Genomic DNA, 288358 nt, shown 5'->3' with positions numbered 1-288358 from the left:
AGCCTTAATGGTTTGTATTTATTGAAATTATTTTCTACTTTGTAGATTGAGACTGAATTCATAAAAATATGAAAAACAAATGGAATTATGTTATAAACAAAAATGTTAAATTATGATGTTTTTTCCTTTAGATTCTTCAAAGTACCCCCCTTTTGCTTTGATGACAGCTTTGCACACTCTTGGCATTCTCTCAATCAGCTTCATGAGGTAGTCACCTGAAATGGTTTTCCAACAGTCTTGAAGGAGTTCCCAGAGATGCTGAGCACTTGTTGGCTGCTTTTCCTTCACTCTGCAGTCCATGTCATCCCAAACATCTGGTTTGAATTTACATCAAGTGATTGTGGAGGCCAGGTCATCTGACTCCATCACTTTCCTTCTTGGTCAAACAGCCCTTACACAGCCTTGAGGTGTGTTTGGAGTCATTGTTCTGTTGAAAAATAACTGATGGTCCAATGAGACACAAACCAGATGAGATGATATGTAGCTGCAGGATGCTGTGGTAGCCATGCTGGTTCAGTGCACCTTCAATTTTGAACAAATGACCAACAGTGTCACCAGCAAAAACACTTCCACACCATCACACCTCCTTCTCCATGCTTCACGGTGGGAACCATGCATGTAGAGACCATCCATTCACCTTTTCTGGTCTCATGAAGCCATGATGGTTGGAAGGGAAAATCACAAATATGGACTCATCTGACCAAAACACAGATTTCCACTTGTCTAATGTCCATTCCTTGTGATACTTGGTTCAAGCAATTCTCTTCTTCTTCTTGTTCATCCTCAGTAGTGGCTTCTTTGCCGCAATTCCACAATGAAGGCCTGATTCACACAATCTCCTCTGAACAGTTGTGTAGAAATATGTCCGCTACTAGAATTCTGTGAAGAATTTATGTAGGCTCTAATCTGAGGTGCCACTTTCTAAAGCTGGTAATTCTAATGAACTTATCCTCAGCAGCAGAGGTGACTCTTGGTCTTCCTTCCTTGGGGCGGTCATCGTAGTTCGTAGTAGTAGCATCATAGTTTTTGCAACTGCATTTGAGGATATATTTCAAAGTTCTCAAAATTTCTCGGATTGACTGACCTTCATGTCTTAAAGTATTGATGGACTGTCGTTTCTCTTTACTGAGTTGAATGGTTCTTGCCATACTATGGATTACAACAGTAGTCAAATAGGGCTATCCATTGTGTAGATTCAAGATTCAAGATTCCCTTTAGTGTCACTGTGCAGAATATACAACAAAATTGCTTATAGTCTTGTAAGGTGCTTAAAATAGAGACACATTCATTGCGCTCAGTCATAGCTTCACACAAACACAGTTGCACACACATACCCACACATTAATGATTAAAGTATGAGGAATTAAACATATGAAACAGATTATACATTCAAAAAAAAATTGACTTTATAGTCCATTTAGGGTGCATATTGCTGTGGGGAAGAAACTGTGTGTAAGTCTGTTTGTCCAGGTTTTGAGTGATCTATATTGCCTTCCAGAGGGCAAAAGGTTGAACAGATGGTGGCCTTTATGGGTACAGTCTGTGATAATGACTGAGGCTCTGCTGAGGTAGCATGTGGTGACGATCTGTTCAAGAGATGGTACGTAGCAGCCAATGATTCTTTGTGCAGTGTTTATTACCCTCTGCAGAGCATTCTTGTCTGCTGCAGAGCAGGCGACATAGCACACAGTTGTGCTACACCAAGACACTTTCTATGGAAGAGTGATAGAAGGTCGCCAGTACCTGTTTGTTTAGTTCATTTCTTTTGAGCAGTCTCAGGAAGTGAAGGAATTGTTGGGCTTTTTTAATAGGAGGTGAGGATGTCTGAAATGTGGGTGCCAAGGAAATTGAAGTTTTGAGATTGACTGTTTTGAGATTTGACCATTTGAACGCCTCCTCTATCTCCCGTCTGCATGCAGACTCATCTCTCCTTGATATCAGCCTGACTACTGTAGTGTTGTCTGCAAATTGTATGATTGAATTTGTTGCATGGACAAATCTGCTCTTTCATTATCTTTTCTTAAAAAACTAGAAAACTATCAATCAACTCTTCTCGTGTTGAACGCTCTGATTGGCTGTTCAAATTTCTACTTTACATCCTGTACCCTTTACATATAAATAAAAGTCTGACAATAAAAATGGAATCAAATGTTTTTAAAAGTGTGATTTTGCAGTCGAGCCTTTGGCCATTTGAAATGATTGGGGTTCTTCATCGAGTCCTTTGGCTTCAATCAGGAAGAGAAGGAAGGCGTCGCAGCTGCAGGAGACTTACAGTCGTAAGTGTACCGTTAGTATAGTGTTGAGCTCAGCACACAGCCTTGGGGGAGCCAGTGCTGAGTGTAATGGTGGGGGAGAGATGGGAACAAAGTTTGACAGTCTGTGTGTGATCAGTTAGAAAGTGTTTTTCCAGTGGCACATGTTAGTGGAGAACCCAAGGCCAGACAGTTTGCTCATCAGTGTGTGTGGGATGATTGCGTTAAAAGCAGAACTCAAGTTAATGATAAGCATTCTCAATAGTTCCCACAGCGCTCCAGGTGATCCAGTGCTAAGTGGAGAGCTACGATGATGGCATCATCTGTAGATCTGCCCCGTCTGTAAGCAAACTGATACTGATCAAAGTCTGGGGGAAGACTGGTTTGGAGATGTTTTAGTACCAGCCTTGACCAGACTGTCAAGGGTGGATACTGCAGGGATGCTGACAGAGGATTTAAGGCAGGTCGGGACTGTCGCTTGTGCTCGTGATTTGTTAAAGATGTTGGTGAACAGAGCACACAACTGGTCAGCACATGTTTTAAGCAGTTTACCAGGTGCTCCATCAGGGCCAGCAGCTTTCCTGGGGTTCACTGGACCAAATGTCCATCTCTCTTCCTGTTCTTGGAAAGAGAGGACACAGGAGCCAGGCCAGACTCGGTGGTAGGAATGATTCTGAGTAGGGAATTTTTGCCTCAAACCGAGGAAAGAAACTATTCAGTTCCTCTGCTCATGAGGGACTCCTGGAGGTGTGTGTGGAGGTGGTGCTGTTGGCCTTGTGTTTAGTGATTTGCTGGATGCCCTGCCATGCCAGTCGCAGGTTATTGTTTGTGAAGTGGTCCTCAGTTTTGTTCTTGTAGTCCCGCTTGGCACTTCTGATGCCTCTCTTCAGTTCAGCCCTGGCAGCCTGTACTGGTCCATGTCTCCTGGACTGAAGGCAGCATCATAGGCCCTCAGGAGCGATTTGACTTCCATATTCATTCAGGGTTTCTGGAAAAACCTAGTACATTTTTCTTCAGTCACAGTTTCAATGAAGTGTGTTACATAACATAGCACAGTCTGTGTGTGCAAGGTCCTTGTGTTCAAGTAAATCCCAGTTTATGAATGCTCAAAACAGTCCTGCAGATCTGAAAGGGCTCCCTCAGGCCATATTTTAATAGTTGTAGTGCAGCTTTGGCTGACCTTCTGAGATAAGTGTATACTGGAATCAGAAGCGTTGAGAGATGAAGCAGATGTGGCAGGGCACTGCTATGTTGGCATGCTTTATGTTAGAGTACACTCAATCCCTGGTGGCACATTTCATATATGGTGTGTAATTGGGTAATACAGTTTTTTCAGCATACCTGATAAAAAATCACCAGCAATGATGTGGACTCCCTCTGGGTGAGCTTGCTGTTGTTTGTTGACAGTACTGTGCAGAGTGACTAAGGCTGTGGTAATATTAGCATCAGGAAAAAAGGTATACAGCCATTACAGTGGTTGTAAATAATCTGGCTGTTGTTACACCAATCTGAGAGTCTTTATGCTGGCGCGGTCATCTCATGAAGCTGATAATAATCCATGGGGGGCCCGGTAGTCTGGTGATATCCTCAGGTATGTTATGGGTCCCGAAACAGTCAGAAGGGATGTCGACTTTGTGTCATAATCTAATGTGTACCAGGTCTTGACGACTGCATACATACTTGCTGTGGCAGTGGCAGGATGGAAAAGAAAATGAGAACCACACAATTAAGCACCATACTAGAGAGCAAAGAGCCGCTACACATATGTGTGCTGCCATGCCTCAAAAAAAGACCGAAAGGTTTCAGAATCCTACCAACACATTAAGAAGGCAAGTAATTCCACAAACTGAGTCTTGACAAGGCACACCTGTTAATTCAAAACTATTCCAGGAGACTACCTCGTGAAGCTGATTGAGAGAATGCCAAGAGTGTGCAAAGCTGTCATCAATGCAAAAGGGGGCTACTTTGAAGAATCTAAAACATAAAACACATTCTGATTGGTTTAACACTACATAATACCATATTTGTTCTTTCATGGTTTTGATGTTGTCAGTATTACTCTACAATGTAGATTAAATCTTGCTTATCTTGTTCTTCCTTACCTGAAAGTAGTTCTTGAGGAATACAGGGTTGTTCAAAGCCTTATCCCCAAGTCTTGATCGGATTTTGGTCACAAAATTCCCAGCAGAGGAGAAGCTTCGCTATGATTTAACTGAGGTTGGTGCTGCAGTTAGCAGTGTCTGGTATAGGAATTCTAAATTGGAAGTGCATTTCTTGATGGCATCAAAACGTTTGAACTCAGCATTGATATTGGATGTCACTGTCAAAGCTTCTGCATCTGTCTTTCTTTGTGCACTTTAGTCTATATAGCTCTTCCAGTGTCATTTCCATGCTTGGGTCTGAGTCTTGTTCCTAACTGGATTCTTACGTTCATCCATCATCGTTTCTACTGGTTGCTCTTGACGATTTTGCAGTTGAAGGAGTTCAGTTTTCTCAAGTCGAAGCATTGTGGGTGAGAAGTTGAATAATTCATCATCAGAATCATTCTGTTCGTCTGGGCCATGCAAGTACAGCAAAAGGGAAATCAGGGTCTTTTCTAAGCGCTGCTTTTTCCGTTCCCTAACTCAATCATAGGCTTGTCGGCTGAAGTGGTTCTTTTGTTTTGTAAGCTGTGCAAACAGGAACTTCAGGATTCATTTTGTGGAAACGAGCATTGCATCCCATCGACTGAGAGCTTCGTTTGCTAATTTCACTGGTTTCAGGGCAGTGTAATTGTTTTCACCTGCTGGATTTCAATTTCAAATCGATAAATGTTTTCTCAGTACAAAGTTGCAGTTCAATATGGCTGGAAAACATTTCCTCAATACTGTTCCAACATTCTTGAATTCCAGTTTCACATATTCTTGCAGGTTTTCATCTGCCAGACCTCTCCTGAACTTCTTGCAGCCATTGGCATTTCGACAAAGTTCCCAATCTTCTGTCAGCATGTCAAAGCCATGATCCTCATCACCGTCATCTGAATCACCAACACTTTTGTAGTTTTCTGCATTTTCCATCATTTGATCCGTTTCATCAGTTTCAATTTCGAGTCATGTGACTTGAGCTGTCATTTTCTTGTACAAAATGTTACTCACTACAAGATGAATGCCGTGACTGTAGTAGGGCTGGACCCGAATATTCGTTCGCTATGGCGGTGTCCGGATATTAATTTTGGTATCCGAATATTCGCTCGCCCCCGGTCAGACGTGACAGGGCGGAACGAATATCCGGCGTTCCTGTCTTCCCTCCGCCTTCGGCCAACAGACGAAAATAGGAATATTCAGAGATCCTCTCTTCCCTTCGCCTTCGGCCCACTTCGGCTCATCCCATCGTGTGATCACATAAACATATACACATGTCTATGTGATCACCCCCTCCTTCCTCCAGATGAAAATAGGAAAATTCGGAGCTCCTCTCTTCCCTTTGCCTTCGGCCCACTTCGGCTCATGCCGCCGTGTTTGGCTCATCTCGGCTCATCCATTCGTGTTTGTTACCACCACCCAAATGGCCGGGTGGCTGCCGACTCTGACGTCACGTTTCACTTCATTGCATAAACACAAGACAAGATGCGGAAGACCTCTGCTGTTTGGGAATTCTTCAGTTTAACTGAAGACAAAACGAAGGCAGTGTGCCAAATTTGCTTCCGGGAGACAAGACAAATGGATCCAAATACTCAGGCGGGTCCCCTCCAGTCCGGGAGACCAGACGAATGGATCCAAATATTCGGGCCGTCTCTTCCACATGCCCCAAACCTCAGTTTGTACCGCACATTTTTGAGATTAAAGTATCATTGTCAAGAACATTTCTACCCAAGTGGTACTTCCTGATGGAAAGCTGGAAAAGGCTGTTGGTGAAGGCTGAGTCTTGAGAGATGTGATGTCTAAATTTTGGCAGGAGTTTTATGAGTAGTGCACATTGGGGAATGATTTCAAGGTGCCTTATCTTCGCTACAATTTTGGTCAGCAACAATGAGCAAGCATTGATTGAATCGTTGCATTTGGTTGGCAACAAGAGAAATATCGACCTATAAAAATTGCTCTCGTGATAATGGATCAAGCAGCCCTTGGATGTATTAAAAGCATTTTTGTTGACAGCTTCCTCAGGTATATTACAGAATTGGATTGAATGGTCTTTCAAACCTGCCATTCAAATTTTGAAGGTATGAACCAGGAAAAGTTGCTTGAAGTCATGGATCTTTAGAACTGCTAAAGAGTGCCATCTCATCCCACGGCAATGCATTCTCATCACAAGAGTAGTCCTTAAAACAGTCCTCTCGACATATTTCTAACTTCATTTGATTAGCTGGCTGCAAGAACTTCTGTTCCCCAGCCCCATAACGGTTAGGGACCGCATACGTTATGGAAGGGCGACCATTAGGAGCCCAAGGCTTGTTGGTTGCTCTCATGCGATGATCATTCCAGGCAGTTACAACTTCATTAAGTTCCTCCTGAAAAATGGACACAGAATCAGCAAAAAGATTTGTTAGTACAGCATTGATGTTATTATCTCAGGCATCAATCATTATCAATTATCACTCAGTTATATCTGTGTCGATAAACAATGTTTTTTAAATAATATGGGTTATCTGTATTGTATTTTGAAAGCAACACTGGATCAGTGCTTTGTCAGTGAAGCTGTCAAAATACCCATCTGCTTTCAGCTGTTCAAAATGGTCCATCCAAAACTAGGTACATTGGCTTTGCAAGGTGCACCACCATCACTCATGTCAAGGCACAGAGTTTGAACCCAAGCAGAGAGTACTCAGACACGGCAGGACCTAGTAAAGTATAACAAGGATTTTATTAACAGTGTGATAGAACCAAATCACTGGATGAAACAAGGAGGGAATCCTAACTAAAAACTAACTATTCAAAATAAACAGAAATTCAGGGTTTAAACTAAGGCGAGATAAGAAGAGAAAACTAACTCAAACTCACTACCAGGCTGGGCAGGGAGTGGGCAAGCTCCTGAGGACTAGTGGTCCATGGGTGCTCACCACTGGGGTAGGTGAGTGGCAGTGAGCAGCAATGGCAGTTGGGGAAATGGCCAGGGGGGAGCTGATCCTTTGGAGCAAGAAGCAGGGGGGAACTGAGGCTGGGCAGTGAAGACAGGGTCAAGGCAGGCAGGACGAGATTTACCTTTTCCAGAGGTGAGTGCCGGAGTCTTGCAAGTGGGGCAGAAGATGAGGCAGAAGGCAGGGCAGGGCAGGGCAGGGCAGGGCAGGGCAGGGCAGGGCAGGGCAGGGCAGGGCAGGGCAGGGCAGCAGCAGAATAGCAGGAGTAGTAATCTGGCAGGGAATGGAGTGAGGATCTGGTTTTTAATGGAGGAGGAGATGAGACAGGTGTGCTGTGCCACAGCTGCCCGGAGTTCTGATGATGAGCTGAAGGCTGATTAGTTGCAGAGTGGAGAGAGAGAGAGAGAGAGAACAGCAGAGTGGAGAGAGGGAAGGACAGGGAAAGGCAGAAATAAAGAGGAAGAGAAGAAGGTAAGAGGAGGTCACGGGAGTTCAGGTGGGGGCAGATGCAGGGACCAGAGAGGGGGCCGTGACAATTCAATCCTTTGCTTGCCAGTACTTGGACCTAAAGTGACAGACTCTATATGATTGTCATCCTCACTGCTGTGCAGAAATCTTTGAATTTCTGAAACGTAGGTATTCTCAGCACTGTGGTCTAACCAGACTTTTTGTGGACATCCACTGTTTTCCATCAGGGCATCTATGAAATATCCTGTGATTATACGAGGGTCACTGTAAGCTTCTAGCCATATCATTTTCCTTGAGAAGTCATCGATGCAACCATTAATACATATGCCATTTGGCTTTAGTTTGTCAAACCCATCTATATGACACACATAGTTTGGATCCCAACAGATTTATACAATTGCGGGCATGCAAATACACATCGTGCCCTTCCATAAGTTGCATCAATTCATGTACAGTTTCTTTGTCGGTAATTGTATCAGCCATCCAACATTTCTGGTGCATCCATCTGTATCTGTGCTGTTGTCAGACATTTGTAGCTGTTGGTGAAGGAATGATGTCACTTTACCTTCATCTGTTTTATTAAGGCTTCTTCAAAGCTGGTTCTTTTGTAGCTTTCTCTCTAGGGTCTGGAGACTAAGTTTGGCATTATGTAATTCTCCAAAACCACTAAAATTTCATGATTTGTAAATCTAGTAGTAGAAGTAGTCTTCAATGACAATTTCCATAATGGTCTGCTAAGCGTGGTCTCACCCACTGGCTTCTGTTGCTTTGACACATATGAGGAAACAAGTTGCTGTTGGATTTTTTTGGTTGCTGAGAAAGTTTGTATCTCATAATTATGAGATAGTAAGTCAGAATTATAAGATAGAAAGGTCATAATTAAGAGAGTGTAAGTTATAATTATAAGATAGTAAGCTATAATTATGAGTTTGTAAGTCATGATTATGAGATAGCAACTCATAAATATAAAATAGTAAGTCATAATGAAGAGATACAAGTCACAAATATAAGATAGTAAGTCATAATTAAGAGATAGCAAGCCATAATTATGAGATGGCAAATCATACGTATGAGATAGTGATAATGATGAGTTTGTAAGTCATAATTATGAGAGAAGTCAAAATTAGGAAATAGCGCATCATAATTATGAGATAACAAGTCATAGCGATGACGTAGTTAGTCATAATTATGAATGGGCAAGTCATAACAAGGAGACGTTTTCTCATTATTATGGAATATTATGTAACTGATTTTTTTACCCAAGTGGCGGAAATGGGCTTCTGTATTTGAGCTTTTATTTAACCAGAGAATATGTTTGCTGAGCAGGCATTTTCTTTAACATATTTTTTTAAATTTTCTTTAACGTAGCTTTCTTTCACAAGCTGATTTCCATACAACAAATTTCCACCTGGACACTGTCCAGAGCAAACACAGTGCCCCACTGTCAGCTGCTGAGCTTCCCTTCAAAGTGAAATCTGTGTCAAATTAGTTGCTCAAAAACACCTTGGTATAATACAGCCCTATTTTTTCTCTTTAGTTGTTCTGAGAGAGCAAGAATCATTTGTCTAGATAAGACAAGATGAAAAGTAAGCTTCAACTTTCTTCTAGATTGAGAATGCAGTGTCACTATTGTGAGTCTCTACAACTAGCTTATGCCCAAAAAAGGCTGAAATTGTGTTGGTGCCAGTATGTAAAGACTCCTTTTGCAGTGTCTTGTTGGCTACCAAACTGGCTCTGAGTTCATAATGCAGTGCAGAAATACCAGTCTATCCACCCCAAAGAAGACTCTGCTCTGTCTGCTTTTGCTGCAGTTTCAGAGGCGGCCTGCCACACAAGGGTGTCATGATCGATATTCCTGAGAGTGCCTGCCAATGCTCCTCTGAGATGAGGTAAAGACAGATCTTATCTATACTGTTTGTGTGTGTGTGTGTGTGTGTGTGTGTGTGTGTGTGTGTGTGTGTGTGTGTGTGTGTGTGTGTGTGTGTGTGTGTGTGTGTGTGTGTGTGTTTTTGAAGGAAGGAGTGGAGTTGTGAGACACGAGTGAGCAAGAGAAAGACTGATGGAACAAGAGTTAGATGGAGCGAGTTGCACACAGACTGAACAACCTGGCTCCATCTGAGATAAATGTAGGGGGATGCACATTGAATAATTTATACACACCAAAAATAAAATCAAAAACCTTGTTCTTGCTTCTTACAGATAGATGAGTTCCCTGGGATCCCGGGAGACCTGCAACAAAGTAGCGACAGTGGGAGACTGTGCTGGGACACAGCAGCATGCAAGTCTTATCTTTTATCCATCTACCAATAGAGCAACATGATATATAACTGGTTAATTAGGATATGTTTTTATTAATTTGACTAAACTGATGTGAATGCATGACTTCTTTGTGTGCACATAATGCCTAGAAACAGTAAATCACCTATATAAAGAGAACATACAAAATTATACTAAGATACTTTTACATCTGTTTGCTCTTAAACACGAATACACTGTAACCCAAAGGAAGGCATCTTATAATTAAGAACAAAAGTTTACTTACATTTGTAGAGACCATATCTATCATGGCAGTCTTGAGTATCAAGTGACTCCTATAACTCAGTGGTGGAATCACTGTAACCCATGTGCATTTTGGTTCTGGCTGATTTTTTATTGACCTTCTGGAAATATGTCAAAATCTGCTCAGTGAAAAATATACATACATCTACCCTAATATTTAGCCCCTTGGCCATTTTCACCTCAATTAGGCACTTCTCTTTAAGTTCTGCTTATATCTTTGACCACTGTTCTCGACAGAATAATAACTAAATTTGATGGCTTTCTGGCAAAAACCTGTTTCCTCATCACAGTCCACAAATCTTTGATGGGTTTTAAATCTTGCACAGCAGCCTCTCAGCTCATGGTGATGTAAGACACACCTGACTGTGGACATTGACACCTGTGTTCCAGCAGCTTATAATCCATTCAGATCTGCTTTTTGGTGACTCTTGACCATCCTGACCAACTGTCTTTCAGGAGAAGGTCAAAATAGATAAATAGATGAATAAATAAACACACTCAAGACTCAAGGAAGCATTTGGGTAGCTGCAGGTCATCCAGCACATATTGGCATAATCCAAGTGGGATGTCTCGACCAACACCGAGATTGATAGTTTCATAAATGTCTAACCATGGGTCCTGATCTTTTAGTCATGCATACAGTGTCATGCAAAAGTATACCTAGAGATATCTTCTGTTTTTCAGATCTGCAGACCTATTTTGATGTAAGACAAAGATAACCTAAGAAAACAAAAATGCACTTTTTAAATGATTTCATTTATTGAAGGAAAAATGCTGCCCAGTCCCACCTTGCCCTGTTTGAAAAAGAAATTGTCCTCTTAGTTACCAGTCTATTAAATGACCAAATTCATTTGGCTGTTGAGTTCAGTTTCACCAGCCACACCCATGTATGATTACTGCCAGGTTTGTTGAATCTAAACTTAAACAGAACTTGTCTGGTATTGTGAAGTAGCTGAAGTGTCTCAAAAAGCAGCACATGATGCCACGTTCTACAGGGATTCAAGAACAGATGAGAAGCAAAGTCATTGTCACTTATTAGTCTGGAAAGAGTTACAAAGCCACTGCTAAAGCTCTGGGACTCCAGTTAACCACAGTGAGAGACATTAACCACAAATGGAGAAAACATTGAACAGTGGTGAACCTTCCCAGGGGTGATCGGTCAACCATCATTTCTCCAAGAACATGTCAACATCTCACCCAGGAGGTCCCTAAAGAACATCAAAAGATCTGCAGGCCTCGCTGGCCTCAGTGAAGGTCCATCTACATAATTCGACAGTACGGAAGATACTGAACAAACTCAGAATACATGGGAGAGTTGCAAGGTGCAAACCACTCATTCCCAAAAAGAACATAAAGGCTTGTTTGGCATTTACAAAAAATATATATCTGGATACAATTTACTGCTCATCTCAGATTGTATGACACTGCCTTGTATTCTTGCATACAGCTGGAGATGAGGCCTGAGTTGCAAGCAGTGGTGTGAGCGTTTAGAGTGGTGTGGACAGATTTCTTGACCATCAGTTTCTGGTACAAAAAAATACGGACCGTCACCATGGGAAAACATGTGACGTGTTCATAAAAATTTGACTCACTTTCCTAAAGTTCACCTTATTAAAATCCCCAGCCATGATTAGGCAGTGTCCGAGTTTTTGTGTTGGTGTCGACACAGCACGTTCTGTAACTCCAATAGGGCAGTTTCTTGTGGTGTGATGTACACCGCTGTAACAATGACTGAGGTGAATTCCTGAGGTCAATGGAATGGATGACAGAGAATGGTTAGGTGTTCCAAAATTGGCGAGCAAGAGCGGGAGAGAGTTCTGGTGTTTTGAGGGCTACAGTCACCTTTAAATTTGCCAGACTCCTCTGTCCTGTCCTTATGAAGCACAAAAAAAAAAAGCTCTGATGGCCGAATGGCTTGGTACAGCGCCAGAGGACTAAGCCATGTCTCAGTCAGAAAGATGATGTTGCAATGCCTCATATCCCGCTGATATTTGATCTGACCCCTGAGATCATCCAACTTGTTTGACAGGGACTGGATGTGAGCAAGAAGAATATCAGGCAGAGGTGTGTGATGGACGTGAGTTCTCAGCCTGTTCCGAACACCACCTCGTCATCCTTGGCGCTGTCCTCAGTGTCTGTGTCCCATCGCCGTTGTTGTTGTTGTCAGTGCTGTGCGGGATCTTAGCTGGCCACTTCTGATCTCCTTTTTTTTTTTTTTTTTTTTAAAAAGCCAGAAAACTTGTTTGTAACAAGTCTTCTTATTCCTGGAAGTGTGTGTAGTATGATATTTTTGAATTTGGTGTGCTAAAAGTAAAGATGATATAACCATAGCAAATGCTATAGGTGGCTTGCAAATGACGCCACATCCGCCTCATTACCTATGCATATCATGAAGTGGTGGTCACCGGAGCTGATTGTTGACTGCAGCGAGCGTGGCTAACGTTCACTCATCGGTCAAAAATGCCTTTTGTTGTTTTAGGTTGTTCTAATCGATCAAATCGCGAAAATGATAAAGGATGCTTCAGGGTTCCTTGTGAAGAGATTAAAAAAGGGCCTCGCACTAAGGATTTTACGAAAAGACGCAGAGAAAATCCGTGAGATAACCCGTGAGAGCGTATTTACGTTAGCGCCCCTACGGGGAAAAGGAACGCATTACGAGATTTAATTCACGAAACGGCTTTTCCGTCGCAAAACGACTTTTTTCCACACTTTCCCAACACGGGTTTAGGGTTATGGTTAAGGTTAGGGTTAGGGATAGGGACAGGGATAGTGTTAGATAAAAGTTTGTTCATGGTGACGTTTCACCTGCGACTCCAGAGTGTCGATATTTACTCAACCGCTAGAGGTTGCATACATCAAAACGTAACACTGGGTCGTAATACGGGCGTGTACAGATGACCTATGTGGTCGTTTTTTGTTTGAGGACAGGCTGGTTAGTGAATTATTATGATATACAAGCTTAGAGCCTTTCTGTGTTGGTTTTAAGACCCATTCTTTAAAGATTGGTAACACTAACTACCCACTTAACAAGCTAACGTTCACTGTTTTTAGCTTGTTTACTGTCACATTGAAGGATTATTTACCCTGCCATACAGTCGCAGTGCGCGGTTATTATTTCTCCATCTTCTTTTATCAACAAACAGGTATGAGTTGGTGTTTTTGATAAACATTGCGAATGTTTTACCTGAAAAGAACCGCAGAAACACGTTTTAGCATCCACCGAGCTAACACACCTAGCTAGTACAAGTTTACATAAATCATTACTTACACGGCTTTTTATGATGCAGGATTTGTCTTTCAGGATCTTAACTCCGACTTCTTTAACCCATCCACAGACAAAGAAGTTGTATGCTTTTCCAAGCCTTCATTTGTTTAGCAGTGCAAAAGCTTGTTTGTAGCACCAGATAGTTTGAGATATCAGGGAACTGAACTGGCGGATATTTTTCCAAGGTCAAATCCTTTGTGGATAACGCATACGGATCTATGCCATCACAAAATTTGAGTTTTTCGATGTATCGAGTTTGAGAATTAGAATCTAAAGCACGAAAATACTCCGAAAAAGAGTCGCGTTTTCCTTGCTCTGCGGCAGTCATTTTGGTTGGCCTGACCACCACTTCATTAACCGGAAGTGAATGCCACCACTAAAGTCACGTGTTTGCAAGCCACCTATTAAACTGATGAGTAGAGTTAAAATGTGTGATGAAGCACCAAGTACCAGCAAAACCCTTTTTAAAACATAGAAGTTAAGGTTTCTCATTGTGCTTTTAAGCCACTCTGTCCAAATTCTAAATTCACAAAAGCCCAACACAGAACAGCTGTGAAGTGACCATGACCAGCACTAGATTCAGCTTGTTGTGTGACTGTCATTTCTTACACATAATCTAAAATGAATGGGAAGACTCATTGTGTCTTTTCACATTATCAAGTAACAAAATATAATTTTTCAGGAGAAGGGAAAATGTAACACGAACATTTAATAATTATTTTCAATAATGTGGAATTCAAAACACATACCAGACATAAATGTGAAGCATTATAAAGACAATCTGTAATGATCTGCAAAGATGCATTTTTAAAAATCAAAACATACGCAGATCATTGCAGTCTTTCTTCAACTAAATGGAATTGTTTCCATATGGCAGCATTCCACTTTCATTTCCTGTGAAATGCACAGTCAGTCTTAGTGATCTGTGATGCCAATTTGGAGCTTTGGAGAAAAGAGAGCCTTGCCATTATGTGGTTTGTAATTTAAATATTTCTAAACATTATTCATTTCAGTTTTAAATAAAATATATAAGGATAAGGTTTCACTGATTAGGCAGTATATTAGAGAGAACTGTTACATACGTACACTGCAGCTCTGCTCAGTAATGTATCCAATACAACATTTATACGCAAAAAAGAAAATCAAGTAAAACAGATCTGGGTGTATTGTCAATATTAATGCAACATTGCCACGAGGCAAAAGTTGTGTTACAAAAAAAAGAATGCCTTCTAATCCCCACCACCATGTTTTAATGTTTTTCAATGTATATTAATGAATGACAATTTAAACATTATGCTACTCCATATCAGTACCCCTAACCATCACACTCCTGTCACACACTGAGCAGACACATGCAGATGCATGTTAAATGTAAGCAGGCTTTGAAATGCAGCAATCAAAGCAGAAGTAGTGAAAAAAGACAATCTCTTGTTGCTGGACTAATGAGTCTTTCACATCTCTGTGGCGATATCTTAGTCCACTCTTTTTTGCAGAATTATTTTAATTCAGCAACACTGGAGGGTTTTCGAGCATAAATGGCCTTTTTGAGGTCATGCCACAGAATTTCAATTGGATCCAAGTCCAGACTTTGACTAGGCCACTATAAAACCTTAATTTAGTTTTTTTTTAAGCCATTCAGAAGTCGACATGACGGTGTGTTATGGATTGTTGTACTGCTGCAAAACCCAAGTATGCTTCAGCTTGAGGTCACTAACTGATGGTCAAACATTCTCCATCAGGATTTTCTGGTAGAGAGCAGAATTCATAATTCCATCAATCACCGCAAGTCGTCCAGGTCTTGAAGCAGCTAAACAGCCCCAGACCATCACACTACCACCACCATGTGTGACTGTTGGTATGATGTTTGTTTGCTAAAATGCTGTGTTACTTTTACACCAGATGTAATGAGACACACACCTTCCAGAAAGTTCAGCTTTCGTCTCCTCAGTCCATAGAATAATCTCCCAAAAGTCTTGGGGATCATTCAGATATTTGTTTGCAAAAGTGAGACGAGCTTTTATGTTCTTTTTGGTCCGCAGTGGTTTTCGCCTTGGAACTCTGCCACGATGCCAATCTTGCCCAGACTCTTCCTTATTTTTGAGTCATGAACACTGGCCTTAACTGAGGCAATGGAGGCCTGAAGTTCTTTAGATATTGTCCTGAAAAAGCATTAGTAAGAGAATTGTGCACATACTCAATCCAGGGAAGGAGCTTGCTCCAGGGATAAGGATTCTGCGAGGCCATGCAGCGCAGAAAAACCTCCAGGGCCTGGTTGGCACTGTCTATTTGACCGTTCAAATGAGGATGAAGCACAGAGGTTAAACTGTTCATTACTTCAAGGCTCTCCACACCTCGGAGGTGAACTAGGGATCACGACCAGGACTGCTGTGTAGTTGGAAAACCTACTGGATCATGACCTCTGCTGTCTCTTTGGTGGAAGGTAACTTAGGCTGAGTGATGCAGTGGGCAGGCTTTGAAAAACAATAATGATGAAATCCATTGCAATATTTGACCAGAGCTGCCTATGGATGGGCAGTTACTGCAGAAGACTAGAACTGGGTTGGTTGGAAGTCTTGTTTTGAGCACAGGTGTGACAGTCAGCAACAAATTCCTGAGTATCAGGAAACAAGTCCGGGTGGCGCCAGGGTGGCAGGTAATACGGTATGAGTGACCCCACTGAAGAACCTGAGAGTGGACAGTGGATTTGAGTTCACAGGAGGATTTGGTGACAGAGAACTTTAGAGAAATGTCATCAGGCTTGACATTACAGGAACCTGGTTGGTAAGTCAGGGCGAACTTGAATCGACCGAAACACAGAGTCAGGGAGCCTGACAGGAGTTTAGTCTCTTAACAGACTTGACATACTCCATATTTTTGTGATCAGTCCATACGATGAATGGTTGTTCAGCTCCTTCCAACCAGTGCCTCCATTCCTCCAAGATCAGTTTGATAGCCAGCAGTCCGTGGTTTCCCACATCATAATTTGGCTCTACTGGCAAGAGAAAACAAGAGAAGAATGCAAAGAGGTGTAACTTTTGATTGACCGGAGAGCACTGAGATAAAAAGGCCCCAAATCCTGTGTCTGAGGCATCCACTTCAAAAATAAACTGAAGATTGGAGTCCGGTTGAGTTAGGATGGGGGTGAAGATGAATTGGTACTTGAGGTTTTTAAATGTTTGATTCACTTCAGGGAACAGATGAAGGGCTTGGAGGTGAGAGTTGTGAGTGAGGCTGCTGTCCTGCTAGGATCCCTGATGAGCAGTCTTTAAAAGTTGGCAAACCCAATAAATCTATGTAATTGCTTTCATTTGTCCGGTTGTGGCCACTCTGTCACAGTGGTGAACTTTTCTGTGTTAATCTTGATTTCCCCCGGGTAAATGATGTAGCCAAGGAGGGAGATGGCACAAGCGTGAAACTTGCATTTCTCTGCTTTTACAAAATGCTTGTTCTTCAGAAGCTGCCCCAAGACTTGATGGATGTGGAGATCATGTTCCTCACGGTTCCTTGAGTAGATTACGATGTCATCTAGATAAACAAAGGTGAAGTGGTTGATCATAACTTGAAGGACGTCATTGATGAAGTTCTGAAATACAGCAGGGGCATTGGTAGGTCCAAAAGGCATAACCAGACTCTGGATTAGGTGATATACATTGAGGAGATCCAGTTTGATGAGAATAGTTGCTTCGTGCAGGGGTGTAAAAGCAGAGCTGATTAACGGCAAGGGGTATGTGTTAATGGTGATGATGGTGAGTCCTCGGAAGCCGATACATGGGTTGAGAGTTTTATCCTTCTTATCCACAAAGAAGAATTGTGCCCCCACCTGACAGGAGGATGGAAGAATAATTCCAGTCACTAAAGAGTCCTGGATGTAGCTCTCCATGGACACCTGCTTGGACTTGGAAAGGTTATACAGGCTACTGGTAGAAAGCGTAGCTCTAGGAAGAAGGTGAATGGTACAGTCGTAATGTAAGTGAGCGGGCAAAGACAGGTCTCTTTCTTTACTGAATACAGGGATGAGGTCATGGTATTGCAAGGGACTAAAGTCCAGTTTCACAGGTTGGTGGAGCTGTTGCTGTGGGCATCAAAGCTGATCGAAGGCAGAGCTGGTGGCATTGAAGAATTCACATTTTCAGCTCTCTTTTTTGCCAGTCCATATAGGGACTGTGTCTGTGAAGCCATAGGTATCCAAGAACAAGGAGGGGATTGAAGTGATCAATGACACAGAATGAGACTTCTTCCTGACTTCTCCTTCAGAGATACAGATGCCGTCTTTCGAGAAAGTCGGGCCAGGTGTAGTCTGTTCAGGGCTTGAGCTTCGAGAGGGAGATCAAGAGGCACTGTGGGGATTCCCAACTGCTTGGCTAGCTGCCTATTGAGAAGGGTTTCTTATGCTTCAGATTCAATCAAGGCTTGGACATGGAGAGACTGGGATTGCCAACACAGTTAAAAGAAGCCAATGTGGTGAGGTTGTCGTAGTTCAGCTCACCAGTAATTCCCCAGTCAAGACTGAGTTGATTCTTTTGCTGGCCACTGGGGACAACTGGCTATGAAATAACCAGGTTTACCACAATAAAGGCAAGCGTTGGTCTCACGGCAGTGTTGCCTCTCCTGGGTGGTCAGTTGGGGTAGTCCAAGCTGCAATCAGTTCTGGTTCCAGGGCCAAAGGACTGGTCGGGGACTTCCTCGGAGTGGAGGCCTTGGGTGTCCAGAGGGGGTGTGAAGATTCCGTTCACGTCTGCATTTGCGTAGGTGGTTATCAGTCTTATAGACAGGGCAATTAGTTGGTCCAGTGTCACAGTCTTATCTCTAACTACTGGTTAATCCTTCAGAGGCTTTTTGAGACCCTTATAAAAAAAAAAAAACTCCCTGGATGGCCTCATCATTCCATCCACTCTCACCTGCCACAGTGTGGAATTCCACCATGTATTCAGCCACACAGTATGAACTCTAGTTCATTGTCAAGAGTTGGTGAGTCCCATCTGTGAGATGAATGCCATATAAGAGTTGCAGATAGTTTCCTGACGTTTCCAGACAGCAGTTCGCCACTCTCTCGCAGAGCCAGACAGTTAACTGATTAAGTCAGCTATTCTAGCCCTGTTGGTAAACCCAAGCTTTGGTTGGGCTTGCATTTGAGATTTCTTCTAGTTATTTGGGATAAAGGGTAATCAATAAATATAATGATTGGATAATATCTAATATCTGATTATTCTATTTATCGTATTTATTAATTGATATTCTTTTTATTATCATTATTATTTTTATCATTATGTACAATTCACTCTTTTTGAAAAAAATATGTCCACATATGTGTGTGCCAGGTCTTCGAAGGCTACAGATGTACACAATATTCTGTAAATATAAAAAAAATCTTACTACTTGAGTGTAAAATAAAGCTTATAAAATGTGTGTGAGATCAATTTAGAACTTCAGATTGGAGAAATTGTTATAGAAAACAAACTTATTTGTTTATTACTATCAGCAGAAGAGATTTGAATTTTGTGTGAAAATGCATTTGCCTTCTCACATGAACAGTACTGCAATATGTGGACGTGCGTTCCTGTGTAAAAGTCAGTATTTGTTTAGGCATGAGAAAAAGCACCATATTGGGGGACTGGTACAGCTCATTAAATCTAAGCCACTAAAGTCAATACTGAAGAGAGAAAGGGGAAAAAATCCTACTTTTTAAAGCAGTTCTCCAGTATCTCAATAGGTGAGATAATATGCTGTGATGTTGTATGAATTATACATCTTCCTTTGCTACACAGTAGAGTTTATGGCATTACCACCTACTACGTAAATGGCTTCCTACATATGAGGGTGGGTATTATTTTTAAGCTGAAGTAAAATGCTTGTGGTTATGAAAGATTAAATGAAAAATTATTTTCCAGAACATGTATTATTAATAATTAGTCTGCAAAGGCCGATATGAAAGACATTATTTCCCCATTTGCCAGGCTCATTTAATCTAGCTTTCTTTCCAGTTCTTGTTTAAACTTAAATCATCAGCATTTTCCTACTCAAGCTTTTCAATTCTTTTTTTTCCTGACTTCTCTTCTGTTCCTTTTGTGTAGTGTAAGTATTTGACTTTGTCTGACCATATCTCATAGAGATAAGTCGAGTACATGCCAGAGAGCAACCTTAAATCCTCAGATAGGACCTTCCTGGCAGCTATGAAAATCGAAGATGATTAAGTCCTTTAATTCAGTCTCTTTAAACTTCAAAACTACTTCAGAAAAAACTTCTGAAAAATGGACAAACGAAAAAGAGAACAACAAAATTCTTGCTGCAGGGATTGTTAGTCAGTTAGTAAAAAAAAATCAATTTAACACCCCCAAAAAAACACCATTTAACCCTTTGATGCACAACATGGGCCAAAAGTGACCCATATTCAGTGGAAAATGGGTATCTCTTGACCCATGTTGTGCATCATAGGATTAAAGGGAGAGCAGAGAGTATCTATGGCCTTTTGCAGCTCTTTATCTGACATCCATCTGGACATTGTTTTGTTGGAATATTCTTGGTTTTTGTATTTTTAGAAACAAAAGAACGTGACATTGTACATTGTGCCGTTGTATCACACTGCAGATTTAAAACAGAAGAAGAAAAAAATGAATAAGAAAATGAATTAAGGGTACATTAAGAGTCAGTGCTAATATATTTAAATACATTGGCAATTGCAAGAAAGTGAAAATGAATGATTAAATGAATTAAAAGAAGTACTGCCACCATACCCCATGTCATACGTTCAAGACAAGGTGAAGTCTAGCTGCCTGAGCAGGCCTGGGTCACTCCTGATACTGACCCAGAAAACACCACTCAATTCTAGAAATGGCACCCCAGAATTTTTTTTGACCAGTTTGCCATGCTAGAAATAGTGATAATAGTTTCCAACCTCTCTTCCACATTTATTATATAGAGGAGAGGTCTGGCAATCCATCTGACTCAGTATATAAGGAGTTATATGTAAGCAGTGTAGTATTTTATATTGTGTCTCTCTGAATCTATTTTATTTGAAGGTCGATATAATCACATTAATGGCTTCCTGCCAGTCATCCTCAATATAAACGGTGTCAAGGAATTTCTCTATCTCATTGTACAAGACCAAACCAGATGCAAAAAAAAATCTAGAGCCAACAAAATAGTGGCTCTGGAGAGAACCATGAAGTGTTCTTTGGGGATGCCTAATTTTGATTGTTGTTGTTGGAATGTCATGAGTACATTTTCTGTGTACAAGCCTCCAACTACTCTCACTCCCTTGATATAATGAGATGACCTGTATGTTTTTTTTAAGCCGGCAGAATTAGTGAAACATGAAGCTCTTCCTTTGCCAGTATTTCTATGTCCATGCAAACTGTGCTTCATCAGTATATACATCGTGTAGTGCTCCTTATACTGTCACTCACCTCTAACTCACATGAAGAGAAGCAAGCCTGCACCAGGAAATAATCTCCCCAAAGCAAGTTACCTCACAAACTTGCCACATCCATATTTTTAGATTCAGGGCATCTTTGTAGGTGAGACAGCAGTTAACATCAAGATAAGTTGACAGCAAACAAATGTGCATTTTGAGAGACTGTCATCCCTCTGCCTCTTCTGCTTAGTGGCAGTCTTTCCCTCTCCCTCCTTTCCTTTTCCCTCCTGTGTGTGTGTGCGTGTGCGTGTGCGTGTGCATGCGCGTGCGCATGCGTGTGTGTGTGTGGAATGTGTACAGGTTCAGCTCATTAGACAATCACTTGATTAAGGGAACCTGTAGCGGGGTGTGGCTCTCCTGCAGCTCACCACTCTCTGACAATAAAGGCTGAGTTCGGACCTTCACTTGATGCTGGACAGTTGAACTACTCCGGTCAATCAACCTAGGCCAGTTATTTTGTTCTTGTGAAAGTTTGATCAGCGTCAAACCTGCTTTCTCTTTTGCTGCAGCCTCTGTCATTCCCTGCCTGCCCTCCTGCCTCCGTGGAAACCCCAATTCACTGAATCAGATTCACCTGTACCCCTCCATCCACGGGTTCTCGCCTGCCTCCCACACACATTCCTTCTATGCCACTGCTGGCTGCATTACCTCGGCCACTCTGCCAAATTCAGGCTCACTTAATCTAAAGCAAAGGCTTAAAACTGGGTCTTCTTATGATGGCTTAACTTAATTTTATACTGGGGCTTTGTTTTTCTATATTTTACTTAAATTTTGACTTCTTAAGTTAACTTTAATATTATAACAGCGCAAATATTTTTTTAATAACTATGAGCTTTGACTCATAGTGTTTTCACATCAGCACATTTTTGCAGTGCAAACATGTCAAAGTGCCTTCTTGTATCTGCGTTCCTGAACCAATTCATCCATCAGATCATCACAGCTACACATCCGACAGTGGCTTCCTGTCACTACTGCAAAGACTTCACAAGTATCTGTATTTGTTCATCATTTGTTCATAGCATTAGTTAATAACTGTTTGTGTATAATTATCATCGGTTCTACCGTGTATTTTTTTATTTTGAGAACTGGAGGAGTTTCATGATGAGACTGATCAATATAAGTAAATTTGATTAATTAATGATTATTCAACCTGAAATATTCTTGATAAAGGTCTCTTAATTGGGTTTGATAACATAATGAAGTGATGTCCCTGATAAACAAGTGTAATTTTAATGATAGATAGATAATCTTGACGGAAATTCAAGTGTTGAGCAACTTACATACAACAACATAAATAACAAATAGACAGACAGGCATAAAAAAAAAAGGCTGAAATAATAGTAAAAACATTTTTTAAAAATCTCTGACACAGACAGAGCAACTGAATAGGCCGCCACTCGCGTAGGCACCGGGAGTATAAGTATGGGTCTAATTTCTCTACATTTTGCTACAGGAGCCCATCTGTTATTGCATAAAGCTTGTTTAAAAGCCTGGCTGTTAGGTTTCCAGTGCTGTTAAGCTTAGCTCCTTCTGCAAAATTGCTCATCAGTCTACATGGTAAATGTAGAATAAGCTTTTCTAATACCACACACTTTTGTCAAATTCAGTAAATATCTTCTCATTGTCTGTTTGCTGTTCATTCTTTGTTTGTGCACAGGCAGGGACTTTGTGCACAGGCCAACTTTATGAATCTCTTCACATTTTGCAAGGATTATGAGGATCTTTAAAACACTGCACTCTTTAAATGTTTGCAGTGGATGATTTTTGTAAGCAGCAGACACTTGAGCTAGTAAGTGTGAGAGACAGCAGCAGCCAGTTCTCTTCTACCTGTTTCCAAAGAGAAATATGGACCAAGAAGGCAGTTTAGCACCACTAGGCTCTGCGTTTTTGCTCACACACTACAGACATGATGTGGTAATTGGGAAGATCAGGAATTTTCCCAGTGGGTCTTTTTCTTGGCATACCTTGCATTATACAGCCTATATACACATATTAGATAGGTTATCTTAGCAGCAGCTAATATAATAATGATATATTTTAAATGTATCGTGCTTTTTGGGTTGGTTTGAACCCAATTCACAATGCCGTCCAAACCTGACACCAAAACCCGAATGTGAAGCTGGAGCTCTGCGTCCCCATCAGCGAGGCCCACCTGACTGGGAAAAGGGAGCAGTTAAATGCAGCACTGATGGCAGGGGTGCTCCATCAGGTGGCAACCCTCAGCTCCTGATCAGGCACACCTGGTGTGAGGATAGAGGGTCGTCACACACCCTCCCCCTTAAGACGAGGCTCCCAGTGGAAAAAATTTCAAACAGCCGCAACACATTACACAACAACTCATTGTTTGAGCTGAATCGACCACCAATCCCACATCCCAGAAACCGCACAACGAACACCCCGACAATTACATACCACTGTACCACATGTTCAAGCCATCATACTCACCAGTCCTCCTAAGTCTGACCCCTCCAGGCAACCCCTCATCTCCACACTGCACCCAGCAAACCCTGGGGACAGGAGAAGCATATTTAAGAGGGCAGGAGGAGAAACAGACAGGGATCAGGAGGACCACGTATGAATCCAGTGAGCACAGTTTTAAAAACCAGGGCTCTGGACAAACATCCACCACATCTTCAGAGCTAATGTGGTGTGCATCCAACAGTGTAATGGAAAAAAAATCAACTCTGACCAACATTCAGTTACCAGTTCCTGCACCCCTTCACAGAACTGATGCTGCAGGTCATGAGAGGGGGAAACTGGCTTTTCCTCACCCTAATATATAGAGACACATCCCTTTTCATGTGAGGCCAAAAAAAAAACGCTTCCTGATGTACCTGTACATCTTTCGTACTCCGAGTTGTCCACGCTGACTGTACAAAGTCCTCAGTATCTCCCCTCGGAGTGCTGAAGGCTCAACAATCTGGAAAATGGGATCACCAATGGAACCTTTCCCATTTGGCACCCATTTCCTTAACAACAATTTACTGCTTACCATAAAAACTGGAGCAGAGTTCTCCCCAGCTAAGAGCGCAGAATCAAATATCGCACTGAGGGAGGGATCAGCTCGTTGTTCTGCTGCCAGGTCACTTTGAGAAACTGAACGAAGAAAATCAGTTAACCCCACAGTGAAAGACCCACTACCCTGTGTGCCACTCAGCTCACTGTCTGATTCTGCTTCTCTGGCCCACACGGTCTACGTAGCTACACCCCCACCAGGAAAACACTCTCCAACACTGTGAGGAGATGTTACCTCAGGTTGAGGTCGACCATCAGCCCACACACGGCTACCAGCCAGGTCATTCCCCAGAATAACCTGCACCCCCTGGACTGGTAGAGCTGGTCACACCCCCATGGTAACCTCACCCTGAACCAAGCCACAGTCGAGCCACAGTTTATGTGCTGACACAGGCAGCACCCCAAATCCCATTCCCTGCATGAAAACGTTGCCACCAGTAGCAGTGGACTGAGAGAACGGTAGCACAGAACTCATAATATTTGAACACCTTGCTCCAGTATCTCTCAGAATTTTAACCGGTACCCTAACAGTACTACCTACCAGTGACACATAGCCATCAGACAAAAAAAGCTGAGAAAACAGACTGCAACCTACCATAGTCCCCTGCAAATTCCCCCATAAATCTGCAAGAGCTGACACCAGGAGAGGGAACACCAGTTAGCCTCCTGCCAGGAGCAGTAAGCGCAACAGGCTCCACCTGCCCACTCTCAGAATAACCTTTTAGCGGACATTCAGCCTTCCAGTCTCCCCTACCACTACAGTAGTGACAAATGTTTTTCTGATCCCCCTGTGTCTGATTCCACGCAGACCCATTCTTTCTACTCTTACCGGCATCCGGAGTTCGACCGTCATAATCGTCCCAATGAGTTAGAACATAATCATTGGCGAGGGCCGCTGTTTCCTCTGCTGTCTTCACCTTATGCTCACTAATATAGACTGCAATATGTGGGGGAACGGAGTCCTTGAACTGCTCCAAGATTAATAATTCACAGAGCGTCAAATGTGCGAACATTTAGTGAAGAACACCACCGATGGAAATGAGTACTTAGCTCCATGTGAGTCTGGCGACCAGACTTCTCCCATGATCTAAATCTTTGTCTATAAGCCTCGGGCACCAACTCATAGGCTTTTAGAACAGCGGCTTTAACTGAAGTATTTTGATTTGATTTATTTGGATCCCCATTAGCTATGGCAATGCCATAGCTTGTTACAAGTGTTCATCAGCGTTTTACATCTGTAGATAGATACACTGCTTTAAAAAAACATAATGAAAAAAATGACAAACCAACAAAACAAAACAGGCCAGCCATTACTGGAATGTACACTGCATCTTATCCTTGTGTCGAGTACAAAGCAAACCTGTGTCAACACAAAAAGACAGAAAAATAAAAAGGAAAATGACATCCACAAGCTTGAAACAATTTCATCAAGTGAAACTTTGCCAAATCCTTTGGCTCGAGTGACAGGACCGGATTACAAAAAAGGAAGTTCTTTTTTAACAACTGATGCAGCTTGGTTAGTCTCACCCATACTGTAGTGGATGTGTCTAGCAGGCAAGCTTCATGCAGGAAATTGTGGTGGTGGTGCTTCAGATAGAGTCTGACCATTAATTGTAATCTTAATTGCTTCTCAAATGATTTGGGGACAAGACTGATGCACTTAAACTGCTGAATAAACCATAAATATGGGGTAGCAATACAGATGCCTCAAACCATTGAGTGTGACCAAACTTTGTCTATACAGGAAATGAACATGACTTTTCCCAGGAACCGTTGGTGCCTGAAACAACTTCATCCACTTTGTTACTCTTGGATATATTTCTTAGTAGGACATTTTTTTTTTGCCATTTTGTCATTTGATGTATGTGTACTGTAAGTCTGTTAGAAGAATGTGACATTCAATTAATTTTTTTTCTATTGTGACATGTGGTAAAGGCCAGTTCACTCCCAACTCATCAGATGCTCCCACTTTGTCAGGACCATGCAACATCACATGTAAATGTACTGGTTACCTTTTATTGTCATTTTTCCACCCAGAGGGCCATGTGATCTATCAGAAGTACATGCCAAGCGTCTGTAGCCAAATGTTCTCTGCTGCTATTGTTACTGTCAGTCTTTTTTCAGATAAGCAGGACTTTGTTTTGTGACGTAAAGTTGATGTTGTGAAACAGAGTATGTTTCCCAAACCATGATATTTTTCCAAAACCTATCCAAGTTTTGGTGCCTAAATTCAATCAAATAGTGTGTGAAAAGAAAACCAAACAGAAGAACAAAAGAAGATTTCTGTCACAAAATCAAACAAAATTTTTAAAAAATTAAAAAATTGTCTGACAATGGACACAAAACTGGGTTGTCCTGTGACTTATGAAGCCTTCACCCTTTCAACTTTTAATTAGGTTCTTACAAACTGAAGAAACTCCTTTTTTTCAAATATTGATACCAACACTTGTGCTAATCCACATCGTATCTATTGACAAAGCTGCAGTATTTTATGTTGTGATGAGGAAGTGGCAGGTATTTATGGGCATCCATGCATGCTTGTTCTTGTCAGTCAAGAGAAGTAGCCCAACACTTCAGAAGAACTCACTGTCATGATAATCTTTCATGGTATGAGAATAAATCCAGGATGAAGTTGACTTTAACTGTAACTTTAAATGTTTACTAAAAGTAGGCTACAGTAAAAGATAAACTATTTGGGCAGGCTTCGAACCTTCCATATGATGTTTTTAACCATTTCCTAAGACATAATGAAGACAGAGAACAGAGCTACAGATCAGATTTTTATTCCAGACATCCTAGATACTGACATGAAGAACATTGTTTGCCATTAAACCTTGCTTAGTTATGGCTACAAGGAGCAAATAAAAGCTGTCATTAATTCCAAAATGAACAAAATGGACACCATCAGAGATGACCAATACTTGTATGAATGCAGGTTTCCTGTGCTTTGATGCATTTCATCCAGAGTAATGAAAATTGTCCCTCAACACAGAAATGATCCCAAAGATGAGGCAAACCTTTATCTTCCCCTTTCATCTAATGAGGATTATTGATTCATGAATGTAAATGATTGTTCGGGGTTTGATGTGTCCTTCAAGGTGTTTCCTTTCACACTCTATCCTTTGAATCTTTTATCAAGTCCATGTTGGCTACAGCTGGCTGAAAGTATGCAAGATGCTGGAGGTTTGAGGACTGTATTCTGTTAAACCTGCAATATTCATAACCAGCTGTAATATTTTATCTCTTTTATTCCACCTCAATGAAAATTGTGCATTCGCTTTAAAAGGCACTGAGAGCTGGTGCTTCTACTGCAGCTCTGCATTGTTGATGGACATTAATGAATCCGATTTATTTTTGTGTAACTGTAGACTAATCTCCTAGTAATGAGGTCCATCTGCAGCAGTGACAATATGTGCAGCACCTTTACTTTAATACTCAGTCTTGGTTAACACAGACTGCATCATATAGCCAGACTAATCCACTGTCCAATGTCACGGCTTCCTAAATCTAATTTACCATTCCATTTGGGGCCCAGATATTGCTGTTGCCAATACACCTGTTGATTGCTAGCACTGCTCTCCTCATGCACTCACTTGATAGAACACACACACACACACACACACACACACACACACACACACACACACACACACACACACACACACACACACACACACACACACACACACACACACACACACACACGCACCCCTGCTGCCTCCTCTCCCTAAAATGGTTTCTCCCACATAGTTTCCATAGCAACAGTCCAGTTTTAGTGATCTGTTGTTTTTCCACAGACAGAGAATGGCTAATTTTTCAGATTGAGGGTCTTTGATGATAAAGAAGCTAGGTTGTGAGATTTGCATAATGAATGGATGCCAAAGTAGATCCGTCACCACCTAGCACTGATGATTGCTTTTTGATTAACTTCTTTCCTCCATGTCCTTAGGTATCTCAGCTGCAGAAGCCCATTGCTTCCAAAAAGAGCAACACACACATTCATCTATGTAGGTCACTGTCTGTCTGTTTGTCTCAACATAGCCTTCAAATTGTAGTGAAATTGCACATACCCTGAGGGCAAATGTCAATGTTCACTTGAAGCCCTACACCAGGACTATGGGAAAACGGCCCCATAACTTTCCCTTTTAATGCGCTTTTGGCATCACATTTACAGACTTTTATACCCTGGGATAAACTTTCAGACATCATGCTAACCTCTTTCACATTTCTTTTTTCATCTGCACCCTGCTAAGCACAAAGGATGCATATGATGTCAGGGGAATGGGAGAATTTCATTACGCTCTGAGAGACGTGTGGTATTGATTGGTGACTGTTTTGCAAGCATTGCTGTAGGCCCTTTGGGAGGGCCATAAACCCACCTATCAAAGTAACTTCCGATTGGGGTTTGCACCACACTAACACACTGTGTATATGCGTGTTTTTTTGGCAGGAGAGTACAGAGGTGAACCCAAGGTATTCATTATTAAACCACTCCAGGATTCACACGGGAAATAGGTGATTCCTCCCCCACAGAAAGCAAACCTTATAAATACAGTCGGAAGAGGTTCACTTTTCAGAGCGCAAAATTTTGCAGTGGCAGTTGGGGTGCTCTAAAAGAACACCAAATGGTCAGGAAATGGGTTTCCTCACAGGCAAACATCCTCAGTATTTTCTCCTGGTAAGTGCTCACTTTTCAAATTTGTTACTTTTCTTCTTTTTCTCCAGTCAGAGGGCTGAGATTGTGTGACCTCTGCCGACAGTGTGATCTGAACTCTCTGCCTTTATCTTTTCCAACTTGCCACCCCTTCATACACACGGAGACACATGCACACTCATTTGTATCCCTCTAGTAGTGCTCACCTCAGCCACTAGGAGGGCCAAATGGTTCTGAGAAAGGACTGTGTTTACTACTATGGCTGATATCCTCATTAACACTAATCTGTGGGTAGGTGAAAGATGGTGCAAAGGATAATGGCTGTTCGAATGAGACAAAGAGGAGGAAGGTATGGACTGAGAGGGAGGACCAGACAGACCAAATGACCACTGGACTCGTCTGAACACTTCATAGCTCTCCATGACCGTGAGTGGTTCATGAACCCTTCGTCCACAAGCTGGGTGCACTGCATGCTCCTGCAATATATTTAACACACTCATATACACGTACTACCCCATAAAATCCCTCATATATGCAAACAAATATGCTCATTAACTAGCCAATGAAGTGGGCAAGCATCCAAATATAATCTCTTTCTTCATTAGATACACACAGCAAATGGATCATTACCCTAAGTTTTTTCTGTCAAGCCTGAACCTTGAGCAACAGAAGTTCCTGAGTGGTATAGTGTTTTGCAAAGTTCAGATTTCAGTGCTGCATGTCTCACAATATAAAACTGTGACTTTCATTTTATGACCAGAAGTAAATGTAAATTGTACAGTAGTCTGTGCTATAAAAAGAAAAGCTCTAAGACGTTTAAACAGTATTGCTTTTAAATGCCTCTATTAGTCCGATGGTTTAGTTTTACTGGATGAGTTGTATTCAGAGATAAATGTACAACTTTCAGGAGTACAACTGTTCATTTTGACAAATTACTGGAGGCTGAAAATCACTACATTATGGTGTAAGTGATGTGTAGCAGCTGTGTTATTTAGTTTTCTTTTTTTTTCACTCCAAGAGATGTCTTATTCCACCCCAGCTGTTCTTAACCTGCAGTAAAACAACAACTTATTTCTCATTGCTCAGTGATAAATGGCTTAAACCAAAATGCATGCCATAGTCAGACTTGTGCCTGAAGTCATTCCGTGCATCAGCATGGAGATAAAATTCAGTGAAGATGAGAAGACTTTGACTGTCATCTTGACTGGCCCTCTGTTGTCAGGTATTTCTCTAACACAGCAAACACTTTGTTTTTGTTCTCTTCTTTCCTGATAGCATTTTTCTGTCAAACCACAAAGCAATTTTTCTTTCAGCCATGAATCATGCCTGCAGATCCTTGTCGCAATTTCAAATAATAAACCAAAGTGTTGGACAGAAAATGTTCCCATGCAGCTCTGTACAATCATAACCTCAACACAACTGCACCCATCAAGAGTAGAATCCACTTTAAAACTCCCAAGCAGTGTCTACATACTTCCAACTGCTCAAAATTCACATGTGACTTTATGATTACTGGTAAAGTAACAGAGTGCCAACATTAATCACAAATCACCACCAGAGTCTTGTTGTTTGATTTGGCATGCTGTTATTGTTGTTATTATTTCTCAGTGACAGAGGTGTAATGACCAGAAGGCTGTTAACACAGAACTCTGGTTGTGCTTTATGGTCACATTACTGTCAGATTTTTATCATTCTGCACTGCAGGTTGTAGGGTATGTGATAAATCCCAAGGACAAGAGATGTGCTTGTCAGGTTGTAAAACATCCAACATTGTGTTTTTTCTCATATGTGTCCATTTATCAGGTTGTTAATGTCTGGTAGAGAGCAATGGGTGCAGAGTCACACAGTGCTTAAGAATTACATGGATGCTGTGATGTTTAGAATTTTAATTCTTTTTTCAGGGCAAATCCGTCCATCCATCCATCCATCCATCCATCCATCCATCATCTAAACACTGCTTAATCCTCATTAGGGTCGTGGTGTGTTGGAGTCTATCTCAGCTGACTTGGGGCAAAGACGGGGGAGCAGGGGACACCCTGAACAGGTCGCCACTCTATCACAGGACTACATATATATATGGAGTAGTGAGAGTGCCACATAACAAAAATAAATCTAGAAAAGAATAAGAAAATGAAAGTGGAAATATAAGGATGAATAAAGAAAATTAAAAATAAATAATGTTGCCATTTAAAGAAATATGAATCAAAAATGAATTCATTAAAGAAAAGTTAGAAATATAGAGACAAATAAATAAAATAATAAAAAAATATAAGAAGAAATGTGCATTTCCTTTGCTTTTAAAGTGACATTATAATGTTATATTGTCGTTTTAAAAGCAATAGAAATATGCGCAGAAAAATGTGTGCAGTAGGAATGTCGTTGTGCGCAGGTGCAGAAGGAATCTCAGTTGAGGATGAAGGATAAACATGTCGGGCGTTGCACGCGTAAAAGTCTCTGCAGATGGCAAAGTGTGGCCCAGAGACCGCTGAAATATCGACGATCACTCAGTCTAAGGTACGTGAAGGTAATGAAATATTCTACCATACGTTGAAATCCCATAGGGCTGACAAGAGCTGCAGGCTAATTTTAAGCTCCTTTCCACAAAACTTCGGGTACTACCTAAAAACTTGGTTTTTGAGTACAGGTTGGGCACGTTTCAATGGTAAAAATTAGATGTTAGAATCAGGGTTAGGGGGATAAGGACATGTCTTACAACAGTCTGGCAGCCCCATAAATTACAAATTTATCCCCTGGTTAATATATAACACAGAGTGACGCCAACACAGGCCTTAAGGGGACGAAATACAAACTTCTTAAGGAGTCCCACTTAACTTCGAGACATCAGGACACATAATTGCTATGGTTGAGTAGTTTGTGGTGACATTTTGGTGTGACATGTCACTTTCTTTCAACTATCATGTCCAAGCTGCAAGTTGGATTTGATTGGAATATTTCTATGCAAATTAAATTATTTTCATATATACATAGGTGAACTTTTTACAGAATATTAAACCTCATATGCTTAAGATTATTATATGGTGGTTATGTTCTAAGATTTCTTGATTTGGTCCTCCAAATACAGTAGAACACCAAGGGGACTGTCCCTGCAGTATTTCACTTAAAGTCAGAAGAGTGGTGTTGTACCTGATAAATGAAAGACCAGATACCATCCTGTTTCTGTTTCCAAGGACTTCAGAGTTGCTGTTGTCACCAGAGGTATGTGAACTCTATGCCCATATTCACTTTCAAAAACAAAGACATTACTAAACAACCCCTAAATTGAAACTGTAATATATTCATAGTAATGTTGTTTTTGGTTTAATATGATTTCTAATTTGAATTTGATATTTCTGTAATTATTCAGCTGATTCTTGACCTCATCATATGGCCATTGGAGGAAAACAGCGATGATGATGATGATGATGATGATGATGATGATGATGATGATGATGACGACGATGACGTTGAGATAAGCCTTAAAGACAAATGCCGTGTCTCAGGACTCCTGAGGACATACATTGAAAGTTGTAAAGTGTGCAAAGTGATTTGACTTTTCCTTGGTAAAGCAATCTTGGTATTGGTAAATTTAAAAAACAAAGCAGTGGATTATTTAGTTTGATGCAATTACTAAGGAAATAGAAATAAGTCACTATGGTTCATTGTTTATTTCCTATTAGTTGCATCGATCAAAAAAAATGTGTGTGACTCATGCACACTTATATTAATAACTACTTGGATTCTTTATTTTTTTTTAATGTATGTGTAGCCTCTCCAGGGTGTCTGCAGCACCTTCTGAAGTTCTGGCATTGATGGGAGGTTCCACCCCAACAGCTTATCAAAAAGTGTATGAAAGGCTGCATGCCTGTTTCCAGAACATGCATTGAAACATTGAAGTTACCATCACACATTCAGGTATACAGCATGTTCTGTGACACACTGGACACAAGCATTAGCTCAGCTGACAGTGGGTTTGGACTAGTGTAAAATCTGAGGCCAATTTCTGTCGGTCATTCATGAGGTTTGGCCTCTGTTGAAGTTTGAATTTAGTAATTAAATGGAACTGTTGGAAATGGAAGTTGGTTTTGTCAACTACTTTTTTGATAGTAGAAATAAAACCAGTGACTTTATTTGAAATTTGTTGCAACAAAAGTAGAAACACAGTTGAGAAGTGAAATCATTTATACTAATGCAAAACTGTATAATACATTTCCGAAGTGGAGTTTCCTTGCAGTTGAATTCAGACTCAGTTCAGTGACATGAAAATCTCATTTTCCCTCTCATTAAAACAAGCATCTCTGTTGAACAAATGAAAATAATACATGTTGAGGATAAACAATTAATTGGTACACCTAGCGCAATTAAACTTTGTTGTGGGTGAAAGAAAACTCAGCTCTTACAAGCACAGCCACAATTTATGTTTTAAGCAGCAGTGTTTAAGTGTCTCATGTGGGATGAGTAAACAGCAATATACTTAAGTTTGCTGAAGAATGTCTTTTATAATATGAACAGTCTACAAGTACGCTTCGAATGCAGAAGAAAAACGGAATTGCCGGAGAAGGTAATGATGCTACCTCTGCCTGTGTAAGATTGTGAGATAGTTGTGTGGCAGGAACAATTACATCATTTGAAAACATGTAAGATCCTTCAAAGTCTATTCCACAATCATCATCCACCTAAAATGAGAAATTTGGAAAATAACATCTCATTACAGATATGCACTTTTTTATATTCCAGTTCCATTCTTTAGTTCCCCACTGTAAGGGATATACAAATAATAATATGTTAAAGATACTAGATGTGATTTATACCTGAACCAGATCAGCGTCATTTCCCTCCCTTGGCTGAATGTGCCAGAGTTGCAGGGGGGATTTGGTGTCTCTCAGTTCTCAAACCATGGTGATTCCAGGCCTCTTTGAAGGTCTGAAGAAGCTCCTGAAGCTGTAGGACATAGATACACTGGAGAGAGAGAGATCAGTTTTGCCATCAGGATTCAGCATCCTTTCTGATTCCAATTGGAGAAAGAGTGTATGGAATAAATTTGTGACATTCCCATTGACGTCTCTCCACTGTCTTCCAATCCTGTTGATTCATCAAAGAATCCAAATATCAGCAGGTGAACAGGATAACAAGATAGTGGTGTAGTAATAATCAGGAGCAAAATGACTATGAGGTTATGGATATGTACCCAATATGAACTTCAAAATAACAAAAAAATCACCACAGTCTAAGTAAATTATGACTCAAACACTGAAAATGTACAACTGACAAGCTAATCGATTTATTTAAAACAAATTTTAGGGTTTTAAGATGTGCTGGGTTTTCAATATTTGCATCATTAGCTATTGTAGTGAGCTGGAAGACTAAAAAGTGCAAGCTTTGCCTCCTGAAGAGCCATATCTTAGCCAAAGCTTCAACTGTCCAGAAGTCCAGCTGTCAATCCGACTGTCGCCAGTGTGCAATGAATCCTGGAATATGTTAATGTAGCCCAGGAAAAGAAGGATGCATTTGTCAGCCACATTTCAAAGGATTCTTCATGTCTTAACAAAATGGGCCGGCCTTTGCCATGCTGTTGTCACATGCAGCTTTCGAAGGAGGCAGCCTCTGAACTGGGACACACCTAATATTCAGTTCAATTTTACTGAGTTTCTAGTCAGTTGGAAAAGGAGCAGGTCATTTCTATATTCTTGTGGGTCATGTTGAAGAATTACAAACCTTTACTCATGAGCTTACCCGTTTAGAAAATTCACTAGCAGCGAATCTCAACACACCAGTGTTTCTTTTTGTTATCAGCACTTCACATTAGCCAGTTAGTCCATAAATCTGTGCTAATGGATGCAAATGTCAGCGTGCCATGGAATCCATTTACTCTTCATTTGTTTTATATTCACTTGTTACTTTTATCTGTTGTTGAATATTATTCAATTGCATGTCACTCACTGATTTTTATTTCATTAATATCATTGATTTGCTCTCATCAGTTCTTCATAAATCACCATGAAAATTGCTATCTAAGTGTGTGTTTATCCTGGTTGCTCTACTGGAAGGTAGATCCAGCCTGAGCACCTTTTGGTGGACTAATAAAGAATATTAAAATAAACGTTGCAGCATGTCTTAATTTCTGACTCAGTATGTTTTTGCTGGCCCCAGTACTGCCTTTGGGTTTAATACATGAGTATATTTAGCCATGTGTACATTCATATATACATGCATACATGTAAGCTAGAGAGTATGTCTTATTTTAAAGCTTGTGTGGCTGCATGTGTACAGTGTAGATAAAAAGCTGGCAAACCACAATTTTCCACTTTTCCATTTTTACGCAATGTTTCTCATGCAGCTCTTCTGGTGTGAGAGGCAGTAGCAGAATGTATATTAAGCTTCATCTCTTATACTCTGCATACTCCAGGATGAGCTGAGCATCAGCGCCAGGGCTTTAAGTCAATATTAATCTGCCAGTATGAAAGACTGGATTATCACTCGGGTCGGTAGCCCAATCCTCAGGTAAGAGAAGCACAATGGGAGGAAGAGTTAGAAAGTGGAAGAGCAAAATGGACAGGGCTGGAGGTAGGCAGAGAGAGCGATAGGAAACTTCCAGTGCTTTGCATGGTAAAGCTTGTCACATGCCTTGCAAGTGAAGTGCCCTAAAATGAAATGAATCATGAGAAAGAATTTACAGCAGAGGGCAGAATTACAGGAACAGGAAGAGTGAGGGACACCGAGTCAAGGACACCGAAGAGGTGGCTGTCACAGCATGAGTCCATCTGCTGGGTGTTTGTGCAAATACATTATACACATTTGAAGAAAATCTCGTCTATTTCTGTATGCTAGCTCTCCGATATGTTCCCTTATGATTGCAGTGGAAGCCTGCCTTTCTAACTGAAATTATTTTTATTACTTCTAGACAAGACACCTAATCAAATTGAAAAAAAAAAAAGTACTGTATGTTTCTGACTTACTTAGAGTAATGAATGCACATAAAGTGCTTAGCTTTATGCTAAGTTTAATAGTTTCTAGCTGTTCCCAGAGACCTGCTTTGGATGAAACTTTTGTTGCATCTATTTTTGAATTCAATAAAACCCAAATCTATTCAGTAGGATTCAAGCCCAACTTTGAGTAGCCCATTGGAACAGGACAAAGGGCAACTCAAACAATAATGCAATAATACCTCTCTTGTGTTACCTATCTTTATCATGCTTTGTGTATGTGTGTGTATGCGCATTATTTGTTTGTCTTTTGTGCCATTGCACAGTGATGAGCAGTTAAGCATTCAAAAGTACACTCTAGTATCCCTTCTCCCAGGCCTTCAAATCTTCTCATCTTCTTCCCCACTGAGTTCAGTTCTGACATTTTGTTCTCCTTAACCCAGTGCTGAACTATCTCTCTATTGTCCTCGTCCCACTAGCGTCCCCTCACATGCCCACACTCGACCCCACAGGCTGTTGTTCCCATGTCACAAGCCCGCTCCTCCTCCCCTCTTCACACTTCTGCTGGGCCAGAGATCCAGCTCCACCTCCTTGATGGCCCTCTCTGCACTGCGACACTGCACAATTCCTGTCCTTTGCCTGCTGCCCGCCTGCTAATCGGGATTGAGGGGGTGAAGGGAGGGGGACAAATGGCTGTGAGACATGATCTTCCTCTGGAGCCTACAGAACTAGGCCAAGGTCAGTTCACTCTTATACCACTACTGCCCACAGCAAACAGGGAGAGAGAGAGAAAGTGAAGGATGCAGCAGTTACAGGAGAGAGAAATAAGCCAGCTGCAGTCTAATGAGGTCTCTTGAACTGAAGGGAAAACAAGTCAATGGCAACGCTGGAGTTCATTTTACTTTTAAAATTAATGATTAGATTCATTAGAAGAAAAGCATTGAAATATTATCTTCAAATGAAATGCCTACTAACTGGGATAGGCTCCAGCCCCTTGCGACCCTACTGAGGATTAAGCGGTCTAAAGATAATGGATGGATGGATGGAAATGCTTACTTACCCCTTTTGATGAAATATTCAGGCATGTCACTGTGTTTGAATGTAAGCCTATAGGTAACCTATTTCCTGCTCTTTCCTTGATCAACATTCATCAATAATTTACTCATGGCCCATTAATTTTGTGCGAAATGCCTGAAAGCAACTCACCAGGAATTAATTTCTTATTTACTGCATGCAGAAACATATGGCACAAGAACTGTTCTCACTGAGAAGCTTTAGAAAAGCCTCACTGGGGAAAATAGTGACGGCACACTTAAAGCAAATGGCTTGCAGTTTACCTTGATATTCTATTTACATCATTTCCTATCCAGTGCCACATCACATTGTTGGGTATGAGTAATAGAGCCCCCTTCCCTGCCCACCTGCCCTTTCTACATATTTACAGGACATATCTCTACAGATCTCCATCAGGAATTGTTACGCTCTTGTATCATTCAGTAGCTCATTTCCCCTTCAAGCTGACAGCATGTTTTATGAAAAGTTAAGAAATGGATACTGAAGTGAGGGCTCCTGTCACCAAAGCAAACAGTATTGTCACCAACAAGGCTGTTCTCTTTCCAGTCAATTGCCTTTCCCGTAATTTGCAATCTAGCACTGTCCCCTCCCTCTGCCGTCATTATTTCAGCCAGTTTCCCAGTCAGTGTTCACATATTTATCATTACATGTCAGCACAGCCTGGGCATTTTACTGCATCACTTCAAAACTGGCTTGTAGAGAAAGACAGTTCTGATATTCTAAGGTTTCGTCCGTGCATGCAAAGTCTAGTTATTTTACGTGTTCCATCTGGCAGTGTGTCATGCCTGCTTTTAATCCACATTTGCTTTGAAGCCCTCTCAAGGTCTGAGCATCTCCTTATTCTCCTCAAGTAAAGCTAAAATCTGAACACGTTTCTGGCTGTCTGTCCACAATTCTGTTTGAAAGCCCAACTTCTAAGTCCTATGATTTCAGTCTTGCTGTTCACACTCGAGAGTCATAATGATTTCTGAAAATATTTCCATCCATCCATTGTCTATACACCGCTTAATCTTCATTAGGGTCGTAGGGGCCTGGAGTCCCTGCTGACTTAGGATGAAGGCAGAGGAACCTCTGGGCAGGTCTGGTGACCTGTCACAGGGCTACATATAGAGACAACCAATCACACTCGCACTCACACCTACAGACAATTTAAAATTACCAATTAACCTGAGCATGTTTTTGGACTGTGGGAGGAAGAATCTTTATTGTCATTGTGTTTCCCCACAGCAGAATTACGATTGGTGACTCCCAGCTATAAATACAAATAGAAAATTCACATTATATACAAATAAAATACCATTTTTTTAAAGCCTCAAAAATATAAACATGTAAACAGAGTTAGTGCACATGAGCAGTAGGATGAATGTAAAGTGCAGTTCAGTGTAAGACTCCGTTCTTTATTGCACATAGTGTTTTTGTTGTGTGTGTAGGGTAGAAATTGACTGGAGAGCTCTGGGATAAAAACTGTTTTTCAGTCTGGAAGTCAGAGTTTTTATGCTCCTGTACCATTTGCCCAAGGGAAGCAGAACAAGCAGTCCGTTTCCCAGGTGGGTGGGGTCGGCAGTGATACGTCAGGTCTTCCTCCGGACCCGGCCTGCATATATTGAGTCCAGGTCTGGAAGAGGACTTCCCACAATCCCCTGTGCTGTTTTCACCACCCGGGATAAGTTCTGCCTTGAGCTGTGCAGCTCCCGTACCACACTGTTGCACCAGCTGGAAAAAACTCAAGCATGCACAGGGAGAACATGCAAACTCCATCTAGAAAGATGCCGGGATGCAAACCAGGGATCTTCAGCTGCAAGGCGAAAGCCCTAACCACTAAGTCACTATGCAGCCCACTGAAAATATATAATGCATTAAATTGTGTGAGTTGATTTAATGCTTAGTATGTTAAACCAAACTATTAACTACACATGCCAAAACAAAAATGATGCCAGTGAGGAACAACAATTGAAAATCAGCAATAGCTGTAAAGTCTTTGTGCTGCATGTCAGTTTCATGCTCTTATTGGAACCGTTTATTCATTGACAGATAAAAAATAAATTCAATGTTTAGTGCAATTAGTACAGAGTGCAAGATTTACTTCTGAAAGGTGGGGGTATTAATGCATATATACACCGAAGTGTTCCATGCTTGCATCCTTCTATAAATATGCTCTCATCCTTCAGTGGCAGCCAAACTCCACTATCCCTGTATTTAATATTGATACACAGGAGATTCTACTTAAAAAGACTTATTTATCATCAGCTGGTCTTGTTCCACACTATCATAGTATTAAATGTCTCAATTTATGTGTTGTCATATTATCTGTAGCTGCTAAGAGGAGACACTAATCTTTTGTCAAGGACACATTTTCTATATGTTCAATCACTGATTCATGTCAGTGTTTATGATAGCATGTGCATTCCCACTCAAAAGTTTGGGGTTACTTAGAAGTGTCCTTATTTTTGATAGAAAAGCATTTTTTCAGTGAAGATGACATTAAATTAATCAGAAATACAGTCTAGACATTGTTAATGTGTTAAATGACTATTCTAGCTGGAAACAGCTGATGTGGCCTTTCTTGTTTTGTTTGGCATTCCCTTTCGAGAGATCATCCAACTCAGTATAGAGAAATCTTGTGGACATCAGTGGGACATGACATCGTAGAGCACTTTGAGGTGGCTCATAATCCATCACTCAGCTCAAGTAGTTTGACATTTACCTGAGTGATGCCATCTGGAGGAAAGTCTGTCCAGAGGAGGCTGCAGATTTAAAAAAAAAAAGAAAAAAAAAGGGTTTGGCATGCAGTAAAACAAGAACAAACAACAAAAAGCAAACATAAAACTTTATGAAAATCCATAATTTATGCAAAGCGGTTTATACGGAGAAGTTAATTACCATATCTTTCTTGCAAATTTCATCCTTGAGATACAGTATGACTCACTTAGGATAAATTGCAGTGCTACATTGAAGTGTAACTTTAATATGTCTTATGCTTCTTCTTCTTCCTTTGTTTCAATGTTGTTGTAGAAGGAAGTAACAGCCAAGTAGAAAATCTAAACTTTTCATACAGCCATGGCCATAAGTTTGGACACAAGTACCATGACGCTTGTGAATCTTAGAAAATACCACAAAATTGTCACTTACAATACAGTACACAACTCCTGAGAACTATATTAAGTTTCATATTTTTAAAAAAAACATCAAAAGAGTTTGGTGTCATTTTGTTATTCTTACCAAATTCGGTTGTAAAAGTACTGCATTTTTTTGTTATTTTCTTCTAATATGTTTTTGGAACAAAGTTGTTCCAATTGTTGGAATTTACTGATAATATTATATCCCTTGTTGATTTGTTGATTAATTAAACTGGTGCTGTCAAAAAATATTAGCTATGTTCTGTAATAGACATCAAAACAGACATAGTAAGTCATGCTGTGTCCAAACTTATGGCCATGGCTGTAGTTCAGGCATATAAATGGTTCTTCATTCAAGCCAAGTAACTCGGCTGCATGTTAAAAACCTTAAGCTTATTTAATGTTGCGCAAAAATGTGCAGAGGATGAAGCTTGTATTGTCCATTTCACATGGACCATTGGCGTGGAGGAGTTAAAGAAGCAAATGTACTCACAGAGTGCTGTTTAAAAAGATGCACACAACAACAAACTAGCTAATTATTTGTGCTGACAAGAGCCAAATGACAAGCATTGCATTCCAATTCCCATATTACCCAGACTACCAGAAAAAGATTTAGTATGCATCAATACATAGTATAGCCAGGGTGTCATGCGCCATCAGGTCACAATTCTCAGTATACAACCCAGCATGCTTTTCTGGCAGCTCTGACCCACAATCACGGTCTGCACAGCAAAAGAGGGGTCAAAACTATCACAGGATCTCAAACAAATACAAACAAGCTTGAGCCACCGAGAGAGCAAAGGCAGCTGACGACTTATTTGACAGATGATAAAAGCAATAATAACAGATGAAAGCACATTCAAGTGTTGCTCTGCATTCCAAATTGTGCCATTTTTTTGTTTTTTGTTTTACTTAAAGCTGTACACTACAGACTACAATGGACATATGAGTAAAACAGTACAATGTATTGACAGAACAGTACGTCCCAATTGTTGGCATACAACAACACTTCCTTAGTACAGCTGGTTTCAGTATATATTGATAGTAAAAAGAAAAGGAAAGGGATCTGGAGCACAGGGAAGGAATGAGGATACAATGTGATGGAAATGAATTTTCTGTATTTATACTTCATTATCAGTTGTATGCAAAAGCTTTACTGTCAGTATTAATACTACAGTTCAGTGGTTATTACACCTAATTTTGTAGCTTAAAGTTGTTTTTGTCATGCCCCTCACCTCCACCTAGCTGGCAGCTCCCCCTCCTTTTCCCTTTCCCTAATCAGTGGTGTGAGTATAAAGTGCATGTGGCTGGATATGTGTGTTATTCTGATTGGATAATTAATCTGCCCATTGTCTTCTCCTGCCGTAATAGAAGGGCTTATTTCTACATTTGATGCCACACTACCTAACTCAGTTAATTAACTCTAGCCAGTCTCAGACCTGATTTTCTGTTGCTACATTGCCTTGATCCAACCTATTGTTCCAGTGCCAACTTCTCTGTTGCCACTTCCCGCTTGGATTTCTGCCTGGCGCTGATCATCACTACAACCTCCACCTGGATTCTGACTCAGCTCTGCCATTCACCGTGCCACACGTAACCCAAATACTCACACTCTGATCACCCGCCCCACACCATTCATCCCCTCTGCTCCCATTCCTCCCTACTGCTCTCCCTGCTGTCAGCTAAGCAGTGGTTTCATAGTATGCCTTTGCAGTCTAGTTTGTTGTGCTTGGTGCTACTAGTGGTTTGCTCTGCTGGTCCGTGTTTCCAGTTTCTTGTCCCTCCTGGGCGTACGTAGTTTTCCTTGTCTCAGTATACTAGTGAATGTAGTTCCTAGACTTCCCTGTGGTCATCGCTTTAGTTTCATTCCTGTAAACCTATGCGATACCTGTCCGTTGTGTTATCAGTTTTTTTTTTTTTTTAATAAATTGTTTATATTTCTATGTGCAGTGTCTTCAGTGTCTTCATTTGGGCTTTGGTATTTCCTGTGACAGTTCTTTAATTTAGTAGTCATACTATGCATATGCACCATTATCACGAACATAAAATATTTTCTCACCACCACAATTTAAAAATGTAATGGAAAGAAGGATCAAACACGTGGTTTATGCATTTCCTAACCCTAACATTGCAACATTTTCCCACAATACATATGTTTGGGGTTTTTTTCCTGTTAAAGTAAGACTTCTTTCCACTCACTTGGTCAAAATGACTTTGTTGGGTTTCTCTTCATACTAAAAATTTACAAGGTCTTCACATTTCTATGTAATGTGCCCTGAAAGGACATGTTATGTATTGGTGCTACATAAATGAAACTAAACTGAATAGAATAAATTCATTATATTTAACTGACTTTACTTCTGAGAATGTGTTGAGATTAATAGTTTTACTTCAGTAAAAATTCTTGTGTTCCTGGGTGCCTGTAATTCATATATTAGACAATACGAATATTGGACAGTCAGAAATGCCTCTTTAGAGCAGTGATTTTTGATCTAAGGGCTGGGACACCAGTGCCGGCCAAAAATCTAAGTGTGAAGTTGAGGAAAGCAAGGTTGCTCAGAGCAGGAAAATAATAATATAAATAAAATAAACACATACACCCACATATTCAGTCACCGACCTTTTTACGGGGTCCTCAACTTACGGCAAAATTCCGTTCCTACAGCACAATGTAACTTGATTTTCGCTGTAAGCTGGAACTCACATATACAGTCTATGTGTGAGGCCCGCTGCTGTGGGTTCCAGATAGTGGTCTCCCCTCAACCCACCCTTTCTGTTTTTCTTCCAAGGTGTGCTTGGCACAGAGGCTGCAGTGGCAGGTGATTGTGATCAGTAATCAGCAACAGCTGAGGCAGGAGCAGGTGGAGTTCATCCAATAAAGAACCATCCATCCTGCAATAAAGTGAGACGCCACTCATCGCCGGACCGTGAACGATCAGTAGTCAGTTCTCTGCACCCTTCTCTCCAGCCTCTGAGTTTTCTGGAACTTCTGGCAACTGTATTTTTGCTTCTTTCTAGTCTGGAGTCCATCTGTTCCTGTCCACCCAGTTTATCTGATTATCTGGCCAAACAGCTCATCTGCACACTCTGTGTTGGCTTCTCGACCTGGATTCCACTCACCTGGACCATTCAATCACCACCTCTGGCGTTTCAATCCATAGCCCTGTCACTGCAGCCACCGGACTCTGGAGCCCTGGCCACCAGCCACACATCACATCTGCTCCCAACCTCAGTACCTCGACAAGAAGATCCCCTGGTTCTCCATCCCTGTCCCTGCCAGTTAGTTAAGTCTCAGACCGAGCATCCCAGCTTCTCATAGGCTTCGAGTTTTCTTAGTGTCTATTGACTATCTGTATAGTGTCTTCTGAGTGCTAGGTATTGGCTTCCATGGGTTAGTTACGTCGGGTTTTTTTGTGCGTTTTCATTCCAGCAGCCCACTCGGAGTTTTCCTGAGTCGTCTGTAAGCTTTGGTGAGTGTGTGTCATTTCCAGTTGTAGTTTTCCAGTTTAGTCTTGTAGTTCTATTTTGTGAACCTCTGTAAATATAACTCCTTGTTTTACATATTCCTGTCCTACATCTCACTTCCTGAGCCTCAAAGGAAACCGTAACACTGAGTGTACAACCAGTGAATTTAAACCAAGCCGTCTTCCTCCTGTAACGCTGCATGACGATGGATTTGTCCGCTCACCAACTATTTCCTGCGCCAATTTTGTTTTAATGTCACAAACAGCATACATCAGAATGATGGAACAAGATTTTCTTGATAAATTTATGGGAGATGGTGATGTAAGCACGAAATGCCATGTCGAGGATGTCATAAACCGAGGACCTGGTGTATTAGGCACACCTGTTCAATTGCTTGGTACCACAAATAGCAAATCAGCCAATCACATGGCCACAACTCGATGCATTTAGGCATGCAGATGTGGTCAAGACAACTTGCTGAAGTTCAAACTAAACTTTAGAATGGAGGAGACCCACACTCCCATCACTGAGACTGATGCAGCCATGAAGGCAGTGAACCGGTTAAAGAGTTCCTACATGATAGGATTTCACAGCATCCTCACTTCTTGCTATTTTTCAAACAATACATTTGTCAAATGGACTGGATAAAGACTAAGTAGATCACACAGAGGGCAGCAATCTATTCTACTTTGCAATCAGATGCAGGTTTGATCCTTTACTGCGACTGCAAGAAATACCAGAGTAATATGATGACAAATTAAAGTGATAGTTTGTAGAATTATTTGTGTTTTGAAGAGAAAGTAGTATTTTGATTCTGAGCTTCTGGATGTGAAACATAAAGGTGCACATATTAAAACTATTGCTGCTGGAAAGTCTAATTAAGTTACTGCTCAAAACCTGAAATAAATTGCTTTTCTGACTGCATCTTGCGATGGAGAAACCCAAACATGAGTGAACATGAACACATTTTATCAACAAATTTGTGCATGACTATTTAGTTTTGCATCCCTTTTTGATATGAATGTTTGAACAGCAGAATTATGAGGAGGAGGAAGGGTACTCACAAGATGGGGGAAACTGAACACAGAGGGGGGAAAACAGGCCGAGAGAATCCAGAGGCAGATGGAGATGAGAGAGGACAACAGGCTGGAGACTGAAGTAAGGCTGGGGAGAATCCAAGAGAATATCAGAGTCCATATGGGGTAATTCAGAGAGGGAAAAACAAAGTCCAAAAAGGTGGGGAAACAGCATCTCAATGAAGACATGAGGGCTTTATGATCCACCAAGGTGTAACTGAATGAGCTGCTTAAATAGTGAAGGAGTAATTGCCAACAGGTGAGGTCAATGGGCCGATCAGTGCAGGTGTTACGGCCCTGAGCCTTTGCGCTTCTCTTCCACTGCTGTGATTTCCATTGTAAGCAGCTGATGTCCTATGTCGCTGTGGTTTTTGCACCGCCTATGGCCAAAGAGCTGGTGACTGATTGGACTGGGAAAACAACCTCCGCCAATCCAGATGCCAGGTGGACTTCAAATGGCCTGGTCATCCAGCTTTCAATGGCAGTGTCGTTGTTTCTCTCTCTGGTGTCCATGATGTGCAGGTGAAGGAGAAAATGTCCGTGACACTGACTTTCTTTAAAAGTATTTTATTAAACGAAAGAGCAGCATCAGTACAGACAGAACCTGCCTGGAAGGAGCCGGCCAATTGAATCCTCCTTGCTGGACAATGACCAACAATCAGGTTTTATAGGTTTTCAACATATAGGAGGGGTTAAAACAAATGGTTCTTTATTGCCTACCATATGGGGAAAGCAGAGAGCATCTCCAAACAACTCCCCCTTGTCTACAACAGCTGAAGAATCCCTAAATCAGTGTTTTGGACAGAAGAACCCTCATAAAAACACCTCCAACAGGGCTCTGTAAACAGGAGAACACTTTCCCATGGCATGGGTTGAATATAATGCTGGTTCCATCTGTGGTCAGAGACACCAGAGCAAACACTGCATATAACAAGCAACTCATATCAAATACTAGAACAAACAAAACAGATTCTATACTACTAACTTAATAAGTAATACATGTAACAGATCAGATACCACAGCAGTTCAAGAGTTGAGCTGCCCAGCTAGGGACTGAGGAACTTTGATTGTGGTGTTTATTTGTGTGTGGAGAGATTAAGTGCTAGAAATTTGGTGTTTTCACAAAGATTGAAGAAATCCATTGTTAGATTAGTTTAGGGGTGCTACTGCCTTGTCATTTTGGTTAGAGTGATCCCTTGTATTATCTTTTATCTTCTTTCAGTGGGATAACAACAGCTTCTAAGTAAAGTTTGCTTTAGGTTTTATTTTGTTCTTTAATTTCTTTTCCAGTAACACCCATCCGCATTTATTTCTCTCACCTTTTTGTATTTTATTGTAAACCTTCTTTAACCAAAATAAATCACAGCCATCCACTCTAAATCACTGTTGGTTTTGCTTAATTTAGTTGCCATCTGACTACCCTAGACAGTCGGATGGTAACAGCAGGTGATTCACATATAACTAATCAGGAGTGCAGGCAGGTGAGAGAGATAGGCAGAAAGACAGAGATCAACAGGTGCAGACAGAGGGAGCCAGAGGTACCAGACAAGGTCAAAGAGGAAACATGGGAGAGAGACAAACAGAAGGAGCCCAAGAGAGACAGATCAAAACAGATAAAGAGAACAAGAGGAAGAAGGAGACCAAGAGGGAGAATGAAGGAGGGAAAATACAAAAGAGACGGATGACAAATACAGGATAAAGAAGGGAGAAGGAAGAAAACAGGAGGAAGGAGAAAGAAGGGCAGTGGCTAGAGCAGGATCATAACAGTGACACGTTGATTGTGGCATTAATTGCAGTTGCAATAAATGTTTTCATATCCTTTAGAAATCAAAAACTAATTCTGTTAATTAAATTCTGTCTAACAGATTGTGTTTACAGCACTAGACATTCACCTCTGCAGACCTCAGACTGAGGCTGTTCACTGAAGGTCGTAATCAATTCTTCGTCAGAGGTCACTGACAGAAATCCATTTTGTATAATATATATATAGTATACAGGGCTGGAAATTTCGATTAATTATCAACAGAAAAAATAATGCAAGAAAACCCTCAACATTTAATCACACCTTTCTCAGTTTTCTGATTTCTGGCGCACCGGTAACGCTAATGCACACTCCAACTCAGTAGGTGGTGGTAATGCACCAAAAGTCTGTTTACCAGCTGCAAAGAAGATGCAGAGGATGCACTGAGTGACATCAGCGCACAAGACAGTTTGGTGAACAGTGATGGAAGATGGGATTTTTCTTTTAAAAATCTTCCCGATGACAACTTTTTTTTGCCTGGAAATAAGTTGCATTTGAATATCGCCCACTCAGTGGACGTATCACTAGCAGACCACTAGGTGGTCACATGGCAGTCCTTTAGACCTTCAGTCCGATAGGAATGTCTGACCAACATGGCAGCTTGGTCGTAAACTTGCTCTTTTATTATAAAACACTTCGGCAAACAGTATTTCTGAAAGCATCTGGAGCGAGACGTAAGCTGCTGAATCTGCCCTCATTTTAGTTCAATGACAGCTAGTTCAGACGTTTAACAAAGATTTGCGATGTGTCGGACCTCTGCTCCCCACGCCACATTTGCATAAAGCAGAAGTTAAGTCTACTTTATGCAAATGAGATTAGACAGCTCCGGGGAGACATGCCACAAATGCTACCAGCATGCAATGTGGAGCATTTCAAATATCCAATCCTGATACCGGCCAATGGAGTAGCCAGCCCAAAATAGACCATTTTTCAAGACTTTCAAAGTGTATGAGTTTATAAAAAGTCTCAAAATGTTGAATAAAATAGCTATAATTGCACTTTGAATTTGCAATAATCTGTGAATGTGATAGAAAGATGAAAACCACACAGATAGATATAAATGAAACCTAAACATTTTTGTTATTTACGTTCATGTAAATGTCTATTCATTGATTCAGTCATCAAAGTTTATTTGAATTAAAAAAATGCTTATTGTGTCAAATATTGCTATTTGTCAAAAATGTGATTCATTGCGATTCATTAATTACGAAGCCTGTAATTAATTGTATAAATATTTTTAATTGTATTCCACTTCTTATAATATATAATTATTTCTCTTTCTTTAGTCTTAGTTTAATTTTGTACTAGACAAATAAACAATAAAAGTGGAGTGGTATTAGTCACTTCACACCCGCCCATACACAGATGAGCGTGCGTCTACTCAATACATATTAACACGCCCCACCCCTCGGCGTGATCAGTGGCCACCAGCATCATTATTCTTCCTGACTTCCATGCAGAGGGGAATTAAAATACTGCCATTTACATCATTACTGCCATTTAAATATATCAACAAGTCATGTTGAATTAGTGTTAATGCGCCTGCTGACAGGCTATGTGCTCTCTTCCGCCCAGCTGAAATGCCAGCGTGCTGTTTTCTGCTCATCCTGGCAGGAGGTCTGATCTGGCTGCCCACTCACGACCCTCAAACACAAGCTGCTGTCATGAAAAGGGTTCTGCTTCTCTGGTGCACTAATTCCTTTTTTTAAATATTGGATTAATTGGAGTAATAGACGGTTATCTTACCCTCCCTGTCATGCATTTTATCTCTCACTAATCTCTCTCACCTTCCCAGCCTCCCTGTCTCCCCGTCTCGAAACAATATTTGTCCTTGGTGTCTCATCTCTTTCTTCCACCCCTTCTATCAACCTTTCAAGCAGATGATCTTTAAGCTTTTTGTTTCTCCTCTTATCTGCTTGTTCTTGTCCATCTAGTCGTTTGCTTCTGAATGACTGTTCATTTTGTGGTGGAATATTTTTTCCCAAACAGATATTCACGAGAGGTGCTTGCCTTGCTTTTTCTGCTGAGTGCTGCTCTCAGTCTGCTCTTCCAGCTCTGTAAACAGTAATCTTTCATACCACATACTGTGCACCAGTTTAAATTCACCAGCTGAGAACCTGCTGTTGCTCATGTTCTGCCTATTTATTTGATTAAAAGTTATGCAGCTAAGCATTTAAGATCCAGTATTGTGTATTTTTGTTGAAATTAAAAAAGCAACGGTCAAAATATAATTCTTTACCTGTTCACATTCACACAGTACTTGTAATAAACGTGTATAATTTTTCAAGACAATGGAAGGTGCATTTAGTAGGTAAAACCAATGATGAAAATACTTTATGCAGTAATACAGTATTTACAACACACAGAAGTTGCAGTATATACACACGTTTATACTGTTTATAGTTTGTTTTTTTAAATAATTATGTTAATCAACAATTCAAAAGTAATGGCTGTTTTTGATTATTTAATTTTCAATAAATTTTTATTTATTGTTACTTTTGTGAGTTTCAAGTGATTTCAGTGAGAATTGTGGGTTTTTCCTTCTTTAACTGAGGGGTACCAACAATTTTGTCCACGTGTGTATCATTTATGACCCCAGCCATATAATTATATTTGCCGTTTTTAAATCTTTTATCCGAAAAAATGTTTCCTACCTTGAATTTGTCAATCTACTTGTCCTACAGCCGCTCATAGTTTTTTGTAGGGATCAGCCAACTGGTGTGACAAGGATAATATAATGGATAATGGATAATGGATAATGGGGTCACTTATGACCCCAGACAGATGTATAGGTTTTTCACTATTGTAGGCTTTGATTTTATTTATTTATTTATACCTCTAATCGCTATATTTCAGTGTTTTGCAGTGCACTATAGCTGGCAGACCTGCGTTTTTAGCCACAGCTGCCCTGGAGCAGACTGACTGGCTGCCAATCCACGCCTACAACCCCTCCGACCACCACTAACATTACACATTACACAGCATACACATTCATACACCAGTGTAAGTGGCAGCAGTGGAGGCAAGGTAAAGTGTCTTGCCCAAGGACACAACAGCATATGACTAGGACTTCGATCATTGGACCACCTGAGCCACAGTCGCCCCTAATCTAAATACCTCTCTGCATGTTACATTGCACACATACAGACAAGATGTTTATGTAGATTTTGTTTTTTTGTACTTTTAATTTACTATGGAGGAAACAAAAGGAAAAATGTTTTTAAAAGAAGTGGCAGACAAAGCGTGTCTAAATAAATGTTATTGCGTTCTTACAATGCGTCATATTGTTCATATGGTTTTACTTTAGCTCTGAGTCAAAAATGATTAAAATCTATGAGTAATTACACAAAGTTATTTTAGAATATCCATCTTAAAATGCAGTGGAGTGGAATAGGTAAAAAAGCACTAAAGTAGACGTATTCCTGTGTAAAATATAGTCGGTCATTTTAGTCGTTAAAATAGCTTGGTCACTTGAGGGTTAAAGCAGTTAAATGAATCATTTTGATTCTGGGAACTTGCACAGCATTTTACCACCATTTTCTGAAAATTTGTAGATCAAATAATCACTCAGTTAATTAAGAAAATAAGCCACACATTTATCAGTGATGAAAATAACTGTCAGTTGAAGCCTGTAGCAACCAATAACAGCCAATAATGCAAAAACAGTTTTGAGCCAATAAAGTAATAACATTTTTCCAATAATGTAAAAAGTTTTTTACGTTATTGGTTGGTTATTACATTGATGGCCTAGCATAAAAAAGCTTGAAAATGTAATAACTGCATCCGATATAAATAGGACTGCATTTCTTCTCTTATATAAGAGAAGCACTTGCAGAGAGAATACAACTAGACAGAAGACGACTGTTCCATATGAAGCTCGACAAGGTTGCTGGACCAACAGTTGTCTAAGTTTACACATAAAACATTTATTTAGCAAAGACAGCTGATGGATGAAAGTCGGGATTCTTCTCAGTAAATGTAGTTTTTGGGAAGTACAAAGTTAAGAACGTTTACTGGAAGAAGTAACATCCAAACCTACACAGCAGTCTCTTGGTCAGTCATCCACCAACATAAAGCTCATTGCCAGAAACCTCGGCGTTTTAGTTGACCAAGACCTCAGTTTCGTGCCCTAAGTTTAAAAAGTTATCCAGTGTTGCTTCTTTCAAATAAGAACAATCTCCAAGATTAAGTCGATGCTCTCATACCCAGACCTGGTAAAATTTGTCCATACACTCACCTTCTCCCGTCTTGATTATTGTAACGCCTCAAGGTACATTTGCGATCTGTTGACCACTTATGAGCCAGCCTCAGATCCTTAGATGGATCCCTTCTGGTCATTAGAAAGTTGAGACTTAAATCTAAGGGTGACTGAGCTTCCTCCATCAGGACCCCTCCACTTTGGAACGATCTGCCTGAGGAGATAAGTCTTGCAGAGTCAGTAGCTTCTTTTAAATCACTTCTGAAAACCCACTTACTTTTACTTACTTTTAGCTTTACATAGTTTTAGTGTTCTATTTTGTTTTATGCCCTGTTTATTTTAAATGTTCTCTGTTGTTTCATTTTACTAGTAGCTGCATAGTTCTTTGGTGTGATGTTGCCTCTTTAATTCTTTAATTCTCAAATATTTTTTGATTTTTAATTTTAACCGTCAGTCTTATTCTTTGATTTTTAAACTGTGTGGTTTCCTTGTTTGATTTGTGTGCTAATCTGGACTCCTATATCTTGCTTGATTGTCTGTGTTGCATGTCTTGACTGTCAAAGCACTTTGTCAATACTGTTCTTAAGGGCGCTATGTAAATAAAGTTATTATAATTATTATTATGTCAAGTACAACCATAATTAGAGTGAGAGCTACATGGGACGTATCCATGAATGAATGTGATGACTATACCATCCAGTAGACCTATTTTTGATGATGAAACTGCACAGAAACAGCAAAAGAATCTTTTATTTCAAAGAAATGCTGTCCTATTTATGTATTATAACATCATCAGTTATTACATTTTGAAAGGACTTTTTAATGCTAGGCCACTAACATAATCACCAAACAATAACGAAATAACTTATTGCACTATTGGCAAGTTCTTGGCTGTATTACATTTAAAATGGCCGAATTCATTACATTAATGGCAGGTATTACGATATTTACCGTTAGTACTGGTCGCTACAGAGCCCAACTACCTAAACTGCTGCTTTTCATTTTGCACAGTAAAAAAAAGAAACATCACAGCTGGTGATAGCCAGTTATCTCTTCAGGTTAGTGTATTTTAACCTGGATGTGACCTTTACAAGAATCCAAATCTATCATTAATCAGATCAGTCGGCTAATAATATCCAGGAGGAACCTTGCTCTTAATGTAGCCGCTGCCAACACAGGACAAGGTCAACTCAGGAGCAGTCAAATATTTGCGTATGCAGTATAACCTGCAGGAATGCAGAATGATCATTTCATCAAAACTCAGTTCTGATGTCGTCACCACTCTGCCTTTACTGTTTGACTGTGTGTGCATTCAATCTTTCTTTTAATGCCACTAAAGACGGGGGTGAATGGGGGTGAGTTTATGACTTTGTCCCCCCAGCTCACATCAACATGTGCTAATATTCTTATCTGACACATTGTGTCTGACAAATTTATGTCCTGAGAGTCCAACGCTTTTTCATGGTTAAGATGAAGTTATACTCAATGGCTTCTTGCAAGCCAGAGGCTCAGTAAATTTTGCTAGAGTCAAACTTCCCAGTTGGTCCCGCATTTGCTTATTATTAGCAATTTATGCATCCAGTATTTGAGCAGTGCAGTTTTGGCAGCCTAGTTTACTGCAGGCCGCTCCTCTCCAACTAGGTTCAATCGCCTCTCAGGCAGCTGCAGCTGGTTTTGAGGGTTACACTGACACCTGCTGGCCACTGATGATACCTCCAACTGAAAGATCCTTCATCCCCAGTCACACATGCAATCGTCCTCAGGCTGGAGTGATGATAAAAATGTAACACAGCTAAAGCATCACATCACAATGGCTGTATTCACATGGTGATCTGACCATATGATCCGCCTGTGACTTTGGACAAATGGCAGCCCATTATTAAAGTGTGATGGGGAGAGCTAAGCCTTTAAAAGCTCCCTTAAGACAATAAATCACAACATTTTTGGAAAAACTGTTGGAGCCTTTAATGAATAACAAAATGAAGGTAGTCCACTGAGGTCCTACTTTGGCTCTTGTTAACCATCACCCCTCTTTTTTTAATTGATATTTACTCATTCTAAATATGAAGATTTTTTTCAGGATTGAGCAGTTCTCACAGTATCAATGAGTGCAATCATTTCCCCTTGTTTCCACTTCTCTAGCCAACACCAACACCAGTAAGTATATTAAAAGTGATAGCTGAGAAACTGCAACATTACCGCCTGTCTTATCTTTATCATATTGCCTCAATGTGTGTGTAAGCGTGTGCGCGTGTGTGTGTGATTCCTTAACTGGTGATTTAAGTACCCAACTAGTTGACAGTTATTTCCCTCTTCGTTACTAAAATGTCTTTTTCACTCCCCATCATCTTTCCAATCACTTATGCTCTCTCCCACACCCTACCACAACGCATTTCTCTCTCTCTCTCTCTCTCTCTTTCTCTCCTTCAACTTCTAAACACACACACAGACACACACACACATTGAGACAACGTAGTAACATCTAATCTACAAGTCATCACAGTTGTTTTTAATCATATCCACAGGATTATATTGACAGCGGATTAAATTGTTTTACATGGAAGATTATATATCCTCAGAGGGGATGTGGCATTGCACATAGCAATTAACATTTCATGCAACCCCATCCCCCGTTTAATGCAAGTCTCCTCCTCGGCACACATTAACATACTGTAATGGCTGGTGGAGAATTCCACTGTCTCTATTTCGACGGAATACACCTTCTTCATGTGCCACACTGATCCTTCCATTGGGCTATAATGAGCAACACTTGTGGTTGTTGTAATATGAGCACAGGCTCAGGTCTTAATGCACTGATGCAGATTGCATGTATTACAGTTTGTTTTTTGTTAGTGTATACTGTATTTGAAAACCTGCTACAAATAATCTATTGATATATTTAGAACTGAATTTGTACTTGTTCTTGACTTCATATTGGTCGCTACACAGCAGCACAGTGAATGATAAATGATTCAAGTAATATTGAGTAGGAACTTATTTCTGAAATGATCTATCCCCGTAGGCCTTGCTGCAAAAAAAATTTAAAAAGATGATTGAACACTGAGAATAAATGACTTTCCAAGAAATTTGCTACTTTTGTTGAGATGCAGCTTTTGAGATTTGAGGTTCACAGAGACATAATAACATTCTGACAGATAGTTCGATTTCTCTTTGTTGTTACAATAAGTTGTCTAGTCAGTTGTCCTCAGCCATCTGTACGGGGAAAGTTATGTGTGGTCAGAGAGAAGTCAAGGCTGAGTTTGTTGCTTTTATGAAATATTAACACATGGTGGTGCTCTAGTTCACTGGAAAAGAGATTGTCAGTCTGAAGCTACTACTGTATGTACACCAACAAGAGTGTCTGAAGTTGAGGATCGCTTTGAGGCTTTTTGATATTTTTAAATTTTCAGCTATTTATCTAAATAGTCATCTTTGAAAGATACTGTATAAGATAAAACATCTCCAAGAAGATGTAATTCTGTATCCTTCCATGAATTAATTAATAAATACAAAATGTTCATCCGGTCCATCTTCATAATTTAACAACATCCATCCAATATCTATACACCGCTTAATCCTCATTAGGATGGCAGGAGACTGGAGTCTATCGCAGCTGACTTAGGGTGAAGGCAGAAAGCACCTGGAGGTCACCAGTCTGTTGTAGAGACAAGCAATCACATTCACATTTATGGCTAATTTAGAGTTACCCGCTAACCAAAACATGTTTTTGGACTGTGGAAGGAAGCTGGAGTACCCGGAGAAAACCCACGCATGCACAGAGAGAACATGTAAATTCCATGCAGAAAGATCCCAGGAAGTCCAGAACTTGAACCAGGCGAAGGTGCTAACCGCCAAGCAGCCCTGTGCAGCCCTGCAACAACATTAATCATATAATATTATTAATAATAATATTAAGAAGAAGAGGAAGAAAAATAAGAAAGAAAGAAAGAAAGAAAGAAAGAAAGAAAGAAAGACAGACAGACAGACAGACAGACAGACAGACAGACAGAATTTAGCTTAACCACCTGGTTCAATTCCTGCAGTCGTTCTTTATTGGAAGAATTAAAAGCCTAGCACAACTCTGCCAATGCTGCTCAGTTGAATGATTTCCGACGGATGAAATCTTATTAACATTCATAGTCCGCAGTGGTCGATTTGTAGTAGGATCACAATCACGTGATGGTCAGTAGGCAGCTGATGTCGTGTTCACTTGTTGTCATAGTTACAGTGACGCCATGCTACTATCTCACACTGACACAGAAATCTTCAACAAATCCATAGATCCAGACTATAAGCTGCATCACTGCCAAAATCTAATCACTTGGTCTTTGTGTCATTTCTGACCACCCCTGAAAATGTCTTTCAAATCTGTTAATTTGTTTTTGAGTAATGTTGCACACAGACAGACAAACCAATGCCGATTGTCACATAACTCTGGCCTGTTCCTTGGCGGAGTAATAAAGCAAATGTTACTATATTACTGCCAGAGCACAAGTGTCTTTTGTATTGGGAATGTCACAGAAGAACTTCAACATTGACAAATTATCACATGACAAAGAATACCAACTGTGATATCTGAGTTGTATTATTGTCTTGAGAGCATGTCACTTCCAGCTAAAAACACAAACACAAAAATCTGCGAAGTGTGTGCAGATGATGCATCCCATCGCAGGAAGAGTAAGAAAAAAATTTGTTTAAGGTCATTAGTAAATAAGTCTAGTTACTTTGACTTTGTAGACAAGAATTACAGTGTTGTGTGACGTATAATGAAATAGCTTTAAAGCAAATAAATGAACTGTTCTGTTTTTGATAAATGCATTCTGGACTTTTTTCCTATGAGAAAACTGACTTCAAATTAAATGACTATGGCATATGAAAAAAACATTTTCAATGCCCCAAGAAGAGAAGACAAAGACTAAATGCTGTAGTATTATTACATTACAGCCTTCCTTAAATCACTTAGAAAGTTGAGCAGGGCCATTTTAATGGGGTTAAGACACAAGCTAAGCAAACTATCCACCTCCTCCTCATAGTTTCTCTGTCTCTGGATGATGCAAATGTCAGGCATTTGTAGCTGAAGAACAGAGGGAGGAAAGATGTGGATGGCATGCAGAGCTCCCTTGCATCCCCATGGGTGCAGTACCAAATCTGCAGAGAAAAGTAATGTGAGGTGTATATGGTTCAGCTTGGGTGTACTCACTGTAGAGAATGTAAGGAGGAGACGCGCGAATCAGCCACCAGATTAAAGCCACCTCCCTAATATTATACTGGTCCTCTCGTGCTGTCAACAGCTCTAAGCTGTTGGGGTAAGGACATGGGACCTCTCGTGTTCAATAAATCCACCGAGTCCTGTTGGTTGTGTAGTGGGTGTTTCATGGATGGGGAGGGGTCAGATCAGATTGACATTTGGGGAGTTAGGAGTCAAGGTCAAAGCATTGAGCTCTTTGTCATGTTTCTCAAGCTGTTCCTTGGCAGGTTTCGTATTATGGCAGGGCATATTGTCGCGCTGTGGGTCATCAAGTGCCATTGCTATTAGGGGTGTGCTTGGTCTGCCACAATGTTTAGATGGACTGTGCATGTCAACGTAAACGCCACATGAATGTCAGCAGATAAGATTCCCCAGCAGAACGTTGCATTTTACCAAGATGATCATTGTTGGTCACTTCATCTGTCAATAGTGTGTGTGTGTGTGTGTGTGTGTGTGTGTGTGTGTGTGTGTGTGTGTGTGTGTGTGTGTGTGTACTATCTGGTGTGGGGACGAGGTGGCTGACAAAGCTGGAGCATCACTTTGCTGTGAGCAAAGCAAAGACACACCCCTGCCCTTCTCCTCTTGCCCCTCTCTTCCTTTTTGTGGCCCATTGTGGTCTCCTGGCCATCCCCGAGTCGTTTCAATCTAAATGCAAATTTCATCAACCTCCCCCTAAAAAGACCAATATTAGTATCAAAGCCCGTGCATTATGCCTGTGTTGTGTGGACGTGTCACTCTCCATAGCATCTCCACGGCAAAAACCTAACAATCTCCCTCCACTAGTTAGAATGGATCTTTGCTTTTCTTTCTCCCTTTTTTTCCTTGTTTATGTCTCTTTTTCTCTCCCCCTCCCACTTCTTCTGGTCTCTGTCACACTCTCGCTTAACAGCACTCTCTCTGGCTAACATCTTTCTTTTCTGTCCACTTTTGATCACTCCATTTTCCCCTAACCCCGCCCTACCCCATTCCCGCATATTTGGCCTTGTCTAACCTTTCTTCGAGAAGCCCTTCAAATAGAAACCTCATTAGTCCTCCATATGTTGTGTTTCACCTCCCCAAGCCCCTGTGCCCTGCTCTGCACTAAGCCTCTCACTGGGACTCTGTACATGCTTGCAGACCATCTCCTCTGCAGTCACCCACATCTTTCTCTGGCTGCTGCCCTCCTCTTTCTCTTAAAATATCCATCCTTCATTATCCTATTCTTTCTCTTTCTCTTGTCTCTGTTTGCAGTCAGGTGAGGTGAGGTGTAGATGTAGGATGCAGGGATAGGTGGGCAGAGGGTCTTTGGAGTGAGGAAGTGGAGTGAGGAAGAGCATAGGTACACAAAGAGCAGTGAGGTGGGGAGACTGAGAGAGGAGGCAGAGCGCCCCAGGGAGGCTGTGCTCCAGGGGTTGTTAACATGCAGGGTGCATATTTCTGAATTGCAGAACAGCCTTCTCTTGCCATCCTGTTTCACTGAAGCACTCCCTTTCTCACTTTCTGCATTGTTTGTATATGTGAGGGGCTCTTGCATGCATGTCTGCATTTTGGAGTGTGTGAGTGCATGTGTCTGCTTATGTGCAATTGTGTATGCAACCGTGCTGGCAACACCAGCAAGTGTGAAGCTCTGATGTGAAGGGATTCTCTGCCTCTCTCTTTCTCGCACTGCAGCAAGAAACTCATCAAACTGCAACACGCATCTCACAGAAGCCTTCTGATACAGCTGCAGCAACAGCAGCAGCAGTAGAGCCTGGGCTTCCTCTTAACACACAGACATGACACAGCGACAGCCAACAGCTTAACACTGTACTCCCCAGCTGACTCTGTTCTCAGGTGGGCCACTAAGGTCTGCCAGATAAAAGCTTGCTCTGCAGGGTATTAGGCATTCTGGATGGGGCGGGGTGGGGGGACTCTCTGTGTTGCTGTCAGCCCTGCTTTAATATCTGGTATCGGTGCCTGCTTCCTCGCTGGGTGTAACTCAGGGATTCTGGCGTATGTGTCCTTCAGAGGTCAAGCTCTGCTTTTGGGTTTGTTGCATCTTGGGTCAAACATCTTCAACATTAGCTGAGTTCTAAATAAGCCTTCCTTCTTTCCATCTTTGTCACAACCTCTTCCATTTGCCCCAGTTTATCAGCAACTCTACTGTTACACACATCTCTGTTTTCATTATCCAATAATGCAGTGTCATGCAGAGGTCAGTGTTAAGACTGCAGCTTGAGTACAAAAAGAGGATCACATAATTGTAATGATGGAGATGGTGTGACTTCTACTGAATGTAAAAAAGTAAACTAAGATGATTTTGAGTGCAAAAAAGAGACACTAGGTAGAGGGAAAAGTTTGCACACAATCAAGATTTTTATATTTTTGTTTTATACACCAATTTAAACAAGAAAGTAGAGAAATTTCATTATAGGTTGCAAATCTCCAAGACATTTTTTATGTATAAAGACCAAAAGTAGTAAAGCTGTCCTAAATTTCACCCACTTCATGAAAAATAAAAATCCACCTATCCATTATCTATACACTGTTCATTAGGGTCTTGGGGGGGGGGAGCTGGAATCTGTCTCAGCTGACCTGGGGTGAAGGCAGGAGACACCTGGACAGGTCACCAGTCTATCACAAGACTACACATAGAGACAAACAATCACACTCGCATTCACACCTACGGACAATTTAGAATCATCAATTAACCTCAGCATCTTTTTAGACTGTGGAAGGAAGCCGGAGTACCCGGACAAAAGTCACACATGCACAGAGAGAACATGTAAACTCCATGCAGAAAGATCACGGGAAGGCCGGGACATGAACCGGGTGAAAATACTAGCTAGCCACTGTGTAACCCAAGAACAAAGAATGAATCATAAAAACAATACTTTGTACAGTTCTGTCTCCTGCCTGTCTCTCCTTACCCCACTAATCAGCATTCTACTGCTACAACATTGTCAGACTTTGGGGAGCTTTCTCAGCAGGTGTAAAAGAATTTATACAACACATTTCACATATGGGGCAACACAGACATTTGGAGATTAGCACTGTCATATCACAGTAAAGATCCTGGGTTCTTCTGGGGTCTTTCTGTGTGGAGTTTGCATATTCTCCCTTTGCCTGCCAAAGACCAACAATATGCTGAGGTTAACTAGTGAATCTAAATTGTCACAGTTGTGAATGTGACTGTTTTTAATTGTCTGTCCTTCTATGTGGCCCTGTGATAAACTGGCGACCTATTTTTTTTTTTTGAGAGGGGTGGATGATGAGATGAACGTGACTGAAGAGCGTCTTGACCTCCAGAGCTTTATGGACAGAACAAGAGGAACGGATTAATTTGTTTCTGTTAGTTCTGATGTGGATCATATGAAACTGCCCTGGAAAAAGGTCACTGGGATTATCACTGATAGCGCACCTGCCATGGCTGGTGAACGAAGTGGACTGTCTACCCTAATCTGAAACAAAGTGAGCAAAGGAGGCAAAGCCATTAAGCTTCATTGTATCATTCATCAACAAATTCTCTGTGCTAAACATCTCAAATGTGACCATGTCATGATGCCGGTGATGAAGACTATTAATTTTATTCGCTCAAAAGCCCTGTCCCACCAGCTGTTTAAACAGTTTCTGCTTGACATCCAGGCCGAGTATGTTGATGTTTTATATCACACCAATATAAGGTGGCTCAGTCTGTTCCTCTCCAACTATTAATGTGGCTGGAGAGAAAAGGAGGATGAGGAGATGATGGTGGTTGAGGATTATGAGATGACTGAGCAGGCTGTTGTGGTGAGGCTGTGTTGGAGACGGGAGAGGAGCAGGAAAAAACATCCTGGCCTCTTTCAGGAGGTTAGGCTGAGAAGAAGAGATCTTTGGACTGGATGAAAGCCACTGATTTGGCTTTCCTGTGGAGTGGGAAGTCGCCCCCGACCTGTTATTCGCCAGTGACGAAGAAGTGGCAGCTGCCTGGGCCGTTGTCAGAAGGCGATCCTGGTAATGAACAGCAAGAGTTGCAGTGGCAGGAACGTCAGCTGGATGAGCCAGAGGGTCGGGTGAGTCATATGTGGAGAGGCTCAATCTAACAGGTGAAGTAGCCCCGTTTGAACGCCCTTTGCAACAGCGGACCACATCCTCCGACCAAGACAGCTGATAGCTAGGGGTCAAGCAGGAGGAAAGCCGTGGACAAATGGCAGGATCCCACACATCTCTGTCCTGAATAGTAGCGTTGAATGAGGCAATATGTTTGGAATGCCCCATGACTACTTCTATGAAACTGGATAAAAGTGAGTCCTTTTTTTCAGTTCATCAGAGAGCCGTCATATGTCCTCCTTGAGGTCAGTGATCTTTTTATTTGCGTTTAGGAATAAAATATAGTACTGAGTGTTTACAAAAGGCATTGTTTGGTGGGATTGTTTTTCAAATAATTTAAGATCCAGACGTCCTGTGTCATGGAAAGCCGTACTCACTGTGGCTCCTTCAGGCAACTTGTTAACTGGAATTTTAGAGTTGTCTGCTCTTCGTTGTTGCATTTGCTGCATTATGGCCCACTCTGACAGTCAACTTAAAAGGGTTAATGCTTAAAATCCAGACATCCAGTTACTAAAATCTTATGTATTGTAAAACATATATGGTGAAAAGAAACAGGACCTTAAAACTGGTTATAAACTTAATTTTGTAGAGAACCTCCAGCAGACACACGCAATGCTGTCAGTACACTGATGTGTGTGCAAGATTAATCCTGATGGTAGGTTTGGTGTTCGCAGGATTAAAAAAGATGGTCAAACGCTTCTTCGTGTCCGTTGTGAAGGCTTCATTGAAGTGGCACACCTCCAATCAACTCTCCCAGACTGCAACTTCCAATTCCCTAGCTGCGCCTTTCAATAAACTGAGCAAGTATGCGATATGGGCGCGATCAGTGGAATAGGAAAAGGGCTTCAGATCAAAAACTAAATTTACCTGTGTCAGAAAAGCTTGACATGAACTGAAATCCCCTACGTATTTTTCGGGAACTGGGACAAAGGGTTCTCTAACTACCTGAGCGGGAGTAGAATCAGAGCTAGCAGTGGGCTGACCAGAGAGGGAAGGAGAAGCTGATTGATGCAGGAGTTGCAGTGACAGAAAGCCGCACTATTTAAGAGGTTAAGCTAGCCACTTTACCAGTCAACTGGCAGACCTGATTTAGTAATGCGTGGTTGCTTTTTTTAATGAGCATAGTAATTGTTCATGCTCACTGAGAAGAACTCCCTGACTAGTGAGGGCATGCTGTACAGAGGGTGACTGACCGACAGAATTCACTGTCAGCTGGGCTCATTCTGCCTGAACTGTACTGTTATGGGAAACAAGTCCAAAGCGCAGACAGAGAAGACACGGCAGGCAGAGTTTAAGTTCATAAATTTATTGTAAAATGAGAATCTGTAGTGCTAAAGGACCAGGGCTTCAACAAGGTATAGTGGTGATGATTATGGGACTGATGAGGAATTACAGTACGATAATTCTGTTATGAACCAGAGAGAGAGAACCCATGAAGCAGGCTGCAGACTGGCAGGTGAATTAATAATGATTTAATAAGAATAAATATATACATCAAATAAGGGTACTCAATCGGGGAGGCAGAGAAAATAACGGAATGAGGAAAAACTAAACAGAACTAAACTAAAGGCGGACAAAATGGCAGAGGCAAACGCTATAAATAAAACTAAACTAATCGGGAAAGTGACTCACAACTGACCGGGAAAATCTGAAGACTGGGAGGGGGGCTGAGTTAAGGGAGCCGGTGGTGGAGATGTGACGAGGACTGAAAAAGCAGGCAGATAATCCAAATGAAGGACAGAGTCCAGGGAGCAGGGAGGCAAGCAAGGTAATCCAAAAAGAGAAGCAGAGTCCAGATAGCAGCGTGTGTATAGCGCTGAGCAGTGTGCATCAAATGGGAAGCAAGGAACAGGGTGCGGCATGTGGCATGAGGCAATAATCCAGCGGCGAGCAATGGAGAGAGCCAGGCTCTTATGCAGCGCTGATTGTTCATCCACACCAGCTGCACAGCTGCTTGTAATTAGATTGATGAGCCCGCACACAGGAGCGGGAGGGGGCGTGACAAATTCACAGACTAGGAAAGCTATAGAAACCCACGAGGGACACTAGACTAGAACGCAAAGTCAAATACAATATATATTTAATCCCAAGAATCAAAGTAGAGCAGAAAAACGAACCAGAACCGAGTAAAACATGGCTGGGTAAGTGACAGAAACAGGAGACCAAAGCTAAGCGTACACAGTACAATACACAAACAGAATCACAAGGGACAAGCACTGTAACGCAACTATCACTCAGGCAGGGAGTGAGTGGCATGGAGAACTGGACACAGAAGAAACAAATTATTGCAAGCAATAAACAACAGAGCACAGGCAGAGCAAGGCTGGCCTGAGTTGACTGACTGTAACTAGTACAACAGCCCAGCATCGAGTGATGGTACAAGCCCGTATTTTATGGCAGGTGATGGTAATGGACAGGTGAGACCACTCCCTGCTGCAGGTGTCCTCGATCAGCTGATTATCCAATGAAAAAGCACACACATACACACACATACACATACACACCTCATTCATGTCCCAATAAGGGAAGTGGAAAAGGAGGGAGAACTGTCATATAGGCTGAGGTGGAGGTGGAGGGTATGACAGTTTTGTCAAGTCTTTGATGCTCAATATCTCAGCATTTCACTCAGATTAAAAAAGATTGTCATTGCAAGCTGATGAAAGATTGGTCACAAAAGTTCTGTTTTTGTTCGCTGTAAATTTCAAAAACATGTTACCAAAAAGGCATAAAAGCACAATCTGTAATTCAAATCCAAAGGTGACACCCATCAACACAGTGCTGTAACCATGCTTTAACTCCCACTCTAATGGCCTGGTCAAATATACACACGTGGACAAAATTGTTGGTACCCCTCAGTTAAAGAAGGAAAAACCCACAATTCTCACTGAAATCACTTGAAACTCACAAAAGTAACAATAAATAAAAATTTATTGAAAATTAAATAATCAAAAACAGCCATTACTTTTGAATTGTTGATTAACATAATTATTAAAAAAAACAAACTAATGAAACAGGCCTGGACAAAAATGATGGTACCTCTATAAAAGATTGAAAACTATTTGACCAGAGTGACATGATTAACTCAGGTGTGTCATTTAATTGACATCACAGGTGTTTCCAAACTCATAATCAGTCAGTCTGCCTATTTAAAGGGAGACAAGTAGTCACCCTGCTGTTTGGTGAAAAGGTGTGTACCACACTGAACATGGACAACAGAAAGCGAAGGAGAGAATTGTCCCAGGACATCCGAAAAAAAATTATAGACAAACATCTTAAAGGTAAAGGCTATAAGACCATCTCTAAACAGCTTGAAGTTCCTGTGACTACAGTGGCTCATATTATTCAGAAGTTCAAGACCCACGGGACAGTAGCCAACCTCCCTGGACGTGGCCGCAAGAGGAAAATTGATGACAAATTGAAGAGACGGATCGTTGGAATTGTATCCAAAGAGCCCAGAGCAACCTCCAAAGAAATTAAAGGTGAACTCCAAGGCCAAGGTACATCAGTGTCAGATCGCACCATTCGTCGTTGTTTGAGCCAAAGTGGACTTCATGGGAGACGACCAAGGAGGACCCCACTGCTGAAAAAAACTCATAAAAAAGCCAGACTGGAATTTGCAAAAATGCATGTTGACAAGCCACAAAGCTTCTGGGAGAATGTCCTTTGGACAGATGAGACCAAACTGGAGCTTCTTGGTAAGGCACATCAACTCTATGTTCATAGACTCAAAAACCAAGCATACGAAGAAAAGAACACTGTCCCTACGATGAAACATGGAGGAGGCTCAGTAATGTTTTGGGGCTGCTTTGCTGCATCTGGCACAGGGTGTCTTGAAAGTGTGCAAGGTACGATGAAATCTGAAGACTATCAAGGCATTCTGGAGAGAAATGTGCTGCCTAGTGTCAGAAAGCTTGGTCTCAGTCGCAGGTCATGGGTCTTCCAACAGGACAACGATCCAAAACACACAGCCAAAAACACCCAAGAATGGCTGAGAGAAAAGCGTTGGACTATTCTAAAGTGGCCTTCTATGAGCCCAGATCTGAATCCCATTGAACATATGTGGAAGGAGCTGAAACATGCCATTTGGAGAAGACACCCATCAAACCTGAGACAACTGGAGCTGTTTGCTCATGAGGAGTGGGCCAAAATACCTGTTGACAGCTGCAGAACGCTCATTGACAAATACAGAAATCGTTTAATTGCAGCGATTGCCTCAAAAGGTTGTGCAACAAAATATTAAGTTATGGGTACCATCATTTTTGTCCAGCCCTATTTCATTAGTTTGTTTTTTTAAATAATTATGTTAATCAACAATTCAAAAGTGATGGCTGATTTTGATTATTTAATTTTCAATAAATTTTTATTTATTGTTACTTTTGTGAGTTTCAAGTGATTTCAGTGAGAATTGTGGGTTTTTCCTTCTTTAACTGAGGGGTACCAACAATTTTGTCCACGTGTGTACAGGGTCTCCCAAAAAAATGTATACACACTTTAAATAACTGTAAACTAGGTGTTTATTATAATTTGCTTAATTTTCAACATGTGAAAGAATTTACAAACATTATTCTATTGTTTTGCCACTGCCTGTTCTCAAACTGGGCTGCACAGTGGGGTAGTGGTTAGCACTTTCGCCTTGCAGCAAGAAGATCCCCGGTCCAAATCCCAGGGTGGGCCTGGGATCTTTCTGCATAGAATTTGCATGTTCTACCTGTGCATGCGTGGGTTTTCTCTGGGTACTCCGGCTTCCTCCCACAGTCCAAAAATATGCTGAGGTTAACTGACTACTCTAAATTGCCCGTAGGTGTGAATGCGAGTGTGATTGTTTGTCTGTATATGTAGCCCTTCGACAGACTGGCGACCTGTCCAGGGTGTCCCCTGCCTTCGCCCGAGTCAGCTGGGATAGGCTCCAGCACCCCCCGCGACCCTAGTGAGGATAAAGCGCTGTATAGAGAATGGATGGATGGATGTTCTCAAACTGATGTCCGTTTTGGAATAGCACACATCATGAAACAGTTCCCTTGGTATTTACATGTATTCATGTTCAGTGGTTGCTCTCAATTCAGTGACTGTTGCAGGTCTCATTGCATAGACTTTGTCTTTTAGGTATCCCCATAAAAAGAAGTCTAGTGGTGTGAGGTTAGTAAGTTATCAGCTGCTAAAAGATGTATACATTTTTTGGGACACCATGTATATTAGAATTCGATTAATAATAGGTTTCTCTAAATTAGTCATTTTGACCATGGGAATACATAACTTTAATATCACCTTAAACTGACATTTTCAAAAAAAACTGTGAGATTGCCCTTTTCAACTCTAAATATGTGGGCTTGTAAATAACAAATGCATTAAGTTTCCTGCCACATAGACCCTAAATATTTCCTGCCATTATCGTCACCTCTCTCATTGCCTCATTTTTTTTTAATTCCCAGTTTTTTGTTGTTTTATTTATTTATTTATTTATTTATTTGGGGGGGGGGGGGTATTTGTTGCTGTTGTTTTTTTTTTTTATTGGTTGTATGTTTTTTTCTCCCTTATCTTTTCTGCATGACTGGTTCATTTTTCGGACTGGCCTGGGTGTGAGTCAGCGCTCCTGCGGTGAAATGGGAGATCGTGCAGGCATCACTGGTGGTAATGGCCAAGAGTCTACATGCAATCCAGACAGGAGGAGAGGAGTTGGCTGATAAGAGGACCTTGAATTTGATTTGGAGAAGAGGATGAAAGGGGAGGGCCAGAGAGAGGGCTAACAATGGGGTTGCTTAGGTAACTGACAGAGTTGGTTTTTGACTGGTTGATTGACAAACTAACTGGCAAAAAAAAAGGAGAATGTGCTCCACAATACGGCCAACAGGCATCAGAGAGGCTCTGAGGTCCACCAACAGCCCCGATGAGTAATAAGTCATGTAGCACTGGCTACCATGATGTCTTCCACTCCCTGCAGCACCTTCACTTGGGAGAGAAGGACAGCGAATATGGTGATGAGAGAAGAAGAGAAATAATAAGAGGTTTGGGAGAGGAAAAAGGCTAAGGAACATCTGCATTTTTGCATTATTTTTTAATCCAGGAACTTATTTGTCAATGCTTCTGCACATGTACATGTAAATGTGTACATGTGTTCATAGGGCAGTGTACATGCTTCCGTTTGTGATGTTATAGCTTTAGGGGAGAGCTCTCTGCAGGAAGATGTCCATTCCAGTCAAGCTATGCTACTGATCCCAGGCCACTGACTCTGCTCCCAGGCCCTGTCAGGTCCAGGTTCTCTCTCTCTCTCTCTCCCTTCTCTCACTTTCTTAGCACCTTCAATCACCCACCCACCTCTAACTCTGTCTCAGAGTTGACAGCTTGGCCCCAACAGCTCGCTAACCACATTACCTGAACTCACCACAGTCATTATCCTGCACTGGACCCAGTGGAGCTTGAAAGTCATTCCAACCTCTCTGCTGGTAGAGGTTAATAGGTGTGTGTATGTGAGATAACATCCCAAAGGCTGTGTGGCATCGAGCAAACCTTAGAATACAGCTCTTTACCAGGACAGGTGCCCGAATGTGTTTTTATCCTCTTTTCTTCAATATTCAATTGACACTTGGGCAGTTCTGTGTCAGTTTTAGTGATAAGAGAAAGCCGCAAGTGTCCAGAACATGACTGTGCATGCAAAGGCATAAATGCATAAACAATGCACCTCCTCCTCTATAGGAGACTGATATTTAGGAAGTAAAACTTTCTCATTTCCACATAAAATGCTGCTATTTACAGTAAAACAGTCTGCAATTGCCCTTATGAAGCAAGTCAGGAGCAAAGGTCCAACATATACAAATATACCCTTATTCTATGAATTATTTACAGCTAAAAAAAAACAACAAAAAAAAACATTTAAGTGGTCAAGGACAGCTATTTTGTGCATATCAGCAACTCTTAATCATGGACTACTTTCATGCCCAACAATTACAATTTACAGTGTTTCTTGTCAGTGCGGTCTAAAAACAGATACAGTACCAAGCAAAAGTATTTCACCAGAAATGTTCCATTTTTGCATATTTGTCACACTTAAATGTTTCAGATTATTAACCAGATTTTAATGTAAGACAAAGATAACCCAACAATATGCAAAATTCATTTTAAATGATGTTTTAATTTATCAAACAAAAAATGCTGCCCAGCCCCATCTTGCCCTATGTGAAAAAGTAATTGCCCCCTTAGTTGCCTATCTATCAAATGACCCGATTCATTCTTTAATTGGGTTCACTTTCGCCAGCCACATCCATTTATGATTACTGCCCGGCTTGTTGAATCTAAACATCATTAAATAGAACCTGTCTGGCATCGTGAAATAGCTAAAGTGCCTTAAAAAGTAGCACTTGATGCCATGTTGTAAAGAGATTCAAGAACAGAGGAAAAAGAAAGTCACTGACATGTATCAGTGTGGAAAGGCTTACAAAGCCATTGCTAAGGCTCTGGAACTCCTGAAATCCACAGTGAGAGACATTATCCACCAAAGGAGAAACATGGAACAGTGGTGAACCTTCACATGAGTGGCCGGCCCACCAACATTTTTCCAAGAGTGCATCAACATCTCATCCAGGAGGTCCTAAAAGAACTCAGATGAACATGAAAACATCTGCAGACCTTATTGGCCTCAGTTTAGATCTGTCTACATGATTCCACAACAAGGAAGACACTGGACAAAAATGGCGTCATGGGAGAGTTGCAAGGTGCAAACCTCTCATGACCAAGAAGACCATAAAGGTTTGTCCAGCAATTGCACAAAAAAAAAAGTCTCAATGAGCTCCAAGCCTGTTGCTTAACATCCTGTGGACTAATGAGTCAAAAGTGGAACTTTTTGGAAGACATGGGTCCGCTACATCTGGCGTAAAGCTAATACTGCATTCCACAGAAGAACATCATACCAGCAGTGAAACATGGTGGTGACAGTGTGATGGTTTAGGGCTGCTTTGCTTCCACAGAACCTGGACAACTTATCATTATTGATGGACCCATGAATTCTGCTCTCTATCAGAAAATCCTCCCGGAGAATATCCACCATCAGTTCTTGACCTAAAGCTCAACACAAATGGTTCATGCAGCACAACAATGGCCAAAAGCACACAAGCAAGTCCACATCTGAGTGGCTCAAAAACAAAAAAACTAAATTAAGGCCTTGCCACAATCTAAACTGGATTCAAGTCTAGTCAAAGTCCAGACTTGAATCCAATTTAGATTGTGGCAAGACCTTAAAAGTGCAGTCGATACTGGAAACCATCTAATGTGCCTGAATTATAACTTTTCTGAAGATAAGAGTATGCCAAAACTCTTCCAAAGTGATTTTTAAAAAAATATCAAAGCAATAAACATTTAACTGCAGTTGTTGCTATCAAGAGTGGGCCAACCAGTTATTAAGTTTGGGAGGGGGGGCAATTATTTATTCACAAAGCTGATAAAGGTTTTTAATAATTCTTAAACAAACCATAATTAAAAAACAACATTTTGTGTGTTATTGCTGTCTAACATTCAATAAATATCAATATTAATTTGAAGATACGGAACGTTTAAGTTTGACAAATATGCAAAAATATAAGAATTCTATACTTTTGCATGGTACTGTCTATAAAACAAATGCACATTTTACATACGTTAGCAGCTCTTTAGTCCACGTATGCATACAAAAATAAAATATTATCTAAGTTGTTATGTAATTTTGGCTATGATGGAATCCATACACAGTCAGAGAAGAACTAAATGGGTATATATCCAATAATAATAATCAGAATCATAAATCAGTACAGGTTTGATAAATTGGCAAAGTAATATGTTGATTGAACTCCATTAGCAAGCACATTAATTACAGTTGAACTCCAGCTATTTACATTCTGATATATAAGATCAAATCAGTCACTTTATCTAATGTTTCTCCTAATTATGGTGAAATTTTAGTTAAAGTAAAATGAGAGATAGAAAATGCTATAACTCTAACCGTGCCTTGTGATATTTGGTAAAGAATAGTTGCTTAATAAAGAGACTCTGTTTTCTTTTAGGGCCAAAAATGATTGTGCTACAACACAAACTAAATGAAACTCTCCTGTTGTGTATCATCTGTGTTGCTGTCATACTTAAAGTTTTACCCTATATTCTGCCAACTTGCTTTAGGCTGCATGTAGCTGTCAAACAAGATGTGCTCAGGACATAGCACGAACACGATGTACGAAGCCAGCTATGTCACCACAGAGAGTATGGTTGCTTACACAAACATTACATCAGACATGTCACTAGGAAGAGGTAGAAAGGCTGAGATGGATGGATGTGTTACCTTCATTCTGCTACAACACAGCCCAGACAAAGTGAAGGACAGGCTAGCCATAGACATTGCACCAAATTGCATACCTACTTTTAATGGATTTAAAGATATATCTATTTTTGAGCTCCAACACGTGGTCGATGTACCTTCCTAAACATCCAAACAGCCAAGCTGACAGATAATTATCGGCAGGAATCTGGGAGAACTAAACTCATTAACAAGAGGAGATTTTAGTTTTCCTTTAAGGGCAGGAAATCTCTACATTTAAATCCTCTGCATTAGTAGCCAATTACATAGCTGAAAAAAAATGACCCGGGGTAGTTTGGTGTCCAAGGTTGTTTGTGCTGACATTCTGCTTTTCAAATGCCAGTCTGTTAATTATGCAAATGTTCTACAGGGCCACTGTATCAATATATACATAGGTCCATTTATGTGTGCACACACCCATATATCCTCTGAGTTATTAGGGAGACTCAGCCCTTGTTTCAATACAATAAAAATAACTGAAATATGAAATAACCTCTCCAACTGCGGAAAGCCTCCTTCTCCAGCATTCCTTTCAGACTCTCAGGCCTTCACTCTCCTCCCCTGTCCTTTTTTGTGGTGCAGCTCTTTGCATGGCAATGCTATGCAACACTGGCCAGCTTTAGAGAAGGCAAGTCCACATTGCATTAATTCTGAGCAGAGAGAAATCCGGTATCAGACGTAATGGGTTTGATTCCAAAGCCCTGGGGCGATGTTCTGCGCTGCTGTAATGGTGGTGGGAGTCGGCAAAGATCCTGCACTCATCACAACGCTGCATAACACACGTACAAACACACTCTCTTCCTTACCATGTCTGCCCTCTCCTTCCTCCCTTTTTGTTTACTCTACCTTCATCTCCATCCCTCGATTTTTCTCCTGCCTTGGATGACCAGAGGTGTACTCCACCCTGCCTCTGACTCTTCCCAACCTCCATGCCATGTTGTCCCCTAATTACTGTCACTAAACAAGGGGCTTTGTCCCCAGCAGTTCTCAATTAAGAGTCTGCTGCTCATTTGCAGATGGATGATTGTTTTCTTTTTCTTCCTCTATGACTTTGCCTCTTCAGCTGAGGCCAGATTTATTCAGATAGTTTGGAGAAGGTATCAAGGGATAATGTTGAGTAAGACCCAAGGTAAGTTTCTCTTTCTTGTTTTTATTTTCTTATTTTAATTAAAGGGCAGCCTGACGTAATGAGTGGGACATGTTTCCACGACAACATATGATTGATTAAGAGAGTGATAGTCCAAGTGTCTGCTCCATCACACTTTAAATGAAAGAAATCCATCCAACCTCACGAAACAAACATACTGTTAGGTATTTTAAACACAAGTGTGATTTGATATTCAATGAAATAAACTATATTGCCAAAGTACTGGGATGTCTACTTTTACACACGCATGAACTTTAATGACCATTTTTAATCCATAGAGTTTAATATCTGGTTGGCCCACTCTTTGCATCCATAACAGCCTCAGCTCTTCTGGGAAGATGGTCCACAAGGTTTAGGAGTGTATTTATGGGAATTTTTGAAAATTCTTCCAGAAACACATTTGTGAGGTCAGTCCCTGATGTTGGATGGGAAGGCCTGGCTCTCAGTCTCTGTTCCAGTTCATCCCAAAGGTGTTCTATCATGTTGAGGTCAGGACAAGTCAAGTTTCTCCACACCAGACCCACTCATGTCTTTATTGACCTTGTTTTGTGCCCTGGTACAAAGTCATGGTGGAACATGAATGGGGACACCCTGGACAGGTCGCCAGTCTGTTGCAGGGCCATCCCCAAACTGTTCACACAAAGTCGAGAGCATGAAATTGTCCAATATGTCTTGGTATGCTGAAACATTAAGAGCTGCTTTCACTGGAACTAAGGGGCAAAGCCCAACCACTGAAAGACAACCCCACACCATCATCCCCCCTCCTCCAAACTTTACACTTGGCACAATGTAGTCAGGTAAGTACCATTCTCCTGGTAACCGCCAAACCCAGACTTGTCCATCAGATTGCCAGACAGAGAAGCGTGATTGGTCACTCCAGAGAACACATCTTCACTGCTCCAGAGTCCAGCGGTGGCAAGCTTTACACCACTGCATCTGACGCTTTGCAATGCACTTGATGTAAGGTTTGGATACAGCTGCTCGGCCATGGAAACCCTTTTCATGAAGCTCTCTACACACTATTCTTGAGGTAATCTAAAGGCCACGTTAAGTTTGGAGGTCTGTAACGGTTGACTCCTCAGAAAGTTGGGGATTTCTGCACAACGTGCACCTCAGCATCCACAGTCTCCACTCTGGGATTTTAGGTGGCGTACCACTTCCTGGTTGAGTTGCTGTTGTTTCCAATTGCTTCCACTTTGTTATAATACCATTAACAACTGACCGAGGAACATTTAGTATTAAGGAAATTTCATGAATGGGCTTACTGCACGGTACCATGCTTAAATTCACTGAGCGTGACCCATTCTTCCAGAACTGTTTGTAGAAGCAGTCTGCATGCCTAGGTGCTTGATTTTATACACCTGTGAAAATGGAAGTGATTGGAACACCCAAGTTCAACTATTTGGAGGAGTGTCCCAATACTTTTGTCAATATAGTATATCTGACATATATAAAATGATGTGCTACACTCTGAATTAGTGTTTAACTTAGTGGAACTCTGTTACGCTTGTACAGTATCTCCTTGCTTTATCATGCATTTAACAACTTTAGCCTGGTGTTTTTCTTCGAGGAATGGAAGCAGGCATAGGATTTCTGGGGTGGAAGTAAAGCTTTAAGGATCTTTGAAGACAACATCCTGCATGCCTTATGGTATAGGATGGATCTTCTGCATTATCCAGCCATTTCATAAATGCAGAGACTTTGGGAAAAAAAATCATGAAACATAAGTAATAAAACAGCACCCAGAAACATCTTGAGTCTTTATTTATATCCTGAATTGTGTGCTGGGTCTGTTTTCCATACAGTTTTGGGGGAGATTACACCTTCTGTCACATGTCCTGGCAGCCTAAAAATGAAGCTTAAGTGCCTCTAATGTTGCATAACCAAAACACTGTCCCCTGGCTGCCCCCCTCCCCAGCATCTGCAGAAAGAGAAGGGTTTCCCTGCGCTCACCATGAAGAGGGGGAAGCATAAGTTTACAGCTCTCTCTGTCTACTGACGCTAACCTTATTATTGTGATGTATGATGAGGGAAAACAGAAGAGCAATGGTGCCTGCCTCCTCATCACCTCGCCTACCCGTGAACAGCAAACAGCTTAACTGCCTGTGAGGTACTGTCTGTTGTGCACTTGTGCACAAGCATACTTATTATTACACTACAAAAACACGGTCCTCTACACACCAGATGGGTTCCCCAGTGTCTTCAGCCTGGTGGCTCCCTTCCTCCATACATCACCTTTATGCTATCTTCTCTACCTAACATTACCTCTCCATGCTAACCGGGGGATTCCAGCCTTAAAGAAAAACCTGCCAGCTCTGGACCATCTGTGAGAAAGAGAGAGCATCTGTTAGCAATGCATGAGGTTTGACATTTTAAGAGAGCACCTTATTCATTTAATGACAGTGCCAAAAGTTAGATAAATGTTCACAGAGCCTTAATGCTGAATGCTTAGTTATATTGTTCACTTCTGTACTGGTCGGGTTGCACAGTGGCTTGGTGGTTAGCACTTTCGCCTTGCAGCTACAAGATCCCAACCTGTGCCCCGACCTTCCTGAGATCTTTCCGCATGGAGTTTGCATGCTCTCCCTGTGCATGCTGGGTTTTTTCCAGGTTCTCTGGCTTCCTCCCACAGTCCAATAACATGCTGAGGTTAATTGGTGATTCTAGATTGTCTGTAGGTGTGAATGTGAGAGTGATTGTCTCTATGTGTCTCAGGGTGTCGCCTGCCTTCAACTTAAGTCATCTGGGATAGACTCCAGCCCCCTGTGACCCTAATGAGGATTAAGTGGTGTATAGATCATGGATGGATGGATTTCTGTACTGATGTCTGTGTTATGTGACATGTGTCGAAACTACTGAAAAAAATAATCTGTGCTATTTTCAAATCAGAAGCATGGATGAATTAGGTGGTATACATGCAAGAATTTAAAGTTGGATTGTAGAACTTTCCAATATCAATGAACATTTATTATATTTGAGCCCTTCCCCTTCCCTAGTACAATAGTGATTAAGGATATGAGCACTAGGTACATGTTCTCATTTTCCAGGATTGGGAGTTTTAAATCAAATGCATGTGGTAACAAGACCAATGATGATTTGCCAGAACTGGTGAGGGGAAAACTGTACTGGAGAGGACTCACGGCAACTTATTATTTTCTTTTTAGAATACAACTCACTGGTTTGAACTAAACTAATGGTTTTGAACCTTTTATTCCTTCCAAAAAGCTGTACATAGTCCTGTCATATTTTAGGTTTCTATGAGTTGTTATCAGCTCCCTGAAATAGAAATTTCATCCTGTAAACCCCTTACATGATTTCATTTCAATAAATGTATCAATGATCCAATACCTCAGCAGAAATTAATGACTAGAGAAAATCTGCAACAACAAAAAAAAGATTTGTGTATCAAAACTTTATTTGCCTTCTTTTCTCTTCCATTAACAATGTGACAAAATCTCAGATTTTTCTGCTGTCCTTGTAAATAAAACTGGATGTAAAGTAGTTCAATCTATTTCCCACAGGAGCTACAGCACTAGCATGCTGCTGACAAACTGATCCTTCACTACTATTAATCTGATGGTGTCATATATAACAATGTATCAGTCAGACTGAACAAACAAGTTCTTTTACTTGAAAACTTGGACTATATTTTTGCTGCTATTTATACATTTTTACTTAAGTAGGATCTTTCATGCAGGAATATTGCATTGGTGCATTTACTTAATTTAAAGATCTAAATACCTCTTCCATCATTTGTGACAAAGTGTATGAACATATTTCTCTAAAGCTTTATTTAAAACTTTTTTTAAGGAAAAACTGATTTTTCAATGAAGATAACAATCATAAATACAGTCTAGACATTGTTAATGTGGTAACTGACTGTTCTAGCTGGAAATAGCTGATTTTTATGGAATATCCACATAGGGGTACAGAGGAACATTTCCAGCAATCATCACTCCTGTGTTCTAATGCTACATTATGTTAGCTAATGGTGTTGAAAGGCTAATTGATGATTATAAAACCCTTGTTGCAATTATGTTAGCACATGAATAAAAGTGTGACTTTTCATGGAAAACATGAAATTGCCTGGGTGACCCCAAACTTTTGCAAGCCTTTATGGGTGGCCATGCAAGCAGGCTAGTGTATTATTATTACTGATTACATTAGTGTGAATGGACAGCTGTTTGATAAATGGTTGGAAAATGTGGTTGTAAATATTGTGCACACATGGTTTTATTTTTATTTCCAAAATGTATGAAAATATTCTATAAATTTGCATATTAAGCTCAGAGACATTTTATAGCCTTAATTAAGTAGTCCTGGTGAAGATTTGAGATGTAAATTAGCACTGTGCTATAATCTGGCATATTTACGCCCATTTCTGAACAAATGGGCGTTCATTAATATACACTGTCCCTACCAAATAAAGAAATACTGATACTGGTGTAAAGACTTCAACAAGATCAGATAGGTTAATTATTGACTGTTTATACATTCTTGAGGTGCATCCATCTGAAATTTGTGAGTCAAGAATTTGGAAATATATGGATGACTATCCAACTCCTGATTTCTCCCTGCACAGTAGGTTATACTAAAACCTTACAGGTCAGATTAAGATCCCAGCTATGGTTGAGACATCAGGTTAGCCAATGAAGGTCTGTTTCATGTCCTTGGCAAGCACAAGTCTTGTTGCTATCTGTAACACAATGGAAGAGGGAATTGTCTACTATATAATGTGGAAATTCTGTCATTTCTCTGGATTTGGTCATTAGATCAAACTCTCTTTAATAACATGGCAATGTTATTAAAGAGAGCCAGCCAAATTAGAAGAGTTGCCCCTGTTTCATTACAGTCAGTGTTCATGTACGTGTGCTGATGAATTATTTATATTAATAGATACCACACAGAAGCTTTAGGATAGGCATCTTTTCCATGAGAATAAACAAGAGAAATCACACACCATCAGTCTATAAATAGCAGCTGTGATTTTTTTTCTTCATATTGTATTATTTATTTATTGCTTGGGGATATAGTTGCATTTTTACAGGTCAGACTGTGATCTTCTTTTAAGACTTTGCATGGAGGCATCTCAGGGGTGTTGTCCTTGCTCTTTGAAAGAAAGACCTCTTTAATCTCAAAAAGCAAGAGAGCATCTTCTGAAGGAATTGTTGGTTGGATGAGAGGGCTTTATGGGTCATTCCAGAACTAGAGGATATTTTACATCCCACTAATCAAATTTCAAATAATCCATGTACAAAATACTAAAACATGCAGTTGTTGTGAAAATGTACTTGTCCTGAGACCAAATCTAAAAAAAGGAGAAAAGAATGTTTGAATCTTAAATAAAACAGTTTAAATGAAATTTCAATCTCCTTTTAGTGTATTTTTTTTCATTGATGTCTCTCATAATTGCCAGAACATCTTTTAAGCAACATAATATTTTAAATAATAGTTATTATGCATGAAACATGTGTCTCACAACATGCACACAACTCTATTAGCATAACCTTTAAGAAGAAAAAGAAAACAGTGAATCACATGAAATGCAGGAATTAACATCATCAGTTTTCCAAAAGAATGGATAGAGCAAAGCTACGTCCTCTCTTCTATTTTTTTTATTTTTAGAACATTGTCAGCCTTGACTGAATGTCTCACTCTAATGCAGCCCTGTTATGCATATTATCGATTCTATATTATATTAAGACAAATTCTTTTCACTTTTTTCTTGACTTTTTTACATCAGTAAATTTGTGTTGTTGGTCAGCAGTAACAGCTAGCTACACACGTGGACAAAATTGTTGGTACCCCTCAGTTAAAGAAGGAAAAACCCACAATTCTCACTGAAATCACTTGAAACTCACAAAAGTAACAATAAATAAAAATTTATTGAAAATTAAATAATCAAAAACAGCCATTACTTTTGAATTGTTGATTAACATAATTATTTAAAAAAACAAACTAATGAAACAGGCCTGGACAAAAATGATGGTACCTCTATAAAAGACTGAAAACTATTTGACCAGAGTGACATGATTAACTCAGGTGTGTCATTTAATTGACATCACAGGTGTTTCCAAACTCATAATCAGTCAGTCTGCCTATTTCAAGGGAGACAAGTAGTCACCCTGCTGTTTGGTGAAAAGGTGTGTACCACACTGAACATGGACAACAGAAAGCGAAGGAGAGAATTGTCCCAGGACATCCGAAAAAAAATTATAGACAAACATCTTAAAGGTAAAGGCTATAAGACCATCTCTAAACAGCTTGAAGTTCCTGTGACAACAGTGGCTCATATTATTCAGAAGTTCAAGACCCACGGGACAGTAGCCAACCTCCCTGGACGTGGCCGCAAGAGGAAAATTGATGACAAATTGAAGAGACGGATCGTTGGAATTGTATCCAAAGAGCCCAGAGCAACCTCCAAAGAAATTAAAGGTGAACTCCAAGGCCAAGGTACATCAGTGTCAGATCGCACCATTCGTCGTTGTTTGAGCCAAAGTGGACTTCATGGGAGACGACCAAGGAGGACACCACTGCTGAAAAAAACTCATAAAAAAGCCAGACTGGAATTTGCAAAAATGCATGTTGACAAGCCACAAAGCTTCTGGGAGAATGTCCTTTGGACAGATGAGACCAAACTGGAGCTTTTTGGTAAGGCACATCAACTCTATGTTCATAGACTCAAAAACCAAGCATACGAAGAAAAGAACACTGTCCCTACGGTGAAACATGGAGGAGGCTCAGTAATGTTTTGGGGCTGCTTTGCTGCATCTGGCACAGGGTGTCTTGAAAGTGTGCAAGGTACGATGAAATCTGAAGACTATCAAGGCATTCTGGAGAGAAATGTGCTGCCTCGTGTCAGAAAGCTTGGTCTCAGTCGCAGGTCATGGGTCTTCCAACAGGACAATGATCCAAAACACACAGCCAAAAACACCCAAGAATGGCTGAGAGAAAAGCGTTGGACTATTCTAAAGTGGCCTTCTATGAGCCCAGATCTGCACTTGGGAATCCCATTGAACATATGTGGAAGGAGCTGAAACATGCCATTTGGAGAAGACACCCATCAAACCTGAGACAACTGGAGCTGTTTGCTCATGAGGAGTGGGCCAAAATACCTGTTGACAGCTGCAGAACGCTCATTGACAAATACAGAAATCGTTTAATTGCAGTGATTGCCTCAAAAGGTTGTGCAACAAAATATTAAGTTATGGGTACCATCATTTTTGTCCAGCCCTATTTCATTAGTTTGTTTTTTTAAATAATTATGTTAATCAACAATTCAAAAGTGATGGCTGATTTTGATTATTTAATTTTCAATAAATTTTTATTTATTGTTACTTTTGTGAGTTTCAAGTGATTTCAGTGAGAATTGTGGGTTTTTCCTTCTTTAACTGAGGGGTACCAACAATTTTGTCCACGTGTGTAAATATCTAGCTTCTACTCCTGAGAAAAAGCTAACATTAGCATGGATTAGAAACCCTGTTACTGTGATTAGAGTAACAAATAAAACATGGAATAAAAATGGTACCACTGATGCCTAAGCTGAGCCAATCAACCCTTTTATAGTTTATTATTTATTACTGATAAATATGTAGCAGACAATTATAAGAGTAGGTTTGCTTTTCAAAAATTCTGGAATAACCCATATTTTCACACTGAGGTTGCTGCCACTGTCAGGCTGTGTGTTCCTTTAGGGGTCAGCTGAAATGTCCACGTCCAGAAATGGTATTAGGTGCATGACATGAAAATAAATTAGAAGGCCTCTGCAGATGTCTGCTGTTACTGAACGTCTGTTTGTTCTGTCCCTGAACGCATTCTCAGGAAATAATGGTCTCCATAAGAATTAATCTAGGATCCACACTACTACAATGGCTGGCGGCCAGCTGAGTGATGTGTGCGGTTTAAACGGCCCCCGCATCCTGCCCGCTTATCTGGAGGTGTCCCGATAACCACTCGGCTCTCTACTCATCTTGTCTGGCTGTCTTTTTTTTTTTTTTTTTTTTTTTTTTGCAGTATTCAAGCCCTCCTCCACCTCTTCCTCCTCCTGCTCTTCTCTTCCTCCTCCTCCCCTCCCTCTCCCAGTAAGTTCGATGTGATCGGCTCTGGGCCCTGCCGTGAGTTCTCGGTGCGGGCGACAGCGCTGCTGAACATGGCGTCAGACGGGATGATTTTAACGAACCACGACCACCAAATCCGGGTCGGAGTCTTGACAGGTAAAAAGCCGAAATGCCCATTGGCTCTTTCATATTTCCTTGAATTCTTTTCCTCTGGCTGTGCGCACGGACCTTCATACATGTCGGCTGGATTTTGCGTGGCGGCGGCGGCTCCGGGTCTCTCGATGGTTTCTGCAGCCTCTTGAAGGCGACGGTGATTTAAAGGCTTGCATTCTTCTCACTCCCTCTCTCTCTCTCTCTCCCTCTCTCTCTCCCTCTCTCTCTAGCGGTATGCAATCGTGTTCATGCTACATGATATCCCAGTGCTTATGCGGTTGAAGCAGTAAATGTGGGCTCTGCATTGGTCTGTGTCCGCTCCTGCAGTTTTCATGTCGAGCCGCTCTCTCTGCTGAAGAAGAAAAAAGCGCTCAGTTTATGTGTGTTGAATAATTCATGTCCCGATCTGTTTGTCAGAGCTGAAAATTACAGCTGACTGTGTGTTGTGTGGCTGCTAAGGATGCCCAGGCTATAGATTGTATTATTGACACCCAGCTGACCACAGCGATTTTGAAGTGTTGCTCACGACAGCTGCTGAAGGTGGATGTGCTGCTGCTGCTGCTGCTGCTGCTGCTGCTGGTGATGAGCGCATCCTTGGCCTAACAAGTGCAGCGGATTATGTGAGAAAATGTGTGGAAATGCGTGTAGACGTCGGATGTGCCTTGTTTTTTGAATGGCAGTGCCGAACGACAGCTTTTACATGACATATGATTCGGGCTCTGGCTGCTGGATGGGGCTAAACATACGGGTGAATCCTCTTGACGCGATGACGGCGCGTCTTTCACTTACCAATATCGGAAAGCTTTTCCGCTTGGATGCGACGTGCGGCTATGAGGATGGTGTTAGCTGTGCCCGCTGCCGGCCTTCATTTCCCCTGTGTGTCAGCTAGTTTGTAAAAAAAAAGAAAGAAAGAAAGAAAAAAGCCTGCTGCTTTGTCGTGTTTTCGATTGTCAAAAGGGGCAAAAAAAAAATCACGGTTGCGGGGAGACTGGATTGTGATGGTGGGGTGGATGCATGATAAAGGCTGTCCAAAGGAATATCCCCTCCTTCTCCTCCTCCTCCTCCTCTCCACAACCCCCTCCCGCACCCTCTTTCTCCCCCTCTCCCTCTCTCTCTGTCTCTTCCTCTCTCTGTCCATCCTGTGTGAGGCTGGGTCGATCACTATTTCATGAAAGCCGTGATCTCACACCCATACGGTATTCCTCTGTATGGAAATCCGGTATGGAGGAGGTGGTAGGCGGTGTGTAGCGATGGAGGAATGACTGTGTCGGCCTGTGCTAAAATGTTCCAGGGAAACCCCCACCACCGACAACACCAACACCACAGCCACTCGTCTCCTGCTCCATCCCTCCTCCTCCTCCTCCTTTCTTGGAGCTGGAGAGGCAGAGCGCTGTCCGCGGTGCTGAAATCCAGCGTCACTCACAAATCAGTGCGGTACTGACCCCAGCACGGTAAATACTGCATGAGACAGATACACCCGGGGATGTAGAGGAGAGTGAACCCGTCTCAAGTCACTTTTTTCAAACTCTACATATCGCCTCGTATAGCTGTATTACAAGGAATTTGGTGTAATCGAAAAGAAAATGCTGATGACTCTAAAGAGGAAATAAACAAGCTTTTCTGTTGGTTTCTGTTTATGTAGGTCGTTGTTTGCCTTATGTTCATCACCACCTGTAGGTCAAAGTACACGCATCCCTTTTTTGAACACTACATTAATGGTCGCACAAATTTCTCTATGTGTCATCAGTCACTTGAATCAGCAATTGTATCCCCAGCGTAACAACAGATTGCCACTTTGATTTGACTGTGCAGTGTTGACAGTTGCGGCATACATATGCCGATGTTAAAACGTGCAGGGACAGAACCGACAGGCTTACTTGTCTTTGTGACGTATTTGTGTGTGTATATGGAGTAGGAGGGCTCGCACTGTCAGGGAAACAAGGCATCTGCGTGAGGAAAAGGCAGCAAGAAAATGGTGCACACTGGCATTAGGATTCCATGTTTTACCTGACCTTTGCTTTGTAGGAATTTAATCATGACAGGATTACTCATGGTTACAAATGTCATCATGTGATTCTCTCATTTTTGAGAATTTTTGTGAGTTGATGCATTTTGACTGCAAATACTCCCCTGCTGCACCACCATGAAGAGGCGAAGCTCAAAATATTCAGGCTAACTGAGTCTTTCTTACAACCCAGAACCTTGTTGCGACACCTCACACTAATATTTCCACAGTGTTCAAACCGTTATGCTGCTGAGGTATGGGGTCTGTGTGAGCAGAATGCTAATGGAGTCTGGAGGATGCTCCATTTCCCTTCCTGCCATGGCCAAAGGTCAGCCGTCCACTCCTCCATTCAGTCATCAGAGAGCAGATGAGACCTTGGCTCACCCTTCTCCATCACTTAGTCCTACGTCCCTGTAGACAGGTGACAAAGCCCAGGGAACATCTCTGTTTAGATCCTGGACACAGTGCAGAGGCTGACACTTCCAAGTATGTGTGTGTAATGTTATGTGTGTGTCTATCATATTTACTATCATTATCTTTGGGGTCATGTGGCCTCATTTGGTGTTTAACAACTCTAAATAAATGATTAACATCACTGTATTTCTTCATAATTACTTTTCCTAATTCAATGAGGACAACTGGGTCAACATAAAATTAATGTGATGATGTTTTCAATGTCCTCCACACATACACTACTGTTCAAAAGTTTGGGGTCACCCAGGCAATTTCATGTTTTCCATGAGAGCTCACCCTTTTATTCATGCGCTAACATAATTGCAACAAGGGTTTTCTAATCATTAATTAGCCTTTCAACACCATTAGCTAACACAATGTAACATTAGAACACAGGAGTGATGGTTGCTGGAAATGTTCCTCTGTAACCCTATGTAGATATCCCATTAAAAATCAACTGTTTTCAACTAGAATAGTCATTCATTGGGGGCGGCATGGCTCAGTGGCTAGAGTGGCTGTCTTGCAACCGGAGGGCTGCCGGTTTGATCCTCGGCCCGTCGTGCTCATGTCGAGGTGTCCCTGAGCAAGACATCGAACCCCTAATTGTTCCTGATGGGTCATGGTTAGTGCCTTGCATGGCAGCTTTCGCCATCAGTGTCTGAATGTGTGAATGTGACGTATCATGTGAAGCGCTTTGGGTAATTTTCAGGTATAGTAAAAGCTCTATATAAATACAGACCATTTACCGCACTAACAATGTCTCGACTGTATTTCTGATTCCTTTAATGTTATTTTCATTGAAAAAAAAACAGTTTTTCTTGTTCTTTCAAAAATAAAAACATTTCAAAGTGACCCCTAACTTTTGAAAAGGTAGTGTATTGTACAGATCAGTGTTCTTTGGGGTCGATTTGACCACAGGTTTTTAGCTGTATAAAGCATATAAGAAATATCACCATTTTACACAATTTTTGTTTTGCTTGTATTGAGTGATGTTGAAGTCACTATAATAATGCAATGTTATAATCTTCAAAAAGCTTTAGTCCCCTAAACCTGTTGACATTGTGTTGGTTTTTCCTGGTGTCAAATTGACCCCAAACATAATACATGTTACTATTCTTGATAACAGAAATAATTTTTTATTCAAAATTCACAAAATATGTACTTTGAAATAATATAAAGCCATGAAAACAAACAAAGATATCTCTTTCCAATTTAAGGTCAGTCGGTGAGATTTTATTGTGATCTGCAAATTAAAAATAATTGCATAGCAGGTATTCTGGATGTATAAGGGGAGTGGGTGAGGAGTTGTTTTATTGAAAGGGCTGTTTAAGTAGTCAACAAACAGACATAAAGCACCTGACACATAAACTTAGGGAACAACTTTAATTATAATCATTTTTGGAGGCTTAAATTGCTGGAGTCAAATAGACCCCAAAGATAGAAAATGTTCGTAAATCTGAAGGTAATGGAAGGGTTAAAGAAGAGGTGGGGGTGTATCTGTGATGAGCGGGGGGTAAAACACGTGAAACAGAATAATTGGGTTGAACATGTTGTCACTTGTCAAAGACTTCACACTGAAAATGTGAGCTTTGTTAGGAGTGGATGAAAGCTTCTCATGCTCTGCTCAACCTATTATGATGTGTGTTTATATTTTTTGTCGTTTTCTGTCGACTTGTGTGTAAGCGCTTGTGTGTAATTTTTTTTTATATTGTTGTTATTTTGATGCATGAGTGCTCAGTAGCCACTTTCTAGCTGTCAGTTTTCTAGCTCTTTCAGTTTAGCATGAGTTTTAATTGTCCTATGCCTCTCTCCCTTGGCCTGCCTCAGGGTATAAGCACTCAGATACACACTTACTTTGTGTAAATATGCCTTCGTTTGTAGCTGCATATGTATTTGAGTGTTTATGCAACAGAACAATTGTAAACAAAGGGGTGAATTGTGGCTTTAAGTTTGTCACAGGCAAAGGACCATAAAAACACTTAAGTCATATTATATTTGACTTTCTTGTAGAGATGCTTGTTTAGTGGTATGACTTAGTATGATATATTGCCTTGAAAAGTGTTTTCTATATAAAAATTTGAACCTTTCCAGTGGTGTTTTTCTATGAAACCCTCTACCTACAAGAAGACCTTGCCTGGTCCTCTCGTAGGTAGAGGTGGATACACTACCGTTCAAAAGTTTGAGGTCACCCAGAAAATTTCATGTTTCCATGAAAACTCACACTTTTATTCAGGTGTTATCATAACTGCACAAGGGTTTTATAATCACCAATTAGCCTTTCAACACCATTAGCTAACACAATGTAGCATTAGAACACAGGAGTGATGGTTGCTGGAAATGTTCCTCTGTAGCCCTATGGAGAATTCCACTAAAAATCACCTGTTTCCAACTAGAATCATCATTTCCCACATTAACAATGTCTAGACTGCATTTCTGATTCATTTAATGTTATCTTCACTGAAAAAAAATGCTTTTCTTTCAAAAATAAGAGCATTTCAAAGTGACCCCAAACTTTTGAAAGGTAGTGTATACTTAAGTCTAATGAACACACGCTGAAAGAGAGAAATGGAGAGAGAGAGGCTGGAAACTGAGAGACAGAGAGCAACGCAAAAAATAACCATTCAGTGACTCTGTACACAGTCAGCATGTGCAGGGCCATACAGTGTTATTACACAGTAGTGCTCCATGCATAGGCCACAGATGCTTTTGGGTGTGTAGCTTGATTCACAGCTCATAGAAAGCTCCAGTGAAGCTAGAGAATGTGTGGGTTAATTCTAGCCTTCCTCAAAGAGATGTGGACACAGACTCAGTGCTGAGCGCCAGTGCAGGAAAGCTCCAATCTGCATCAGACAGCACACATTTTTCCATCTTCTTTCTCTTTCCCTGTGTCCATCATCCCTCTCTCTCTCTCTGTCTCAGTTCTATTTTTTTTTTTTTTTTTTTTTTGCTCTTATTGTATCTTCCTTGGTTGTAAAAACTGAGAGAGGCTCTTGTGAGAGGGTTGTGTAGGTGGTTTTCCAAACTTACATGTCTGTCACACAGACATAACTTGACGTCATACAGGCTTCACAAAACAACTACATTTAGCTCACTCTCTCAATCCTTCTGTTACGTTGGATCATGAGAGGTTGCCCTAGAAAGCAATTTTAAAAAGAGTATTTTTTTCCATAAAACAGCACGTTTCAGAACCTACAAATACAAACTGTGCTTTTCACCAAACCACAGTTTGACAATGGCTCATATTGAATATTTTCATATTGAAACAAAGTATGTGTGCATAACAAATCATATCCTACAATGTAGATGACTTTTGCTTGTCTGCGAGTGTGCATGCTCACGGAGTTGCGAACATGTATGTATACTTGCTTGTACAGTGGTGGAAAAAAAGTTTTCAGACACCCTTAAAATCTTGACAAAGTCTCAAATATTATCATGAAATTTTTTTGTAAAAACATTGTTTTTGTGTTTCGAAAGGTGTGGCTGCATTAGACAGGCACAAACAAATACAAATGAGTGTTTTGTTTATTATTAACAAGAAAAACGAACTAAATTAAATTCTTGACAGTTTCAATATGCCAGTTCTCAACATTGTCAGCATCAAAATTAACAATAGAACAGAGAATGTGTTCAAAATTGAACAAAAATAAACTAATTGGCACATCATCAAATTAATATTTAGTAGTCCTGCCATTAGTACGCAGCAGCAGCATGCTCTGATGCTGGCTGGCATGTTCCCCAAGAGCCTTTCACACTGTTTAATCTTGTTCCATTCTTCTTGAATTACTGCTTTAAATTCTTCTAAATTCTTTGGTATACACTTTGAAACAGACCTTTTGATAATCGACCACAGATTTTCAACGGGGCTCATGTCCTGGGTTTGAGCTGGTCACTCTAAGACCTGGATACTGAGCTCCTGCAGCCAAGTTCGACGGACCCTGGATGTGTTCAAGGGGCATTATGTTGCTGAAACATCCAGTTTTGACCTTGACGAAACAGAGCAGAAGGGAGCATGTGAGTTTGGAGAATGGCACAATACTTGGCAGAGTTCAATGTGCCATCACACACAGTGAGATGACCAACACCAGCAGCACTGATGCGTCCCGAAACCATGATACTGCCTCCACCATGCCTGACAGTAGGTACTGTACATGCTGGAGATAATGCTTTTTTTTTCCACCACTGTATGTGTACTTGTTTGGTTGCAGATCGAATAACAACAATTTATTATGTTTTTCAACATAATTTAATCTCTTAAGTTTGTCCCAAGATCACCTCAAATACTTAGGCACTGACAGGCTCATGAGAGCAACCAAAGTCAAGTCAGCGACACGTGTGACAGAGTAAAGTGACCATCAGCACACGGCATGGGTGATTATGCAATGCACCAAGTAAAATGGCCTTTTTTGGTAATGGAAAGCAGTTGAAGGATTATGTCCTGGCTGTATAGGCAACTGCAAATATACTACGACTTACCGCTTGGGAATTATTCAATTTTAGTGTATATTGTTTATTATTTTTATCCTTTATAATGCACATCAAGTGGATTTGGTTCACTGCACTGAACATTAAACAGTTTTTTTAATATGTAATTTTGCATGTTTTCCATATCATGATCTACTAGACTGGTGCAGTTGGGCAGTGGCAAGCAGTACTGCCTTACAGGAAAAAGGTTCTGGGTTCCTATAGAGGAAGCATAGGCTGCGCTGGCTTCCTTTCACAGTCCAAAGAGTTACAGGTTAGGTTAAATGGTGGCACTATCCATAGGTGAATGTGAATGGTTCTCTGTCTCCATGCATCAGCCCTGTGAGACCCTAAATGTACCCCGCCTCTTATCCAGTGTCAGCTAGGATCAACCAGCCCCCTGCAACCCTCTACAATGACTAGGAATGGGAGTCGGTGGATGATATACACTACATTGATATAGGAAAATAAATTGAGCTATATTGTGACATTAATTAAACACGTTTTCCAGTTCTTTTGTGGATCCTCAATTAATCTCCTCACTCTCTAGTGATAAGAAATAGTGATATTACATATACTGTAACAAGCAAACAATTGTCTACATCATTCATAAGCAAAAACATCGCTGAGTACTAGAGTATATGACAATCTGTCATTCTGAATTTAAAAAAATCAACCTGGATAATGTTCTCAGATTCAATTGAAGCATTTGTAATGTTCCATTGTCTACATTTTCAGGTTGCTCAAAGGGAATGACAAAAATACACATCAAAACTATAAAGCAGACTCAAAGAAGCAATTATCAACTCCCTAATGGCCGCTCCTCTCTTCCACTAGCATCACAATATTATCATTCCTCCCCATTTTCCTCTCAGTTGACACTGATATCCTGACAAAGCTGACATTGTGACAGGATAACAAAAACATAAACATTTGGTTCATTGGTGATATAAATAGACATGGTTTAGATGGGAATCAGTGAGCATGTGTCTAGCCACTAGCATTATTTTATTTCTCTTTTTTTCCTCATTTTAGCCAACTGTCTGTGTCCGCATGTAATTGAATCATCTCAGTGATTTCTTTGTGTTTTGCTTTCACGGTTATTGCCTGCATCATCACTGAAGTGATGGCTTTTAACAGGCTGTTGAATTGGAAGTAATATTGTAATCTGAAGGCCCATAAAAACAAAATGGTAACATTATTAGATCATAAGCAACCACCAAGATGGTTTGTTTGCTGTTATTTAGACTCTACAAATACTTTTATTTGCATGTGTTCAGACAGGTATTTTTGTTTTTATTGTAGTATGGATAGGGCTCATGCTTTTTCAGCAGTGGGAAAGTTGTTGAAGACCTCATGCAGGGTAGGATGATGGCTATGGACAGGAACCGGTTGAAGATTTTCGTGAAGACCGTAGAAAGCTGACCTGAACGTCCTTTTAGGGGCATCAGCTTTCCTCAGATTCACTGTTCTCAGCACACATCTCACCTCGTACTGCTACATAGTGAGGCTGTGGCAGGTGGGGTGCGTGCTGTTTTCACCTCAAAGTGGGCAAAGAAACAGCGAAGTTCCTCTGGTAATGGGGAGCCGCCGTTAGGAGTCATGAGGTTGCTGGTCTTGTCGTTGGTGATGTGCTGGATGCCCTGAAATACCAGCCAGGGGTCGTTGTCCTCGAAGTTGTCCTCGATCTTCCTCCTGTAGGCCACCTTTGAATTCCTGCTGCCTCTCTTCAGGTTGGCTCTAGCAGCATTGTATAGAGCTCTGTTATCAGATTGAAAGTGATATTACAGTCGTTGAGAAGAGATTTAAGCTCCTTTGTCACCCAGAGCTTTCTGATTTGGGCACAATCGGCAGTGTTTGTTGACAGTGACTGTCTCAATGCATGAGCATGAGGAGCATGAGGTCTTGTTGGAATACCCTAGCGTTTCTAAGACCAAAACTTCTGGCTGATGATTTTTTGATGAGATTTCCTGAAGGATATGGAGGCAATCCTCCTTCTTCATTATTCAGTTTACTTAGTATAAAGCGCCACTTCCACTGAAATAGCCCCAGAGCATAATACTGCCACCACCATGTCTGACTGTTTGATGGTAGGTTTGGTGTTCTTCAGGTTAAAGGCCTCAGCTTATTTCCTCCTAGAATATTTCTGATCATATATAGCTCAGGGTTTTGTTTCATCTAACCACAGACATTTCCTCCAGACTGGTTTTTCTTTATCCATGTGATCTGGAGGGAACTTCAGTCAAACCTTAAGGTGCCGTTTCTGGAGGAAAGTCTTCTTTCTTTCACAGCAGCCTCTTAGCTCATGGTGATGTTAGACACACTTAACTATGGACACTGACACCTGTGTTCCAGCAGCTTCTAATTCATTGCAGACCTGCTTTCAGGTGGTTTTTGTTGTCTCTTGATCATCTTGATCATTACTCTCTCTGCAGAAGGTGATTGTTTGCGTTTTCTTCCTGATCCTTCAGGTCATATGGGTTCTGTAAAGTATCTTGAGACAATCTAAATTGTAATTGGCAGTATACAAATAAAACTGAATTGAACTGATGGTCACAGTGACACAAGTCTGTCATGCATTTTACATTACAAACAATTGCTTGCACATATGATTTTGGGATCTGTAGCTGCTTTGAAAAGCTTCAAGTGACTTTCCTGATTTGTTCAATGATTTTCCTTTTCAAATCTGTGCGGAACTCGTGGCTGAGTCTAATCAGTGTATCAAATGGGCCCTATTTAAATTGGCTCAGAGGAGTCAGCAGCTGGAGTCAATTGTTATCACTCACAAGAAGTTAAGAGGCCATGCTTGTAAGAAAATTAGACGAACGCAACTTTCAACATCATCAAAACTTATATTTAAAGTTGCTTTATGTATGTTTTTGACCAAGTAGTTTTTCTTATAATTACAGAAGATCTATAGTAAATCTATGAAAGAATCAAAAGTCAGGATTGTTTTATTTTCTTTGAAACAAAGACGTGTGTTTTAAAGATTTCATCTTTGAAAACTTAGACTTATAGGAGTCACTGGAAACCCAAGACTGCCATAATATACACGATCTTTACAACTGTATGTAAACTTCTGTTTACAATTCCATATATTCACACATTATGCTCAATCATTTATGGAAGTTAAACAAAGTTGTTAAGTAATTCAAGTTTTAAACTGCACCGTATATTCAAAACAAGCCTGTTTTGTCTGCTTGTAGATTGATAGGCAAAAAGGGAAAATAAATTCTATTACAAATAAAATCTACAAGACAATAAAGACTGCCAGAAATGAAGGAGAGTGAATATTTTAAGTGTACATTGATACAAATATGTTCATAGCCTAGGCACTGATTTTTATTTTTTAGTGTTTTCTGCCACAGTGCCTTTTAAAATACTACACTGAAAATAACAAACACAGTTTTCTTTAAGCTGTATCTATTGTTTGGGGGTTTTATGGACTCCGTTAAAACAGCGAGTATTGTGATACCTCCACTTTGGTTGCCTAAGATTATTGTACTGTACTGTACTGTATTGAGTGTGTAGCACTCTGTAACAGAATGGAGGTTGTCACACAGCAACTTGCTGTTATGCTAATACTTTGCAGTAAGAAAAACAAAATCAGGAACCTAATGAATCTGGATAATAAAATAGTTGAGAAGATGCAGTCAGTACCATTTATCTGTCTCTCACTGAGAGCTCGAGAGGAGACTTTAACTCCCAGTTTTATCAGTTTTAAATCTGTTGCTAATGTTAGCCTCAATGGCTAGAATGTTTGTCAACTGCTCCAGGTACTTCTCTGATAATCATATCCATCCTGCTTTTACTATTTATTATTTTATTACGTCTCTGATAATCATATCCATCCTGCTTTTATTCTTTATTATTCTTTATTATTTTATTTATTATTATTTACATTAAAATATCTATCATTTTGATCAAAGCAGTTCCATTAAACTCTAAGGACTGAATTTTCCTTGGGATCTATCTATCTATCTGTCTATCTGTCTATCTGTCTGTCTGTCTATCTATGAGTGTGAAAGAGTTGAGACGAGTTCTGTAAACTCCTTTCACAGATTCATCACAGATTCATCTGAGCAGGCTATGAGTCCGACCTAATAGTCTCCCACAGTATCTCACCTGGACAAATAAGTGCAATCTGGCCTTTAGAGAGCGATGAGAGTTGGGTTTATGTAATATATTGAGTTGTAAGACATTTATGCTACCGTTCAAAAGTTTGGGGTCACCCAGACAATTTCATGTTTTCCATGAAAACTCACATTTTTATTCATGTGCTAACATAATTGCACAAGGGTTTTCTAATCATCAATTAGCCTTTCAACACCATTAGCTAACACAATGTAGCATTAGAACACAGGAGTGATGGTTGCTGGAAATGTTCCTCTGTACCTCTATGGAGATATCCCATTACAAATCACCCGTTTCCAGCTAGAATAGTCATTTATGACATTTACAATGTCTAGACTGTATTTCTGATTCACATGAATGTTAACTTCATTGAAGAACGGCATTTCTTTCAAAGATAATGATATTTCTAAGTGACCCCAAACTTTTGAACAATAGTGTATTTTTCCTCAAAATATTGTCAGGATAATTTATTGAAGAACAGCAGTAAAATACTACTAATACATTGTTCAACTGACTGAGGTGTAACAAAGACGTTTTCACTTTAAAAAGACACATTTTTACAATCTTCTGGAGAGGCAGCAGCTGGGTTCCCCTCTTTTTCTTAGGTGAGACCCATGCGATCACTTGTTTGAGACAATTTGCTGAGTGATGGTGATAGATAACAAGATAAAAGATACAAGTGGTGGTTTTAACCAATGAGTTGCTCTTCTGGTCTGTTTTGAGGTGTTGCTTAGGGCTGAAGGCCCAGAGCAAGCGAATAATACAGCAGGACAGAAAAGCAGGTGAAAAACAGAGAAAAGGAAAAAACATTACTGATCTATCAGTGGCTTCATGTGCTGCCATGCTCCCTCTAATCTCTTTCAGTCCTTATCTAATAGGTGTCTGAAACATATACTCTCTCGTGTTTCATTCAGGGGACAAGGTAACCTCGCTGCTATCTACCATCTGTCACAGGCTGAATGGGTGCTGATGTTCCAGGGAGCTCCTCATTGAGAGCAGGGGCTATGCTAACAGTGCTAACAGTCACAGTAGCAGTGTAGTGTTACATTGTTACAATATTAAACCCATTTGAGAGTGAACCTTTCTGTGAGCCAAGACATTATACAAACCAAGAAACTCCTTAACCTGTTTGGTTGTAATTGTGCTGTAATTTCAAGGTAACGTCATGTTTTCTGACATGCATGCTTCCCTTTTCGGAAAGTTTCCCCTACTGCTAAAATGGAGCGAACATTTTTTAGTTGTCATAATTTTGCTTTCTCCACTTTCCCACTTGACATTAAACATACTGTAGATGGAACCTGAATATGATTTAGATGGGTTACATAGATTTACAATATGTCTGACACAATCATGATGAAATCAGATTTGTCTCTCCAAATGCACCATGCTAGACACATCAACTACACTGACATCCTGACAGTCATTTTCTTGCTTACAGCTGGTATTGGCTACTGTCTGAGCTGCCAAGTACTCATCAGATATCCATGTTTCCTGATCTCATTGACACACCAATTATTCTGACTGTTCAATACTTATATTCACTTTGTTGTTACAGTACACACAATACTGGACTGATCATCAGATTTGCAGTGGCAAAACCGTCAATGAGACGGATCATTTTGTAGTGTCTTTTTGTAAACAGGTAATTTGAACAAAACACCATTTCTATTCAAAGATAAGTCACAAATGACAAATAAAATGAAGTCAATTTCAAGGTAAGAGTCACCGAATCACATTATTCAAATCACTATAATAGACGACTATTCAGTCTGAGAAAACAATTGTGTAATGTCTTTATCTCACTTTGGATGAGTTTAGTAAAGTCGGGGAAAATTGACATTCTTCGAGTAGTTTTGATTTGAACTTGTAGGTTGCCGATTGTGAGGGTAAAGTCAGTGCTGGAAATGGAGCTTGAAAGATATTAGCTCTTACCAGGCAGAATGAGTGTAATGAAAGCTAATACTTAATTGCATATGGGAAATATAATTAGCTATTTTTTTGTAAACCATACTACTAAACTAGTCAGGAAACTTTGGTCTGTGTTATAATAATCATTGGAGTACTTAGATTTTTTCTCTGACATTACTGGCATTATGCAAATGAGTATTCGTTCTATGGTTGGCAAAAGATTCTTCTTCTTCTTCTTCTTATTATTATTATTATCCATCCATTATCGAAACACCGCTTAATCCTCAGTAGGGCCGCGGAGGGGCTGGAGTCTATCCCAGCCCACTTAGGGTGAAGGCAGGGGACACCCTGGACAGGTCACCAGTCCATTGCAGGGCCACACATAGAGACAATCACACTCGCATTCATAACTACGGACAATTTAGAATCATCAGTTAACCTCAGCATGTTTTTGGACTGTGGGTGGAAGCCAGAGTGTCTGGAGAAACGCATGCACAGGGTGAACATGCAAACTCCATGAGGAAAGATCCTGGTAAGGTGGGGATGCAAAGTGGTGACGTTCTAGCTGCAAGGTGAAAGTGCTAACCACCAAGCCACTGTGCAGCCATTATTATTATCATTGCACTGTCCTTGGTCAGAGGAGTGTACAATAATAACTCAGTCAGATAAACGCCTTCCAAACATCAAGACCCTGAAGACATTTGACTCCTTATCCACAGGTTTATTTGCATTAAAGGAAGGGTGAAACTGAAACAGACAAAAGTCATAATAAATGTCATGCTTGCTTTTAACATGCACCAATATACACTCTAAGCATCTCAATTCATTATCTAAAATAAATTAAATCCATTCCCAGTTGTTAGCTTTTAATATTACAATTTGTATGTATTAATTCTGTTTTTCGTGACCTAAAAACAAAATATACAATAACATATTTTAATGTAAATCACTTGTCTTTGGATCTATTTCTTTGTAATTACTCTCATATGATCTTACTGTAAAATATCAGTTAGCAACCATTAACGCTAGTAGCCGGAGAAAGTTTACAACAACAAACATCCCAACTGAAACAATGGCCCAAAAATGAAGTTTGCAATCGTACAAAAAGGCAATATAAATCACTACTTACTCACGATGCTGCAAACGGTATAAGACGTATGTAGATATTGCTACATTAGTTCAGATGAAATCAGAACAGCTGTTTTTCATTACATTCTGACCTACTTCCTGATACCGACAACTTCCTGTCACTCTTAAAGTGTCCTCAAAGAAATACAAAAACATGCAATTAGATAAACATAGAACTTTGTAATATGTTAGCTGTAACAAAACAAGTATTATTATTGTTGTTGTTGTTGATATTGCCTTTTTATTACTATTATTGTTGCTATTGTTTTATTAACAAACCCCTCCTGGACCATTATTAGTGTCAGGAATCAGAAGCTGAGAGGGGGGCTGTGGACAGAACAACTTCCTGGATCTTTCAAGTCGTGCCACTGCTGTTAAATCTGCTTCCCTGCAAGAACAGACAGGGAACTTCTTTCATGTCAATATCTCTGAGGTTTCCAGTATCTCAACCTTTTGTTTTTGTTTGCCAAACAGCAAAAGAAAGTGAGATGTAGAGGATTTAGGTGTGAAATGCAAGAGATGGATGAAACAAAGCAAGTTAAAGTGAAGTTATGGTGAGTAAGTAAACCATTGAATAAGAGTAGCATTTTTCTACCAAAAGGTGTGCATGACTGAATGAGAAAGGACCTTTATTTTCATCTATACATGCAAAATACACCTGAAAGAAAAAAACTGAGTTCTGGAAATCAGCTTTTCATAAGAGCAAAGACCAGTGTCTGAAGCAAGAAGGTGGAAAAGCACTGCTGGGAAGCGATGTAGCGCTGTGACTTCTGGCTATCACCCTTGGCAACAGCTCTTCTACTCCTTCTTGACGCACTGCTAGGGTGTCCATTGGTTTGTCACTTGTTCAGACCTCCTTCCTCTCTCCATTTCTCCATCCCTCCCAAGGCCACAAGACCAGCCATGTCGAGGTGTAACACATTGATTGATGTGTGTGTGACACATGCTTCTGGGAATCTCCGTCATCTAAATTGCTTCTATTTTTGAAGCAACAAATGCAAAGGTGACACAGTGAGGAAAGAGGGTTTTAGGAAAAACTATCCATACAAACTGTCAGTGTTGTATTTAGTGGTCCTCAGTTAGAAAGACTTGTCCCTACGGTTGCTATGGAGTAAATGCTGCCGTTGCATTCATTGTAAACAGTAATTGTATCACTCATTGGCTTACTCACCCATATTTACATCACGTTAACAAATCACTTCAATATCAGTGGTAATTGTAACTAACTTTGATGAGTGATGTTAGACTTGGTGCTGCACAGTGGATTGGTGGTTAGCACTTTCGCCTTGCACCTAGAAGATCCAATGTTCGTGTCCCAGTCTTCCTGGGATCTTTCTGCATGTTCTCCCTGTGCATGCGTGGGTTTTCTCCAGGTACTCTGGCTTCCTCCCACAGTCCAAAAACATGCTGAGGTTAACTGATAATTCTAAATTGTCTGTAGGTGTGACTGTGAGTGTGATTGTTTGTCTGTATATGTAGCCCTGTGATAGACTGGTGACTTGTCCAGAGTGTCCCCTGCCTTCACCCTAAGTCAGCTGGGATAGACTCCAGCCCCTGTGACTCTAATGAGGATTAAATGGTGTGTAGATAATGAATGGATATTAGACTTGCGACTTCAGAGATGAAAGCAACACATTCACACTCCCTTTCTTACTCCTTTATCACATTTTAGCTCAGGCTGTCTCACTTTAACTCTCTCACTATTTCTCTCCGTGTCTCCTTACTTTTCACTCTTGATTCACCTTTCTTGTTTTTGGGGGGGATTTTTTTAACTTTTGCTGTCTATCTACATTCAGATTCACTCCATCTCCCTGCTGGGGAGATGGAGTGAGCAGTATGAGGGCAGCATGTGTGTGTGAATAATGGAGGAGGCCAGCTTCTTCCTAACAAGGTGTGTTTGATGGCCAACCCTGGCCCAGTGTGTCAAGGTGTTCTCCCATTCTCGTCCTTCATTATTCAGTGTCATGCCTTTTCCGTTTCTACCACAAAACCCTTTCAGATCATGGCACCTAGGAATCAAATGTTAATAGACACAAACCCACACACTATCACACATCACAGCCACAAATGCTCAACACTTACACAAATAACCCAGTTTGATTGACATGTCTTGGCAGCTTTAGTGACATTTGTATCATTTATAGGCTTACAACTATCATGACTGGTGGTTTTTCAATCTCAGAGCATGACTCTCTACGTTTGAACGGAGTTACTTACTCTGTTTTCTCTGTTCTGTTTCATTACCATTGTTTTGTTGACCAACTTAAAATTTCAGCACGAATGCACTGACAACCCAGATGTCTTAAGTTATCCACGAAACACATTAAATGCAATATGCAGTTGTTGATCTGAGCATCTCAAAACTAGACCTGAAATAATTAGGCGATCACCAGAAAATTAATATGAAACTACTTATTCAAACAATCATCTACATTGTATATAATTAAAAACAATTTGAAAATAAATAAAAAATAATGTGGGAATTGCATGTCTGAATTATAGTGAAAACTGAAACGCTGATAAAAAGGTTTTAAAAAGATGGGAATAACATGAAACAAAGGTCTTCTTTGGGACATCCACAAAATATATTGTTCATTCAGCATACCGATGACAGTTGACCTGTAATAACCAATAAAATAATCAACAGATTAGGCAACAATAAGAGGGAATAGGATGAATAGTGGCAGGGATAGAGGGTGAAAAGATACTTTGTGATTACCTTAATTTATTTATATATTGTCACATCAGTTTGTAAATCTTTGTCAGTAGTAATGTCACTTGTCTTCAAGGAAATTTGCCAAATGATTAGAAATCAAAGGTTTTCATTCAAACATATAATCCCATTCAAACTCCCTGAATGCTCCGCTCCTCCAGGATCTCCCCTCTTGGTTGCCTCCACACTGACATGTACATGCATGTGTGTCTCACTGGGATAAGTGGGGAGTGTGGGAATGTGTGAAATGTGGCAAGTAGAGCACTCTATTAAGCAGCTTCCCCCCTCGCCTCCAGGCTTCCCTTCTGTTCCACCATACATAGCGACTGGGAGAAACGTCACGGAGGTGTGCTGATGTGATGGCAAATGTAAGTTTGATGTTTTTTTAACAGCCAAGCCCGAGCCAAACACCCACCTTAAAGCATAAGAGGAACAGAAACGCCTAGCCAGCATTAGCCTGGAGGAGAAGGACAAATATCCAACTGACTAACTGTGTGTGTGCATGTGTGTGTGTGTGTGTGTGTGTGCATGTACGTGTGTGTGTGTGTGTGTGTGTGTGTGTGTGTGTGTGTGTGTGTGTGTGTGTGTGTACATGTTTGAGCCCTGACTGTGGGAAGCTGCAATGTAATTGCTGACACTGTCAAGAGGATTGAATGTAATGAAGGTAGCTGCTTACAGGCTTCTTCATTAGTACAGCCGGGCCTGGGGCACTCCCTGTGTGTGTGTGTGTGTGTGTGTGGGGGGGGGGGGGGGGGGTGCCCAGGTTCTGACTATACTTGTGGGGACCAAATGTCCCCAGAACTATAGGAAAACAAAAAAACATGTCATTTGTGGGGACCTCATTTGGGTCCCCACAAGTTTAAACAGTGTTTTCTTGGCCATGTTGTTGTTACTGAAAAAAGTAAAAGTGCAAAAACGTTTCTTTAGGGTTAGGCATTGTTTTGGCCTGGGTTAAGGTTAGGGTTAGGGTAAGGGTTAGGGGTTAGATATGAATGGGAGTCAATGGTATGTCCCCACAATGATAGGAAAACACAGTGTGTGTGTGTGTGTGTGTGTGTGTGTGTGTGTGTGTGTGTGTGTGTGTGTGTGTGGGCATGTGAAACTCTTGGGAAATAAGAGGATTCAAATGGTTTGCACACGTTCACATGCACACACATACACTCATGTACTACCACCTACTCCCGCATTAACAAACATCAACAGGCGCAGGCAGCATGTGAAATGTGTTGATTGTAACTGTAACTTTAATCCACAAGAATTTATTTCTGCTTAGACTGAGCTGAGTTTGCTACTTGGGGTGCTTTTTTTTAAAAAATAAATAAAAAGACAACACTTCTGCATGTATTATGGACATAAGGTAGCAATATTTCCTGCAAAAGGTGTTTTGTGCTCTTGTAGCATCACTTTTTTTGAAGTGGCCTTGCTGAATGTAACGTGATGTAAAAGACTGAGGGTTATAGGGCTGCAAGTAATGATCATTTTCATCACCCAGTTGATCTTTTATGAGTTTAAATAACTAATTATTTGGTCTTTTAAGTGCCATACAAGAGCAAAAATCGGATCACAATTTTCCGAGCCCAGCATTACTTCTTCAAATTGCTTGCTTTATTCGACAGTCCATTGGCAGAGATGTTCACTTTACATTGTATATATAACAAAAAAGAGCAGTCACTTTCCGTCAGCTTTCCTACGGAGTTTCTCAGGACTATGTATTTGTGGAAAGTATAATTCGAGTGTTAATATGATGGAACTCAGCCATAGTTCAGGAAAAGCATTGAAGTCCTACTTGTATTAACTGATTGAACTCTGTGCTTCTCAGTCACTGGCTCTTGATCAATGTAAGAGACTTAGCTGCAAAATTGAGTTGCATTTGGATTCTGAAGTAGGAATTTATCTTGAAATCCTGAAATGACAAAAAGTTACAAAGCACTAAGATTCTGGGTCCATATAAGAGGTCAAATGAACACAGTTAAACTAACGTCAAGACAACAAAATAGTTTAGCAAACCAAGTGTGCTGATGTACCAAAACTCAGAGCTGCTCTACTGGAGCCTATCCCAACTGACTTAGGGTGAAGGCAGGGGACACCTCACACAGGTTGCCAGTCTATAAATAAACCAATTCAATTCAATAAAATTTTATGTCTATAGTGTCAATTACAGTTCACATTGTCTCAAGACGCTTTACAGAACCCTGAACCCCCAGAGCAAGCCCGAAGGCGACAGTGGCAAGAAAAAAAATCCTTTTAAGGGGAAGAAACCTTGAGCAGAACCCAGCTCATATGGGGTTACCCATCTGCTGCTGGCCGGCGGGTTGAGAGGGACAGAACAGGTAGAGAGGAAGGGGGAGAGGGGAGAAGGGGAGTGGGACCATGGAAACATATGACACCCATTGAGATGCATGTATGATCAGAGTAACATAAATGATACGTACAAAATACAAGTCAACATTGAAACTGATAAGTTTACTGTTATGATGTAGGACTCTGGTGTTAAATATACAACATATATAGCTGATAGTAAGATGCAAACCGTGTGTAGATGAGCTCAAGATGAGATCAAGTATAGTCAGGGCGATGTAGAGTAGATTGGTGGAAATGGGCTGCTGGAAGCAGTGGGCTGGAGAAAAGTCAGCAGCAGTGGACATGATGGAGACTAAGGCAGTTGGTGGGACAGTAACCACAGATCTGAAGCATCCAGCTCTGGAACCAGGGACAGCCAGAGAAAGGACACAGGGGGAACAAAGTGAATGCAATGCTATAATGGTATAGATAGTACATACATAGGTAATGAGAGAAGGACTCGGTGCATCAGCAGAGGTTCCCCAGCAGCAAAGGCCTATAGCAGTGTAACTAGGGGCAGAACTATGGGACGTCAAAGAAGAAATCAGTTGTGCTCATTATATGTAGACTCCATCTTACCTCCTTGGGGTCACCCAAATCAGCCCTAACTATAAGCTTTGTCATAAAGGAAGGCTTTAAGCCTGGTCTTAAAAATACAGAGGGTGTGCGCCTCCCGAACCCAAATTGGAAGCAAGTTCCACAGGAGAGGCGTCTGATAACTGAAGACTCTGCCTCCCATTCTACTTTTAGAAATTCTGGGAACAACAAGTAAGCCTGCAGTCCAAGAGTGAAGACTTCTGCTAGGATGATGTGGTACTCTATGGTCTTTAAGATACAATGGAGATTGATCGTCAAGAGCTTGATATGTCAGGAGAAGAATGTAAATTCTGTTCTGGATTTCATAAAGCCAATGAGGGGAAGCCAGTACAGGAGGAATATGATCTCTCTGGCTAACTCCCATCAGTACGCTTGCTGCAGCATTTTGGATCAAAGTGGGTTTTTCAGAGAGCTATTGGGACATCCTGATAGTAATGAATTGTAAAAGCCAAGCCTGGAAGTAACAACCATGACTCTATTGTTGAAATTAAGGATTATTTGTTGTCATTGACGTGTTTGTGTGTGTTTAATATGTATCAAACATCAGAAAACTAAAGCATTCCAGTGCATGGGGCTGCACTTCTTCTATGGACATGTGGCTGCAAGTGCAGCCATCACAATCAGCTACTTGACTACCTCCTGAATAGCAATGTCCAACCATATTCATGCAGGTGTCTTGGTGTCTCTCTATCTTACAGACCTGTCTTTGTTTACCTTTAGCAGGACGTTCACTCTCCCCTGAGTAGCAACAATTGGACCCTTACTGTGGTGTGTAGTGCACATTGTGTGACACTGCATACTCTTGGGTGCTGCAGAGTTCCACATTGCTCTGTTCCTCTGGTTTCATGAGGATTGTTGGCATGATGGGCTAAAGCAGCAGCTGTGATGATTAGGCTTTTGTTTAGCCGTTTTGAGAAGCGTGGCTGGCATTAAATGGGATTTGTGGGCAGAGAGTGTAGGCTGGTCATGGGGAGGGCAGCTGGTAGATCAGACGACGATGAGGCTGCCATCTTCACCACATGGGCACCCTGTGGAGATGCAGTTTAGATTAAATTTCCACTTACTGAACAATGTGTCACTTGCAATATGGTTGTATCTCCTGCTCCATAAATCGGGTTGACAGCTGCAACTCTTGAGACGTGTTTGCCCTAGTCAGGGTTGAGGTTGGGGATGTGCCTTTGCCCTGCCCATCAAATCATTCCTCTGCCCAGCATGAGAGTGACCTGCTATTTTGATCAGGAATCAGCCATTTATTCTAAATGCCCATCTGTCAGCCCAACCTCGACTTAAAACTGACTGTAGTCGTACTATAACTCTTGACCTGTATCTGTCACTCCCTCTGATTGTTCTTTATCTCTATTCATTCCTTTGAGAAGTAGAAAGAACATTAAAAATCGTCTAGAAAGAGCAATCAATACCTGATCTGATTAGGTCTCTGCTCATATGTGTCACTACAAACCCAACAGAGCCCCATTGGTAATGTTTGCCAGTAGTTATCCATTTTTAAACCAAACCACTCTCAGTCGTTCCATCTTTAGTCTTTTTGAGGGTTCCATGAATGACGTGTTGTTCTTGCAGATTTACTCAGCTTGTCCCAAACTGAATCTGTCACAAAGCTGTGGTAGTTGTGGTGCAGCCCTGGGTTTTCCTGGATCAGCAGCTTGGAGGGATGGAAAAGATGGATGGAAGAGGCAAATGGAGAGACACAAAGGGTTATAGATTCAGAAGGGGGAGAGGAGGGCAGCTTCTGACAGGAGACATCAAAAATGTGTAGCTGTATTGATGCCAATGTAAACATTTCCTGTTGTTCTCAAATTAATTTTGGATTTTGCAGGTATGATTTTGTTTGTTTGTATTTCCATAAATCTGAAATAGCCCTTCAACATTGAAGGGTTATTTGTGGCACATAAAAATTAAGTGAAAACAGTGTTGTTTTGTTTTTTGTGTGCAGATTTTGGTATATGAATGTGGGATTTCTGCTTGCACACATAAACATCTGATATGTGATTTATTTTGTTCTCAGTATTTGACCTTTCAATTTTTATTTTTAGTTTTTTATGTATTTTTTGTATAGGGAAATGTGCATGGCTTCAGCTGTAATTAATGTTAATTTTATTTATTTATTTTCACAATTGACATGAAACTTTCAAAAAAAATGATAAAGATCTTTGAATTATTTTGGGCTGACTGAAGTTATGTAAAACAAATCTTATTTGCAAATATGATCAATTTTCTGAGTGGAAAATTTGAAATGATTTACATATGGATCTACTATAATACTACTGAACCTAAACCCATTTTTTTATGGAATGAGAAACTGGCAAACAAAACTACACTGACCTCTGCTGTACTGTATTAAGTTGTAGGCAGATATCTCAGTAACACATGTCAAAAACTCTAATCATATGAGTGACTAGATATTGTGGTGATAAAAGACGAATATATTATACTGATGTAGGTGAACAGCTCCTTAAGCTTGGGGTCACTGAGGCAATTTTATGTTTTCCATGAAAACTCACACTTTAATTCATGTGCTAACATAATTGCAACAAGGGTTTCCTAATCATCAATTAGCCTTTTAACATGATTAGCTAACACAATGTAGCATTAGAACACAGGAGTGACGGTTGCTGGAAATGTTCCTCTGTACTCCTGTGTAGATATTCCATTAAAAATCAACTGTTTCCAGCTAGAATAGTCATTTACCACATTAACAATGTCTAGACTGTACTTCTGATTGATTTAATTTTATCTTCACTGAAAAAAAACAGCTTTTCTTTCAAAAATAAGGACATTTCTATGTGACCCAAACTTTTGAACAGTAATGTATGTGAAAAAACAGAAAAAAAACTGTAATCATAGGAGTGACTAGATATTTTTGGTGATGACAGACAAATATGTTTTTGTTATGTAGGTGAACAATTGGTTTAATCATTTTGTAATTCCGAGCAAGCTATATCTTGCATCTATCCTGTATGAACCCTTGTGACTGATGTGCATACACTCTGAAAACTACTGTATGGTCATTATAACCTGTGTGATCTGCTGTTCTTCTCTGATTTTGCAATTAGTCAAATGCTGCCTCTATGTTTTCATCTAATTTGCCTTGACAGATGCTTCAAATGCATCTGCTATGTCTTATAGTAAACTACACCAGATGAATGTGTTCAGAAAACACACAGTGCACATTTAGCTTGAGTGTACATGTGTATAAACAGCTGTTGGAAATGCCAGAGAGAGCTGGCTTGCCGTGGGCCCTCTGCCCATCAAAATGTCAGCGTACATGGGGAAAAACTGCAGTACCTCATCCCCCAACAGCCACACACCCACCCAGCCTTCATATTACATATACACACATGCACATACTCCTGCCTAGCTGTATGATAATGTGATGCTGAGCCACAGACACATTCATCACACGCCTGTTTTCATTAGAAACAAGCCTCGTTATACTCAGAGTCTGTTATTTATGATTAATATTCAGCAGGGCAGTGGTGGATCGTCACACCACTCCAATCTATTGATTTCATTGAACTAGAAAAACAGTTAGGGAAGAAGATGGACGCTATCCAGGGTAATATGTGTGTGTATGAGTTGGAGCGGTGTTGAAGCTGCAGGGGCATTCCAGCCATGGCGTGGGAAATGAGATGAAGGACTAAGAAAGTACAAAGAAGGGTGTCAAGGTCCCTGTATTCCCTGGTGCTTTAAATTGTCTCTGAAACTTTTCTACATGGCTTCATTAGTAAGTGTCTTTTCAATATTAATGTCTATGTTAATAAAACATCAGCACATGAGGCCTTTGTGGAGAGCTACAGGCTGTAAGTTGCGGCAGTCGTGAGGTTTTCAGTGATATTTAGATGATAAGGAGAAATTCAGGTGCTATGCAGAACTTGACGTGTGATTGTGATGAAACTGATTGGGGTAAATCATTTAAAACATGGCAGATAGTTTTTGGACACACTGCATCACATAAAAGAAGGTCTGTTCGTTTTCGCGAGAGTAAGTGAAATCAAAATTGACTATTGGTAACAGCAGTGTTTATTGTGAGTGGGTTACTAATATTGTTTCTCTGTCAAAGTGTTTAACTAACCTTTTACTGGGGCTCAACCTCAAATGTTTTGTTTATTCTTGAGGAAAATTACTTAATAGGAGCAAGTCTCAAGAGCTGGCATTAACACTCAGGTTCTGACCAGTCTAGCCTCTGCCCTTTTATTCATCATTGAATTTGTGATATATTTGTCTATCGCTTAATCCCTTGTCTCAAAAACAATACCCAGAGCACTTCAGCCAAACTTAAACACTTTAAACTGCTGTAGTGGAGTTGGTTCTGTCCAAAGGGCTAGATTGTGATTCTTCTCACTTTTCAGGTGTAAATATACACTCCCATTCAAAAGTTTGGGGTCACCAGGCAATTTCATGTTTTCCATGAAAGCTCACTCTTTTTTCATGTGCTAACCAGGCGTGAACTAACCGTGACGTCACCCGTTGGTTTGAACGCCGAGAAAATGAAGCCCGGATTTTGCTACTTCCTGGTCGCCATTTTGGATTTTTTGGAGCCAGTGACTTAAAAAGCGTCATCAAACAGGCTGGACCGGAGAGCAACTCAGGGCAGGACCAGTCAATGGGACTGTCAATCAAGTATAGCCACTCCCCCTAGCTCCGCCAACTTTAATGATTTATTTAAAATTCAGTATTGATTTATTTTAAGATCGGCCACCTGATCTCTCATTTTGACCATGAAAACTAACGGGAAAAAAATCCCGAGCTGTAGAAAATCAGTCTATCAAATTTTATTTATTCCAAAAATGAATTGGGTCTATTGAGCAAAAGCTTTTTTGGAGCCAACCCTAGCAGACGGCGTGATATTGCAAGTTTTTGACACTTCCGGGTGGGCTTCAATTTTGGAGCCAGATGCTACGTCCATCTTTATATACAGTCTATGGTGCTAACTTAATTTCATAAATGTTTTCTAATCATCAATTAGTCTTTCCACACCATTAGCTAACACAATGTAGCATTAGAACACAGGAATGATGGTTGCTGGAAATGTTCCTCTGTACTCCTATCTAGATATTCCATTAGAATAGTCATTTACCACATTAACAACGTCTCGACTGTATTTCTGATTAATTTACTGTTATCTTCATGGAAAAAAACAGATTTTCTTTCAAAAATAAGAATATTTCTCCAAACTTCTAACCACTGCATCACAGTGCCATCTATAGTGATTAAGCTGTTGTCAAAATTACTGTTAATGAACTTTCTTTTAAAGAATAATGTGACTAATTGTTTCAGCATCAGTCACAAACACTGCTGTTTGTTCTGTGTGTGCTCACATGAAAACTGGGTGTCATACCCTGGCTCTGTAAATGGGAGACCAACAAAGTGCCTTGGAGCAATCCACACAACGCTATTCCAGAGTGTTGTTCTGTGCATGTTTACACTCACGCACAGTTGTGCTTATCTACAGAACAAAAGGAAAGGCAGGGAATGGGAGATGGGTAGGTAAATCTGGTGCTAACTTAATATGCAAGCTATCTAAATAGCAACAATCTTTCTGCCAAATAGACTTCACCTGTAAAATGCAGTCTGTATTTGAATATCTCACCAAAAAAGTGTCATTACATTAAAAAAAGACACATCAGTGATAATGTAATCAGATCGACTGAACCACATCTGCAGAATAGCGTTACTTTTAAACCGATAATTCAGTAAGAAAGGATGTTTTACCTTGCTAACATGTTTTGGCAAGGTAAAACATAGTAACACTATCCTATAATAATAAATGACAAAATGAATATAATCCAACTATGAACCACATCTGGTTGTAAAGACAATATGTACAGTGTGGCCACATTTTTAAAGAAAAGATTCAAGTCACCAAGTTCACAGATGGGGCTGCACAGTGTCTTGGTGGTTAGCACTTTTGCCTTGCAGCTACAAGATCCCCCAGGTCATGTCCCGGCCTTCCCGTGATCTTTCTGCATGGAGTTTACATTTTCTCCCTGTGCATGCTTGGGTTTTCTCCAGGTTCTCTGGCTTCCTCCCACAGTCCAAAAACATGCTGAGGTTAACTGGTAACTCTAAATTGTCCGTAGGTGTGAATGTGAGTGTGATTGTTTGTCTCTATTTGTAGACTGGTGACCTGTCCGGAGTGTCCCTTGCTTTCACCATAAGTCAGCTGGGATAGACTGCAGTCCCCCATGACCCTAATGAGGATTAAGCGGTGTAGACAATGAATCCTCGCACCCCTAGCTGATCATCAAAAAGCTACTGATAATCCCTTCCTAAGCACACAAAAAGTGCAGCCAATACAGCAGTTTCTCTTTACTTGATCAAGGAGACGATCATTTTTTGACATCTCTTCCTACCAATTATGCATGTTGAGATCTAAATAAAGACACAGATTTGAGATAATGAAACAAAGGTGTTAATATAAAGCCCTGTTTTTATGTCATTATCAAAACAACTTTCCCTACTCTTGGTTTTAAAATTATGAATTTCACTCACAGCTTTTGCTTATAGGCCACTATTTATATAAAAATACATCGGTTGTGATGCCAAAGAGAGACAGAAGCTATGCCAAGATGGTCAAAATGTGTCTGTCTGGGAGCTGTGAGAGAGGCCTGGTTGCTCTCCTTACTCATCCTCTGTTTCTCTTCTCCCTTCTTCTCTGATCTGCCTCTCGAATCTGCATGTGTTTTGTTTATTCTCCTAGATCCCTCTTCTCGTACATTCCCCATATCAGTAATTTCCCCATCTTCCCATTTTACCGTACTTTCCCTTTCCTATCCTGCTTATTTTCTGCCCTCCATCTTTTCTTTCAGATTATTCCCACTGCTGCTCGCTTCTTTTCTGTGTTTCCCCTCTTTTCATCCAGTGTGAATTGCTCTCTTAATCCTGTCAGGGTTAGGCTCCAGCTCACCCTCTCTCAATTCCACATGTCCATCCTACCACCTCTCCTCCTCCTCCTCCTTTTACTCAGGCTGGGATGGAGCTGCCTTTCATCTCCAGGGAGGAAGGGAGGGGAAGAGTTGCACGAGCCTCGGCCAGGAACAGGTCCTGCCTGCCTAGGACACAGCTGTGAAGAACAAAGCTGTCTTTCCCTCTCTTTCTATCTTTCTCTGCACATCTGGTGCGTGGGGGTACTGGGCCATGCAGTACTGTGTTGTTTTGTCCCTGGCTAAGCGTGGTTGCCAGATTTCGGCCTGGCTACATTGGTGTCTGTTTGGATTTGAGATGCGGATCAGCCCACCACTGTGCTGATGCGGATGAGCCGGACTCCTCTGGTGTAGTATGCGATGGTTATTAAGCCAATAGATTAATTACTAGCTGTAGTATTAGCGTGGGCCAAGCGCATTTTTGGGCTATTTCACTGTGTAGTGTTCTTCACTGCCTGGCTTAGCAGTAGCAGGTGGAGTGTCACACTCCTTGCATTATGTAACTCCACCCCAATTTAGATCTGACTTCAAATAAATGAAAATCAAGCTAGTGGTTGGCTCCTTTCCCTGCAGATATAAATAGCATTTTCAAATCTTATCTAGAAACAGTGTTGTAGAGGGGAGAGGCTTTGAAATGCAGCCCGACGATTAGGATCCCATTGTTCCGCTCAACACCCCCTCTCTTCTCCCGGCTGCTGACAGTAAGCCTCAGGATTTGAGTGTATGTGCCTAGTGTGCAGTCCTGCAAATGTGTACGCAATTATCTACATCACACTGTGATTGAGATAGTAGCTAATGGTAAGATAGAATGTGCATGTGCGTGGTGGCACGGATTCGAGAGTTTGCGAGTAATTGGTGTGTGTATGTGTGTGTGTGTTGCTGCTGGGTGTGTCTTTGATGATGGATGCTGTGCTTCCGCTGCTTACCCCACTGCTCCTCACTGAATTAACAAGGTTGCTAAGATACAGTGAGCTTATATTAGATTAGGTTATCTGCTGTTATTGCTGTTACTATATTTTACCCAGCACTGTGAAGCTTTTATTAATTTGGAAAATTATCCTGCTGTGGAATGAAGATGCTGGTATTTGTGCACCATTGCTCCTCTCCTCTCCTCTCCCCTTCTCTCCTCTCCTCTCCTCTCCTGGCTAGGAGGACGATTGTATTACTGAAAGCCCCATAGTCAGATGTCTACTCCACCCCATTGCAATCTGGAGGCGGATCCAAACCTCTATTCATCATTAAGCCCGTTTAATCCAAGGCCCGGGGCCCAGTGTTTCTATTTGATACATAACAAGTCATTAAAAAAGAAAAAACACAGGTGGTGGCAATATCACTTTGGTTGAGGCTTATTGGTGTGCAGAGGTGTTGTCCCTCCTACTAGTAGATGTAAGTCCAATCCAGTGTTCAACCTCATAGCAGCTTCTCCAGGGCTGGAGGCCCATTGGCTCTGCTGTTAGCAGATAAAAAACTGAAACCAATTGACATGCCAAGTGGGCTGCACTGAGAATGAAGGCGATGCCCCCTTTCCTTCCCCTTGTGGATTTGCAAATTCCCTGCATATGTACAGATGTATAGCTCAATTGGTTAAGCATGTTGACACATATTTAATGCATAGATGAGAATTTTAACGATATGGACTCAAGTAGAACTTCACATAATATCTCATCTAAAATTCTCAAGAGCTAGATTTTTGTATTTTTCTTTCAAAGTTGCAGTGTCGTAATGACAGAGGAGCAGTGTAATAATTTGACTGGAAGTGCACATTGACAACTGCAGGCAATTTGTTTTGTACTGTGATTTGTAGTGCAAACTGAATCAGATTGCTGATATACGGCAAGGCTGTGTGTGTGACTGTAAAGGTGTGTGCATACACCACTTTCTGGGTTTATTGTGTGACGGTTCTTTTTATATGGTTATAGACACACCGTGCTTGTAAGCTGGTTGTTCGACGTGTGTTTAAGTGTGTGTGGGGACTTGCTATAAGGGAAAACCCCATTAGTGTGGGATCCCAGGGAGATAATGAGCGCTGACTGCTTTATGTCCTGGAAATGATTGAGTGGAGCATAGTAGCAGTTTGTGAATCCTCTCTTGAAGAGACTGATAGACTGACAGCACATAGCTAGACTAGCTAGCCAAGCTGGCTGACCCAAACTATCCTTTGCAGCCAAAAAACAAAAAGAAAAAGTGTGCATGCTAATGTTGCCTTTTTCACTCATAAACCAAACAAAGTCTGCTTGCTGGCTTGCTAGCTATTTGACTTATGTACTAAACTTGTACTGTTACCAAAGCTGCTGTCTGCACTAAAGATAACACCTATCCTCTTGGCCTGTGAATGGTAGCTGTGTCCCAGATTCCAAAGCATATACAGTAAATCTAAGCATTTTGAAGTTTATTACACTAGAAAGTGATAGAAGTAGATAGACTCAAAAAGTCACAAAGCATGTAAAAAACACTTGACTTTCAATGTGTTGTTAATACACCCTAATGTAATGCATAAAACACTTAACATTAATATGAGTTAATGTCAGCAAATGACATCGTTTTATATCTGTTGACACTAGGAATGTTACGGATCAATTGTTAATTGAATTGCCAAAAATAATTTAATTAATTACAAATATAGAAATATACAAACCAAACACAGGCATTTTAGGATCTAAAAAGCCTGTGTCAGCAGAGACCAGCTGTATCTACTAGCCTTCTAATATTCAGGAGCTGCAGGATTCTGATCAGATGCTTCAAATAACACTCCAACTAAAGTGGTGAAGTGTCAAGGTGGCTGCCAATACTGACAGATTTACCAAACTGACAATGTTGCTCAAACAGTGTTTGTGGACATCTCAGCTGAACAGCTGTTTCCAGCAGCTGCACTAACATTACCTACAGTGAGCAAGTCACTCCATCTGTCACGAATCTGAGCTGGTTGGACCCAAGCAGAGAGCCACGCTTCCAAGACCAGAGGAGATGAAGAGTGATTTATTGTTGGGGATGAATAATGGCCAGGATGGGGGAACCAGAGTGCATGAGCGGGGGGGGGGTTCCAGGCAGAAGTGGGGGACCAGGCAGGAGTGGGGTTCCCGGACAGCTGGCTGCGTGGAGGCAGGAGAAAAACAAGGTTAGAATAAAGCAGGAACTCAAACAGAAAATGTCAAAGGCTAGAGAGCAAACCGAACTGCATGGTTTCAGGTTCAATACTCTGGCAGGGAGTGGAAGGCTGAGCCGGTACTTATTGTAGAGGTGAGTCGTTAGTGAGATGATAGTCAGCTGTCCGGGAGCCGTGGAGGTAGTTGATTGCCTGAGTGGAGTCAGCTGAGAAGCTAGACTCCACTCAGGCACCGAGCTGTGGGAGGAGAGTCAGGGTAGAGAAGCGGATGGGAGACAACTAGACAGACAGACAGGGCAGAGGAACGGAACTGTGACACCATCATGTACATCAGCTATGAGGATTATGTTGATATGGCACTGCTGTGACAAGATTAATGTTACCGATTAGTTGCTCATTTGCTATGTTAAATACCACAGATTTTGTCAGGCACATCTTTGAAAAGCAATTTTAAATCGGGCAAATCTCACCTACATCTGGCACCTTGCCACTCTTAACTACCTTGGTGGTCTCTACCGCAGATATGGACAAAGATACTCCCGAGTCTTCAATTTCTGCCTCCTTCGCATGAGGATGTGTTGACCGGCTTCAGGAATTCTTTGAAGTGCTATTTCCATCACCTAACAGTGGCTACGTTTATATGCAGTCAAAAACCCTGTCTTAACCAGAATATTAGCAATAACCCGGTTGCGTACGGCCATGTTAACACCCGCAAAAACCCGAATATGCTCATATTCCGGTTTTTAAAAACCCGAATAAGACCCCTGGGTTACCCCTTTTCTAACCCGAATATCTCGTCATATAAGCGCGCATCGGAATATCCCCATAGAAAGAAACATTAGTTTGCATTCTGCGCATGTTTCATCCGAAAGGAATCTTGGTCTTTTGAGTACGGCAACTACTTGTATGCCGCGTCTGGCGCGCGACCCACTGGAAATACACAAGGAGAGGTAAACAGACATGGCGAAACCCACACGCGGCACCACAGAGTCACTCAACAGAAGAAAATCTGTCTGTTTAGACATGTAAACGGGTTATTCCAAATATTTCAGAAACCGGAATATTGACCTTAACCCAAATATTGATGGCATATAAACGTAGTCAATGTCCCCAGTCTGAGTCAGCAGTTCTCCCCTCCGACTGTACACATCCTGGGCGAAGCCCTGCTTCATCTTCCTGAGGTGTTGAACAGTTTGCCAGAGCTTCCTCGAGGCCAACCGAAAGTCCTTCTCCACAGCCTCTCCGAACTCTTTCCACGCCCAAGTTTTAGCTTCTGCAACTGCTGCAGCTGCATGCCTTTTGGCTAAACAGTACCTGTCTGCTGCTTCAGTAGACCCCTGTGCCAATCAGGTCTAAAAAGCCTCTTCTTCAGCCTGACGGCTTCCTTCACTGCTGGTGTCCACAGCGGGTTTTTCAGTTGCCGTTGCGACAGGCACCAGTGACCATCTGGCCACAGCCCCCAACTGCGACTTCTGCAATGGAGGCTTTGAACATGGCCCATTCAGATTCTATGTCCCCAACCTCCCCAGGGATGTAAGAAAAACTCTTCCGAAAGTGAGAGTCGAAAAGCTCCTGGACCGGGGTCTCCGCCAGGCGCTCCCAGTTCACCCTCACTACATACAGGTCTGTCTGGTTGCCTTCCCCGCCATCGAACCCAACTCACAACCTGATAGTAATCAGTTGACAGCGCTGCTCCTCTCTTCATCCGAGTGTCTGACACATGCAACTGCAGGTCTGATGATATGACTACAAAGGTGATCATTGAACTTTGACCTAAAGGTACTCTGGTACCAAGTACTGATCACTATGAAAGCTTGCCAGGGCCTCGCCCCTGGCTATATTTTAGACATCTTAACCCCGTATGTCCCCTCGCACAGCCTTAGATCCTTGGGTAGGTCCCTCCTAGTTGTTCCAAAGTCGACACTTGAATCCAAGGGTGACCGAGCCTTCTCCATCAGGGCCCCTTGGAATGACCTGTCTGAGGAGGTAACGCTCACCGAATCAGTAAATTCTTTTAAATCACTTCTTAAAACACACTTTTATAGACTCGTCTTCCAGTGAAATTGTCTTTGATTTCTCTGTATCACTATTTTCTACCTGTCAAAGCTCTTTGTGAATGTTTTTCTGAAAGGTGCTACACAAATAAAATCATTATTATTATGTTATTATTACTTGTGAGCCGCCTTATGCTGGCGCACACTATTTGTTACGGCCAATCAATGACGAGCAAGGAAGTCCAATGGCAAAACACTACTGGGGTTCAAATCGGGTAGGCCATTACTGCCAATCACCTCCTCCAGGTTTTTCCATCAGTGCCCACGTGAATATTAAAGTCACCCTGGAGAACATTACAGTCCCCAGGCAGCACACCTTCCAGGACACGACCCAGAGACTCAAAGAAGGCCAAGTTCTCTGACCTGCTGTTTGCTGCATAAGCACAAACAACAGTCAGAGTTTTCCCCTCCGCAACACGCAGTCACCCTCTCGTTCACCGAGGAGAACTCCAACAAAGTGGCGCACAGCCAGGAATTGTGAATATCCCCACACCCGCCTGGTCCGTCTTACTCTGAGCAATAGGAGAGAGTCACATAGTCCAACCCCTCTCCAGAAGTTTGGTTCCAGAACCTTTGCTGTGTGTGGAGGTGAGCCCAACTGTATCTAGCCAGTAACACTCCACCTCCAGCACCAGCTCAGGTTCCTTCCCCATTAGTGAGGTGATGTTTCACATCCCCACACCTCGTCTACACTACCAGAGGGTGGTGTACCTGCTCCTGCCTACATAGCACATAACCACAATTTCTGCCCATTTGGGTGGTGGGCCCACAAGCTTGGCCACCAGAAGCTCTCTGATGAGCTACCCCTCCCTCAGGCCAGGATGATGGAGGCCCTGGCCTCCCTGATCTGGGAAAGATGACAGCTTTGGAAACAGAAACATCCATCCATTATCTATATACCATTTAATCTTCATTTGGGTCGCAGGGGGGCTGGAGCTTATTCCAGATGGCATAGGGCAAAGGCGGGAGACACCCTGGACAGGTTGCCAGTCTATCGCACGTCTACACAGAGAGACAAACATTCACACCTACAGGCGCTTTCCAGTTACCAATTGACCTCAGCGTTTTTTGTTTTTTTTTCTTGGACTGTGAGAGGAAGCCAAAGTATCCAGAGAAAACTCATGCATGTACAGGGAGAACATGCAAATTCCATTCAGAAAGCTCCCAGACTGAGGCCGGGACGTGAACTGGGGATCTTGTAGCTGCAAGACAGTGGTGCTAAGCACCAAGCCACTGTGCAGCCCAAAACAGAAACACTTTAAACTATTGCAAACTTTGCTAAGAATCAGACAATTCAAACAATATTCCAATAAAAGCATACTTTAAAGGAAACAGACCAACCCCTCATACCTTGATTCAACATTTTCACAACTCGTGACTCCTTCTATCCTTTGAGTCAAACACAAGTAGAATGGACTTTATCTCATCTGATACCAAAGACAATCAACAAGTTCACTTGCAGAATCCTGTCGCAACTGAGTTACTGTCGGAAAAAGAGGATAGTGCTATAGCGCTATAACCAACACAGCTTCCTACTGTACTGTTGCTTTAGTTAGTTGAACTCTCCTAAAAAAAGTAATGAATTTACTTGGCTCTGCTGCTGAGGTTCCATGTCCTTAGAGCAACGTCATTTATATCAAAATGTGGATATACTGTGACACTATTTTGCCACATAAGTTTACATTTTTTTTCTGAACTCTTCACATTACCACTTTAAAAGACTAGACTCAAGATATTTGTATTACGAGATAATATTTTGTGTGTATTACTGTAGGTATTCTCCCACTAGTTTTACTGGAGTTGCTTCCGGTAGAGGCCAATTTATATTACATAGACCTTTTATTTACTCCCTGATCAGACCTTTTGTCTTTTGCCTCTTCGTGTGTTCCACTATGTCTTGATCACTCTGGCTTAGAGACTGAGATGAGCCTGTGTTTGTGTTAGGGTGTGCACGTCGCGATGCCTCTTGTGAGCTGTGTTGCCCTGTGCAATGTTTCTGAAGCACAGGTCTGCTGCCCTCCTCCTACGGCTGTTGGATGGAGACATCTAAGCTTCTACACTCACACATTCACAGGTAGAGGCAGATATGTGATGAAGAGACTCAACAATAAAGGCATGGGTCTCAGAAAATATTTATCAAGTAGAAATTTACTATGTTTACAGAGAAATCTGCATGGATAAATAAAGTGCAGTTTGAGACATCATCAAGCATACGACATCTTAGGCATGTTAAGTCAGTCCTAAAAATAGCTTTCCCTTTGAAACAAAATAAAGAATATTGAAGCTGGAGAGGGCAGTTGCAAGGGCATTCATTGGCTGACTTTGTTCTCAGGAGTATCCAATACGAAAATTTGAAATCAAAATTACATTGACAAGATATGAGCTTCTGTTTGTCTCCAAATGTCTGACTGTAAAAAAGCAACATGATATAATCTAGAGCATGAACCAGTCTCAGATTTGACAGAAGTCTGTCTCCTGGTACGAATAGCACCCTCTGGGGTGAGACAAAGGTCACTGCATTGTGTCTTCACTTTTGCTGTAACCTGGGCATGGAGCAGCCCTTGTCCTCTCCACTCATTCGTGTTCGGAATGGCTCTAAAACTCACATAAAGTTTGAAGTAAAACTACTAGATGCCTGCTGTAACAGTTAAATTCAGGTGGTTCCTACATTGCAGGTTTTAAGGATACCAGAGATGATACAAGACACTGGGGTGATTTTTGGGAAGGTGATGAAACCTAAGCTGCAGATTCACCTGGAGAAAGGTGCATTGGCAGAGCTAGAAAAGTGGGAGGTGGCAGTCTCATAAATTCTTGTGCACCTTATCCCCCTCGCCTATCGCTCTTTCTCCATCTTCAACCCTCTTCCCCCCTCTCTTCCCCTGTCTTCATCCCTTGCTCAGAATCACATTAATATTCCTTTGAAGCCTGTTTCAGCTGCAGCCAGATCTCCCTGTCCCTCTCTACCACTCTCACGCCTTCTCTCTCCTTGGTTTTGTTCCTTCATTTTTTCCCTCTTGCTGTCTTTTTTTTTTCATGCTATAGTTTTCTAGAAGAGATCATCTTCTTGAAAACAAGCATCTTTAACCAGTGCAGCAGGGAGGAGTAGTTTTATTACATTCTGGCAGGAGTTCCCCCTGTTGTACACATGCACACAAACACTTGCATGCACATGCACACACACTGAGGATGGTGGATACCGTTGCCTTTGACAGACCGTGTTGATTGGTTCAGAATGGTTGCTGCCTCTTGTAGGAGAGTGGAACGGCTATTTTTAGATCAAGGGGTAGCTGGGAGAGAAAGACTGAGGAGGGCTCTGTGTGTGCGTGCCTGCGTGCATGTGTGTGCGTGTGTGTGTTTGTAAGGAATACTGCAGTCTTGAAGGAAATTTCTTCTTTACACACATGCACACACAAACACATACACACACATGCACTTATGCAGCAGTGCCCCTCTTCAGCCAGAGTGGTGCATCTTCCATGTGCTTGCCCTCCTTCTTCCCTCCTCCCTCAACCTTTTTTCTTGCTTCACCACCACCATTCCCCAACAGTCCTTCTTTTTCTCTCTTGTTTCTTCCTCTCTTTTTCTCTTTCAGAGCTGGCTCAGTGTGCTACTGTCAGCACTTTCCTATTTATTTGCCAGAGCCCAGAGCGACATCCTGACTCTTGCACCCTCTGTTTACCTCTTTCTCCCCAGCACTGCCCTATTGGCACTGCTTTTCCCTTCATTACTTTTCCCCTCTTAAAAAATTTCTCTTCTCCATTGTGCATCTTTTTATTCTCTCATCTCCACCTTAATCTGGCATTCCCCCTATTCCATCCATTCATTTTGTATACACCACTTAATCCTCATTAGGGTCGTAGGGGGCTGGAGTCTATCCCAGCTGACTTAGGGTGAAGGCAGGAGACACCCTGGACAGGTCACCAGTTTGTCACAGGGCTATATATAGACACAACCAAGCACACTCACAGTCACACCTATGGACAATTTAGAATCACCAATTAATCTCAGCATGTTTTTGGACTGGACCCGGAGAAAACCCAAGCACAGGGAGAGCATGTAGCCTCCACACAGAAAGATCCCAGGCCCATACCCAAGACAGGACGTGAACCGGGGATCCCCTAGCTGTGAGGTCACAGTGCTAACCACCAAGCCGCTGTGCAGTCACTCCCTCTGTTTGCATCCTGAAATTGTTTCTCAGTCCTTTTCTATCTCTTTATGTTCTCTTCCTTTGTATCCCCTCTTTGCCATCCCACTTTAATTTTTTACACCATTCTTGGTTCACCCTACCACTCGCCCTATTCCTCCACCTATCCTCTCATTCATGGATCATGTCACTTCATTAGAGTAACATTGTGACATTTTCAGTTTTGACAACAACTAGCACATTTTTTTTTTTTTTGACACTGCAACACCATTGCTTACTTAAATGCCTCATTTTCCATCTATTTTAAGGTTTGACTCCATCAGATCACCAAACAACTTGGCCTTCTTTTCATCATCCATGAAGGTGTAGCTTTGCATAAGCTCAGTGAAATCAAAAAATGTGCAGTGAAGGTGGGATTAGGGGAGGGGATGTTGCTGGTGTTCCTTATATGTGAGTCACATAGTCACTTTATTTAGTTCATAGCATCGCAATACTGGAAAGCATACAGACACCTGCCTTCTAACCGCCATGACTGATATATCACATCATCATATTTTGATTAAGCAGTGAAGCAGTATAAATATTGGAGATACATTTTTTGTCAAGTCACAGTTGTGAAATGTAAGAATGAATACGGGCTTGAGCTTACACAGTGGCTTGGTGGTTATCACTTTCACCTTATAGCTAGAAGATCCCTAGTTCCCATCCCGGCCTTCCTGGGATCTTTCTGCTTGGAGTTTGCACGTTCTCTTTGTGCATGTGTGGGTTTTCTCCAGGTACTTCGGTTTCCTCCCACAGTCCAAAAACATGCTGAGGTGAACTGGTGACTCTAAATTGTCTTTAGGTGTGAATGTGAGTTTCTCCTGCCTTTGCCCTATGTCCGCTGGGATGGACTGCAGCCCACCTGCGACCCAAATGAGGAATAGGCGGTGGATAGATAACGGATGGATGGATGGAAGAATGAATACAAAAACAGTGCAAATCTATTGAAATATGTCTAAGGAGTGGTGTTTCTTGGATGTTTTTCCTCTAGTTTTCTTCATTGGATTAAAAGAAATATTAATTGGTGCGGATCGGTTTATTCTCCTATCATGAGTATTCACATACAGTTACCCATGACACAGTTTAGAAAATGTAAGCATTATACAGGTTGTCCCTAAAGTCTGGACACATATGAAATTGCATTAAATATTTTTTTTTGACTCTACAGATTAAATATGGCTTTGTCCTAAATAGTAATTCTTCATGCAAAGTTAGTAGGTGACCTGGCAGGAGTATAAAGAGTTTTAGGGAGGTAAAACTTTTTATCAGTTTTGGATAGCTTTTCACTTGACTTTCTGAGAAACAATCATTTAACTGTAGAACAATACAGATGATGTACCAAAAGGAATTTGTGCTAAAGCCCCTCATGCATTTCACTAAACTTGTGTGCTAACTGAATGTTTTCCTTCTCTCTGTCTCTGCCCATCCAGTGAGTGACAGCTGTTTCCGGAACCTTGCAGAGGACCGCAGTGGTGTCAACCTCAAAGATCTCGTCCATGATCCCTCCCTGTGAGTATTGGCCTGCTCTCAAATAACCTTCATGCATACAATTGTATAATCCAGATCAAAATTCTTTTTAAATCCGATACAAAAGAAAAAATTAAATTTTTTTCCTGGATGTGTGCATCTCTGCAAGCAAGAATGTACAACATACTGGGACTTGGTGCCGCCCTGTAAGGAGAAATTCAAGAAGTCATTATCTGCTCAAAATCAACTGAAGAAGGTAGATTCCACTAACAGGGGAGGCAGAATTGTGATCCCTTAATGCTCCTTTGGCTTATTATTGTGTACTACGTTGGTGGTCATGTGGTTTATGTGATGCATAATTATATGACTACTAAACACTCCAAAACCACAAGCATTAATATGCTGTTATTTCATCAACAACTATTCTGGAAAGGCTTTCCTCAAAATTTTGAATCTTGGCTATGGGGATTTTCTCCCATTCAGCCCCAGGAGAATTTAGGAGGTCTGGTACTGATGCTGGATGATAAGGCCTGGCTCACAGCTTCAGTTCACTGCAAAAGTGAAATTCAAGACAGTTGACATCAGAGCCCTGTTCCAGCCAGTCAGCCCTTCTCCAAACTGTCACCACAAAGCTGGAAGCACATTATCGTCTAAAACATCTATCATTTTATGCTATTTGCTGCATTAGGCAAGTTACTGCATGATTTGATGCCTCTAAGGTCTCAAAGTGGACTTTGCCTGAGTGTTTTTATATACATCACATATTGCCTTTTGAATTAGCACCTCAGCCCACGAGCAGAACACTAAAAAACTGTGACCCCAACATGCAGCCTCAGACATACTTTTGTAGGCATCCAAGCCATTCTCCATACATCCATTGATCTTCTGGAGCTGCCCTGCTCCTCTGTCAGATTGTCACATCAGTCAGATTCACTGGAGCGTCACCAGTCCCCAGCTGCGAGGCTCTGGACAATCTGTGCTTGTCATGCTCTTTATGGTATGTTTATTTTGTAGCTGATGTGTCATTTATTTGTCAAATCTGTGTGTGACACTGAGAGGGAGTGTGAGAAGCCTTCAGCCATGTCATGTGCGTCACACTAGACAGAGTGCCAGAAACTTATTAGGAAGTCATCACATGCTTGCTTGTACACTGGGACAAGACATTTTAAGTTGTTTTGTATTGTTTAGTTTGTGTAGATGTCTGTGGACACCACAACATTCTGAAATCCATGTATATGTGTGTGTTGTAATGTATTAATATTTACTCCACCAAGGAACGTGGCAGAGTTATGTGACGATCAGCATACATTTGTTTGTTGTTCTGTTTGCAACATTACTCAAGAACGAACTAATGGATTTGGATGAAAGTTTCAGGGAAGGTCAGAAATGACACAAGGACCGAGTGATTGGATTTTAGCAGTGATGCAGCTTATAGTCTGGATCCTCGTATTTGTTGAAAATTTCTGTATCATTGTGAGATAGTGGCATGGCGTCACTCTAACTGTGACAACCAGTGAATGCTAGGTCGGTTGCCTGCTGATGGTCACAAATCAACCACTGCGGACTTATCCATTCGAAATGATACAACGACTGAACAGCCTTGGCCGAGTCCTGCGCTCTCTGAGTGCTTTTCTTGTTGACAAAATTGTGTTCAAATTAGTTCAGCATGGTGGGCGATGGTTAGCACTGTTGCCTCACAGCTAGAGGGTCCTGGGTTTGCCTCTCCCCCAGGGGTCTTTCAGTGTGAAGTTTACATGTTCTCCCTGTGTCTGCGTGGGTTCTGACTGGGTGCAGTTTAATATGTCCCTAACTGTGCATGTGAGTGTGCTTGGTTGTCTGTCTCTTTGTGTAGCCCTGTGATAGACTAGTGACCTATCCAGGTGAACTCTGCCTTCACCCTAAGTCAGCTAGGATAGACTCCAGCCCCTCTGTGACCCTACAAAGGATCAAGCAGTGTATAGATAATGGATGGATGTTTAAGTTAAAAGGTCAAGCAAGGAAATGGTTGGTTTAAGGGTCTCATTCAGATTTTTTCTTTAACTGACAGTGCATGAATTTCCTTTGTCTACAATGCGAGCAATGATGACTCACTCGATAGATGTTGTGGCCGAGTTTATTATGCCACCCTTTTACAAATCTGTAGTTGTGTTCCTGTACAGTTTGTGATATTTGTACTGATTTTTAAAAAAAAATTTGTATGTTTTGCCAGGTAGACATGGTTCATATGGAGGAGCCCATAGTCTAAATCACAAGGTCTGCAATTTGATCCCCACCCCTCACCCCATGTCCGTGTCCCTGTTTAAGACACTGAACCCCAACTTACTCTTGATAGCATGCAAGAAGCACCTTGCATGGCAGCTTTGCCATTATTACTCTGCCAAGGAACGAGGCAGAGTTACGTGACGATCACTGTTGGTTTGTCTGTCTGTCTGTTGGCAATGTCACTCAAAAATGGATTAACGGATTTGGATAGAATTTTCAGGAAAGGTCAGAAATTACACAAGGACCAAGTGGTTAGATTTTGGTAGTGATTTGGCGTACAATCTGGATGCAGCATTTCTGGCAATGCTATACAGAGAAATGAACAAACTTGGCAGAGAGCAGCGCTTTCTGAGTGCTTTTTTTGTTGTCTGTATTATTATTACGGTAGGTAAATGAGAGAAACACTGCAAAGAATTTTGTAAAGCCTAGCTAAGGTTAAAAGGTGCTATATAAGTGTGTGGTTCGACCGCACATTTTCACTGAAACTACTCATATGCACTACCAATGTGGCACAGGACAAATGTTGTAAGAAGAGCATAATTCTTCCCAGATTACAGATTTGCAAAGCAAAGAAATTTTATTTAACACAAGTATCTGCAAGGTTGCAAAATGTTAAGTAACATTCAGCCATTGATTTTATTTAATTTTTTATTTAATTTTATTTTCTGTATTGATCTGTCTTGGTGACATCTCCTGTTCTCCACCTCAATTTAGATTTAAGGATAACACAAAGAAATATAAAAGATTTATTTAACTGAATAATTGGATATAAGTCAAAACCGTATACTGGAATCTAATGGGCTTTGGATTCAAATATGATCAATGATGTTTACAGAGAACTCTTGATGTTTCTGTTGGTTAGAATCAACTTGTCCACAAGTTTTGCACTTTTGAGAGGCAGATAATGTCCATGGAGTAAAACTGCATCCTGCAAAATGAAAGAAAGTGGTTGGCTGTTGACAGCTGACAAAAGATTAATTTGTGACCAGTGACTTGGAATTAGTCAGTTTGTTGCAAGGCTTGTTTGCTAGGCTTCCTTATTGTTGACCTCTATAGGAAATGAATGGGCTTCCAGTATCTTAGGGCCTCTTTTGGTACTAAAAAGCACCTTAGACAAGTATGTTTTGACCAGTAAACTAAGAGAGTTGATCTTATATGAAAAAAGCCAAACATTTATATTGAACATTGGAGCACATTAGCAGCATTAATCTCTCTGCTCTGCTATGTTGAAGCGATGGTTGACCTCCTCTGGCCTGAGAGCCTCGATGCCATGTTAATCTGTGCTACGCCACAATTCAGCCGCACCATCAGGTTGACCAGCTGGAACGCCGTGCCCTCAATGTGCCACTGCTGCCATGACGGAGACACATAGACAGAAACAGAAAGAGAAAGAGGAAGGCGGCAGCGAGGAAGCATAGTGCCACAGCAGGATACATAGCATAATGTATAATCACAGGGTATCTCAGGCACGCAGACGCACAATGGCAAATGTGATCAATCAGCCTGCACAGTTTGATATTCAGGAAATTCCAGAGGTATATCCACGAGAGAGAACAATCATATGTGGCAAAAGAGACAGTGAGTAACAGAGGGGCTCAAACAAATGATACTCAGACTCAAGGACACACAGCAGAGGTGGATGTGTTTACAAGTGGTGTTCTTGCATGTGTGTCTGTCAGTTTCTTGTATAAATATTTACATCACTGAGTGAGTACTTTTAGAACAATATGTTTTTGCCTGTCTTAATTATATGCACGTTTAGGTAATTATATTTGTGTTGAGGGGTGAGTATATCTGCCCTTCAGTAACTTGTGCTGTAACAACCTTTGTCACTTACAAACTGTCACGACTAAAAATAGCAAAAAGTCAATCAGATGGCTGCGATTATGTCCAATCTCACAGTCAGGATAGAGTCAGGAGACAAAGACACGCTCATAAACCTGTATTGCTCGAGGACCAGCTCTGTAGGGGCAGACTTGTGGTATTAAAATGCTGACCATTTAGATGGTTACCTGGTTTGAAATTGTTTTCAAACAAATTCATTAAATGTCATCATCCTTTCTTGTCCCCTCATTTATACTTTAATACAGGCAAAACACTGAAAACAAATAATTACAGTAAAACATTTTACTTCAATTTAAAAAGTACTTCTTCAGAATATTCATACAGGTGGCAAACTCTTCCTCTCCTGCTTCAAACAGCGACAACTAATAATGAAATGTAATGCTGATGTAATATTGTATATCATTGTTACTCCACCAGAGAAAGCAGCAGAGTTATGTGACGATCAGCGGATGTGAATCCTTCCTTCCTTCGTACCTTCCTTCCTTCCATCTGTGCACAACAATACTCAAAAACAGACTAATGGATTTGAATGAAATTTTCAGGGAAGGTCAGAAATAACACAAGGATCACCTCACTAGATTTTGGCAGTGATGCAGCTTATAGTCTGCATCCACAGATTTGTTAAGTTCAGGACTCCAGACTGACTTTTTTTCCTAGGAGCACAGTGGCCCCTAACTTAAAATTTTAGGGGCACACACCGATATCGACTTGCAAAGTAAATGTTCACATTTCCTCTCGTTTTCACTGTATTACTGATAAATACTTGAACAACAAATGCAGAAACTTTAACGTTTTCAATTCACATTTTGTTGAGCAGCAGTTGACACAACATAATAAACAGTTCACACACCGGATCACAGCTGGAAACGCACCACATGTTACTTGCTGGTCCAGTTGCGGTGTGTTTCCAGCTACGATCCGGTGTGTTTACCCGGAGCGGGCCGCAGCTCGTTTGCATTATGTAGACAGGACTTCTACTTTATGGAAATTCGATGTGGCGTGCGGAGATTCCACGCATCTTGAAACTGTCCTCACACATCTAAACGAGGCGTCAGTACACATTTACACTACTGTTGAAAAGTTTGTAGATATTTCTTTAAAAATCAGCCGTTCCCCACTAGAATAATCATTTACCACATTAACAAAGTCTAGACTATATTTCTGATTGATTTAATGTTATCTTCAGTGAAAGAAAAAAAGCTTTTCTTTCAAAAATAAGAACATTACTAAGTGACCCCAAACTTTTGAACAGTAGTGTACATCATCATCTCATGCTTTGTAATGTGTTTTACTGACTATGACAGTCTGTTTGTTGCTGGTTTGGTCTGTTTCAGAGCACAACTAAGTTTATATAGGCACTGTTTATAAACCCAGCAGCTTTTCAGCCTTCTATCTGCCAGAGCTTCATCATTGTTTTTGCAGCTTTAATTGTGTTTCCAATGGGTTTAACCAGGAAGAAAAACGGTCAAACATCCTAGGTTAATACATCCATACTGCATGATTCTGGATGTCTCCAAGACATCTGCTGGAAGTAATGCCCTTTACATAGAGATATAATAAATATTGTGATCAGCGTTGAGGTGAAGGACTGGCATGTTTGACTTCAATGTTAGGAACCAGGATTCACCACAGACAAGCACTTGATTTTAAGATCTGATCTTTTAGCTGTGCAACTATATGTTAACAATTTAGTTAAAACACAATTTATTTGAACAGAGTTGCCTGATATAATATTGACATTCTTGTCTTGCAATAGAATTAAGCAACAAGACATTAGTCACTCGTGAGGATGCAATAAAATATCAGTTTAGTGACAGTGATGATTCAGTCCAAGAAGATCAGCCTGATGACTGGTTAAGATGTTGTGGTGTAAATCAAGACTCATTACATGAAATTCAAATGCAAAAGCAGATTTTCAAAAATTCTCTGCATATCAAAACAAACACATTTGTCACCACAATGTGGGCCAGGTGTGTGCCAATATGGTCTTGATAATTCTGAGTTTCCAATCTGCAGTCCTGAGCGGAGGAATGGTTGACTCTGCAAGTGACTGAAACACGCAATATGTGTGTTGCCACAGCTGTTTATTTTGTTACCTGAATACATTATGTTTGCTTGATTAGTGGCATGGCTGAGATGGTTTAGAAAAAGAAATGAATTGAAGGAGAGAGAAACTGTCAGCGGTGGCAGATCTGAACCACGATGACATTTATTCTGTAAATAAATAAACGGCTGTGGGGTAGAGTGGCCCACAGGCTATTTTACTCTGTGTGTGTGTGTGTGTGTGTGTGTGTGTGTGTGTGTGTGTGTGTGTGTGTGTGTGTGTGTGTGTGTGTGTGTGTGTGTGTGTGTGTGTGTGTGTGTGTATGTGTGTGTATGTGTGTGTGTGTGTGTTCAGTGGCTGTGAGTGGAATCATGAGAGTGGAACCTCGCTGGGCACTCAGAGAGCTCATCACAGTAGGGCTTGAAGAGGTGGGCTAGTTCACTCCTCCACCATCCCTCCATCTTTCCCTCTATCAGCTAACATGTTGAGAGGTGACCCCTTGAGAGTTTTCCTACATATGGATGAACAAACATCTCAGCTCTAATGGGCTTGGCTCCACGCTACTGCTGGGAGTGGGGAGATGGCCAAGGCTCTTGTCTCCTCCCTGTGTGGAGTGTCTGTTTGAGAAAGTAAGAGCAAAGAACGAGAGAGTGAGACTGAGTGGCCTGTACAAAGAGTTTGTATTAATAATGAAATCGCCCTGGCTGATGGGTCTCATCTTGGAAGTGTCCCACAACCACAGAGATTTGCAGCTGACTCACATGCACATACACTTTCCCCTCTCTTGTGAAGTGTGCCCCAAACAGCCTGTCCCTCTTATCTTCACGCTCTTTTCACTGGCCCTGTTACATTGTCTCCCTCTCTTTTTCCTCTTCTCTGTTCTTGTCTTTTATTCATAAAAAGGTTCAGCGTCCAGGCTTTCAGGCCAAGGCTACTGCCATAATCTCCCCCCACACCCCCATTTCTCTTTGCCTGCCCCGCTCTTCCTTTTGCTATTCCTTCTTCCACCCACGGATGGATTTGTCCACACCTCGAGCAAAAAGCCCTTGGTCCAGGCCGACTACTCCGGACTGCAGTTTGAAATAGAGCTTTATATGTCATAACCCTCCACAGAAGTAAGAAATGCGATGGTTTTTTTTTAGATTAAAATGTTGCAAGACCTTTTCCTCTCTAATAGGCTTCTCTCAGTTCAGAGCACACCCACCCCAACAGCAGCCGTGCACTCTGTCAGCAGTGAAGCAAGTCATGCTGTAACACATGCTTATGCACATGCTCATATCACCATTCAAAAGTTTGAGGTCACTTAGAAATGTCCTCCTTTTTGACAGAAAAGCATTTTTTTTTCAAGAAGATAACATTAAATTCATTAGAAATACAGTCTCGATATTGTTAATGTGGTAAATGACTATTCTAGCTGGAGACGACTGATCTTTAATGGAACATCTCCATAGGGGTACAGAGGAACATTTACAGCAACCATCACTCCTGTGTTCTAATGCTACATTATGTTAGCTAATGGTGTTGAAAGGCTAATTGATGATTAGAAAACCCTTGTACAATTATGTTATCATGAGTTGAAGCATGAGTTTTCATGGAAAACATGAAATTGTCTGGGTGACCCCAAATTTTTGAACAGTAGTATAAGTATAGATGCGAGTTTACCTCCTATATGCATACAAGACTGCGGTACTTTTTTGGAGGGGAACCTGATCAGTAGTTTAGAAAAGATATGGCTAACACTTTCATTTTCTTTTTCTTGTCAAACAAATAATTCTGCTTATTTAGTTTCTTAATTTTTTCTTCTATTTTTCTTTGAGGTTTTATTTCCTGTGAGTTCCCTCAATGTGTGACAGAGGTAGCAGTCTGTAGCCAGTGTTTGTATGCAAATCTCTGTAATTTGTCCGCTCTCCATGAATTGTCATCAAACTAGATGTCTAAAGAAAAATATAGTGCTTTTTGGCGTACAGCTTACAGTCAGAGCAAGCCTATGACCACCTTGCAGTCATATCGACGTGTTCAAAGGATTCAAAGAGCCACAGGTCAGCAAATAATAACAAAATCACAGCATGCCCATTTCCTCCAATATAAGTCACATGATTTAAAATGTTAGTAGTAGCAGTAGTAATTCATGAGGGACACATCTCTTGATGCAAACAGCACTTACACTGGTAATGTTAACTCATGTTACTGCAAGCTGCTAAAATAAAAACGGAGGTCACTTGTATACAGATCAACAACTTTAGTTATAAATGATAACCTGAATTTGTATAAAAATGTGAAAGTACATGATTAAAATGTATACTGTTACAACTATATCTGTAGGGATTTAACTGTTTATAAGTGGTGCTGTGACACTCGAAGGTGGGAGGACATGAACATATAAAGAGCTGCTCTTAATGAAAAGTTGCTTCAACTCTGATTGGATGTAAAAATATATGTATATACACACTGTGGTGCAACAATTCCGTCCTGTTTTATGCCTTCTTTTCACATCCACTGTCACTGACCTTGACAAAATATTTTCAGTTTTTATTTTTTAATCAGTAATAGAACGCCTTTTATTTGGGTCTATACAGTTGTGAGTAAAAGTTGTACATTTGTAAAGACCTTGTATGTCATGGCAATCCTGAGTTTCCAATGATCCCATAACTCTTAAATTTGTAATAGAATCATCAAAACACGTGCATCTGTCCCAAAAATAATAATATATTTATTGTAGGTCTTCTGGAAATATGACAAAATCAGGATTAAAAGGCTGCTCATACAGGCTGAATGCAGAAAACTAGCTAACAAATAATACAGATGACATACAAAGAATATTAAATGGGGAGGGGTAATAGACCAAGACTGAGTACTACAAGACAAGGAACAGTGGTCGGGGTATACAGTCAAAATTATGTTATGAGAAAAGCAGTAACTGAAAGTGTGACAGGGTGCAACACCGCTTGAGAAGAGAATACATGAAGCAAGTTTACACTGGTAAAAAAAAAACTACATTCAGGATCTAGTTAATGCTAACATGAGTTCTGTGCAGTGCAGTGAGCCAGCCCCTGCACAGGTGTCTTCACTTGCTAGTGATTAGGAAGCGGCTCACACACACACACACGTGTGTGTGCGTGTGCGTGTGTGTGTGTGTGTGTGTGTCTTGCTATCATTGTGGGGACATACCATTGACTCCCATTCATATCTAACCCCTAACCCTTACCCTAACCCTAACCTTAACCAACACCAAAACCCTAAAGAAACTTTTTTGCACTTTTAGTTTTTTCAGTAACAACAACATGGCCAAGAAAACATTGCTTCCCCCCGTGGGGACCTCATTTTTGGTCCCCACCGTGACGCGAGTCCCCACCAAGATAGCGTGGAGTCAGGTCAAATTTCCCACCAAGTCCCCACCAGTATAGATAAACATGTACACACACACACACACACACACACACACACACACACACACACACACACACACACACACACACTGATGAACAGAGGAAAAGGTGGAAAAGGAGACGCTGCCAGCAAATCAGGGCAGAGGCAGGGACCCTGATGCAACTTTCTGACTAATGATTTCTCTTTTTGTTTCATCTGATCACATAACTTTGCCCCAGAAAGCCTTTTCTTTGTCTCCGTGATCAGCAACAAATGTGAGTTGAGCCTTAAGGTGCTGCTTCTAGAGAAAGGGCTTCCTTCTTGCTCTGCAGCCTCTAAGCCAATGGCGACACCTAACTGTGGACACTGACACCGGCATTTCACCAGCATCTAGTGATTCTTGTTTGACTCTTGACCATTCTCACCAATTGTCTCTTAGCAACAGGTGATAGCCTGCGTTGTTCTTTCTGATCATGGCGGGGACATAACTGCAATGCATGTTATACTGAAATACAACTGTTTTTCACAGATAATTTTTTTGATTCTAGCTGCTTTAAATGGTTTGAAGTGGCTTTCCTGACTTGACTGTTCAATTCAATTCAATTCAATTCAATTCAATTCAATTCAATTCAATTCAATTTTATTTATATTACAGTCAAATCGTCTCAAGACGCTTTACAGAACCCATATGCCTGACCCCCAGAGCAAGCCCAAAGGCGACAGTGGCAAGGAAAACACCCTTTTAACAGGGAAAAAACCTCGAGCAGAACCCGGCTCTATATAGGGGGGACCCATCTGCCTGCTGGCCGGGCGGGTTAAGAGGGACAGAGGAGGGCAAGGGGGAGGGATGGGAGAAGAGGGAGGGGTGGGAAAGCACGGAAAACACAACACACATTTGGATACATATATGACAGGATATGTGAACCAAACAAAGTATAAGCTAACACTGAAAACTGACTCATAGTTTACTCTTATGATGTATGGCTCTGACATTAAACATACTCCATATATAGCTAGCAGTAAAATTCAAACAGTATGTAAGTTAGCATAACAAGTATAGTGAAGGCGATGCAGAGTTGACTGGTGGAAAAGGGGAGCTGGAAGCAGAGGGCTGGAGGAAGGTCAGCAGCAGCATCCCACAGTGGACATGGTGGAGACTGGACCAGCTGGTGGAACATCGACTGCAGATCAGAAGCATCCAGCTCTGGGACCAGGGACACTCGGAGAAATAGCACAGGGAGAAACAGAGTGAATGTACTGCATTAGGTATACATATTAAACGTAAAGGTAGATAGAGAAGGGCTCAGTGCGTCAAGAAAAGTCCCCCAGTAGCCTAGGCCTATAGCAGCATGACTAGGGGCAGAACAAAGGGACGTCCAAGAGGGAGTCAGCTGTGCAAATGAAGACACAAGCCGAACCCCTGTGGGTCACCCAGTCAGCCCTAACTATAAGATCTGTCAAAAAGGAACGTTTTAAGCCTGGTCTTAAAAATAGAGAGGGTATCTGCCTCCCGAACCCAAACTGGGAGCAGGTCAATGATTTGCTCATTGACTTGAACTTTTTGTTCAAGTCAAAGATTTGCGTTTTCAGATTTTTACCACTGTAGCATTTGTGGCTGAGTCCAATGAGTGTATCAAATCCAAAGTAAGTTCAATTGACTTAGAGAAGTCAACAGTTGGAGTCAGTCCTGAAGTTGAAAGGCCATATTACCACGAAATAAGTAGTGGCTGAGTGTCCCAATGTCTGTAAACACTAACTGCTATTCCAAATCAGAATTGATGAGGTACCACCAAGATCTATAGCCAGGAGGATCCCAGATGACAGGTCAGGGGGAGGGATTATTATCACACCATAATTAGGTTACAAGCCCAAATAAGCACATATAACCTAACACAAGGGCATCTGACCTGAGATTGAAGATCATAGCTAAGCTGAATACCCTGAAGTACTTAGCTACTGACTTGGGCAAGGTGGAGCCAGTGTTTAATAACAGGGGCACATTGTTAAACAACAACAATGACATTTAAGCACTTACAGCTCGCATTTTACTTTATATTAAAATCAAACAAACATTCTGTTTTTTTTTTTTTTTTTACAAAAATGCTTCAACTGATACAATGAGGTTACCAGGGCCGGTGTTGAAATGTGGAACATCGGGAACATTTGAAATCAGTCACGTGTTGAGGCCAAGCTTGCTCTTGTTTAACATAGGTAGGTTGCGGTGTGTGTGTGTGTTAACCTTGCCAGCAAGTTGATTTCTCGTGATATTTGTGAGTTCACAAATCTCTCAAGAAACCATCTTGCTCCGCTCCCGCATTCACTGTTCGTACAGCACCAAGTTGGCACGGGCCAATCACACAGCAGTATTCGTGTGTGGGGCGGGATATCCGGGTGTGAAGACGACACCAAGCGCCAGTAGATCAAAACAAACATGGCAACGGAGGACAACAATCGTGTAGATGCTGCTATTAAGTCAGTTTTAGCTTAATCTCCTATCGCTTCTTTGAAGGAAGAACAACGAGAGGCGCTTTGTGCATTTCTGGATGGTAAAGATGTTTGTGCTTTTTTACCTACGGGTTTTGGTAAGAGTTTAATCTACCAATTGGCTCCGCTCGTTGTGAAGATCCCGCGATTGGCTAAAAACAAACCTGTCAGAGGCGGGACATACTGTTGCATTGTCCAATCCGTGCCTCTTTCCTCTGAACGGATTTACATGGAGCGGTCCCAGATTGATATTGTGGAGTACTATCAAGTACTACACAATTATTAATCTGGCTATTGCCAGGTTATGTGTGCGTGTTTGACGTAAGGAGGAGCGCTACAGTGGTGTGTGTAGGAGAGACGAGTGTGGAAATGGAGGCAGAGCGATATGCACAATGATGGTATAGCATGTCATAGAGGACAAGTTTGGAAGCCAGTGTATCCTGGAGGAACTGTAAGTGTGGACAGTTTGCTGCATTTACAATTAAGTGCCACGTCCTCCCCTGCAAAGTTTGTCCTGACTTATATATGACTGTTACCAATAACAAGCCACGCTAAGCTAAGCAGGCTAGCGCTACCCGAGGCTGCCAGCTACAGTTTGGCGGCTGGCAGAACCGCGTCGGTAACACATACAACAGTGGTTTGGTTTCCTGACGTTCAAAATCCTAGAACTACAGTCATAGGATACTGCTGTGATGCTGTCTGGCAAACTGGTTCTCAGATACGTTAAGATCCCAAGTCTTGGCCTGTCTGGGTTCTATACTCAGCATAGGGGCCAGCAACATTTGGACAGGGGCACTGGCCCCTGTAGGCCCCTGTGTAGAACCACCACTGGTTAAAAATTACCTATGTAAAGTCTGCTTGAAGATGTGAATGCAGCTCTGCTAATTATCCCTACTGTAGCCATCACTGAGACCAACAGGCTGACATACACAACAGCAGTAGTAGTCTTAGAGATGATTGGTTACAAGATGAACACCATAAACCATAATAAACATTATCCTGCATATATAAGGAGGCTTTAGGTCAATATCAAGGCAACAAGGTGGGTAGATAGCCAACTGTCACAGCTACAGAAAGGTTTGATGAAGGACTACCCAGTAAATACAACAAGCTGTCTGTAATTGACTGCCGAACTGCAGACTGCCGAACAAAGGATCACAGCCCTGTCCACCTGCCTGAAGAGATACAGTAGAGAACACAAAACCAGAAGGATAACCAGGATGGTCTTCACCAAACTGCCCAAAGTGTTTTCTCAATGGGAGACTGAATGGTACCGGTAAGGTATATGGGAGAAGGAGGCTTTGCATAACACCATTGCTCAGTGGCTGATGGATATGAGAGTAGACCACAGCAATATCCCAGAGAAGGACCCAGTGGCAGAATAGCAGACATCCACAAGAGAGTGTCAAGAATGAAGAGCTGGAGGCCCACGACACAATGAACGCCTAGCACCACAAATGAACCAGCTGCTCATGGTTGGGACCCACCCAGAGTGGTTAACCCAAGGCCAGACAGTCCTGAAAATGAGAGATCCCCAGAAGGGAGCCATCTCATCCAGTTACCATCCCATATCCTGCCTCTGTACAACATGGAAGCTACTGTCAGCCATCGTAGCAGCTAAAATGATTAGGTCACATGGCTCAAGACATGAGTAGGACCCAGACAGAAGTTAGTAACACTAGTGGAGCCAAGCACCAGCTACTGATCAAAGAAATAGTCTCTAAAGACTGTAAGACCAAAAATCTAAAACCAATCTATGTGCTGCCTGGTTTGACTACAAGAAAACCTAAGAGTCAATACTACAAACAATTATACTGGAATGGCTTGAACCTCCTGAGCTGGATAATCACAAAGAGTGGCTTCAGATACCAGTTCTGAAGTAGAAGGACCATCAGTCCCCTGCTCTCATGGATGGCATGAAGCCGTAAGCCAGAAATAACATTGACTTAGTGATCCATATCACCAGGATCTACAGCAACAATATCGGAATATCATTTGGGCTGGACAAGTGTAGTCAGATGATATCAAAGAGGACCAAGAAGATCACCACTGGAAAGATTGAACTAGCAGAAGGAAACATAGCAGATGTTCCACACAACTACAAATGCCGTGGAGTCCCACAGGCAAATGCAAACCACGAGGTGACCAGCAAGGACATCAGCTACAGCCTGCATAGAGTGAGGCAGGTCCTGAAAAGTCACCTGAATGGACAGAATGAGATACAAGCCATCAACACATAGGCTCTGCTGATGATCAGATGCTCCACTGGTATAATAACTTGGACAAAGAAAGAAATACAGGCCACTGATATCAAAACAAGGAATCTCCCCATAATGCGTGGAGGGTTTTATTTCAAGCCCTGGACTCTGAGACTGTACACAAAGCTGAAGGAGGGAGGCCGAGGACTGGTGAGCATCAGAGCCACTTTCCTGGATGAAAGACACCTCCAAATGTGTGACCAACCAAGTCAAGATCCTGTGGGACTTCCAAATCCAGACTGATAAACTGGTAGTGACTAATCCCTAGACATTGTGGTAATCTATAAACAACAAGAAGGCGGTAGTGATAGATGTAGCAATCCTCAAGAGGAAGGGACATGAGAAGCTCGGAAAATGCCAAGGGCTGAGAGAGGACCTAAAAAAGCTGTGGAAAGTGAAGGCAACCATAGTACTCGTAGTGTTCAAAGCACTCCTGGCTGTAACCCCTAAACTGGGAGAGTGACTTCATCAGATCACTGAAACAACATCTGAGATCGGATTTGTTGAGAAGATTACATTCCATTTTACTGACATCTTTTCACTCTCAGTGAAATGTGTAGACTATAATTTCCTGCAGTTTTGCATACCAAGGTATGACGAGATATGAACAGCCTAAGATAAAATGAGCAACTTGGTAAAATGGCTTGATACTCTAACTTTTGATATTTTATCTCTTCAGCAGTAGAGAGGATACTTTTGCCATGTACTTTTCTATGGCTTTCTACTCTTTTCTATTCAGGTGTTTTGTATTTTCTGTGCAGTCCTTGGAACAGCAAAGGTACTGTGCAGAACCTTCCAGACCTCTGGTGAAGATCTGCAGACATGCAGCTACACTTCTGTACACATACTAGACATATATTATATGTACATGTATAAACTTTAAGATAGATAAACAATTTCTGTGACATGTACATACAAGCCCACTAGAATACACAAATCAGAACATTGATTAAAAACATTAAATGAGTATGCAACTACTTACATCTACGCAACAAATCGCTGCTTTTGCAGAGAAATGGCATCTCTGATAGTTACATTCACTGGCACACACACAAACTCTCGCACTCTCTCTCACGATGAACAAAACAGTAACTAGAGGCTTTAGACAGGAGGGGTTGCCTAGGAAACGGTGGGAAGGAACCCTAGTTATTTGTGTTGAGCATATTTTCATTTGGGCTGAAACAGAGAGGCATAAAAACCCCAGGAGAGCGAGAGAGGTGATTTGTCCTGACAGCTCCTTTACTCTCCCGAGGTGTAACACAGACACACACTCAGAAACACATAAAGCACATGCATTAACACATATAACCACAACCTCACGTACACATGCAGAGGCATTCAGAAATGCCCCCCAAAAAAACCCCTCCTTTCTCAGAACATCAAGCGAAGTAAGTCACACATGCCATCACGGGAATGTCAGCAGGGAAGTTGTACGTGTGTGTGTGTGTGTGTGTTTGTGTGTGGTTGTGCACATGTGTGTTTGGATGCACAAGTTAGTAGCTGCTCTGAATATCCCTACATGTGCAGTGTCTCATGAAAAAATAGTTCCTAAATGATTCTCTCTGACTTCTCTGTATCTTTGGTCAGGACCAAACAATTTCCCTGTGAGCTTCATACTTCCTGTGTCTCTGCTGCTCCGTTGCTCTGAAAACTGAGTAGAGCTGATGGATTCAGGTGAATAATAGTTTCCTGCGTGCACAATTTGTAGAGTAGTGTGTGAGGAGCTAGACTGACCATGTATGTCAAACTATGGGAAAGACAGAAAAATTCACAGAGTTCGACAATTCTGCATTTTCATTTAGCAGACGCTTTTATCCAAAGCAACATAGAGTTCATGAGTATTTGTTTTTGGAAGGGTATCATGGTGTTTAAGTGGCTGACATGAGGTGGAAATGTGATGCAGTAGTCTCCCAAAAATAGCACTCTTTAAAAAAAGAAAAGGGTTATATAAGGGCTGTCTGTGCAGAGTCTTCACCTTGAGCCCGGGGTTGTTGTATTTTCGGTTGCCATACTCTGGTTGGCCACAAGAGGTCGCCACGGTTCACTGTTCAGTAGGAGCTGCTTGTCCTTGTCAGAGCTCCCTCCTCATTGGGCCACCCTTTGGAAAATCCTTTCAGGAGGGGATGTTCAAGGGCATTCTCTCTCTTCTCAATTTTACTGCTGTATTTCTATTTCCCTCACTCCTTCTTCTCCTTCCTGCTTCTGTTTCATCATATTTGACTTTCTTTATTATCTCCGTCATCTGTTCTACCATATATTCTGTCTATCAGTATCTTATATGGCCTTCTTTTTCTTAAATGTGAAGTAAAAGTTTTTGGTTTCTTCTTTGTTGTGAAGTCAGAGAGGCTGATGGATAGAGAATGTGTCAATCAAAAAGTATGTCACTTTCACAATTCTTTGGAATACTGATCTCTTTTTGTGGGAATACTTTCAGCTTTCTTATTTTGAGAAATGCTTACACTACGATTCAAAAGTTTGGGGTCACTTAGAAATATCCTTATTTTTAAAATTAAAGCAATATTTCAATGAAGATAGCATTAAATGAATCAGAAATCCAGTCTAGACATTGTTAATGTGGTAAATGACTATTCTAGCTGGAAACGGCTGATTTTTAATGGAATATCTCCATAGGGGTACAGAGGAACATTTCCAGCAACCATCACTCCTGTGTTCTAATGCTACATTGTGTTAGCTAATAGTGCTGAAAGGCTAATTGATGATTGGAAAACCCTTGTGCTATTCTGTTAGCACATGAATAAAAGTGTGTGTTTTCATGGTAAACATGAAATTGTCTGGGTGACCCCAAACTTTTGAACAATAGTGAAGGTTAACCCACTATATCCTCAGTCTGCACCATGCTGCTAGTTTGCGAGGATTCTAGACTTGTGGCAGCAAGATGGTTTGTAGGGAGGGAAGAGACACTGTCCTTCAGTTTGTCATCTGGGATTTAACTTCTCAGCTTCTGCTAGGAGGTTGTAAGAGAATATCAACTTCTGATTATCTATCATTCCTCGGCTTTTGACCTCAGTGATGAGATGTGCAATCTGATTTCCTTGCAGGGATCAATAAAGTATCACAAAATCTAAGATATGGATGATTGCTTTGCGATCTAATGATCATTTCTTCCTCTCTCAGGTTAGGGGGCATGATTGCGGCCTACAAGATAGTGCCAGATGAGATAGATGAAATTAAGGTAAGGCATCATCCATTTACATTCTGCATTTATCAGCAGTGTCTGTTTCTTTTTTCGCAGTAATGAGTTTTGTTGTAAGCAATCATGCATGCTCATATGTGTGTTTATTAACAGGAGACACTGGTGGACTGGTGTGATGAAAAAGAACTCAACCTCATTCTCACCACTGGAGGCACCGGCTTTGCCCCGAGAGATGTCACACCAGAGGTCAGTTTGCATGTTAATTTAAATGTGTCGTTCATGAATCTATCCATAAACACCAATTTTACCAACGCATTGTCTATCTTTTAATAACATGACAAAAGAATTGAGACAAATGATGCTGTAGAGTGTTTGACATATGGCATACAGTCTTCAGATGCGCTGGAAAACGATGCAGCTGACTGAATTAAACTAACACTGCTTGTAGATGTTTTGGAAAGTATACAGTATATTTCTCCAATCAAGTCAAATACTGAATATCACCAATATAGAATACGGAAGAACTTAATTGTGTGAGAGGAAGGCGGTTGTGAAAGGCAGATTTCACTTGTTGCTGCATGTGCTTTCTTTGAAGACCCTCCTGTTTTGCTGATGACGTGTGTTGCAGCACTGTTTATCATACAGTGTCATTAGAAATAAAGAATAAGATGTGAGATACTTATTGACTCCCTCTCAGGTCACGTTCCATTGCGGATGAAAGATGAACTACATAGCTGGAGGTTCATTAAGGTACACAACATGGTGTCTTGACACAGTTCCACATTAGTTGTTCATCCATCCATTATCTATAAATTGCTTAATCTTCAGTAGGGTCGTAGGGGGGCTTGAGTCTATCTCAGCTGAATTATGGTGAAGGCAGGGGACACCCTGGACAGGTCACCAGCCTATCACATGGTCACACAGAGAGACAATCACATTCACATTCACACCTACGGACAATTTAGAATCACCCATTAACCTGAGCATGTTTTTGGACTGTGGGAGGAAGCCGGAGAACCTAAAAAAGACCCAGCACGCGCAGGGAGAACATGTATACTCCATGCCGAAAGACCTTGGGAAGGTCGGAACGCAAACCGTGGATCTTCTTGCTGCAAGCCGAAAATGCTAACCGCCAAGCAGCCCCCATGCTAGTTATGTATTACAATATATTTCATATCTATTTCTTTTAAACTATTTTTTGATATATGTAGTTGAGAGGCAGACAGGAAACTAGGGAGAAAGATGGGGAAAGACATGCAGTAAAGGGAAATGAGCTGGAATCAAACCTAGGCCACTGTGTACATGGGTCGCCTGCTCAACCAGTTGAGTTATCTGAGCACCGCATGTTTCATTTTATTATACAACAAGTTCTGTCTTATCTTATCTTATCTTATCTTATCTTATCTTATCTTATCTTATCTTGTCTTATCTTAACTGTAGGCTTGACAAAGCAGTTTAACGTAGTTGTGGCACATCTACTTAATTTCCATTTTTTCCTTAATATTGCTGGGTATAGCTGTTTTCATTTCAAGCAACATAAAGTAGATGGTTTAAAAGTGTGTAAAAAGTGTCTTTTTTTCTTTGTAAAATTTATATATCTTGCAAACATGTATGTACTCGGGTCTGAAGACAATAAAGTGTACACATGCAGTAAATTACTGTGTATACATACACACATGGTCTTTGTCTTTCTCATCTTTTCTTTGCACCTCATGTCACACACAGCTATGGACCCAAAACCCCAGATTATCTGCTGTATTTCTGTTAAATGTACTCAATCTGCAATGAGATTCACAGCACAGACACACCCAGCCAATTCGGCTGCAGTTAAGCTGTGTCTCTCAGCAGTATCATTGGTTCTCGTTCTCATCAATCATTGCAGACAACGGCTACCTTCCTGGAAGAGGGGAGACATGTACACGCTGTAGTCACTAATAATACCTGCTTTCTACATGGATGGATGGATGGATGGATGGATGTACAGGAAGCATGCTTACAGACAAAAAGAGCATCATCTCTTTGCATTTAAATTCTATACTTGAGGAGTTTTATTATGATCTCATTTTGTAACATTTAGTCTCACACCCTCTAAGAGTAGTTCTCCTGGCCTTGCTGATGCAATGTCTTACTCACACAGTATACGGTAATGTCACCCTTGTTTTTTTCTGTATATAAAGAAGCAAATTACCCAAATTATAAATGTTGTACTTTATCTGAAGACATACCACAAATAACTATCAAGTCAAATAAACCTATATCTGACTTCTTCCAGTCAGTGACTTTTCCTGATGTGTACAATGAAGCCTCACCCTTCCCTCTGTCTCCCTGCTTCCCTCTTGTTTCTCCTTAACCCCTCTATAGTTACCTCCCACATGCTCCCCTCTCTGTTCCCTCCCTGCTTCCCTCTGCTCTCTTGAGTCCAAGCCCAAGATTCTCATCAGTGGCTCCTCTCCTTTGAAGTCTTTTCTCTACCCTCTCCCTTGCTAATGGTGCGTTTGAAGTGTCACTCAACTCAAGGGCACCCACCACACACAACTAGAAAAGAAGGCACTGCCTTCTTCATTATCTGTCAGGATATGCTTCATCAACTGCATTCCTTAAAATTTATACTCACAAAGAAAATGAAAACAAATACCTTAAAGATGCAATATGACAATACAAGACAAGATTTTGAAGAAAACTATTGCACTAATATAACTGCAAACACCGTCTATGATAAGATTTGGTGGAGTAAAGGCGTCCTTAGCAGTGTGTGTTGTAATCACAGCTTCTCTGTTCTATGTATTGGTAGCATATGTACATTAGTGCATGTTAAGGCAAGGACTCTGTCCCTTTGAAACTGTGCATTTGTAATGTTTTAATGGTCTGAGTAGGACTGCACGATTATGGCCAAAATGATAATCACGATTATTTTGATCAATATTGTAATCACGATTATTAATCACGATTGTTCATCATGTTAGGGAAAATATCTGTATTTTTATTGCACTACTTTTAAGGAGCGTTTTCAGTGCAAAGAACTCGACAGTTGTGATTTCCCTCTCTATTTTCCCTCGACATTTTTCATATTTTTCAGTGTAGGTAACGCCACTTTGGAGAAATAATTGCGCGAGGGGGTCACATATTTATTGTCCAGTGTTCTGACCATTTTTCTGAAGCCCTCGTTGCTCGCTGTATTTATTGGACATGTCTTTGGCCAAATAAAATGATATTGCGTCCGTTATCTCTGTGTGTCTTTGGGAGGTAGCTCGATACGGTGTTGCCCGATGCAACACCATATCCAGTTTGTGTTAGCTTTAGCCTTCATGCATTCCTCGTATTTGTGTTTGTGATGTTTTTTCAGATGGCTAAACAGATTAGCTGTGTTACTGTGCGGGGCAGACACAACTCTGCTACACTCTTTACATTTGACTTGTTTAACGTCACTTGCCCTGAATCAGAAACAAGTCCAGACCATGGATGCTGATAAGTTTCGAGGCACTGGCTCCTCACCATGATGCTCCTCGTCTCCAAATGCTGCTGTACTTTCTTCTCTCAACATGACTCGCTCTCATCAGCCCAGTCCACTGAGTGATTCGAGGCTGCCGCTGCAGGGTCCACTCGCTTGTTATTTAGGCAGCTTAATTAAGCCTAAACCATGTGTTCGCCTCCTGGTGGTTGGCTGATGACTGGTTGACAAGACGCTTGATAAGATATAGACCAGAGCCCGCATTTTAAATGTAAATATTGCCAACGATCAGGTTAATTTAATTGTGGCAGCCAAAATCTTGATCGCGATCAAAATTCGATTAATTGTGCAGCCCTAGGTCTGAGTGTGACTTCCCAAACCACATTCGAAAAACAAAAGTACACTCTCGAGCAGGCATGGGCAAACTACGGCCCCCGGGCCACATACGGCCCGCTGGGCTTTTCAATCCGGCCCGCTAAACAATTTTGTCAATATTAGAATTGACGAAATTACAGTAAAGACCACATTCATTTGGCCTTCCCCTTGCAGTACCCAACGTTTCTGTTGTCCCCACGAGATGGCGCGCTCCAGACACAACTGACCTTTGTTGGTTTATTTTCTCTTCTTCTATTGTAACTGCATTTTGAGCTCTGCCATAACAATGAGTCAATCAAAGAAAAGTCAAGTTAGTTTCAAGTGTTTCAGAAGGAGTGAACTACTAAATATTTTTTTTTGCTGAAGTCCGTTCAAAGGCTGTATGTCTTATCTGCAATAAAACTGTTGCAGTTTTTAAAGAATACAATATCAGCCGGCACTTTTACACGACGCACGCTAACTACGCGAGCAACCAGTCAGTGCAAGAATGGACAGCTACGGCTCAGAGGCTGGCACCCAGTTTACACACTTAACAAAATACGTTTATTCTATTTATTCTACTACAATTCAAGAGTCAAGCACGAAGCATTCAAAATAGCAAAGGCTAGCAAGCCTTTCTCCGAAGGGGAGTTTTTGAAAGAATGCACGGTAGAGACAGCAGGTCTCCTGTGCCAAGGGAGCAAAAACAAATTTGAAAAAAATAGTTTGTCAGCAGGACAGTTACTTGCCGTGTTGAACTAATGGACGAAGACTTAGCCAGCTCACTGAACGAAAAGCAGAGTCCTTCAAGCTATATTCATTAGCACTGGACGAAAGTAATGACATAAAAGACACTGCTCAGCTTTTAAGTTTTATTAGAGGGATTAATGAACATTTTGAGACAACGAAAAAATTTGTGACCATGAATCCATGAAGGAGAAAACGTGTGGAGAGGACTGTAGGACAGGATGTCTGGGGTCAGTCAGAGGATGAAGCTGCTCGCCAATGTCACCACGGATGGATCGCCACACTCACAGGAAAAAACATCGGGCTGCTGAAAAGAATCCAGGATAAGATGAAGGAGGAAAACCCTGAGCTGAATGTGATTTTCCTACACTGCTTAATCAATCAGGAAGCGCTCTGTAAGTCTGTTTTGCATCTTGATCATGTCCTGAAGTCAGTCATAAAACTCGTTGACTTTATAGAGCGAAAGGGCTTCAGCATCATCAGTTCATGAAGTTTCTTGAAGAAACTGATGCTGATCTCCAGAACTTGCTTTACCACTCTCATGTCCGCTGGTTAAGTTTGGGGAAAGTTTTTCAGTGAGTGTGGGAGCTCAAAGGCGAGATTAGCTCATTTTTGGAGTTAATGGGGAAAACCGATGATTTTCCTGAGCTGCGCGACAGAGATTGGCTGTGATTTTGCGTTTGCCGTGGTGCTGCAAGGGAAAGATCAATTTGTGCACATAATGTATACAAATGTGACAGCCTTTAAAGCCAAACTGACTTCATACTCAAGACAAATGTCAATAAAAAAAAAATCCTTCACTCATTTCCCTACACTGGTGACGCTGACAGAGGCCAGTCAACGTGATGAAATATAAGGAATCACTAGAAGACCTACACGGACAATTCTGCCGTCGGTTCTCTGATCTTGAAAAAATTGACAAAACACTTCAGCTGGTATCATGTCCCTTGTCACAAGACCCAGAAACAGCACCTCAGGAGTTGCAGTTCGAACTGATCGATCTTCAAAGTGACTCGGTCTTAAAGGAGAAGTTCAGCTCCCTTAAACTGAATGACTTTTAGCTTTCACTAAGTGAAGCCAAGTTTCCAAACATTCAGAAGATGGCGCAGAGGATGCTGGTGTTGTTCGGCTCTACCTACATGTGTGAGCAGACGTTTAGCGTGATGAACATCAACAAAGCACACCACAGATCCCAGTTAACTGATGAACACCTCAGATCCATCCTGAGAATTGCCACAACCAAACTGACACCAGACTTTGATGCACGGGCAAAAAAGGGTGTTTCCACTGAGACTGAATGTGAGTATTCTTCACTTTGTCAGTATTGTCTTTAACATGTAATTCATATTAGTTTGCACAATCTCCAACCATCTGATGCTGGTCTGGCCCATCTGTCGAATTTCAAAAGTCAATGTGGCCCCTGAGCCAAAAAGTTTGCCCACCCCTGTTCTAGAGTCATCATCCATTACCCCCACAAAAAACTGAGAATTTAAACACCAGGTATGATATTTATGTTATTTACCTAATTTATGTCCATATGTTTCATATGGCAGCTAAAACATCACTTTACACTGAACAATAATATCAATATCTGCAATGACTTTATTGTTCAGTGAAATTCTACTTTCTCAGTAGCTGAATATCAGTTTCAGTACTATGTGCAATAATTTAATTCCATGTGCTCTATTTCATTACAGTGTGCAATTTTGCTTTAATAATTAAGTTTTATTGACAGTGATACTGCTTGCTTATCTGTTCTACTTTTATTTGACTATTTTTACTATTCTGTTGTACTTGTATTTTACTGCTGTTCTAGTAGGTACTGCATTTATTGTCATGCTGTTGTTAATGTCTGAGCCGCTTCTGGCAAAGTAAAGTTGTATCTGGTCCTTTCTTCTTTTGTCAATGTTCAGCTGTGTGGAAAGTCTCTCCTCCTGTTCTGTTGCTCTCATCTGCTTCTCCTTCGCTTCACTGTGTTCCACTGCAGCCTCTGTGTGTGTTTATGTTCGTTTCCACACAGACCTTAGTGAAGAGTGAAAGCAGAAAGCACACAGAGTGAGCAGGACAGACACGATCAGAACGAAAGAGAGGCAGATGAAGAGAGGATAGCATTACTCAAGTTGGCTGCAACTCAGTACAGCCATTCACTGTATTTTCCAATACTTGACTGACTGTTTATTGTTGACTCTCATGTCCACAACCTTTCTGGTTGTGAAAGAAACATGAAAGATGTGGTAGGTGTGGCTGATGCACCCATTTGTTTTGGTCCAAAATACTAGTGCTCTAGTGACATCCAGTGGTTCTGAGTGTTGTATACAGTGTCTTTGAAGTCATGCCTGAAATATTAAATGCCCTTTTTCACCATATAGCCTTTTTTTCCCTTTGGTTTGCACAGTACATTCATGGGCAACTACAGACATTATCAAGTAGTCATATTGTATCTGGCTCACAACACGCTACTGCACTTTCCAGATGTTAGATTTTTCAATTTTGCATTAACCCTTAAATGCATAAGTGGTTAAAAATGACCCGGTGAGGTCGTTTTCATGTAATGTCTTCGTAATGAAAGGTTTTTATCATTTCATATTCCAGCTATTCCTCAAAAAACATGTTTTTGATATCAGTCCACTTTCATTTTTAATTTGTCTTTTAGAGGGGCGGAGAGTAGCAACAGCTGGAGGAAAAGAGTGGGAAAATGTCAACAGAATGGATGTTGACATTCATCAAAATGTTCAAAATGTATTATAAAGTGAAAAATATACCTAGTTCAAACATGAAATCATTTTTGTGTGGGCAAAAATATAATACAAACAATAAGACAAGTTATTCTTCTAAACCAAACTGGCAAAAAAAGTATCATAAAACACATTGATTCTTATACAGGTCATTTTAGACCCACTTATGAAAAAGCGTAGGGTACAATCACTCGGGTATCTTAGGGTTAAAGGTTAACTTTCCATTGCTCTTTTTCATATACTGCCATTTGTAGTGTCACAACCTTCACCAATATTGATGTTGTAACATCTTTGTTATATTTTAATCATGATGAAGGAATTTAAAAACTTACATACAACTCTGTGAAATCCTATACAGCTGTCCTACCTGCTCCTGTCTTCTGTAGTCTCCACAGGAAGTATCTTCAAAGGCAGATATAAGTTGAGACTAACATTACTACAGTCTATACTGTATATAAACCCTTCTTCTTGTTTAAATGCGATTATATTCCCGCTTCAAAATGAAAAGCACTACATTTTTTCAGAGAGGGAACAACACCGATGCTTTCAGTTGGCATGGTATGGCTTGTATGCTTAGTTCAACTCTGACCAGTCTGTCTTCTCTTCTCTCCAGGCCACAAAGGAGGTGATAGAGCGTGAGGCTCCAGGAATGTCTCTGGCGATGTTGATGGGATCACTCAACGTTACACCATTAGGAATGCTTTCCAGGTCAGCCACACACTCTAACATGCACATACACGATAAAAATGCTCTTACTTTGTTATTTAATTTGTTATGTAGTATCATTTATTTTAACCGGAATACACAACTTACTGAAATAATGGAAGTTGCTTATAAATAGTTAAATCTGAATGGGGCAGCAATTAAATGTCCTTCTAGCTGTACTGTAATCTGAAATTGTAGTTATTGTATTACTGAGGCAGGCAGTGAAGCAGTTTTTATTCCAGTAGAGCCACGAGAATAAACAATGTACAGTACTGCTCCGTCATGTTGGTTTAAGATGACCACAACGCCATCTGGGTCAATATATAATTTCGGGACTTTTTGTAACATAGCAGACAGGTGTCATAGTTGAAACTTTTGCTGTTTTCAGGCCTAAAATCAACATGGCCGCCTATAACCAAACACCACATGGTATTTTTACAGAAAGATTCTTCTAAATATTATATATACAATTGAGTAAAATTGAAATTAAAAGTTATTTATAAAGATATTGTAGTTGACTCACACACTACTATATATTAAATATAACTAAGAAAGCCTTGGAGTCTGGCCAGTCTTTTCTTCGGGGGGAAATTACATCATGTGGAGCAGGTCATGTGATTTGGAATTAACACACTTCCTTGAGAGGTGTTTTTGTAACGGGTAACTTAGTTGAAAGTTATTTCTCTGACACAGATATAATTAAGTATTTTCCATATAAAATGTGATATATTGCCAAAAAATGTCTGTCATGATTATCTCAACTTAATAAAAAGAACACAATCAAAACATTTTTTTGTATGAGCTCATTTTGTTGTTTGGCTAATTAGAAGGTGCTTGTTATTAAATTCGGGCGGTTATTTAGTTGATATTTTTAGCAATATCCAGTCATTTTTTATTAATAAGTGATTGTTTCCATAATAAATAGTTATGGAATTTGTAAAGAAATGATCATAATGAACATTAAAAAACATTAGTCTTTTTGCTTTTAATAAAAATGTAACAATGACTTCAAAAGTCTCTCAATTACATATTGATCCATCTCATATTTTTCGCTTCATACACAGAAGTAAGGTGTTCACCGTAATCAAGCATAGTTCTCACACTAGTGCGCTTCTTTCACTGTGTCATTTAAATTTCCTCTCTTTGTTTGTTAACAGACCTGTGTGTGGTATTCGAGGGAAGACACTCATCATTAACTTACCAGGAAGTAAGAAAGGTTCCCAGGTAGGAAACACTGTAGACATCTGTAACACCATCTGCTTTTTCCTGTTGATGTTAGTATCGGAATACATAGGGCCTGCAGTACAAACAAATAGTAAGAAAGAGATTCACTTGGCATGGAAGATGAACACAGACTTGCAGTTGAAAGATCAGATGCTGTACTTATTGAAAAAAATGTTAACATATTAATATTTTTTTATCATTCAGCTGCACACATGTGATTTGGGGGTCGATCTCTCAAACCTATCCAGATTTCATAATATTCTTGTGCTAGGTAGTAGACAGCCATTGCTCCTGATGGTTAAGTCAATGCCTTGGATGGTTGCTGCTATCAGTGTGGGAATAAATGTACACAAAGCATTTTATTTACTCCATATAGAAAGAGTAAATATCTTTTTCAGTCTAGCTCTGTACACACATCACCTTTACACCCTCAACAAAAACTGAAAGATTTTGCCCTTTGTTAGGTATTGCAGTTGGATAGCTGCTTGTGTGGACAGCATTACCTTAGTGTTGTGCTGCTAAAATGATTGCTGATGGTCATCATTACTTGAGGCTCATTGTCTTTGGTTTGTAATAGTCTTTGTACATGTGTAAACAGTGCGTGTACATTATGTGTATGGATATGAAGGTGTATAACTTCTGAGAGTGTACAATGGTTCGAATGATTAATTGTCTGTCTGTGCATACGGATTCTGTATGTGTGTGGTTCTGTGTTGGTGTGTAGCTCATTGGTGTTTTGTTCTGTTTCTGTGCTTGGGTATGGACCAACATATACATACAGCCTAAGTGTGTGTGTGTTTGCTCATATATGTGTGCCTATTTGTGTATAGTAATCTGAATGTCCATGCGCTTGCATATATACCTGTCAGTCCACCCATCGCTGTGTCCTTCTTTGCTTTCACCTCTCTCCCACACTGCTGTGCTGACCTGCACATCTGTCTCTGTCTTGTTACAAGCCTGCTTCCACTGATCGATTTGAGTATTTTTTTCTAAATCGATTACACCACCTCTCCCCTATCTGCTGCTATATCAGTGTCTCTCTCATCAACCCCCAGTTAAAGCTAACAGCACAAGCAGCCCATTGCAGGGTTTTATTACGATGATCTCCTGTCATGAACATACACAAGGAAGTACAGATGAGTCAGCTACAGTCATGAACAGAAGTTTACGTACACTTTTAAAGACCATGTGTGTCATATCAGTTTTGAGTTTCAGATGACTCCTTTGATTCCTTCCATGACAGAATCATTAAAACCCAAATTTCTTTGTCACAAGAAACAGTCTTGCATTTTAGTTTTTTATTAGATTTATATATATGTGTGTGTGGGGGGGGGACTCAATGCATTTAGACATGTAGACGTGGTGAAGACAACTTGCTTGTTCATACCGAGCATCAGAATGGGGAAGAAAAGGGATTTAAGTGACTTTGAACGTAGCATGGTTGTTGGTGCCAGATGGAGTATTTGAGAAACTGCTGATCTATTGGGATTTTCGCGCACAACCATCTCCAGGGTTTACAGAGAATGGTCCGTGAAAGAGAAAATGTCCAGTGAGCGGCAGTTGTGTGGACAAAGTTGCCTTGTTGATGTCAGAGGCCAGAGGAGAATGGGCAGACTGGTTGGAGATGATAGAAAGACAACAGTAACTCAAATAGTCAGTGGTTACAACCAAGGAATGCAAAATTTCTGCCACCGTTTATTGTGTTTCTTCTTCCATTGGCTTTAATTCATTATCATTTTCAAACATTGACTTTCACTACGGTTATACTGCTGTCTTAGAGCACCCAAAGCTGACTCTCTAAAAAAAAATCCAAATTTTAAAGCTTAGACTGCCACATGTAAAGAAACGAGCAGGAGCAGGTGAATATGCGGGGTGATTCAACCAGCAAGTTAACCGAGATGAGATACAGTTAGCCAGTTTCAGGCATATACCAGGCTAAAATTAACCAGAATAAACTTTCTCTACATACACACGTGGACCAAATTGTTGGTACCCCTCAGTTAAAGAAGGAAAAACCCACAATTCTCACTGAAATCACTTGAAACTCACAAAAGTAACAATAAAAAAAAATTTATTGAAAATTAAATAATCTAAATCAGCCATCACTTTTGAATTGTTGATTAACATAATTATTTAAAAAAACAAACTAATGAAATAGGGCTGGACAAAAATGATGGTACCCATAACTTAATATTTTGTTGCACAACCTTTTGAGGCAATCACTGCAATTAAACGATTTCTGTATTTGTCAATGAGCGTTCTGCAGCTGTCAACAGGTATTTTGGCCCACTCCTCATGAGCAAACAGCTCCAGTTGTCTCAGGTTTGATGGGTGTCTTCTCCAAATGGCATGTTTCAGCTCCTTCCACATATGTTCAATGGGATTCAGATCTGGGCTCATAGAAGGCCACTTTAGAATAGTCCAACGCTTTTCTCTCAGCCATTCTTGGGTGTTTTTGGCTGTGTGTTTTGGATTGTTGTCCTGTTGGAAGACCCATGACCTGCGACTGAGACCAAGCTTTCTGACACTAGGCAGCACATTTCTCTCCAGAATGCCTTGATAGTCTTCAGATTTCATCGTACCTTGCACACTTTCAAGACACCCTGTGCCAGATGCAGCAAAGCAGCCCCAAAACATTACTGAGCCTCCTCCATGTTTCACCGTAGGGACAGTGTTCTTTTCTTCGTATGCTTGGTTTTTGAGTCTATGAACATAGAGTTGATGTGCCTTACCAAAAAGCTCCAGTTTGGTCTCATCTGTCCAAAGGGCATTCTCCCAGAAGCTTTGTGGCTTGTCAACATGCATTTTTGCAAATTCCAGTCTGGCTTTTTTATGAGTTTTTTTCAGCAGTGGTGTCCTCCTTGGTCGTCTCCCATGAAGTCCACTTTGGCTCAAACAACGACGAATGGTGCGATCTGACACTGATGTACCTTGGCCTTGGAGTTCACCTTTAATTTCTTTGGAAGTTGCTCTGGGCTCTTTGGATACAATTCGTCTCTTCAATTTGTCATCAATTTTCCTCTTGCGGCCACGTCCAGGGAGGTTGGCTACTGTCCCGTGGGTCTTGAACTTCTGAATAATATGAGCCACTGTTGTCACAGGAACTTCAAGCTGTTTAGAGATGGTCTTATAGCCTTTACCTTTAAGATGTTTGTCTATAATTTTTTTTCGGATGTCCTGGGACAATTCTCTCCTTGGCTTTCTGTTGTCCATGTTCAGTGTGGTACACACCTTTTCACCAAACAGCAGGGTGACTACTTGTCTCCCTTTAAATAGGCAGACTGACTGATTATGAGTTTGGAAACACCTGTGATGTCAATTAAATGACACACCTGAGTTAATCATGTCACTCTGGTCAAATAGTTTTCAATCTTTTATAGAGGTACCATCATTTTTGTCCAGGCCTGTTTCATTAGTTTGTTTTTTTAAATAGTTATGTCAATCAACAATTCAAAAGTAATGGCTGTTTTTGATTATTTAATTTTCAATAAATTTTTATTTATTGTTACTTTTGTGAGTTTCAAGTGATTTCAGTGAGAATTGTGGGTTTTTCCTTCTTTAACTGAGGGGTACCAACAATTTTGTCCACGTGTGTATTAGGGGAGTCAAAAGGCCTAACTAGTGCATTAAAAAATCCAGATCATTATATGTGGTATCTGTACCTGTTGTACTAGAGAAGTGCTTGAGGTGCGTCTCTATTGGCCATTTCTTTTTGCCTATCCATCTCTTAAACTCGACTCTTCTCACTTCTGTTTTTCTCCATTCTTCTTCTCTTTTCTGTCTGTTTCACTGCTTCGTTCTCACAGAATCTCTCACTCTGTCTTCCTGTCATCCTCTTGTCATCTCCTGCATCCCCTTCTCAGAGCAGCAGTGCCTTCTCCTCTTCCTCTATCGCTCTTTCTTGCTTGTGTTTCTCATCCATTGGCAGTATCATCCAGAGATTCTGCTCTTTAGTTTTCTTGACAGTTACTCTCCTCCTGGACAAAACAGAGAATTAGAACAGTAAAGAAGAAAAAAAACACACCTACCAGATTAAATTACCCTTGTATGCACTCAATGCACTTCACAGTAAAGAATAAATGTCTCCAGACCTCTTCCTCATTAGGTTTCTTGCCTCACTGCAACTCAACCCAACCAGTCCTACTCTCTACATCTTCCAAAAACACTCAGATTTGGGCTTCAGACACACCAGCAAAAGACATAAACAGTCAACTGTGTGCTAGAAGAGTTTAAGATGTGTATATGTGAAGGACAGTGGGAATATGGGGTGCAAAGGTTAGCTTGCAGCTACACAGCAAGGCCAGCAAGCTCCCGCTCAACAACTTGACATAAATCCTTTCAATTTCTTTCATCTACTAGTCTAAGGATTCCTGGGGATGCTATTTCAGTCATGCACAAATTGTTGGTGTGGATTAATGGGATTTAAATTCAGTCAAATCAAGGTTAACATTGCCAGATTTAATCCAGCCTGCGATATGCACACATTAAAATAGAACACGGAGTAGAAAGGCTGCTAAGAAAACCCATTCGCAGCCAGTGTAAAGTGTGGGGGTGATAAATAATGTATCTCCTCAATGCCTAAAATACACAGGAAGATAAATAATTTCAGAGATTAGCTCTTGTCTTGGGAATGAGGAGAATGGAACATTTAGCATAGCTGAGGAGCCCACAGGCACACTGACACACAGAGAGACTCCAGAGAGGAAATCGAGATGAAGTGAGGCAGGGAGGAGCAAAAGCTAGCAGAAATCTGGCCAGGGGGAGGCGATGTGTTCTGCTGAGGTTTCAGAGGAAATCTCTGTTTCTGATTCAGCTGCCTCAAACAGGTTTTCACCTCTCTGTGTCAAAGATTGGCGTTATTAGTAATGTACTGGAAAGTCTTGAATATTGTATATTAGAGATGGGCTTTTTCATCCAATCATCTATACCATCTACCAATAGTTTGGGGTCACTCAGATAATTGTCCATGAAAACTCACACTTTTATTAATATGCTAACATAACTGCACAAGGGTTTTCTAATCATCAATAAGCCTTTCAACACCATTAACTAACACAATGTAGCATTAGAACACAGAAGTGATGGTTGCTAGAAATGTTCCTCTGTACCCTTATGGATATATTCCATTAAAAATCAGCCGTTTCCAGCTAGAGTAGTCATTTACCACATTAACAGTGTCTAGATTGTAATTCTGATTGATTTAATGTTATCTTCTATGAAAACAACTGTTTGTTTTTACTCAAAAATAAGGACATTTCCGAGTTACCCCAAACTTTTGAACGGTAGCGTAAATATTTCGGCATATGTAATGTTTTGTAAGATGTTATCCTGTTTTCTGATTTTGTTGAATTTCATTTTGCTGTAGATGCTTCCTTCCTGTCTTCCATTATTAGTGTAAACACAGCACTTACTCCATGTATATTGGTCATGATATATTCAGAATCATATGCATTTCCACATCACTAATTTCATTTGAGATCATATTGTACTCAACAGTTTGTTTCTCTTGCTTTTTCCTCCTGAACTAAAACATGTCTTAACTCATTAATTACTTCAGATCTTGCATTGATTTCTTACAAGCTTTCTAGCAACTCAAAACACACATCATCTTTTCCTGTTTCCTGTTTTCCTCTTTGACATTTATGGTCAAACAGGAAACCCTTTAACTCTGAGAACACTCTCACATCAGGGGACAGAGTGGCAGAGTGTGTGGTCTTCTGCACCTCACTTGGAAGTGCTGCTGAGTTTAATTCACAGCAGTTCAACTCCGAGAGAAGTAGAGTCTTGATAATAACATACGCTACCTACCGTTCAAAAGTTTGGGGTCACCAAGACTTTCATGTTTGCCATGAAAACTCACACTTTTATTCATGTGCTAACATAATTGCACAAGGGTTTTCTAATCATCAGTTAGCCTTTCAACTAATTAGCTAACACAATGTAGCATTAGAACACAGGAGTGATGGTTGCTGGAAATGTTTCTCTGTACCTCTATGTAGATATTCCATTAAAATCAGCCGTTTCCAGCTAGTATCGCCATTTACCACATTAACAATGTCTAGACTGGATTTCTGATTCATTTAATGTTGCACTCATTGGAAAAACTGCTTTTCTTCCAAAAATATGAACATTTGTAAGTGACCCCAAACTTTCGAACGGTCGTGTTTATCTGTTGTTGTGCTTGTTGATAGAATAGACACTGTGGAAATGTACGTGCTGCTGAATTTAACATCTAACTCTTAAAGTTTATTTTGTTCGTGGTGGCAGCTATTCACTGAGTCACTACCATTATTTGAATACTTACGCAAGACAACCGTACGTATACTCCCCCAGGAATGCTTCCAGTTCATCCTCCCAGCGCTGCCACATGCTATTGACCTTCTTCGGGACGCAGTGGTGAAGGTAAAGGAAGCAGCAGACGAGCTGGAGGATCTGCCTTCACCACCGCCACCTCTGTCACCGCCTCCCAATAGTTCGCCACGTCGCCAGACAGAGGACAAAGGCGTGCAATGTGAGGAGGAGGATGAGGAGAAGAAGGACAGTGGCGTGGCATCCACTGAGGACAGCTCCTCTTCCCATATCACTGCCGCATCCATTGCCGCCAAGGTACCAGGACATAGCAGAAGAGAGGCAAAGGCTTCTTGTTTCATTAATTTGCAGTCTTCTTGATTCTGATTCTGTCTATTTCAAACTGTCATCTTTACATGATCACACATGCCATTCATGTTAGCATATGTTAAAGGAGCTTTTTGTAGCTCTACAGCAGCAGTGAGTCATAATAACGTAAAAATGTAATGAATGTCTTAAGGGGTGACAAGCAAAAACAAAAAAGAGATGGAGAGAGGTCAAGTACAGCTCGCCCATACCGTGGTGTGGATTTTTTTACGTACTCCTTAATAACATTTGCCAAAAAATAAATGTGCGGATTATGAAGTGTAGTTTTATTAGATGTGTCATCCATTTTTTGAAGGTCAGACCTGTAATTCAAAGTATCCGTGCACAGTTGTTGCTGATCCAGGCTGCTAAGATGCTGTCATGATCTTTAATCATCAGACATTGATCCTTCCAGAATGCTGAAGACAGCACTTCTAAACGATTTGCTGTTTTTCACCTTAGTGCAGTGCCTTGACTGCTAATCCCTGTTGGGTTTAAATATGCTCCAGCTGGGGCACATGTACACTACCATTCAAAAGTTTGGGGTCACCCAGACAATTTCATGTTTGTCATGAAAACTCACACTTCTATTCATGCGCTAACATAATTGCACAAGGGTTTTCCAATCATCAATTAGCGTTTCAACACCATTAGCTAACACAATGTAGCATTAGAACACAGGAGTGATGGTTGCTGGAAATGTTTCTCTGTACCGCTATGTAGATATTCCATTAAAATCAGACGTTTCCAGCTAGAATAGTTATTTATTACATTAACAATATCTAGACTATATTTCTGTTTCATTTAATGTATTTTTACTTCTACAGAGACAGTCAGAATCAATGTTAGTTTATTTTGCATGAGCAAACTTAATAAAACCAAGAGTAAAATGTGGTTTCTCACTCTTTTTATAAGTAGTACATATGAAAACACATTGGAATATACTGTAAGCTTCTTCAATATAAAGAGTGAGACATGTCATGGTTTTTGCCAGTGTAAACAACAAGGCAAACAGCTTGAAATTAAAAAGAAGGAGCCCATCTTTATTATATCACAGCTGTCTGCCTCTGCATTCATCTACAGTTTGTGTATACATCTATAGTTTGTCTTCATACCCATCACCCTGTCCTGCCTTGTCTGCAGCCTGGACCCTGCTTTATGGCTCTGTTGTCAGACTATCATCCCACCTCATTGTCCAGTCACAGATAGATGTTGGTAAGACTCCACCACCCAAAGCCATCTTTACATTGTTGTTGTCTCATTTTTGTGGTCATTTGCCCTTCGTCTGTACCTGTAGTGTAAGTAATCACAGTCATATACATTTGACATATTAGAGATGATGTAATAAGTTGTTTTCATGGCTGATTTGTGTGTGCGTATGTGTGTGTGTAGGTTCGGGGCATCTGGATTGCGTATATACATGCGTATCTTACTGAAATTCAGTATCACTATGTGTGTTATGGGATTCCGGTGTGTGTAATGTTCATATGCGTGTTTGTCTCCATATGTTTCTGTTCATGTGTGTTTTTGTGTGTGTGCGATCTCAGATCCCAGACTCCATTATCTCGCGGGGTGTGCAGGTGTTGCCCAGAGATGCTGCCTCTCTCAGCACCACGCCCTCGGAGTCTCCCCGCGCCCAAGCCACCTCCCGCCTCTCGACCGCTTCCTGTCCCACACCCAAAGTGAGTATACATACAGTAAGCACACTGGAACACAAACATCACAAACTAATTTTCATTGTAGTACTTGTATCCCTGCAAGGACTTAACTTTGACAGCATTCGTTTGATTGATTTGCCACCCCTGATCTTCACTGCTGCTCTAACTTTATCCATCAGTATAAATCTGTGATACCTAACTTGATTGCAACATAAAGCTGATAAGTTGTGATAAGATCCATATCGGGGTTTTTTTCCATGAATGTGGCTTACAAACTTCAGCTCCAGAGAAACTTAAAATCTTCCAAAGATGTCAAGAATTGGAGACCATCACGCTAAGTACATTTGACCACTCTTTGACACACAACAGCTTCACCAAAGCTGAGATTCAACATTAGATGCACGTGGAGTTGCCGTGATCAGAGGTCTGGAGCTTTCATTAGGAATTATTAATCTTAAACATTTAACTGTAGTTAGGTTCACACTCAGGAACCTGGGGCCCTTGTGTGGTGCATTCACATGGGATAAGTGAAGTCTAGGTTTTACTTGTAGTATTTATAAATGGTAAAAGGCCACCATACAATAACTCTGGAATATGCATGTCGCCCATCTAGTTGTCCTTGGAAATTTTGCTCTGCTAATGTGCTTGATTTTGTTTTTTCTGTGAATGGGTCTTCATGCTTTGTAGCAACATGAGCATCCTGGGTCCTCTGCATTTGGTAAAATATTGTAGGTAATTTGCAACGGAATTATTATTTACAAATTACAGACATCGCAGAGTCATATGTGAATAAAGTCACAGACAGCCTCGGCAATTATTCCAACAAATAGAGCTTTTAGCAAAATCATCTCTATTTAACCTACACTTAAACTGAAGACAAAAGCAAAACTTTTGTAATAGATGAACACCTGTGGAAAATATAAATATCTGTGTCCCCTACACTACCATTCAGAAGTTTGGGGTCAATTAGAAATGTCCTCATTTTTGACAGAAAGGGGATTTTTTTCAACATAGATAACATTAATTGAATCAGAAAAACTGTCTATATATTGTTAGTATGGTAAATGACTATTCTCGCTGAAAACGACTGATTTTTATTGGAATATCTACTTAGAGGTACAGAGGAGCATTTCCAGCAACCATCACACTTGTGTGGCTAATTGATGATTGGAAAACCCTTGTGCAATCATGTTAGCACATGAATAAAAGTGTGAGTTTTTATGCCCAGGTAACCCCAAACTTTTGAACGTTGGTGTACAACTTTATTAACTAGCTAGCCTGGCTTTGTCCAACTAAAGCTCCTTTAATTGTGCTAGACCAACTGCTTAATCTATTCCATTTCTAAAATGAAAAAAAGATTAGTTGTGCTACTACATTAAAATTTTATACTCTCTGGGAGCAGGACTTCCTTCTCAACACCACAAGATTGCCAGACAACCTAATCCCACAACATCTGCACCCTCATCACCAAGAAATACCTCTTGTTATCTACCTATAAAACAGTGAGTTGTAGTTTTTACATCTCAGTTATTTCCTAAACTTGTCAAACTAATCATTTAATTTAACCAACAATGACAAGAGCTCCTAAAATTGGCATGAATGAAATTATTATAGCTGCAAAATTCAGATGTCAACAACAACTATGCCCCTGAAGAGCAATGTCCAAACAATGGTCAGCCTCTCAAAAAAGCTGGTAAGTAGACCTTAAGGTGTTTTGTGAAGGTCACGAGAGACCTCTGATATTTACAGCTGAGTTAGCTCTTGCTGCTTCTTAAGCACATCATGTTGAATGGAGTGGATTCAATGTTAATGCTAATTCTGAATGTAGCTTTAAACCCAATCCTAAATCAGACCCTATCCTTATCTGTCCACTGTAAAACATGAGCAAGACCCACCTGGACAGTAGCACACGGACATACACTTCCAGCAACACAGATATGTGCTCATACACAAAATCTGCTCTATCCCGTTTTTCCCTTTGCTCAGCTCAACAATGTTTATCATGTGCTACGTCTACAGCCAACTGCCTTTTGGTGTTAAAACATGTCATGCCTATTGATTGCTACAAGAACTGCTTTTATGGAAAAAAGTCAAGGCTTTCGGGTTGAGAGTCCTTTTTTTTCTGGGGTATTTTCATCATCTTCATCCATTATTGTGTTTTGCCTGATGATTTTTTCTATTTTTTATGCATTTGTTAGTTCAGCTTACCTAAACAGGGCAAACTACGCGGTCACACACAAGGTCGAAACAGAACGCATACAAACACACACTGACCGGTTTCTCAGCATGAAAAGGTATATGTTTTTGTTTGTTTCTATGTGCTGTTGTTTGTGTGTGCATGTGTTTCTGTGTGTCTATAGAGACAGCAGGTTGAGGTTCTTAAACTTGAATGTCTCCAGTAATATTTCCCTAGTCTAACATATACTGATAGCATGTTTCTCTCTGTTTTAGCTCTAATGTGATCCTTTAACATTTTGTCCAGCTGATTTTTTTTTTTTCTGAAAGATTCTCTGAGAAGAGAAAACAAGCAAACTCTATAAAATGTCCTGAAGTATCCTTCTATGTTTAACTGATCTTTCCTGCAGGTTTCTAAAATATCAAATTGCATCAAGTCTCTCTGTTTTTCTTTCTCTCTCTCTCTCTTTCACCTGGACTGTCAGTGTCACATCTCCCTGTGTCTCCAGGACAGCAGGCAGGTGCCATGGGAATAGATGAGGGGGTTGCCATGGGAACAGAGGGATGGCATGCTAGAGCAGGGTGCATAGGCGGGTTATGCAACAGAGGTGACAGTCATGCTCTCTCTTTTCTGCTGAGCACTGTTTGTGTTCACACAGTAGTGAAAGGTCAGATGATACACCCTGGTAAGCAATTTTTAGTCTGGTTGAAAATGTGGCTATTGAAGAACATGCAGTTGGTCAGCCATTTAAATTAATTTGTCAAGATGCAAAGCACTGAGCAGTAAGTAACAACATGGCGCAGTGTGTAGGAAAAGTTTCTAGACTCAAACCATAGCTTTGTAAAAAAAAAAAAAAAAATCATATCCCGCATTGAGTAAGGCACTAGTTCATGGACTAATAATGTTAAGGAAATCACATTTTAACAGTTCTTTGTTCCATGCTGGTGAAAAGTTCTGTTTCAGTGATTGTGGACACTTCTATGTATTTGGGTCTCAATTATTTCGTCCCAAAAGAGTGTGCATTGCCAAAAACAAACACATTGACAGTAGCCTGTAGGGACAACAGCTAAGAAATATTTTCATTCACTAACTCTAATAGAAGCTCATACCAGTTCCCCTTTGATTTAATCCCAAAAAGAATCATATTTGACTGATTTGTCCCAAAACAAAAATGTCTGAATGTGATTTTACAATTCTACAGTTTCATTTAGCAGATGCTTTTATCCAAAGCAACATACATCTGACAGTAGATATAACACAATCATGGTAAGTATTTATATAGTGCTTTACTATACCTGCAAGGTACCGAAAGCGCTTTACAAGATACGTCACATTCACACACTGATGGCAGAATGGCTGCCATGCAAGGCGCTAACCATGACCCATCAGGAGCAATTAGGGGTTCAGTGTCTTGCTCAGGGACACCTCGACATGAGCACGACGGGCCGAGGATCGAACCGGCAGCCGTTCGGTTGCAAGACGGCCGCTCTACCCACTGATCCATGCCGCCCGTAACCATGGGTCTAGTCAGGAGAAAAAAATCTGGAAAAGAGCCATAAAACAAGTTCAAGTGCGATAATAGGACCGTGGTGCCTACAGGCAGTGCAGACGTAAAAGGATTTTTTATTTATTTTTTGCAGTCTGTCAAGTGAAAAGGTGTTCAGTAAAGAGCTGGGTTTTTAGTCTTTTCTTAAAGACTGAGATGGACTCTAACAGAGTTTGGTAACTCGTTTCACCACAGAGAAGAGTCTAGTGGTGGCCCTGTTGTGGCGGTTGTATGAGGAGCATTTTGTCGGCCAAACGTAGTGAGCGGAAGGGAGTGTAGACCTGAATGAGAGAGTTCAGGATGGAGCTGTTTTCATTGAAGCTTTGAATGCAAGTGTCAGTATTTTGAATTTTACGCGGGCAGCAACTGGAAGCCAGTTAACCAATACGAACAGCGGGGTGACGTGCTGTTTTTTGCTGGTTGAAAACCAGACGTGCTGCTACATTCTGGATCAAGACATATAAATTTAGATTCTCTCACATATGATCTGTGATGCATTTGTTCTGTGTTTGTTTGAAGCATTGTTTTCTATAGCAAGTGCAAAACACATCAGACACTAGCAGCATAACACACACAGGTGCAGACACAGGCATAGACACACATGCACAAACACAGAACGTGCAAAAAAATACAAATACACACACTGTTCAGTGAAGCGTGACCCTGTCCATTTCTAGATTCACAGCATGCACTACCATTCAAGAAAAGCAATTTTTTTCCCATGAAGATACCATTAAATGAATCAGAAATACAGTCTAGACATTGTTAATGTGGTAAATCATTATTCTAGCTGGAAACAGCTGATTTTTAATGGAACATCTCCATAGGGGTACAGAGGAACATTTCCAGCAACCATCACTCCTGTGTTCTAATGCTACATTGTGTTAGCTAATGGTGCTGAAAGGCTAACTGATGATTATAAAACCCTTATGCAATTATGTTAGCACATGAATAAAAGTGTGAGTTTTTATGGAAAACATGAAATTGTCTGGGTGGCCCCAAACTTTTGAATGGTAGATTATGTCATCTTACAGTGCTTAGCATAGTAAGGTACAGAACTTACGAATTGTCAAGTGCTGTCAAATATCACCATCGTGTTACAGTCACATGCCCAACACATTAGTCTACATTTTTATGTGATGTGTTTATCTGTGTACATGTCAGATAACAGACAGTTAATGGCTTTCCTAGGTGCAGCTCTGCTTGTTTAGATCTTGACACAAGTTGTTTTCCAGAGACAAGCTACCATATGTTCTTTGAAATTCCTATGTTTCAGGTGTCTGCCGACAGTACACCATGTCTTTGAGGTCAGAATCAGAATGGCTCTGTTCACTGATGTATTTCGTGTGCCACTGTGGCCTGTGTGAGTCTGTTAACTTGTTGGCAGTGCTACATGGTGGCTTTAAGAGGACAAGGTGTGGAGTAGGTCTTAGTCCTGTCATTGTCAGAGCTGCCACTGTGCTTCCCATACAAGCCGGTCCAACTCCACAGCTCACAGAGCGAAGCATAGCAAGGAGAACGCAGATATGCAAAATAGAAACTTGCATAAATACATATAAAGGTCGCATATCAGCACTACCAGTTCTGTGCCTTTTCATGTGTTTTCAAGTGCATTCCAAGTGTAAAAGTGAAGCTGCATTTACATGTGCAAAGAATCCCAGTTTGCATAGGTCTGTATTCTGCACATAAGTAAACTGTTGTGTGTGTACGCGCATGTGTGTATGTGTTAAAGGAGCTCTGTGGTTTGTCATAAGGTTTGCTATTAAGCATGCAGTCTGTGTGTTTGCCACAGAGCATAGACCCACAGTTGAGCTCCACTCCAAAATATAAACACACAAACATATTTAGACGCTCAAAAAATAAGGGAGAAAGTGTCTGTCTTGCTCTTACATGCACGACACCTACACGGCCTGCAGCCCACAGATGCAAGGAGATAGAAAAGGATTACAAACTAAGCAGCGCTACGACCATTCATGTAACCAGATTTTCTTTCTCTGTCACACTGTCTTTTTCTTGTGCACACATAGACAGATGCAAGCAGACACGCACACATGCACAATATACAGGGAGAGTAGTTGTACCCTTCCACTCATGTGGGCATTTAGCACAGTTATGTAATGATGAGTTGGGATTAATGAAGCATATGGAAGATGGGGCTTTGACTCATAGGATGGTTGACAGTGTGAGCATTTTTAGGTTGTTTCTTCTGTTCTTATTCTCAATGAAGTAAAATTGGTTTGACTATTTATGTGGATTAATGTGCTGAAACATAAACACAGAAAATATTACTATGCGTTTTCCTGGCCATCCCATTTTAAAATAACACTCATTCCATGCTTTTTTACTGTTGTTTTGTTTCTGTAAAAATAAAATAGTCTTTTAAAATCCTAGAATCTGTCGCTTTCTCAAGCTAAAATGTAAGGGGATCCACTATCTTTTGCAGTTCTGTGCAACAACCACACCAGCAGTCTCCATTTTATTACTGCATATGTTGACTTTTGGTTGTTTTAAATTATTTGGTAAATTTGTAATATTAATTTCTTGTACCATCCTTTTTGTTTTGCCAGAGTGATTTGGTGAAAGAAAATCCTTTAACCATGATAATTCCATGTCATTCGCTTTTCACCTACAGTCGTTGTTCAACAAAAATGGTAAATTCCTAAGCAATTAAAGTAAAATAATAGAATTGTCAGTTTGTCAGAGGACTTGTCAACTACAGCACACTTCTTGGCTCTTCATACAACACCTCCTTCATTGATTACCTATTAGTAGTGTCAGGTGACTGACTAGAACTTCCAGCTAATTAGCCAGCGTTTAGGACATACAGGGGTCCTCGACAGACGTCAGAGTTCCGTTCTTATGGCCTGATGTAATCAATTTTCGCCGTGAGTCAGAACTCCATCAGAAGAGTCGTACTTACACTTGGGAGCCATAATGATGGGCAAAGAATTAGCAAATACAGCACAATCCAAGCTGGCGTACAACCGGAGAATATAAACTAAGCCGTCTTATATCCTCGTGTGACAACATGTTCGTCCACTCCGCTCACCAACTACTTCCATGTGACAAGTTCCAACACAACAGCGAAACGACATAGGTCCTAAACTGAGGAACCGCCCATAACCAGTTCCGATATAACGATGAAACGCCGTAGGTCGAAGACATCATAAACCGTGGACCCCCTGTACCTACATAGGGATACAGAGGAACATTTCCAGCAACCATCACTCCTGTGTTCTAATGCTACATTGTGTTAGCTAATGGTGTTGAAAGGCTAATTCATGAATAGAATTGTGCAATTATGTTAAAGATAGTGTCTACAGATACGGACCCGTAGCCTGTGGCCTACGGATACGGCACTTTCCATTTGCCAGACAGATACGGACCCGTACGCGAGTCTCGCGAGTCAAGAAGCTGCTAACCACTGCAAACTGTTGAAAGGTAAGCAAAGGTTAGGGTTAGGGTAAGTGTTAGGGTCAGGTTTAGGGTCCGTACCTGTAGTACCGATGCTACGGGTCCGTACCGCTAGCGTCTACCGGGAGTCACGTGACCAGATCTCGCATATCTGATTGGCAAATGGCAAGTGCCGTATCCGTAGGCCATAGGCTACGGGTACGGGTACGGGTCCGTACCTCCAGCAACAACCTATGTTAAAACATGAATAAAGACTCGGAAACAACCCTAAAATTTAATCAGTTCTTCCTTGTGTCATATCTGACAGAGAAGTCCCTATAAGACCGCATCGGTCAATTTGTAGTAGGATCACAATTATGTGATCGTCAGCAGGCAGCTGACATAGTGTTCACTTGTCATTGTTACAGTGACGGTGTGCCACTGTCTCGCAATAATACGGAAGTCTTTATCAAATCCGTGGATCCAGACTACAGGACACGTCACTGCCATACCCTAATCACTTGGACCTTGTGTCATTTCTGACCATCCCTGAAAATTTCATACACATTCGTTATTCCGTTTTTGGGTAATGTTGCTAACAGGCAGACAGACAAACAGATGGACAAATGCACACCAATATACACACATAACGCATAACTCTGCTGCGTTCCTTGGCAGAGGGACAATGCTGAATGTCATAGGTCCAAGCTTTGTTGTAGAAAAATCTTAGTTGTGTGTCCCTTGCGAGAGTATGACACCAGTCAAAACAAACAGGACAGTTAGATGTGTCAGACTAGCATGAAAAATAAATGCACATGCAATTTGGCCTAAGCCTTGTGTGTACACAGATCATAGAATCTTAACTTTCAAATGACTGGTGACAGAGGATCATTGACAAACTGAGGTAAAGCCTGACAGCAGAAGATGAATTATTTATGCCCTGACTGTACATGAGAGCATTGGTACAACACTGGCACAGCTAGGTGTAGTGTGAGAAGTAAACCTGTCTAGCACACTACACCTCTTGCGACCCTGAACAATAATAATAATAATAATAATAATAATAATTATTATTATTATTATTATTATTATACATTTTCTTAACAGGTGCCTTTCAAAACACCCAAGGACACCGTACAAAGTAAACAAAGTTAAAACACATTCACATTGACAACTAAAACTTAAAGATGTAAAAAGTTTAAAAGAAGATCATTTAAGAATTTTAAAATAACAGAAGAAGAAAGAGGAATGGATGTCTAAGTGATTTTGCATGTTTGAACTGGTGAGCTCTGAGATGGGATTTGAAAATGTCCAGTGTGTCAATGCTTCAGATGTCAGGTAGGAGGGAGGTTACAGAGGAAGGGGCCAGAGTGGCTGAAGGCTCTGGAGCCCTGCCTGTATGACTATATGGGCAGGAGGGATGGTGAGGTTGAGGGAGATCATCTGAGAGTCGTGCTTGGTGTGTCTATGTGAAGGAGTTCAGTGAGGTGCAGAGGGGTGAGGTTATGGAAGGTTAGTAGCATGGTGTTACACATAATGCAGTGTGTGATTGGGGGCCAGTGAAGTTGTTGGAGAACAGGGGTGATGTGGTACAGAAGACATGACTTTGTACTGTATACAGCTATGTGGTAGAAAGTGTATGTTTGTCTGTGTGTGTTGCAACCTGCTGTCCCCTAGACTTTGTTTGGAGCTGTGAGGATGAAGCAGCATTTTATTCTAGCAGAGTGGCAGTTTTAATGTCTGCTGAGTGTGTGGCTCTGTTAGTTAGATCCACTGTCAAGGATCACTATAAGGATTTGGAACTGTCTGTGTGCAGTGTTGTGTATACATACACTACCATTCAAAAGTTTGGGGTCACTCACACAATTTCATGTTTGCCATGAAAACTCATACTTTTGTTCATATGCTGACATAAATGCATAAGGATTTTCCAATCATCAATTAACCTTTCAACACCATTAGCTAACACAATGTAGCATTAGAACACAGGAGTGATGGTTGCTGGAAATGTTCCTCTGTACCCCGATGTAGATATTCCATTAAAATCAGCCGTTTCCAGCTAGAATAGTCATTTATGACATTAACAATGTCTAGACTATATTTCTGATTCATTTAATGCTATCTTCACTGAAAAAAACTGCTTTTCTTTCAAAAATGAGGGCATTTCTAAGTGACTCCAAACATTTGAACGGTTGTGTAAAGACATGCAGTTGTCCCTTTAGAGAAGCAAACGTGGCTCCTTCTGCTTTGTGGTGCTATAGGTATTTCATAAACTCAGGGAAGTTTCCTACCGTCAACTGGAAGCAACAACCTAAACTGTAGCTGCTCTTAATGTTTTAAGAAACATGTGTGAGCCTCTGTCAACTGTGTCTTCTATGCTCTCTGTGATAGCTGATACTGTTATCTAATGGTGCTTTCAATTGCCCTTAGACACCATATCTGCCATCACTGACACTTAAACTCAGATGTTAAAGTCTAACTGAATGAAAGTGAACTATACGGAGTGGCCATTGAGATTGTAAAAGTGGCTGTGATGCCCTCTTGAAGACACCACCAACAAAAAGAGCAAAAAGTCCTGCATAGAATCAACATCATGCAGTCAGTCCGGGGTTACCTGAAGGCACAAAACAAATTCTGAGACACGAAAATACAATGCAGTGCTGTAGCAAATTGCCTAATATGTTTTAAGCAAGCACTTTCGCCTTGCACTTAGAAGATCCCCAGTTCGTGCCGCGGCCTTCCCGGTATCTTTCTGCATGGAAATTGTCTGTAAGTGTGAATGTGAGTGTGACTGTTTGTCTATGTGTAGGCCTGTGATAGACTGGTGACCTGTCCAGGGTGTCCCCTGCCTTCACCTTAAGTCAGCTGGGATAGAATCCATCCCCCCACGACCCTAATGATGATTTTGGTTGATTTTTTTCTCAATGTTCTTAAAAATTTTTTAATTTGTTTTTTTCCACCAAAAAATGTTCAAAAATGTCCTAAGACAATTTTGAAAATGTGGAAGTTTTCACTGTGAAAATATTTTTTTTTCCACATTTTTAAAACTTTAAAACAGGCCAGTTTAACCCGCAGGATGACAGAAGGGTTAATATTTGTGCCACATAATAAATAAACACGTAATAAACACTGCCATCTAAAAGTCCTGTGTTCAGTGAATAATTTGATTCATATGAAAGTGATGCCAATAATTTCCAATGACCTTCACAGTTACCTGAACACAACCTGATTTCACATGTTGGCTCTCTCCACTACCGTCATTAAATCACAGGAGGTTCTTTTTTTTTGTTGTTGTTGTTTTTGTTTTGTTTTACACAGAAAGACAGCTGTACAAAGATGCAGTTATAATGTGTTGATTTCTTTCATAGTGCAGAGTCTTTCTCATATGACATTAGAAAGATTAGAGTGTTTACTGTGTTTGGGTCATTCCAGAATTGGAGGACAGTTGGGCTTCAAAATTTTTAAGAAATAAACCTTCTCTTTCACAAGTTTCTGCTACATTTGAGTAAATAATAGGTAAAAAACTATCAAAGACTTGATTGACTCAGCTTACACATCAATGGTACCATTTTTGGTCCATATTTTATTTGTTGTTTGCTAACCCTACTCTAATCACAGTAACAGGGTTGCTAATCCATGCTGGTGTTAGCTTTTTCTCAGGAGTAGAAGCTAGCTATTTAGCTAGCTGTTACTGCTGAGGGCTGCACAGTGGTGTAGTGGTTAGAACTTTCGCCTTGCAGCAAGAAGATCCCCGGTTCTAATCCTGGGGTGGGCCTGGGATCTTTCTGCATGGAGTTTGCATGTTCTCCCTGTGCATGCGTGGGTTTTCTCCGGGTACTCAGGCTTCCTCCCACAGTCCAAAAATATGCTGAGGTTAATTGATTATTCCAAATAGCCCGTGAGTGTGATTGTTTGTCTATATATGTAGCCCTGCGACAGACTGGCGACCTGTCCAGGGTGTCCCCTGTCTTCGCCCGAGTCAGCCGAGATAGGCTTCAGCACCCCCCGTGACCCTAGTGAGGATAAAGCGGTGTAGAGAGAATGGATGGATGGATGTTACTGTTGACAAAGAGGACAAACTTTCTGATGTAAAAAAATAAAGAAAAAAGTAAAATCTTCTTCTTCTTCTTTTCCTTTCAGCTTTTCCCTTCAGGGGTCGCCACAGTGAATCAATTGCCTCCATCTAACCCTGTCTTCTGCATCCTCTTCTCTCACACCAACTACCTTCATGTCCTCTTTAACCACATCCATAAACCTCCTCTTTGGTTTTCCTCTAGGCCTCCTGCCTGGCAGTGGGAAACTCAGCATCCTTCTACCAATATATTCACTCTCTCTCCTCTGGACATGTCCGAACCATCTCAGTCTGGCCTCTCTGACTTTATCTCCAAAGCCTCTAACATGTGCTGTCCCTCTGATGTACTCATTCCTGATCCTATCCATCCTGGTCACTCCCAAAGAGAACCTCAGCATCTTCAGTTCTGCTACCTCCAGCTCTGACTCTTGTCTTTTCCTCAGGGACAGTGTCTCCAGATCAAACAACATGGCTGGTCTCACCACAGTTTTGTAAACCTTTCCTTTCATTTTACCTGAAACTCTTCTATCACACATCACACCTGACACTTTTCTCCAGCCGTTCCAGCCTGCCTGTACACGCTTCTTCACCTCTTTTCCACACTCTCCATTGCTCTGTACTGTTGACCCGAAGTACTTAAAATCCTCCACCTTCTTGATCTCTTCTCCCTGTAACCTCACTCTTCCACTTGGGTCCCTCTCATTCACACACAGATACTCCGTCTCGCTGCGGCTAACCTTCATTCCTCTCCTTTCCAGGGCAAACCTCCACGCCTCTAGCTTCTCCTCCACCTGTTCCCTGCTCTCACTACAGATCACAATGTCATCTGCAAACATCATAGTCCAAAAGAAAAAGAAAAAAGTAAAATAACTTATCTTGATAATATGCATAACAGGGTTGCATGAGGTAGAGTGAGACATTCAATCAAGGCTGACAGTGTTATGAAAATACAAAAAATAGAAGAGAGGCCATAGCTTTGCTCTGGCCATTCTTTTGGAAAACTGTTTGATGATGTTAATTCCAGTGTATCATGTGATTCACTGCTTTCTTCTTCTTGTACCAGCTAAAGAAAATGATCCCACAATTACAAGAGACATAAATGAAAAAAATAATACCAGAGAAAGGAGGTTTAAATTTAATTTTTTCTGGTTCATTTGAGATCCAATTTAGTCATCAGGGGTGTGGGACAAGAGAAAATGGTATTATAGGGGGAACTTCAGACTCTTATTTGGTATTTTAAAAAATCCTTTCAAACATTCTTTTCTCCTAGTTTTTTTTTTCTTTTTTTTGGTCACAAGGCAACTATATTTCCACAACAAGTGCATTTATTAGTATTTTGTACATGGATTATTTGAAAGTTGATGGGTGGGACATAAAATGTTCTCCAATTCTGGGATGACCCATATGTACTGAGTGTGTGTCTGAATGCTTCTGTTGGCTTGTTGAACGTGACGTTCCAACACTGTTTTATAGCCTGTGTGTTCATTCTTTTCAAGGTTATTCCCCTGCAGAAACCACAGACAGGACTTGTTTTATGCCCTTTTGTTCAGCAGATATTATTCATGTTTGGTTTTATCTGACAGTATTGACCACTTGTGTATCTGTTGATGTATGTCTCCTCGCTAAGGCAGCAGCAGCACTACATATGCATTATTGTCCTTCTCCAGTGCAGTGACACTCATAAAAGTGACTTCTTGTATCCTGGCCTAGTAGAGGTGTGGAGAATTTATGATGGCGTGAATGAGAATGAAATAAAGGCGCAAAGAAAGATAAGGAGAGAGGAACACAGTGGGAGGGAGCGAGAGAGCAAGAAAGGGATAGATAGCTAATGAGTTAGCGACAAGGGCGTGAAAAAGAGTGACAGATGAGGAAGGAGTGCAAACGGAGGACAGCTTGGTTGGCTCGGCTTGTGCTGAATGGTTCCTCTTTTTATGTGCTTATTTGTCATTTGGTATCTATCCGTCCTTCTACAAGGGTGAGACCAGCAGCTCAAATCAGCCTGGGCCTTATCCCCCTCGGCCAAATCACCTCGAATCAGCATGAAAGTTAGTAAAAGGGAAACAGAAAAAGGAGGCAAGGTGTAAAAAGGAATGAGGGTTGAGGGGAAGTGTCATCAGTAATTTCCCTCTACAAAAATACTAGAGAGAAATGCACACAGACATTATTACACAGAAATGCATGTACGAAGCGCAGTCATATGATTTAGCACAGCTAACACATGTGCAGCAATATTCCCTCCTCCTCTTCCTCCTCCTCCTCCTCTTCTCTCTCCTGCTCCTCAATTGTCTCTGTGGCTGTTGCATTTCCTTGCTGTTCTTTCGCTCTCTTGTGCATCTTTCCCTCTCCATTCTTCCCTTCCTGCCTCTCTGTCCCTCTCTCACTCTCTTACTCACCCTTCCTCGCTCGCCCTTTCACAGTTAGTGAGTGTGTAAAAGTGTGTGTGTGTGTGTGTTTGTGTGGTCGTGTGTCGGAGAGCTCACTCTGTTTCGACTCCAGGCTGAGGATGGTAAGTAACGTCTTCCCTTCTGCATATCTGAGGGAATGTTCATAGGTTTTGAGTGAAGAGGTTTGGTGTGAGTGCAGAGGTCGTTTGTGTGGCTGTTTAATGAGTGAAGGGTTTTGTATTATTAGCTGAGTAGGCATGGGGGTGGTACTCTGGTGTGTGCCTTGTAAATAGATTTGTGCATGTTTGTGCCACTGCTGATTAGCATGATGGTGATAGCTTAAGGAGGTACAGTGTCAGGCCACGGACGAGTTCATGAGGTAGCAGGGTAAGTAACACAGCAATCGGACTGTTGACTAGCAGCTGACTGTAAAGTGAAGAAGAGGAGGAAGGAGCTCATGTGCCTTATATAGAGGTTGTGGTTTGAAGGTGGTGGACATGCTTACCTAAAAAGACAAAAGAGGGAATGATGAGTATGAGCAAGCGAGACAGCGGCAGAATATCACAGGACTCACACACTCCTTCAGTGTGCAGGCCAAGCAATATCAGAAATAGAAGTCCCTTCATCCACATTTCCCTTCCTCATTTAGCTCCTTCTTTTAATCACAACAACTTACAATTCATGTAAAGCAGGAATAAGAAAGCCCTTATCCCTTTGCCTCCACCATTCCTCCTTGTCCCTGGAGTTATCATGTGCTTCTTTCCAGGCACTAACATGGCAGCTTAGCCGGAGCGCTACTGTGAATGTAAGTGAGGCTAATATGAATGACGAAGTGTGGAACCAGCACTTTTACATCCATGATGGCTTTAACAGCAAACCACGAGAAGCAGCAGGATGTTGATACAATTCTGGAGAATCTAAATGTGATAAATACGTAGCTCTGTCGACACAACGCTTCACATGTGTAGAGAATAGATCAGTGCGGGAAAGGTTAATGTCTTGTGCTTGTTTGGGCTACAGTGTTGCTATTTTAAGGAGAAGACAAAAAAACGTAGCTCACATCAGGACTGACAAACAAAAAAGGAGAAAGCAAACCAAAGCCAATGAGGAATATTTCCTTGTCAAGTCATTATTGACTTTTATAATTGCATGTATGTGTATTCAGATAAAGGAGAGGATTGGTACCACTCTTGTGACTGTGCTAGATGCCTGTCCACTGCAGGAAGTCGTGACTGGCACAAGGTGATACAAATGTTTAAATGAAGCGCTCTGTAATTGGCTCTTTTACCCTATATGGGGCGTAGGATCCATCAGACTCATGGGATGAAGTAATAATTATGCAACAGCTTCAACTGCAAAGTCAGTTCTGAGCACATTAAATCAACAACAACAATTTAGGGAACCAAGATAGTTGCTGTTCTGCATTTTTTAAACATTTTAAAACAAATGTATCACTGATGGTGATCTTTGTGGAAGACTGCTGACAGAAAATAAAATTGTGACTGCTTTTGGTATTTCTGAGTTTAACCAATAAAGTTGAGTTGAACCCAGTAGTTTTTCAGGACTGCTCACAAGGAGCAAAAAAAAGAGAAAGAGGTTTTCTGGGACAGAGCACACACACAAAGAGCCTGCATGTTCTTGTGGTGCAAAAAGCTTTATTGATATCACCAGCAACCAGTTAGCTTAGCTTAGCACAGACATAGAAACAGAGGGGAATAGCTAATAATGAACATGCTATTCATTTAATCTCTACAAAAAGCACAGCAAATTGTGGTTTTATACAGGGTCCAATCTTTGTGTGGCCCTCAGAGAAATAGAAAGATGCATGTCAAACTGAGATGTAGACCCTTCTCTCTTTTAACAAGAGACACAATAGCTGTCGATACCGAGATGGAAAAGGCAAACCGACAATAATTCAGCTGTGATGAATGACTGTCAAATGTCAGGTGCAGAGGGATGGCTGAGATGGCTGGGTCTTATAAGACATAGGATCTTTTATAATATGCTTGATATATTGCTGCAGAGATCAAATGAAAGTAGTCATGGCTAGAAGGAGAGTGCTCTTTTGTCTCTGATTAATGTATACACATTCTGCCCTCCCTTGCTTTATTTTTCTCATGGTACCCATAGACCATTTCAGTCAAATTGCCTTAGGCTTTAAGTCAAAACAATTTCACTGAGTGCTGTGTGCTTGTTCTTGTGTGTATAGAGCATGTGTGCTGAAGTTGGGATATTAAATGTTTCAGTAGTATATGTATGTCAGTGCCATCATGTATTTGACTGTAAGCTTTCTTCAGCACACATGGAGTGTGCACACACATGTGTATGTCTGAAGTTTGTATAATTGTATGTAATATTACATTTGTTTTGAGTTACTCACACCCACTGACTCTGAGAGTTTGCCTTGAGGGCAATGGAGAGAGAATGGAAAGAGTACAAGAGAGCTTTGAATAACAGGACAAAAAGAGGGAGATGAACGGTTAGACAGAAAGAGGCGGGGGGAGGGGGGGGGGGGGGGGGGGCAGACAGGAAATGAAAGGCAGTAGGAGGAATGGTTAGCGCTGTCTGACCAGCTGCACTGAGTGGGCTCCTTCGCCATGTGGGTTGGGGATGTGAAGTCAGTGAGGTTGGTGAGCAGCAGAACATGGACCCGTCAGATCAACTGTGTTAGTTCTCACTTTCTGCTATGCTGGAAACTCAATAGCTCATTAATTTCTGACATACACTAACAGTCAAATGTTTGGACACTCCTTCCTATGCAGTGTTTTTTCTTTATTTTTTCTACTTTTTACATTCTAGGTACATACTGACGACATCAAAGCTATAAATCAAGATATATGGAATTATGTAGGAAACAAATAATTGTGAAATAACTCTGAATATGTTTTAGATTTTAGATTCCTCATAATAGCCACCCTTTGCTTTGATTACTGCTTTGCAAACCCTTGGCATTCTCTGGATGAGATTCATGAAGTAGTCACCTGAAATGGTTTTCACTTCACAGGTCTGCCTTGTCAAGGTTAATTTGGGGAATTTCTTGCCTTCTTAATGGGGTTGTGACCATCAGTTGTGTTGTACAGAAGTCAGGTTGGTACACATATGACAGCCCTATTTGACAACTGTTAGAATCCATATTATGACGAGAACCAATCAGCTAAGAAAAGAGAAACGACAGTCCATCATTACTTTAAGAACTGAAGGTCAGTCAGTCTGAAAAATTACAGAAACTTTGAATGTATTCCCAAGTGCAGTCACAAAACCCATAAAATGCTACAACAAAACTGGCTCATATGAGGACAGCCCCAGGAAAGTGAGACCAAGAGTCACCTCTGCTGCTGAAGATAAGTTCATCCAAGTCACCAACCTTAGAAATGGCAAGTTAACAGCACCTCAGATTAGAGCCCAGATAAACGCCGCACAGAGTTTTAGTAGCAGACACATCTCTACATCAACTGTTCAGAGAAGCCTGCACCAATCAGGCCTTTATGGTCATATAGCTGCTACGACACCACTACTAAGAAAAGGCAACAAGCAGAAAAGATTCGTTTGGGCCAAGAAACACAAGGAATGGACATTAGACCAGTGGAAATCTGTGCTTTGGTCTGATGAGTCCAAATTTGAGATCTTTGGTTGGATCTGCCATGTCTTTGTGCAACACAGAAAAGGTGAATGGATGGTCTCTACATGCATGGTTTCCACTGTGAAGAATGGAGGAGGAGGTGTGATGGTGTGGGGGTGCTTTGCTGGTGACACTGTTGGAGATTTATTCAAAATTGAAGACACACTGAACACCACAACATCCTGCAGCGACATGCCATCCCATCCAGTTTGCATTTAGTTGGAGTATCATTCATATTTCAACAAGAAAATGACCCCAAACACACCTCCAGGCTGTGTAAGGGCTGTTTGACCAATTGGAGATTGATGGAGTGCCGCGTCAGATGACCTGACCTCCACAGTCATCTGATCGAATCCCAATCCAGATGTTTTGGGATGAGATGGACCACACAGCAAAGGCAAAAAGGCCAACAAGTGCACAGTATCTCTGGGAACTCCTTCAAAATTGTTGGAAGACCATTTAAGGTGACAACCTCAAGAAGCTCATGGGGAGAATGCCAAGAGTGTGCAAAGCAGTAATCAAAGCAAAGGGCGGCTATTTTGAATAATATATACAATATAAAACATGTTTTGACTTATTTCTCGCTTTTTTATTTACTACATAATTCCATATGTGTTCATTCATAGTTTTGATGCCTTCAGTGAGAATCTACAATGTAAATCAGAATCAGAATCACTTTATTCATCCCCGAAGGGAAATTCAGTATAAATAGTGATTTTAATTTTCAAAGAAAAAACATTAGTCACAATGGCCACATGTCAGTGTATTTCTTTCTGATTTTGCATTACAAAATATAGCACAGGTCTGCATGCTCTTTTGACAGAAAGTTGCTTCCCATTATATGAAAGCTCCTAAAAACCCACCATGACCGAGAGCAGTTCTGCTTTGCAAAGACTATTTATTGTATAATCTAAAATATTACTGACTCACGAGGAAAAGTCAGGAATTGTCTAATGACTTATAATTTGTAATAGTAATTCATAGTAAACTTTATTTTCATACCAGCTATTATTTTAGGAATAGATGTAATGTCTCAGAGATGCCAGAGCTGGAAAGCTTTTAGATCAACAAGAAACTCTGCCAACATGCTGTGTTTACATGCTGTTTTTGTTTTTGATGTTTTGACAAACTTGAACATGAATGAAATGAGGTTGGTGATGACATAGTGAATGACTTTCCCACCAGCACAGAAGCAGCATACTGGCTATGTTTAATGAACACAATGATCTTTATCTCCCTTTAAACCTGATCTCATGATTATTTGTCCGTAAAATTCGAAGATAACATCGGCACTCTCTTGGAATATCTTTTCAAATAGACTGAAATATAACCTCCTTCTACCCTCTTAAGATGGGTTGATACAAGTCAGCATATACCCTAGGTGGATATATCCTTATTTGGCATTTGGAGGATCAATCAACACCTTGAGCACTTTGTCAAGTTCCACAAACTATTTCTGAACTATTTTATGGAATGAGGCAGGGAACATTGTCCTACTGAAAGAGGGCACTGCCATCAGGGAATATCACTGCCATAATGGGGTGTATGTGATCTACCACAATGTTAGGTGGGTAGTACATATCAAAGTAACGTATACGGTTGCTTTTCTGTGGAACCAAACTACACCGGCCAGTCTTTGCTCCCCACATGAATCAATAAGCTTTGAGCACCTATGATGTTGTCAGTCACCTGTTTATCAGGTGTCCTTCTTTGACCACTTTTGTAGGTACTAACTACTGCATACCAGATACACCCTACAGAAACCTTTGCTTTGGAAATGCTTTGACAGAATCATCTAGCCTTCATGATCTGACCCATTTTTCTGTTTCCAACATATCAACTATAACAACTTGCTGCCAAATATACACTACCATTCAAAAGTTTTGGGGTCACCCAGGCAATTTGATGTTCTCCATGAAAAATCACACTTTTATTCATGTGCTAACATAACTGCACAAGAGTTTTATAATTATCAGTTAGCCTTTCAACACCATTAGCTAACACAATGTAGCATTAGCATTAGAACACAGGAGTGATGGTTGCTGGAAATGTTCCTCTGTACTCCTATGTAGATATTCCATTAAAATCAGCTGTTTCCAGCTAGAATAGTCATTTACCTCATTAACAGTGTATAGACTGTATTTCTGATTCATTTAATGTTATCGCCATTGGGAAAAAAATGCTTTTCTTTAAAAATAAGGATATTTCTAAGTGACCCCAAACTTTTGAACAGTAGTGTATATCTCACTCATTGACACACTTTGTAACGGGATAATCATTTTTAGTTATTCACTTAATTTGTCAGTAGATTCGACACTGTGGCAGATCCGAGTATGTTGACCACATCTAAATATTTGAGTTTCCAAAAAGTGCTTGTACCTTGAATTAATACGAGGACATACACAGGAATGGTAGAGCATTGTGGCGTTACAACTCGGTCATTCAGATCAGTGTTGATGCATACCTCTCTATGTAGTATAGGTATAAACAGGGAACAAATCTTTTCTCTTTAGTCAAGTTTAAAGACTGGTGTTCTGCAAACGGCATCAACACTGTAAAATATTTCAGGTAACAAAAAAGAGACATAACGTTCAAAATGTGTGACTTTTCCTTTGAAACCTGTTTCCCTGTTGTCCTGGTGGGGAATCAATTCCTATGCAACTTCTACCTGCTGTCCTGGCCTGTCCTGTCCTGTCCTGTCCTGTCTTATCCTGTCCATCATGCCCTTGGCTGCCTTGGCCCATCTGAGACAGCCACACAGAGACCTGTCATGCAGATGTCCTCCTAATAGACAGAGGGTGCTGTCCACTCCCCCTGCCAGTCTCTGTGTGCCTCTGTCCCCTGCTCAACCTAGCTTTGGCTCTGTTAAACCTCTTCTCTTCTCCCCTCCTCTCTCTCGCGGCACCAGGCGCGGCTCCCCTCCTGTTCATCCACCCTAAGCATTGCTGAGGTACTCCTGCATGTGTTCTAATGCTATTACAGCCACTATCATGGCATCACTTTCTACTCCCTTCTTTTCCAGCGGCACCTCTGATTCCCTTCCTGGCATGATAGCTTCCTGCCTACACCTTCTATCCTTTCCTTGCCTGTGTGCTCTACTGCCTGCTGCACTGCTGTCCACCTGTGTTTTTAACACACTACCCACAATCCTTTCAATCCTCCCTCTCTTTTTTCACGTGGATGTGGTCTTGTTTTGGTTTTACTCTGTTTTTGTCTTGTAATAAAATGTCTCATTCTGGTACGCATACTGTATCTAACCCTTGCCTTGATTCCATACTCACACACCCTGCAAATAAATAAACCTCCATCACTTGTCATGTTCCTCAACCGTGTTTCAACCTCAGAACTGAAGTTGAAAAATGCTTGGATTATGTATTTGAATGGACGTGATATTGCTTGCAGAAAATAAAGTGTGTTTCTCTCCGCCTGTGCACACACCTCAGTGCCTCTCTAACACACATACATCAGCTTGTAAAAGAGAAAAGTCCCTGTAAATTTAAGCCTGTAAGTCTTTGCAGCAGCTCTCCTGTGCTTGGTACTCTGGTCATGGCCCAATGACTCTGATCTGTGAGTGATAAAGACAAGACCTCAGTGCAAGGCCATGGAATGGTCGTGACACGTATCCAGTGTGACACTAGAACCGCTGGTTAACAGCACAGCAGTAAAACCACAAAGTTTGAATGCGGACTTAGAAATATAATATTTGAGGTTGTTTCAGGTAATACTCATTTTATTTTTTAAACACTTATGCTTTGAGGTAACTTGAGATAACCATACCATTACTTTTAATTAAGAGCCTTAGCAATACTTATGCTTGGCACCTAGTTTTATCTCAGGACACATATTGCAACAGACATGTATGTCTCCTGTAAATAGCAAGAATTTGCAAAACAGAAATGCAAAATATTCTGTGAGCTTGAGGTAATTCAAAAATGTATGTAATGCTCATTATGCAGGCTTGCCCAGATCCAGATAATGTACCATAATATATTATTTTTTGTTTTTTATATTCAAAAATGCAGTTTTAAATATTTTGGTCATGCCTTTGATTCAGTTTTAATATACATGATGTACTTGTAACTATAATGTTATTTGTATTTGTTGTTGTTTTTGATATAATTTACAGTTTGAAAGTTAAGTTTTAAGGTTTAAATCCAAAAAGAACCCAAACTTCAGCCCCTTTCCTTTAATTATTATCAAAGTACTGTTCTTCTCACAAGATAAGTTACATTTAATATCAGATTAGTTCTTGTAACTTGTTTGCTGTTCTTTCTGCCCCTCACATCTCAGTTGATTACGTGTTGCCAGAGAGAGACCTTGGGTAGGGCCAGGAGTCAAGCACTCTCTTGGTTTCGCTTCTTATCTTAACACACACTTATTTAGGTCGAATATGTGATTACTCCATCAGTGCTCTAATGGAACTGTTATCAAATCCACTGAAATGGTTCTGTTCTTTATCCATTCTCAGTCCTGTTGTGTTTTTGGTTGCTAATGTTTTATAGTATTCTTTTATTTTGAAATTTCCTTTGATCTAATGTGTATCAGGTTGGTAGTGGCTTAGTTCTGGGATGTGTGGATGTCTGTTTGGTGAGTTTATGTGCAAACTGAACAAACTATGTGTCCAGTTATCCTCCTTTTAAAACAACACTAACTGATATGTTGCATTGGTCAGCGTGGATGTGCATGTCTGTTGCCTGTATGTGTGTGTGCGTGTGCGTGTGCGTGTGCGTGTGCGTGTGTGTGTGTGTGTGTGTGGTATGAAGGTGAGTGACTATCCTGTGGCTTCCCACAGGCCTCACGGAGAGAATTCAGGGCTCACCTGGATGAGGTCATCACGCTCAAGTCAAGGTACTCTACCTTGGACCAGGTAAACTCGCCAACCTTCTAGCAACTTCTTACTGGCATGCAGGCCACTCTCATCCCACATAGCACCTAACCCACTAGTGACATGCACCAGCACTCACTTACATAGGCAGGGAGGCAGCTCGAGAGAGAGGCACACTGAGAGTTTAACAGTGTAGATCACGGTGGGTTATATTTTGCTCTCGTATGCACTTGTGAAACTGGAGCAGGTTTGTAAACCTGGTCTTATATGTTTTATTTTATGATCTATACTGATACTTCAAGAGCAACAGCCACAAAATACACAGAATTAGGCAGCTTATGTTAAGCTGTTGTGAGCGATCCACGTAAAAAGACAATGTCACAGAATGAGAGATCAAAGTGAGGTGATATTGTAAGTGGAGATTTTACAAATGCCCAGACCTGTTTTGCACTTGGTATGAACATAGTGACATTTTCTCTGGATTACAGAAATCCCATGACATAGGTAAGGTACGGAAAAACGAGGTTTGGCTCACAATGCATTCAAATCTCAGACATACATCTGTGGAAGCAATGCTACGAGGTCTCATAACCCAGCCTCATCCTTTCTATCTCAAACAAGCCCGTCAAAAAGTCTGCACACCAACTGTTACATCATGGTGTCTTTCTTAATTATCAAACTTGAGTGCTAAGAGTGCACAAACAGCTCATTTCATACTGCAGACTGCAACAGATATGTGAGCACCATAGTCAGAGCTTAAGGCACATTATTATGACGTGTGTCCCCAGTGTCTGCATACTGTATTCAGCAGTACATACAGTTGTGAGCAAAAGTTTACATACACTTGATGAATATCATGGCAGTAGTAGCTTTCCAATCATACATTTATGTTCTTTTATAAATATATTAAGACTTTTGGAAATACAGCCAGATCCGCTGGGTTAAAAATATACATATAGCAAACTGAAGTATCAGTTTTGGTGATGTTGAAAGTTGAGTTATATCAGATGTTCTTAGTAGCATGGCCTTTTACTCTCTTGTGAATGATGAGAATCAACTTCAGCTACTGACTCCTCTGAATCAATTTAACTAGGGACCATTTCCCACCATCACCAACTGCTTGCTCATAGGGAATCCAAAGTAAACTTTGGATTGTTGGGTTTTTACGCTTCGACTGACTTTATTAATCCCCGGAGGGAAATTCAGTTGTTACAGCAGCATGGATATTCAACAAAGGGGTAAACAATAGGACAACACAGAATTTTAGGGTAGGGTATAAAGTGAAGGTAAAGTAAAATAAGATTTAAAAAAAATATCTAAAAATGAATACACAGAAATCAGCAGAATAAACCAGAGTAATACAAAAATGTGCTAATGAACAGAAAGTGCAAATACAAATGTGCCTGGATGTGCAAATGGCATAAGTAGGTGCAGATGAGTTTATAGATATAATGAATGACATTTAGAATGTAAAGTGTCCAGTATGTACAGTGGTTTTGTCAGCAGGCAAAGTAATAAAGTCCTTTTGTGATCTGTCAGATGCAGACATATTGAAAAGTCTTATTGCAGTGAGGATAAAAGACCTCCTGTGCCGTTCCTTGGAGCTGCGGGGTTGTTTCATTCTGTTGCTAAAACTGCTCCTCAGATCATCCAGTTTTATGAAGAGAGTGGGAGATGTTGTCCATGATGGCCAGCAGTTTGGTCAGCATCCTCTGCTCCAACACCTCCTCCAGGAAGACCAACTGACAGTCAACAACAGACTGGGCTTCCTGATGAATTTGTTAAGTCTTTTCGCATCCTTCACCTTGATGCCTGCACCCCGGCACACCACAGCAAAGAAGATGGTGCTCCCTACCACGGACTGATAAAACATCAGGAGCATGCGGTGGCGTACACTGAAGGACCTGAGTCTCCCAAGGAAGTAGAGCTGGCTCAGGCCCTTCTTGTTCACAGCCTCCATGTTAGTAGACCACTTCAGCTCGTTTTCAGACTCACTCCTAGGTACTTGTAAGTCCGGACAATCTACACATAAGTCCCACTGATGCAGACAGGAGAGAAAGGGAACTCGTTCCTCCTGAAGTCCACCACCATCTCCTCAGTCTTTGTCACATTCAGCTGCAGGTGGTTCTCACCTCACCATTGCACAAAGCAGCCTACCAGGTTCCTGTATTCATCCTTCCTTCCGTTCTCTACACAGCCTACTATGGACATGTCATCTGAGAATTTCTGCAGGTGACACAACTCGGTGCTGTACTGGAAGTCTGAAGTGTAGGTGGTGAAGAAGAAGGGGGACGGCACAGTTTCCTAGAGGCCCCGGTGTTGCAGGTCAGACGTTCAGACACACAGCTTTGTGCTCACCACATAGTCCGTTATCCTTCATGTCCTCCAGCTTGGCCTTCAGCAGTATGGGCTGGATGATGTTGAAGATGCTGGAGAAGTCAAAGAATGTGATGCGGACAGTAGTGTTGGGTTTGTCTAGTGCGGAGTATGCCTTCTGCAGCAGACAGATGATGGGATCATCCACACCAACATGAGGCTGATATGCAAACTGCAGCGGGTCCTGTGGTGAGCACACCAGTGGTCTGAGATGTGCCAGTACCAATCTCTCCATGATCTTCATGATGTGAGAGGTCAGCGCTATGGGTCTGTAGTCATTCAGTGCAGTGGGATGAAACGTCTTGGATACAGGGACCAGGCAAGATGTTTTCAAAAGCAGTGGGACTCTGATGTAATCCGGCTTCAGGTATGGCTGCACTGAACCAGATTTCAGTGAAACAAAGGGCAGTAGAGTGTGCAAGGTCCTTGCTGGATCTGTTCAGGAGGAGAAACATCTTATCCATTTTGTTGGGCAAGGAGTGGAGGTTCGCCAGGTGGATGGATGGGAGTGGTGTTTGGATTCCGTGGTGTCAAAGTTTTACAAGCACACCGGCTCACTCGTCCCATCTGCATCTTCTCCACATCCCATACAGAGCGGCTGCTGCTTCAACAAAAAGTTCAAGGTTCAAATTAGAGCCTGTTTTAATACAGGTGGCCCCGCAATGCCCTTTCTCCAGAAGTAGCTCCTTAAAGCTTTACTGAAGTTTGCTGTTGATCACAAGGATAAAGAAAAGGCCTCCTGGAGGAAAGTTATGTGGTCAGATAAAACAAAGCTTATTAGCTATTTGGCCACAATGAACATAAATATGTTTGGAGGAGAGAAGCTGATGTCTTTAATCCTAAGAACACCAAACCTGCTGTCAAGTATGATGGGGGTAGTATTATGCTGTGGGGCTGCTTTGGTGCCAGTGGACCCGGTGCTTTACCACAAGTAAATGGAATAAAGAAGAAGGAGGATTACCTTCACATTCTTTAGAAAAATCTAAGTTCATCAGTCAGAAGATTGATCTTGGATACAGTTAGGTGTTCCAACAAGACAGTAGCCCCAAAAACACATTAAAATGGTAAGGAAATGGTTAAATCAGGTTAGAATTAAGATTATAGACTGGCCTCCCCAAAGTCCTGATTTAACCCCTTGATGCCTACATTTATTTACAATTCTATAAAAAAAAAATGATTATTTGTGTTTTTGCTTTTCAGCTGATGCTAAATTCAGTGGAGATTGTTAATTTGTCTGTTACACATAGAACAGATATATAACAATAAAAACAGCTATATAATAATTTAGGTCCCACTCTGACCAGTCCTACGAGAAACCAGTGCTTGCAAAAGGTTCCTAGGTATGTACTGAACATGCACAAACTGGCATTGGGGGAATGGATACACTATCTCGGAGGCAGTCTGAATGAAAGTAGTTTGCCAAGAATTCGCAACAATCGGCGTCAAGGAGGTTAATATCCATCAAAAACCTGTAGACTGTGCGGTATAAACGAGTCTGTGCCAAAAACCAGAAAATACACCAATTCTGTCAAGAGCAGTGGTCACAGATACAACAAGAAGCTTGTAAATGGCTGGCAAAAGGCAAATAAGTGATGTTAAATGGCCAAGGAACATTCAGTCAAATATTAGCATTGCTATGTTTTTATTTCTGACCCAGCAGATTTGCAAAAGACCTATAATAAACTTATAGAAGGACCAAAATGTTGTTTGTGTGTATGTAAAGATACTTGTGCTTCAGTCATTCCATCATAGAAAACTAAAAATTACAAGACTAATCGGAAGCTAACTACTGTCATGATATACATGATCTTCATTATGTTCTGAAAGAAAAAAGAGCAAGTATTCAGTATCTGGAATGCAGAGTTAGTGCTTGTGAAACAGTATGACTTTCCTTGGTTTAAGACTCATTATGTTTAGGCCTGCCAACTCTTCTTTCATAATTTGCATATCAATAACTGATGACAATCTTGACAAAAGTGAGATGATCAGAATATTTATTAATACCAGCTATAAATGTAAAGGCCAGTGATCTGATTTTATGAACTAGAAAACTTTTGTGGACATAGATCATATGTTGATACCAGGCGTAAAAAGGGTCTTTAAGGAACTTTATGAACAGAAACACACATATTACACTAACCCGTGCAGCAGATTTTTACAAGACACATGGTCATTGAGTGAGCCATTTAGAGCTATCTTTAAAAGTCCTGCAGTGGTACACAAGACAGCATAGGGGCAAAAAAAAAAAAAGTAAAACATTGTCAAAAGGCCAATCAAGTTGAACACTGTTTTCCATCAGAGTTGTTTTAGAAATTATCCTGTGTATCACTACCTGTAGTGGTCAGCAGCATTCCTCTTCATTGCCTCTATCTCAAGATCTCCACTAGCACTCATTTTCTTTCATTCATCACATTTTTGGTCCTTTGTCAGGTGTTATTTGTGTATCAGTGCCTGGATGATGTTTTGTTTCTGCAGTGGCTGTGAGCGTATTTGTGTTTTATGTACCTGGTTTGGATACGGGTGCATTGATGGATTCACAGAGAAGTAATGGGGCAGCAACTGACATGTCCAAAAGAAGCCATCAGTAGTCAAGAATCAGCACTCCATGTCCTTACCTCCACTCACCAGATAGGAGGACACAGCTATGGATTGCCACTGCATTTTTCCCTGCCCTCTACTGCTCTGTCATTGTGCCAGCATTTTGTCGTCTGCTCCATCCCGCTCCCTCGCTCACTCCGTCACCAAGGGTGAGGTAATTGAGACTGCTTAAAACAAGCCTGCCCCCATCGCAGCCTTCTCCTCCTCACAGCAGATGTGTAAATCCTTCCCCCTTTTTGCATAATTTGCCTGACAGCTCCTTGTTTTGTGCTGAACTCAGCACTGCAGCAGTTGCATCCTGTCATTTCCTGGAGCATCTCCTCACCTGACTAGTGATTGGCTCCATCGATTTTCCTCGGTGACTCAAAGGCTTTGGGCTACATGTCTCGCTGGCCTGACTGTGCTCACCATTCTGTGTCCGTACACACTGCTGCCACCCACTCTCCAGCCGGGTGATCACTGAGGCAGATCTCAGTGACGACCATTTGCCAGAGGTTGGCATGTAGAATGATTAATTTTTCTGACGTGATAGCTGCTGTTTGTTTTTTTTTTTTAATTTTTGCGTGTGTGTGCATTCCCAGCATACTCCCACATGCTGTTAGTCAAATGCCATCAGGTCCAAATCCGCAAATGCACACAATCGCACAGATATGCCAATAATGGTCTTCATTGTCTTTATTTCTACTTTATTCCATGCTGGTATGCTTACTAAAATACTTTCCTTGCTGTTGTCTTTGTGCTTGTGTGTGTGATGTGTTGCTGTTAACATTAGCATCCCTCATACAAGCCCATTCTCCTCTGTCACTTGGTTGGTCTCTCACCAGTAATGGGGAATTGCAGGGAAGGCTAGATTAGAAATTAGTGTGAGAATGTTTGCCAGTCTGCTTTTTTTTTTTTTGCCTTTCCCCCTCTAAATGTCCTAAACATCCCAATCTGCTTCTGCATTCATTCTTCACATCTTCTCCTCACTTCCTAACACATCCTCTGGAACATTTTCACTGTGTTCATCTCCATGTGAATACTTTCTATCCCCATGGCACTGTGATAGTATGATCTTTTCTACTGAGCTACTTTTTGTCACACTGAGGTCTTGTTTTCCACCTGTGTCAGTGTTAGTGTCATCACGCCACATTGCATCAAGGTTTTTAGCTGTGTCCTAGTTACTGTGAAACTAAATGAGGAAGTAGAAATTTGTGCATTTTGTGGTTTTTGTGATTAAAGAGACCAGCTTGGTAGTGAGACTCTGATGTAATTGCTCTGCTTTGCTCATATCATTTTCTAAAAAAAATTAGATGCCTTCTTTAGTGTTTTAGCAGGACACACTTTGTACTAAAATGTCTTTGCTGTTGTTTGTTAGTTTTCATATGTGCTTTTTAATGTCTGCAAGATTATTCCATGTCTTGCTGTAGCTGTACTTAGCTCCCTTAATCCCTATCTTTGTCTTTCTTTAAATCATATCTCTCACTCTTTGTATATGAGGGCTGGGCAGTTGTGGCACAAATCTCACAAATACAACAGCTGTTGCTATCATGGAGGTCCACTGCATGTAAAGAACAACACGGCTGAGTAGACGAGATAACGTTCTGACATTGCATGCAGGTCTTGCTCAGTTAAAAAAAAAGTAGACCAATTCAGTGATCTTACCATAGTAAGTGACTAAAAACATTAAGTATAATGAGCGCGTTCAAGTTTCAGCTTCTTGTCTTCAGCTCTCATATTTCTGATCCTTGTCTCTTCAGCATACACTACCGTTCAAAAGTTTGGGGTCACTTAGAAATCTCCTCATTTTTGAAAGAAAAGCAGTTTTTTCAATGAAGAGAACATTAAATTAATCAGAAGCAAAGTCCAGACATTGTGAATGTGGTAAATGGCCATTCTAGTTGAAAACAGCTGCTTTTTTAAAATGTAGTATCTACAGGCTAATTGGTGATTAGAATACCCTTGTTCAATTATGTTAGCACGTGAATAAAAGTGTGAGTTTCCATGGCAAACATGCAACTGTCTGGGTGATCCCAAAATTTTGAACCGTAGCATAATCATCTAATGTTAGCTTAGCAAGCTCAGCTGAACAAACGAAAGTGTTGTAGCTTTGCCTGTCACAATATTTATTCAGGCCAGTAACATACCATTATTTCATCACAGTTAGCCCTCAGATCAAGTTAATTCAAAGAATGAGATCACATCAAATACAGACAAATTGTCCCAATTGCCAAGGACAAAAAAAAAAAAAAATCCCCTGTAGCCAAAAAAAATCATGTATACAGATAGCTTTTGTTGGATATTGGGGTACCTAAAACTGTAATCATGGCCACGTGTTGCTTTTTGTAGTTGTGATTTTAACCATGCAGTTAAATATATGTTTATAGCTTTCTGTCATTCCACATACACGACTGTAACAGAAGGTGGAGGAGTCTTCAGTCATTAATCAGTGTATGCCAAAGTCCCCACCACAGTAGCAAATTTCCAAGTCAAACAGCCCAAAAATGAATCTCTTCAGCAGGATTGTTTAGTGCTGTTAGCATTTGAACATCACTGGTGCCTAAGGACCTTCTGTATAAGCCTGCTTTATGCCACCTGAAAGCCCAATTTCTTTTTAGTTCTCTTCTCTCCTTCTAAAACCTCTCCTTGCTGCTTCTCTACCTGCTCCTGCAAGCTAGGGCTTGTCATAGTGGATGCCTGTTTGTCTGTCTGTATGTCCTTCCGTCCGTCTGTCTGTCTGTCTTGTCTCTTTGTCTGTGGTGTTGTGGTTGATGGGACAGATGCACTGATGCCTGTGATTCGATGCTTTATCTCCACTAGCTCCAGTGTAGGTTGGAGGGGCTTAAAGATGATCGCAGGAGGACCTTCAGCTCTCGAGTAACTATCCCGCCCCCCTTCCCTTTGCCCTTCCCTCACCCTCCTCCGAGGAGCGCGCAAAACAAATGCCCCGCTCTGTGTCCTCTCCCTCTCCTCGCTTGCCAAGCTATCTCTCTAGCTCCACTCTTTTTTTCTCTGTACATCGTTCTACCTGTCTGTTGCCACTGGTCTGTTTCTTGTTCTCAATCTGTCTGTCGTTCACTCTTGTCACTCTTTGTTTCGCTATTTCTCTGTTGGGTCTGTCAGGATTCTTCCTTATTCTGTCTCCCACACACACTTTTCTGTCTTTTGTTGTTCACTTTCTTTCTCTATTCCTTCTTCTCTTCCTCCATCTTGCCTGTCTATCTCAGCTTCTGTCTTTCCAGTGAACATGCTCTGCTTTCAGTAGTTATGTCTGGTGTGCTGGATGTCTGTTAAGTAGATGCCGTCAGGCCGCTCAAATGGTCTTTATTGTTTTCGTTCTTTTCTTCCTGTTTTACCTCGTTTCTGCTATGTCTCGGCTCTGTAGTTTAGTGAAGTCTGTCTAGTCCGTGCTTTCTGTTTTTGTTTCTTTCTTTCCGGGCTGCGGGACCATGTCAGGCTGATCCTCATCCTCCCACCCCCTATATTTCCGTCTTCCTACCTGTCTTTTTCTATCTTTCTACCTCTCTATCCCTCCTCTTTCACCATTCCACCCACACTTCCCCACCTCCCATTTCCCACCCTCTCACCTTGGCTGTTTGGTGACCAGTGGTGTTGCAGTATTAGCTTAGGCGTGAGGGACGGGAGGAGAGAGAAAGGGGTGGGTGGGTCGGTGAGTAGAGAGACCTCCACCTTCACCATCGGTGTTTTGGTTCTCCATACACCACACACTGCACATAACTTATAGAAGCACCAGTCAGACAGGTCACTGACATGCAGCAGCTGCAGCAAAGGAATGGAGGACTTTCACAGCTCAGAGAAAATGAAAGATAAGCTAGAGCACACAGATAATAGGTAACTGTGCGATCAGTTATTTTAAGTCGACACATTTGAGTGCTACAGTAGGCAGGCAGATTAGCAAGCAATCAAGAAAACAAATGGAGAGCTAAATCCAAAAAAAAAAAAAAGAAAACTGTGCCCAGCTGACAACCAGTTTTGGCAAAGCTTCATTTTTTGCACTCAATTTTCCAACTATGCCCATATTTGTGTAGGTATATGAGGAATAATTCTTCTCAAATTTGGTGCCAAACTTGTAGCCTAATAGAAAGCATTCCGTAATTCGTTTCCATTATTAATCATTCCTTAAGGCTGAGCTTCCCAAAAGCATGCTCATAATGTAAAACAGCATCAGTTTGAAATGCATGGTGCAACGTTTTAAAATCAACACATCAGTGCTTTGTTTCATTTACATAAATATCGTGATAACAATGTGAGGCAAGAGCTTTGACCACTGATGAGTCCATGAATCCATAGTTGCGCCTGCTGTGTAGCCCCTTTTTGCTCTCACTTGCATTTGCTGCTAATCTTCTCCTCTAAAGTATGTGCACAGTTGGATATCATTAGAAAGAAAGGAAAAACAGTTTTGTCCTGTTTTGCAGCGTCAAACAGAATGAAGGTGCAGATTTTTCATCAGAGGCCGAAACTGAGACTGGAGTTGTATCATAATTCCCCACTACGTATTTAGTTCTTAACAAACTTTAAGCATACAATGTGCCTACACTAGAAAAGTGATAACAAAGACTATATTCGGATTGTCAGTTTGCATGCTAACTCTTGCTAATTTTTGAGAGTGGAATGGGTGAGGGGCTCACAACTCTCTGTACAAATGAAAGTGGGGTCAAAACAGAATGTTGTAAAATTTAAAAAAAAAATGTATTTAATCTTAGGAGAAAAGATTTTGCTTTGTTTATGTAAAATTTTATTGACAATGGTGTCACAATGTTTTGGATTATTTTTAGTGTCTTTATTAATTAAAGTATAGAGTTGACAGGTAACAACGTGGATAGGGGACAAAGTTACTACAATGATCACTTGAACCACTTGACATCTGTCCAAAACCCCTACTGGCTGCCAACTGCACCCTGATTTCTTGTACACTCATGCAAAAACATGCAATGGAAATTAATACTTACTAGCCAGGAAAAGTACTTAGAGAGCACAGTAGTCCGCCAAGGCTGCTCAAGTCAATGTATGATTTCCGAAGGATGAAATCTTTAAAAAAATTTGTGGTCCACAGCGGTCGATTTGTAATAGGATCGTAATCATGTCATCATCAGCAGACAGCTGGCATAGTGTTCACTTGTTATCATAGTTACAGTGACTCTGTGCCGCTATCTCGCAGTGATACAGAAATACTTACCAAATCCATGGGTCCAGACTATAAGCTTCGTCACTGCCAAGATTTAATCACTTCGTCCTTGTGTCATTTCTGACCTTCACTGAAAATTTCATCCAAATCTGTTCGTCCGTTTTTGAGTAATGTTGCAAAAAGAGAGACACACCAACAAACCAATGTAGATTATCACATAACTCCGCTGCGTTCCTTGGTGGACTAAATATGTTGTTCGGACCTGGGACACAGCAATTAATGCACATCTTGACTATGGTTCAACTACTTTCAGCAACTCAAGGCACGAGAAGTAGCAAGTTCACTACTCTGACTGTAGAAATCACCACTAATTGGTGAGATCATCACTAACTGTCTCCATCTTAGACACTCCTGTTTTCATAATTTTTTGATTTAATCTGCAAAAAAAAAATAGTTCTAAACGTTACATGTGCTGCGGTTAATAGCGTCTTTTCCATTCCTTCACCATAGACAGCACTGAGTTGTAGTCTCAAGTTGTTTTTGGGAAACACAGCCCAGTTTGAACCCACTCTGCTCTCCTCCCCACCTTGTCGTATATTATAAGTAGCTACTATGCATCATCAGTGAATTTCAGAGAAGTCTCACCATCCTTTATCACATCTGAACAGCCACTATTGATATTCAAACACTACATTTCCACTACATTTGATGTTATACCATAGGACAGTTAATGTATCTGTCAGAAACTTGTGTTACGATATTGTCACCTCTGTTGGCTTCTATTCTTTTGAGTCCTCCAGTCTAATAGTAGTGTCACATGTTCATTTATCAGTGTGACTGTCACCTGTGATATGATGATGTAGTGATCAGTAAGTGATCATCATGGTATTGCAGGAGATGTAGTCATCTCCCAACAGCAGGACAAAGTGCACAGTGTAGTGTGACACAGCTCTTGCCAATGTTTCTGACTGTTGTTAAATAGCTTGTCATTTGAAGCATGTGAAAAGAGCACCGTGGTTTATCTGAAATTACTACCACCTCTGCTGTCCCTCTCTTTCCTTTTCCCCTTTGTCTTTCTCTCCCAAACACTCTCTCCATCTCTAGGTGCAGTCACGATGCAGCAGCAAAGAAAATATCCTAAGATCAAGTAAGTAATGTAGTAACTTTCCTACTCAGAAGAGCTGTCTCTTTTCTGTGTGTCGTATCTGAATGCGTGCTCTCGAACACATAAATAGATTCTGCATTTGCATGTTTTGTGACAATGTGAGCATAATTTATGCGTGAGGCTGTGTGTGGTAGCTGTGTTATGTTTGCATGTCTCTGTGTGTATGTGATGTTTCGCTGGAGGTTGCTAAGCCTCGTGTTAAGCATCAGAATATGCTGTGGAAGTGCAAGTGTATGTTTAAAGGAGAGAAATTAGGTCAAGGAAAATCAAAGCGCAGCGCCTATTCTTTGCTGTAAGGCAAAGAGGCAGAGGGAAAGAGAGGCAGAGAGAGATAAAGAGAGAAGGAAAGAGAGAGCAGATTACACATTAGTTACACCTTGCTTTGTTCCTATTACCTTTGGAATTATTACAGAGGTATTAATAGACCAGCATGGCTGCTATCAGGCGCCTCTATCGGGCAGCTACGTTCCACAGCTTCTGCACGCAAACAGAGCTATTTCTTGCCAGTCCCTCTTCATGGCATTTATATGCTGTTATCGCACATATATACCTACATGCACGAAAAAATAAATCATGTTAATTGAGTCGTCTTATATTAGTATGTAGACACACTAGAAAATATGTCTTTGTCTATATACACTACCGTTCAAAAGTTGGGGTCGTCCACATGATTTAATGTTTTCCATGAAAACTCGCACTTTAATTCATGTGCTAACATCATTGCACAAGGGTTTTCCAATCATCATTTAGCCTTTCAGCACCATCAGCTAACACGATGTAGCATTAGAACACAGGAGTGATGGTTGCTGGAAATGTTCCTCTGTATCCCTATGATATTCCATTAAAAATCTGCCATTTCTAGATAGAATAGTCATTTACCACATTAACAATGCCTATACTGTATTTTCGATTCATTTAATATTATCTTCATTGAAGAAGCTGCTTTTTTTTAATAATAAGGACATTTCTAAGTGACCTCAAACTTTTGAACAGTAGTGTAGTTTTATGTTTTACAATTATACCTTTTATGTGCATATCATATGGAATCTTTACTGCTTCAGCTGCAAACCCAATGTCCACAGATCAGTTTGAATTTTTCAATAGATTTTTCATTCCTGTTGGACCAAAAGGGGAAAAAAAATAACATCGTTTTTGTCTCAAGAGATGGTTAAGTGGTTCACTTCCCTGCCTATGGAGCCACAAAATTTCCTGCTGTCTTGGGATTAAATCCCAGCAGAGTTGTCTTTCCTCTCCATCTGCCTCTTTCAGTCTTCTTCTCAGCTTTCAACGTGTCTAGACAAAGAACTAAAATGCTGAAACAGTCCAAACTCCAAGCAAAAAAGACTCATTTGCAAATTTAAAGTTGAGTGAATTAGCTTTGTGTTTTACTAATCAAACGTAATCTCAGGTTGGACTAACTCATTTTCAACCAGGCTTAGATTTTAAGGGTGAAATCCAGAGTAATTTCTGAAAACACTCCTTGTGCGCGTTATTTATTTTTCTCTGTTTTACTGACTGTCCAAATTCTACATGTAAAATGTATACACTACTGAGTGCAAGTAGCAAAAAGTCTGGTGTCAATAGTACTTTTTAGAATTTTTGGCTGAAAACTTCATCAGTGTAAATCCTTCTGGATACAGCAATAACTGGGACTGTGACAAGCTAGTAAAAGCTGATAATAGATAGACATATTTTGTGGTTTCTTCTCATCAAAAAGGAAACTATTAGATATATTGTCTGATATTAGTTTATTGGAAATGTAGTGCACTCTACAATTTCATATGGTCTTTATGATATCCATAGAAGATTATTGTTTGATGAAATAAAATTTGAGTATTATGGTAAATTGATGATGTTTTAACTCTCAAACATCAATGTCAACCTGACAATTACAATACTGGTCAGATATTTCTAAAGGTTTATTATGCATAGAGCTCCTGACTGACAAACAAAGCTTATAGTGTACACAGTCTACTTTAAGTATACTCTATGCACTGTTTCTTTTTTCCGAAGATGATTTGTTTTTGCGGCGCCTATTTCATGACAGTGTGTGTAATAAACATCTGCCTAGGTCACAGTGCAGTGGACATCACCAAGGTGGCCCGGAGGCACCGCATGTCCCCTTTCCCCCTCACCTCAATGGACAAGGCCTTCATCACTGTGCTGGAGATGACTGCCGTCCTGGGCACTGAGATCATCAACTACAGAGGTAAAAAAGAGGGCAGATGTTTGGTTCTCTATGTTTGTGGTCTTGAAGGTGTAGCAAACTGTATTCACACCCATTTAGGTCTTCCCAATTTGTTGGTCTTTCCCCTCGGCATCTCCAGCTTCCCGTTACGTCTTCAGACATCAGCTCCTATGGCTGTAGGGACATTGATGTGCTATACCTTTCAATGCAGGAACAATTTCAGCTTCTAGTGATAATTAAATACTACATGTGCACAACTGGTGATCTCACTGAATCAGCAGGCTGTGTTTACACATTAGTACATTAGGAACACAGACACAAATTCTATCAGCTACCTGAGTATTTACACTTCTGTTCATAAGTTTGGGGTCACTAATTGATGATTAGACAGCCCTTTTGCAGTTTTCTTGGAAAACATGAAATTGTCTGGGTGACCCCAAACTTTTGATTAATAGACTATATTGCATAATTAGTTGAAAATAATAATGGAAATACTTCATTGCTGCTTGAACCACCAACATCTTACAGTCAATGTTTATACATTTCAACATATTTTTGCAAACAAACTTTAATGCTTTTCAAAAGCTCTTGTTATTTTTCACTTTCAAAATGCGCACCTTAAAATAATGTACATCTGGATAATGATAAGTAGATCCCATGGTCTGCTCACAAAACTCAGCCAGTGTCATTATTATCAATATCAAATGTGATAATACGTCATTATCACGTTTTGAACTCATATCGGCCCCAAGTGGTAGAAAAAATGCGTGCAGTTTCAAAGAATTAAAGAGGAAATAATTGTCATTCACATTAATTTTCAGTCTCTGTAGTTACATGCTTATGTTTACGTAATTGCGTGTTAGATTTGGTTTAATAATCACTCTGATTTTTTTTTAAAATGTGTTACTCCTGCATTGTGTCTTTGAATGTCTAAACAGAAACATACATACACAGATGCAAGTTTGCACAGTGAAGTAGTCTTAGCATCTTGGGTCTTGTCATTCTTCTGGCAGAGTGGTCAGAGGGTCACACAAAGCCAAGCTGAGGGCCACAGGGGAAAAACAAGCTCTTTAATGTATATCTAAAAACAGTGGAGTGAGGTCTAGTAGCAATAATGGCCTGCGGTGCACATAACGTCTAGATCAGTGATGGTAGAAAGAGCACTCTTTTGGTTCCGGCTGTAAAGTGATGTTTCATGTTTTTAAAGAGGTCACTGAGGTAAACGATCCGAAAGAGCACAGCTGGGAGGAGGGCAGTGGGGTAAGGAAGAGAGGAAGAGGGGATTTTAGAGATGGAATATTTTGACAGACAACACCTGGAGCAGCTCCCCCGGTGGATGTAGAGCAGTCTGCACGTGTTTAGTGAGTGTGTTTGGTTAAAGTGCACAGGGTCAATACTTTGTTTTAAAAAGGAACAAAACAACAGTACTTTCAGTGCTTGAGACTATGAGGTTACGCTGCCAGCTGCACATTGGAAATACAAATATAATATCTGCAAAACAGGATTTTTCCCCCCACCTAAACAAACTGTGGAATTTGTTTAACAGATTAGATTGGATGACATGAGATACTTCCTCATAGGGACACCTCTCAAATAAAGGCAAGTGCTGACGTTAGGAAATGAGCTGGACACCATCACATGCTGTGTTTTTGCATATTGTGAGTGTGGAAATATTAGGATATGTCTCTCATTTTATTGTCATAGTGGTGTACAACACATATTCCAGAACATTATATTACATTACTGTTTTTTTTTTATTTCTAATTTTCCTTATTGTGGGTAAACATTTATATTCCTACTACATTCTTGACAGTTAAATACTTAGATGAATAGACAAACCATTTGTAAGGAATGATTTATCATGCTGACTCTCTCTCTCTCACTGAGAAATAGACAAAAAGATACATCATTGTATATATTATATAAATTACTGTTCAAAAGTTTGGGGTCTCTAACAACCAATAATGTAATAGTTGTCAGTAACGTAATCATTTTGGCCATTTTAAATGTAATAAAGCAAATAATGTAATAACTTGCCAGTACTGTAATAAAGTTTTTGAGCCAATAAAGTAGTAACATTTTGCCAATAATGTAATAAGTCATTAGGTTATTGGTTGGTTATTACATTAATGGCTTAGCATTAAAAAACTCCTTTGAAAATCCAATACCAGCAGCCAACAATGTAATAGTACTAGTGCTGTCAAAACATTAAAATTTTTAATTAGGTTAATCACAGGGTTGCTGTTTATTTCTATTAATCGTGATTAAATATCCTTCATTTTTAATCTATATTTATCGCGTTTCAATTTGCATGCGCAAACAGACTCAAGAAAGAAGAGAATGTATATGCACTTAAGGTTCTTATTAAACACCTTTAAAGGTTCTTGTTAGAATCCCCCACTAACATGAACCACGCTTTGCGTTAATGTGGTGCTTTAAGCTGGAAGTGCTTTGGTGAAAAGAAAACTCCTTCCTGCAGAGTGTGCATATTACTGGATGTCAGTCGACTGTTCCGTCTTGGGTTTTTTTTGTATTCAAATTTTCCACCAAGAGGGCCAGCATGCTGTTAAGTAGGGCCTGACCGATATGGATTTTTTGAAGCCGATGCTGATTCCAATATTTGGCAGAAAAAAACTCTGATAATGAATTCAACAGTTGATTAATTTTAAAAATATATACTGAACAAAATACCTTTTCTTTTGGTCCCTTAACTCTTACAACAACAAAGATAAGTATATCTACGTAGGGGTACAGAGGAACATTTCCAGCAACCATCACTCCTGTGTGCTAATGCTACATTGTGTTAGCTAATGGTGCTGAAAGGCTAATTGATGATTAGATAACCCTTGTGCAATTATGTTAGCACGTGAATAAAAGTGACTTTTCATGGCACACATGTAGCTGACTGAGTGACCCCAAACTTTGAATGGTAGTGTATGTATATACTGTACATTTTATGTATAATACTTGTGTCCTGTTTAAATCCTAAATATGAACAACTACCAGCAATATAGCTTGGCACAAAGCCTGGAAACAAGGGGACACAGATAGCCTACAGTATCCAAAAGTGAAATAACCTTTCTAGAAACACCTCTAAAGCTAACTAGTGACTTCTATTTTTTTTTGTTTAATCTATACAAAATACTATGTCGAACGCTAAGTTGTTTATCCCACTGTTTATACATCCCTGCTTGCTGTAGCTTCATATTTACCAAGCTGTGCACGTCTTTTCAAAAGCATTCTGACAATTCCTTTGTTTACGGCATTGTTTGGGTGGGTGAGGTCAGTGTGCCCTCTACTTCCTTTCCTTCGATCACCATTATGTGACCCTTTCCAAATCTAGACATACTGAGATGTTTTGAAAGCATCTTGTCCAACTCACACTTTAGTGCTACAGCAAGACATACCCTCTACTCTATTTTTAATTCACAGCTCAGTTTCGACATATGGTTTTAGGTAGAAATGTAAATGTCAACGTGAAAGAAGAAGCAGTTTTAAAAATACACCAAATTACCTCAAATGGAATGCTGTTGACTTTGAAGTTGTCTGGACAGTGGAAGTGATAAAAAAAAAAAGTTCAACAGAGATACTGGCTGGCCTCCTCTTCCTATATGTTCCTATATATAAATTAGTGTGTGTGTGTGTGTGTGTGTGTGTGTGTGTGTGTGTGTGTGCGTGCGTGCGTGCGTGCGTGCGTGCGTGCGTGTGTGTGTGTGTGTGTGTGTGTGTGTGTGTGTGTGTGTGTGTGTGTGTGCGTGTGCGTTTGTTCATGTATACTGGTCAAGTGATGAGTCACACAGAGAGATCCTGATGTGTGGTGTCATATCCTGTCTCTCTTTAAAATGCACACACATATACACACCTCTGGCAGATATGTCTCTCTGTGTCTTCATCTGAATCAGATGAACTGTCTCACCCTCTTTGCCTCTGTCTCTCGTTCTCTCTCTAGCTGTCACTCTCTCCCTCCACCACCTTCTACCCAGCTTTTTCCCTTTTCCTCATACCAGTGTTCTTCCTCTTTTCCCACAGATGGGATGGGTCGAGTCCTGGCTCAGGACGTTTATGCCAAAGACAACCTGCCACCCTTCCCTGCCTCTGTCAAGGATGGTTATGCTGTCAGAGGTGAGCACCATAAATGATGACAGATAATGTAAAATATCTTCCTCTTCTCTCATTGTTTTTGTTACCATATTTAAATAATTTTCTTTCTTAGATCATTTTAATAGAAATCATTTCTAAAATGGTGTAGACATGTACATAACAGCAAAGGGAGCAGGCTGATCATGCAAGTCAGTGTAAGCATCAGCCAGTGATGTACATTTTTAACTAAGCAGCGTACAATGTAGATTTTTCGCACATTAGAAACAGTATGCATTGTAGCTGATGTTGCATGCATGTGATGCATTTGTTGATACCACCAACTTAAGCAGACAAGACAATGTTTAATCCATTAGTGTTTATGTTTCAGTGCTTTCATTGTGTTTTTATCTTGAGGCACAGTTATGGAACACTGGAGACTTTGCAGCTGGTTGCACCAGCTGTTCATAAATTTGAGCTTTGCTTGACTATGAGTGAGCAAGTGTTTATTAAATGAAAACTACAAAGACTCCGTCAGATGTAGCAGCTACAGAACTAAACTAGAAAAGCACTCAGAGAGTACAGTACTCCAAAAAGGCTGCTCAGTTGTTCTGTCATTTCCGATGGATAAGTCCCAATAAGTCCGCAACAGTTGATTTGTAGTAAGGTCCGCAGTCATGTGATTGTTAGCAGGTAGTTGACGTAGTGTTCACTTGTTGTTATAGTTGCAGTGATGCCATGCCACTATCAATGATACAGAAATCTTTCTTAAAAATCATGGAGCCAGACTATTCAGACTTCGTATCACTGCCAAAATCTAATCATTTAGTCCTTGTGTCATTTCTGACCTTCCCTGAAAATTTCAATCAAATCCGTTGATCCGTTTTTGAGTAATGTTGCTAACAGACAAACGAACAGACAAACCGATCGTCACATATCTTTGCTCCTTGGCAGAGTAATGCCTTGGAAATGACCTGTTTAAAGCTAAGAGAACAGCATATGAGATATGGTCCATACATCTGATGTGGCACAAAATGCTGATTAACTGTATTGTATTAAAAACAGAAAAGCAAACAGATGAAATACTGATTAACTGGATGAGATGGAAGAAGATATTTCAAAACATAAAATAAATGATTACATAAAAACCTTAACCTTCTCATCAAACTGATTTAAACTGGGGCAACTGGTTTAAAAAAATGCCCCAATATGCCTTACGTGTTAGGCAATGCAAGGCAAATTTATTTGTATAGCACAATTCATACACAAGGCAATGCAAGGTATTTTACAATGGCAAAGAAATACATCCAGAAAAATGATTCAACAGTAGACATTAATATCATACATTAAAATCATAGAAATAAAACATGAAAGTAGACACAGGCGGCGCGCTGCACAGCGCAGCCGCCTGAGCTGCCATTGGCAGGGCGGCTCATACGTATTTCGCTGTATATGAAAGTGTGCAATGACAATAAAGCTCTCTGATTCTGAGTCTCTGATTAAGATCATAAAAGTGCATTAATATACAAGAAAATAGATTGCGTGGCTAAGAGAAAGCTGCAGTGAACAATACAGTTTTCAGGCTTGATTTAAAAGAGCCGACATTTTGAGCAGACCTCAGGTGTTCAAGAAGCTTGCTCCACAGGTGAGGACCATAACAGCTGAAGGCTGCTTCACTATTTTTGGTTCTGATTCTGGGAACACACAGTCAGCGTGTCCCTGATGACCTGAGGGCTCTGGATGCTTCATGTGGAGCTAACAAGTCTAGGATGTATTTTGGTTCAAGACCATTCAATGCTTTGGAGACCAGGAGTGACATTTTGAACTCGTGTAGTGTAGAACTCTTGTAGTGATTTGAGGGCCAGTGTCATACAGTCCAGTTTCCTGGTGTTAGTTAGGACTCTGGCAGCAGCGTTCTGGATCTACTGCAGCTGATTGACTGATTTCTTGTTAAGACCTGTAAAGACACCATTGCAATAATCTAACCTTTATCAGTGTTACATTGATAATGCCAGTCTAATGATTATGTTGCATAGGCAGATATTTTCCACTGCTAACTCTGAAATGTACGTATTTCCTCAGAGTTTGTGGATCCAGTAATGCCTAGATTTGCAAATGGAAGCTCATAGGAATATATTCCTTGGTCTCGTACAACTGGTATTTTTGAAGTTTGGCGATGCTGTATACCAACTTTGCTTTGTCTCTTGTTTTTGATTGGCTATTGCTGCATTTTTTCCCAGCCACTCAACAAATAGCAGAAGTATTTTATAGTATAGTTATACTGTTTTCAGTGATACACCCCAGTTTAGTAGATCAGGAGTCTGAAACTAGTTTTTGATGGAGACTTCATCTGCCACTGTGAACTCAAAGAACTTTGAGGCTTTGCAGTGCGGGACATAAAGTGAGCTGTCCTTCTTACCTACCAGGTTAACCTATTGATGGTTTTCCTTTGTTCAAAGATATGGGTTTCAAACCTTTTAATACTTAATGCTTTGATAACTTGTCAGAGTGGGTTTCCAAGTGAAATCCAAGTGAAGTTGGTTGAGTTCTCTTCTCTGTAATTCAATGGCTGGGAGTCCTGGAGAGCGCTGAGAGAACCGTTAACCTGGAGAGCATGGTGACAGCTTGTTGGCTTCAGGCAGCTAAAAAACTTCTGCATGTAACATCTGTTGTTAGCTCCTTCTGATGGAGTAGGAGAAACAGAAAACCACAGATCTTGCTGCATAATATCATTTGTTCTGAGGGCCTGGTGCCTGTTGAGACATGCATGTGTATGTGCAGTTTTTACAGATTTTAGTTCCTAGACTTTGATTGGGGATGAAGCCAATAATCAACAATATTACACACAGCGTATTATGTGAAGAGTCTTACTCTTTGGTTTGTGTGTTTGGTGTGTAGCATAGTATTTTTGTATTTGTTCAAGTCAGATACTTTGGCAATATTGAAATAATTGGTCTGTGTACATTTTAGAATGGAGGGCACGATTTTAAAAATGTCACACCAGTGAAAAAAAAAGTCTGACCATATGATTTACAATTAAACTGGTAAAATTTGCTGTTCCTTTCAGAAAAATCAATGTAGAATTCAATATTTGAAAACATCCATCCATTATCCATACACCGCTTAAGCCTCATTAGGGTCATGGGGGTGTTGGAGTCTATCCCTGCTGACTTAAGGTGAACACAGGGGACACCTTGGACAGGTCACCAGTTTATCACAGGATTACATATACATGCAATCACACTCATATTCACACCTACGGACAATTTAGAGTTACCTGAACATATTTTTGGACTATGGGAGGAAGCCAGAGTATCTAGAGAAAACCCACGCATGCACAGGGAGGACATGCAAACACCATACAGGGGACACGAACCGGGGATCTTCTAGCTGCAAGGCAAAAGTGCTAACCACCTATCCACTGTGCAGTCCCTATTTGAAAACATGTTACAATCAATTTGGGAAAACACGTGAAACGTACTTTTCACACAAGAAACACTCTACATATAGGGTTAAGTTTGGCAGTACTGAGACTTGACCCTGAATTTCTGATATGCAGCCTCAAGCATTGCCCACTAAGGCAACACTGCCCATGGCTTAGGCAAAAGAAAAGAGAACACACAACCCACTACAACTGCAGGCCGCTGCAGGAAACAGGGAGATGCCTTGTGGCAAAGTGGGAAGGGACCTCTGTGTTTCATCATCAATTTATATTGAAGTGCCACAGGTTCCACATGTAATCCTAAGTATATGTGCATGGGTTCCACATAAATACGTGTATGGGCCTCACATGGGTGAATGCAAACTTCAGTCCTCCTTCAGGTACGTTTCCTTCTCCTACCTATGAGTTGGAGAAATAGTCCACTCATTACTGGACTTGCTCTAAGAGTTTATGAAGAATCTTACAAAGTGTGTAGTATTTGTGACATGGTACCACATTATGCAACATGTGGAAAAAAATATCCCCCCAGACAAATACATGCTTTCCATGAAAACTCACACTTTAATTCATGTGCTAACATAATTGCACAAGGGTTTTCTAATCATCAGTTAGCCTTTCAGCACCATTAGCTAACACAATGTAGCATTAGAACACAGGACTGATGGTTGCTGGAAATGTTCCTCTGTATCCCTATGGAGATATTCCATTAAAAATCAGTCATTTCCAGCTAGAATAGTCATTTATCACATTAGCAATGTCTAGACTGTATTTTTGATTCATTTTATGTTATCTACATGGAAAAGACTGTGTTTCTTTCAAAAATGAGGACATTTCTAAGTGTCCCCAAAGTTTTGAACAGTAGTGTGCTCTACATGGTACCACATGGTTCACATGCGCCCCATTATGTTGCAACACGAGGTATCATAAGAACATTTACGGGGGGGGGTTTCTAAGGGAATGCTTAAAATACTGTCTGTATTATAGATTTTTAATAATAGGACATCAAACATCAAAGTTTCTCTCTCTCTCTCTTTCTTTCTTTCACATACTTTTTGCTGCACACATGTAATTCTATCAAATATTTTATTTATTTCAGCGGCTGATGGCCCAGGCGACCGCTTTATCATTGGAGAGTCCCAAGCTGGAGAGCAGGTCTGTACCCATATTGATATTTACACTTGCCTTCTGTGTCTCACTCTTAAAGAGCCCGTCACATACTCATACACAACCATACAACCTGGATGTAAAAAATGAATTACGTCACTTTTGTCTGTTATCTCATACCTTGACCAATTGTAATTGTACATTCGTATGTGATGAGTAACCGTCTTCACTAAAGAAGTGCCTAAAAGTTAAAGTGTTTTCAAACTACAAACACATTAGACTTGTGAGACAGGAACAGGCTACAGTTATTCACTGACTACTTGGACATCTCACATGCATTCCACATGTTTAAATACCCATGTATTTTTAAGTGTGTTTAACTTTCATTTCTTTGATCATATTGCTCAAAGTTTTCATCACTTCTGAGAATATTTTGTTTAACACTTTGGTAGCAAATCTTTAAGTGGTTACAGTTGTCAGCAATTGATCGTTTTTTCAATGGTAATGCTCAGTCAACGCTTTGCACATTTTACCATATATTGATAATTAAATCAAAATGTGAAGTGAGCCAATTACAAATTACACTTTTTGGTAGTGCGAAATTGTGTCATGTGTCATCCTTATTTGAAATTGCATTTTTTTTACTCATATTTGTTCTTTCTGCATATGTGCAGCCCACCCACACAGTGATGCCTGGTCAGGTGATGAGGGTAACAACGGGTGCCCCTATACCATGCGGGGCAGACGCTGTGGTCCAAGTGGAAGATACTGAGCTCCTCCGTGAGTCTGAAGATGTAAGTCTGGCATTTTAGCCAAAATAATGACAGCAAGTCTTAACTTTACCCAAACAGAAGCATGCTGTGGAATCAGTAAGGTTGGAATCACTGAGATTGGCTTAAGCTGAGAAATGAACAGAATACAGAAAGCATCTTGGTCGAGTACAGTTACACATGCCTGATAGGAAACTGTATCTGTTTCCTGTGATGGATCTGACGGCTGTTTTGTTCCGGGGGGGGTTCCATCTTTTAGGGCACAGAGGAGCTGGAGGTACGAATCCTAGTACAGGCTCGCCCAGGGCAGGACATCAGGTCAGTGTACTACTGTATATGTGGTTATTTTGCAACGTCCTAATCACTGTATTTCTGGAATACTGTAAATGTGGTCCTTGTTGATAGTGCTCCTCAGGTTAACTCCTTCACTTATTGGTTTGCCTTGTCGAATCAATGAAATACTGATTGTGATAGAAGGAAAACAAATGCTTCACATACATTATATGTTAGCATGTTAAAGCTGCTGTCCGGAGTTTCCGTTTGTTTTCAATTTATGTAACATTTTTTAACAAAGCTTAAATGTGTTAGTCTAGTTCGATACTATAATATAAAGTTAGTATGACGCGATATGAAAATTTATTCATGAGCTCCGCCTTCCTCTCATAGACCCCCATGTTATTCCAAAAAGCGCCGGTCGCTGCCGACCAATCAAGTTCGAGCTTCAGCTTTGTCATGCTGTCAATCAACAGTTACGCGCACAACAAGCAAGCCCATGCAGAGGTGGGCGAGCTACGCACTACGCAACTGTGCGCACATTTGTTTTGCTTGTGGAGGAGAGAGCATCGGGGCTCAGCAACTTCCAGAAAAGTTACCAATCCCACGGCTTGTCAGGCCAAGAGACTGCAGGACGTTTTTTGGCTCGGGGTGCTCGCGTCGCTCCCCGACCACGGCCTCCATAGCCCGCCTGACGGCTTCGTTTAGATGCCCGACCTCTGGAGGAAGATGTTGGGGCGTCTGGGACATACTCTTCGTCAGAGGAGTCATGCAATTCTGAACTCTAGATAGAAATAAATAAACAATGTAACACATATACACGCGTAAATGCACTAAGTTTGATAAACAACGTCATCGAGAGGGATACACGAGTGTAATCACATATTGAAACTTTACTCGTTCGTCCTAGCAGATTCATGTTATTTTGGTATTAGGACAAGTTAGACTCAATACAGCATTCTAACGTAATTCCTTTATTATTTACTAAATGTACTAAATGTAGAAGAGTGGAAAACAGCAAAACAGGCGAGATGCTGCAGCACTCCGGGCACCCCTCTCAGGTACTGCGCGCGTGCACAAATAAAGGGGCGAAATCAGAGGGAGGGAGGGACCAACAGTGTTTTGGGAGACGCTGCGATTCAAACTCCGGACAGCAGCTTTAATATGGCTCACTTTGGGGACATGATTTGGTTAATATTGTACATTGGTGTTCTAAACATTGGGGTCACTTAGAAATGTCCTTATTTTCGAAATAAAAGCATTTTTTTTCATTGAAGATAACATTAAATGAATCAGAAATGCAATCTACAGTCATTGTTAATGTGGTAAATGACTATTTTAGCTGCAAACAGCTGATTTTTAATGGAATATCTACATAGGGGTACAGAGGAACATTTCCAGCAACCATCACTCCTGTGTTCTAATGCTACAATGTGTTAGCTAATGGTGTTGAAAGGCTAATTGATGATTAGAAAACCCTTTTATTCATGTTAGCACATGAATAAATTAGTCAGTTTTCATGGCAAACATGAAATTGCCTGGGTGGTCCCAAACTACTGACTGGTAGTGTAAATACAATGCAACAATTGCATTCAGGATTTTACAGGTTTTTAATGCAGTGCGCTCATCTCTCTACAGACCTATCGGTCATGACATCAAGCGTGGGGAGTGTGTACTGGCAAAGGGCACCCATATGGGCCCATCTGAAATTGGTCTCCTGGCGACCGTTGGAGTCACCGAAGTGGAGGTTCAGAAATTCCCTGTGGTGGCTGTCATGTCCACGGGAAATGAGGTAAAGGTTACAAAAGTAATTATTTTCATTTTTTTGACTTATGCCCATGAGTCACACCATACTGATTAACCAAACGGTTCAGCCCTAGCTGAAAAAGGTGCTTGAATACATACCTCATTTTTATTTATGAACAATCAGCATTGTTTGCTTTGGCTGCAGAAACCAGAACTTTCGGTTTTAAAGAATGTCATTGTCGCTGACCAGGTGGTTTCTTTAAAACAATGTTGTCACATTTGTGCATTTTCTATGTGACTGATATACACTTTAAGTTTCATGAGGTGTATATCCCTCATGGAGACTGCTGGCAGACTCTTGGCAATGCCACTTTACACCTGGTTAAAAGTATATACTGCACAAATCAGCTTCTAGTGACTGACATATAAAACCTACGTAGTTACCTATTTGGGGACATCTTGCCCTCATCTGCTTTCTGATCTGATCATCTGATGAAATAAAGAATCTGATACATTTCCATTTTCTACTCATCATTAAGGACACTTTACAACAATTTTGGTAAATTTTACTCTGTATTTTTGGTATATTCTTTCACATTAATGCGACATTTTATAGACATAAAAATAAAAATTAGAAAGCCTTGGCAGAGCTGTTCTTTGGAACTGGAACTACATGGTGTGCTTTCCCACAAGATTGAATAAGCCACAACAAATGGAAGTTGTTAATTTAAAACTTCAGACAGTGACTTTTTTTAATGGATGTTTTTGGAACTTCCTGTTGAAGTCTACTAATCAAATTTCAGATTCTTTATATTTGCCAGCAAGGATTAAAATTCATCTTGTCTTCTAGCTGAATAATTATTTCTTTACTCACTTTGTTGCCAACCAAAGAGATGCAAAGAATATTTTTTTTAATAATTGTCACACTGGATGTGGTTGACTTGAAAGATGGCTGTTGAATTAATAAGTGTTTCTAACATCTCATTTCTCTGTGTTGCGGTAGCTGCTGAATCCAGAAGATGACCTCCATCCTGGAAAGATCAGGGATAGCAATCGCTCCACCCTACTGGCCACTATCCAGGAACATGGCTACCCCACTATCAATCTTGGCATCGTGGGAGACAAGTACACTTATATATTTAGTCTCTACCAGACCTTCTTTCGACACTTTTGCACTCCCAGTATAGCGTTAATCATCTTATTATATTCTCTCATATTAAAACTAACTCTCAATTTTTCTTTTCCTGACATTGCTTCCTCTTCTGTGAGTTGGTGGTAAATATGTGTACATGTTTCTCTTTGCCCTGCAGCCCTGATGACCTTCTAAATGCTCTGAATGAAGGCATCAGCCGTGCTGATGTCATCATCACCTCAGGAGGAGTGTCCATGGGAGAGAAGGTAGAGAGGCAGATCATGCAAACATCCAGTAATGGCACTGGGTTTCACTGACACCTTGTGGCAGATGGAGGGAGGGTGACCGAACTTATATTAAGAGAAATGTCACAGATATTTTTATAGGTGGTTGGAGGTCTTGTATTTTTGAGACTATGACTTGATTTTTTTTAAATACTTGAACTTTTCATTGGTAATGGTAATATTCTTAAAGTACAACAAGAGTCAGTTACATTAAGATCTTATGTCAGGATTCTTTTTGGGTTTGTAATTTCTTTTTTTTATTTCTCGTCTTTTTTAGGACTACCTTAAGCAGGTGCTAGATATTGATCTTCATGCTCAGATCCATTTTGGTCGTGTTTTCATGAAACCAGGGTAAGAAAAGAAAATTGCGTCTTTCTTACATTAACAAATTTAGTCCTCTATGACTGGATGGATGGATGGATGGATGGATGGATGGATAGATAGATAGATAGATAGATAGATAGATAGATAGATAGATAGATAGATAGATAGATAGATAGATAGATAGATAGATAGATTGATTGATTGATTGATTGATTGATTGATTGATTTTATTTCTATGAATCTTTATTTGAAATGTTGAACTCAGCATGTGTTCTTTTTCTTTTTCAGTCTCCCAACAACATTTGCCACCTTGGACATAGATGGTGCTCGCAAATTAATCTTTGCCCTCCCAGGTAGTGTGTGAAGTTGAGAGAAAGAGTGATTCACACTGCTGTAAACGCAGAGATGTTACTCATGTATTTCTACTGTGCTTTGCTCTCCCCTGTCTGTCTGTCCGTCTGTCCTAGGAAACCCTGTGTCAGCTGTTGTCACCTGTAATCTTTTTGTCATCCCTGCCTTGAGGAAGATGCAGGGCATTTTGGACCCTAGGCCCACTATCATCAAAGCGAGGGTAGGATGCACAGGGCTCAACCAGGGTTCCTGACTTTCTGGTTAAGCCACACAAAATTATTCACCTTTTGAAGTACAAAAAGTGTTTGTTTTGTGGTTTTGATTAGGCTTAAAGTCTCCTCCGAAGTTAGATGATTCACAGTCATTGCTGTTGTGATAAACAGGTTTCTTCGTAGTCGTACTGGACTTAATCTTGGGAAGGGTGGATCTCTCTCTCTCTCTCTCTCTCTCTCTCTCTCTCTCTCTCTCTCTCTCTCTCTCTCTCTCTCTCTCTCTTTCTCATTTTGGAACTAGTCTTCCAAAATGTCAACATTGGAGTATAGATGAAACTGCAGCAGAGAGTAAATGCAAAACCTTGGAATACTTACGATTATATTCTTCATTTCCTGGGTGTATCATTGCAGTCTATTGCATCTTAATTCATGATTTAATACTATTTTCATCATCTGCTTGATACATATTTATGACCACAATGTTTTGCTCTGACTTGGCAGAGGAACCAATCATGGCCCACACTGACCTGAAGGCCTGCTCTCAGGTCATGAATATTCATAAGTGTAAAGTGAGAAAAATTATAATATCATCATACACACTGAGAAGATGCGGCTGTCCCCAACTAGCATCATCAAGCAAGAGATATGGTCCCCTGGCATTATGGGTGCTATCCAGGATCCAAGGTTACATCATTTGCTGGTATAAAGCAATTTTAAATCAACTTGCTGCTGCTTAATGTATTGCTGCCACTTGGAGTTATGACTGATGGCCTGAAAACACTGACGTAGCCAGACAAACTCTAAGCAGATAGCATTAGACCCAGGTCAAAAATTATTCTGGAAAAGCTTTACTTTTCACCAGCAAACTTTAAAAGATTTTGACTGACTTTATTTTGTTCTGTTGTGTATAACTTTAAAAATGTCTTAAGAAGAGTTTAAATGATAAGACCGCTTTTTACCCAATTATGCAAGTATATTAGTGGATTTTTTTCAATGCATTGAATCTCATACATAATATATTATGATTAGGGTTTAATATATTTCTGGTTTTTGAGAACTGGGAAGCGGGAAAAATTCTAGCCTATAACAGGGAACCGGGAATTTCTCAAATTTCATTACAGCATAGAATATGTTGGAAAATAGCATGAATTTTGGAGTCGGCTGCGCACGTGGCCTTCATGGAGTGGTAAAGAATAATAAGAGAAAGACCAACGAACAAGTACTCATAGAGATCTTTTTTTTTCAAACTTATCTTTATTTGGTATTTGTAGAACACAAGTTACACAACGGACAACAGTGGAAATGCAGGCACTTTAGGAAAAGTTAGAACTTCAGTAAAACATGTCTTTTGGTCTATTTTGTTACATTGTCACATCTACTATACTGCCTGTGAAGCACGATGGTGCAAAGATTTTACCTAGTTCTTCTTTGTCTTGTTGTACCTTACCTGGAAGTAGTTCTCGATGAATACAAGGTCGTTCAAAGCCTTATCCCCTTGTATTGACTGGATTTTGGTCACAAAATTCCCAGCAGAGGAGAAGCTTCACTCTGATTTAACTGAAATCAGTGGTGCAGTTAGCGGTGTCTGGTATAGGAATTCCAATTTGGGAGTGCGCTTCTTGTTGGCATCAAAAAGTTTGAACTCTGCATTGATGTTGGGTGTCATTATCAAAGCTTCTGCATCTGTCTTTCTTTGGGCACTTTTGTCTATATATCTCCAGAGTTCCTCTTCTGGTGTCTTTTCCATGCGTGGGTCTGACTCTTGTTCATAACTGGACTCCTCAGGCTTGTCTATCATCCTTTCCACTGGTTGCTCTTGTCAATTGCGCAGTCAAAGGAGTTCTGTTTTCGCAAGTCGAAGAATTGTAGCAGTGGATGACAGGTTGAATAATTCATCATCAGAATCATTCTGTACGTCTGGGTCATGCAAGTACAGCAAAAGAGAAATGAGGGTCTTTTCTCTGCGCTGCTTTTTCCACTCCTTAAGTCAATCATAGGCTTGTCGGCTGAAGTGGTTCTTTTGTTTTGCAAGCTGTGCAAACAGGAACTTCAGGATTCCTTCTTCTCTGTCGACATTGCATCTCGTCGACAGAGAGCTTTGTTTGCTAATCTCACTGGTTTCAGGGCAATGTAATTGTTTTCACCTCCTGGAACTCATGTTCTGACACCTTGAATTTCAATTTCAAATCAATGAATGCTTTCTTGATACAAGGTCGCAGTTTGATATACCTGGAAAACATTTCCTCAATGCTGTTCAGACTAATTTTATGTCTAACTTTAGCTTCAGTTCTTTCTTTAATTCTTCACAGTTTCACATATTCCTGCAGTTTTTCATCCAGCAGACCTCTCCTGAATGTCTTGAAGTCCTTTCGAGCTGTCCCCAACAGATGTGTATAGTTGGCATTTAGGTGAAGTTCACAGTCTTCTATCAGCACGTCAGGGCCATGATCCTCAACATCATCATCATCTGAATCACCAACACTTTCGTCATTTTCTGCATCTTCCATCATTGTTTGATCCATTTCATGAGTTTCAACTTTGAGTAATGTGATATCAGCTGTCGTTTTCTTGTATAAAATGTTACTCACTTTAAGATGAATACCATGACCGTAGCAGGTCACTGCTAATGTAGGCCTCACTCTACTAAATTTTAACATCGGACTGGCACCATCTGTCATTGCTATCACGCATTGACTTTGCAGCTCTGTGTTAAATTCCGACAAGCAGTTCTTGACTGCTGTTACCATTGTCACTGAGGTGAAATGTCCCATCACTCGGGATAGTCCCGAAGGCTTTACCCTTTCCATGAAGATCAACATTGAGGTAGCACCGGTTTCGTTGACTGGTCCACTCATCCAGGGTAAGAGAGAAACGTTCTCCACTCTGCATTGTTTTCTTGAATTCTTCTGTCATCTCTTCGTGTATTTTACTGGAGTCTTTTGAGATGAGGATCCTGGTATTTGAAGGATTCCATGTCAAATCTTGCCCATCTCGACTAAGAGACTTTCTGATGCAGTCACTTTTGCATATTGCATGCATTGAAAATCTGTCAAGCGATGCAAGCCCCGCCAAAATTTCAGCCAATAATTGTTTCTAACCTTGGACAAATGACTCCATCAACACCTTGTGCTTCATAATGGGTTGGGAATCTTGTGAAGCTAATGCTTTGGACTCCTTACTTGATTGCTTTATGTTGACATCATCAACTTCATATGCTTCTCGAGACCTCCTGTTGAGCCCCCTGCAGTCAGCAAGATCTTAGAATATTTTTTGCACTTCGGTTTATAAACACTTTGGCAAATGAAGTATTCACGCGTTCTGTTGAGAGGCCATTTCTGACAAGGCTGGCTAAATGTATATGGGATGTCATAGGGTGTCTATTTGCAAATAATCACAAATTAATTGTTTTATCAACTGAATATAGTGGTGGCACGTTGATGCTACTTCAAGTTCAGACACAGAATGTAACAATTTCTCAATCGGGAAGCAACTTACAGGACATTCCTGGGAAAGTGTTTGATCTTGCTTGTCTCCATTTTTGGTCCTTTTGTACACGTAGTACTTGCAAAATGAAACAAGCGCATTCCCGATTTTTTCCCTGTTTCCCATTAACGGATACCTGGATTCCAATTTAGATATGGAAACCGGGAATTCCCGGTTCCAGGATTAATTAATTGTGAATGTGAAACAGTAATACAGACACATGCCCATGGTGACAAAGATGGGGTGTTGATGTATGTAATTGAACATTCTGACATATTTTTCTCTAGCTGTCTTGCGATGTGAAGCTGGACCCTCGCCCTGAATACCACCGCTGCATTTTGACATGGCATCACCAGGAGCCTCTGCCATGGGCACAGAGCACAGGTACAAAATCAACACCCATAAAAATAGCACCCTGAAGAATGCTCTATGACAACCACACCTCAGTTAGACTCTAACTTTTTGCTGGTTCATGGCATATGTTGTTGAATTTCTGAAACACAGAAACATACAAAGTGTTTCCCTATTCAGCTGTTTAGAGGTCTGATTTCAAGTATTCCCCTTTTATTGCCCTCTGATGTGCTACAGGGAATCAGGTGAGCAGCAGGCTGATGAGTATGCGCAGCGCTAACGGGCTCCTGATGCTACCTCCAAAAACAGAGCAATACGTGGAGCTGCACAAGGGCGAGGTGGTTGATGTCATGGTTATCGGCCGGCTATGATGTCATCACAGAGGGACAGAGAGGTGGCAACATATAATGAGGGTTGGAATGGGTGGTTCACGGTGCATGTCCACATATCATTGACTATTCTGTAATATGCAACGGCACAGCTAGTTTTTATTGATTTGGATAACGTTGAGGTATAGTCAACATCTTGATCACAACCTAGATACATATGAAAAAATTAATTTAAAAAGATTATAGTATTTCAAACAAAGAAAATATAACTTTTAATGAAAAAAATCTAATTATAAAAAGAGATTTATTCTGTAATATATTATTATGATTATTCTTATTATTATTATTATCATTATTCTTCTTATTATCATTATTATATTAAGGCAACTTTGTTCCTTTCATTGCAATTGCTTTGTGTGTTCAACGCTAGACCTTATCTATAGAAGTAGCATTTTAATAGACAGCTGTAGGTGCCTGCCAGGACAAAAAAAAAAAAAGAAAATTATTATTTTCTCATCATTAGTGGAAAAAAATAATCTGTTTTTTGAAAATGAAGAAAACACTGAGGAAGGCTCCAGATTTCCCATGGTGCTCAGCCAAATGGAAGAGGGGGCACATCAAGGCCACTTCCTCTTTTGAGCGCCCATCAAGGTGACACTTATGTTTTTCTCTCATTAGTATGCATCATAATGGCTTCACAAAGAGCTTTGCTTGTTGTTTATCTTGTGAGTCTTGTTTATGTGCGCAGTGCCAAATGCCTGGGCAGAGAAGAAGTGGTGTTGGGAGGGGGAGGTAGGGGGCACACCCCAGTTGGCCCAGACCCTGAAGCTTCCTTATATTCATGGTGACCCCACCAGGGGTGAGCTGAACCTGGGAAAAATAATATTTTATTTGATCAACTATTTAAGAAAGAAAAAAACAAAGAAAAGAAACAGCTTCTTTAAGTGCTGACAGCCTTTTTAACCAACTTCACAAAAATGTACAGAAAAAATAAGAACCATATTGTACAGATATATGTGACCAGCACTCCTATGGAAACTAAACTTAAGCAATGAGGAGACATTGAACAACGCTGTACTATAACATTTTCTGTAATGATATGAAACTGATGAAAGAGACTAAGATAATAAAAATCCTTGATCATTATGTAAAAAAAAAAGTTCTTGTTGAGTTTCCTTTTTTAATAAAATATATCTAATGAAAAAACAGTGATGTTCTTCATTGGTGCTAAACATTTGATAGCATAGTAGCTCAAAGGTTTGAGAAGTGCATGAATTTTGAATGAATGGTGGTTTTACCTTATTGACCAGCCACGGTCAAGGTCCATAAGCCGAGCACCCCTGTGAATACAGCTGCCAAATGTGAATGTGATATAGATGACGGCTTCCAGGGGGGAAAAAAGTTATCTCAGGCAACATCCTTCCATAGCAGTGGAGAAAAGTAACTAAACCCACTGTATTGAGTGCAATTGTGAGATACTTTACTTCAGTGTTTGGATTTGCTTCTACTTTACAGCCCATTAATAACAAAATTTCAGAGGGAAATATTGTACTTTGTCCCACATTACACATTCTGACAGCTATATTTACCAGTTATTGCTTCAGATTAAGATTTTGCATAAACATTTGTCACATTTCAAATATGTTTGACTTTTTTAGCATGGTTTCATTTAACTAACTGTTTAGGACCCAAAGAGACACAGTTGTCCTACATTTCACAACGAAATCAAACAAAATGGAATACAGATTTGTCTTCTTTTCTTGTCCTTCCGCCATGTCATGAACTCTCAGCCATTAAAACTACCTTTTTACTTTTATATTTGTACTTGTGTGAGGGTTTTAACACAAGACTTCACATTGTAATTGAGCAGTTTATCATCTAGAATTGCTACTTTTCCTTATAGTGTCTGAATACATCTTCCAACCACTGCTTCTACAACACACAAGAAAATCAGCAGCATTTAAATGAATCGGTGCAAACCACCCGGGGTTTAAACTCTTTGGCTTTCCGAGAAGGTAGGTATTTAAGAATCAGGAACTGGCAGTAGAGAGCAAATGTGTAAAAATGGTTAAGCATAGAGGTGTCAGAAAAGATTAACCCCAAGTGAAAATACAATAGATAAAAGGCAGCTTCCATCTTTGGTGAAGATATTTCTTTGGCAGCATGAGATTAGACAGTTCCTGCTCTTCTCTGCAAAGTAAAATGACTGTAGATGTTGTTAATTGGTTATGATTAATAGTACTGCAACAAGAACTTAGTTAAATGCATCACTGTGAATGTGTATAAAATGTGATTAATGTGAAGGGATTGGTGTGAGGATGACTGTAGAAAACAACAGCAAATTCTTTATACTCTCAAGTGCAAAAAATATTTACTAGAAAATATTTTAAAAGGTAAATTGTATGAGTAGACGTCAGTTCAAGCCTACCTGAAGGTGTAACTTGTAAATTGTATGTATAAAACCAGATATTAAAGTAATGGGATGTTTCTCATGCCACCTCTTGTGATGTGTTTGTCTGTGTGGTTTACATCTAGCAGGTCCTACCTTTCTGCATCTGTAACCTATCTTGCAGCAACATCCTGCAGTGCAGCATGGGTACAAACCCTTCAGTGGAATTTGAGCATCTTAAAACACACAATAACAAACAGTTGTGATACCCCGAGCAGAAACATTTAGGAGGTGAACCAACAAAAATAAATTACAAGGATGGTGAGTCCCCAAGCTCAAGAGTAGGATTAACAAACAGGTCATTCCAGAATTGGAGGACATTTGGGCCTCAAAATTTTTGAAAAATAAACCTTCCCTTTTACAATTTTCTGCTACATATTCATGAATAATAGGTGATAAACTGTCAAAGGCTTGATTAGCTCAGCTTAAACACCAATGATGCAATTTTTCTTCTATATTATATTTGTTGTTTGCTAACACTGCTCTAGTCACAGTAACAGGGTTGCTAATCCATGCTAATGTTAGCTTTTTCTCAGGAATAGAAGCTAGATGTATAACAAGCTGTTCCTGCTGACCAAGAGGACAAACTCACTTGTGGACAAACAGCAACAAAAAAGTACATATATATATATATATATATATATATATATATATATATATATATATATATATATATATATATAAAATTTAAAATATTATGTTGATTTTTAAAAATCCCAAAACTGTTTTATTTGAGATTTAATTTTGTCATCAGGGGGTTAGGACAAGAGAAAAATTTCATTTTGGGGGTAACTCCAGAATTATTTGGTATTTTTAAAAATATTTCCAAACATTCTTTTCTCCTAGGGTTTTGTTGTTGTTGTTGTTGTTGTTTTAGATTTGGTCTCAGGGCAAGTAAATTTACACAACAACTCCATGTTTTAGTATTTTGTACATGGATTAATAAAATGTGATGGGTGGGTCATAAAATTTCCCTCCAATTCTGGAATGACCCAAATGACACATAAAACATAGGAAAAAATGGTACCATTGATGTGCAAGATGAGCCAATCAAGCCTTTGATAGTTTATTACCTGTGATTGATGAATATGTACGGTCGCAGAAAAGTGTAAAAGACTAGGTTTATTTTACAAAAGTTTTGAAGTCCAAATGTCCTCCAATTCTGGAATGACTCTTAAAGTACTGGCTGTAGTTTGTCCAATACTCTGTTGCTGCACTCGTAGGCGCACGTCTTCCTGTGGTGCTGCAGATACGCTGCTGCTGTGTGGAGGTTGTGGTCATTATGTGTCAGAGCGACAGGGGGCGCGCTGGGGCTGCCGTGTTGTCAAGGAGACGACTCAAAACAACAGGCGCAGTTTCACAGCAATGGCTACAAGTGTCCCGACTGTGCCTGGAGAAAACCCACAGCAGCGGATGAACGCTGTCCTGTGAAGAGCGGGAGAGAGCTTGAGCTTTTCCTGTCCGCCCATGTCTGACCGAAACTCACGTTTTCTGAGCGCTGGGTTGTAAAAGAAGAGACTCTTGTCAACGAAGCCCGCTGAGCGTGCTGTTTGAAGCGGTGAGTACCGTCAGTGTGCTACGGGACGGCTACCGTTAGGCTACGCAACACGTTAGCGGCTAAGCTAAGCTCTCTGCTATTGTTACTTTTGCGCTTAATAGCAATAATGAATCCAGTTTTACACGCTTGCTTTGAGAGTTGTGCTTACTCTTAGCATACGTATTACATCTGTTATTGCCGCTATTTATGAACATGGTACATTTTTTTAGAAAGTTGCACATAACAGATAATCACTTTAAGGCAATAGGAAAGCTGTTGTTTTTACGTCGAGTCTCTCTACAATTGACCTCAGGCAGGCAGCCACTCGTTGTTAAAGCTCTGATTTATTTCTGATGAATAACAAGATCGGAAACTTGCCTCACTAATCATTGAAGTGGCTATTATTACTTTCAAGAAAATTAATTGTAGTAGAGGTGGAGAGTATCTCAGTGTCTGGCTATGTAAAATAAACTAGTAAAGCTAGAAAGTAAGTAGTACTTTTTAAAAAACAATTTAAACCAAGTATACTGCCGTTCATAAGTTTGTAGTCACTCAGACAATATCATGTTCCATGAAAACTCACACTTTTATTCATGTGCTAACATAATGGCTCAAGGTTTTTCTAATCATCAATTAGCCTTTCAACACCATTAGCTAACACAATATAGCATTAGCGCACAGGACTGATGGTTGCTGGAAATGTTCCTCTATGTAAATATTCCATTAAAAATCATTCGTTCCCAACTAGAATGGTCATTTACCACATTAACAATGTCTACACTGTATTTCTGTTTCGTTTAAAGTGACCCCAAACTTTTGAATAGAAGTGTATTTGTCTGATTTCTTTTTTTTTTTTCTGTTTATTTACTTTTGTGAGCATTACAGAGTAGCTTACAGTTATGCTTTAATTACACATGCAGCATTTTCCACGTTTGGATGTTAACGGGATTGAGAGGAAATCCCTTGTGTCAGGTCATATGTGGGAAAATGCGTTAAGAAAACCTGAGAAGGACATCACAAAATTAGGAGTCGTGTCTGGATTACAAAAAGCAGGTTGGTGTAGGATGCTACCCTCATTTCACAGTGAACTGGATTGGATATTAGGAGGACGATGTCCAATGCTTATGCTGACAGCTACCACTGATGCATCTGTAATGACATATTTTCAAACTTTATTTATTTATTTGTATAGCACTTTCATGCAGAACAACACAAAGTTGTAGTACCCTGTTCAGTAAAGATAGTCATTCAATCAAATATGCTGGTTTGTTTGTCTTAGATGTGATGTTTAATTCAAACTCTTCTGATAGCCTTTTAATCTCTGTGTGATCCTGGAGTATCTCATGCCAGACTTGCTTGAGTTAGGATTACGCGTGTTTAGTCTTCCAGTGACACCTTATTCTGCTCAGGTAAGTTACATCTCATGAAACGTTTCGCTCCTATTTACTTTCACAAACATATACGCAGCTGGATGCAAACTTTTTGTCTTGCCTCGATTGTTTATATCTAGGTGGGTGTGTGCGCTTCCATTCATTCTCAGCGTCCTACCCAGGTATCTCTGTTGCCTCCGAGAGTGGAAAAGAGCATGAGATCCCAGGTTTACAGTAATTAAGCCCACAGGAACAGATGGTTCGCTGGCAAAGTCTGCAGTTCATCAGTATTACACCGCCACTCTAAACACAGCTAAATGCATCTGTAGGGGAGGGGTGTCAAAGTAGGGGGATAGATCCACCAGACATAATTAGCTGAGAGAAGCAGGTAGAAGAGGGGATGGCTGCCATGTGGTGATGGGTGACATGAGGTAATGGCTGACTCAATGACATGAGTATCAAAGGTAATTTTCAGCTACAAATCTGTGTTGATCTTTATTCTCTCTATCTATAAAATGGGTGCCTTTATCTGGTTAGTGTTAGCAATAAGGACAAATTAGAAAATTATTTTTCAAAACTGACAGCACCTATGTGTCAAACCTGCAATGTATTCATGCCACAGTACTAAGAGGTGGAAAAAAAGAGCCTTACCTTGTCATTACTACACAACAGACAGATATAGTGACAAATCAACACATTTTTGGCTTGCTACATGTGTATCCCCCTTTTTTGCCTACAGAAACACTTTCACTTGTCACTCACTGCCTCTTCTTGCATCATGATATTCTGTTGTAAAAGATATGCTACCGCTCAAAAGTTTGGAGCCACAGAAATGTTCTTATTTTTGAAAGAAAAGCAGTTTTTTTCATTGAAGATGACATTAGATTAATGTGGTAAATGACTATTCTAACTGGAAACAGGTGATTTTTAATGGAATATCTCCATAGGGGTACAGAGGAACATTTCCAGCAACCATCACTTCTGTGTTCTAATGCTACATTGTGTTAGCTAACAGTGTTGAAAGGCTAATTGGTGATTATAAAATCCTTGTGCGGTTATGTTAGCACATGAAAAAAAGTGTCAGTTTTCATGGCAAACATGAAATTATTGGGTGACCCCAAACTTTTGAACGGTAGTGTAGATCAAGTTGTTTTTGTTTGTTTTTTCTTTTACAAATAGAACTAACATAAGCTCCAAGTGAACAGCTCTTGCTTAAACTATCAAATCCAGATTAATGCATGTAGCCTCCTTAAAAATAGATTGTAATCCACCACAGCCACAACAAAGTCAACAACACTGGCAGATCAAGTAGCAGTAGTTGGGTGTTGTGCATTACAATGAAAGGCACTGTATTTATTTATTTATGTAGGCATTTTAGTCTACAGATGGATATTTTGATTAAGCTGCTCAGGTGGACAGTTGGGGGCAGGTGTAGAAGGCTGAACTGAAGGGATTTGCGGGGACTGAGGCCAGAAAGCTTTCTACGTTAGGATTTGGATTAGTGAGTATGTTAGATGAGAGGAGGTAAGAGCAAATGCCCTGATCAACAAACAACCCACTGAAATGGATACAAGAAAATGTTTATTTTTTCCATATGTTACAATGTTAAGACTTGGAGGAACATTACCATAAGATCTGTAAGCTGCTGGAAGAGCACAGATTAGAGATGAGGTTAACGTGAAATTGCCTTGGTGACCCCAAACTTTTGAATGGTAGTGTGGTATTTTTGAAGTGAGGGGAAAGCTTACTCATGTCCATACAAACACAAGATAAACAGAACAGAACATGAACAGAAGAATTCAAGTTCTGACAGAGATGCTATACATCAGGGCTGTAGCTAGGACGTTTTTATTTGATGAATTGATAGATTCATTTGTCAGAAACTGCTTATATATCATTCACAACAGGCCTATAAAACATGAGAACACATGTAAAAAATATTTGAAACAATCCTTAACTGAAGCAAGTTCCATTTCATTCAAGGAAATTTAGCACAATCTCATGTTTAAGAAGTTGGTACTAGCATCAGAAAATGCATTTTACAATTTAGTTTGAAAAATTCTGTAATTAATTGACCTTACTCCATTTTCAAAATCATTAAAGCAAAAATATTTACTAATCATTTTGGCTCCAATATAAACAGATTTACATTGTATTGGGCTGTACATGGAAATATTTGCATTAAAATGAAACAATGAGGAATTTTGACAGCGCTCGAAGTTGCCATGAAAATCGTACATAGTATCAAACAAGCATTCCTGACTACAACCTGCACAACAAGGCAGGGTTCAATGTTGAACATTTAATCCCACCCACAGCAATTTAATTGGTTTAAATGTCAAATACAGATGGGGTTAAAATCAGTTTCAATGGTTTGGACTGGGGATTGGGTAGGGTTAAACACCACAAAGTATCAAACAGACCAACCTACCAGTATAGGGTACTAGACTTGTAGCTACTTGTCTGCCATTGTGTTCCAGTCATTGTTACTGTTTTGTTTTCATCCAAACTAATTGCAGTGGTACAACTAAAGTCCTGTAAAAAAAAAAAAAACTTCACAAATTTCAGATTCTTGTTTATTACCTCCTGTCCAACGAAAACTACACTACCGTTTAAAAGTTTGGAGTCACTTAGAAATGTCCTTATTCTTGAAAGAGAAGCATATTTTTCAGTGAGGATAACATTAAATTAATCAGAAATATAGTCTAGACATTGTTCAAGAAAAGTGGGTACACCTTTCATTACTAAGATTCAAATCGTGAATTTCTTTACTACTTTGTATGTGGTCCTTTATTTTTGGTAACAGACTCAATTTTCCTCAGCAAGGGAGTGGGTCAGGCCATAGGAAAAGATAAGATTTTTTTTCTTCTGATACCTCCTGATTACTGTTACGACTATGTTTCCACTGGTTTGTAGGTGGTCACCAGTCTTTCTATGTCCTTTTTAAGCTTTGCAAAATCTCACAATCAAGTCTTGAAATTGCAACTTGTGTGTCGTGGATCACAGGGGGATTCACTTTTGTTGCACTGAGTTCCTGCTTTGTGGCCTGTATTTTCAATATACCACTTCTACAGTATTTGCTTTTGATGGTAAATAGGAGGAAATATTGCACTTGTCGATTTTTGTCAGTTTTAAAGCATTTGACACTGAAGTGGTATTGCACAAGGATCTTCTCACTTATGTTGTATAATCAAACTCAGTTCAGCCTTGAGTATCTACAGCAGTACATACACAATAATTGCAAAAGTAATATTAAAAACATCCTACATCATAGTGAAACAACGACGAGGAACATTGCTCTGCGTAAGGAGTACTTTTCCTTTTCACGCTTTAAGTATTGTTGCTGCCTTTCATACTTTTTCTCAACCAGTGTTTTAAATGCAAGACTTGTTTTGTGCCACTATGTTTTGTGCTCAACAGTGCTGTTGTTCTGGTGTTTTTGTTGTCTTTTAAACTGTCAGTCGCTTCATTTTGTTGTCCTCTGTGAAACATTAAGGTTACGTTTATAAGATTACTTGACTTTGTTTACCACTTAAACATAAAAAAAAGTCAACAAAAAGTGTTTTAAAATTATTCTTTCTAAGTGTCTGTTTGTATTCCAGGATGACAGCTCACAGAAGAAGCATACTGGACTACATTTTCCACTGATGTGCAATGGCTCCTGAGTTGAGCAGTCTCGTCTTCAGTTCCTCATAACGTTTCGGCAAGTCTCAGGAAACGCTGGGGTGGTTTGAGCTCTACACTGCTGCAGCAGGGATGATTACATCCCATATAAACGGTTATGTGCAAGAGGCCTCAGGCCAGTCCAAGAACCACAGGGAGAGGGCTGTGGATTGTCCAGGAGAGGAAAGTAGATTTGTCAAATCTCCACACTGCTCTGCCCAAATGGAGAGGATCCAGCATTACCAGGAGGAGCTGAGGAAAAGGAGAGAAGAGGACAGCAGGGGGAAGCATGACATCGACCCCAATGCTTCTCTGAGGCTTAAGAAGTTGTCACAGAACCCAAAAGTGGGCATTGACAATCCTACCTTCGAGGGGAAGGAAAAGTCCATCAAAGACGCATGCACTCTGGATCGTGTAGTTGGTAAGTTAAGAGGAGAACAGGAGTGAGAGTTAGAAGATCTTCATGGGGCTCAAACAGATTGACAGAGGAGGAAGAAGATAAATATATAGAGTTCTGTGTTTTCTGAAAATTCTGTGAAAACAAAAAGAATCACTTTTTTTTTCATTTCTTTATTTTACCTGGTAGGGTCAGTTGAGAACAATTTCTCATTTACAGTGATGACCTGAGATGACAACCCCGCAGGAAGAAAGACAACAAACAAACAGCTCATATACAAATGGACACATAACAGAAATTAAAAACAACCTATATTAATGCTAGGAAGTCATTGAGAACCATTCAGCATGTGCAGCGGTCAGCTAGGGTCTGCTGCAGCTTCTGCTTAAACATGTAAAGAGCTGACAGTTTGAGAGATTTTTGGAAGGAATCCCAATCGATTGCTGCAGCAAAGCGAAAGGAATCCCAGCCAAAGGTAGTGCGAACCTTGGGGATAGAGAGTGTCGTTAGATCACTGGACCTCAGGTGGTAGTTGCGTTAGGAGGGGTGTAGGAGGTTGGAGAGGCCTTGAAGTGTCTTCTCTGAAAGGGTTTTGTAGATGAGTAAAAGCCAGTGCTGGAGTCGCCTGGTGTGAATGGAGGGCCAACCCACCAGTTTGTAAAGGTGCCTGTTAAGGGCACACAATGGTTATTGAAGTGGCAGAACAGAGGATGGTTTGGGGGTTTTGGAGGAGGGTGAGCTTTACCTTTTGCCATGGCTCTTAAAAAATACTTTTTAACTTCTGGTGCATTCTGATTTAGGTGTGTACAGATATTTTTATTACACTGAGATTCAACAATGTGTTAGCAGCAGGGGCAGCACATTACCCTGGAAAGACCCTATGTCCAGTCCAGCCGCAATGTAAATGTTTTTCCATCAGCATTTATTTATTGAAAAAAGACAGAAAGCAGTCAAAACATCAGAGTTTGTGCCATGATAGTACTACACTTTAGACTTACATGTGATTTAGCAGGATGTTATCTTTTGACAGTAGTCTGTAATGAATGGACCAGCTGCAGGCAGAATGTGTTAATTTTTTGTAAAGACATATTACAGAAAAAAAACAATCATATTGGTGCATATCTGATATATCAGTGATAGGCCACTAACAACCATTATTAGCAGCTGACCAGTATAACGATCAGGCTCTACTTTGTTTGATGACTAAAATCAGAAATTTGTTGTCAGTTTAACTCAAACCAGTGACACTAAAAAAACGCATGCACAGCTTAAAGGGAAAAACAATCTGGCTCATGTTCATTTGTTGCTCTGCTCACATTGCCTTGGTAATACTGCTCCCCTAACCATCTATGCTCTTTTTTTCAGATTTGGGAGAGTTGTTGCAGGCTCTGAAGTGGGTGCAACTCTGCCTGGCTGATGCTCAGAGCCAGCAAGATGTGGAGCTGATTATGCAGCTTCTTACCAAGGAGGACTTCAAGAATGCCTACACAATCTACAGCATTGTGTCTCAGCAGATGAGCAGAGTCAGTCCCACCTCACCCCTCACGGCACAAGCACAGGACCTCTGCCAGGAAGTAAGCAAATGGTCATTTTAGAGCAACTTGTTGTTACACTTTAAAACATCTGCATTTCCTAATGTAGTTTATATCAGTGGATCTAAGAGTTTTCTGTCTTCAAAAGATACTCAGTCAAGGAAAATCAACAGTGTTGAATCAGTCTTTGCAACTTCTTTTTTTAACCATACAACACAATTCATTCTGTACCTTATGAGGCAAGAAGTAGTCTCTACTGAGGAGGTAGTCTGTGGATACAGGCATGAAGGCACTCCAATTGTACTCACCAATTTATGGTTTATACTACATTAGTTTTTTTTTTTTTTTAACTTTAAAAGCACCTTTGTCAGTAAACCAATACAACTCAATGAAACAATGGAAAATCTTTGCTGAGGTGACGATTAATTCAACTGAGCCAACCAAAAAGCAGTCACATCAGCCTGAATAATTATGAAGTGTAAATTGTCTTGGGTCAACAAGGTGAGTGAAAACAAAAATTTGGGATTTGCAGGATCCAGGCCATGCGTGTAAATTGAGTGAGCTGCCAAAAAAGATGCACAAGGTAGAAGAATGTAAATCAGAGAAGTCAGGTGAAGAAAGGGTAAGATGTTAGGGAAATACTCTATTTTTTGGAGAGGGATGAGCAAGAGAAAGAAGTGAAATTTGAACCCCAGTATGTGTTTTGGTATTCCAATGGTTCGTGCATACACTACCGTTCACAAGTTTGGGGTCACTTAGAAATGTTATTATTTTTGAAAGAAAAGCACATTTTCTTCAATGAAGGTAATGGTAAATGAATCAGAAATGCAGTCTCGGCATTGTTAATGTGGTAAATAACTATTTTAGCTGGAAATGGATGATTTTTATTGGAATATCTAGATAGGGGTACAGAGGAACATTTCCAGCAACCATCACTCCTGTGTTCTAATGCTACATTGTGTTAGCTAATGGTGTTGGAAGACTAACTGCTGATTAGAAAACCCTTGTGCAGTTATGTTAGCACATAAATAAAACTGTAAGTTTTCATGGAAAACGTGAAATTGTCTGAGTAACCCCAAACTTTTGAACGATAGTAAGTATAAAAACACGAGTTTATATTTAAATGACCTACAAACCAGTTGCTGTTTCCTATTTGACAGTTTGTAGGGGCTTCTGCTGAGCGCTTGTATAGACAATGACAGAGAGAAAAAAACATTTCAGTATTCAGGTTTTAGTCAATGAAAATATGCCACACCTGATGTCCTTGCTGACCAGACACCAGCCAGCTGGTCTCTGCTGAAAGGAAAGTAACAGATTTGTGGCTCTGTAAAAGTGAAACGCAATCTGTCACATATTACAGAAAGATTGAAATTGTGATATAGTTACTACAAATAAGAGAACCTCTGTACATCTATGACAGGCTACATTCACAGTAGACATATTGTCAACCTCAAATAAGTGTAACATTAAGGAATGTAATACAGACTTTTTAGCACAGTCAGCTGTTTATAGCAAGCAGCACTGCCACAAAACTGCTATTCCACTTCCAGGTGTCAATTGAAGATAGAGCAGTTAGATGTGATATTTCCTTTTTCTTCCCATGCACAGTAAATGAGTAAGTTCACTCATGTACCAGGCATGGCTCTTAGCAGTGGCTGCTTAACAGTGCATAAGAAGTGTTTGCAGCGTGTCTAAACTAAGTGGCTGTGCTGCGTGACGCTCACATTTGTCACTGGCTAAACTAATCTCCCAGCTGCTCTGGGTGCTGGCTGAGCAGTGCAGCACATTGCAGGTAGGAGGCCAGGATCTGGGCAGCCAGAAAAAGAAACTCCAGCAGCTTACAGCAGCGTGGGCCGAAGCACAGTGCTGCTGAGGGGGAGGGGAAAGTGCGTCACCTTGTTAGTGAGAGCTTTGATTAGTATAATGGATGAACTCAGCTCCAAAGAGGAGATGAAGAAGAAGAAGAAGCATAAGAACAAAGTAACACAATGCTAAAAGGCGTGCTATAATCATTCTGTGAAGAGCCCAGGCCACAAACAGGAAATGCATTGTTTCTCTAAATGACAGCACAAGCATCCAAATTATGAAAATAGAACCATGTGTCAGAGAAACAAATAAAAATGGAACAGAGTGAATAGTTTGTAAAGCTGTCTGTCTGTCTGTCTATCTATGCATTTCCTTCACAGCAGACTGCATATAGAGCATTCTGTCTCTCTCATTTTGTCTCTCTCTTTAAAACATACAAACCTCCTGTGAGTTACTTAACGGCAAACAAAATAACAATGTGTAAGTGCCCTCTGTATGGATGCACATTTACTCATAAGTTTCTGCACAGTTAAGTTTTTATTTTCTTGCAAATTTGAGAGAATTCAAACTATTTTCTTACATGCAAATATTTCGCTACTCAAATGATTCACTGACATGTCATGTACAATGTATGCACATTAGAGATCCAGTCAGACAACACTTATACACAAATAGTGTGACAGATATTTATGCATCTTAAATTTTTTTCTAGTGTTGTCAGTGAAATGCTGAACACAGTGTCATGAAAAAAAGAGTACCAAGAACAAACATGCAAAATAAGTTAAGTAAGATCAAACGATGGTCTGCACTGCGGGTCGAACAATATGGGTTTTTCTGGGCCAATACCGAAGCCGATTAATGGAAATCAAGAAAGGCCAATATTTATTTATTACGCTGCAGAGTTATGTGGCGATCGGCATTGGTTTGTCTGCTTGTTTGTCATTCCTCTAAAACGGACAAACAGATTTCAGTTAAATTTTCAGGGAAGGTCAGAAATGACACAAGGACCAAGTGATTAGATTTTAGCAGTGATGCAGCTTATAGTCTGGATCCATGGATTTGTTAGGGATTTCTGTATCATTGCGAGATAGCGGCACGGAATCACCGTAACTATGACAGCAAGTCAATACTATATCAGCTGTCTGTTGACGATCACACAATTGCGATTGCATGATTGCGATCCCACTACAAATTGACTGCCGTGGACCACGAATTGTTTAAAGATTTCATCTGTCGGAAATCATACAACAACTGAGCAGGCTTGGTGGACTACTGCGCGCTCTGATTGCTTTTCTTGTTTAATTTTTCACTGTTCTGTCACTGTTCTTGCACAATAAGGTCGATATTCTAAAGCATTACTTCTTATTATTTCCCAGACTCTGTTTCAGGGTAATCAGTGGCTACCTTATCACTCAGTCACTAGCCGTTAGCATAGCCTTAGCCTCAGTGAGAGAAGCTAATGTCCTGGTTTGTGGCAATCACTTGTGTTTCTTGCTCAGATTTTGCAGTCTCTGCTTGAGAGACATTTCTGAGACCACAGAGTGACCGCAGACAGAGAGAGGAGGCTGCATCACACCCAAAGTAGCGCATTTAATACATCAATAATCGGTCAATAAAAATAACAACACAGATAAACGGAAAAGTGGCAAATATCCTGAATGGATAATCAGCTAGGTTGATAATCGGTCTTCTCTAGTTTGTACCAGTTGTCAGGAATAATTACAATTACAAGGTACGTTTGTTTGTTTTTTGTTTTGTTTTTGTCAATGACTGCAATTTTTAGTTCTGTTAAGATGGTATAAAGATTTAAATAGGTAATTGATTATTCGATTTCACTTGACTTGCTTACTGTACCTCTTAGTAGCAGATATACAATTTTTCTCACCATGATGTGCCCATTTTTCTATTTAGGTACAGAAGATTCTTCAGTCCAGCCAGCAGAAGGAAGGTTTGGAGCTTAAAGCACTGCTCACCAATCCTCATCTTCAGGTCAGAGATCAAGTTTCCAGCTGTGACCTCCCCTTGATCCATATTATGTTAATAAAACAGCATCACTGAAACTCAGCAAGTTTGCAGAGCCTTAAACATTTACAAATTTATTTAGTTAATGTGCTGATAATCAGACTACTGGAAATATAATTGAGGTTATGCTTTCCTGTAAAACGACAGAAAAGAAAAGATAATTGTTTGTCTTACATCTTATACTGTAAGGTCACAGGTCAGGGTTAAGTATAGAATGTACCAGTAAACTATGCGACTTAACAGCTTACCAACTCAAAGACAGTTTCATATACCCATTACCATTGCGCTGTCATTGTACAGTATACCGTGTTGTGTGTCAACAAAGAGTGAAATATACAGGGATTAGTCTCTGTACCTACACTGTGATAAGGTCATATCTTATGTTTGTGCTCCTCGAACTGGCAAAAATGTATTGTTTTCTACCTTCTGGCACACAAATTGGAGCAGATTATGACTGGTTCTCTAAAGGGAGTAGAGGATCATATGAGTATAGTACAAGTAAACAGCTTTATATCCAAAACTAATAAAGACATGTGAGACAGGGAGGTCCACTTGTAACTTTTAATGGTATTCTATGACAGTTTCCTCAGGAACAAGGAAGCAAGAGGTGTTTGATGATTGGTGGCAGTGGACTCTGACTCTTCAATGCAGACGAAGATTAAGATGGATTGTGTGTACACCAACTCTTAACTGGGCCTCCGCTCTCTTAGTTCCGCTCTGCTGCAGGATACAGGAACTAATTTGGATTGATAGTTATTAATTGTGGGCTGCACAGTGGCTTGGTGGTTAGCACTTTTGGCTTGCGGTTAGAAGATCCCTAGTTTGCGTCCCCGTCTTTTTGGGATCTTTCTGCATGGATTTTGCTTGTTCTTCCTGTGAATGAATGGATTTTCTCCATTACTATGGCTTCCCCCCATAATCCAAAAACATGCTGAGGTCAACTGATAACTCTAAATTGTCTGTAGGTGTGAATGTGAGTTCTATATGTAGTCCTATGATAGACTGGTAACCTGTCCAGGGTGTAGACTCCAGCCCCCCACAACCCTAATGAGGATTAAGCGGTGTATAGATAATGGATGGATAGTTATTAATTAATCTATCATGTCATAATATATAAGGTGAAGGAGGAATCTCTGTATTATTACTGACTCAGAAGTTGGTCTACGAACTGGTCCTTTTTAAAGAGACGGGGCGTGACTAGGCTTCTGATAGCAGCTGTATGTCTATGGAAAGGAGTCTGGAAGTTTGCTTGCTATCACTTCTGATTCATTGTTTTATATAACAAGGGCAAACCATTAACAATTTTAAAACAACTGTACTAGGAATATTTGGGAAATACATATTTCCATGCTAACTGTAGCTGTTCTGAATGAGAGCAGCCAGCCTTCATTCTCTTTGTCTCATGCTGCCTTCTCCTGTATTCATGTCTGTCAGTGTTTCTGTCCATTATGCGTTTGTAAATTTCTGTATGTGTACACTGTTTGTCTACACCTATGTGTATGTCTTGTGTGTGTGTTCTCGTGGCAGGCTCTGATGCAGGCCCATGACAGTGTGGCAGTGCAGGAGATGGCAGAAGAAAGTGTGACTCAATACTTCGGAGAGACTGTTAAATTAGTGCGACTGGAGAAGACCAGAGACACTCCACTGGTGAGACCAAATCTAGCAGTCTTGTGTCGCACTGAATTCTGAATATTGTGTATCAGCAAGAGAATTCTGATGGAAACCCACAGAAAGATAATCAGAAAAAGGATTATGAGGATCGTTGCACTCATATTCAAAAACCTTAGTTGATACTTGTTAGAGCTGTCAGTATAATGAAAACTTAAGGAACAACATAACACAGGATTAGTGGGACATGGCAGACATTAGCTCTGATGCAGTAGTTCTAACTATGTAGCATGTGTCTTTGTGAGTCAGCTCTTTCTGCTTTTAGATTTGTGTATCTGCATGGTATCATTTTAAAAGATATTGTGTTTGACGTGTGTTGCTTGTTTAGTGAGATCACCTTTGTCATCTGTATGAACTCCATGCATGTGTGTGTTGTCACCAGGGTGCAACTGTACGTAATGACATGGACAGTGTGGTGGTGAGTCGTGTGGTGAAAGGAGGAGCAGCAGAGCGGAGTGGCCTCCTCAGTGAAGGAGATGAGATCCTGGAGATCAACGGGATTTCGATTCGTGGAAAACATATCAATGAAGTCCATGACTTGCTGGTGAGGAGTTGTGTCCAGTAACTTTAAGTGCTCTTTCAAATATTTACAATAAATTATGTGAAATTACTTCCATTTTGGCTTTATTTTGCATTATTAGGACCTGACTTTGTTACTTTTTATACCTTAAAATGTCTTGAAAAACTGAAATTATGTGTTTTTAACGTCATAAAGGGCATTAGAATTTATTGTTAAGCGGTAGGCCTTGCTTGGTCCACCTGTTCTTTCATATGTGTTGGCATTATTTTTCACTCACAATGCGTGTCCACTTCTGCAAAAATTCAAATTAGTTTGATAAACATGTTGCATTTCAGAACTGTCATTAAGTTAATGAAGTTATGCAGCATGCGTCTTTTACCTGAGAAGATAACTAGCAATATCCTCACGCATAAATATATACATTAATTTGAAGATAACATTACTACTACTACTACTACATTACTATCTAAACGAAGATAAACTTCATTGATCCCTCACCAGGGAAATTCACAATCTTAATGGAAAAAAATATTAGTAATGTGATCTCATTTATTCTTAACAAATTCAGTTGTAATATAAAGATCCCTTCCAGTGAAGCTTTTTTGTTGTTAATTTAAGGGAGAATAATTTAATAATAATAATAATTTAGGCAAACACCTCACACTTGGGTGGTGGTGGTCTAATAAACTGATTAAGCACTGTACATACCAATTGTGTCAATTTAAAGGGTGCTTCTTCATGTAGCAGTGTTTGGTCATGTGTGACCAAATTGCTCCCAATAGTAGAACAGAGCGCGTCCCTGCTGTTTATTGTATTCCCTTTTTTTCAACAGCAACAAATGCAGGGCACTCTGACCTTCCTTCTCATCCCAAGTTCTCAGATTAAACCAGCCCCGTACAGACAGACTGTGGTAAGTCTCTAATGAACGTGGACACTCTAATGAGTTTGTTTGCATGAGATCGCCTGTCTGCATGCATGCAACAACAGCTTTGACACTGTACACCCTGTCCTCAGATGCACGTCCGAGCTTACTTTGACTACGACCCCTCTGATGACCCGTTTGTGCCATGTCGAGAGCTAGGCCTGTCCTTCCAGAAGGGAGACATACTCCATGTCATCAGCCAGGATGACCCCAATTGGTGGCAGGCCTACAGGGACGGAGATGAGGACAACCAGCCCCTAGCTGGACTCATTCCAGGTAATAATCCAACTGGGCTAAACATGCAGTGTATTGATTCTCAAGGGCAGATCATACTGCTAAAAATATAAGAAAATCTAGAAACAATTACAGATGATTGTAAGATTTATTGTTGTTTGTAGTGACACTGGTGTAGTTAACTTGCATTAAATGCAGAAGAGATGATGGAGACACGTGTCCATCAGTGGAGGTCTTGATGCCATCAAGAAAAACACACAGTGTCCACACTAGAAATGAGAGTTTAACATGACAGGACAACTTAGGACAGCTTATCTTATCATACTGAGGAGCCAGTAGTTTTCTCCATCTCTTGTAGTAACTGGAAACCCAGTCACAGAATGGTACTTGAAAGTGACTAATAGCCTGGCAAGACAATCCTGGCAGGTATCGTCCCCATCTGGCCTGTCAAGCAGATTAAAGCAAACACCTACGAATTATTTGTGATTACTTTGTAGCCCATGCCTGCTATGGCTAGAAGAAAATTAGGTTAACCACGGGAAAGAAATGGAAAGTCAGGAAATAGAAAGTGGGCTATCTTTTTTGCCTGTTTGTAAATACATTGAATTTGTGTGATTTTCTGTGTTTTCTTTTTTGCAGGTAAAAGCTTCCAGCAGCAAAGAGAGACCTTAAAGAAAGCTTTAACAGACAGAAGTCGAGAGCAGCAAGGTAAGAAGACCACGTTTAAACTCACTTCTGCTAATGTACAAGATATGATTTGCAAATTGAAACACTTTACATCCACTAAAAAAATAGAATGTGCTCCATCTAGAGCATGGTATCCAAATAAAATGATAATCTGCCTTTACATTTGTACTTTTTTTCAACTACATGTTCAGGGAAGCATTGGTATGCAAAGAAGAGCAAGAAACAAAGGAAGAAGAGCACATCAAACTTGAACAAAAATACTGGTAAGACGATTCTTTTCTTTTGTCTTTTCAGTGATTTGACAAACGATCTGATTTAAAAGCTTCAGACTTCAGACTTCACCACTGTCACTTCGCATTTAGCACATGTGAAAGACTTCCATGCTGAGCCACTGCCAAGTGTCTGCACATGGTTAGTATTAGCCCCACACGTTAGCTAGAGTTGACACATCTTGTCTTTTTCTCAGCAGCTTGTCCAGACTTGGTGTGTCATAGATCAGATTAGTCCTGTCTTCACAGACAGGATCAGAGAAAGCACCAACAGGTGCCCAGCAGGTGCCTAAATGGCTGATCTGTGGTGTTACTGGTTCACACACTAGAAAACATACTAAGCCTGACACACAAACTGTTCCAGGAATACTTCTAAGTAGCCAGCATTTACAAACTGTGAACTGAGAGGTTCAGAAATGAAGAAAATCCTTTGTTCAGGACAAAACCTTCACATAAACACACAAATGACAATATTACTGCTTTATATTTTATTAATGTCTCAAGTGTCTTGCTTCTTTCACAGATTCACAGAGAGATCAGAGTTTAGTCATATTTAGTTCCAGAACAGCAGGCCAGGAGTTCAAAATAATTTGGTGTGCAGGTTGAGGATGTTTTATGAACTGCTCCCAAACTGTCTCTTTAGACAATGATGACATCCTGACCTATGAGGAGATGTCCCTTTACCACCAGCCTGCCAATCGCAAACGCCCCATAGCCCTGATTGGCCCCACAAACAGTGGTCACGATGAGCTGCGTCGGAGGCTTCTGTCCTTTGAACCAGAGAAGTTTGCTGTTGCTGTTCCACGTAAGTCCACATTTTGTCACAGTAACAAGTCCGGCAACATCAAATATGAATCACTGATTTCAGATGAGAAACAAACATGCATTTAGGATTCAGTAAGTAAATCCTTTCACATATCACGCAGCACATTTTCTCATTTCTAATGTCACACTAACAAGAAGTTAAACTGACCACTTATAAAGGACTAAGCACTAAGAGTATTTTTTACAGTAAGTCCAACTGATCTGTCCCTTTTCACGGTTCAGACACAACCAGAAACCCAAGGACAAATGAGTGGAATGGGCGTGAATATCATTTTGTAAGTCGTCCTGCCTTCGAAACCGACTTGGCGGCTGCGAAATTCATTGAATCTGGGGAGTATGAGAAGAACTTGTACGGCACCAGCACAGACTCTGTACGACACATCATCAACTCTGGACGCATCTGTTTGCTTTGCCTACACACAAGGGTATGAGACTGAATAGTTACATTTCTGTTGAGACAAATATCAAAATACTCAATATTATTTTAACATGTTATTTACAACACCCATTTTAGCCTTGATCTGCGGTTTATTTAAATATATCTTTAATTCTTTTTTGGTTCGATCAAAACTAAAATGACATATTTGTATAGAAAGTAAAGAATGTTGAATTCTTAGACTTATTTTGCTATGTTTTAATCCTGGCTATTCTGTGTCTTGGGTTTTCGTTTTTATTCATTTGGATGGAATTGGTTTTCCTTCTGACAGTCGCTGCAGGTGTTGAGGTCGTCCAACCTCAAGCCGTATGTCATCTTCATCGCTCCGGCTTCTCAGGAACAACTACGCACCCTGCTGGCCACAGATGGAAAATCACCAAAGGTAAAAGTTGAGGCGCTCTCAGACTGCGCAAGGAAGGAATTTATAGTCCAGTATTTAGTTGCAAACTGGTTTCCAACTCACAGGGAATTCATAAGAGTGGAAATAGTAAAACCAGACTGTTTGTGCCTGCTGCTCTAAATAGATAGAAATAGTCAGGAAATAAGAATATTGAATCAGTTGATGAAATCACCAACAGATTTCACAGTTATTAATGGTGTAAAAATATTGATAGTATTTCAAAAAATAAAGACTGTCAAGAGAATTTAAGAATTATGTTATCTTCATCAGTGTTTCTGTTTTCTGTGCACAGCCAGAGGAGCTGAAGGAGGTCATCGAAAAGGCTCGTGAAATGGAGCACAGTTTTGGTCACTTCTTTGATGCAACTATTGTGAACACGGATCCAGACCAGGCTTTTCAAGAGCTACGCAGGGTGATAGATAAACTGGACACAGAGCCACAGTGGGTGCCCACCTCCTGGCTCTGCTAGACGTCACCGAGTGGCGGCACAAGGGCTTTCAGAAACGGGTCAACTGAAGAACAAAACCGGATGTTCCAAGAAACAGACAGTGGTAAATCGTCACTGGATTTTCACTTGCACATTCTCCTCGTTTGTAGAGGAGTCGATTGTTACTCATGTTGTGGAAACGGACTCAAGTTTCTTTCTTTCTTTTTTTTTTTTTTTTGGTGTGTGTCTTTGTGGGTTATTTTTGTTGTTTCGATTCCTGAATGTCTTTATTTCAGCTTTATGCAAAATATTTGATCATACAAATAGAAATATTTCTACTCTGTTCTTAATAGTAATTTATAATTGTAAATATATATTTCCTAGATGAAAGGATGCAATAATTTATTGTTACATTTTGTGTGTGATACCTACAATGGCACACTCAACTCAGTGTTAATGTTACAGTTTTTAATGGCTTCCTGAGAAAAGGCTTCAAGCCAAAACCGCATGAGGTACCAAACGGAGGAGATGTGCCTAAATGGATGCAGCATTGTCTTCCATGCAGGAATACAGGAAAGAAATCTGTTGTAACCTGCAGTTTTCAGGTACTTCCTTCACACCAACATCAGAGTTATTATATGTTGTGTCTCATTTTATGCTATGAATACAAACCCGTTGCTAGCTGGTTGTCACTACTATCAGTATGTAATGCTGCAAAGTACTGCTGAGATTGTTTGAACAATGCATCATATCACTTATAGTGTAGTCCAACAAATACTGTATTGTTTCTTTGCAAAGTGTTTTCAAATCCAGGACAATTTTGTTAATAAAATCATGTGAACAAGTGATACATTTAGCAGTGGCTCGGTGGTTAGCACTTTCACCTTGCAGCTAGAAGATCCCCAGTTCATGTCCCCACAATGCCGCCATCTTTCTGCAAGAGACACTTCATCCCAGCAGTCTTGTACAGTGCTTTGTCTTTACATACGGAACCTAAAAGTTTCTGCTTTAGAGCAAAAGTGAAAGCTCTGATCTTTGCAAACAACGGCTCATAATAGTTTAATATTTAGCACATCTTTATTGAGATGAAGTTTTGGGCTTTGTTGACTTACACACCACATTTTACAGGAGGGTCACACTGAGGATTCTTGTGTCATGGTAAACATCCTCCAATGAGGTAACAGTAACCTCATGACATGTGGTCAGCAGCGGTGAAGACCTCTACAACAGATTCTTAAGTCTTTGAAATATACAACGACATTAATCTTTACAGCATGCAGTGACTCTAAATGTTGCACAAAATCCTTAATATCTACAAGGTGATCAGTCACACGGAATGATTTTTAAATTCACTTGCAAACCATGTGTAAACATAAGTATTTTCTTAATATTATTTGCTTAATTTCTTTACACTGTTTCCATTGTGGGTAACAGCAAAGTGTTTGCTTGTTGCCTGTACAGTGACAGAGGTGGAAACACTCATACCTTCCAGCACAAATCATCACAGACACAGACACAAAAACTTTCATCACTTACATCGGAGGACACAGACATGGCCAGAGAGGCACAGAATAAATAGGATGATGTGTGAAGTGAGTGACTGTCAGCTTGTAGAGCGCTTCACTCAAACAGCAGGTCTTCATCCGTCTCCTCTGTCAGCATGTTGGCGGGTTCTGCAATAGGACCCAGCCGAGCCAGGCGGGCAGCAATCTCAAGCTCCGTCTTTTCCCTGAGCTGCTTCTTCTTCTCTTGGATCTTCTTTAGTCTGGCAGAGCAGAAAACATTTTCAGTGTTAGAACAATAATCGCAGTTTGGTGGACTTCTCATGCTGATAAATTCTAAGAAATATATATCATGCAACTACTGCAAATGGTAAAGACAGCACTTGCATGACTAAAGCAAATGAAAGCAATGAAAATGTTACAACCTGTAGAACTCCTCGCGTTCTCTCTCATCCAGCTCTGTGATGATGTAGGTGAGTGTGCGATCAATCCGGGGAATAATCACTGCAAAGTGGCATAAAAATGATTTAATCGACAATAACATCCTTTCTTTAAGGAATTTGAGATGAAAACTATATGTTAAATGTGAGTTTACCGTGCTCAATAGCATTCACTCGGCGGTTGGTGATTTTTATCGCTTCATCCAGAGTGACAAAAGATGTCTGCAAAACAGAAGTTGCAATTTTAAAAATCTGTTTTCCATTCAATTCAGTTATATTCACACTGCCGTTAAAAAGTTCGGGTCGTCTATACAATTTCATGTTTTTCATGAAAACTCACTTTTATTCATGTGCTAACATAATTGCAAAACAAGCCCTAAGGTGACAGTGGGGGAAAAAACTCCCTTTTAACAGGGAGGAACCTTTGTGGAGGACAAGGAAACACATAACATACATTGGCATACATGCATAGTATGACAAACAGATGATACATACAAAGTGATGCATCACAAATACAGAGTGAAGTACAAAACACTGAAACTGATTCATAAATGTGCTGTTATGGTGTCAGGTTCTGACATTAAATATGCTATATATATAGCTAGTAGTGAGATGTAAACTGTGTGTAGATGAGCGCATCAAGTATTAGTAAGGGCAATGGGAACATTTTAAGGAACACTGGGTTTTATCTTGAAAAGAGCAAAAATTTGTCTTAAGTAATGTTTCCTCATCCGTAAGAGCACCCTCTACCTGTAAGGAGGCCAACTCCACAAGCAGCTCAACAGCTCTGGCGTAGTTCCTCTTCAGCCTGGAGAGCTGCTCTCCTCCTCTGGCCAGACCTGTCAGCTCATAACCTAGCAGATATCACACAGCAATAGTCTCTGTCATTCTCTATGCACAAAATCTAATTTAATCCAAACATAATGCAGATTTATGACAAACTGAGAAGTGAGATGTGACGTACTGTCCCCGCCTTCTTGGTAGTGTTCAAAAACTGGCAGAGTGACCCCTGAGAGAATAAAAACAGCATATAAAGAACTTGACCCATCATTCACAGTCATTATAACAGTATGTCATATTGGTGAAGCTGACCTGCCACGTTATCCTTCTTGGCTCGGACCTTCACCTGAGCTTTGTTTACGTTCTGGATTACAGTTGTGCTGTCGACAGAATTACAGTTGGACGCTGAAGAGGCATTTGTACTGAACATAGCAACTACACAACATTATTGTGATCTTCCTGTAATTCTTACCTGAAGTCTCCAGCTGTAAATTTGGCTTCAGCCAAAGAGAAAGCTGCCTCTCTCATCACCTCCCCCATCTTCGTCTTGGTCTGAAGGAACACATGTAAAAAGCCCTTACTTTAGGAAGCAATTCTGACTGATGAGAGAAATATATTCTCTGACCGGTGCACATACACAAAGCAAATACTATAGCAGTCTAATACAACAAGCCTGCATTAAATCCACCCTTCAGTGAGATCGTAACTGTACAGAGGTTTTGATTCAACTTAATGGCTATTTTGTAGATCAGAGCATATTAGAAACTCCTTTAAATAGTGCAGCAGCATCACAAGATACAGGATCCGCAAATGACCAGAAAACTGAATCAATGCCTCTAATTTTTTTTAAAGACAAAAATATTAAGTTAACAAAGGTAGGGTTTACTTAATTGCTATTATATTAGACTGCAGTAGTAACTGGTCTTTATAAACTGACTTCAATAATTTTGCGCAGGATCTGACGGAAGCGCATGGAGAGGGCATCAGATTTTTTCTTGAGCAGGTTGCGGCCAGTCTGTGCTCCTTTCAGTCGAGCCTTCATGATGGTCTGAGCCCTGCAAGCCAGAAAAAACACACACTTTTTAAAGTCTGTATGTGACTCTGCCAGCTGTATTATCGCAAGGGTAAAGATTAAGATTAGCCTGGTTACTTTTCTCCAACTATTTCATTCTGTTGTCGTTGATTTTACCTACATCAACACACTAAAAGACAGTCAGATGTTAGCTGAACTAATCTACACTAGCGTTCAAAGGTTTGGAGTCACCCAGGCAATTTCACGTTTTCCATGAAAACTTACACTTTTATTTATGTGCAAACATAACTGCACAAGAGTTTTATAATCATTAATTAGCCTTTCAGCACCATTAGCTAACACAATGTAGCTAGCATTAGAACACAGGAGTGATGGTTGCTGAAAATGTTCCTCTGTACCCCTATGTAGATATTCCATTAGAAATCAGCCATTTCCAGCTAAAATAGTAATTTGCCACATTAACAATGTCTAGATTGTTTTTTCTGATACATTTAATGTTATCTTCATTAAAAAATGAATTTCTTTCCAAATGAGGACATTTGTGAGTGTTCCAAAACGTAATGTAGATCTATTACAATGTTGTAATCTGGATTTTCCATAAATCTGGACACATCTATTGCATGCCAAGAAGATGGATTTTCTATCTTGCAGAAGCTTCCTCCATTTCCTTTGTTTGTTGATTTTTTGCGGGAATTTTTGTTTGTTTCATCTGAAGCAAGAGTGTAAGGACATGTGTCATATACTGCAATTAATATAAGGTTATAAACATCGACTGAGCTACTGCAGTCTTTCCATGTACTTCTGGTTCAACTTCACTGATCTAAAGTCATATCACTGCTCACTGATATTGTTAGCCAGGGAAAAGTCCATCAGTTTTTATCACAAAAACATATGTATATCCATGTACAAAGTTCATTCTCAAGTACTAAAACCTCTCTCTGCAAAAGAAACTTAAGTTTTAAGTTTTCTACAAACTGGCATAACTACTGGATCTACGCTTCAGAATAAGAATTCAGAACAATCAAGTGGACAAACAATGTAAAAGAGGACTAAAGAGGTCAGACACCATCTCAGAGTGACAGCTCACACTTGGATGAAACATCACATGATAAAGGAGGACTCTTCCTCTTTTAAACATCAACCTAGCATTCATATAAGCTAGACTTCTGTTTGACCCACAGCGCAAAACAAAATTACAATCGGTTCATGGGAAATACATGGAGACAATCACACATTTCGGAGACTGAAAAGCAACAGCTAAACAAAATAATGTTATACTGGTTAGTTACGGTGCTACAGCGGGTTAGCAAATAGCTAGCTATCAAGCTGCTTACATTCTGGAGGGGAATATGTCGATCCTGTCTTTTCCAGACATCTTTCCGTTGTTTGGTCGATGATTGCAGTCTTCGGTTTACTTCTGCTTCCTAAATCGACACTGAACCGTTAGCTTTAATTTATTAATCTATACACACATAGAAAAATGTCCGTCTTTATGCAGGATTAGACTTACAAACCGAACCAGTGGTCGTGATCTTGTTCGACTCACAGATCAGCTGGTCTCTGATCACGTGACTCAACCCCAACTTGTTCTGCGCTTGCGCGTGTCGTATACGTCTAACGATCTTTTCCGGGTCGAAAAATTAGCACATACATGAACGTGAGCTAGCAGGCCCGAATTCTTCATTAAAACCCTCAAAGAAAATTTCGTCGGACATCTAAACAGGCGCAGTACGGAACATTTTAGCGTGTCGTTAGGTAACCTTATGACACAGGTAAGTTTTTTTTCTCGATAAATGGGATGTTCAGTAGGGAGTGGTGGACGCACGGTGCTGCTAGCTCGCTGGCTAACAGCTAGCCTCGACAGTAGTGCATGTGCCGCATGTGAGTTTGAACCGGGTTACTGGCTAGGTAGCTAACTGATGTTAAGATAACTGTTTCTGGTTCTTCGATGGTCATTTTTCTCTTAGTATTAATTGTGACAGCGTAAGGTGTACAGTGGCTGTCAATTCATTGCAGTCATTTTTCTTCCTTTTTCTTCCTAACCTCAATAGTAAGGAGATGTATGTAAGGTCTTATGTGTTTCATCATCCCATCCACCAACAAGTCCTCAAATTCATACCACCGCATAGTGCCATTTTCCAAGCTAAACTCTGTTGTTTCGTGTGCTGCTATGGGAAAGCACCCATAAACAGATATAAATTAAAGGTATCATTCAAATTCTGTTAGTGTTATTAGTTATTGAGGTATTTCTAAATAACTGTCCACACCTTTCACATATGTGATGGTAGACGAGGCATCAGAAACACTTCTCAGTGTGACACATTTCAGTATGACATCTACACTAACGTCTAAGTGACACAATCCAGTAAAACTGAACGTAATAGCATCTTCTAGTTAGAGTTTTGTGTTAAACTGCGATAGCTTTAGCAGGGTGTGCCTCATAAACAGGCCCCTTAATGTATGGTGGTTTAAATCATTTGTCTGATCTTAATCTTAGTTGAAGGATTTTTTCCCCCACATTTCAGCAACAGTATTCATCTGAAAGCATCAATTTGTACGCCAAAGTCACCTTTTTTCATGCACTTTGACAGTTTAGAATTGTTATTCACCAAAAGTAAATGTCCATAAAAATCTAACTTCACTGCGATGCTGACAGACACGAAGAGTGTAAAAGATTGATGGTGATCGACAATAATGAGTATAATGAGTTTTTTTGATCCACAAGATGTTATGAGGAGTGTAAGTGTTGGAACTAGTAATAGCGGGGGGGGGGGGGGGCACCCAGTAATGAGTTTAAATACATGAAGATATCCCAGCTTTATTTTTCTGTGTGATTTTGCTTCTTATGGCTACTGGCATTTTTTTTATACCACAGTTATGCTCAAAATCGTTATTTTTCCAGAGAATGTTCAATATGCATCCTTATATGTCTGGCACACGAAAGGCTATGCGCATTCAGCCAGGACCTAATGTAAGGAGAGTTGCTCCATGGCCAAAAAATAAAAATCTCTGTGTCACTGTAGACCTGTCTTTGGTAGTGCCTAATAGAAAAAAACTTTTCGACCAGAGGAAAAGCATCTGAAATAATCGTGTCATAGACATTGCTTCTGCTTCTCAGGGCTTTGCTGGTGCTCTTGCTCTTCATTGTACTAATATTACCTAAAAATAAAGCAAAAATCAACTTGCAAGGTGTCCAAGAATGAATGAAATAAAGTACTTCAACTCACTTTTTTGAAAAAGAAAGTAATAAAGAATACAGATTTGAGGTTGAATACCCTAAGGTACGACTTATTTTTTTTGTCTGTCAGTCATCCTGCACAGCTAGTATGATGTTGTGTGATCTCCCTGGATACAAAAATATAGTAGATTGTTGACAAAATGCTGGTTAAACACAGCCACTTATGACTTACAACAGTGCAAGCAATATAATGCATGGAGAGTTATGGGTTTTGTGAGTGGTCACATGGTAACTTATTATTGTTTGTGGTCTATCAGGTGGCAACTTTTCCTTCAAATCCTACAGACATTCACCAGTCAAATGAGTAATTGATTGTGTTCATTCAGTTTGGCCACATAATAGTCGACATGATTCTGATGATTATCTTTCAGTGTGTCATTTAGACGCAAATGCAAAATCTGTGGTTTTCACATATATGCCAGGATACAAAATAACAATGAAAAATGGAGTTTGTATGGATATGTGGCCAATTTGAACTCATTACTGGTATCTTCTAGAATTCCAGCCCTCCACTACTAGTAGCTCTGAGTTGCTTTCATATCTGCAGCATCAGACAGTAGAAGGATCCATGTTATGTGTGTGTAGGGCTGCACATGGAACAACAGTGCTGATAACTCAAACTCTTTGATTTATAAATGGTTGCCAAGAGACCACGGACAGTGGATTAGTCTGGGCCAGGATCCAATGACAGGTCGCACCGTGTTTATGTCTTCATATCAGAAAAATGAGACGCACAGAACAGCAGTTTAGTTTCCAGCTGTTTAGGACTAGTTCTTTATAGTTTATTACAAATCTGCAGCATCAGACAGCGTTAGGGTCCGTGAGTGTCTCCACACAGAGAGAGCTGTGTGCATTTATGTACAGAGCAACAGCATTAACTTCATTAATTAGGTTTAACTACAAACGATCCCAACATGTAGAAAAGACAGATCCAAATACTGAACTTTGTGTTTACCTCAGCTAGGTAAACTGTCTTCTCGTCACGATGTATCAGTTGCAGGTAAATACTTTGTCACCTGGTGGCCATCATCAGGTTGACTCCTTTTCACTGTGTAAGAAGTCAGAAATAAACAGGGCTGTTAGTAGTTTTAATACTTTGATCACCTGTTGTGAGTTTAGTTGTAGTCTTTTACTGCATTATTTTACATTATAAATCACTTGGTGTACTGACTAGTCTTGTAAATGACATCTCATGCATACCGTGGCCATCTCTGGCACTGAGGTGGGTTTGTCTGAATGCAGTCGTTAGGAACATTAACATAAAGTGTCCTTTGTCTAAAACATTCAAAATTAAAGTATGTGCTTCGTCTCACTGCTCATGGTACTATTGTGGATATGAGATGCAAGTAGAAGAAGTATAATTATTCTATTTTGTTGGAATTGCGAAGCAGACCGAACAAAGTTAGAGCAGAAATGTAATCTTTTTTTTCAACTCAGGTATATCTGGGAACCCTTTTGTTTGTGATCCACTGCTCTAGATATTGTCATCATTATTATATTTAAAACTACTGACTTTTTCAGTTTTTTTTTTTCAGTATTTGGCATCAATAAAATTGGGGAATTTGTTTTTTGATGCAGCATTCAAAAACTGTGTTCAAACCTGAAGCAGTGCAGGGAATGAGATGTCATGTTCTGTTTCTATTTAAGTCCAAAAATGATTGGATATGCACTTCCTGAATTCCCATCTTGGAACTCCATATTATATTTTGTTAAATTTCCTGTGGAAGGTGCCTTTCAAATTCCACTCGCCATTTTTTAACCCTTAGATGCACGAGTGATTGGACGCTACACTTTTCCATAACTGGATCAAAATAAGAATCAGTGTGTTTTTAAACCATTTTTGTCATTTTGGTTAAGAATAATAATTTGTATTATTTGTTTGTGTTATATTTTTATCCACACAAGAATGATTCCATGTTTGAAATAGGTTTAGTTTTCACTTTATAACAGATTTTGAATGTTTTGATAATTGAAAAAGAAGAATATTACACAGAGCAGCAATAGAAGAATGTCAACATCCATTTTGTTGAAAATTTTCCTCTAAGTTAATGCACAGCATCACTTCATGTATGATACTGTCAGTGATAGAGAGCTTAGGGTAGTAATACAAAAATTATCATTTCTTTAAAAGTATAAAAGGTAACTTAAAAATTGAAATGGAATGGTATCAAAAACATGTTTTTGAGGAATAGCTGGAATATAAAATTATACAAACTTCTCATTATAAAGATATTACATGAGAACGACCTCACCAGGTCATTATTGACCCACGTATGCTTCTAAGGGTTGATGCTTTGTTGCTTTTTGTGTAACTATCAAATCTAAACAAAATAATCTTGCTATTACATTGTACACAGAGACCAGTGTGCTGATCTTATCCTTTGCTGGCTTTGTTGTACTTCTCACAAGATACAAACTTACCATGATGTGTGAAATTAAGTGTTTCATTTGTAGCAACATTTGTGCCAGATATTTACGCCTGCCTCTCTCTTCCTTTTCTTCCAGCAATGCCGGGGCTCAGCTGTCGATTTTACCAGCACCGGTTCCCAGAGGTGGAGGATGTCGTAATGGTGAACGTGAGATCCATTGCCGAGATGGGAGCCTATGTCAGCCTTTTGGAATACAACAACATTGAGGGCATGATCCTCCTGAGTGAGCTGTCACGTCGACGTATCCGCTCCATTAACAAGCTCATCCGCATAGGCCGCAACGAGTGCGTGGTTGTCATCCGAGTAGACAAAGAAAAGGGTGAGTGCAGGCAGATAGGTGCTGACCACATGTAGGAAGGGAAATCTACCTGTTTTTGACTGCTAGTGCCAACATATTAGTAGAAGAGGCATAATGAGCAACAACAGCAAAAAATATTCTAACTTTACATTGAGTATACATATGGTGGAGGAAGTAGAAATGTAATCTTTTTACTGCATTATTAGCACATTATCAGTAGTAGCAGTTAAATGACCATTTACTCAATTACTATCAGGAATGGCTGCGTATTTGATGTGTAATAATTTATTAAGAAAAGCAAGCAACTTGTGAAGCTTAGACCAGCAAGTATTTGTCCGTTAGTTACTCCACCAAAGAACACAGTGGAGTTATGTGACGATCGGCGTTGGTTTGTCTGTTCGCAGCATTACTCAGAATAATGGATTTGGATGAAATTTTCAGGGAAGGTCAGAAATGACACAAAGACCAACTGATTAGATTTTGGCAGTGATGCGGTTTATAGTCTGGATCCCTGGATTTGTTAAGGATTTCTGTATCATTGCGAGATAGCAGCACGGCGTCACTGTAACTGTGACTACAAATGAACACTACATCAGCTGCCTGCTGACGTTCACATGATTGCGATCCTACTACAAATGCATCGTTGGGGGCTTATCCATCGGAAATGATACAAGGAACAATTAATTAAATTGTGAGGGTGTTTCTGAATCCCACAATTCCCACGGGACGCTGCATATTTAGGTGATGTGATTTGGTATCTGTACATAATGTATGCATGCATAACACGTCTGTGCTCAGCGCAAGGTCATTTTGTTTGTGGGTACATCTAGGGCTGCACGATTATGGCCAAAATGATGATCACGATTATTTTGATCAATATTGTAATCACGATTATTAATCACGGTTGTTCATCGTGTTACAGAAAATATCTGTATTTTTATTGCACTACTTTTAAGCGAACAGTATATCAAGTGTTTTCAGTGCAAAATGAAACTTTAAATAAGAATAAATGATAAATAATAGTAAAATAAAATTTGCCCAAGAATTTAAAATTTACCAAGTGCTAACTGAAAAAAATGTGTTATTCAGAGTGCAATCACAAAGTGCAACTCAATGGAAACAATTACACTTTGGAGAAATAATTGCACGAGGGGGTCACATGTTTATTGTCCTGTGTTTTGACTATTTTTCTGAAGCCCTCGTTGCTCACTGTATTTATTGGACATGTCTTTGGCCAAATAAAACGATATTGCGTCCGTTATCTCTGTGTGTATTTGGGAGGTAGCTGATACGGTGTTGCCCGATGCAGGGTCGCTGTAATGGCTGTCTGGGTTGCCACTGGACACGGACACGGACGGGGATTTTGTGAATCAACGTTAGCTTTAGCCTTCATGCATTCCTCGTATTTGTGTTTGTGATGTTTTTTCAAATGGTTTAACAGATTACTTGTGTTACTGTGCGGGGCAGACACAACTCTGCTACACTCTTGTTCTTGTTTAATGTCACTTGCCCTGAATCCACAACAAGTCCAGACCATGGATGCTGATCCGTTTCGAGGCATTAGGTCCTCACCATGATGCTCCTCATCTCCAATTGCTGCTGTACTTTCTTCTCTCAACATGACTCTCTCTCATCAGTTCAGTCCACTGAGTGATTCGAGGCTGCCGCTGCAGGGTGCGCTCGCTTGTTATTTAGGCAGCTTAATGAAGCCTTAACCATGTGTTCGCCTCCTGGTGGTTGGCTGATGACTGGTTGACAAGACGCTTGATAAGATATGCACCAGAGCCCACATTTTAAATGTAAATTTCGCCAATGATCAGGTTAATTTAATTGTGCCAGCCAAAATCGTGATCGCGATCAAAATTCGATTAATTGTGCAGCCCTAGGTACATCTATATTAAATGGTCACATTCCATGTTGTTGTGATCTCTGATCATCAGTAGCTAACTAGGAAACACTAAAGAGAGCGCAGTACTCCACCAAGGCTGCTCAGTGGCATCATTTCTGATGGATAAGCCCCAATAAGTCCACAGCAGTGGTTTTGTACTATGATCATAATGATGTGATCATCAGCAGTCAGCTGACGTAGTGTTCACTTGTAGTCATAGTTACGGTGACGTCATGCCGCTTTTTCACAATGATAAGGAAATCCTTAACAAATCCATGGATCCAGACTGTAAGCTGCATCACTGCCGAAATTTAATCAGGTGGTCTTTGTGTCGTTTCTGACCTGCTCTGAAAATTTCATCCGAATCCGTTCGTCTGTTTTTGAGTAATGTTGCCAACAGACAAACCAACCAATGCCTATCGTCACATAACTCCACTGCATTCCTTGGCAGAGTAATAAAATGACAAAGGTCAGAGAAGAGACAGAAGCCCCAAGACAGCTGATGGTCCAGTCCAGAGGATCCTAAGTTAAACAGGACAAGGAGGAGAAAGTAGTAGTTATCGCAAAATTAATGTAATAGAATTAATTACCAGCTCCTTTACTCTGATTTCACACAACTGCTCTGATTATATGAAAACTGGTGTAGAAAACCGAACAAAACATAAAAGCGATAAATGGTTTAAGCATCCAGTTTCTGCCGGAAACTGGACCAAATCTACAGGTAAAAAAGGCAGAGCATCAACATCAGTGATTACAGGATAAATGTGTCTTATCCCTTTATGAGTAATGCTGCACACAGACAGACAAATGTATGCCGATCATCGCATAACTGTGCTGCGTTCCTTGGAGTAATAAACAAATGCTGCATGTATTTTTAAAAATGCTTCATTTGTGACATATGGGTGAATGAACAGCCTTGGCGGAGCACTGCGCTCTCTGATTGCTCTTCTTGTTCATGTCAGCACTGATCTTGCACAATTAATACGGCAGAATACTTAGTATCATTTTGATTTTCTGACAGTTCCAATGCCTTTGAACTAATTTTCATTCAGATTTTTGTCATGTCCAAATACTATGAAAACAGCTCTGTGAAAGTGTCACTGAATTTCTTCATTTCTTTCTTTCCAGGATACATCGATTTATCTAAAAGAAGAGTTTCACCAGAGGAGGCCATCAAGTGTGAAGATAAGTTCACCAAATCTAAAACTGTAAGTCACATTGTTACTGTAGACGGTGGCATGATGTGGTTTCGTCTTCCTCATAAACGCAGCCTGAGCTTTAAGTTATGGAAGTACCTGATCTCCTTCAGTCCTGCCAAACATCTTGTAAATTACGATAAATCTGGATTAAGAAAAAGTAGAGTCTCCTCCATTGGACTTTCATAGTCTTGTTTGTACTAAGCTGAGTGTTGTGTTTGCAGGTGTACAGCATTCTGCGACACGTTGCAGAGGTGCTGGATTACAGTAAAGACGAGCAGCTAGAGAGCCTGTACCAGCGCACTGCCTGGGTCTTTGATGAGAAATACAAGCGGCCAGGATACGGCGCTTATGATGTCTTCAAACAGGCTGTATCGTAAGTTCCTCATTCAAGTGGTGTGGTTTTCTTTAAGGCTAGTCATGGAATAAATCTACACTTTTATGTACATTTTTGGCTAACGTGTTTTGTTTTCCTGCAGAGATCCCGCCATTCTGGATGGGCTGGATTTAACAGAGGAAGAGAGGAGTGTGCTGATAGACAACATCAACAGGCGACTCACTCCGCAGGCTGTCAAAATCAGAGCAGGTTTGGCTGTTTTTCTGTCTGTGTCAGGGAGTTTCTTACTTTGATGGATCTGAAAATGAAATATGATGGAAGTATAAGCTTAATGGCTTTGTTTTCCTCCTCCTCCTGCAGACATTGAAGTGGCGTGCTATGGGTATGAGGGGATTGATGCAGTGAAGGAAGCTCTGAGGGCCGGACTGGGCTGCTCCACAGAGGCCATGCCCATCAAGGTAGTCTTACCGCTTCAGCCACCAGTACATTGATGTGGATTTTAGGGCTGAAATGATTCCTCAAGTAATTTGATTGCTTAAATTTCTTGAGGCAAAGTTCTCTGAATCCAAGCTTTGTTTAATCCACTACATGCTAGAGCTCATGTTACTATAAATGGTGGACCACATTCTGAGTCTGGACCCAGACTTCATCCTACACGGAGACCAAGATCTATAATCAGTAAATTTTAAGGGGATTTTAAATTGATGGAACACTTTTATTTTAATCAGCGTAGCTTCTCTGGTGTTTATGGCATTTATCAGATCAGAGGCTGAACGATGAACTATGAACTTTCTCAGTTGGACAAAAACTAAAACCTCAGTCAGAATTAAACAGGGATGAAGCTGGTTTTCAACTTTCTGTGTTAACTCAGACTTTCTGCTTCAAACTCGTCCACACAAACAGGAGCCTTTAACGCATCATTTGACTCGTTTTCTGCACTAAATGAGCCAATTGCTAGCAGATTGTTTTAATGGAGAACAATGAAGAAAATAAACATTTATGACGGTAAAAAAGCTGCAACTGGAAATGATGTAAGACTGAAATGCTGGTAGAAAACTGTTAAACATGCGTTCATGTATTTATTTTACCAATCAGTGCAGCTGATTATTGATAACAGAACGCTGCACAATAAAACTATCACACTTCATTTTTCAAACATGATCTTGTATTGAAGTACATGTAGGTCTGATACTGTCTCATTATGAAGGAAATCACTTTAATTTGTGGCCAAATCAAAGTGAAACTAATGTTACTGACTGAATATTCTCTGTAATAAACACTAATAAACGGACCAAACATAAAAACATATTGATGTGATTTCTGCATCACCAACTAAATACATGTAGGTTCCCATGGCTTTGAGTTTTAGTTGAATACCCCTGTACTACACTATAAACGTACAAGACTTCTGTACGATGCGATATACGTACATGACGCGCATGCCAAGTGTGGAATCCGATGACTCAGTTAATCAATAGCTGCAGCCCTGCATGGATTTATGAAACTTGTTCTCTCTTCATAATCTTAAACTTTCTTCCAGCAACTCGTTTACATTGCACTGTCATCAGTAGCCTGCTGCTTTAGTCGGATAACAACCGGACAACAGCCAGTATAAATGAAACCGTTATGATGATGTTGGCAGATCAACCTGATCGCTCCCCCTCGCTATGTGATGACAACCACCACCCTGGAGCGCACAGAGGGCCTATCTGTCCTAAACCAGGCAATGGCTGCTATCAAGGAGAAGATTGAGGAGAAAAGAGGCGTCTTTAACATCCAGATGGAGGTGAGTGATTTCTTTTTACACAACTATGGATTCATGACAGCCATTCCTTTTCTTTCCCCCTTTTTATTTTTAACTTCTTGACATTTTACGTTTTCAGAAATCTATATCAAGTTCTAGTTAGATACAGGTTTGCACTGGCACCTGTTTAAACAAGAAAAACCCCGCAGATGTCATCATTTTAGCTAATCCCCAACCTTGACATACAACTATTCACATGGTTCTCCCTGAATGTTTAAAATGGCTCCTTTAACTACAGAGTGTTAGCGTCTGTTTTTTGTTTGTTTCTGGAAAATGTCATTGTAAAAAATGATTCTCATTACTCTTTGTTCTGCTGATTAGGTAGTGGGGGAAAAAGATTAGAGAAAAATAACAAGATTGTTTTTATTCCACCTTTTTCCACTTGTAAAATTACAACTTTTTCGCACAATGTTGACAAATTTGTGCAAAATAGAGCTTTGTTTTTGCTTATTGTTCATATTACAACTTAATTCTCAGTCTTTTTTTTTTTAAATAGACCCTATTAGTTCTAGTTCTAGTTTGTGTCCTGGCCTGGAGTTTCCATGTTCTCCCTGTGTATGTGGGGGTTGTCTCCAGCTTCCTCCCTCAGTCATCAGCTGGGATGCGCTCCTGCCCCCCCCCCCCCCCCCCCCCCCCCACAACCCTACAGAGAACGCTTCATGGATAACGGATGGGTGGACTGTGATGTGATTTGATTCTGTTTTTTGTACACAGAAATAACTCACTTGTAAACTGTGCCCCACAGCCCAAGGTGGTGACAGACACGGATGAGACAGAACTCGCTCGGCAACTGGAGAGGTTAGAGCGGGAGAACGCCGAGGTGGACGGAGATGACGACGCCGAGGAAATGGAGGCCAAAGCAGAGGACTAGAATCAGCCCTGGGATGAATGCTAGTGGGGGAAAAACATCAAAGGAGAAAACATGGACAGACCTGGCCACAGTCACTCAGTCCAACAGCTGTTAACTTTCACATGGCAAACATTAACTGGTGTTACTAGTTTATTGGCAAACATCCTGGTTTGTTCATTTGCAAGGTTATCTCAGAAGAAGGTAACTTATAAAGCTGTCTTCTTAACCAGGCATGGACACAAGGATGATTAAATCACAATATAAACAACAGTATAGTTTCTATTTTTAATTACCCCAATTTCAGTAAGCAACAAAAGCTGTTCACAAGCAATGGCCTTCACTTACCATTGCTGAAGAGCCTAGTGTCTTCAGTATCCACGGCGCTTCATGTCTGGCTGGGCACTGGCTGTGATTGACTGAAGGGGAAATGCATTGGCTTGTCTGTCTACACCTGTCAGTGGTGACTTAATTTGCTGATTCTCTTCCAATTGAAGGGTTTTTACTGGTAAGACCTGGGCTCGTTACGTTACTTGGCGTCAATAAAGATCTGAAAGTTTTAAACTCAATACATCTTTGTCAGCTGAATGAAATGATACAAGATATTGGCTTAACTCTTCGCCATCAAAAACCTGCACTCTCTTTAGAAACACACACATGCTGATATTCCATTTTTGAAAATTTAATGAATAAACAATGATTTTTGTTATGCTAATTTTTAGCTCTGATTTCATGTCCATGCTGGCCCACCACTACCCACAGTTTACCTGCTCAAACATGTTTACAGGTGCATCTCATTAGTGCTGGGTGATATGACGATACATATCGTGGGAACAATAGAAAAGTGTCTATCGTGCCATTTCTCTCTCTCTCTCTCTCTCTCTCTCTAGAGAGAGAGAGAGAGAGGCAGAGAGAGAGAGAGACAGACAGCACGAGAGCCGAAGACGACAAACCAGTAAGCTCAACAAGAGTATCCTGAGGGCAATTAAGTGACAAATATTGTGCAAGATCAGCATACAACCCTGTCAATTTCCACTTCTTACAATATTTACTGACAATTATCACACCTAAAATAAGAAATAATATTCAGTACCTTTAGCAGTACTACCCAATACACAGTGAACAACAACAATCTGTACCCTTGATCTGTGGTAAAATCATCTGAAATGTTCTGTGCAGTAATGTCAATTTTAGAATCAAACTCGTATAGGTGTGAAAGCAGGAAGCCCTCCATAATGAGGATGTGAGTCTCTTCCTCCTCCTTGTGGTCGGACTTCGGGACGATCTCTGTGTCCAGGGTGTTATTAGCGCCATGAGACTTCTCAAACTTCACCGGGTTCTCCAGCCAAGTGCAGATCATACTCATCATGGCGTCCATGTCCAGAGAAGTGATGACGTCGTACTGCTTAAAGCCATCTTCACCAGCTTCAATCTGATCTTGGGGCTTGAAGAAGTCATCCTGATGGACCACGCAAAGCTGAAAAAGAGAAGGTTGCAGCAGGAAACGTCCACTACCCGAGTCCTCCATGGGACTTGAGTTCAGTGAGTAAGCTAAGAGCAGAAAGGGAGCTGCCACTCGGATGCGGTTCTTCCACCCAGAGAAGACCTCTTTCTGCTGTCGCTGCTACACATACTGCCCTAGTTGAGGTTTTAGGTGCAATATTCCTTTTAACCAGCTCCTCAGGTGTCTTCGAGGATTTTGGATGGAGTACTCAGTTAAACCAACATTTTAGGTGCATGTCCAGGGATTTTTGGTGGAATGTTCCTTTAAGGTGGATGTGTGAGGACCTTGTAGGTGGAATACTTTCTGAAACCAACCTTTTAGGTCAATATTCAAAGATTTAAGGTGGAATATTCCTTTAAACCAACCTAAATTTCATGTTTTGATCATTATCAAGTGAGAAACCTCAATCCAGACTCCTCATAAAGACGTTTGAGGTTTATGCTGCTGTTGTTTGTTTAGTTCAGACTAAATGACAGAAATCCACAACTGTAATTTTATTTCAGGACTCAGTTATTAAATGTCAAAACAATCCATGTGACTAAAAACTCAACAGCTTTACAAACTCTAAGATTAAACTCTCCACAAGGATCCAAAAGAAGTTGGACTTCTACATGAGAACTTTAATTATTCTTCATCTACTTCCTGAGAAATTTGGTCAATAAAAAAAGAACAAACTAACATTTCCAGCTGAACTAAAGACAGATTTTGTGATTTTTCTGCTCACATGTTGTGTTGTTGTAAACTTACTCTTTCAAATAAATAGCCTCCTAACCCCCTGGAAATCAGCGTTTGTCCTGTTTTGTGTCGCTTCTCGGTGACCCTAGACAGCTGGGTTGTAATGTTTTTTTTTGAGCAACACACCATACTGTGTGTTACTACTGTTAACTTTCTGCTTCAACTTTAAACTAAATTTACTTCACTAAGCCAGCCCTCTGGACTTCCAGTAAGCTGTGTTCCTATTGGCTGTCCGGGTGGCTGCTTGGTGTTATCAGGAACACCTGAGCAGCTCAGTGTCTTCCTGCTTTATGGCTGCAGTCAAACATTTCTCTGCTTCTCTTCACTGAACCGGGTTTGGCTCCATTGCTTTAGTTTGTTCTTCAGGCGTTGGCTTGCAGCTTCCAGCAGTAAAATCCTCTTTAATGTGTTTCTTGGTGAGTTTTAGGGCTTTGTACTGGATAGTTGTCTTGGTAAATGTGGTTCTTTAGCCACAGTTAGCACATGGTGCTAATGTGTGGAGTGATTAGTGGGTTTGGTGCAGCTGAGTTGTGTCTTTATCTTGGCTGTAGTGAGTCTTTAGAGGGTTTTGGTCAGACACATTCTGTATTCTTGTTTGTGGACCAACGTTGGTTGTCCAGAAGGTAAAAGTTCCTGTCCTGATTCTCTGTTTAAAGAGCTTCTCTGGTAGGCTGCAGGAGACTTCAGTGTTTGAGTCGTGCTAGTTTGGTTTTTGTACGGTTTCATTTGGACGACTATTTTGAGGCCCCTCCATGTGGTTTAGTGAGGTTTTCTGTCACAGTTCTACAAAGCGACCTGCAGCAGAAGACACTTTGAGAGTTTTTAGGAAGTTCTGGAGACCAGACTTTGGAGCAGCAGAAACATTTGTCAGCGGTTTGAGCAGGAGGTGAGCTTCTTGACCCATGTGGTGGGGTCCTGTACCAAGAGTTTGAGCAGGCTGTGAAGAGTCTGTAGTTCTTTGGTGTGAAAACGCCAGAAGAGTCGACTCATTAATTTTGAATTGCCCCTTGGGGACAAATAAAGTTTTTTGAATTGAATTGAATTAAAGGAGAAAACATGAGATATTGTTGGTTCTTCTGTCGCTCTGCAGTTTCCTTAGATTGAATATCAAGTTTCTAAGTTAAATTATTTACCGTGTGAGCCCAAGAAGACTTCAATAAACTCCCTCCATCCCCTGGACACAACTTATTTTATTACCATAAGCTTTTTTTAATGTTTTTGAGTTTTAATTATAGTTTTAGCATAATTTCTTCTCTTTGCTTGTTTAGTTTTGTCATCTCTGTGAAAGGTGCTAAACAAATAAAAATGAATTGATAAACAGAATAACTGATGATTGTGACAACAGAAGTATTTTCAAGTTAACTGTGCAGATTGTATGATATGAAATAAAATCTGGAGTCAGATTTTGTTGGGCCACTTAACAAAATCTGACTCCTATTTTGGGAATGCAAGAGGTGACAACCTCCAAACTTTCTCAGCTACAACATCTGTACCTCTGCTGCTGTTGTGGGAAGTATAAAGTATGTAGTCATCACAGGAGAGAAGTTGTCGGGGGAGTCAGATTTTGTTAAGCGGCCCAACAAAATCTGACTCCCCCTACAACTTCTCTCCTGTAATGACTGTATACTTGAAAACCCATCAAGTGTCCACAGAGTGAAATACAAGTCGCACGCGTTCACGCGAAGGGGGAGTCAGATTTTTCCGGGGAATGTGAAAATTCTACAACAGCGTCAACAGCATCAATGGAGTGACCGGAAGTTAGCCGACCTAGCGGAAGTGCTAATGAGGTCTGCTCTGGCAGGGATTATTACCGTCACACATGTAGCTTTGAAAATAAATCGTGTCCAAGACACAGAGCTGTAGCTCCGTTTTAGTGTGAGGTCTAATTCAATTCAATTCAATTTTATTTATATAGCGTCAATTACAGTCAAATCGTCTCAAGACGCTTTACAGAACCCATATGCCTGACCCCCAGAGCAAGCCCAAAGGCGACAGTGGCAAGGAAAACACCCTTTTAACAGGGAAGAAACCTCGAGCAGAACCCGGCTCTATATAGGGGGGACCCATCTGCCTGCTGGCCGAGCCTAATGTTTCTGTGTGACTGTGTCTGACTTCCTCTAATGAAATCCTCCTGTTCACTGAGCTGCAGCCATAGATATATATCTATCTACTGATTCATATCTATGCACACTTGTCTGGTCCGATGCAGTCTCGTCGATGATGACGTTTCACAAGTACCTGACAACGCAAGTAGGGACAGTTACGTACTGAGAAACGGCGACAGTCTTCTTACCGCAAAGGTACAAAGCTGCTGGTCGTCTCCTCCGGCATCAGGAAACATCTTCAAAGCTTCTTCAAATCCAAATGAAATACAATCAGAAGATCAAACTAACGTCATTGGTGCATTCAGGTGCAGTAGGACAACGAAGTTGCATTCAGGAACGTCGGAAATCAGAATATCAGCAATGTAAATTTCCAACAAAAGTTTTGGGGGAGCACACGGGGTGGCCAATCAGATCACTGGGGGCCCTGGAGAACTGACCTCCCTGTGCTCTCTGACCATGGTCGGGCAGCTGAGCAGTTTCTAACCTAATTTTATCAATTATTACAGCAAATATATCATTAAATAGCTGCAACGATTGTATTGGTGTTTTCTTGTCACTATAAATACTCTAGATTTATATAAGTGGAAATAAAGGAGAATAAAAAAGAGATTTTTGCAAAGAAACTCTGTCTTATGGTTTTGCGACATGGCGCTGCTTGACGTTCTTTGATTCTCACGTGGGTTTGTGACATGCTTTATGTTACTTAACACATGAGCGCTGAACGATGGACGCACAACAGGTTGAAGTTTTATGCCCAGAGTTGCAACAGACAGAGACAGCGACGCAGGCAGCCCAAGAAGAAGGACTTTTACCAAAAAGAGGGGGTACGTCTGTGATTTGGTTACATTTTGGGTTCAAGAGGTCCGACACGGAGCAGAAGACGGCCATATGCAAACTATGCTACAAGACTATTTCTGCGCCCAATGCCAACACAACAAACCTCTATCACCTAAAGAAGGTCCACGAAAAACTTGTGGTATTTTGATATATCGTGATATGAAATAATCCATATCGTGGTATATGATTTTTTCCATATCGCCCAGCCCTATCTCATATAATTAAAATACACATTGAGACAAACAGTCACATTCACACTTATAGACAATTTAGAATCACCAATTAATCCCAGCATGTTTTTGGACTGTGGGAGGAAGCCGGAGAACCCAGTGAAAACCTACGTGTGCACAGGGAGAACATGGAAACTCCATGCAGAAAGATCCCAAGCCCACTGTCCAGCCTACATTGCTTAAAGTTAAAATTGTGTATGTTTTACAGTCACTACACATAAATTGAAATATTTCAACTCTTTATCTGTTTTAACTTTGAGTGGGGAGATTCAGAAACAGTGAACGGAGGATGGAGCCATACAGAGCCACCACTAACAGGCATGTCCAGGAAATGAGCTACAAGTGTCAAATTACTGTAGTCAAGCCTCTCCTGAGCAACCAGTAACATCAAGGGTATCTTACTTCTGATAAAAGAGAAAGAACTGTACTGTTGCCAAGTGATCCAAAGTCCTCTTTACAGGTAAATTTTCTATTTCTTTTGGAACTCAAGGTCCCAGAGTCTTGAGGAAAAGTGGAGAGGCCCAGGATCAAAGCTGCTTGAAGTCCAGTGTGAAGTATCCACAGTCAGTGATGGTTTAAGTGCCAAGTTTGGAGCACTACATGCCTACATCTACTGAAGAGCTTTTTGGGGATGCAGATTTTGCCTTCCAGCTAGACCTGGCATCTCCCCACACTTCCAAAATCACTCAGAAGTAGCCAATGTGTGTGGAGCATTATAGCGCTTGTTTGGCCAGCCAACTCACCATATCTGAACTCCACAGAAAATCTGTGGCGTATTGTGAAGAAGAGAATAGGACGAACCAGAAGCAAAAAGAAAGAGCTGAAGGCTGCTGTCAAGGCCACCTGGACGTTCGTAACGCCTCAGCAGTGCCACAAGCTGATTGCTTCCATGCCACGCAGTACTGCTGCAGTAGTTCAAGAGCTGTAACGTCATGAGCTGTGGTCAGTATCATCAAGTTTAAACAAATAAAGGCTGAAATGTTTCAAGCCTTGATGTGTAATGAGTCTAGAAGACATTTTGAGCAATATCTGCTGAAAAATATAGAACTTTTCCCACCATATTCTAATTATATGAGATGCGCCTGTATTAAAAATTCAAATGTGTAAATAAATTATTTTACTTTTAAATTGGTAGCCATGATGCAAATTCTGATCATAATTTCATATTATCTTGTGAAAGAAATTTCTTTTAAATGACTGCTTCAGCAACCAGTAGTAGATTAGGTTAACAGTTTTTCAAGTTCAGTGCAGTCGTGTTCCCCTGTGACATCCACAAAGTTTCTTCAGTTTTTTACATGATGGATGAGAGGATAGAACATCAAGAACTAAGTATCAGATTTAGTTCTTTGGTAAAAGTTCCTTTTGAGGGCAACTTGTACGAAAGTTTAGAAAATTTGGGAAAGTTATCCGAGTATATCCTCTATATTACCTTCAAATAATCTTGTACTTCTGCATAGAATCAGGAGTGGATTTTGTCTTGTAGCTCATTGGGAAATTCTTTCAGTGGTCTGTCTAAACCTTTCTTGTAAGCTGTGGTTAATCTGTTTATTCATTATATGGTGCTAAAATCTCACTTCTTAATTCAGGGAAGTCAGATTTGAAGGCAGTAATTTGGTGTGGTTAGTAGTAAGAAAATCAGTAATAGGTTTATAATAAAAATCTATTTTATGAAATTTTCACCAATACAAAAACAAATGGAGAGCATCTTCACAACTTCAAATCATTTTTTCCCCTTAGCTCATTTTCCTATAGTGGTTATGATGCGTGTGCTTCTACAGCCTTAGGGATGGCACCACCCAAGATAGTTTGTGGGTCTTGTCAGTAGACGCGGTTCATTGACAAGGAGATGTTTTCTGAGATGGTCTGGCGATGAGAAACTACCAACACTTTATCAGGAATGTGATGAACAAAATAAAAGGTGAAGATGTGTCTACTGAACAGAAATAAACCGGAGTTGTGTCCAAAACCCATAATAAATACCCCTGTTAAAAAAACATTACATCCTTGTAGTGGTTATACATGTCTACGTCCACATTAAAAAAAAAAAAAAAACACATTCAACTAAGCCAGTTGCCAAACCTCCACAGCTTTGAAGTAAAGTTCATGATGCAGGAAACCGATTGCCTGCGGCTGGTTACTCGTCCCACAAAGTGTGTGTTGGCATCCAACCCAGTATAGAAAGTGTAGGACCCCATCTGCAACTTAACAATGGTCCCGTGTGCCTGTCAGTAGCTTCCTTTCATCACAGCCAAACAGTGAAGTACTGTATATACACAAAAGAACATTGTCATAGTCACTACCTGCAAATAGGGGGCAGATGTAGCCTGAGTATGTTGGGGGAAAGAAAAGAAAAAAAAAGATGTAACCTGAACAACTGGTGAAAATGAGTAGAATCTGCTGATACAGTCTATACTGATTTGGACAAGTCACTATGTTTGGTGTGACACAATTTCACTATACTATTAAACAGGTTGTACAGGTGGGAAAAAAATCATCTTCATTCAGTGGTTGTTTTGCTTATTTCACCAGTCCAATCTTCTTAGCTTCAGTTTCATAAATGAGCAACCGCCACATCTTCACAATGAATACCTCAGCTTCTTCATCAAGGACCTGAGTAGGAAGCAAAAAGCAAAGTGTAATAAGCTATACTTGAAGAGTTGCTGGTGACAGAAACATCGAACATCTCCTGGAATTCTCCGTCCACTGTACTGGACTTTGCTCAGAAGACAAGACAAGCTAAGTGATAATGATACCAGGCATCCTGTAGCTCATCATAAATTCAAACATCCCAGATTAAAAAGCTTCTCTCTTTGCCATTGCTACAAATTACAGACATGAAAAATAAGAGCAGATCTATAGATCAGTTCATTTTTGAAGAAAATGGCTTATTCTTTTCATATCTATGTATTATTTACAATGTCAGAAAACAGTGAAATGTGTTGATTATTTCTCATTATCAATTGTTAAAGATACTTGCAATGCTGCTAATGTTTGGTATTCTTGCTTGAAAAATTAAAGATTATATAAATAGTTTACAATAGTTGTAATTAATCATTTCAAGTTAAGTGATGTGCTGAAGTTTGATACTGAATGAATTACAGAATGTGCATAATTCTCATTATATGGTCTTGTCTGTTGTAATCTGAAAACTATGACAGGCAGAGGACCCACTAAAATAAATCTATGGAACTGGGTGAAGTCTTACATTTCAGGATTAAACCCTGTCTTTAATTACATGGCAACAGTGAGCACACATTGCATGTATCTTGGAAACTTTGTAACGTTGTACATTGTGTTAGCTAATGGTGTTGAAAGGCTGATTGATGATTAGAAAACACTTGTGCAATTATACTAGCACATGAATAAAAGTGTGCATTTTCATGGAACTCTGACCCCAAACTTTTGAACGGTAGTGTTTTTTGTAGCATTACTCACCATGGCAACATCATCCAAGATACTCTGTGGCATACTGTGAGCCATCACCTGAAAGCACAAAGTCAAAAGCATCTGGATCAATATATTTTGTTCCTTTCACTTTCTAAGTCAGAATAATGTTGATACACAGTGATTACAACACAGTGCATGATCAATACCTTGGAGCAGACAAAGTCCACTAACGTTGGCTCTTCCTCACCGATGTACTCGATAATCTTTTTATTAATCCATGGCCGAACACGCCGTTCCATTAGGGTCTAAGGAACAAGGAAATTTTGTTTTAGAAGTGAATACCATTTATGAACGACTACTATCATGTAAACTACGATGTTGTCCTGCTCAACTCCCACTGTGTTCTATTAAATCCAACAACTCCTCAAGGCCCACATTTTAAACTCCAGTGTTTGATGTTTATTTGCCTGCAGAGAGATTTAAAAAACAAAATACATCAGATTTTTCTCACCGTGTCCACCATAGACCAATCCAGTGGGTAGGAGAAGAGCTCAGGTTTTGCTGTGGGAATCTTTTCTATCAGGCTCTTGATGTGTTTGCGTTTCTCCTCAGCATTTGCTCCCTTAATGTTGGAGAGCCCAGCACCATCCACCCCGAGGCTCTTTTCATCATCATAATCCAGGGGCACTAGCTTCCTCTTGCGTGGTTGTTCATCAGCCTCCTCGTCATCAAACTTGTCAAAAACACTGTCCACGGGAAGCTTCTTCCTCTTACCTGCGTTGGGTTGGCCGGGGCTTCCTGTTGCTCCTGTTTATACAAGAATTAATTACGTCAGATTCACCTGCAGTGACTGAATCCTACCCAACTCTTCAAGTCCCTTTGATGTTTGACAGGTTTAGAACAGAGTCTAGAAAGATGCTCCCTTTCAGTGATCTGCACCAATTTTCACTTTAGCAGGACTAGTACGATCTTGAGCATCCAACAGTTATCTACAGAAATACGAAATTTGATATATTTAAAACAATCTTGTTACAGAGGAAAATCTGCTTATACTATGGTAGTTAACATTTTTCTCCAGCAGTGCAGCTGTGCCACTTTGTCACTGCAGTATGTCACTGTTTCAAAGAGCAAGGAGGGAAGCGTCAATGGAAGATAAAGACTAAACGATCATTCAATGAATTTTGAAATTTCAGCATGAGCTAATGGTTGTGGCTGACTATTTTCGTTGGCTCTCGTCAAACCCTTTTCCGGTACAAATGTGACCGTCGACACCCAGTGGTTCCAAATGTCGCATGCAGCATATTTAAGAAGATACCAGCACAAGTTTGGCATTTGCTTAAAAAAAAAACAATCATTTAAAAACGTGTGCCGTTTTAGTTCATCTGCTACCTGATCATTTGCTTCAACTATATCTGAGTGTTTCATGTCTGAAGTCTGAGCTCTTCTAGACTCACCAAGTTTCAGGCTGAGGCCAATCTTTGGCCTGTGTTCCTCCTGTGGCAGAGCCTCAGGGGGCGAGTTCTCATGAGGGATGATGATGCCGCAGGGTGATTCATCTCCAGGTGTGTTTGGGGACACATTGCCACTGGCAGACGACACTGAAGGTGCTGCTGTGATGGGCCGCATTGTGGGCTTTAAGCAAGGTTTGGCGTCAGAGTTATCCCCATCATTGTCATAATCCTCCTCCTCACCCTCCTCCACCTCATCGTCTGAGTGGTTGCGCCGTGAGCGTGATTCCGTTCTGTCCGGTTCCTGTCGACGCTCTCGGCGTTCTCGTGAACCCCTGTGTCGTTCCCGTTCTTCCTCAGGTTCCGGCTCTTGGATGATGGGAAGCTGTCTTAGACGCTCCTCCTCTTCCTCCTCCATCTGGACCAATTACAGGAAAGCATGCAGAAATGATGACCCAATCACAGCATTTTACAGAAAAGAAGGTTAAGATACAATGAAAGCTGGACAGCTCCGACATGCAGACGGACTCAGATGAGTGAAGTGACCTTCACAAAGACAACAGACAGCATGCACACCAACTACACACAGACGCCTGCAAACACACACATTATGTTTACAGACTAACATACCCTGCGTAGCTCTGCGTCTGGGTCTGGATGTCCCTCGTCTAGCAGCCTCTGTCTGATCTCCTCCAGCTCCTCCTTCTCTCTCTTCCTGTCACGCTCATCCGCCTCCATCTCCTTCTCTCGGTCTCTGAGACGTTTCTGCAGTGCACTGCCCCTAGGGGTCACACCGAAAATGACATCCTTTAGAACAATGGTCATAACTGCAGTATTGCACATACTGCTGTGATTTAGATCTTAGTCAAACAGCATCTGCTGCTACATTTTTATGATGTTTTTCCATGGTCAGCTCGCATCTGTCACACTGATCATCAAATGAATATCTAAAGGTATAGTCTCTGTAGCATCACACATCTAACACACATTTAAAGGCATCAGATGCAAATTTTATTGTCAGAGGCATGCGTGTCCATTTATTTTTGAGGGACAATCTGCTTATCTTATACAAAAACAAGACTGTGAATATTTTCTGTTGCTCACCTGTAATACTTGGGGTCATCTCTGTCATCATCATAGTCTTCTAGAAACTCTTTCAGTCGTTTGCCTTCTTTTACCTGAATAATAATGAAAATAAATTCAGGCAAATAACCATTTCTGCTAAAAAAAAAATGTTGTGGTAAATTAACATAAATCTGTGTTGGCTGCACAAAAACATGAGGACATAGCTATGCTTTTCAATGTTTCAAAATAGGAAGGCTGCTAACTCATAAAATGCATCCCACCTGGGCTGCTAGATCAAAGATGTCATTTAAAGTTCAAATACATACAGATTTCAGAAAATGTAAAAAAAAAAAAAAATGTTAGGTTAATATACTGTTTTTTTAAATGGCTGCTGTTTCCTCTTCAACTGTTCAAAGTAGTGTAGGATGCCCACGTTAACATCAGTGGTAACTTCATGTCCTCTCACCATTTCTCGCCGGCGCTCATCTTCTCTCTCTGCATCCTTGGCATAATCTCGCGCTTTTTTCCTTTCCCTGAGCTCCCAGTTTTTTAGACGCTACAACAAATGTCAAGAAAGCCACAATGTCATATCTGAAGATTAAAATGTCTCTTGTTTATAGTTTTACAGTTTTTAACTCCGTCTTTTCTACCTCCTGATAAGCTGCTTCCTTGTCTCGGAGTTTCCTCTCCAGCTTCCTGCGTTCATACGCCTCCTCTTCATCCTCTTGGTCTCGCTTCTTTTCTCTGTCTCGGCTTACCTCCCTGTAAAAAAACAAATTATGGATATGGACACATTATGCTTCAGTTTGTTTTGGGACGAAATAAAATGCCTGGCAACTTGAAGTGGAAAACTTCCAGCATCCCCTTTATTTTCACTTCACCTGGATCGGCTGCGGTCAGGGCTCCTTTCACGGCTTCTGTCTCTCTCTCGGTCTCGTTCTCTGGTCCTGCGGTCACGGTCTTTGTCTCGATCTCTCTCTCGTTCTCGCTCTCTTTCCCTCTCCCGTTCCCTCTCCCGTTCCTTCTCCCTCTCACGGTCCCGCCGCTCTCGTTCCCGCTCTCGCTCTTTTTCCCGCTCCCTCCTTTCACGCTCAAACTCCAACCGCTCCTTCTCCCGTTTGTCCTTCTCTTCCTCTAGTTTCTGCAGAGCAAAACACAGACAGGTTCAGCTGATGTCACACAAGATCCAGTGAGTCTTTGCAGTCAGTTTTCAACTGTGCACAGATCAAGTGGTTTCCAGAGTCATGTTCCTCCATGAGGTTTCATAGAGGAACATGAAATATGCTAATTAGTACAAAGTTTGTACGAGAAGCTGGAATTTTAAGTGGGAAAACCTGGAACAACAAAAAGGCTCTCCCTCACTGACAAGCAGTTTCATCACTCATCTAAAGCAATGCAATGTACTTTATTGCTTTAAACTTGCAGTGAAAACTACAGTTTAGCAATAATGGAACTGGAAACCACTTTAATGATCATGAGGATCTGTGGGACATGTTCGACTTAAGACCGTCATAACGAGGAAAACGCAGCAAGAGACAATGCTTTTTCTCTCCTTGAGAGTCCTCTTCTCAGAACAAGGAAAACAAAAACAGATAACAGGCATCAGTCTTTTGTTGAACTAGTTGTTTGTGACTTACAGGTGTTGAACTATGGACTCAGCCCTTCGCTGCCCCTACAAGCCTTTTAAGTTAGGCCTGGGAGGAAAGCAGGTCACACGGTAGGGAAAAATGTTATGGGATTCTGTCTTGCTTAAGCATCATCATTATCATCATCATCAACAATAGCCTTTACTACAATGGGTAATATGGCATTCGGTACAGTGCTAAATCAAGAAATGAACATTCTAAACATCAGTTACATTTCTGCACAGATAAATGAAATTGTAGAAGCGGTCTTACCCGTGTAGAAGTCTTCAGCAGCTCTTCATGACTCAATATTCACACTCACACCACAACTCTGCCTTTAAGGGCATTACACACAAGGCTTTGAATGTGATTTCACAACATTTTTAGAAAAGTAAAATTGGATGCAGAATGGCAGTCTTGAATGTAATTATCAAAAATAAACACTACACTTAATGTGTTGCATTTCTCTTACATTTGCGCTTTACACAATCAACCTCACTTTAATGTACATTTCATCTAATCATGTTCATCAGTCATAGGCTACCACTGACAGTCAGCCGGTGTCCAGTCAGGTATGCTGACTAAGTGAAAGCCGTGGGTGTAACGCAAGCCAAGAAAAGGAAACTTACGACGTAAAAAAGAAAATGGCAGATGTTAGCACTAATTTAAAACTTTTGGAGCTCCAGTTAAGTATTATTATTACTTTTAGAGCGCGACTATTATAAATCTGTTTTACTGATTTTATGTCAGATGTTTTTTTCAGCCATACTGAAGACGCCTTACTTACCTCTGCAGTAACTAAGGGATTGCTAAACAATCACTTGACCACCTGCATTGTGCAACGTTCTGACAATAACTGGTACTAGCATCAGACAATCCACAGTACCTGTTCCTAAACAGTGGCTATTTCGGCAAAAACCTTTTCAGAATTGTCCTTCCTTGTCTTTCTTAGCCAGAGCAATAAGTTGGAATCACGCAGCTCTGCTGTTTTTAAATAAGTCTTAGGGTGTTGGAGTTGGTTTTGACAAAAAACTAGATAGAGCTTTTCTGAAGACAAAGAAATAAACAAGGCCTGTGCACTTCAGTTTAATCTGTGTCGTGTTTAAATAGATGGATGAGCTCACTGATTTATATTGTGCAAAAGAAAAACTAGAGCAGACTTTAATACACTAATGAAGAGAAAGACACAAAATAAATAAAGCCCACACCAAAGCATACAGAGAGCACACACCTTGTCAGTCTTCAGATCGTCATACTGCTGTGGAGAGGGCGCCCCCACTCCACATTAGCATAATAAAGAATACAGCCAAAGTCACTGCAGTGGTTATTGAGTTCTTGTGCTTCAACATGAACACCATTAAAACAGACCATAATTTACAGAGGACTCGCACAGGTTCACTGCCCATGCAACTTTCAAGGGAACTGCCAATGCTCTCATTTATTCAAATCCTCAAATATGGAAGCACTTTTGTATTGTCAAATAGTCGGCTCAACAGAGGCTACTTGGGCCAGGCCGACATGCACAAAAGAGCAGCACAGTTGCCCCGATGCAAGTCCTCAAGAGGGGGACGCCCAGTATATGTATATAATAAATGAAGGCTTATACTTACATCCTATCCTGGCAACTTTTTCCAAAGCTCTGAGATTCATCTTGCTTTAGTCACCATATGATCACTATCATAATGGTGGGGTTTAATGAATAGATTAGCTTTTGAGTAACTTTACATCGTCTCCATGCATTTTTGTGTGATGAATGAGGAAATGGATCTAGAATGGTCACACCTAGATAGTTTTATTACGGTGGTCACAGGTTTCAAATCAGGCCTGAGAAAGGTGACAAGAATACTAGCTGTCTGCCTACTTATGGTGTTTAAACAATGAACATGAAACATTATAAATGGTAAAGGGCGCATTAATATGTTTGGTGGTGTAAATTTTAAGGACTGCCAATTTGTGGCATAGTATGCATGTTACTGAGAACAAGTAAAGTGGTAAATCTGTCAACTAAATGTGCAAGCTCTAGGAGTGAACTATGTGATCAGCTGCTGTCCAAAACCTGTAATGCCAACTACAAGATTGAAGAAGCCACTTTACCTTGTGAGTGTCACGAAATTTACTAATCTCTCTGGAAATCAGGTCCCTCTTGTCCTCCTCCATGTCAATAGTGTTAATGTCATCCTATGGAAAATAGCAGGGAAAGTACGTCAGTTTTCAAGTTTAAATAACAATGCTCAAGTTCACATTTCTGTTCCCAGGAGATGGATGATGCAAGTTCTTTGACAATGGTTGGTGTACCTCTTCTTTTTTCTCCTTTTTTCTTTTTCTTCGCTGGGACTCGTCATCCTGGGAAGGTGCATTAAGTTCTGCAGCATATTCCCGCATCAATCCATCGATGGCACCTTTGATTATCTGATCTTTCTTCTTTGTCTCCTCATCTAGAACCTCTTCTTCATCGTCTCCACCATCTTGAGAATTCTTATTCTGTCAATGGATAAAGAATACATAGTTCAGTGATGAGCTTACGGTTCAGTTTAGCAAGCCCACAGTTACTTGAATTGATTAACAAATCTGAGATGTGTGCAGCAGTTCAGAAGTCTGAAGTGAGACTAGTAAATAATTGATTTTTCATGCAACAAATAAAGACACACCGATCAACCTTACAACTAGCAAAAGTAGTTCCCAAATCAAATTCATACCCCATTTGCAGCCTTCTTTTTGGCCTTCCACTCATCCAGCTGAGCTTTGGTTTTGGCATCCACTTTTACCAGCAGGTTTTTGTCTCCGATCTGCAGGTCATGGAGTAGCCGCAAGGCTCGCAATGTGGACTCTGGCTCCTTGTATTCACAGAAACCAAATGCTGCAACAGATATTTATATGGAAACAGACATGAAAACAGCTTCAAACACAAGAATTTACAGTTTGATTGAATAAAAAAATAACTGTGGTGAGAATTTAAGCTTCAAATGATTTGCTAAAAACATTAAGCATTCAGACAAAGGAACTGATCGCACATTTATTTCATGAGACAGTAGTGGGACAAGCATACCCAAAAGTTTCAGGCTCCAGCACACTCATGTTCTAAAATCACACTAATTCAATTGGACAAAATCCAGCCTGATTAAGGTCTACCACTGAAACATCACAAACAAATGGATTCTTGCAAGTTAAATAATATGTGGGAGTCTTCTGAAATTCTTGGATATGCTTGTTTCTCTCCTATGTACCTTTCACATGGAGTGCAGTCAGGTGCGTAAATATTTGGAAATTGACACAATTTTCACTCTTCGGCTCTGTACGCCACCACAATCAATTTAAAATTAAACAATGAAGATGTGCTTTAAGTGTTGACTTTCAGCTTTAATTTGAAGGTATAGACATCCAAATCAATCACCTGACCTGAATCCAACTGAGCATGCATTTCACTCACTAAAGACAAAACTGAAAATAGCCCAAGAACAAGCAGGAAGTGAAAACAGCAGCAGTAGAAGCCTGGCAGAGCATCACCAGGAACTAAACCCAGCATCTGGTGATATGAGTTACAGACTTCAGGCTGTTATTGACTGTAAAGGATTTGCAACCAAACGGTAAAAGTGATAATTTGATTTATGCTCATGTTAGTTTGTCAAATAACTTTTGGTTCCTTAAAAAGATGGAGGGCACATATAATATGTGTTGTAGTTCCTACAACATTCACCTGATTTGGATGCAAAAACCCTCAAATTAAAGCTGAAAGTCAGCACTTAAAACACATCTTGATTATTTCATTTCATATCCATTGTGTTGGTGTACAGAACTGAAATACTGAAAATTGTGACAATGTCCAAATATTTACGGACCTGACTGCAGATTGCACATACGATTACGAGTTTCCTTATCTGACAGGTCAGTTTTAGGTAAAATATTCTTGTTAATTTAATCAGCCATTGATTAGTGTTTCCTGACCTAATGGTGCTATCTCAGGGTGTAATAAGTTACCTTGAAGCTTGCCAGAGGCTCCTTGAACCCTCTTCCAGCTCAGAACGATTCCACATTTCTATGAAATGAGTACAAAGGTATAAATAGTTCATGCCTCAAGTAGAAGCAGATTTCTAAAGTCAACATTTCAACAGGTTAGCTATATAAGTAATATAATAAAACTCCATGACTATTAACAGAGGTAAGAAGAAACTTGTTAGTTATGCTAACAAGATCAGCAATTTATTATTTTTGTAATATATCTACACCTATAAAAATTATTACCAGGAACGTGGTACACTGGATGGCTTGAAATGCGGCAGCTAAATCACATCTGTCATCTTGGAAGAAACTTCCAGGACGAAAAAAATGACTGAAAACATAACATGCTTAAATGCTATTCTACCCCTTACCGCCAGCAGCTGTCTGATGAGCATGTCTGAAGCCTTCTCCGATATATTCCCCACAAACACTGTAGTGGTGGGCCCACTGTTCTCATCATTCTCTTTGGCCCGTACAGCAGCAATGTCTCTCTTGGGGAGTGCAGGTTTACTGACCACTGGCACAGAGGGCACCATGACAGTAGGGCCAGGGGTCATGATACCCATGTGAACTGGAATCATCGGAGTTCCTGCAAGAGTCAAAGGAAATGTATACATGTCTGTCAACTGGAGACAAAGCCATGATGTTATAAACTATTCAGCTTCAACTACATGATCAGCACATTAATATAACTGCACCTTCCCACACTGCAGGTTCCTGTCCAGCAACAAGCACAGTAACAACTAACCTGCTAGTGTGTCCCCCTAAAACGGGCAAGATTGTGTAAAACACTTAAGTACGTCAAGTAAATGTCAGTCATACAAACTGAGTGTTTACCTGAGGGGAAGCCAGCATACTGAGGGGGCATCCCAGGAGGTGGTAAAAGCGGCCGATTTAAATGAGGAGGGAACGACATTGTGGGTGCGAATCGGACCGACCTGATGAAGGAACAGTGACACCAATGGAAACTCTTCAGCGAGGTCTTACACACAATGTAAACTCAGCATTTGAAATACAGATCAACTATATGCAAACAAGCATCATCTTACAGCATTAAGCACGCTTAGAATAATATGTTGTGTCGCTATATAAGCATACAAATAGTAAATAAATTTGATACTTTGGCTACCCAACTATGACAATACTTAAAGTTTACTTAGCTACTTGAGGTGTCGGTCGTTAACCCAATGTCATCCTCACAAAATGTATCGTTACTTCGTGTTGCGGCTATATAACTCGACCTTAATATGAGCGACTAAGAAACTATCGATTTCGCTCGCTAAAGCTAACACCAAGCACGCTAAGCTAAGCTAACACTACCTAGAACTGGTGTTACTCAACAAGCAAGGGTACTTTAGAGAATTAAATGAGTTTAGAGTGACCGTGAAAAAGTCCATATATATACATACCCCGAAACAGGTGGCGTATACAGGAATGAATTTTGCTAGCGGACGGTTTTTAATTATGAAAATCTCTCTTATGTTACGAACGTTGAATTAGCACACGAGCTAGTCACGGGCCTTCAAAAATATTGGCGCATGCGCTTTACGCATCACGCGACATGCGCGCTTGTTTCGTACATCCGGACGGAGCCGCTGGACGGAGCCAGAAAATGTAGAGTAGGGGTGTCGAACACATTTAAATTCAGGGGCCACATTCAGCCCAATTTGATCACAAGTGGGCAGGACCAGTAAAATCACAGCATAATAATCGGTAAACTTCAATTATTTCCTTTGTTTTCGTGCAAAAAGTATGTTCTGAAAATGTTCACATTTAAAGAATTATCTTTTTATAAAACATTATGAACAAACTGATTTTTTTTTAACAAAAATAAATTCAAATTCAGCAGCATTATGCCTCAGCATATCATTTACACATGACAACTTACACATCACAGTTTATCTAGAAAGGAAAACAACATTTACTCACAGGTGTTTGGAGCTGAATGATATAGTGTTTTTCTTTATAATAAAATGACAAGTCAGACAAAAAAGACAAAAAATAATGAAAACAAGACAAAATATTACAAAAAGAGATACAAAACGACAAAAGCGAGAAACAAAATGACAAAAAAGTAGACAAATGACGCACAAAAAATTAGACAAAAAACTTACAAGGCAACAAAATGTGGACAAAAATGAGACAAAAATACAAAAGCAAGAAACAAAATGACCAAAAATAGATTAACAACACAAGCGAGACAAAAAAACACAAAATGACAAAAACAAGAAACAAAACTACAAAAACGAGGAACAAAACGACAAAAACATGAGACAAACGACAAAATTCAGACAAAAAAAGACAACATGCTACAAAAAACAAGACACAAAAGGACAAAGGAACAACGAGCAATCTAGTATTTTAGTTTATGATCAAAACAACATGTCATGGTCTAGAAATTATTTTAAATTTATAGTTTTACAAATTTACAATTTGCAGTTAATGTCTTCTCTGTAATTTCTACACTTTACATAGTCGTCCTGCAGGCCGGATTGGACCCTCTGGAGGGCCAGTTTTGGCCTGTGTTATCGTACTCTACTGCATGTTTGACACCCCTGCAGTAAAGTAACAGTAGTATAAGCTAAGCACTGCTCTAACCTTACCACTATTAAGAGTATCAGCAGTATATTGCTGCTTCTAACAACATCAATAACAATAGCATTTTTTTAGTATTAGTAGTAGTAGTAGTAGTACTCGTAGTAGTAGTAGCAGTAATCATTGTTGTAAAATTAGTAGTAGTAGAGGTAGAAGTAGCAATATTATTGATAAACATAATAATAAATACTAAACTGTTCATATAGCCAGTTGATTAATCAGTTGAATAATTGATTATTATATCATTAAATGATGAAATTTAACAATCAGTTCAGTGCATTTAGTTTTTTAGGCGTAACTTTTTCCTTTTGTACCTCAAAAATCAAAGGATCTCCTATATTATATGGTTCTATCTTTTGATTTGTGGAGATTTTTCTTTTAAAACAGTTTTGGCATGACTTTGTAGTTATCTAATGCCAACTGAGTCCCAAGACACTGCTAATAATGTGTGAGGCCCAGCTCTCTCAGGAACTTTCTGTACCCAAAAAAAATGTGATTTTTTTTCAGACGTTTTATTACCTCTGTTATTTGTATACATTTAAGATATTTTGTTTACTTTAATGTACGCATCCCACTATCAATCAGTGTAGAGCTGTTCTCTATAATCCTTTGACTTACTCCAGTGCTGCAGTTTTGTTGGTTGCCATGGTGTTTTTGTTGTAGATCTCAGCAGCTGTGTCGCGAGGGCTGCATCTGACAAGTCAGTGACGTCGCTTTTAGGCGGGTTTTTCATGGAAAGTGCTAGAAGAAACGAAGTACACCCTCCGGATTTTGAATATTCCTCCAACGGATAAAAAGATCCGCAGTCTTGGATAATTTCCGTAAAGATAAACTACTTACACGTAATTATTATTGAAGACATTTCTTAGGTTGATGCTAATAATTCTACCTCGACAGTATATGGGGACGGTTTTGGAACTTATTCCGTCATCAAAATGTGGTGTCCGAATGAAGCTCCTTTCGTTATTACCTGTCACAAGAGGGCAGCAATGTACGCACGATTTTGGGGTTGGCCTTGTTGGTTATATTCATAAACTCTATTTTGCTGTGTTGTCCGATAAATAGTCGTGTCTTTTATGGTTTCACGTTACTCAGAGCCTTCACAAATTATCTTCGCCCTGCAAATGAACGATATATTATATCATACATAACGATAAATGATATGACAGTGAAGAGCTGCAATTTACTGAACACACCAAAAGCCTGTTTATTCACAGCTTCAGTTGCTCCGCGGATGGATACGTTCTCACGCTCAAACGCGTGTGTATAAAGATTCCGGTCTATTAAAAGGAAGTCCCTTTCTATTTCCCTGCGTCAGAGAGCAGAAGGGACGATACATTGGTAGCATTTTATTCAAGAAAAGTCAACGAAATAACAAGGTATGTAGAATAGTAGTCTACGGCCGTATTGCACACATTCCACCCCGTCATTTGTGTTTTCTTCTGAGCTGTTACTGAAGTATTTAGTGAATGTGTACTCGCAGAATGCTCACGAGTCACAATTTAGTATCATAACGTTAACCATGCTGTGGGCCACATGTGGAATATTGGCTTTGTCTTTTCAGTATTCAGGCGTAATGTTTGGCCTACGGGGAGATTTTTGTGTAGTCACCGATGGTTTGTAATGCTGAGCAATGCCATTGCGGCACGGTGCCGCACTGCAAGGCCAGGCTTGTGTTACAGCAGGGCAGGTGTGGTGAGGATGACAGCGCTGCTCCGTATATTTGACGGATCCACGGCCGTGATAGGAATTGCCCGTGCATACGACAGGGCCAGGTTATTGAACAGAGCACGTCTCTTAAACTGAAAATACTAAAGTGAAGCCGATGATAAGAATGTTCAAATGGTCGTTGATTCCAGTTGTTGGTAACGTGAATGTGAATCAGTGTAAAATCGTTCATACGTGTTACGTAACTAATAAACACACGATCTGTTCACTAACATGCGTGCAGACTTTGGTAAATGCAGGACGACCTCTGTAATTGTCGAGTAATTGTTTCGGCTTTCCTGCGACTCGTACGATAACGCTGCTTTATAATGACTTGGGGTTACACGTCGCAAGAGGCTTTTAACGATACAGTAATAACAGTTTTGATCATAAATGACCTGTTGATGCCGCATTTCATAACTCTTTAGTCATTTTGTGGTCTACAGTTGCTCCTCGGCACGTGTTTGTAGGCTCCATTGTCTGTCGGTGGACGCCATATTGGTTTACGGCCACTTCCGTCGATATGCAATGCCATGATGGCAGCTGTCCTAAGTTTATGAAGTCAGCTTTCGATTGAGATCAAGTGATGTGTAACGAAACTGAAACAGTTTGTTCTTTAAAGCAGAATGCTGTGTGACACAGTAAATGTCCCCGTTAGCCTTTGAATATATATGGTATGGTGTTCTGCTGACAGTGCTTTATCATACCCTAAAATGACTGGATTTGTTTTTCTTTTGTAATATTCAGCCCAAGGCAGTTTGCTAACACAGACTACATTTGCTTATATTCAGATGCCTGAAGAAATGCACCAAGAGGAGGAGGCTGAGACCTTTGCCTTCCAGGCAGAGATCGCTCAGCTGATGTCCCTGATCATCAACACCTTTTATTCCAACAAAGAGATCTTCCTCAGGGAGTTGATCTCCAATGCCTCTGATGTAAGTCTACAGGAGCTTGACAATCATTTATTTTCTTGCCCTTTTTCTGATTGTGGTCATGTTATCTGTTGCAATCGGTCATTTTTGTGTATTTCCAATAGCCTTCTTGTATTTGTCAATGTCTTTATAGGCTCTGGACAAAATCCGCTATGAAAGCTTGACTGACCCATCCAAGCTGGACAGTGGCAAGGATCTGAAAATTGACATCATCCCCAACAAAGCTGATCGCACCCTGACCCTCATTGACACTGGAATTGGAATGACCAAAGCAGACTTGATTAACAACCTGGGTACAATTGCCAAGTCTGGTACAAAAGCCTTCATGGAGGCCCTGCAGGTACTACAGGAGAACACAATTTAGACTGCAAAATATGGTGGGGGGGGGGGGAGTTTTACTTGTGGAATAAAAAAAAAATTTTGATATTAAGAATGTCATCCTTTAATGACAAATAATTTTGTGTTCCACTAGGCTGGTGCTGACATTTCCATGATTGGTCAGTTTGGAGTGGGTTTCTACTCTGCCTACCTTGTTGCTGAGAAGGTAGTTGTCATCACCAAGCACAATGATGATGAGCAGTATGCCTGGGAGTCATCTGCTGGAGGATCATTCACAGTCAAGGTCGACAATGGTATGTGTCCTGTAACTGTTACGATATCAGACTGTTTGCATCTGATAGAGCTGCTCCTTGTTCAGACTATTTACACCATTTAAAGCAATTTGAAAGTTTCAGATGGTGTGGTATGTTCCACCCATTTCCTCTACAAGTAAAACTAGTTCATGGAAGCTATTTTGGTTGTCGAGTTATTGTGTAAATATCCATTTATTCCTTGGTTTTATGTTGTAGTTTTGATCAGGGAAAGGTGTGCTAATGCAGGGACTGTTTTGTTCATAGGTGAGCCCATGGGCCGTGGCACAAAGATCATCCTGTACCTGAAGGAGGACCAGACGGAGTACATTGAGGAGAAGAGGGTCAAGGAGATTGTCAAGAAGCACTCTCAGTTCATTGGCTATCCTATTACCTTGTTTGTAAGTGTTGAATCTGACTCTATGCTGTAACACCATTGTTGTTTTAGATTGGTCAAAACTGTTTTTCAGTGGCATTAAAATGAGGTGACATGGATTTGCAGGTTGAGAAGGAGCGTGACAAGGAAATCAGTGACGATGAGGCAGAAGAAGAAAAGGCAGAGAAGGAGGAGAAAGAGGAAGGTGAGGACAAGCCAAAGATTGAGGATGTTGGCTCTGATGATGAGGAGGACTCCAAAGACAAGGACAAGAAGAAGAAAAAGAAGATCAAAGAGAAGTACATTGATCAGGAGGAGCTCAACAAGACCAAGCCCATCTGGACCAGGAACCCTGACGACATCACAAATGAGGAATATGGGGAATTCTACAAGAGTCTGACTAACGACTGGGAGGATCACCTGGCTGTCAAGGTAAATGGGGAAATACACAAGTGTTTATTGCATGTATCAGTTGGTCTACCTTGACTAAACTGAGCAAAAATAGTAGGACTAAAGCAAAGGAAAATGCTTCCTCCCTACAGCACTTCTCTGTGGAAGGCCAGCTGGAGTTCCGGGCTCTGCTTTTTATTCCACGCCGTGCACCTTTTGACCTCTTTGAGAACAAGAAGAAGAAGAATAACATCAAGCTGTACGTCAGGAGAGTCTTTATCATGGACAACTGTGAAGAGCTTATCCCAGAGTACCTGAGTAAGTTGGCTGTCTTTTCCACAAGCAGACAGACAGAGCTTTCCTCTGTCTGTCTGAAGAAGACTTAACATACTCCAAACATGAGCACTAGTGCCCTTGCAGCATAGTGGCCAGACACTACTTATCGGGCTGCACATGGATGTATCTGGTGACTCTTGTGGGCAGATCATGGAATTTACGCTGTCTTGCATGCTCTCAGCTGTGGGAAGCAAAACACTAATTTAATGCTGAAATATTCACAGCTAAACATGTTTTATGTTCATTCCAGACTTTGTGCGTGGTGTTGTGGACTCTGAGGACCTCCCCCTCAACATCTCCAGGGAAATGCTGCAGCAGAGCAAGATCCTGAAGGTCATTCGTAAGAACATCGTCAAGAAATGTCTTGAGCTCTTTGCCGAACTGGCTGAGGACAAGGACAACTACAAGAAGTTCTATGAAGCTTTCTCCAAGAACATTAAGGTACCTAAAATGTTTCCATTGTACTGGTTGCATTTTCTTGGATTCATAAGGATTGTCTTCTTCTAGTGGTGGTTGTACCTTCTGGCTTTCCATGGCAGCATATCTTGTAGTTTTTGCTCAGATTTTCAAAACCCACTGCATAGCTGCCTTTGTGTACTCTCATCCACTTCCATTTGCATCTCATGCAGCTGTGCATTGCAAAGTGTGCATGACTTGTCTGTAGTAGACTTGGTGCAGTGCTTATATGCTGTAAATTGAATGGAGTATCTCCACATGTTATGAACTAAAAATGTGTTTGAGTAACTTTTTCTGTTGTAACTGCTGTCTTGTGCACACTGACTGCAGTATACTGCATAGTTAGATGCAGAATGAACAAAAATTTTGAGGAGCTCAGTCATTTTTGTGATTTGTATTATGAAGTAGGTTTAATTGTACCTCAGTCCTGGACAGGAAGACCTTTAACTCATGAGTTAACTCCAAAGTTTCAGATAATCTTGTGTTGAGATGCAGGCTACTGTTGTACGGGATTGTTTTTAGTGGGTAAATAATCATTCTTTATTCTCCATCTGTAGCTGGGCATCCATGAGGACTCTCAAAATCGTAAGAAGCTGTCTGAGCTGCTGCGCTACCACAGCTCTCAATCTGGAGATGAGACAACCTCCCTTACAGAGTACCTGACTCGCATGAAGGAAAACCAGAAGTCTATCTACTACATCACTGGTAAAGTTGTCCCTCAGAAAAATTGATTTATTTTGTCTGATACTTTTTTTTTTTTGCTCTTCAAACTGCTCTGTGTGCATGAACCCATGTAAAATTTTAGGTCTACTTAAACTAAACTGTATTAATTCTGTCAACATCACCTTGTTTACTTGTCCTGTTTTAGGTGAGAGCAAGGATCAGGTGGCCAACTCTGCCTTTGTTGAACGTGTCCGCAAGCGTGGTTTCGAGGTCCTGTACATGACGGAGCCCATTGATGAGTACTGTGTTCAGCAGCTGAAGGAGTTTGATGGAAAGAGTCTGGTCTCTGTCACCAAAGAGGGCCTGGAGCTGCCAGAGGATGAGGAGGAGAAGAAAAAGATGGAGGAGGACAAGGCCAAGTTTGAGAGCCTCTGCAAGCTCATGAAAGAGATCCTTGACAAGAAAGTAGAGAAGGTCAGTGATCCTTAAGAGTTGCAAATTAATATTGGCTGAAATTAAATGCCATACTGTGGGATTTGGATCCTTAAGGTTTTTCACAGTTGACAGTATTTTGTTTGGAAACAGGTTTCCTAATTGGTCCCAACTGATTGTGGTGAGTCCATGCAGCTTTGAGGTGGCCCCTTAGATCTCCAGCGCCATCAAGTGTGAACTGAATGAACTGACTTGTAGCTGATAACTAGCTATTACTGTCCAAACCATATCTGCAGTGATGAGGAGAGGCAGAGAGATGGAGTCATAGCATTGCATGTTCATACAAGCCTTTTTTTTTTTTTTTTGGCAGCAAACGGGTTGCACAACTTACAGCTCACACACATCTTCAGCCACTAGTTCCCACAAAACTGCCTCAGTTACACCAACTAGCGGTTGACTCAGCCACTTGCCAATACACTCGTCCAGTTGCCCAACACTAAAATGCTTGTGATGGTGTTCTAACAGATGCCTGGATTTTGGTCTGTATCAAGATTTACAAAATGTGAAGATGCAATTTGTCATGTAGTGGAGTTTAACATATTTTTTCTTTGCCTAAATGTATGGTAATTTGGTGAACTTGCCTTCTGTGTGCTGGTGTTATTTCTAACGTGATTGTCTGCATGCTTTGTTAATTTGGTTTGCCGAAAGATGTTGACGAAGATGTAGGATTGGCCTGCTGTTTTTGCTCTTAATCTTAAGTCCAGTCTTATGTCCTCTGTGCTGTCTAGGTGACTGTGTCAAACAGGCTGGTGTCATCACCCTGCTGCATTGTGACGAGCACTTACGGCTGGACGGCAAACATGGAGAGAATCATGAAGGCCCAGGCACTCAGGGACAACTCCACCATGGGCTACATGATGGCCAAGAAACACCTGGAGATCAACCCTGATCACCCAATCGTGGAGACACTCCGGCAGAAGGCTGAGGCTGACAAGAACGACAAGGCTGTGAAGGATCTCGTCATTCTGCTGTTCGAAACTGCACTGCTCTCCTCTGGCTTCTCTTTGGACGACCCACAGACCCACTCTAACCGCATCTACAGAATGATCAAACTTGGACTGGGTAAGAGCATGCTGCAGATCAGTATGGTCTCCAATTTACATGAACAGTTGAATTGCTCTCAATATAACACAATGTTTCAATCTCTAGGCATTGATGACGACGATGTTGCCCCAGAGGAGACCACCACTGCAGCCATCCCAGATGAGATCCCTCCCCTAGAAGGTGACGGTGATGATGATGCTTCCCGTATGGAAGAAGTTGATTAAACTGACCACCCCTGCCAGACTTCTAACAACACTTTAGCTTCACTTTCCCCATTGTTCATCCTTAAAACTGCAACAAATTAGTCATTCATGTTGTGTGGTGGACCAGTGTTGCTCTTGTGTTTAGAGCATCACACTGTAAGACCCTTTTAAGAAAAACAGTTTTGTTTTTTGCTATAAGTTCTTGGTGACAGCACATTTGCTTTAAAGTATCCTCTTGCACTGAGTTTTAAATGTTGGAGTGGTAAATGTGCAAACATCAGAATGGTACATTCCATTATCAGATCAGGTTTGAGAAGGTTCTGTTCAAGTGCAACATTGCACGCTGCATGGAGAGAGGACTGTATGATTCCTTTGCCTGAGTCCAGGCTTGTCTGTATTTGAAGTCTTGTTTTGCAGAAAAATTAAAGCTGTAATACCTGACTTGTTGTTGTGTTGCATCCATCTAAATGGGGAACTAGAGTTGGATTGAATGTCTGCACATACTGAAATTCAACAAGGGCACTAAACTGCAAGCACTACTTGTGAAGGTTTTTAAAGGTTTAATCACTCTGGATACTTGCTTCAGCTGATCACCAGATGGGGATGGAACAGTTAAGTTTTGCCAAGTTGAACTTAGTTTGCATCTAAAGTGTCCACTGTGTTTTGTCATTTACATTTATTGCTGCCATATTAAAAATGTAAACCTCTTCCAGTGACATGTACATTGCAAACCTTTTTGCTGCAGCGTATAATTGTTACAAAAAGTCACATTCCCAATTCTAACTCAAGCTTATGTCATTCACAAATGAAAATCTGTTTTTGGTAAATATTTACACATCAAAATTGATAACCTGCCAGTTTGTCTAATTCAACTGCATGCTTGATAAAATTTCAGTTGAAATGCTAGTGTAGATGACAAGAACACTGCAAAAACAATTTTATGAACTAAACTGAAAGAAAAGGCTTGAAATATTGTAAATTGCAATAAATCCAGAATACATCAAAGTTTACCTTTGAATACTTTAACTGTTATATTTTTGAGAATCATTGGTAGCATTTAAAAACCGAAGTGAGGGAGTCTGTCCTTCAGACATATTTACTCCAGTCAGTGTGATGGTGGGAATATACCTGAGCTGTGCCATTCAGAAACTAGTTTCACTGCCCCACCTATTAAACATGCTGAAAGCTTTTGCTGTGTAGAAGTAAAGACTACATTAGATTTATAAATGTAAAAATCATGCACCTAGGGACAATGTTTGATACATTGTAAAGCCAACACATCTGTCATGAAGTCAAGATATTTAATTTCTAATGATAGAATATGCAGCATACATAGTATCTAGTATATGGAGATCAAACATGACAGTCATAATTTAGGAATATCTCATTTCAAAACAATTGGCATGGCTGCACAGTGGCCTTGCAGCTAGAAGATCCCTGGTTCAAGTCCTGGCATCTTTCTGTATGGAGTTTACATTTTCTCCCTGTGCATGCGTGGGTTTCCTCTGGGTACTGTGGCTTCCTCACACAATCCAAAAACACGCTGAGGTTAACTGGTGATTCTAAATTGTAGGTGTGAAAGTGAGTACGATTGCTTGACTGGTGACCTGTCCGGGCGTCCCCTGCCTTCACCCTAAATCAGCTGAAAAAGACTCCAGCCCCCCTACGACCCTACAGAGGATAGTGTGGTGCATAGGTAATGGATGGATGATGAATTGGAAATGTAGAGACAAGCGACCTTAATGGGGCGTCCCAGTTTGTAGTAGTTTCATCTGTCTGGTTTCCTGGTGAAGTCAATTAAGACAAAGTACAGGCTTCAATCTAAAAAACATTTGATTCCCTTGTAAAAATTTGTTCTCAACACACAAATGCTGAGTTCATTAATTTGACAGGCGGCTGGTGTTTCAGTGCATAGCATTTGCTTGCAATGTAACCCCTGTAAAGCCCTTATGTGACCTTGCATGCATGCAGCCATCTATGGTTTTCTTATTTGTACGTCTTGTTCAAGCCTGGATGTCAGTGAAGAAATGCAACAAAACTGGTTTATAATGAGCAGTGGCAGATGGCAGGCCCTACTTTAGACTTCAACCGGTTCTTTGATTTGTTCCCAAAGATTCTGGACCAACCTGACTAAAACCTTTTCATACATTTGTCTTTGTTTGACTTAGTAGAATTCATGGTGACCTCTCTGAATACACACGTGGACAAAATTGTTGGTACCCCTCAGTTAAAGAAGGAAAAACCCACAATTCTCACTGAAATCACTTGAAACTCACAAAAGTAACAATAAATAAAAATGTATTGAAAATTAAATAATCAAAATCAGCCATCACTTTTGAATTGTTGATTAACATAATTATTTAAAAAAACAAACTAATGAAATAGGGCTGGACAAAAATGATGGTACCCATAACTTAATATTTTGTTGCACAACCTTTTGAGGCAATCACTGCAATTAAACGATTTCTGTATTTGTCAATGAGCGTTCTGCAGCTGTCAACAGGTATTTTGGCCCACTCCTCATGAGCAAACAGCTCCAGTTGTCTCAGGTTTGATGGGTGTCTTCTCCAAATGGCATGTTTCAGCTCCTTCCACATATGTTCAATGGGATTCAGATCTGGGCTCATAGAAGGCCACTTTAGAATAGTCCAACGCTTTTCTCTCAGCCATTCTTGGGTGTTTTTGGCTGTGTGTTTTGGATCGTTGTCCTGTTGGAAGACCCATGACCTGCGACTGAGACCAAGCTTTCTGACACGAGGCAGCACATTTCTCTCCAGAATGCCTTGATAGTCTTCAGATTTCATCGTACCTTGCACACTTTCAAGACACCCTGTGCCAGATGCAGCAAAGCAGCCCCAAAACATTACTGAGCCTCCTCCATGTTTCACCGTAGGGACAGTGTTCTTTTCTTCGTATGCTTGGTTTTTGAGTCTATGAACATAGAGTTGATGTGCCTTACCAAAAAGCTCCAGTTTGGTCTCATCTGTCCAAAGGACATTCTCCCAGAAGCTTTGTGGCTTGTCAACATGCATTTTTGCAAATTCCAGTCTCGCTTTTTTATGAGTTTTTTTCAGCAGTGGTGTCCTCCTTGGTCGTCTCCCATGAAGTCCACTTTGGCTCAAACAACGACGAATGGTGCGATCTGACACTGATGTACCTTGGCCTTGGAGTTCACCTTTAATTTCTTTGGAGGTTGCTCTGGGCTCTTTGGATACAATTCCAACGATCTGTCTCTTCAATTTGTCATCAATTTTCCTCTTGCGGCCACGTCCAGGGAGGTTGGCTACTGTCCCGTGGGTCTTGAACTTCTGAATAATATGAGCCACTGTTGTCACAGGAACTTCAAGCTGTTTAGAGATGGTCTTATAGCCTTTACCTTTAAGATGTTTGTCTATCATTTTTTTTCGGATGTCCTGGGACAATTCTCTCCTTCGCTTTCTGTTGTCCATGTTCAGTGTGGTACACACCTTTTCACCAAACAGCAGGGTGACTACTTGTCTCCCTTTAAATAGGCAGACTGACTGACTATGAGTTTGGAAACACCTGTGATGTCAATTAAATGACACACCTGAGTTAATCATGTCACTCTGGTCAAATAGTTTTCAATCTTTTATAGAGGTACCATCATTTTTGTCCAGGCCTGTTTCATTAGTTTGTTTTTTTAAATAATTATGTTAATCAACAATTCAAAAGTAATGGCTGTTTTTGATTATTTAATTTTCAATAAATTTTTATTTATTGTTACTTTTGTGAGTTTCAAGTGATTTCAGTGAGAATTGTGGGTTTTTCCTTCTTTAACTGAGGGGTACCAACAATTTTGTCCACGTGTGTAGATCAGTGTGTTAGTGTTGCAGTGACGATAGGCCACCATAGAGAGGTGTAGTTTTTCTGTCACTGAGCAACACAATCTTACGACCATATGGAGCTTTAAATTACAGTCTATGCTGCAACTACAACATTCTGCTGGCTTGTGTGCAAAGCATGATTGGCATAATTTATTTTCCATGACATATAGAACTCCAAATGCCACAGACAGCATAATGGCTACTCTGAAAGAATTTAGTGACACATAGGCATGGTGTAATTCTCATATTTGACAGCACTTGCTAAATACTAGACAGGAACAGAGTTAACACCTACACAGAGTAGGAAGGAAGCAAGATCTACAGATTGAAGGCCTAAAGGAGAAGAATAAACCCTACAAACATTTTGAAAGAAACAAAAAGGTGGTGGTTTGTAGTACTAGTAAGTTAAATAAATATCTTTGACATATGGAAGTGAGAAATCCAGTCTGTAATGAAAAAGCATGACGGTCCGCTGCAGTCACTGAAGATTATTGGCTTCTCTCAAAAATGTGAACAAGATCTAGATCAAACCCTATATCAATCTGAAAAAGATTTTAGAATTTGCCCTTTATCTGTTAAGCATGGACTTACAGGATGTGGTCTCTATCGTTGCATTTGCAGTAAGAACCTCAAAAATTTTAATATAAAATGTTGAAACTATTAGCAGTCAGAGCTCAAACTCCAAAGTCTGGTATCTCTGAATGCATTTAAGGATATGATCAATCTAATCATATCCCGGCTTCTGGAGTGCAAATGTTTTAATTAAGAGCAAATGTTTTATTTTAACTGATTTTGTAAAATTCACTATTTGTATTTTTTTATGTCTGTTTAAATGTGATTGTTTGTTAAAACTGTTGTTTTTTTAACTCTATGTACTGCCATTCTTGGTCAGGTCTCTCTTGTAAAAGAGATCTTGGATGTCAGTGGGCCAAACATGGTTAAAAAAAGGTAATAATAATAAATAAAAACAACTTTCACCAACTCACATTCCTATATTTAGAGTAGGAAAATTCCTACCTCTGTTTCACACTTCCAACACATACTGTCCTTCATTAGGAAGGAACACAGCGGAGTTACGTGAGAATCGGCACTGGTTTGTCTGTCCACAACATTACTCAAAAACAGACTAACGGATTTGGATGAAATTTTTAGAAAAGGTCAGAAATGACACAAGGACCAACTGATTAGATTTTAGCAGTGATGCAGCTTATAGTCAGGATCTACGGCTTTGTTAAAGATTTCTCTATCATTGCGGCACAGCGTCACTGTAACTATGACAACAAGTGAACACTCCATCAGCTGCCTGCTGACGATCACGATTGCGATCCTACTACATATCCACCACTCCTCAGAACTCATCCGGAAATCATACCATGACTGAGGAGCCTTGGTGGAGTACTGCGCTCTCTGATTGCTTTTCTTGTTGGTAATGTGTTAGTCTGTGTATTAATTCACGTATTTTCCACAATGTGTCAAAATATACTTTCAGCACCTCTAAAGCTCACTAATTGACAAATAGCTCTGAAACTCTAACTCTTAACCTAATGAGCTCTAGAAGGGGGTTTTGTGACATTTGGACAGGTCAGACCAGCTTTTTCCCCATATGTCTAGACTGAACTATTCTTAGCTAGCTGCAAGTACAGTACCTACAGTACAGTTAGCTACAGATGTAGTAACATCAACGTGATGCCATAACTCAGAAACAAAGCCTCAAGTTAAATTCAGCTGCTCTGCAAAGTAAGAGAAAAGGCAAAAAATGTTCTGGGAAGTCCCGAACTTATACAAAACAGTGAAATGTTCTTGCTGACTCCTAAAAGAATCAAAGCATTTGGTGAGTGTCGACCCTGTAGTCAGAGCGAGAGCTCAGAGTGATCGCTCCACTGGGGGCCGAAACCAAAGGGGCTAAATGTCTGTAGCTTCTTTTGCAACCCACTTCTCCTCATTTGTTCGTGTTTTGGGGTGGGTATTTCTGTAGAAATTAAAAGATGCATTCGAACGTCATGACACACGACTACAAACATGATGGGGTGTAGGACTACGTGAAATGAGGTGCAGGGAAATTCCCTCATCAAGCCACTATGAGCTCGATAAGCGAGGGGAAACGTTTTCAAGAACTTCACAGTCAGACCCAGTATTCACTTTGATGCTCAGTGAATCATTATAGAGGACTGGGTAATGAATCAGTGAAGAGTGCAGCATCGCAGACTTTCTAAAATAACATTTGCTGTCTCGCTTGATGGGACCGGAGAGTGTGGGATGTGAACAGAGACGGCACTGCAGAAAGAGAATTAACCCTTAGATCCAGAAGTGGGTCAAAAATGATCCGGTGAAGTCTTTTTCTTGAAATGTCTTTGTAATGAAACATTTTTATCATTTCACATTCCAGTTACTGCTCAAAAAACATGTTTTTGATATCATTCCATTTCAATATTTAAGCTTTTGTACTTTTTGAAAGATTTTTTCAGCTTTCTTGATAGGACAGCAGTGAGAGAGAAACGGGAAAGTGGGGAGAAGAATGAGGGAAGGACCTGCAGCAAAGGGCCATGGGCTGGATTAGAACCCATGGCTGCTGCATCAGGGACTATAGCCCCTTTTTATGGGTCACTCGCTCAACTTGTTAAGCTACCGGGGCGCCTACCTTTTATACTTTTAAAGAAATTGTAATATTTGTGTTACTACCCCAAGCTCTTTATCACTGATAATATCATACAAGAGGTGATGAAAGTGCACAAACTTGAAGGAAAAGAGTGGAAATATGTCAACAGAATGGATGGCGATAGTCTTCTATTGCTGTTCTGTATAATATTTGTTCTGTATAACACTGATCTGAAACTAGAAACATTCATATCCATTAATGAGTTGAAGAATGTCAAAGAATACAGTGAAGAAGGAATGTCAGCGTTTTTCTTGAGAGGTCACTGTCCTTGAATAGCTGTCAATCTGATTTATTGTTTATTTGTGTATCATGTACGCATCTGCTTTATACAATCTTTTTAAATTTTGTATGGCTGCTACCATGACCAGGTCTCCCTTGAAAAAGAGGTATCTAATCTCAACGCGACTTCCTGGTTAAATAAAGGTAAATAAATATTCTTCTTTTTCAATTATCAAAATGTGTTATAAAGTGAAAAATCGATATATTTCAAACATGAAATCATTCGTGTGTGGACAAAAATATAATACAAACAAATAACACAAATGATCATTCTTAACCAAAATGACAAAATATGGCAAAAAACATATTCTTATGTGGGTCTTTTTTAACCACTTATGGAAGAGCGTAGGGGCCAATCACTCAGGCATCTAAGGGTTAAACAACTGACTTGATATAATTTGAACCAAAACACCTGCAGTAGTGGAATATACTCGTGTGCCTTGAACCACAAGCCACAGGTCGATGTCCTTGTTACACACTGGGTGCTAAAATGGGCGTCATCAATGCATTATAGGAGATGAGGTTGAAATTTCAAAACCACGCCAAAAAACACACACTTCTGCATAATTTCATTTTCTACATTGTGAACCAATACTGAAGACATCAAAACCATGAAAGAAAACATATGGAATCATGTTCTAAACTGTGGTGTTAATCAAGCCAGATTATGTTTTACATTGTAGATTCTTCAAAATAGCCAGCCTTTGATTTGATTACAGCTTTGCACACTCTTGACATTCTCTCCATGAGCTTCATGAGGTAGTCACCTGAAATGGTTTTGAATTCACCGGTGTGCCTTGTCGAGACTCAGTTTGTTAAATTACTTGCCTTAATGCGTTTGAGACCATCAGCTGTGTTGTGCAGAGGTAGGGTCAGTACACAGTTGACAGCCCGATTTGTATTCCACATTATGGTGAGAATGACTCAACGCAGTAAAGAAAGACGACAGTTCATCATTACTTTAAGAGCTGAAGGTCAGTCAGTCCAGAAAATTTTAAGAACTTTGAACATATCCTCAAGTGCTCTCACAAAAACCATCAAACACTATGATGATGAAACTGGCTCTCACGAGGTTCTGCATGTGTTCTTCCTACCGTGAAGCATGGAGGAGGAGGTGTGATGGTGTGGGGGTGCTTTGCTGGCGACACTGTTGAAGATTCATTCAAAACTGAAGGCACACCGAACCAGCCTGGCTACAACAGCATCCTGCAGAGACATGCCATCCCATCCAGTTTGCATTTAGTTGGACCATCATTTATGTTTCAACAGGACAATGAGCCCAAACACACCTCCAGGCTGTGTAATGACTATTTGACCAAGAAGGAGAGTGATGGAGTGCTGCATCAGATGACCTGGCCTCCGCAGTCACCTGACCTACACCCAATCCAGATGGTTTGGGATGAGATGGACCACAGAGTGAAGGCAAAAGGACCAACAAGTGCTCAGCAACTCTGGAAACTCCTTCAAGACTGTTGGAAAACCATTTCAGGTGACTACCTCAAGAAGCTCGTCGAAAGAATGCCAAGAGTGTGCAAAGCAGTAATGAAAGCAAAGGGGGCTACTTTAAAAAAAATTGTAAAATATAAAACATATTCTGGTTTGTTTGACTTTTTTTTTTAAACATAATTCAATATGTGTTCTTTCATAGTTTGGATGTCTTCTGTATTCATCTGCAGAGTAGAAAGTAATTAAAATAAAAACCACTGAACGAGAAAGGGTGTCCAAACTTTTGACTGGTACTATAAATTAGAAAAAGTTAAATTATCCCCACCTAAAAAAAATAAAAAATCATACATGAAAAAGACAAAAAAAAATGACAGTTTGTCCAATAATGAATGAACAGGTTGGGTGGTCTTTATACTGCAGCCTCATTGTACCATGAGCTACACTTATAGCTTTTGGTCATGTGAAACAGTAAAATCAAACTCCTTCATTTGATAGTGTTAAGTTAATTTAATAGGTTTTATTATTAATCCAGTTACCAGAGGAAGAGAATGATATAAACAAGGTACCAGTAGCATTGCATGTCCCTTGTAGGCATTCTGTTCTGAAAACAGCAACTTCACATCGACATCATCCAATAAGGTTTTTTTTTGTTTTTTTTCCAAACATGGATCACATGAAGCAGTCCTTTTACAAAAGTATACAACAAAAGACATGTTGCTTGGAAATAAACAGTGACGTAAAGGTGGAGCCTGCAATTCTGGAGAAAGATATTAATACTGAGATAGTGCCATATTATTTGGAAAACTGCTGTGTTGATTAGTCTGAGCCACTTTGTTCGTTTTTCCTTCACATACTGAGGGCTGTATACGAACACCGGATGTTTTCTAGTGTACACAGAACGATGGTGGCGATATCTGTGGAATTTCACAAAAGTGTGTTGGTTTACAACTGCATACTCCACCTTTAAGAGACATATTTATGCGCTGTTTAAGCCAACATTTTAAAACGGTAACTAAAATCTGAGAAAAAGAATCCTGAAATATTACGGTGAAAAAGAACTCACCACAGCAACTCGTTCAGTGATGTTAGGGGAAAATTATACAGTTTGTAAATAGTGTGAATTTTATTATGCAAAATATAGTTTACCCCCACTATAGTGATGGCAGCTGCTGAAACATGTTAATATATCTTCAATTTAACAAAAATGTATGCATTACATGTTCAGTCTATGCTAACAGTTTAAGACATAAAGGCCCCGGCTCTCCAACACTGAGGATAGTGAGATAAATGCCTGGCTACTGTGACTGAAAGTTATATCAACAGACAGGCAGTGTCATTACGGAAGGTGACGGCCTAGTTTAAACAGCTTGGATAAAGTAGAATAGGGGACAGTGTCACTAACGCTTAAAAAATAATGCTGAGCCATACATCTCACATCCATTTGTCAGGGTCACAATGATTTTAAACTGGCTGCACATGCCGCATACGGTGGTTTAAGAAAAAATATTCTACTGTTAAACCGTGAAAGAGTTTAAGAGGCAGTTTGCTTTTGTTTGTTTTTTGTGTATCGGACAATCTTAGAGGCACTCAAAACTTCTGTAACCCGACATACCACATAAACCCCTTGAGGACATCTTGGTGTAAGAGTCAAAACTGAAGAATCCCTTTCTGTACCATTGCTAAAAAAAAAAAAAGAAAACCATCGGAAAAGAACAGTAACAAAAATAGATACCCACAAATAGACAAATAGCACCACAAAAACGTGGTCTCAGTTCTCAGTTTAGTGCGACTTTGGAGCACTACACCTTCTGTGTGAGCGGCTGCGCTGCCCGCCGGCCGGACTTCATGCGACTGCGTGCATAAACTCGTAGGAAAAGTGCCAGGAAAACTACAGCGACGCCAAAGCCACCTACTAACGTGACGGCATGACCATAAAGGAAACAAGAAAGCAGAATGGCGATGGCCTGCCGCAGGGTCATTATGATGGTGAAGACGGCAGCACCGAACTGGTTGATGGTGTAGAAAATGAAGAGCTGACCGCATGCCGAACACACAGACAGCAACACGGCATGAAAGGCAAACTCAGAGTGGCGTGTCATGAAGGCCAGCGAGTCGAAGAATGCGCCCTGCTCGAGCAGCGAACCCACAGTGAAGAGGCAGGAAAACAGGTTGACGCCAAACATCATCTGCACCGATGACATCTTGTACTTGAACAGGTTGTCCTGCCAGTTGGAGGTGAAGCTGTCGAAAACGATGTAGCCGACCAGGATGACGATCCCGCTGAAGGTGGTGACGGTGGATGGGTGCTTGGTGGTCGTACTGGAGAGCAGAAACATGCTGACGCCAACCGAGATCAGCACAGCAGTGAAATACTCCCAGTATTCGTAGCTTTTACGGGAGATGATCTTGCCCATGAGCATGACAGGAATAACCTTCGAGGCCTTGGCCAGGACTTGGGTGGGGAAGCTGATGTACTTGAGGGCCTCGTACTGGCACCAGCTGCTCAGGATGTTGGACAGCGAGGCGAAAGAGTACTTGTACATGGGAGCTCCATGGCGTGGTTGCTTGAACAGGATGCACCAGAGGCCCGACACAGTCAGAGCCAAGATACGGTTCATGAAGACCAAGAACTGCGAGTCCTTGAATCTCTCACCTTCAGTCTCTGTGGTCGTGGCTCCATAGGAACGAGTCATCACCCTCTCCTGCAGGACTCCCCACGTCAGGTATGATGCCTATGAATAAGAAAACCAGCTTCACTTTGCAGGTCTAAGTCTTCAGGTCAATGTCAAATTAATTCACATATTTGAGCTCAGATTATTTTGTTATACAATGCCACTAAAAAGTTAACGCCGGGCTTTCTTTGGGGATTTTCTGCATTAATGTCAGTTCTACTTCACTCAAGTCCATCGTAATACAATACTTGTAACATTTGTGCTTTTAATGACACTGTACAGAATTCAATACATTTTAACTCTGAATTATTTCACCAACCAGTGCTGAAAATATTAATAAATTACTCAGTACAGGTCAAATAAGTAACTATATTACTTAAGCACTTACAAATCAGCAAAGACATTTTATATTATTAATTGCTTAACTTTCATATCCTACTCCAGCTAATCAGGTTTCTTGAAACAAGAAAAACCTGCTAGACTCACAGACCACTTTGTATGTAACACATGCTGAAATGGAAAACTAGACATTGTGGTGTAACAAGCAGGCAGTTTGAATTGATTTACTGACCAGCAGCACCTTCCTTAACCTCTGTAACTGCACACAAATGTCTTCAAGTCCCAACCTTAGCTGTACAGTTTGTACACCTTTTAAGTCTAAATAAATACAGACGATTCCTAAATGTACGTAAACATCTAGCATTAGCAAGCCACCTCACAGCACTTTTTCAAAACTATTTTCTTACTCTACTTTAATCCCATAGGTGACTTTGTTGCATGCTGCCTTACTACAGGTGCTGTGTATTTGGCATACGTAGGCTGCATACACATATTAACTTCAGCTGAACTTGAGAATACATTTTTGCACAAAACAACAACAGTGAACTTTGTCCCAAATTTCTTATAATGTAATCACTCTAGGAAGTGTATATTCAGTACTGACAGAAGAATTATTACAGATATTAGTAATTATTTCAGCATACAAACCTTTAAAAAGTTTGGGGACGCTTAGAAATGTCCTTATTTTTGAAAGAAAAGACTTTTTGCAATGAAGATAACATAAAATTAATCAGAAATACAGTCTAGACATTGTTGATGTGGTAAATGACTATTCTAGCTGGAAACGGCTGATTTTTAATGGAATATCTCCATAGGGGTACAGAGGAACATTTCCAGCAACCATCACTCCTGTGTTCTAATGCTACATTGTGTTAGCTAATGGTGTTGAAAGGCTAATTGATGATTAGAAAACCCTTGTGCAATTCTGTTAGCACATGAATAAAAGTGTTACTGTTCATGGAAAACATGGCATTGTTTGGGTGACCCCAAACTTTTGAGCAGCAGTGTACATATATCATTATTAGATTTTTCATTGACTTGAGAGTACTAGACAGAGCTGTAAAAACAATACTAACAAACAGTTGCCTGTTTAAGTATTATTATTTGTGGAAGTATTATGTAATCAATGATGGTAAGCTTTGAAAGGGTCCCACACCTGAAGTCCAGCGGCACAAAAGATTAACTTGACAGCCTGTCTGGCTGATGAGCCCGAATCCCCTTCATTTCGGCTTGTAACGGACACATCATCCAACAGACCAGTCTTGGTCTCGCCCCCAAACACACAGGTCTTTATGAGAGGATAACAAATCCCACTTCCTGAAAGAAAGTTAAACAAAAAAAAAAGATATATGAACGTGGGGTGAGAGGGGCAACAGAAACAAGGTTCTGTTCATTACCAATCATGCATGTCAAAACTTGATGGTAGTATCTCACAAGTCCACACCTGTTTCTATGTAATTGGTACGTTTGAAGTAGCTAATGAGGAGGTAGCCAGGGATGATGATGGTGGAGTATCCCAGCATATTGATAAGGAAACGGAAGAGCCAGACATCGTGCCAGCCGTCCAGCAGTGAAGACTCTTCTGCAGTCACAGTGGAAGGGAAGAGAAGCAACACAAGTTGCCAAACCCTACACAGTAAAACAATACAGTCTGTTGTCAGAAAAAAATAAAACTCTAAATACAATAATGTACATCAATCAGCCACAGCATTAAAACCTCTGACAGGTGCAGTGAATAAAACTGCAACTGCCAGTGTGTGGGACATATTAGGCAGCAAGTGAACAGTCAGTTCTTGAAGTTAATGCACTGGAAGCAGGAAAAATTGCAGATGTAAGGATCTAAGCACCTGCAACAAGGACCAATGTCTAGATCAGTGGGTCAAAGCATCTTCAAAACAACAGATTTTGTGGAGTGTTTCCAGCATGCAGTTGCTAGGACCTGAAAAATGGTCCAAACAGGGACAACTGGTGAACCATCGACAGCATCACTGGCACACAAGGCTTGGTGTGTGTGGAAACTGAAGGCTGGCCTGTGTGCTCTAACCCCACAGAAGAGCTACTGGAGCACAAATTGTTGAATCCTATCTACAACCAGAAGTGCCTCAGGTGGGCACATGACTAGACTGGACTGACACTGACCTTTGAACAATGGACTAAGCTGGTCTGATTTTTCATGTTTTCGTCTAGATCATGAGAACAGCTGGGTGGATGTGCGTTCTTAACTTAGGGACGAGATGGCAGCATGATGTACTATGTGAAGAAGGTGAGCCGGCGGAGGCAGTGTGCTACTCTCCACAATGTTCTGCTGGGAAACCTTTGGTCGGATGTGGATGTTACTTTGACACCTGCTTAAACATTACTGCTGTCCACGTATGCCCTTTTATGGCAGCAATACTCAACGATGGCAGTGGCCTGTCTTCGCAATGAAGTGACAAAGAGCTGTTGATCAAGGTATTGATTTGGCATCCAAATTTACCAGATCTCAGTCTGTTCACGCATCTGTAGGATGTGCTGGAGAAACTAGCCGGATTCATGGGGGTACCACCAAGCGGGGTGAATGTCTTTAAGGATCTGCTAGTAATGCCATCGGACTCAGAAGTTTGTGGAGTCCGATAATAAACATCACCTGGGTGACAGTATGAAAGTAAAACTATGTTTATGTCTGATGATGTTTGAACTGATAAAAGAAGCAAAACTTAAGTAGTGATAATATTGCTAATCTATTTACACTTGTCATCCATTTCTGTAATATTTTCGCATCATACTGAATGTATAGAGTTATACTAGTTTGATTTATTATACATGTTCTGTAATTTACTTTCAGGCTCCTTTGATAGCAAAATAGTGTGTGTCATGCCTTTCCTAACTGACCTGGGAAATGAAAGGTGTTTGCTTGGGCAGAAACTTTGCTGTGAGATGAAAAGCGATTGCAAAAAATAAAGGAGAAGTCCTGAAATACAGTACAGCTTTTCTGAGGTTGGGGTACTAGCAACAGACAGGTTATAAAAAGAAAATAAATGTATAGGAAACTACTCAAAGTCAAACAGAGATACTACACTTGCCATAATGAAGCTGGATAACATCTTTCATTAGACCCTTTCTTTCCTGACAAACGTCTATGTGTTTGTAACTGTACCTACCTTGCAGTGCAGGCTTACTTTCACAAATTCTGTGCACCCATTGTAACCATGATTATATGACCGGCTGTTAACTCCCAGTTTCACTGCATGCACTGTCACACAGTGACAATAAAAGTTTTTCATTTATATAACACTGAGGATATGCTACTGAATCAGGTAGACCAGCCATAACCTCTCACACAAGCCATGAGAAAGTTAGACGAGCTTCATCGCCGTTTACCAGAACCAGCTTAAGTAACTGATGACTCAAGTCCAACTGTGGTGAAACCGAAGCCTCTGATGAAAAGGTGTGCTCCTTGCTGTCGTGGCACTAAGTGTGTATCGTATTCAGAGTGAGGCTGGGTCTCCTCCCAGGGGGCCTGTGAGCCTGACTAACACAGAGCCTCTTTGTGTGGGACTCTGCTGTGCCCTGGTCAGCCAGTAGCTCGCTGCAGCAAGACCAGGGCTTTAAACAAGAAGCTTATTGCTTGGAGGCATGCACTGCCCTGGCTGGGCAGCCAACCCATAGGCTGATACACCACACAGGAGCAAGTACCTCCAAAACTCACTTGAGAACAAAATGAATGCTTGCTATCAGGGTCCTGCATAGATTTAGAACAGCCTATATTATGTACGGAAATGAGGGTATCAGCCTTTCATAACAAAGGTATTATTCACTAATTGCTGGAGGGAGTGGTTTAAACGAATTAACAGAGTGACAGTAAACACAACAGTGCAAAGAGAAAAACACTTTTCCACCAAATTTTGTGACCCATCAACGTAGATGACCTGCTGAGGAGTTTCAGTATTTCTGAACAAATTATTTCATTGACATCTTGTGTTTTGTCCCAAAGATTTTGACGGGCATGCATTTGTGGCCCAGAAGATTTTGTGACACGAGAGAAAATTTATTATATGATAAAAAAAAGTGTGGATTGAATTTTGTCGCACTATTTACATGCAGAAAAACCTGTTCACCTGTACTACTAAATAAATGACCCTCTTTGTGCTCAGTATCTTAATAACAGTGTTTCCTCTTCATTTATTCAGGACTGGCAGCCTACCATTCCTAAGTTAATGAAGAAGAAACACTGGTTGAGGTACATTTTTTTCAGCTGGCAGCTGTCACGATATGACAACCAAGACAGACTTTGTGCAGACATGTCTGGCTGAATTATGTGGAACTTAACGCCGGTTCCTCACTCATGAATCACAACTTTACTTTAATCAGCAGGTTGTTTTCACATTTCACAAATACAAAAATTCTCAGTAACTTTGAAAAAGGGGAAATTACGGCACAGTGAAGTCAGTCAACAGTCTGCTGAACTCGTCCACACCTAAAAGTCATCTTTAGCATCTCATATTTCCAGTTAGCTCCTCTTGGTCTAAAACATTACCTCCGTGAGAAAGAAAGCATTTTCCCCCTCTGTGGCCGACACCTGGCGCAGCTCACCCGCCGACACTCTCAGACGTCTCCGCTGTAACACAGCATGAAGCCGCACGGACCCGCCAGGTAAAGATGTTGAAACAAGCAGCGACGGCGTTCTTCCTGACAGGCCGTCTTTATCCCTGATGTCTTCGCCTTATCCTCAACAGCCGATGTATTCACTTGAGCAGGAGAGGCCCCCTCCACTCCTTCAGCCAACACCACAGGATGCCGGATACAGAAACCGCGTCCTCCTGGCGGCCCTGCCCCCTGCAGGTGTGGAGGAGGAACTGCAGAAGAAAGCATCTTCATTTGGAGAGCCTGTTTCATGCACAGTGGGCTAATTGAGGGTCGTTCCAGAATTGGAGGACATTTTACGCACCACCCACTGAATTTCAAACAATTGATGTACAAACTACTGAAACATGCAGGTGTCGTGTAAATGCACTTGTCCTAAGACTAAATCTAAAAAACTAGGAGAAAAGAATGTTTAACAATATTTTTTAAAATACCAAATAAGTCTGGAGTTCCCCTAAAATGCCATTTTTTCTTCTCACCCCCGCCCCCCGCCCCCCATGACCAAACTGAATCTCAAATGAAACAGTTTAAATGAAACCAAAACCTCCTTGTGAGAACATTTTTTAATCAACATAATATTTTAAGGCTGGGACCCGAACCAAGGATCGTCTATCCATAAGGAAAAAGTGCCACATCACTCTGCAGCCCTTGAACAACATAATATTTGAAGTAATAGTTATTATGCATGGAACGTGTGTCCCACAACAACCCTGTTAGCATAACCTTTTTAGCTGGTAGAACAAGAAAGCAGTGATCACATGATATGCTGGAATTAACATCATCAGTTTTCCAAAAGAATTAGTAGAGAAAAGCTATGTACTTTCTTCTATTTTTCTGATTTGATTTGATTGAACATTGTCAGCCTTGACTGAATGTGTCACTCGACCTCATGCAACCCTGTTATGCATATTATCAGGATAAGACTAATTCTTTTTACTTTTTTCTTTATTTTTTTCCATCAGTAAGTTTATCCTCTTGGTCAGCAGTAACAGCTAGCTAAACATCTAGCTTCTACTCCTGAGAAAAAGCTAACATTAGCATGGATTAGCAATCCTGTTACTGTGATTAGAGTAGGGTTAGTAAACAACAAATAAAACATGGAATAAAAATGGTACCATTGATGTGTAAACTGAGCCAATCAAGCCTATGATAGTTTATTATCTCCTATTGATGAATATGTAGCAGAATATTGTAAAAAAAAAATAAATATAAATAAAAATTTAAAAAAGAACATTTATTTTTCAAAAATTTTGAGGCCAAAATGTCCTGCAATTCTGGAATGACCCTTGAAGTGCTGCGCATTATGCTTAAATATTAAAAAGTAACAGAGACATTGACCTCTGGTAAAGCACATTAACAAAATCCTGGGTACAGATACACAATTTGTGATACCTGGTTGAGTATTTATGTAATGCTTTTGTGTTTACTTTTCATGTATAGTTATGCACATTTGAGAAACATGTTGATCTGTTAATTCCATTACGGATCATTAACAAATTTATCAATTTTACATCCAAAAATCTCCTGGGGAAATCACATTTTTGAATGAAAAGAAATAAATAAACAGCCGCAGCAAACAAATGAGCTTTCTTCTTCGCCACATGGTAATATACAGTTACTTTGGATTTCTTTAAGTTAAAAAAACTGCAAAAGTGTGAAAACTGTTAACTAAAAAAAACGTGGCATACATAGATATTGTGGACACCACAACTGATTTCAAACAAGGCAGTCAAGATATGATTCAAATGTAGACTTTCAACTTTAAAGATAAGATAAAATAAGATTTATTGATCCTACAGTGGAGAAAGTTCACCGTTACAGCAGCCATTAAAAAACGTCTCATTTCTTTGTCACGTCATGGGCTGATTTTGCAGCGTGTTTTGGGTCATCATCCATCTACACTGTGAAGTGCTGTCCTATAAGTTTTACATTATTTGACTGAACCTGAGCAGAAAGCTGAGTTATATACACTTTAGAATTCCTACAGTTTATCTCTCAGTTGTCAAATTATCAATAAGCACCAGTGACCCAGTTCTGCTGGCAATTCTACATGCCAGTGAAAGTCATAACACTACTTCCATCATATTTGACAAATTGTGGGTGAGAACTCTCATTTCTCTTCACTACTTGTCCCTTGACACTTTCATGTTACACATTACTCAATACACAACATCTTTCTGTGTATTTTGCTTGAATGTAACCATGTTAATCTAATGCTGCAGTACATATTATCCCAGGTTTGCTTGTGTTAATATTACGTTACACTTTACATCCGCTATATGGAGGATTAAAGGACAACACACAGCCATAATTAGTATCAGTTACTCTTTATTAACTTACAGGTCAAATGCGGTTAAATTGTTTGTTCCTTTGTTCATACTTACCTTTCTTTGTTCCTTTGCTCTGGTTCATCAGAGTGTTTGGGAGGAGTCCGGCCATCACATCCTGAATTTATGGTGTAGATGATATCAGAGAGACATCACTGGACCAGACCAAGTGGAGGGTGTTTTCCTTTTGATGAATCCATCCATCCATCCATTCTCTATACACCGCTTTATCCTCACTAGGGTCGTGGGGGGTGCTAAAAGGCATCAGTCAGTATTGCTTCTACATGTTTAGCATTCAGGTAGACATTTAAAAATGCCTACAAGTTTGTAGTGTGTACAGTTATACTGTTTACAGAGTTGTTTGTGTCGAGCTTATAGAATAGATCACCATGTTGTATGATGGCAGAGCTGAAGTGAGTAGATGTGAATTGACCGCCCTATAAAACAAATAGAGAGAGGTGACACTGTGTTGCCATAAAGTGACATTTTTTCTCTTTTGTGCGGCTACGAGTTAGTTTTGAAATGATTTTTCTTTGTAAATGATTTTGTATTGTTTGGTAACTTAAGTTTCACATCAATGGAGAAGCACTGTAAAATAAAATCTGCACCTTTTTAGCACTCAAGAAGTTTGTCTGAATGCCATACCTATGGTCCTTGATCATTTTGGCCAGGCTACTCTACACAAATTATGTGTGTAATCTGGATACCAATCATACCATACTTTCTCCACATTCTCAAAATTTAAGTTTCAAAATAGGGCTGGCTTTTTTAATTTACAATGCTTTCCAGCAAAGTCTAATCTGGCTTTTCTGTGTTTGAGTGTTAAAAGTGACAAGGAAATGTTACTAGGTCCGATCCAGCAATATTACCAGCACACTGTATAGAGACATGACCAGGGTGCGCACCGACATACAACCGACACGTGAAATTGTCGTCACATTGATGGAATACGGTACATGTCTGAAAGGGGGGTATGATTCTCATCACTCATTGCAGCACTAACTGAGTGTTATCAGTACCCAATACCATCAGGCTCAGAATGAGTACAAAGGGAAACTGCACAAAGATACAGAACAGAGTGGAAAAGAACCACCAACAGAACTACACTGTTGTTCCTTATGTTACAGGAGTATCTGAAAAACTCAGGAGGAGCTTCCACAAACACTGCATTCCAGCAACAAGTTCAGTAATTTGCTGAGGCAGACGCTTGATCACTCCAGGGACAAAACACACAGACAGAGCTATTTTTTAGTCACAGTCCAGTGCAGTGAGAAATGCACAGACCTGTATATTCAGGGAACTAAATAACTGCTTCACAAGAACACAGCACAATACAGGAGGGCAAACTGTTCAGGTCAGGACTTAGCAGAACACCTACATCTGAGGGACAATGAACACTCAGTCAAGCACAACAATGTGCACATTTGGCCAGAGAAGGCTGACAAGAGGAGGTAAAAAGACATCTATAGGCGATTGTTCTGCTGCCTGAGCAGGCAAACTTTACATGGGTTACCTGATGCAGCGCATGGTTTCAATTCCAGCTCACAGCCCTTTGCCTCTGGTCTTCCCCCTCGTCTTCTCCCTACTTCCCTGTCTGTCTCTCTACTAACCTGTCTATTAAACCCAACAAAAGGCCAAAAAAAAAAGCCATTTATGTCAAACCTAAACAACCATCACTAAACGGAGGAAGTGATGTATGATGCCACTTTACCTTCCACTTACATCCAGACAGCTAACCACCTATTTACACCTCCACTGCTCACATGATGGCCTAACATGTGATCTTAATGACTCTACAAGTACAAAAGGCCCAACAAGAGTTTAAATTCCTGAGACTCCCCATCAGAGATGAATTATCTTCAAGAAACTAAAGTCCACTTACCCATATTTTAGCATTTGGATATATAATAACGTGGAGTATTCAGAATCCTTTCTGACATTTTTAAAACATGGAAAATACTAGCATTTGATAATAATTTAGGATCACATTACATCCCTAATGGTAAATTATTAAACAATACTTGTGTCTTTATGAGAAGGAACCTGTGGGTAGAATACTCGAAACTTTTTTACATGTTTTGCCTGGCAGCACCAGCATCAACTACACTGTACAAAACACAAAAATGCTTCGGAGATTCCCCTTTGAATGAGGAAGTAATAGTTTCACAACTCTGTTCTGACTGCTGACCACAGAGGTTTGTCTCTTTAGTTGCTTAGTTTGTGCACATGAATCTTCTAACCCTAACCCAAATTCTTACAACACTGTTTACCTGATAAAAAGAAAATGATTTTGCAATTACCAGGAAGTTATTCTAATATTTCTTCACAATCATGGAGTGAACCTGTTTTGCTGAATGCATGCATTTATGTAAGAGTTTCAGCTGAGTGGAATTTC

At 40.5% G+C, this 288358-nt stretch overlaps 7 protein-coding genes and 2 long non-coding RNA genes across 13 annotated transcripts; 4 read left to right on the top strand and 5 right to left on the bottom strand.

Annotated features, from left to right (window-relative positions):
* Positions 1-75056: 75056 nt before the first annotated feature.
* On the bottom strand, positions 75057-79600 carry LOC127537701 (uncharacterized). The gene is made up of 2 exons (XR_007947499.1): positions 79082-79600; positions 75057-78644 (listed from the first exon to the last, which is right to left on the bottom strand). It is a non-coding gene; the product is annotated as an uncharacterized LOC127537701 (long non-coding RNA).
* Positions 78130-205273, top strand: gphnb (gephyrin b). Of its 3 annotated transcripts, none has more exons than XM_022213928.2 (25): positions 78130-78295; positions 115746-115824; positions 133177-133234; positions 133349-133441; positions 141093-141187; positions 142342-142408; positions 148742-149014; positions 150610-150744; positions 170819-170860; positions 172703-172777; positions 180509-180565; positions 183939-183981; positions 186071-186208; positions 190217-190309; positions 194803-194858; positions 195485-195604; positions 195840-195898; positions 197492-197645; positions 198603-198724; positions 198910-198997; positions 199293-199366; positions 199628-199695; positions 199807-199910; positions 203673-203769; positions 203974-205273. In XM_022213928.2, exons 1-25 carry the CDS (start codon positions 78232-78234, stop codon positions 204105-204107), a joined length of 2388 nt encoding a protein of 795 aa, XP_022069620.1. In that variant the 5' UTR covers positions 78130-78231; the 3' UTR covers positions 204108-205273. The 3 variants fall into 3 exon arrangements, with proteins under 3 accessions (XP_022069620.1, XP_022069621.1, XP_022069623.1); XM_022213929.2 differs by having other exon boundaries at positions 78131-78295; positions 199628-199692; XM_022213931.2 differs by lacking the exons at positions 170819-170860; positions 172703-172777; positions 180509-180565 and having other exon boundaries at positions 78131-78295; positions 199628-199692.
* On the bottom strand, positions 124619-131470 carry LOC127537703 (uncharacterized). Its single transcript, XR_007947501.1, has 2 exons — positions 131024-131470; positions 124619-126518 (listed from the first exon to the last, which is right to left on the bottom strand). It is a non-coding gene; the product is annotated as an uncharacterized LOC127537703 (long non-coding RNA).
* Positions 205274-207813: 2540 nt separating the features above from the next.
* Positions 207814-226077, top strand: pals1b (protein associated with LIN7 1, MAGUK p55 family member b). Of its 2 annotated transcripts, none has more exons than XM_022213927.2 (14): positions 207814-208072; positions 213024-213505; positions 214847-215055; positions 218731-218808; positions 220369-220488; positions 220892-221053; positions 221862-221939; positions 222044-222227; positions 222825-222893; positions 223064-223135; positions 223785-223946; positions 224189-224391; positions 224674-224784; positions 225095-226077. In XM_022213927.2, exons 2-14 carry the CDS (start codon positions 213178-213180, stop codon positions 225269-225271), a joined length of 1953 nt encoding a protein of 650 aa, XP_022069619.2. In that variant the 5' UTR covers positions 207814-208072; positions 213024-213177; the 3' UTR covers positions 225272-226077. The 2 variants fall into 2 exon arrangements, with proteins under 2 accessions (XP_022069619.2, XP_022069618.2); XM_022213926.2 differs by having other exon boundaries at positions 207815-208072; positions 220276-220488.
* A 210-nt stretch (positions 226078-226287) lies between these two features.
* atp6v1d (ATPase H+ transporting V1 subunit D) lies at positions 226288-230583 on the bottom strand. Its single transcript, XM_022213925.2, has 10 exons — positions 230495-230583; positions 230319-230408; positions 228889-229006; positions 228424-228503; positions 228264-228331; positions 228136-228180; positions 227922-228025; positions 227327-227393; positions 227157-227235; positions 226288-226994 (listed from the first exon to the last, which is right to left on the bottom strand). The coding sequence occupies exons 2-10, from the start codon at positions 230357-230359 to the stop codon at positions 226850-226852; spliced, it is 747 nt and encodes a 248-aa protein (XP_022069617.1). The 5' UTR covers positions 230360-230408; positions 230495-230583; the 3' UTR covers positions 226288-226849.
* A 13-nt stretch (positions 230584-230596) lies between these two features.
* Positions 230597-241590, top strand: eif2s1b (eukaryotic translation initiation factor 2, subunit 1 alpha b). Its single transcript, XM_022213923.2, has 8 exons — positions 230597-230756; positions 234728-234970; positions 237966-238045; positions 238258-238409; positions 238513-238619; positions 238731-238828; positions 240013-240156; positions 240920-241590. The coding sequence occupies exons 2-8, from the start codon at positions 234730-234732 to the stop codon at positions 241043-241045; spliced, it is 948 nt and encodes a 315-aa protein (XP_022069615.1). The 5' UTR covers positions 230597-230756; positions 234728-234729; the 3' UTR covers positions 241046-241590.
* A 6706-nt stretch (positions 241591-248296) lies between these two features.
* Positions 248297-259507, bottom strand: rbm25b (RNA binding motif protein 25b). The gene is made up of 17 exons (XM_022211482.2): positions 259363-259507; positions 258791-258891; positions 258325-258542; positions 257933-257990; positions 256654-256814; positions 256253-256438; positions 256052-256135; positions 253214-253473; positions 252983-253094; positions 252799-252888; positions 252372-252445; positions 251898-252048; positions 251274-251685; positions 250331-250626; positions 250026-250124; positions 249868-249915; positions 248297-249042 (listed from the first exon to the last, which is right to left on the bottom strand). Exons 2-17 carry the CDS (start codon positions 258867-258869, stop codon positions 248950-248952), a joined length of 2421 nt encoding a protein of 806 aa, XP_022067174.1. The 5' UTR covers positions 258870-258891; positions 259363-259507; the 3' UTR covers positions 248297-248949.
* A 2277-nt stretch (positions 259508-261784) lies between these two features.
* Positions 261785-268217, top strand: hsp90ab1 (heat shock protein 90, alpha (cytosolic), class B member 1). Its single transcript, XM_022211490.2, has 12 exons — positions 261785-261927; positions 263047-263190; positions 263321-263527; positions 263660-263819; positions 264084-264217; positions 264319-264624; positions 264735-264900; positions 265169-265359; positions 265932-266079; positions 266243-266511; positions 267258-267591; positions 267679-268217. The coding sequence occupies exons 2-12, from the start codon at positions 263047-263049 to the stop codon at positions 267795-267797; spliced, it is 2178 nt and encodes a 725-aa protein (XP_022067182.1). The 5' UTR covers positions 261785-261927; the 3' UTR covers positions 267798-268217.
* Positions 268218-276499: 8282 nt separating this feature from the next.
* slc35b2 (solute carrier family 35 member B2) lies at positions 276500-283803 on the bottom strand. Of its 2 annotated transcripts, none has more exons than XM_022211483.2 (4): positions 283530-283803; positions 280458-280642; positions 280170-280330; positions 276500-278734 (listed from the first exon to the last, which is right to left on the bottom strand). In XM_022211483.2, the coding sequence occupies exons 1-4, from the start codon at positions 283547-283549 to the stop codon at positions 277802-277804; spliced, it is 1299 nt and encodes a 432-aa protein (XP_022067175.1). In that variant the 5' UTR covers positions 283550-283803; the 3' UTR covers positions 276500-277801. The 2 variants fall into 2 exon arrangements, with proteins under 2 accessions (XP_022067175.1, XP_022067176.1); XM_022211484.2 differs by having other exon boundaries at positions 280458-280595.
* Positions 283804-288358: the final 4555 nt, after the last annotated feature.

The sequence above is a fragment of the Acanthochromis polyacanthus genome, chromosome 16 (genome assembly GCF_021347895.1).
Source record: "Acanthochromis polyacanthus isolate Apoly-LR-REF ecotype Palm Island chromosome 16, KAUST_Apoly_ChrSc, whole genome shotgun sequence".
Taxonomy (NCBI): Eukaryota; Metazoa; Chordata; class Actinopteri; family Pomacentridae; genus Acanthochromis; species Acanthochromis polyacanthus.
This window is presented reverse-complemented; position numbering and strand designations above follow the sequence as displayed.

Excerpts from the sequence above, each read along its gene's own strand:
- gphnb (XM_022213928.2), top strand. The coding sequence starts at position 78,232 with ATGGCGTCAGACGGGATGATTTTAACGAACCACGACCACCAAATCCGG. Across the intron at positions 78,296-115,745 it reads CCGGGTCGGAGTCTTGACAG|TGAGTGACAGCTGTTTCCGG; the intron begins GTAAAAAGCCGA and ends CTGCCCATCCAG. Across the intron at positions 115,825-133,176 it reads CTCGTCCATGATCCCTCCCT|GTTAGGGGGCATGATTGCGG; the intron begins GTGAGTATTGGC and ends TTCCTCTCTCAG.
- pals1b (XM_022213926.2), top strand. The coding sequence starts at position 213,178 with ATGATTACATCCCATATAAACGGTTATGTGCAAGAGGCCTCAGGCCAG. Across the intron at positions 218,809-220,275 it reads TCACCAATCCTCATCTTCAG|TGTTTCTGTCCATTATGCGT; the intron begins GTCAGAGATCAA and ends CATGTCTGTCAG. Across the intron at positions 221,054-221,861 it reads ATGAAGTCCATGACTTGCTG|CAACAAATGCAGGGCACTCT; the intron begins GTGAGGAGTTGT and ends TTTTTTCAACAG.
- atp6v1d (XM_022213925.2), bottom strand. The coding sequence starts at position 230,359 with ATGTCTGGAAAAGACAGGATCGACATATTCCCCTCCAGAAT. Across the intron at positions 229,007-230,318 it reads GACATATTCCCCTCCAGAAT|GGCTCAGACCATCATGAAGG; the intron begins GTAAGCAGCTTG and ends TCTGGCTTGCAG. Across the intron at positions 227,394-227,921 it reads TGGAGTTGGCCTCCTTACAG|ACATCTTTTGTCACTCTGGA; the intron begins GTAGAGGGTGCT and ends TCTGTTTTGCAG.
- eif2s1b (XM_022213923.2), top strand. The coding sequence starts at position 234,730 with ATGCCGGGGCTCAGCTGTCGATTTTACCAGCACCGGTTCCCAGAGGTG. Across the intron at positions 234,971-237,965 it reads CCGAGTAGACAAAGAAAAGG|GATACATCGATTTATCTAAA; the intron begins GTGAGTGCAGGC and ends CTTTCTTTCCAG. Across the intron at positions 238,829-240,012 it reads CAGAGGCCATGCCCATCAAG|ATCAACCTGATCGCTCCCCC; the intron begins GTAGTCTTACCG and ends TGATGTTGGCAG.
- rbm25b (XM_022211482.2), bottom strand. The coding sequence starts at position 258,869 with ATGTCGTTCCCTCCTCATTTAAATCGGCCGCTTTTACCACCTCCTGGG. Across the intron at positions 257,991-258,324 it reads TCATCAGACAGCTGCTGGCG|AAATGTGGAATCGTTCTGAG; the intron begins GTAAGGGGTAGA and ends CTCATTTCATAG. Across the intron at positions 253,474-256,051 it reads AATTTCGTGACACTCACAAG|AAACTAGAGGAAGAGAAGGA; the intron begins GTAAAGTGGCTT and ends TTTGCTCTGCAG.
- hsp90ab1 (XM_022211490.2), top strand. The coding sequence starts at position 263,047 with ATGCCTGAAGAAATGCACCAAGAGGAGGAGGCTGAGACCTTTGCCTTC. Across the intron at positions 266,512-267,257 it reads TTGACAAGAAAGTAGAGAAG|GTGACTGTGTCAAACAGGCT; the intron begins GTCAGTGATCCT and ends TGTGCTGTCTAG. Across the intron at positions 267,592-267,678 it reads AATGATCAAACTTGGACTGG|GCATTGATGACGACGATGTT; the intron begins GTAAGAGCATGC and ends TTCAATCTCTAG.
- slc35b2 (XM_022211483.2), bottom strand. The coding sequence starts at position 283,549 with ATGCTTTCTTTCTCACGGAG. Across the intron at positions 280,643-283,529 it reads ATGCTTTCTTTCTCACGGAG|GGTTTGGCAACTTGTGTTGC; the intron begins GTAATGTTTTAG and ends TTTACTGTGTAG. Across the intron at positions 280,331-280,457 it reads TACCAATTACATAGAAACAG|GAAGTGGGATTTGTTATCCT; the intron begins GTGTGGACTTGT and ends ACTTTCTTTCAG.